At 42.3% G+C, this 264,155-nt stretch overlaps 1 protein-coding gene across 1 annotated transcript; it reads left to right on the forward strand.

Annotated features, from left to right (window-relative positions):
• Window positions 1-57,464: 57,464 nt before the first annotated feature.
• On the forward strand, window positions 57,465-242,710 carry C5H10orf67 (chromosome 5 C10orf67 homolog). The gene is made up of 17 exons (XM_071215493.1): window positions 57,465-57,519; window positions 65,744-65,864; window positions 80,048-80,191; window positions 81,369-81,443; window positions 113,833-113,988; window positions 120,997-121,144; window positions 122,271-122,329; window positions 127,402-127,467; window positions 160,925-160,975; window positions 161,840-162,085; window positions 191,951-192,016; window positions 192,695-192,774; window positions 192,849-192,914; window positions 224,523-224,610; window positions 239,927-240,010; window positions 240,093-240,150; window positions 241,398-242,710. Exons 1-17 carry the CDS (start codon window positions 57,494-57,496, stop codon window positions 241,544-241,546), a joined length of 1,683 nt encoding a protein of 560 aa, XP_071071594.1. The 5' UTR covers window positions 57,465-57,493; the 3' UTR covers window positions 241,547-242,710.
• Window positions 242,711-264,155: the final 21,445 nt, after the last annotated feature.

The following is a 264,155-nucleotide window of genomic DNA, read 5'->3' on the forward strand; positions in this document are numbered from 1 at the left end:
GGTCCAAGGTCTTCCCTGAACAAAGAAAATTTCATTTAGTCCCAAGAGTGGCTCTTTGTGATGGAGATGTCTAATCAGTGCTCATTCTCCAGGTCTTTAAGGAGGTTTTTCTGAGTGAAATTTCTAGGACCCACCTGAAAACGTTGTGCTTGTGAAAGAGGAGCGTGTTTTCCCACAGGGGTTGCCATTTATCTGATTGGGTCAGAATTATCCGGCTCCCTCCCTGTTTGCCAGGAGCAGACAGCGAGCTCTTCTGCGCAAACTCAAGTTCTTTGGTAATGTCTTAATCTCAAGAGTGACTCTAAGTTCCTGCCACTGATAACGGGACTTCTGTATTCAAGACTCCAAGACAAACCCAAGAAAAACTGCCAGGATCTAACGCATCTGGGAATCTAGTTTGACACTTAAAAAGAACCACTTCACCCCAGTTTTGAGAATCAACAGCCACTTAATTCAGACGAGTTTTACAACTTTAAACTAAGTATGCTTCTCCTCACTTTGTAACTGTGATGACCTAAGAGCTTTACCTGGTTAGGACGTTTAAAACAAAACAAAAACACAGGCGAGCCAATAAAATTGAGACTAAAGATGCTGCCGTCCTGAGGCACCAGGGCCGGGGGATGGCATTTGTGCCCTGACCGTTGGCTGCCCACAGGGGTCCAAGAAGATGGCAGTGAACGTGGAGCTATTTAATATTTAAGAAGAAACAACACAAGCATAGGTTACACAAGCCAGCTCACTGCCACCTGCTTTGCTTTGTATTGGGATCTATCAACCATGTGGTTATCAGAGTAGTAATTAACTACGAGCCCGCCCCACCCCCGCTCCCTCCCCTCCTGCCCCCCGAAAGGAGCAGTGCACTCATTGTAGGGACAGAACTCTTTGTGCCTAGCGCTGCTCCTGGAGAAGTAAACATGCCCAGAAATCTCTGACTGGCTGCTGATGACATCACAGAGATTCCTGGCATTCCTTAGATGGGGCAGATGGTTTCCAGAGGGTTACGACATGCCAGAGAATTAACAGTCCCAATGCTGGCCATCTAACACACGAGGAACTTCATACCTGAGGAGAGAGTGCCGCTGCCTTTCAGAAAGCCGTACCCAGCCGTGAACGGTGCTGAATGCACATCACTCACCTCACTGCTTGTGGGCACGGATATGTGCGATTTTTGACACTGTTAAACTTTTGACAGTGATTTTTACCTGGTTAAAGCACGGCACAGTCTTTCAAGGGAGAGAAAGAGACAGGCAACTGAAATGAACGCTCTCCCGAGATGTAGGCCAGAAGCACTCTTTCAAAAGATTGTGACCCCCTGGGAACGATAATAAAAGGAATTCCCGGTGGTGGAAAAGGGGTCTCTGGCAGTAAAAAGGTGGTAAAAATTCCTGGGGTAGAAATACCCCAGATCCTGTACTGGAAGGCCTCATCCAGAGAGAAAGGAAGCCTCCCATCCTCCACTCCCCCAGACCTCCCCCCGCCTCCCAAGTCCCAGTCCTCTGGGCTTTTTTTTCCTCAAGATTTATTTTATTTATTTCTCTCCCCTCCCCACCCCCCACCGCCCCAGTTGTCTGTTCTCTGTGTCTATTTGCTGCGTGTTCTTCTTTGTCCGCTTCTGTTGTTGTCAGTGGCATGGGAATCTGTGTCTTTTTGTTGTTGTTGCGTCATCTTGCTGTGTCAGCTCTCTGTGTGTGCAGCACCATTCTTGGGCAGGCTGCACTTTTTTTCATGCTGAGTGGCTCTCCTTATGGGGTGCACTCCTTGCACGTGGAGGTCCCCTACACGGGGGACACTCCTGTGTGGTGCAGCTCTCCTTGCGCGCATCAGCACTGCGCATGCCCCAGCTCCACACGGGTCAAGGAGGCCCCGGGTTTGAACCATGGACCTCCCGAGTGGTAGAACGGACGCCCTAACCACTGGGTCAAGTCTGCTTCCCTCGGCTTTTTTTTTAAGATTTATTTTATTTATTTCCCCTTCCCCACCCCCCCATTTTCTCCTGTCTGTGTTTTGTTGTGTCATCTTGTGTCAGCTCTCCATGTGTGTGGCGCCACTCCTGGGCAGGTTGCACTTTTTTCACATGGGGCAGCTCTCCTTACGGGGCACACTCCTTGCACATGGGGTTCCCCTACATGGGTGACACCCCTGCGTGGCAGGGCACTCCTTGTGTGCATCAGCACTGCGCGTGGGCCAGCTCCACACGGGTCAAGGAGGCCCGGGGTTTGAACCGCGGACCTCCCATGTGGTAGGCGGATGCCCTAACCCCTGGGCCACGCCTGCTTCCCTCCTCTGGGCTTAGATGCAAACTGTAATCCAGCCTTCCCCAGGTTCTTCGCGCCCAGGCACAAGTAAAGACGAGAAAACTTGTTTCGTGGGCCAGCGGAGGCGCGACGAAGGCGGTGAGAGCTGGGAAAGGCGACCGAGGAGCTGAGCAGGCATGACCTCGAGCCCCTGCGTCCTCTCGCCAATACCTTCAAACCTCTTTTCCTAATCACCCAAAACAGCCCTTTTCGCATTTCTCTTAAATCTCTCCTAGAACATGGGTTTTCTTTCTTCCATCTATTTGTCTGTATTTCCCAAAGTACCCAAAACAAACAAGCATGGCTTTTGTAACCAGATAGCAAAACGCAAAGCTTTACTCTTTAAAAATAATGGGATGTAGGAGGGGGAAATGTGCCAGTGTCTTCCCAGGAGCTGCTGGAATCTAAGCTTTGGAGACCGAGGAGCACCTTACAGAGTGCCACGCGCTGTCAGAAACCCCTGGCAGCGCACGAGCCACCGGGAGGCTGGAGGGGTGTGAGAACTCAGGGATACATGCCGAGCTCACACTCCCCCCTGCGTCCATCATCCACTCGGCAGGCAGTGCCGGTAGAGCTGAGGTGCTTGGATGTAGCGGAGGACAGGCTGGCCCTCAGGAAGCTTCCGCTCCAGCGGAGAGCCGGGGCGGGAGAAGAGCCACCTGGAATAATGGATGGCCCCAGGAGCACACGCACAGGTGGGCAAGCGGGCCGAGGGCCCACCACCACGAGGGGACCCGCCAGAGCGTGTTGCGGGCCCCGTCAGGGAACTCGGGGAGCAGCACGGCAGGACGCTGGCTGCGCTCTCCACGGATGCCACCCGAGGGCAGGAAGACTCGACGGCAGGCGAGAGGGAAGCGTGGTGACGGTCACGTGGGGCTGGCGCGGCGCCCTCACCCGCCAAGGCCTGGCTCAGGCCGACCGTCCCGGGACGGCGCACGTCCAGAGGAGGCCACAGCCAGCAGCCGGGGCGGCCAGCTTCTGGAAACCACTCAGAGGCTTCCTTGGCTAACCCACAGGGAGGAAAATGACACTCTTGGGGTGTCTGGGGCCTGCCGATGTCTTCCCCGGGGGGTTGTCTCTCGGGGTCCGCAGATGGGCGTCTCAGAGGACAGTGTCGGCGGAAGGCGGGAGTGACTCCTCATCCAGGAGGCAGGTGTGTTGTGAGGTGTGTGTGCAGGTGTGTGTGTGTGCAGGTGTGTGCGTGTGCAGGTGTGTGCGTGCGGAGCGGGCGGGCAGGTGGCCCTCAAGGCCTTCCCGCTAGGCCAGGCTGTGAGCCTCTCTTCTGTTTCCCCGACGAGGCAGCATGGGATGTTTAGAGACCCCGCGTGTGCCCCCTGGAGCTTAGAGGCGCGACTCTTCGCAGCTAACAGTGACACGGGCTAGGACCCCCCAAATAAGCAGCGACAAGTGCCAAGCAGATATGACGACTGCTGTGACAAAGTAGTCAAAAATGTAGGTAATAGTTATCAAAGTAGTCAGAAGGAGGCTGTACTTTTCCAATCTCTTCCCCTAAATTCCCTGCTCTCTCAGCCTTCTTCACAGAACTGTATTAAGAAGATGTTTGTGCCTTGAGCAGAGCGGTAATATTTTGTGCTTGAGCAAGTATTTTATGCCTGGATTACACATTAATACATTTTTAAGGGATGCATTAAGTGAAGTGTATATTTTAGGAATCCCTTTGCTCAGAAAGTCACAAAGTTAGACATAAACGAGGGAAAGGTGGAAAGGAGGGGCTGACTCTGCCCATGAAAAAAAGCTCAGTTTCCCTCACAAACACTGGAAGCCTGACACACGTTATCAGTTTTCCGATGGCTAAAAGCAGAGAGGCAGGTGGGAAAACCGCCGGCAGTGAGTCAGGAGACCCGATTCCACTCCGTGGCTCTGCTGTGACAGCGTGTGACGCAGAGCTGTGTGACTCAGCTGCCCGAGCTGTGCCATGGAGAGGACGGTGGAGAGGTCCCCAAAGCCCGCCCAGCCTCAGGCTCCTGTGATCGGGGGTCTCCCTTGCAGATGCCCCTACTCTCGAGAGCCTCTCCTTCTCTTCTCTTTGTAGAAGGAGCGGAGTGGTTAACGGAGCAAGCCAGGAATGGCAACAAGCCTGAGTTCAAACCCAAGCTCCGCTCACTGATGTGCTCTGTGTCCTGGGAGAGGTTATCTGCGAAAGCATCTTATAATAGTAGCCACCTCATCGGGTGTTGAGGGGATTGACACGAGTTTAATATTAGCACCTAGCTCATAGGTCGTGTGGATTCTCTGAGACACCACCATAAAACGTGCTCATCACCATGCTTGCCCTTTAACTTGTTTTTTTTTTGAGGTACCGGGACTGGGGATTGAACCTGGGACCTTCCACGTGGGAAGCCGGCACTCAACCACTTGAGCCACAGCCACTCCCTGTCAAGCTTGCTCTTTTAAAAGCAATCAATAACATTAAAAAAAATCCCTAACCTTAAAAGTCGTCTTTCTCTTTAGAGTGTCTTTAATGCCACACTCAATCGGCCAGCCAGATAGAATTCAAAAACAAAAACAAAAATGCCTGTATGCCTTTATGGTAGACTCAGAAAAGCTTGAGATACAAAGTATTTGCAAAAGAGTGAGTGATGCCTGCGCACACTTCTTGAACCGTCTTAACAAAATTCAGCATCGCTCCTTCAGGCCGAGGGGGCCGTGCCGCTACCCCTGCCCCTTTGGTTTCCTGGTGCCTGCACTCAGCTTGAGGCGGTTTTCTGCACGGCACGTAAGGAGTCACTTTGTGTGACCGTCCGGTGACGGTCATGGAGCTAATTTGTCTCATCCAGGGGAGGTTAAAGAGTACGGTTAAGCTATTCATTCTCTAAAAACAGCCTTCTCTTTGCATCCCTCCCCTCCCCTAAGTTACCTGCCCACATGGGTGGAGCTGTGTTTGCATTGTTTGACCCCAGTTCTATACTCCCTGTCAATCAGTTATAGTAACACTATGTATTAAACCATATTAACATCATGATTACATGATCCCTCCGAATTTAGAATAAGAAAACAAGTTTAAAATGTATGCCTATATATTATTTATCCCATCACAAAATTATAAGTAATCATTCAAAATTGAAACATTAGAGAAATAAATATCCTAAAGTGAAAATGCTCATAATTGTACCCGTAGACAAAATCCTTATTAATGTATAATACATAAGACCAAAGAAAAGAAATTTTAAACTGAATTTATGCCATCTCTCTCAGTGTGAAGAGAGGATAAATCTTAGTTTTGTGGTTTTTGGGAAACTTTAAAATAGATAAAAATAGAACCCTTTTTAAATGAGAGATTTGGGTCCATTGGACTTTACTTTGCAAATGTTTCAAACATTATTTGATCCTGATATAGCTCAAAAATGTATCGTCATGTATATATGATATACTATTTCAATTGCTCATTTTTTCCTCAAAAAGCTAAGATTGAATAGTCAATTTTTGGAACTTTTTCTTGAAGCGAAATCTGATAGAGAAAAGTGCACATACCCTGTACATTTGGTTCAATGAATTTTCTCACACTGAGCACACTTGTGTAACCAGCACCCAGACCAAGAAGCTGGACACAGCAGCCCCCAAAGCCCACCTGGTAACAGCTTCAATTTAGACACATAACTGCTTCATTGTGTCAGTAAATTGTTCACACATGTAGTAGCAGCAGCATCGCTGCCTTATATATGAACATACACATTATTCCATCATAGCAGAATATATATACTTTCTACATGGATGTGTTTAAAACACCTCTGCAGGTATCCCCGCGTGTTATTGCCTGTGACTCAGACTGAAGTTCTCCCCTGAACCTCCTTCATCATTACACTATGAATTTTAATGACAGGTCAGTAGAATAAATAGAAGCCGCCTCACGACTTGCGTGGTTAAAATTAAATCCACTGAGTACCCCGCACATTCCTAGAGGATTCCAGAACGCCCGGGAGGGCAGCCAAGCACGGCAGGGAGACAGCTGAGGACTGGGTGACGCGCAGGGACGCTGTGAATCAGGCCCGTGGGCTATTATTAGAGTCCTGGAAGTATTAACAGACCGTTAAAGACGCCCCTGGAAGGGGAAGGAGAAAAGGAAAAGTGAATCTGAGCCGCAGGAAATCCATCCTGCCAAACTGTAAGGTGCCTGTCCAGAGCAGCGTCAGGCTTGGCGCCCTGGTCCTGGACTCTCCGTCCCCGCCGCGGGCCTCCGGTGCGCCAGGGTGTCCCCAATGAGGCCCACGGACACGGCGCTCCCCGGGCTCTCCCAGGAAGGATCAAGTCATGCGAGGGGCTGGCAAGGGAGTGTTTTTCTCCATCTTCTGTCACCTTTTATGTTGACTTGAAGTATGATTGCTGTTTTGTTGGCACGTAAAAGGTGCCAGAAATAACCCAGTAATTTTAAGATTTTACTTAGGTAGATATTTAACGTCTTACATTTGACGGCCCAAGTATGAAAGATAAGCAAAGTGGCATCAAAGCAGAGGCCAGTTCCACTCTCCAAGGAAAACAAAACCAACCACATTAAAGAAAAAGATTTTTTTAAAAGTGACAGTCCTACATGAATCCAATAATTGCCCACAAGTTTGATTTTCATTTGGCAGACTTCATCACTGTTCAAAAGGTCCAGAATGTTAGAGAACTGGTCTAAGATAAAATGAAAATCCATCTGAAGCATTACACTTAACATGACCACCTTTCTTCGTGACAAGCATTTTTATGTATATTTTCTCATTTAAGCCTTACATCCGTGCAAGGAGCTGGTTACTATTATTATTGCCATTTTATAACGGAGGGCTCTGCATCTCAGGAAGGTGAATGCAGGTAGTAGTTCCCAGTCACACACCTGGTGGGTTAGAAGGAGATGAGAGCTCAGGTCTGTTTGACAACAAAGGTAGTTTCTTAAATGGTATGTCCTCAAAATGACTGCCTATTCCCTCTCTGACCTAGAATTGATCATGTGAAACGAAGTCAAAGTTGCAAGTCCTGGGAAGTGGACTTGGCTCAATGGATAGGGCGTCCGCCTACCACATGGGAAGTCCAAGGTTCAAACCCTGGGCCTCCTTGACCCGTGTGGAGCTGGCCCACGCGCAGCGCTGATGTGTGCAAGGAGTGCTCTGCCATGCAGGGGTGCCCTCCACGTAGGGGTGTCCCACGCACAAAGAGTGCACTCCATAAGGAGAGCTGCCCTGCACAAAAAAAGCACAGCCTGCCAAGGAGTGGCACCACACACACACAGAGCTGACACAGCAAGATGATGCAACAAAAAGAGACACAGATTCCCGGGCCACTGACAAGAATACAAGTGGACACAGAAGAACACATAGAGAATGGACACAGAGAGCAGAAACTGGGGCGGCGGGTGGGGGAGAGGGGATTTTTTAAAAAAAGTTACAAGTCTTGGATTCATAAGCCGCTTGCCCCGTCCCCTCCCTGGGCACAGCGCTAAAGACCGTGCACTTTCTCAGGATATCCTGTGCCAGTTTCCACACGAGGCTCAGGTGGGTGAAGTAAGACGCTTGGGCAGGGTCAAACCAGCATGGGTTGTGGAGGTGGGGTCTGACAAACCCATTTCTCCAAAAATGGTTTCTTATGCACATAAAGTACACCCGAAAAGTACACTTTTGCCTCTTGTTCCTTCGTGTTAGGTGCGCTCCTTGTGATCCAAGCCTGAGGCTGCCCCTGCGATTTGAGGGCCAGAGTCACAGGGAAGAACGAGCCAAAGCTAAGTGTCCCATCTAAACGAGCCAACAGGCTGGCAAATCAGTTACTCCTGTCGTTCCTCCTGAAGGAACCTGCCTTTATCAAGATCTGGAAGGCCAACTTCCAACCTGGAGTTCTCCTGCTCCTCGGAGTGACGCGCAGGCCTTGCTTCTCCTCCCACGCAGGGCGGTGGCTCGCCTGTGCTTCCAGCACACCCAGGCTCCCCCTGCACCACCGGCCCCGGGGCACAGCTGGTGCACGATCTGCTGGAGAAAGAGCCGCCAAGAGAAGACAAGCCCTGGCAAGGGACTGGGAGCCATTGGAGCTCGTCCTAGAAGGGGCAGGCAGTGTGCACGAGGTGGGCACGCCCCCTCGGCCGGTCACCGCGGCTCCTGCTGGAGGGGGCAGAGCCACAGGGTGACCCTTTGGCTTGGATCAGGGTGCAGCTGAGGGTTAAGAACTAATGAATAATTATGATTGCTAAATCATTGCATTGATGCCTTTATAGTATAACATAGCGGAAGGTTAGTACCTGCGATTACTGAAGCTGCTGAGGGTGCCCCAAGCCCCCAGCCAGGTCGGTCACTCTAGGCTCAGGCTCGCCCCTGGGTGCTCGCTGTGGGATGGGAACCCCTCCACACTTCTCTGATTAAAATCCATGTGCAAAACCTCGTGACTGCCCTTTCCTCTGTACTTCCCTCTCTCAGAACTTTCATCTCTGAAAATGAGTGTAACTTGGTAACTCCCCCCTGGTTTGGGTCCACCCCAGCTTGTTCAACCCTTTACTATTTATTAGTAAAGGAACCTGTGTCCAGCTCCATCCGAGTTAGTTAGCACCCTGGTGTTATAAAATATTAGAATTTCTGCAAGGCCACTCGGCCGCATTGCTTGTACAACCAATAAAAAGTCTGTCTTTGAAACCCCCAGTGTCTCATGAATTGGCATTTTTTTAAAAGATTTATTTTGTTTACTTATTTCTCCTCCTCCTCACTCCCCACCCCATTGTCTGCTCGGTGTCTGCCATCTTCTTTTAGGAGGCCCTGGGAACTGAATCCAGGCTCCCCATGTGGGAGGGAGGCACCCCCTCACTTGAACCACCTCTGATCCCTGCTTGTTGTGTCTCTCATTATGCTTCCTCACTGTGCCTCTTTGTTGCATCATCTTGCTGTGTCATCTTGTTGTATGAGCTTGCCACATCAGCTCACCACACCAGCCTGTGGTGTCAGCTCGCTGTCTTGCCATCTTCTTCAGGGGCATGGGGAACAGAACCCGGGGTCTCCCATGTGGTAGGTGGGTGCCCAGCTGCTTGAGCCACATCTGCCTCCCAGGAATTGGCTTTAAAATGGACCAGGGGGGAAAGAGCCCACTTTTGCTTGGTACCAAGGGCAAGAAGGCTAGAGCTGGTGGTCCTCACAGCCACATTCAGAGGCAGCCTTCAGATAGCCAAGGCCACTGTGTGAAACGAATTCCTGCCCAGGTTCTAAAACTCGGAGGGCCGCTGGCCCTCAGCGCCCAGCAACGCCCCTCTCCCCTCCTGTCCCTTCTTGGTGGCTTTCCACCACCTCGCAGTGCTCTGAAGCCCTAGGAACCTCACCCCCAAAATAAAAAGGAACTCGAGTTCGCCCCGCTCTGTTCTCTTGGCCTCCACCCCTTCAGTTTCTTTCTTCCTCAGTTCCCCTTTTCCTTGCAGCCCTTTATGATGTGCACCCACTGAGCTGTCTTCAGAAAGCCTCTTCCTCTTCCAGCTCTGTCCCACTCATTCTCAGATTTTGCCTCATCAATGTTTGTTTTTAACCAAGCGGGGGAACGGGGAGGGAGTATTTAAAGAAGTTGAGTGGGCAAAGCGTATTTCCAGCAAAGGGGGGGGGGGGCAGGGAGGAAGTTGGGGGAGGGAGTGGAGGTGGGGTTAGTGAGGCAGAGAGTTGATATGTAAAGAAAGAACCAGCTCCCTTGGCTGGACCGAAAAAGACAGCTGAAAATAAGACTCAGGTCAGCTTAAAATACATTGAATGTATTTTGTCTTTTCTCTGGGGAAAACCCCTAGTGAATACACTGATTTATAAAATTAAAATTCAGGGAATTCATTAAATAGAAACGATGACTTTCAGGAAATGTGCTTTATTTCACTGTTGCTCTTTGATTTCTTTCACAGTGTGTTTTTGTTTCTTTTCTTGGTTTTAATTTTAAAACAACAGTTAAAAAAAATAGTCATATCTAAAAGCTTGAAGCATAGCTAATATTTTAGGAAATGCAACCTGACAGCCTGTTACCAGCTAGCCAACACTGGAGAGACACAGTAGGAATGGAAACTTTTTAGTTCATTTTGTTAAGTGCAATTGTTACCAATGATTGATTTTTCCTTTAAACCGCGACTATTTCCCTAAATGTAAAAGTAACTACCATGTGGCTTGTGTTAGTATTTAGTTTCTTTAATTATAATATTTTAACTAAGAAACTTTTTTTTTTTCAAGTAGATGCTTTCAAAGGTAGGTGAGCTTGTCCTTTCTCTGTTGTACTTCTCTTCCTGGCAAACATCTCTTGAATTTCATTTTGAATGACGTTGAGAAAATAGGGTTAAATAGATAGGAGTCTATATTATAGATAATATTTTGAGAACATGTTAATTCTGTATGTGTGTTCTTTAAAAGTTTTTAATCTGTGTTTTGAGGAGAAATCAAAGTATCTGTGGCAGGTTTCTTATAAAACATTGCTAGAAAGGAGATGTCTGGCGCCTGTAAAATGAACTCAAAGGCAATATTTTTCAGTATCATTTTTTCCCTCCTTACAAAAGAAACATACTTACTATTTTTCAGAATTGAACATGATACATTTATTTTATGTAGAAACTGAAATGTTCCTTGTGATTCTCCCCAAACCAGCCACTGTTAACCATTTTGGTGTTCATTTCTTAGGTTTGATTACTTATTCAAACCCAAATGGATCATATTCTAAAGACTGATTTACAACTCACTGTATTTTCTCCAGAATGTGAATCAACATCTTACCATGTGTGTGAGTTAAGGCAGGCCAGATTACAAACCAGACCTTCCAACACACTGGCTTAAAGAGTTTGTTTTATTCTCAGTCACATAAGAGAGACCACTGGGAGAAGCAGAAGTGATAATTGGCTCAGCAGTTACTTGAGGACCTGGGAGGGTGGTGGCTCCACCAATTACCTTCCAGTGCCCCGCGGGGCATGGCCACCAGCGCAGAAGGGAGAGGGGCTCCGAGGTCTGCACATGGGCAGTTCTCAATATTCTTTTTAGGTTAAAAACAATTTTTTAATCGTGGCAACATATATATACAACATACCACTTCCCATTTTAATCACTGTCATGTATACAATTCATTGGCATTAGCTGCATTTGCAGTATTGTGCTACTGTTACCACCAGCCATTATCAAAACCTCCATCACCCCAAACATACTGTACCCATTAAGCAAATCCCCCATATTCCCTACCCCTATAGTCCCTGGTAACCTGTAATTTCTAGTTATTTCTGATAAGTGAGCTTATATAACATCTGTGCTTTCCTTTCTGGCTTATTTCACATGACTTCATGTCTTCAAAGACCATCCAAGAGTATCAGAATGGTTGGGAGACTCAGGGCAAGCATTCCTTCATCCCACAAGCCGACAGCGATGATTCTCTCTTGTGGCCACATCCACTTGAAGGGGGGAGGCTGTCAAATGCTTGTCTACAAAAAAAGGGAGGAGGGATTCTAGAAGTGCACTGCCTCCACCATGCTGTGTTGTCTCATAGAGTTCTATTTTATTCTTTCTAAGTGCATAGAGCAGCGATTTAAAGGGCTCTCCAGGGCCAGAGGGAGATCTAAGAATGCTGGTCCTTTCAATTGTACAAGTGAATGGTATATATTTTCATCACCTCTTATTTTAATATAAGAATGGGTTCTCTGTTCCAGTAAATGGGCAGATTACTAAAACGTAATCTTTGTAATATTTGTGAGTCGATGTAACAAAGTGCTGTGGTGAGTCAGAAATCCCTGGTGCAGAGCCCCATCGTGCGATTCACTGACCATATGACTGGTCTCAATTCACTCATCTATGAATTGGAAATAATAATAATCATAGTCCCTCACCAACTTGATGCAGGGAGCGAAGGAGAGAATATCTACAAGGGGCATAACACACTGCCTGGCACAGGAAAGTGGGACTAAGATTATCATCAAGGGAAAGTAGCAGAGTGAAATATTTACCAAAAAGCCCTTAGTTATCCACCTGAAATTTGCCTGCTGTGAACTGCTTGGCAGCATAGCAAAAGTTGCCACTGCCAATATACACTTGGAGATGATTGGAATTTCCAGAGTTTTCCGGACGATTACTTTGTCCTCAGGTCACGATCAGCAGAGTTTGGAGTTCGTTGCGGTGTTTAATTTCCGCTCATCTTCCTTGTGGGTAGAAAGTGCTTGTTGGCATGGCATCATCATTATCAGTGTCACCACTGGGGGCTCTTTGGTTGACTCTAGAGTAAGCAGTCCCGTAAATTTGCACCAGCTACGTAGGACCATAACTTTGCATTCACTAGACCTTAAGAATGAATGGACTGTGGTTCAAATGTGACTCAACCATACACTTCTTTCTAAGACCTCCTTCAGCAGCTTTTGAGTAGCTTTTCTACCAAACATGAGTCCAGATGGGGCAGGTGGACTTTGAGGTCAAAAAAGCTTTAAACAATTACTGTATAATTTTCAAGACTACTACTTGGAAACTTCGTTGCTTTCTTTGGAACTTCTCATCAGTTTTGAAGACTATTAACAAATCTTAGAGCACAGAATGTAGAACTCTACAGTCATTGCTTCCCAAATTTGGCACTAATCATATCCTTTCAAACACTATATTTAATTCTGGGCTTTGTATCTAAAAGGAGGGAGAAAACGGGAGAGCATTTAAAGAAAAGCCATGAAAATGATGAAAGGTTTGGGAAACAGACCCAGAGGGACAGTTCAAGAAGCTTTGCTTCCGCCTGCGGTGCAGAGCTTGAGCCAAACTCAAGCAAGGCATCCAACTGAAGGACAGCTACTGCCTTTCAGCTCCCATAGAAACAGCTTAAATTAAATACCAAATATCCTGACAATGGAAAAAATGACCCAAAGGCTATGGAAACCCCCTATGCATGGGACCATTACAAGAGGGGCAGATTTTCAGGTGCCAGGTAGGAACCTTCCAGCCTCAGTCACTGTCCCACCAAGATTTCTGTTTGGCTAACATCATGTTACAGGTGGTGAGATCCCCTTTCACAGTCACGTTGAAGCTCTCGGTCAAGCCACGAGGGTCTGAGCGATAAACCTGGTGGTAAGCAAGCAAACGTTACTTCATAAAGATAATGACAGTATTGATGAAAATAGGAGTCTAGTTCTGTTGACATCCAAGAAAATCTGTTAATTATTAAAAAAATATGATTCCCCCCCACCCCATTGATTACTCTTTACAAAACTTGGGGGCAAATCATAAGGAATTATGCAGAATCTATAGGCTTAAATGTGAAGACTAATAACTCAAATGCATTTATATGGGGATTTTAATAATTCAAACAATTGCTTGGAATCAGAATGTTATGAGCTACCATGTTCCTTTATCTAAAGAGTCCTTTACTTGGTATTTATTTTTGCCATGTCTGCTCTCAGCAACTTTGTAGACTCACCGAGGTACAGGTGATTTGCTGTATAAACACGGCCACAAGTGTCTGCTTGGTGAGCAAGAGGGAGCAATCATGGATACAGAGCACAAGTGTGCAAGACAAATCCCTGTCCTCAAGAAGCAAAGCGCACTAAGGAAACAGGTTCTAGTAGGACCATGCTTTTTTATTAGTGTCATTTTTTTTAAAAACCATCCTTTCTATTTAGCAGCAGTATCAGCATATTTGCCAAACTTGATTAACCTAACTCTAATAACGAAACTATCATGGAAATTCAGAACACGGGGCATTGTTCAAGATTCTTGAAAAAAAAAAGTCACAATCATAGAAATAACTTTTTAAGGCAGGGAGATTGTTCTAAATTAAGAAGAACTAAAGAGATATCATAACCAAGTGCAATGCATTTAAATCTTCAGGAACCCAGATTATGAAAAAAAAAAACCAAAACAAACAGCTATAATATGTTTTTGGAACAACTGAAGGAATTTACATATGGATTGTGTCATATTAGATGATATTATAGTATTAATGTTAATTTTCTTAAATGTTGATAATTGCATTGTGAATGGTTATAGAAGAGGTGTCATTCTTAGACAATTCTCTCTCACTCCATATATGTGTGTATGTACATATAGCCAACTGAATTCCTTTCTGCAAAACATGCCACAATGAATTTAATCAGCAAGACAAATCAGAAACATTATACACATGCATACAAATAAAGAAAACAAATATGGCAAAATATCAAAGTGTGAATTTAAGTTAAGAATATATATGCTCATTGCACTATTCTTTAACCTTTTTTTTTTTCATGTTTTGCATCTTCAAAATAAAAATGGAGAAGGACAGGGAATTGCTTCAAAACAGTGGTCACTTGACAAACTCCAATAAGTAATCACGAGTCCATAGAGAATTTGAAACAGCAGGAGAAGTGAAATTGTTTTGTGGTCATTATTTTCCTATAACCTCTTTTACCCCCAACTTAATAATTTCCATTCAAGAAGTATTCACTTTAAATACAAAAACTTTAAAATCTATGAAATTGAGAACTATAGAAATTAAATACAAAAAGAGTACTATAGAAATTAAAATGTATAGCCATTGTTCCATGATTCACAATTCTCTTTAATCATGAGTTTGCAGAAATCCCACCTGTATTTGCCTGTATGATAATATCTAATAGTAAAAAGGTGAATAAAGAGTAGGAGCATAATTATAAAAATACTGAGTTCCCATTTTTTAAAGTGTGAGCCTATAGAGCAGAGACAATAATTTTCTTTCTTTTTTTTATATTTATATACCCCCACGGATGACATATTAAGAAGATAGTTCAGATCTTTAAACATTCAACTATCAAATTCCTCTTATCTGTTAGCACTGTAGCAGTTTGATATAATTGATGAATTCCAGAAATACTGGACTATGCTTGTAATCTGATCTGTACCTGGGCATGATTGAGTTATGATTAGGGCGTTAAAAGGCATGATGAAGAACAGAGTTGAGGGCTTTTAATGTTGGAGTTTTGATTTTGGAGTTTGATGCTGAAGACTTAAAACTGGAGCCCTGGGAAGTCAGCATGCAGAGGAAAGAGAAGCCAGCACCGGGAAGGAAGGAACCTTGAAGCCAGAGTAAAGCAAGCCCCAGGAACGTAGGAACCCAGGAAGCCTGAACCCTCACAGATGTCAGCAGCCACCTTGCTCCAAATAGACTTTGGTGGGAAAAGTACCTTATGCTTTATGGCCTGGTATCTGTAAGCAACTACCCCAAATAAATACCCTTTATAAAAACCAACCAGTTTCTGGTATTTGCATCAGCACCCCTTTGGCTGACTAATACAGGTATTTTCTTAGGTGCAATGATTTTAAAAAATTATAATTTTCTTAATAACTTAATAGTTCATCAAGTTTATTGAAGCATATTGTCCTTTGAGTTGATCCCATTATGGAAACTCACAACTTGAAAATATTTTTCATCAAATGATCAACGAAACTGTATCAAAAGTCCATTCTACTTTACCACCATTCAATTTTCTCTCATCTTGGCCTTTCCTTGGGATTTGCTAGATTGACTCTAACTCACGTGGTTTGTATTTAGACTAGGGAAGTTTTCTGGAATGCAATAGACTTGTTTTGCTTTTTGATTGAATTCTTTGTTGCATATTTTGCAAAAAGAATTCAGCTGGATCATAAAGAGCCACGCCCAGTAAGTGTTTAGCAAGCGCAACCCTTGCCTGAGTCAGTGGATAACATGTTGGGTCTTGAGGCCTGCTGGAGGGGGACAGAGTCTTGAATCTGAGCGACTGTCTCGTGCTTATCTCAAGTAAATTCAGTAAATGTTTTGGGAAATTTTGTCTTATAACGTTCATGCTTCCTGATTCCTTCTGAAACATTATTATGGAAGCAATATTCAAATTCTTTAGATTCGTCAGGTAGGAATTGAACAATTTGAGGGAGTTGAAGGCTGTCAAAATATTTCAGGGAATATGCAATGCATTCTCACAACAAAAGGCAAAACCAACTTTGCACGCAGCATAGGAGTGCTCCTGTTTTAGGGAAGAAAACTCAGAGAGACTGAGTAGTCACTGTAATAGTTTGTCACAGGGATGCCAATGCCAAGTACCAGAAATCTGTTGGCTTTTATAAATGGGGTTTATTTGGGGTAAAAGCTTGCAGTTCCAAGGCCGTAGTCCAGCTCAAGGCACCCTAAGGGGTGCTTTCTTATCAAGTCAGCCGCCATGTGGTGGAGCAAGATGGCCACCGTCTCTGCCTTCCCTTCGGGCTCACCCTTTCTTCTTGAGCTCCATAGGCCCCGCCTCGTGAGGCTTCGTGCTTAAGTGATCTTGTAGTTCTCTCTCTCCTGGCATAGGGCTTGTTTCTTTCCAGGCTTTCTAGGTCAGTGTCAGCTGGTCTGCTCTCTTTCTAATCTCAGCTGTAAGCTACCAGACAAAATGGCTCCTCTCTCCCTGGGGCCTCAACTGTTTGAACCTTCTCCTTTCTGACACCTGGCAGGATCAAACTGACAGAGTTCTCTCTTTGTGTGTGTGTGTGTGTCTGTCCGTGAGTCCATTTATGTCAGACCCTGCAAGGGGGCGAGACTCAACCTGAGTCACACCTTACAGGCAGGGTAGAATCAACACCCTAAAGAGAATTTATCAGGTAATCTAATCAAAGGCCCCTCAACTCAATGCACTCAGAGGGTACCACACCCAGTGGAGTAGCTTAGTTTACAAACATACTCTTTCTCTTTTTGGGATTCATAAAATACTTTCAAAACTGCTACCGTCACCAAAGAGAAACCTAGTAATTATGATGTGGTTTCTTTCAGGATAAAATTAAAAAGACTTGTGCCATGGGTACATTTATGGCTAAGTATTTGTTGTGTAATGTGATATAGATCAGGTTGAGGAATAAAGATTTTACCTAAAAATGTGCCCAGAAGGATCCAGAATGGACCAGCCAGGGCTTTGGTACCCCCTCATTACTAAAAGGTTGCAGGGCAGAGGCTCGTAAATTGAGCCTCACTTTGGGTCACTTTCACGTTAGTGAATTAACAAGTCAGGAGAAGCGGATTTGACTCAATGGCTAGAGCATCCGCCTACCACCTTGGAGGTCCAGGGTTCAAACGCAGGGCCTTCTGACCCGTGTGGAGCTGGCCCACGCACAGTGCTGAGCGCAAGGGGTACCGTACCACGCAGGGGTGTCCCCTTGTAGGGGAGCCCCACGTGCAAACGGGAGTGTGCCCCGTAAGGAGAGCCGCACAGTGCAAAAAAAGAGCAGCCTGCCCAGGAGTGGTGCTGCACACATGGAGAGCTGATACAGCAAGATGACACAACAAAAAGAGACATAGATTCCGGGTGCCGCTGACAAGATCACGAACGGACACAGAAGAACACACAGCGAATGGACACAGCAGACAACAGGGCGGGGGGTGGGGGGGAGCAGGTAGGGCAAGGAAGGGGAGAGAAATAAATAAAAAACAAGTCTTTAAAAAAACAAAACAAAAAAACCACACAAAAAAACACAAGTCAGAGTGCAGCACCGCAGGCCTACTTTCCCAGGAGGAGTCTCTCCTCCTCCTCTCTAGAGCTACAGGTCTTTGCCCCACTGCTACTACAGCCCTGTCCAGTTTTATTAAGCGTTATGAATGAGTCATTGTACTTCTCTAGACTCATACGTTCCTTGAAATTAGGAACTGAGTTTTGTTCAGTATTCATCCGTGTCCAGTATACTGCCCTCCATCTAGGAAGGCCTCCATTATTGCTTCTTGGATTATCAATTGGCTGGGAGGTGAAAGGAACGAGAGAGTAAAGAATAATTAACTACCAGGTAAAATGTGTTGCCTGGACAGCTTGAAACAAAGACGCAGCAAGATAAAGCACTCCGGTACCACTTGGAGCAGGTTTCATTTCATTTGAATTATTTATGAGCAGTGAGAGAGAGGGCCCTGGGCACCCGCTGCCCTGGCCACTCTTGCCCCCTCGCCTGGCAGCTCCCGGCTGTGCAGAAGCAGCTGGTCGGAATTCCTGAGGCTGCGGGATCCAAGTGACTGGACTGCACTCCCAGCCGACCCAGACCCCTCTGGAAAAGCCATGGTCCATGCTGTTACAAATGAGCTGTTTTCTACTCACTTGTGTCTTCCAGACTGTGCTTTGGAAAAGTCTGGGCTGCCCCCAGGAGCCCCCTAAAGGCACTGCCACCAAAACATGCAGCCTCGACCTCACCCCCTCCAGGTCAGGAGAGTGCCCGGGGCCCACTCTGCCCTGCCACCTTGTTTCCTCGTGGAATTAAGGCCTGTTTCTTGAAAAAAGATACCAACAGAGGGGGAGGACATCACCATCCCAGGGTCCACAGGCTGGAGGAATAGAGTATGGCTTAGAGTGGACTTCCTGATATTCTACTCTGGAACTATTGTGACCAGTAATGGAAGAAATTGTAGCACTGAGAAGGAGAAAATGGCCATGGTAGCTGCTGAGGGGAGGGGGAGGGAAGAAGAGGTATGATGTGGGTGCATTTTCAGGACTTGGAGTTGTCCTGGGATGTGCTGCAGGGACAGATGCTTGACATTGTATGTCCTGCCATGGCCCACTGGGTGGACTGGGGGAGAGTGTGAGCTACAATGTAGACCCCTGTCCATGTGGTGCAGCAGTGCTCCAAAACGCATTCACCAGGTGCAGTGGATGTGCCCGATGATGGAAGAGGTGGTTGATGTGGGAGGAGTGGGGTGAGGGGGGTGGGGGGTATATGGGGACCTCATATTTAATGAATGTGACATTTAAAAAAGAGCGAGAGAGAGAAAGAAGCCAACAGGGAGGTGGTTCTTCTCCCCACCTGCCCCTCCCCTCCTCCCACCCCCCACGGCCCCACAGCCTTGCAGAGACCCCACCGAGTCCCCTAGCACCACCGTCGCAGGGTTCAGACAGTACACCCCATCCTGCCAGAGTACTGGACACAGTCAACAATGACTATTATTTGTTAATAAACAATGGCGTCGTCATGGCATCACAGGCCAACATTGTATCTGTGAAAACACAAACCCGGCCCCCAGGGCACCTCTGGATGATGAGAACTCTGCTTCCACCTGATTCTTGGGACCATTCGGTGCCAATAGAAAAAAGAGTCCCTTGAAGAAAACCTCACCCTTTGGAGGGGAGGTGGCTACCGGGGGGACCGCGGACCCCTCCTGCCATCCCACCAGCTGCCAGGCTCGGGGGGGGGGGGGCTGGCAGCTCCCACCCGAGCCCCTGTCTGGAGCTGCCCTGCTGGAGGAGGGCGCCAGCGGCCCGGGGGCATCCTGTACTCGCTGCCTGTGGACTCGGGACTAGACCTCCGTCCCCAATTCTGGTCAGGTCTGAAGAGCACCCCCAGGCCAGGTTTGGGGGGCTTGGTCAGCTCGCAGGAACTCCCCTTCCCTGGGACTACCAGGTCATCCCGCCCACGGGGTGTGTTCCTGAAACCAGTGGACTGCTCGGGACTGGATGCCAGAAGAAAGCTGGGCATGCCCAGTCCTTTCTCCTGCGAACTTGGAAGTGGCCTCAGAGAGAGCGCTGGCCTCTGCCTCTGGTCGGAGCTAGGCGTGGAAAGAAGGGGCTGAATTCCACTGTGTGGACTTGAAAAGGAGCCAAACCAGGTTCCTAGGAGGAGGGGACTGGAGCAGTGGACGCTCGGAGAAGCAAAGGGGAGGGCAGTGGGGGGCACAGAATTTGCTAGGCCATTTCGCAGAATGAAATGTGGGGCCCCCTGTTTAAAAGGCAGGATGAAAACGCCTGTGGGGCACTAAAAGATAAAGCTGTTTTCTCCTCCACATGATGCCATTCAGTCGTTCTCTTATCATAAGGAGGGTACAGGTTTTTGAGCCACAGGGGAATCAAAATAGCTTCTCTTTTTTCCCCTTGACTACCTGTTATAAATTTTTTTTTTTCTTTTTGACCTACTACCATCGTGCGGTCCATAATTACCAGGTCAGATACTGCTTTTAAAGATTCTCACGTACTTAACTACGTTTCACATTTTTTTCTATGGTGAGCAGTCATGTTTACAATCAGGTTTTGAAAAAGAATACTTTTTCGTTGTTGAGAAAAAGCCCCTCCTTTCCTCCCAACCCTTGTTTTTTCTTTACTGTCTGCACTGCCTGTTTCTTCCTTCCTTTTATTGGGATATAATTCCCCTACTGTAATGCAATATCAGTTTTGCATGCAAACAGGAGATCCCTCAGCTGGTATTTGGAATCACTGGAATGACCCAGTTTGCATTTCGCTCCTCCCAGCCGGGTGGAAACGCTGCCCAAGGCCAAGGCACAGCTTTGGCTTCACCTCCTGGCACACCCACCAGCCTGCCTCTGGCTCCTGACCACGAGGAAAGACGAAAAGGAAAAGGAGCTCTGGGGGCCCCCATCTCTCCCTTTCCTCCCTGCCTACATTTCCAGGGACTCCCAGGGAGGCCAAGTGGCCCCCGCCATTCCTGCTTCTTGGAACGCCACCGCCTTCTTCCTGGGGTGGAGAAAGTTCTGGTTCTCTCGGAAAACGCGGCCCGTCAGGCTGTCGCTCCACCAGCCCTGGACCTCGACGTGACATTCTCACCTGGGAGCCGCCCTGGACGCCTCCAGTTTCACTTTCTTTCCCTCCAGATGCAGCGAAGGTGGAGTGTATTCCTGCCAGGGCAGGAGCGCGGCTGAAACGCAGCGCGAGCAGAGGCTCCCTGCGCGGTTCCACTGCCTTGCCTCTTGACGGAAGCCTCACACTTTCTCCCCTTTCTTCTGCCGGTTATAATAATTAAGAGCTGTCTGGATTTGCACCCGTTTCAGCATTTACTTACAATAGTGGATGTCTGTAAAATGAGATTTTTAAAAAAATAGCACTTATTTCATAGGGTGGAGTGAGGATTAAAAGTCACTATCTATAAAGCATTTAGAATCTTGTCTGATAAATAGTAAGTGCTATATGTGTTGGCTATTTTTATTTATTGTCTCCAAAAATGCAAAGAGCTTTATTCTTTCTATAGCAAAAAGTAATGAGGGTGCCCAGGATAGGGATAAGGGAAAGGCATCAGACCCAGCGGAGCCCACGGCCCGAGACCCTGTCCGGGAAGCTAAGGGCAAGGCTGCCAGAAAGACCCTGGGACACTGGCCACCAGGTCCCATTTGTTGTTTTGTTTTTTCTTAATAAGATTTTTAAAAAAGATTTGTTTTATTTATTTCTCTCCCCTCCCCACACCTTGTCTGCTCTCTGTGTCCATGCGCTGTGTGTTTTTCTGTGTCCGCTTGCACCCTCGTTGGCACTGGGAAACTGCATCTCTTTTTTGTTGCATCATCTGGCTGCGTCAGCTCTCCATGTGTGCGGTGCCACTCCTGGGTGGGCTGCGCTTTTTCACGCGGGGCGGCTCTCCTTACAGGGCACACTGCTTGCGAATGGGTCACCACCACGCGGGGGTGTCCCTGCATGGCACAGCACTCCTTGTGCGTGGCAGCTCTGAGTGTGCACCAGCTCACCACACGAGTCGGTGTTACCGGATTTTATCTAGATTCTTGGCTATGCTGCAGAAATGAATTTCAAGAGCACGTTGGGTGAGGTAGGGAAGGAAGAGAAATGGGAGAAAATAACAGAGCAGAGGACCCAGGTAGAGAGGAAGGGGGTGAAAGGGATAAAGAGGGCTGATTTACAAGGTACATCTCCCCATTATAGATTATAAATCCCCAGGTTTACTTGCGTGGTCACATGGTAGAGGAAAAATGGCAAGGGCGGTGCGCAGGAGGCAGGAATGGGTCCAGAGGCAAGAGCACAGTGCTAGAGAGTGCTCAGGTCTTGCGGTTTGCTTTATAAACTCTTAATGATTCCACCCCTTTGCTAATGGCAGGGGACAGGTTCCAGCTGTTTGCTGTTTTGGTTGATTGCCCCACCCATCACTCCCTTAGTGAGGATAAAGTCCCTAGGGAACACCTGGAGCTTTTCTTTGCATCCAGAAGAAGTCTTTGTTCTGGAAAGCAGATCTTGGGGGTGGGGGTCTTCCAGCAGCCATCTTGGGGGTTACTGATGTCCACGTGGACTCCCTTGCCAGGTTCCAGATCTATTCATTCCCTATCTTACTAGCCTGCTTCATTCCCCCCTCAGAGAGTTCTACACCTTTAATCTTAAAGGGATGCTGAAGGAAGATGATCTTTTTTCTGTAGCTACTTTCTGCTGGTGAGGGGCTGTAGACCCTACCTGACAAGGTGTAGAACCCTCTTGCTAGTCTATCTTGACTGGAGGAAGATGGATCTGATATCCTGTATGAAGCTGGATGAAGTCCCCATATGGCTAACAAGATGTTGATCCTGGAAGAAATAAATTTAATTAGAATTTTGGGAATATATGTTTCCACCAAGAGGACACTGGACCACAGGAGTAGAAAAGGCCAAGTGCTTATAAAAGCTGCATTTCCCTGACATTGGTGGGTTTTATCTTGCAGGTTTGAATATTGTTTAGGCCTGTTCTAGAGAAATTTACATAGAGATGACATTTTTCCTTAAGGAAAGGACATACCTTTCTCTGTTCTGCAGTTAACATGTCAAGTGCCTTGCAATTTTGCATCACCACAGCAGCAAGAGAGTCTGCTTGCTGCTTTAGAGCTTCTAATGCATGGCTGGTTTCATCTATGCTGTTAATTATTTCTAAGGAGTGATTGAAATAGATAATGGGGTTTGGTATAGATTGCTAACCCCAATTATCGATGGTGGTGGTTATGCCTAAAGCAGCTAAGAGGGGGATGAGAAGGGACATTGCCTTTTTTAAAAGAAAACAGAAAGGGTTTTTTTAAGGCAATGGGTTAGAGATTTAGATGATACTTAGCTTCATTTCTTGAAGAGGTATTTTAGGCCATCCAATGGCTGGCATTTGTACATCCCATCAGATGCTTCTGGTGAACTGGCACTTTCTTGGGTAGCAGGCTTCACTTGGGATTAGTGCACCAAGTTGGACATTCCTTTAATTTTAATAAGGGCTAGGAGGGAGACCTGGATTAAGCACATTCATTAATTACTTAGAAAATGAAGTTTACCAGGACTTTTAACATGTTTAATGTTCTTCTGCACATGATTTAGAATAGAGAAGATAACACTATAATCATCAGGCATATATCTAGAACAGGATAAAGGTACAGTATTTAATACTAATTAATGTATTGCTCAATGCATAAGTTTTTCTTTGAGCTGTAATTAATAGATTTAAGTGTCAGGTTTGCAGTATCTTACATGTTATCTCTCCACAGGAACAGGCCATAATGCCAATTTGTATTTAAGTGCTACTTACAGTACTCTGATGATTATGACTCCACTTGGTATGTCCTTCACCCAGTGAGCAAGCTGCAGCACCACTGATCCTAGAGAGAAGCTAAGAAGGTAGTTTCCAGTATTTCACTGGCCAGGTGCATAATAGCACTTTGGCATTATGAAACAGTCCCAGTTTGGAGGCGATATCCATTGTACATTTGGCTATCTTTAGTCACTGTTGACTGCTGTAGGGGTTTGAAACTCCATCACAGTTTCCATGAACTTCAGGAGCACAACCAGAGGTGTAGTAGATTCATTTATTATTTTAGGGGTCAGTGACCAACCTGGATAATAACTCATTTGGAGAGGCAACCTGCAATGTATTCAAGGCCTGGTTTAAATGCACAAGAGAGTTTGACAATGCTGAAGTCTATATTTTGAATAACTTTATGAAGTTTCTTTGATTTTCTAGCAATTAAATAAATTCCACTTGTGATTTATACATTAAATCCACTAACAAGACAGTATTGACTTTCAAAGACTCATTCTCAGTTACCTTTCATCGTTATCTAATTTGCAACAGGTGAAGCCCAAATCTGATTTCCTAAGCACAAGCAAACTGACAAAGTTAAACACAGATTTTAAAGTTGAACACAAGTTATGCACAAATTAAAACAAGAGAATTTTATACCTTTAGCATTTCAAGGAAGTCTTTGACCTTAATTGATGGCACATGAGGTTTTTTAAAATTTTGATCACTATTCACACCTTTTATAGGCATGGCTGAGTTTAAACTGAGAAGTGTTGGTGAGCTTGCTGGCAAACAACATGTAGCCAGAATGGCCGCTAAGCATACACAATGGCTATCACAAAAGGCACCTCCCTTCTTCCTAGCCAGCTTCCTGCCAGAGAAGCCCATGCGTGCCAACTTCAAAACTACCTCATCCCATCAAGTAGCTGCTTCATATTATCCCAATCCCCTTAGCCTATCTATAATTGACACGTCACCTCAAGCCCCCATCCCTGCCTATATAAGCTGTACCACTTCCCCAATAAACCAGACCTGCGCCACGAGCCTGCGACTCCGGGGTGGTTACTGTGTGTTTAACCTGGCTGTGTGATACCGGGGCCCCGTCGTCACTCACAACCCATTCGAGAAGTTCGCTCACCGAGGCGAAAGCCGTCTAGCTAACGACCAGGCCAGCCGTATAGCTAACGGCCCCAGGGGCACGCCCACAGAGAAGGCTGAAGTTTACCTCTCCATTTCTTTAAGGAGACAGGGCACAATGTTTCTGGGCCTCAGATTTATCTGTTCTTTTTCTTACACTGGTTTAACTGGAATTTAGGGTTACTAAATTCCAGAGGCTACTTTTGGCTATACTGTGGCCATGTGGACTAGCAGTAGGCAGAATTTCCTGATTACTAAGAGACTCCTATGGGGAGTTTGCTGGTGGGCTAGAGACTGTGCCCATCCATTCTAGGAAGAATGAAGAAGCACCCTTTAGTCGACCCCTCTGGTGTCCCAGAGTCCTAGTCCGACTAAACTCACCACTCCACACAATTTGGAGCTGAAGCCCTATCTCAGTGTCCTGAGAATATTTATTTTCAGGGCTTAACTGGCCCATAAGTGTCCTTGTGGGTAGGTCTTGGGCATATCTGATTCCAGATATCAGATCAATGACTCCAAGATGAGTGGGAGGCCTGAGCAGTGGCCCCAAATCAAAGCACCTGAGATGTTTGTCCCAGGAGATATTTGGCTGCTCTCTGAATGGATGGGCCCAAGGAATGGGAGTCATTCAGTTTCCTGTTCTGTTTCTCAGCCTACTTTCCAGGGCCCAAGACTGACTGACCCAAACAGCAGTTTCTGAGTTAAATCTCAGGAAACGTTTGGCTGTTCTCTGATTCCCACCACCCCAGAAAATCAGAGAGCCCCTGACACAGGACATTCCCGGAGCAGTCCTGGACTTGGGAGACAGGCTGATTGGATTTCAACCTGAAGCTACCAGGCTGAATTGTGCTTCTTCCTCCTATCCTTCCAGAATTCTTAAACGCAGTCTTTGTTCTTATGACTTCACTATTTGATAGTTTTCCAGTTAAACCAGTCATCAAAAGGCCATTAAGTGATTAGAGGTTAATTGCTCTAGCTAATAGGATCTGGGGTCCTGAGGCAATAGCTTCCTTGCTAAACAAAGGCACTTTTCATTTTCAGTTTGTTTTTTTTTTTAAACAGACCAAAGCATCCTAACACAAACCTGCAAAAAGAAATTCAGTAAAAAAGTAAAGCATGGGTAAAGGTTAGAAACTGCAAGGGTGTCCTGGCCACCCTGGGGAAGGGAACTCTCACAGTATCCACCTTGGCTCTGCCTGCCACCTTCCTACTTCATCCCCCAGGTAACTGGGTGTGGTCAGATGGGAAAGCTGCTTGCAGAGGAATGGACCCAGTGGGAGGGGTAAGCTTGCCCTCCGTTTCTCCATCACTGCCCCCCACCCTCTAGGAGAGAGGGTGGGAGAAGACCATGGTCACTGTACCCAAGGGCAGACAGAGTGTCCAGCTGCTAAAAGGGCTTGAAATTGCTGTGCAGTGAGCTTCTGTCCTGTGCCCCAGCCCTCCCAACTGGGGTTAGATCTAACAAGGCAGGGCACATGGCACTGATGTGGAGAATTCTCGATCTCCAGCCCCTTCCCTCCTGGGATTACATCCTGTAGGGGTTCATACACAAGCCTCTTTAAAATAGAAAACCAAAGGAAGGTATTAAACAGGTTGTAGGCCACGGTTTCACTCACCAATAAACTGGCTGGCTCACCAAATATGTTACTGGATTTTATCTAGGTTCTTGGCTATGCTGCAAAAATGAATTTCAAGAGCATGCTGGGTGAGTTAGGTCTGTAATTTATTCAAGTAGGGAGGGAAGAGAAATGGGAGAAAATAACAGAGCAGGGGTCCCAGGTAGAGAGGAAGGGGGTGAAAAAGGATAAAGAAGGCTGTTTTACAGGCTACAATTCCCCATTATAGATTATAAATCCCCAGGTTTACTTGCGTGGTCATGTGGTAGAGGAAAAATAGCAAGGACGGCACACAGAGGACAGGAATGGGTCCAGAGGCAAGAGCACAGTGCTAGAGAGTGCTTAGGCCTTGCGGTTTGCTTTATAAACTATTAATTATTCCACCCCTTTGCTAATGGCAGGGGAGGGATTCCAGCTGTTCGCTATTTTGTTTGATTGCCCCCCCCCATCAATCCCTTAGGACCCAATGATAAAGTCCCTGGAGAACATCTGGGGCTTTTCTTTGCATCCAGAAGAAGTCTTTGTTCTGGATAGCAGAATCATGGGGGTGGGGGTCTTCCAGCAGCCATCTTGAGGGTTTCTGATGTCCACGTGGACTCTCTGCCAGGTTCCAGATCCATCTATTAATTCCCTATCTTACTAGCCTGCGTCACTCCTTGCGCATAGCAGCTCTGCATATGGGCCAGCTTACCACACGGTTCAGGAGGCCCTGGGTATCAAACCCTGGACCCTCCCGTATTATAGGCAGATGCTCTATCAGTTGAGCCACATGCACTTGCCATGAGGTCCCACTTGGAACTCTTTTCAGGGTCAAGGGGAAGCCCTGGATAACTCCAAACAGGACTCCCACTGGTCTCCTTTAGAGCTAGCAGGTGGGGAGAGTGGGGCAAACAGGACAGCAAACAGCTGGATCCTCCCCCACATTAGGAAAGGGACAGTGGAGAAAAGACTTCAAAAGGCCTGCCTGGGCCCCCCACGTGCACCCCTTATCCTGCAGCATGCCACGCCCATGTCTCAGACTGTGTACTTTTCTCCTTTCCTTGTTTCTTTCTTTCTTTTTTTTAAAGATTTATTTATTTATTTAATTTCCCCTCCCTCCCCCCAGTTGTCTGTTCTCTGTGTCTATTTGCTGCATCTTGTTTCTTTGTCCGCTTCTGTTGTCAGCAGCTCTTGTTTCTTTGTCCACTTCTGTTGTCAGCAGCACGGGAAGTGTGGGCGGCGCCATTCCTGGGCAGGCTGCACTTTCTTTCGCGCTGGGCGGCTCTCCTTTCGGGGTGCACTCCTTGTGCGTGGGGCTCCCCTACACGGGCACCCCTGTGTGGCAGGGCACTCCTTGCACGCATCAGCACTGTGCATGGACCAGCTCCACACGGGTCAAGGAGGCCCGGGGTTTGAACTGCGGACCTCCGATGTGGTAGACGGACGCCCTAACCACTGGGCCAAGTCCATTTCCCTCCTTGTTTCTTAATACACTCTTTACTCCCTTGCCCACCATATGGTGTGGCCTTAATTTCTTTTTTGTGACATAAGCCAACAACCTAGAAGCCCAGAACCCAGAGTCCTCCACCAGCATTAAGTATCCAAATTTTAATTGAAAAATTGGCAAGAAACATTTCCAATCTTTTCACAGATGACCACTGCTAATTTTTGGGGTCTATCCTTCCAGTCTTTTTTTTTTTCTTTCCATGTACGGATATGTTCTTTTCCTTTTTCCAAAACTGGGATTAAAGATACACACTGCTTTTGTAGCCTCATGTAGTTTAACACTATGTTGTGAATATTTTGCCTTTCTGCAAAATCTTTTTAATGCCTGTATATTATCTCATAGCATCAATGGACAATCATTTATCAAACAAACCTCATTTTTAAAACATTAGGGTTCCCTGTGTTTTAATGTACAAACAATGCTGATGTAATCATCTGAGTTGTGTGCATATCTATAGAATAAATGTTTCCTTGTGGTACATGCATAGTGCATATGAGTCCAGTGTAATCCTTCCACAGGTTCCACCTGATAGCTCAGCATTGATGAATTTATAGACTCAGGATTTCGCCTCCCCCCCATTTATTACCTGCCACTGCCCTTGATAAAAGTCCTGTGTCACTTTCCTGCTCACAAAGGACTTCTGGGAAGTTCTTCTCTTCATTGATTTGTTACTTATCTAGTCAGTGAGCTGGCTGCATCTACAACCTTCAGAGCTTGCGTTCTACACACTCGTCTAAATCAATTATCACAATATTAAAGTTTTTTTAGCTAAAGAAATGAAGCTGTAGATTATTTTCTATGCTTTCTCTAAATGCTTTCCCAAACATTTTTTTCTGTGATGAAATTCTAGAACAATAAAGCATTATCGTTGAAAGGATCATCAAAGATCTTATCTAAAGCTGCTTCCAAAGGCCCCCAGGGATTCAAACAATAGATAAATTGTCTCCATTATTTCCCCCTTATTTACCATCTTAAAGTACTGTTTTAAATTAGCGAGACCTGATTGCCTCATTATCTTCCCTCCAATCAGCTAAATACCTCTTGTGCTTTCAGAAGCTTGAGACAGTTTTCTCTGAGAATGTAGCTCTGTGTGTGTATGGGATATGACAAGGCAAGTGATGCATTTCTTAAATAACTGGAAACTAACAAAATTCTATTTTAAATTTACAAAAAAGACCCTTTAAACCAATATGTCCTGAGCTCACCCCACAGCTGGTCACCATCGAAAGGCCAAGTGGATGGACAAGGGTGCCTCAGTTTCCCTCTTCTGGGCGTTCAGGCTGGTTCTGTCCCTTGGGTCAGCCAGCAGCTGGAGAGCAGACTCGGCCGAAGCCGTGCGGGGTTCCAGAATTGCATTTGAAAGGACGTATGAGAAGGCATGACTTCACACGGATGAGGAATTGCTAATGCTGGCATTTTGATAACACTTTGGTCTAATTGGGAGATATTTCCAAGCATCTCACCAGTCGTTTATTTGATGAACATTTATTGACTTACTTCCATGGCTAGACACTGCACAGGCTCTGGAGATACACAGAAGCCCTTGCTTTCCAGGTACTTGTGGTTTAGAGGGGGGAGGCAGCAAAAAGATGGATAATTGCAATGTGCTATAATAGACTAAGAGCAGGTATAAACATATGTTCAAGACGCCATGAGCTGAGGGAGGCGATGAGCACGAGAATGGAAACTGAGGCTGTCTGCTCACTTCCCTGCTGGAGCAGCCCTACTGTTGAAGGGTTGCCCCAGCTCTAGGGGTGCCCTGCAGTTTCCTGCACCAAGCGGGGATCAGCCAGCCCAGCTCACGTGTCACACACCTTCTCCCAGGCCACCGGGGCTGGCTCACTTCTGTCAGTTCAGGCCATTGGAAGGTAAGGAGAGGTTTTTTGGGAATTTCTGGAAAAGGAATGCTCATGCTTCTTCCTTTTTAACTTTACTTTCAACCGAGGTGTAATTCGCACACTACAATATCCACCCGTTAAAGTGGGCAATTCAGTGGTTTTTAGTACGTTGACAAGGTTGTAAACCATTGCCATAATCTTTTTTAGAATATTTTCATCACTCCAAAAAGAGACTGATAACCCTTAGAAGTCACCCCCATTTCCTGCTCTACTCTCTTGTCTCTATGGGTTTGCATAGTCTGGTCTTTCATATTGATGTAGGCTATGAGTAGTGGGGCTGTTCATACATTCATAGATAACCTGAGCTGTACGTTTTCTGTGCGATGCATTTGGGACAGTGAGAACTGCAGCCCTGCTCTTGGTAACTATGACAACAACTCCAGTCCTGGAGCAACAATTTAGCAATGCAAACTCTATAAAAATGCACACCAAATGTGCTAAAAGCTTACCTAGAATGTATGAAGTCCATGCTAAAAGCTTCCCTAGGATGTGGAAGATATATGCTAATTAAGCCTATTGAGCACTGAAACAAAAGAACCAATTGGCCCTTCCTCTCTGTAGAAAAGGAACTCAAAAATCTTGTTCGAGGCTCGGGTTTGAAACAGAAAGCTCCTGAGTCCTGCTGGCCATCAATCAATCATTTTTTCCTTCTCAAAATCATTCCTGAGTCCTGGCCTTTCTCTATGCAAATAATTGAACCTCTCTCAACTTCTACAATATTTTTGGGGGCTCGTCTGGGATTTCAAACGAAGGCCAGAGATGGTAGCATTTTTGCTGCCCCTTCCAGATCCCTGAGAAAGCCAGGAGGACTTGGGTGAACCCCAATCATCAGGGCACCCCTGGATTAAATTTAATCCAGAAAAGATGTGGACTCCACCAGAATCTTCCTGATGAAAATTGAGGGCAATGGAAGTTCTGAAGAGAAAGATTCTGAGAACAAAAAAGAACTCCGGATGTGGAGGAAGGTAAGACTTCCCAGGGGAGCATAGTTGGGGAAAATCCTAGCTTTAATTGCTGGGGAGGGAGCCTGATCACCTCCCGAGAGAGGACCCTAGTACCTCCAGAAATTTTGGGGGAAGCCGTTCTCTTTAGGTCTGGAAAAAGGGAAAAAAAAGGGAAAAGCCTTGTTTTGGGCTTGTCTGTGTGTTAGAGAATCTGGTAACTGGTCTTGTCTCTGCTAAAAAGAGTGGAGGCTTGATTATAATAAGAAAGGATATTTATAGGTTTGAGTCCTAAAATCCTGGAAATTGGTCTGGATTTTGAAAAACTTGGTTACAGGAAAATGAATCAGCTTTTCTAGTGAAGCTTGGTCTGGGTGTAAAGTTAAACAGTGAAAAAAGTCTAGCTGGAATCTTTTGTTGTGGTGCTGAATTGCGAATGAATTCGCTTTATATCAGATGTTAATGTTAAGTGTTCTCTCTAAGGTTTGTGATGGCTGTGGGGCAGCCATGCTGAAAAAGACATATATAGAACTTGTGGGTCAGATTAATGATGTTTGTGCTTCTATCTGTGTCAGCTCAATGCTAGTGTTGGCGTTGTGTGGTTTTGTAAAGTTGTAGAATTTAGTTGAGCTGGAATTGAATTGAGCTGAATTGATTATGGGGCAAAACTGCGGAGTCTGGATGTTTGCGCATGCTCTGCTGTCTCCTCTCTGTCCACCCCTTTGCCGGGACTTGGGGCTGTCTGTGTCCAGGCCACACATCCGGGTTTTTGGGGCTGATGCCAGTCAGGGTGGCTGGGTCCCCAGGAGGGGCACCGAATTTGAGAAGGTCTTTCTGCCCATTTTGGTGGAAAGCTGGAAAGGGGGGAGTGGCTTGCCCCTTTCCAGCGAGTCCACGCCTTCTATTCATAAGCCATACTCCTATTTGATCGCTGTGCACCTGACTGCCTGGAAGGGGGGAGGTGAAGGGGATGAAAAGCAGGATCAACATAAATGCAATAAAGTTCCCTCCCTAGGGTGTCAAAGGCCAAAATAAATTTGCATTCTGCCCAGGTTCTTCTGCTTTTCTGAATCTCTCTCTCTGTGAGACTATGTAGAAGTGCTTTGAAATGTTTTAGAACTGTAAACTTGTCTAAAGAAAGGAGGCTATCACTTGAAACGATAGACCTCCAATCACTTGATGGCCTTTTTACTGGTCTGGCTGGGAAGTTCAGGGTTGTGAAACTACAGAGAGAAAAAAAAAAAGGTAGTTTAAAAATGAATCTTTAAATGCCAATACTCTCTTGCTGGTGAATTAAATGCATAACTCGCAGATGAGAATTTGTTCCATAACTAGGAAAAGGCAGAACTTCACAGGATTCTTACTAATAAAATTCTTGTAGCTTAATTAATAAAGGTATCCAATTCACCTTAAGGTTAAACTTAATAAAAACTGTAACTAAAAGTTAAGATCATTTATAAATGCATTTATATTATAAAACAGTGGAAGGATAATAACTGAAATTATATCTGGGTGAATTTGGCCTGAACCTATTGTTGTAAGTGTAAATTCTGAGCTAACCTTACCTTAGTTTATGGTCACTTCAAGTCTAGCCTCACCCGTTGCCTTTGCTTATGGTTATTTCATAACCGCTTCTGCCCCTGTAATCCAGGGAAAAGCAGACGTGAGACATCCCTGTCTCCTGCCCTATTGGTATTAGTAACCCTGCTTTCTCTCATGAAATTCAAAGTAAAATATAAGGTTCTGAAACAAAAGAAAATTGTGTAAAGCATTGGGAACATTTTGGCTACAGGCCATTAGTTAAGAAACAAAATTCTTGTGCAAAACTGTGTGGTCATAGTGCAAATTAAGAAAAAGTTTCAGGAGTCTTTGAAATGTTTTGCAGTCACACTTATTTTGTAAAAATGAAAGTTTTAAGCAACTAAGTTATGTTTCTGTGTCAAATCGTTCATACTGCCTATTTGCTCAAATTGTTGGTGTTAAATATGCAGTTATATAAGTAATATATATTTCTGGAACCCAATTAAGCTAAATAGTATATAAAATAATGCAAATTATAAGTAACATCAATGAGTTGTGTTTCTGTGTCTAAGTCTATTTGTGTCTGCCTATTTGCTCAGTTTATATCTTTATACATCAGGATGATAATATCAAAATAACAAATGAAAATTCTTAAAAGAGCTCTATTCAAATTGTTAAAAATTAAATATGCAGTTATATATGTGAATAAATATTCCTGGAGCCCAAATTAGACTAAGCAGGATGAAAAGGGCATATGGAAATATGATTATAGGAACTATTGGGAAAGGGCCTTCTCTTTGCAAGAGCTTTGAGGGTGGGTGTGGCAGGTTAAACCTATCTACTAGGCTGGGGAATTAAGAATCAGTTTGCCCTGTAATTTCCCAGTTTAAACCTTTCGACAGCCTTAAAATAAGAGTGGTTAGTGGTTCTGTTGCCGAATTTCAGTAAGTAAAGGAAGGTCCATAAAAGCTATGCAAAGATTTTTCCTGGATTACAATTAAATTATGCAATTGTAGTGTGTTTTGGAACCTGGTAGTCAGTATGCTTTTAAAATCATTCACAATTTCAGAACTTAAACAAAAAAAAAAAGAAGTTTTGGCTTCCTGTGGCGAAAGGGGGGACAGCATAGACTATAATGGTTTCAGTTTTATTTAGCTTGAGTGTAATCTCCCTTAGTTTATAAATTAGCCATTAAATATATTAACATTTTATATACAAAATCTTTGGAGTAATGAAAATTGTAAGTTCATGTTAATGAAATTAAGCTAAAGGAAAAAAGTTGTAGATATGCTCTCTAAAATAAATAAAGTAAACTTCTTTGGCTGGTAATTGTAATTTAATAAGTTTATTTAAATGTAAAGTAACTAGTCTATGTGGTTTTGGTCAGTTATAAAAAGGTTGTAAAAACATCTTCCAAACTGAAAACATTTAAATGGTTCTAGTTCTAGAATTCATTATTAACTAAAAATTGGACTGATATTGGTAGCAAAGAATAACTTTCTGATAATTAAACCTGTCTGAAGGCAACCACAAAGTGCATATTTAAGTAAATGGTAATGAAAAGTTATCTTGATTCTATTAGGAATCTTCTGTTTTCATTTTAACAATGAAAAATAGTTTTTTTCCCTCTATTACTAAAGTAAAATACCTACTATTATCTCCATGGTAAAATTGTATAAGTAAACAAAGTCATTTGATGTATGAAGTATTGCATTAAAATGCTTAAAATATATAAAAACAAGGAATAAACTTTAACATTGTCAAACTTTCTTGTGCATTCACACCAGGCCTTGAATACATTACAGGTTGACTCTCCATGTGAGTTATTGGGTAGGCTGGTCGCTTATCCCTCAAATAGAAATATTTGCTATTTCAGCCTCTGGTTATGCTCCTAAAATTGACGGAAACTATGTTGCAGTTTCAGGCTCCTGCAGCAGCCAAGGATAACTCAGTACAGTCAAGCGTACAATGGATAGCGCCTCCAGACTGGCACTGTTCCTTAGTGCCAGAGAGCACTATACACCAGGCTGGGAGAATACTGGAAACTCTCTCTACAATCAATGACGCTGCAACTTGCTCACTGCGTGAAGAACATGCTAAGTGGAGCCATGATACCAGGATACTGTAAGTAAAACTTAAACACAATTGGCATTATGGCCTGCTCTCATGGAGAGAGAACATGTAAAGTATTACAAACCTGAAACATAAAACTATTAACTGCAACTCAGAATCCTTATGCATTATGTAATACATTAATTAATATTAAGTGCTGTACTTTTATCCTGTACTCAATATATGCCTAATAATTATAACGTTATCTTTTCTATTTTGGATCAGGTACAAAATTGTATTAGACATGTTACATTTCTGGTAACTTCATTTTCTAAATAATTAATAAACATGTCTAAAATGAGGTAGCGGTCTTAGCCAAGCTCAGCCAACATACTATTCTACTGTACTCTACAGTGTAGCAAAAATGAGACTTACTTGCTAATAATGGGTCACCTATTGAACAGTCAAAATTACCAGAAATTGTACAATTAAAACCAAAATGAAAAAAAAACAACAACTTTATTCTGTAGTTCTGATCACTCCCACAGCTAAAACTAAGAAAATTTCCAACTTGGTGTACTAATCCTGAATGAAACCAACTGCCCAAAAGGTGCCAGTTCACCAGGAACATCTAACAGAGCACATGAGTGCCAATCATTAAACAACCTGAAACGCATCTTCAAAACAAAGCTAAGTATCTGTTGCAATTTCTCTCTGAAAATAAATAACTTAAAAAAAAATATATGTATATTCTGTTCCCACCAGCTTTTAAAAAGGAGTGCCATCTTTATAAGCACCTAACCTTGTCTACATCTGTAATCGAATGTCCTCTTTTAAAAACCAGTATTCTTGGAAATGGACTTTGGCCCAGTGGTTAGGGCGTCCGTCTACCACATGGGAGGTCCGCGGTTCAAGCCCCGGGCCTCCTTGACCCGTGTGGAGCTGGCCCAAGCGCAGTGCTGATGCGGGCCTCCTTGACCCGTGTGGAGCTGGCCCAAGCGCAGTGCTGATGCGCGCAAGGAGTGCCGTGCTACACAGGGGTGTCCCCCGCGTAGGGGAGCCCCACGCGCAAGGAGTGCACCCATAAGGAGAGCCGCCCAGCGCGAAGGAGGGAGCAGCCTGCCGAGGAATGGTGCCGCCCACACTTCCCGTGCCGCTGATGACAACAGAAGCAGACAAAGAAACAAGACGCAGCAAAAAGACACAGAAAACAGACAACCGGGGGAGGGGAGGGGAATTAAATAAATAAAAATAAATCTTTAAAAAAAAATAAAAACCAGTATTCCAAAATTTTAATTGTTTGTTTCTTTCAAAATGAACATCTTATTAACCATGTGAAAACTTTATCCAACTTCGTACAGAATGCCAGATCCATCTTCCTCCAGTTAAAATAAAATAAAATAAAACTTTTACACCTTGTTAGGCAATGGCTACAGTCCATGGCCAGCAGGAAGAAGTTACAGAAAAGAGATCATCTCCCTTCAGCACTCCTTTAAGATTAAAGGTGTGAACTCTTTAAGAGTAAATAAAATTAATAGATGGATCTGGAGCCTGACTGGAAATCCATGTGAGCCCTGGTGGCCCCAAGATAACTGCAGGGGGGCCCGCCCCCAGGATTCTACTGTCCGGAATGAAAACTTCTAAAAACAGGATAAACCCTCAATACTTTAACAGGAACTTTGTCTTTAGATCCTCACTAAAAATTGATACGTAGAGTAATGAATCAAAACAGCCACCCACCTCATACCTCCAACAATAATTATGCCAAAACTTAGCAAGGTAAGCCTCAGCATAAGGGGGGAAAATGACGTAGGCTATGGGGGTGGGGGTGGGGGGCTGTTCATACATTCGTAGATAACCTGAGCTGTACGTTTTCTGTGCAATGCATTTGGGACAGTGAGAGCCGCAGCCCTGCCCTTGGTAACTATGACAACAACTCTAGTCCTGGAGAAACAATTTAGCCATGCAAACTATAAAAATGCAGACCAAATGTGCTAAAAGGTTATCTAGAATGTATGAAGTGCATGCTAAAAGCTTACCTAGGATGTGGAAGATATATCCTAATTAAGCCTCTTGAGCACTGAAACAAAAGAACCATTTGGCCCTTCCTCTCTGTAGAAAAGGAACTCAAAAATCTTGTTTGAGGCTCGGGTTTGAAACAGAAAGCTCCCGAGTCCGGCCGGCCATCAGTAAATCATTTTTTCCCTCTCAGAATCATTCCTGAGTCCTGGCCTTTCTATACGCAAATAATTGAACCTCTCTCTCATCTTCTACAACAATTTAATCACATATTATGTGGCCTTTTGTGTCCAGTTTCCTTCACTTGGCAGGTTTTCAAGTCTCATACACACTGTAGCCTGATTCAATACTTTGTTCCTTTTTAATGGTTGAGTAATATTCCATTTCGTGGCTATGCCATATTGTGTTTATTCATCCTTTGATGGCCATTCCAATTGTTTCCACTGCTGCAAGTTCTTGGGTGGACAAATGTTCTCAATTCTCTTGGCTATACACCTAGGAGTAGACCTGCTGGGTCGTAAGGGAAGTCAGTTGAGGAACTGCTGGACTGTTTTCCACTGCTCCAGCTCTGTCGTACGACCCCATCATCAATGGACAGGGCTCCAGTTTCTCCACAGCCTTGCCAACAGGTGATATTTTCCATTTTTGTTTTTTGTTTTGTTTTCTTATTCTGGCCATCCTAGTAGGTATGAAGTGGTTTCTCATTGTGGTCTTGATTTGCATTTCTCTAAGGACTAAAGATGTTAAGTATCTTTTCAGGAGCTTATTGTCCGTTTGTTTATCTTCTTTGGAGCCATGTCTATTGAAGTCCTTTGCCCATTTTTAAATTGGGTTCCTTGTCTTTTTATTGTCGGATTGTGAGAGTTGTGTATACGTTCTGGATTTGAGACCCTTATTGGATACATGACTTGCACCTACGTTCTCCCATTATGTGTCTGTTCATGCCCTTAGGGAGAACTTCCCGGAGTGTCGCTCTGCCTCCCTCTGCATGTCGATGTGACGAGGTTGGCATGGTGGAGCTGGCCAGCTTCCAGCCTGAGCTGAGCCAAGGCAGCTATGAAGACATGGGAGGGGGAACGCGGACCGAGTCCGTCGTTGGGAGAACTTTGCATGCCGTCGCTGGCCTCCGAGGTCCACGAGCCAACACGTTTACCTCTTGTTCAGTCGTGACGGTCATTTACCTGCTGCTCAGTGTCTTGATGGCTGCAGGCACCAAACCCAACCTAAGGAAGCCAGGAAGTCTTCCTGGCCCTTTCCTTCTCCTCGTCTCACACCAGAGCATCCAAGGATGCGCTTCCAACTTTATGGACAGCAGCACCGAGGAGTTCACCCAGACACTGAGAGCGCCGAGAGGGTTCTCGCCTCAAGGACAGGGGACAGGGCGGGCGAGGCTCCGCGCCGCTGCGGCTGAAGTGCTGGTGGAGCGGGCTGTGTCCTCTGCCTCCACTTCTCTGCGCTGTAATCTGTGCTGTGACGGTCACATGGGCTGGTCGGGGAGGAAAGCCTGCTGGATCACTTACCTCCCCGGCCAGGAAATCATTCTGATTAACCGCTTTCGGAAAGCACAGCACAATCTCTACTTCCCTTCTTCTGGCGTAAGGGAAACTGTTTGCTTTGTTTTTGAAAGCCTTGAGGTGTAGCGGTTAACCAGCTGTCCTGAACATGGCTTGGCTGGTGTGTGTACCATTGCTGAATGAATTATAAAGGGGGTGGGGGTGGGCGGGAAGAAATCGAGAAAGTAAAATGTTTTGAAAAGCATGGGGAGAAGTAATTATATTAAATAGACCCAAACCACCAGAGTGCCATTTCATTCTTGTTTGGAATCTCTGGTGACAACAGAGGCCTCTCAACGCCTACTGCATTTTGTTTTTCTTGAAAGAGACCTCCTTTGCTTTAGGAATGAAAGTACCTAAAACGTTCTCCCCGAATCTTTGCTCTACGGCTCTCGTGCCCCGTGTTCTCCGGGTGGCATCGCATCGCCCCGACTTTCCTGGGCGCTTTTCCATTGAGCCGGCTGCTCCGTGCTGCTGCCCGGCCACCTGCGGGTCCAGGGAACATTTGGGGAAATGCACGAATCCTCCAGGCGGAGGGACCTTCAGCCCTGGAGCACCCGCGCTGAGGACAGCTCGTTTTCCCTGCGCAAAGGCACTGCTTAGCGGGGCCCGGCTGACTGGGGTGGTTTTAGGGTGCAGAGGGGCCGTTAAATGGGCGCCTGGGACCCTGCTTGCGGCCCTCCCCCCCAGCATTTTGTGGAGCATGCTGCATGGTGGAGTCCAGCAGCCTGCCCCGCCCAGGGACCCCCCACAGGGGCCCAGCACCCCTGGCCCGGTGCACCATACACTGGAATATAAGCTACTGGACAGAAGAGAATCATTTTGTGTGTACCTTCTTCCAAATGCTTAGAAAAGAGCCTTGCATATTGTTGATGGATGACACATTTTTATGGCATGACTGATCCAATGAGTCTCTTTATTCCTGGCTTATCTATTTCAAATGACACAGACTCTGGATGCAGATGGACCGGTTGAATCCCAGCTTTTCCACTTGCAAGCTGTGCGACACCAGGCAAGCATGTAACCTCTCTGTGCTTCAGCTTTGTCATGAGTGTTAGAGTGATAACGATCATTCAACAAATCTTCACCAAATGTTTACTAGCAGTCATGTGCTGTGCTAGGTGCTGGGAATACGATGATGAACCAAACCGAAATGGACCACGCCCTTACGGAGGTTGTAAGATACTAGGAGGGAACAGTATTCACCCAAGTAATTTCTACAGATGGATGTAGAATTAAAATGACCTTAAATGGTAAGAAGACTAGAAGGGCAAGAACATATTACAGGAGGAGTTTCCTGTGGTCAGGGCGGGAGAGAAAGAGTTCTAGAAGTTAACTAGGATGAAGATGGGGTGGGCAGGGGTCCTTGGCAGGAACAAAACCCTATGCAAAGGCCCTGTGGCAGAAGGCAGCTTGGTTTTTTGGAGAAACTAGCATCGGCAGTGTGGTAATGTGCTGGGAGAGATACAGGTGATGCAGGTGAGGCTGGAGGGGGCTGTGAGGGTTTTCACGGCTCACCTGGGAGGTGTGTGTGCCCCAGCCTGGAGGGGGGAGTGCAAGCAGAAAGCCCTTAGGAGGCGGCTGAGGCGATCCCGGCCAGTGGCTGGGGCTGAGTCCGGTGGGGACGAGAGAAGTGGACCGCTTCCGTGGGCATTCTGGAGGCCGAAGAGAGAGGGCCTGCTGAGGGCTTGGGGTTGGCAGTTACGGAGGGAGAGGCGTCAGGATGCCGCTGGATCTCCTCCTACGTAACTGGGAAGCGATGGAGCCGCGCACGGCAGGGGAGCCCCGGAGAGGGGCCAGGCCGCTGGAGAAGGTGGTGCTGCTGCACACGTGGAGCTGGAGGCGCTTCTGAGTCACTGAAGCAGAGACGTGGGGAGGCGGGTCCCCTGCAAGTCTAGACCCACAACGAGGCCTGAGTCATGAGTAATTGCCGCCAACGAGCGGATGAAGTCGTCTAGGGCAGCACATCTCAAACGCCGTAGTTTCAGGACATGGTGACACGCGGAAAAGGCGCCAGCCCTCAAAGAGCGTTTGCTTGGCTTACGTGGGTGACAGCCACCCATATTAATTGCATCCAGCATTAAAACAGACACTGAAAGGGATATTTAGTTATTAATTTAAAAGGCCAAAAATAGACCCGTTGTGTGTCAGAATAACATACTTTAATGAAAAATAATTGCAATTTCAAACAAAAATATTTTTGTGAGAAGAGTAGCATTGTTTTCCTTTCTTTGCGAATCCACTTAGAGCCGGGCTGAGTAGAAGGAAGCTGGGGTCCCCTGTCTGCTCCCACGTTCAGTCCGCTGTGAGCTGTGGCCTCCACCGATGGGTAGAAAAAGGTGGGCCTGGGGCCACACTGTGAGAGCCGCTGACCCAGAGACGCTTTCTAAAGTGAAGAGAAGAGGACCTAAGCCTAAGCTGTGAGGGCCCACAACTAACAGCTAGAAAGAGGATGCGCAAACAAACAGGGCCAGAAAGGAGGGAAACCAGGAAGGGTGTACGGATGGGGAACGCATGAGAGGGTGGGCGGTGCGCTCCCCTCCACCTCGTCGCTGCCGTATCCCTGTGTGTGACAGTGTAAATGGGAAGTGGTTGTGGCTCAACTGATAGAGTGTCCACCTACCATATGGAGGTCCAGGGTTCAAACCCAGGCCAGCGATGAGCTGGCCCACGTGCAGGACTGATGCGCACAAGGAGTGCCCTGCCACTCAGGGGTATCCCCCATGTAGGGGAGCCCCACGCACAAGGAGTACACCCCATAAGGAGAGCCACCCAGTGGGAAAAAAAGCGCAGCCTGCCCAGGAATGGCACCCCGTGCACGGAGAGCTGACACAACAAGATGATGCAACAAAAAGAAACACAGATTCCCGGTGCCACTGACAAGAATGCAAGCAGACTCAGAAGATCACACAGCGAGTGGACACAGAGAGCAGACAACTGGTTGGGGGGGGGGGGGGGAACGGGGAGAAGGAGAGAGAAAGAAATAAAAAACATGAGCAGCGTGAACGAGCTCCCTTCTCTCCCCTACACCTTGACCCCTGCCCTCTGTGCTGCCGGGGCTGAAGCCGAGGGCGCCAAGTACCACCTCCTCTTCCTGGAGCACAGGCCAGGTAGGTCTTCTCTTTGCGAAGAGAATTCATGATTATTAACGATGGGTGTTTTATTTTCAAGTTTTCATTTTGTACAGTGGTTTATTTCTCCCAAGTGATTTTTTCCCTCTTTCTTTCATGCTGGGTTTGTTCTTTCATGTTTCAGACCTTCCCTCAACATTTGGTGGCATGTGGCAGCCTGTGAGCATTTGAGGACTGGGAACTAGAAAGACCGTCATGCGCTCTGGGAGCTTGTGTGGAGGCTTGATGTCCCTGGGGCCGACCTCCTGAGTCGGTATCTTTGTGTCTTTTCTTGGAAGCTCTTGAATCTCCTTGGAGAGGATTCTTCTGATCTGCAGCTGCTTGGTCTCAACTTTCTCGGCACTCCGCTGTGGAGGGGATTGGTGACATTGACTTTCCTCATGTGGACGTCCCTTTGTCACCCTGTTTTCAGGACAGACCCCAGCCTCGGCTCTTGAGAGGTTGGTGATGTGTAGAAGGACCAGGGCGCGGGCCTGGAGGCCAGCTGTATCTTCAGTGAACTTTCACTGCGTTTCACTCCCTCTCCCCGTGGTTCTCTTTTGTCAGTTCCGAAGGCTTTTGAAGATGCTGCAGTACAAGCATGCTGCTTCTGTTTGTCCCTCTACCAGCCTGGAATTTAAGCGTTTCGAGTCTTCTAAGGCAGTTACCCCCTCAGCCTTCTCCTTTCCAGCTTCCAATATTTTATTGCCATTTATCCCTCCCCTGCTGTCTCAGGCCTGGTGTGTTTGTGTCTCACTTTGGTGGATTCCCCAATGGAGCAGGTGTGATTGCGTGTGCTTGTCCACTCCCTTTAGCTCTCACTGTCCAGGGGGCTTGACCCCTGCTCTCCTCATCTCCACCAGGACAACTGAAAGAGCAACCCAAGTCTCCCTGCTCCTAATCCAAGTGCCGTGCTGTAGTGGCTGGGAGCTGAATGTGTCCTAGAAAAACATGTTCTTCAATCCACCACCCCTGTGGGTGTGAGCCCCTTTGTAACTAGGACCTTTTGACGAGGACTTCAGCTAAGGTGTGACCCCCTCAATCAAGATGGGCCTTCATCCTCTTACTGGAGTCCTTCATAAGAGAACAAAATTTAGAAAGAGAAAAAGCCATGGAAGCAGGAAGCTGGAATCAACAAAACCTGGAAGAGAAGGGAGAGACCAGCAGACACCACCATGTCCTTTGCCATGTGGCAGAGGAGCCAAGGGTCATCAGAAGCCAGTATTTGGGAAGGAAGAATCACGTGATGATGCCTGGGTATTCTCCTGGCCTCAAAACCATGAGCAAATAAATTCCCATTGTTCAGGCCAACCCTTTTCATGATATTTGCTTTGAACAGCCTAAGAAACCACAGCACACACTTAGGTCCATTTTCTAAACTGCAGTCAGAACCATCTGCAGTTGAAGCCTAACCCCAAAGAAACCCAGCACCCGGCTCTCCCAGGCCTCCTCATGAATCTTGGCATCAAACATTTTCACTAGCGGTTCGCTTGCTTGCAAGCCCCTGAACATGTGATGCAGTCCCATTTCCGTGGGGTCTTGGCCTTGTACATGCTCCTCCTTCGCCCTTGAATCCCATCCCCTGTTCTCCATCTGGCTCTTAGGCAACCTTTGACATTCAGCTCCAGCGCTATGTCCTCCAGGAAAGGAGCCTCTGAAGCCCCAGATTTGGTGAAGGCTTATGCGGGGGCAGGCTTGGAGGAAGGTGGAAGAAGGGTGAGGTAGTGCTAAAACGGGGACAAAAGGGCAGGAATCTCCATGCAGAAAAGGAAGGCAGAAGAGGGGGAGGCTAGGGCCTCCAGGAAAACACCACCGAGGACCAATTTCCTAGAATGCGGAGGGCTGTGAATGGAAAGAACAGTGACCATCAGCAATCAATGTCAAGTTGTTCAGCGCTATACACTGCGCCGTGACCCTCCTCTTTTTCCTCCAACAGTCAGCAAGATAAGAGCGAGTTGACCGCCTTCACTTAGTAGGTTCTGGGTTGAAGGAGCGGCTGGTGCATCCCTTAGGGAGTTGTCTGGGAATTTCTTCAGTCACAGGCAAATGGACAAGAGCAAGGAGACCAAAGACCCCCAGCCCACCTCCCCCACATCCCCACAGCCATGCTAGGACTTCTTAAAAATCTTAGGAAAATACTTGGATGGATGATTAAGCCATTTTATTTGGACATAAAAGGAAACATTGATCCCCGAAGTCTAGAGGATTTCTGAACATCTGGTTTATTTATAGTAACAATGTTAAAGGAAAATTTAGAGCAAAGAAAAAGTTCATTGTAATGCCACATCCTTAGCATAACCATGTTTTTCTATTCTTGCTTTTGTTTTCTTTCTGTTTTTCCTTTGTTCTGTGACTATTACAACTGCCAAGTCATTTTACATAATTGTAATCATAAGACACAAATTAGCGTGGGTCTCACTTTTGTGTGCGGTATATAGTCTTCATGATTATTCTCGCTAATCATTATCCTCTTTCTATCAGGGGAAAAATTGGGCCTTAGGAATTTGCTTTTTGCTGTCCTCATAACCAATTACAGGCCAATGGTCCTTCACCAGTCTGCAGGCCCTTGGAGTGGCCGACTTCAGATTTGTGAGCCAAACCTTCGGCCAACCCTGCCCTTCAGCTGTGTAATTTTATGAGTGCCTTTTAGAAATGGGAGCCGAGGTTCAGGGGTGAAGTTTGTGGCCAAGGCAAAGAGAAGGACTCTCACGCCAAGCCCGTGACCATGGACAGGAGTCCAAGATCTGTGTCCAAGCAGCCCCAGAAGACAAAGAGAACAAGAAACAAAGCTGCAATGTTTACCAAGCTTTGGAGTCTGGGGAAGCGGACTTGGCCCAGTGGTTAGGGTGTCCGTCTACCACCTGGGAGGTCCACGGTTCAAACCCCGGGCCTCCTTGACCCGTGTGGAGCTGGCCCATGCGCAGTGCTGATGCACGCGAGGAGTGCCCTGCCACGCATGGGTGTCCCCTGCGTAGGGGAGCCCCACGCACAAGGAGTGCACCCCACCCCGTAAGGAGAGCTGCCCAGCGCGGAGGAAAGTGCAGCCTGCCCAGGAATGGCGCCGCACACACAGAGAGCTGACACAGCAAGATGACGCAACAGAAAGAAACACAGATTCCCGTGCTGCTGACAACAACAGAAGCGGACAAAGAAGATGACGCAGCAAATAGACACAGAGAACAGACAACCGGGGTGGGGGGAGGAAGGGGAGAGAAATAAGTAAATAAATAAATCTTTTTAAAAAAAAGCTTTGGAGTCTGTTGGGTTGAATTATGTTCCCCACAAAAGCTTTTACGGGCTCAAATCTTACTCTGCGTGCTTACAGGTGCGAGCCCATTTGCAAATAGAGCTTTGGAAGGTGCTGTCCGTTAAGGTGTGGACCCGTTTGTGAATAGGCTCGTCAGAGGTCCCATTTAGGGGCGGCCACATCGAACCAGGGTGGGTCTTAACCACAGGGCTGAAGTCCTCTTAGAGAGAGGAAATCCAGGCCGAGACTAAGGCGGCTGAGCAGGAGGAGGAGCCAGAGAGAGAAACCGTGTGATGGAGGCAGAGCTGCATGCCAAGGAGGTGAGCCAGCACCGGGGCGCCGCGGCCTTCAGGAGGACGCACGGCTGGCCCAGGCCTCGACCTTGCACTTCTACCCTCTGACACCATGAGACAGTGAGCTCCCATTGTCCAAGCCGACAATTGTATGGTACGTGTCATAGCAGCCCTGGCAGATTAAGACATAATCAAAAGATTTAAAGGGATCAAAACATAGGAGTAAACGAGACAATGCTGACGTCAAGGTAGAGGAGCACAATTAAAACCCATTAAGACGATAAGAAACTCCAGTCTAGGCTTGCCGCAGGTAGACGGGAATTTTCCAGTGAATTAGTCAAGGAGAAGTGAGCTGCAGAGGAAATCCTCTCTTGCTTTGGTCAGACGTAGAACAAACTTTCTCCCAGGTAAATCATATAGCGAAAAGCAACCAGGAAGCCAGCTGGTTTGCCGCTGGAGTACCTTGCATACGGCACGAAACAGCTGGGCCATATTCCTCCTATTACAGTCTGGATCCTCGATGCTAAGGCAGGAAAAAGGTTATTAGGAACACAGCCTGCTTATTTAAAAATTAAGTAATAACAAGCCCGTCAGAGAAAGGTTGGTAGAACCCTTGTGAATTCCTCCTGCTACTTAAGCAAAATGCTTCAATCACATTAACGTAACAGACAGTTGCACCCCTCTTTTATGTGCCAAGTGTGATTGATGCAAAGATAAATAAGGCCTTTTCCCCATGATGATCATAATCTAGCAGAACGTGTGCCCGGCACTCCTAAGGAAACAGCCTGTCCGGGCAACCAGGGCGAGGCGCTCCCAGGGCACCCCCAGCCTTGGCTCACGGGAGCCCTCTTTTCCTCACCACCTACCCAGACCCCACTCAGGCATCCTGGCTCCATGCCTGCTTCTCCCCAAAAGAGTTCGTGGCTCTTCCCCTCCGTGGTCTCTTCTTCCCTCCCTCAGTACTTCATTTTCTTCACATTTCCTGTGTCCTCTGGACTCTCCACTCTAGAAAATCAGCCCTTGGCCGCATACTGTTGTGCACAGACCTGCGTTGGTTTATGTGTTCATTTTTTGTCTTCTCGATTACTCTCAAAGTTTCCAGAAGGCAAAGCCTTACCTCTGTTTTCCCTCCAGGGCCGATCTTAAGGCTGAATCCTCGGCACGTGGTGGCACCCACTGGCCCGGTGCGTGACGGTAGCTTCTGACAGTCTCATGGTGACCTTCTCCCCAGCCAATGCATTTCCCAGCTGTCCTTCCCCCTCAGAGCTAGATTCCATGAGTTGGTGCCTTAACTTTTTAGCCCAGATGTGATATTTCAAGTCCGAGAGTGTCATTAGCATAGTTCCTAATACATTCTATGAGGAACGTGTGCTTTTTTTTTTCCAGTTAATATTTAATTGTAATAATACTTGCTATGTTTGAACAGTCAGCAATGCAAAAAGACGAAATCTTCAGGGAATGTTTACCCACAGGGCGAACACGTGCTTTAAAATATGCAGGGGAGGAGGGGTGAATTCAGTTAACAAAGCCAGAAAAAAATCTTTGTTATCAATTACACAAAGCATATAAAAATATTTCTCTGAATGCATAGATTAAGACGTCACACTCACCAACAACTGCACAGTAGTACCCCCTGCCACAGGCAGGAGTCAGTCAAAAGTGGAGGACGTTTAAAGGAGGAGAGAGACCAATGGAGGGCCAGCGCCCCAGCCATGTCTGCCTGAGCCCCCCAGCCCTGCTTGCCTGTTTCTAAGCCTGGGGAAGACCCTGGGTGGCGTGGCTCCCCCTCGGTAAGCTGGCTCCCTGCCAGCGGCCTCCACTGTCTCTGAACATGTCGTTAATCTGGATGGCCGGGTGAGTTCCAACTCCAGTAGTTCACATGTGAATGTATTTCCTCCAGGATAGAAACAGCCTGATTGTACCAGGAAAGTGTTAACGTTTTTCAAAGCAAAGACCCAAAAGAGGTTAGTTTGTCTAGATAAACTGAATTCCGATTGGTTGAAATACAAGGGAGTTTTCATCCTTAAAGCCCTGGGGTACCAAGTTACCTTCCCTCTGCTCTGTGAACATTCCGTACAAGGGTGGGTGCGTCACCTTCGGTAATTGGTCGAAATACTGCTAAGTCACTACACAGAGCGACTCCCTGGAGTTGGCCTTGGAAAACATCTCAACCTCTTTTCAGCACTTTGGCAGCAGCAGGTCATTACCTTAGCGCCACATTCTCTTCCATTGACATCTTCCACGTGTTCTCCCTCAGTTCCAGTGCTCCAATAAAAGTAAGTTAGCACAGTTAGGAGTTCGGTTTCTTTGGAAGCCCTAGGCTTGGGGAAAGCGTCCTGAGAGAGCCAGGATACTGTTCAGCAGGGGGCTTCGAGGCCCTGCTCTCCTGCATGTCTACGTGTGCTCGTTCTTTTTTCTAAGCTGCAGCTGTTTGTTTCAACAAGACAGTGGCTTTTCTTTTAACGTTAATGCCCCTGAAGAAATGAAGAAGAATCCTTGATGCATTCTTTCAAAAAATTATCATGCCATGCTAAGAGTTTTATCAGAGTTTTATTTTGTTATTTTTTTTTTCCCCATTTACTTCAGAACAAAGTCTGGTAGACTCTCCATTGCCTTTAAAAAGTAGATTGGTGGCGCCCTATGATCAAACAATTCCTTTACAAAAGCAACAGATTCCAGAGTTGTGCAAAAATCCTAATAATTTCAAAATAACCTTTTTCTTTGATATGAAAGTAAAGCTCCATTTCCCTCAATAATCTTTAAAAGAGTAACAGATTCAGTCTCGAAAATTGCTTCTCATTCCTAGTAGAAAATGAAAGTGGAGAGCATGGGCTGGCAATGTTGATGCTTACCCCAGATGGTGCAATTAAACATCGAACGTGTGACTTTTTAACCTTGTTTTTACATTGATTCAATAAATATTTATTAAGTGTCTATGATGTGTGCCAGGCTCACTTTGTCAGGGAATGAAGGGGTACTGATAATTGCGGTTATAAGTAAATGAGTCACAACTGGAAACTGGTTCCAAGATGCTCGCTCCTTTTATTTCTTTTGAAAGAACTGGTAGCTGCAGCTTGGCAGTGAATTCTTCCATGGGTGTCTCGGGTTGGCCTGTGGTGGAGTAGAAACCCCTCCCACATTCTCCTTGGCTCTGCAGGGACTTTTCCATAGTCCAACTGCCAGAGACTTCTGCATGCGATCCTGCGGCAATTGCTCTGGCCAGGCCGACTCTCTCTGAGCTCCGTTTTCTCATTTCAATGAGGAGAACGCAGCCATGTTCCACTGGGTCGAGTGAGTACACGGGAGAAGCGCTTTCTAGACCCATGCAGGGATCAGCCTCCGTCACCGTCACAGTTATCACCACCACAAGCTGCTGACACAGAGCAGTAGGATGCCAAGAGCCTCAGGGGCCGTGCCAGCATCTGCCAGAACCAGTTCTTCCCTGCTTAGGATCCCTGGGTCACCTCTGCAGCTGCACAGGGCCAGCGGTGGGAGTGGAAGGTTCCAACCATTTAATTGCCCCGGTCCGATTCTTTCTCCTTTCTTCCTTGCTTTTCAGATGCTACCGTCTAAGCAGACAAGAACCCCATCAGTGGGTCCCTGCTTTGCTGTGTCAGTGAGACCCCGACTGGGTGTTGAGCCACTGAGGTTCGGGATCATTTGTTATCACAGCATAACCTCACCTGCCGCGGTGACGGCCAATGTGGTGAGAGGCCTCAAGGTAGAGGAGTTCTGGACCCAGCTGTGGCCTCATGAGCTGCCTGCCCTCGAGCCTGCCACCTCTAAGGTCCTTTCAGTCCTGAAGCTCTAAGATCCCACAACGTAAAACAAGTGACAAAGAAACACCTACCTGTCTTAAGGGAGCCAAGGAAACCTCAGCTGCGCCAGCCCCTGCCCCCGAGAAGAAATCAAGCAGCTAAGAGTTTAGATTTTCAAAATTGTTTTAAATGAGACACACACCTGCCTTTTAAAAGAGAGCACACGAAGAGTACTTGAACTTTGGGTGACTCACGGTCATTCTTATTTCCTAGCGATGTCCTCTGAGCTATTGACGCATGCGGGACGATTTGTTCCTCCCAACTGCCTACACCGCCCATAGTATTTACATCTTTGGTTTGGATTTTTATAGATCGCCAGTGCCTCTGTGTCAGCTCTTCCTTGTCACTGCTATCCACGTGCTGCCTGCCTGCAGCCGCCATCCTTCCCACTGTTTGGGGCTGCTGCTAAGTTGCTGTAAGGGCAGGAAGCAGACCTGAAAATCTGTTGCAGTTGTACACAATGCTACGGCCACACCGGCTCTAAGCAGGAGGTTACGAAGCTTTCCTGGCAAATAGGCATCAGCTTCTGTGGTGGGCCGTGTGTCCTTTGGCTTAACTCTCCCTTTCGGGCACAGCGCACTGGGGTGAACGTCCTGAGAACTGAGCTCTGGATAGACAGTGGTTGCTGAATGTGGCGTTCTCCAGACACCCCAGCAGAACTTTCATAACCCAGTTGCTAATATGTGCATGACAGCTTCAGAAATACATCTTGGGCCATTGCCAAATCTAACACTGTCACAAATGATGTGTTCCTCATGACAGCTCAGGGATTCAGAGAGCAGAGGGATCCGTGTGCAGCTCTGGAGCCAGCCTGCCTGCCTGGGGAGCTCAGGTGACCTCCTGCAAGCCGCGCGATCGGGGCGGGAAACCGGACCTCTGGGGTCTCCATGTTCTCCTTTTAAACTTGGGGTGAATAGACTAAATGTGTACCGGGTAAAGTGCTTAGGAAAGGCCCTGGCACAGAACAGCCTTCAGTAAACATTAGACTTGTTGTAATCATTATTTCCCTCCATTCTTCAAATACATTTACTATTATCAATGTTAAGGAATGGCAGCGAAGGGTAGAATGGTGGCCTCTGGTTCATATATTACTTTTTCATTTTTCAATTTATCATTGAAGGAACATACTGGAGCAATCTTTTCAATTGGTAGCTTGAACCTAGACCCAGAATTTTCTGATGGGAAAATATCTCTTGCAATCCTTTCCCCCTCCTCGCTTATAAGTTGATAATGAGGGCGTCCCTCCAGCCCAAAACATCTGCTCCTCCCCAGGAGTCGACCTTTTCCAGTAGCCGTTGAGTGCAGCCAGCATCGGCTCCTCTCCCAGCCCTCCCTCTGGAGGCTCTGGCTGGGTCTCGGGGCCACCTACTGAGGGGCACAGCTCTTCAGGAATCCCTCCCTGTCTGATTTTTCCAGGGCTGCTATGACAACCACCACCACGGGTGGGCTCAAGCAAGAGCAATCTGTTTCTCGTGGATGGGAGGCTAGAGGTCTAACATGGAGGGCCATTGGCAGGGCTGGCTTTCTCCAGATTCTGTCTCATTTTGGCAATCTCCCATCACAGTCACATGGCCATCCCTTTCTCTGTGTCTGCTTGGTGATTTCTGCCACCTTCTACTTTCATGTCCAAGCCCCTTTACTGGTAAGGACGTCAACCTTATTGTATTAAGACCCTCCTGCGTTCAGTCTAGCTAAACCTTAACTAGTGACAACATCCTCAAAGGGCCTGTTTACTGCTGTGTTCGTGCCCACAGGATGGGGGTTAGGGCTTGGACACCTCTTTACGGCGGCGGGAAGGGGGGACAGACAGGATTCAATTCCCAGTATCTCTTAAGATCTTGAGTTACCCATTCATTCCACTCATTTAATCATTCGATCAATATTTATTGAACACCTACGATATGGACACAAGGAAGCATAAGGTAGGCATTATCTCTGCTCCGTATACCAAAATCAGCTGCATCGAGGGAGCATCTCTTAAGGTTTCCAAGAAAACTGACCTACTTTGCTCACATACAACTATCAGGTTCTTTTGGGGGTACACTGCAATCCATGAACAAGTTTTAAGAGGGTGAAAATAAGCCGTTTCCCCACAACTTTGCTCCCAGGTTATAACAGAAGCCAGCCTCAAGCATTGAATTTTGAAAAAAGTGAGCGGGCCCATAGAGTTTATACAGCCTGTTCTATGAGCTCCAGGAAGCGTCATGTGTCTGCCCTTCTAGCTGTTCTAACAACTAGCTGGGGCGGATGGTCCATTGGAAGCAGAGGCAACCATATTCCAGAAGGTGCTGGGCTGTTGAGCAGGCACCCTACACATGGGAACCAATGGCTGGGCTAGGCACTGGTATGGTAAACTTCAGGAACCATCCCTCAGGGTTCACCCAGGAAGCTCAATGGGTTCTTGTAACCTGTTCATGCAGGGGTGGAAGGTGGAGAGGGCGGCACCTCTGAACGAATTTAGGTAACCCACATTTCTTTTTTTTTTTTTTCCCCTCCCTGTCTCCCTGCCCTGCTATTTTTGCTGTCTGTGTCCATTTGCTGTGTGATCTTCTGTATCTATCTCTCTTTTTGTCTTCTTATCTTTCTCTTCTAGGATTCACCAGGATTCGATCCTGGAGACCTCTGATGTGGGGAGAGGTTCCCTGTCAATTTCACCACCTCAGTTCCTGGTCTTTGCTGCACTTCACCTTGACTCTCCCCTTCATCTCTTTTGTTGCATCATCATCTTGCTGCGTGACTCACTTGCGCAGGCACTGGCTCACTGTATGGGCACTCGACTCACTGCGCAGGTGCTCAGCTAACTACATGTGCACTCGGCTCACCGCACAGGCACTCAGCTAACCACATGGGCACTCGGCTCACCATGCAAGCACTTGGTTTGCCACATGGGCATTCATGCGAGCACTTGGCTCACCACGTGGGCACTTGGCTCGCCGTGTGGGCACTCATGTGTGCACTGGGTTCACCATGTGGGCACTTGGTTTGCCACATGGGCACTCATGCGAGCACTTGGCTCACCACGTGGGCACTTGGTTCACTGTGTGGGCACTCGGCTCGCCGTGTGGGCACTCATGTGTGCACTGGGTTCACCACGTGGGCACTTGGTTTGCCACATGGGCACTCATGTGTGTGCACTCAGCTCATCATGTGGGCACTTGGTTTGCCACATGGGCACTCATGCAGGCACTTGGCTCACCGCACGGCACTGGCTCACCGTATAGGCATGCTTTCTCTTCTTCTTTTTCACCAAGAGGCCCCAGGGATCAAATCCGGGTCCTCCTATATGGTAGGCGGAGGCCTTATCACTTGAGCCACATCTACTTCCCCCCCAAATTTCTTGAATATCTTAAAATTCCCCAAGAGTCCACTTCTGGCATTTATTGTGCTAATCAATAGGCCACTATATTCATCAATAAAAACCTATTTCTGACATTCAGCAGATGAATTAGCACAGCTGGCTTGTGGTTCCAGATATAGCCCACAGCAGGGCTTAGTGCAATCACCTCAAATTCCACGTCAAGGTCAGGCATGCCCAAACTTTCCACTGTGATTCTCATCTTGGTTTTCAGCTTTAGCCAGGTGCTACCCTTTTGTAGTGTGGATTTCCTGGTTTGAGTAACAGTGGGTGTTGGGGATTGAACCAAGTTGCCTAGAAAAACAGGCTCAAGTCTAAATCTGCATTCTTGCAAGTGTGAACCCATTTGTAAATAGGACCTTTGAAGGTGGTATTATTAGTTAAGGTTTGGATTCATTTTTATTAGAGTTTGAGCTTAAGAAACAATAACGCATAATGTGCAGAATTTCCGTGTATGACCCTTCCGCCTAAGCCTCGTGTTGCTGTGGAGCATTTGTTACAGATTATGAAAGAACATGAGCAGACTCTTACCACTGTGATGCGCACTCAGTTGTGAACAGGATTTTCCAAGGTCCCATTTAGGTGAGACCAGGTTGAATGAGGGTGGGCCTTAAACTCTGTGGCTGGAGTCCTTATCAAGAGAGGAAATCCAGGCAGAGACTCAGGGGCCTGAGCAGGAGGAGGAGAAGCCAGAAGGAGGAAAAAACATGTGAAGGAGGCAGAGAGGCAAGCCAAGGCGCCCCGAGGAGCACAGCGAGCCAGTGCCAGGACGCTGCAGGCTCCAGGAGACAGCCTGGCCTGCTGTTGCTGTGACGTTGCACTTCTAGTCTCCAAAACCAGGAGACAAGGACTTCCTGTTAAGTCAACCACTGCATGGTATGTGCCATAAGTCAACCCACTGCATGGTATGTGCCATAGCAGCCTTGCAGACTAAGAAAGTGGGCCGCTCTGGACTGCATATTCTCGATCGGCACTTGGTGTGAGCAAAAGCTACGTAATGTGCACTTAATAACTCTTAGTAGATCCTGAAGAACTTTTAAGTAAGAAAAGAGACATCATAGTAATAACAAACCTGGGTTTCACACTACAATATTCTCCTATTTGTAAAAAATCGCTAAATTAGAGTTTTCTGGTCGCACGTTTCAGAGATAGAGTTTGAATGTGAAGAACAACGAAGAGCGCCTAAGATTGCAGGGTCAGAAGAACCCGGGCAGGGTGCAGCCCATCTCCCAGGGAAAGGCTGAGCTGCTGGTGTTGGTGGCTCCTGCTGGCTCTGAGCCACAGGTCTAGACTCTGCATCGTATCAGCTTATTTACATCAGGCTACGGGGGAACATTCACGCTAGCCAAAATCACACGCTTGCTATTGAGATCAGCTCTTCCTTGGGAAGCCACGTGCTGAGAAACTGAATCAGTAATCGGCAGGCTGCCTTGTGACATGGGAAATAGGGCAAAGAGCACTAGATGGTGCTCGGTGGGTGGTTATTCCACGTTATGGAAAAGCCCTGTGACCGTCCCGCTGCTCGAGAGAGGGCATCCTTTACGAGCTGATGCAATGCAGCCCCAGACAGGGTCTCTGTCGATCAATTATTACTTAACCTTATTTCATTGATTCCAAGGTTCACCTTTTTCACAATTTCACATCTTTGAAATTATGGTAGATCGCACAATCGATGGTGTGTCAAGGAGTAATTATAATTGGCAGTTGTCTTTTTTGACATGCAGTACAGTTGACAGAACGTTAGACTGGATGAAATATAGCAACTGCTCCCCCCCCCCTTGTGGCTTGCTTGCTGTCTGCTCTTCTGTGTCCATTTGCAGTGTGATCTTCTGTGAGTCTGTATTTATTATTTTTATTTATTCCGCTCCCCCCTTGAGGCTTGCTTGTTGTCTGCTCTCTGTGCCCATTCGCTGTGCACTCTTCTGTGTGTGTTTTTTTTTACTTGTCTCCCTTTTTGTTGCATCACCTTGCTGAGTCAGCTCTTCGCAGCACTTGTGGCCCGGCGGCACTCTGAGGTATGCAGGCAAGCCTGTCTTCGCGAGGAGACCACAGGACACAAACCCAAGGCCTCCCATATGGTGGACGGGAGCCCTGACTGAGTTGCAGCCCCTTCCCTGCAACTGCCTTTTTACTCTCTGTTTAGACGTCTACTTTTCTCAGACCAGCCTCAAAGCATATTGCAAGGAAGGGTGACAGCTCTCCAAGGTTCCGTTCTAGTCATGGAGGCTCGCTCTGGGCATTTGACTGAACTTGGCAAGTTCCTGCAGCAGCAGATATACAAATCCTCTCTCAAGTGGGCTGATTTTTGCAGGTGGCTAAACGCTACTGTTTCACCCATCTTTTAAAGGGTGGTGATCGCAATTTGTCTCCAAATAGAGAAAGCCCCTATACAGCACTCGGGCATTTGGCAGAAAGAGCCCCAAATCCACGCCAAGGTCGTGCCTGCTCAGACCCCAGGCTGTGATTCCCATCTTGGTTTTCAGCCTTTGCCAGGTGACAGACACTCACGGTAAGACTTCTGACAAGTGGATACGCTTTCTAACTGCGGCAAGGTTTAGATGAAAAACGGTCGAGTCTTGGGAGTTTTCATAAAAGGCTGAGTGATACTGGCTGTAGCAGCATAATGCTGCCCTGGCTAAGGACCTGACTATTTCCTTTCCAAACCCTTGGTTAAGAGCTTTGGTTATGGACGGATGAAGCATGACATCAAACAAGTTTACAGAGCAGGGCCCACACCACCTAATCATAGAAAGAAAAAGAGGCCCTCCACGTGTAATGACTATCTAGAAGAATTTAAATTACAAACCTACCCTGAAACCTCTTGGCTTTTATTAGGCAATAGACCTGATTCTATCCAATGGAATATACATAAATTACTGGGTTTAGAGTCAGCCCTCGACCCTTAATCAAATCCTCATGCTATTTAACCTGAGCTACTATCATTTTTAATAATTAGTATGTGATCTTTTCATGTAAGTACGCATTATATTTCTATACATACATGTTTCCTAGAAGTATTCTTCACTGTTAAAATTATGTTCTAACTCCTGTTCATTTAACAAGTGAAAATCTTCTTAACAAGTGAAAAACTTCTTAGTGGTGGTTGAGAAGGAAGAAACGCCCACTCTTCGAAGGCCTCATTGGTTCAGAAACAATCACTACCATTTCTTGTTCTCCTAGACATTGCAATCTGAAACTCCTTGATCTGCTCTAGCATGGTTTTGAGCAAAGATATTTTGTTGCTGCCATGTTTTTATGGGGATGGTGTAAACCCACAGTCCCACCAAATATTCATTTATAATTGCATTAGTGAAAGAGCCAATGGCTCTTCTTTTCACTGTCTTGGCCTAGTTGTAAAAGGATTAGGTTTTTAATTTTATCTTGGCATTTTACTCCTTATTTTAAACATTTATATGCATTAAAAAATCACTTAAGAAAAATATGTATTATAGATATGTAAATTTCTTTCTTTTAAAATACTTCTTGACTATATGATAAAAATTTCCCAAAGGTATAATAGTAAATTTTGGAGTTAGATTTCAAAACTAAACACCTCCATATAGAAAAGGCAATTTTTTTTTTCTCTCCTCTCTTTACCTCCCCCAATAACGCTGACTTTCACAGATTCTTTTGGCATTGCAGGCTCTTACTTCATCTTTACCTTTAAATAAAGATAAGAGGAGTGATAATGCTGAAGTGATTTTTCTTTCTGTTTTGAGCTTCCAATATGCAAACCATCTTTGTCAATTATTATTATAAGAGAGAGAAGGAAAAATGTTCTTTCCCTGCAGATGATGTGGAAATGGAGATGTAATATGCTTAGTGCTAAGATGGGGGCAACGACATACTGCTATCAGACACAGGGGTCTCATCAGTTGTTAATAAATGATCCATAATCTACACCAAAGGACAAGCAACACATTGGGTAATGACAACTGAGAGTGTGCTGAGTTCCTAACCAGGGGAGCTCTGTCACATTCCCCAGTGGAACAGCAACAACCCCCCAAGTGCAAGGGCAAAGATCAGAGAAGAAGGATGGTCCAATGATGAGTACTTAATACTGATGACTATGCTTATGAGCTTTTGTGCCTGAAATTTCAACTAGGCCTAGAGCTGCAGGGTGCCTAAGAGTTACCTCCTGAGAGCCTCCATGTTGCTCAAATGTGGCCTCTCTCTAAGCCAAATTCAGCATGTAAATGCATTACCTTCCCCCCAGTGTGGGACATGTCTCCCAGGGACGAGCCTCCCTGGCACCAAGGGATTACTACCAATCACTAACTGGTGATGCAACTAGAAAAAGACCTTGAATAAAAGGGGGAAATGGTAAGGACAAATGAGATTATATGGCTAAAAGTCTTCAAAAAAGAGCCAGGAGGTCATCAGAGGGATCACACTTACACATGCCTCAGCAGGATCCCAGAGACAGCCAAAGTAGATATAACCCCAGGTACTGGTGCTTCTGAGGGCTATGAAGACACACAGGTTCTATGGTCAGGCAGCTGGTTCTGGAGTTCAGTGCCTTGTCAGTGGGCCCTACTTTGGAATTTGTGTTCCTGAGTATGATGGAGTTGGACTTAGATGTGACCTTTCTACACATGCCTCTTCAGTCACTTTTACTGAACCTGTGGTTGGTGCTGAGGTTGGTGTATACCCAGGAGACTTGAACCTCTGGACTAGCCATGTGCCAGGTGGGCCCTGAGCCTCAGCAGAGTTGCAACTCCTACTCTCCAGTTTGTTGGACTTACCTAGGTCAGCTAACACGGAGGTGAAGATGGCCAGCCACCACACCAGGAAACCAAGAGTGCCCACAACTCCAAGCAGGAGAATCACATCCATCAACCATGTGGGATCTAAGCCCCCTCTCAATATAGATGTGGAGTGGACATCACCAGGGTCCACAGAATGGAGCAATAAAATATGCATATAGAGTGGATTTACTAGTATTCTACTATAGAACTATTGTGACTAGTAATGGAAGAAACTGTAGCATTGATGTGGAGAAAGTGGCCATGGTAGTTTCTGAGGGCAGGGAGAGGAAAGAAGAGATGTGATGTGGGGGCCTTTTCAGGACTTGGAGTTGTCCTAAACGATATTTCAGGGGCAGATGATGGGCATTCTATATTCTGCCATAACCCACTGAAAGTACTGGGGGAGAGTGTAAACTACAATGTAAACTTTATTCTGTGCTGTGCAGCAGAGCTCCAAAATGTATTCACCAAATGCAATGGATGTGCCACAATGATGAAAAAGGCTGTTTAAGTGTGTGTGTGTGTGTGTGTGAGAGAGAGAGAGGTATGTGGGAACCTCTTGTATTTTTTAATGTAACATTTTTTGTGATCTAAGTATCTTTGAAAAAGTACAATAAAAAAATGCTGGAAAAAAACTAAGAAACTTCTGTTATTACTATAGAAGGTGAGTAAAAATGAATTCCACACACCGTTCTGACCTCCAGATTACCTAGGAATATAGGCCTGTTTAATCTCTGCAAGGAACTGATCCCCAGGAACGCCTGCGTTTCTAATAAAGGGGCAGGTGGAGACCTTCCGCAGCCGCCAGCCTCCCTCCTCCGAGAGCAACAGGCACCGTTTGAAAAGCCGCGCCTTTAGGGGGTCCACTGTTTCCCTTCTACGGAGCCTGACCTCTCCGTGGCACGCGCGCGTGGAGAGGGGTCCGCGGAGGAGGGAGCGCCGGCCTCCCAGCCCGCCAAGGGCGCGGGCCACCGCAGGGGTGCAGACGGCAGGGAGGCCTGCGGGCTGGGGCACGCGGCCGGCTTCCCCCGCGGCCTCGGCTCTCCCCCGGGACGCGTAAGCTTGCGCTGCGCGTGGTGGTCCCGCCCGCGGCGTGCGGGAGGGCAGCGCCGCCCGGGGGTCCGCCCGCTCCCGGGGCCGCGGCTCCCAGCGCCCGCGGGTTCCCTAGGAGTCGCCGTGGCAACGGACGCGGGGTTCTGGCCTGAGCCCCCAGAAGCGGGGATGGCGAGCCTGGGCGACGACGCGCCCGAAACCGAGGGGTACCGCCAGCTCTTCGAGGGCCTCGGGGCTGCCATGGAGGAATTCCAGGCCAACCCCAGGTGCCGCCCGCCCGCGCGCGCCCTCCCGCCCGCGCCCTCCCGCGCGCGCCCGGCCCTGCCCTGCCCCCTCCGGGCGCACGGGTGCCCGGGGGCCAGTTTCTTCCCCGCTCCCTCCCTCCCTTGGTAATGTATAAAGACCCTAACGTTTCCCGTTCGAACCACTCTCAAGAACACAATTCAGGGGTGTCCATCAGCCAGCGTGGCGCTATCCTCCCCACCATCCATTACCCCAACTTTGCCATCGCCCCAAAGAGAACCGCGTACCGGTCAAGTACCAACTCCCCAGTCCCCACCCCCGCCTTAGGCACTCTTCCTCCGCTTGGGTTTCTGAAATTTATCAGTGTTTGCCGGGAGCCAGGACCCGGGAGCCGCGCGGCCTGGGTGACACCTGTGCGGGTTCGGATCCCAGCGGCTCCTCCGGGGCCCAGCGGCCCACCAGCTGACTTCCTCCCCGCGGCTCCCTCCCCGCGAGCCACCCAGGCTCACGCTGATGGCGACTTTGGCAGCGCCCACTTCCCGGGTTCTGTGAGCATTCCATGACTTCATCTTTTTTTTTTTTTTTTTACCTCTCTTTTTTTTAAATGTCACATTCAAAAAATATAAGAGGTCCCCATATGCCCCCACCCCCCTCTTTGCAGCGTACCTAGATACAGGGTGTGGGAAAGTTTTGCAGTCAGGGACCCATAATACCAAGATAAACGAGTTCGTTTTCTAGCGTGTCAGCAAGTTACCAGTGTTGAAGGGGGAAGAGAGCAGGGAGGGGCAGAGCAAAGCAGGTGTGTGGTGGGTGGGGCATGTAGATAAGCAGGGGGAGCCCCCCAGGCAGAGAGAACAGGAATGGGGAGGGGGTGTGCCTGGGGGTCCTAAGAACAGCGGGGGAGGGGGCCAAGAGGGGGCAGGGGGCTGCAGCAGGGAGAGGGCACAGGTGCGGGCACCTGTTAGGGCGCTGCAGCTCCTGAGGAGTTCAGCTTGTACTCTGAATGAGATGCGGGCGGGGAAGGGCTGGGAGCAGGGGGGGAGGTGTAGTCTGATTTGCCTTTCAACTGGATGACTGAGTGCTTGATAATAGATGACAATGAGGCCAGGGAGAAGCAGGGAGCCTGTTGGGGGTCTAACCCAATATTCTTCAGGAAAGACAAGAGTGGTGGGAACAGGCCTTGGAAGTGGGGAGAATTAGCAGTTTCTAGATGTATATGGAGAGTGGGGTGATAGGACAGATTCTAGATGAATGAGAAGGTGGGGTGACAGAGGCTTGGGAAACACTCTAAGGTTTTTGATCTGATTAACTGGAGGAATGGAGTTGCCACCATCTGGGAAGGGGAGCAGGTTTTGGGAAATGTCAGCAGCTTAGTTTTAGGCACGCTGTGTTGGCCATGACTGTTAGACATCTGGTTAGGCGAAGGCGGCAGATGGCTACATGAGTCTGAAGTTCAGAAAAAAGGTTCAGGCGGGCGACATCCATTGGGAGGAATTGGACAAAGATGGTATTTAAAGCTATGAGATTTGATGAGGTCACTAGAAGTGAGCTACGTGGACAAGAGGTCTGTGAGCCTTGGGACACATCAGAATTGTGTGTTCTCTGCAGTGGAAGAAAGGGAAGCAATTTCTCTTCCTTTGAAATTGGACAGTTAACCACAGTGAAAGTTCAGCCCACCTAATGCTGTTTTCATTGACTCATTCATTAAGGAACATTTGTTAGGATGGGCTATTCTAGAATCCCAGGGGAATTGTCATTGCATTCTATTATGGACATGTTTTCTAGAATAAATTAACATGTTATATTTGTTATTTAATTTATTAAAGGCATAATTGTTATCTTTTCAAGACTGTATTTTATGCATAACAACCAACATTTTATTCAGAAATAGAACTGCTGAGACTATAAATAAGGACTGTGTAGGAGGCACTTAGCTAATTTGTTGTGATGTGGACTTCCATTCTAGGCAGGGGTTTGTCATCTAAAATTGGAGACCTTTGGAATTTTAAAGGAAGCTGAAGAATGATCCTTCTTGCTTCACTTAGATTCTGAATGAGCCTGATCTTTCTGAATCAGGCATAGAAAAGTTAGGGCTGATTCACGGACCTGTCCCTCCAGGGAAGGTGGAGTATGAACCCACCACTTCCAGGCTGATGCTTAGACCAGCTATGTGCTCTTTTTGAACCTCTGTTTCAACCACGTTAAAATGAGAGCGTTTAATCGCCTCTCGTGACCGTTGGGAGCGTTGTAGCTGACTGGCACTGCTGAAGCAAACTACCTCCGATTGCTCTGGGGCTGCAAGTCCACGTGGAGGTGGGCTCTGGGGGTGGCTGGCCATCTAGGACGTTCCTTGGGTTGGGGCATAACTCAGTTCCTGCCTCTGTCACATGGTTGTGCCTCCCTGTCTCTGTGTCCTCATTGTCCACTCCTCCTCAGGGATCAGGTGGTCCACTGTGGCCTGTCTTAACTAATCACATCTTCAAAGATGTGATTTCCAAATACTGTCTCATTCCCAGCCCTAGGGTGGGGAGTTGAACGTGTCTTTTTGGGTGGACACAATTCAGTCCATAACAGGAAGGATTACCCAAGTGGAAAATGCGTGCATTAATACATATATCTTACCAAAGTACACGGCACAAGTTAAGTACTCAGTACATAGGAATTAATAGTCTTTTCAGATACTCTGGAGGAAGAATCTATGAAATTATTGGAACTGACTTTAAAATATTATATTACATATTCCGTTTATGGCACCAGAAAGAAAAGCTGAAAACATCATTCTAAGTGTCTAACTCATATCCTGAAAAAAAAATATGTATTTATACCAGTCTATCTACACTCCACTGGCTTGCAACCCCCAGCAAGTCATTTGCTTAAAATGGGAAGGAAAGAAAGTAAATGCACAAGCTTAATGAAAACTGAAGTTGAAGAGTAAAAAGCAGCAGCTCAGCACTGGGGAAGTAAGGGATGCATTGCTAGACCAGGAAGGATGCAGCTGTCGCCCTGTTAAACGCGCAGGGGTGAGGAGCATAAACCTCAGGCTGGTGCAGGCGGCTGCACGCAGCTTCCTCGCTGTTGGTGATTATTTTATTGATAAAGTGTTCAAGGTCCAGACAGGGGAGTGAAGCCACACCAGGAATTTGAGCAGAGGAAATATAATGAGAAGGGTCTTAAAGTAGTAAAAGGTGACTGACTACTAAGGGCTGTGAAAGCAGACCAAGGAGTATAGTATAGAAATGCAGGTAGCAGCTGGTACCTCCAGGGGTGAGGGAAGGTAAACAGGGGTGGAACCAAGAACTTAAAAGAGTCTCCCATACCTACAACCCCACCCACTGGGTTATGACTTCCTTGGAGAGGGCATGTCTCCCATGAAGCCCCCAGCCAGCTGGTGGCAAAGAAATTGCCAGAAGGTACAGGCTAGAGCCGGTCTGCAGGATGTTTGCCGAGTGGCCAAGAGACTGAGGCTTGCTGCAAGGGTGGGCGGGCAGGCTCTTCCCCCAGCCAGGTGCTCTAGGTCTCTATTCCTGAAGGCCCAGGGTCCTCGGTAGTCCTGCCTTTTGCTTGTTGTGCTGTTTTTCCATTAAGCTCTTTCTGGTGTCTTTCAAAGAGGCACCCCAGAGGATCCCCTGGGCTCCCGACACAGTCCTTCTCGACTCCATTGTGTACCAATAGCCCACTTTCTCCCTTGGTAATCAGAATCAACCATTTCAGCCAGTAGAGAAACCCCTTGTTCTGCTTTTGGTTCAGTGGCATGAGGTTCCCCAAATGGCCTGGTGGAAGCCTCATCCTCTAGTTCAGTGGAACCGTTGTTGTTTCCTGGTAGAAGCATTCTCACCTGGGGAACGAAGACCTCCAAACCAGCAGATCTTAAAGTTGCTGGAACAGAAAGGGACAATGCTGTGAGTAGGGCATTAGGCATGATAGTGAGAGGAGTCTCTTCCTCTTTCATCACTTGCTCGTGTAGTCTGGCTGTGGGAGAGAGAGCACCATGGGATGACTCAAAGCACCTACTGCGTCCCATGAGACAGAACCCCATCCTGTCGGGTACTGTCGCTCTACTGTGGGGTTTTCTGTTTCCTTTGTGTATGTTTTTTGAGGCGCTGGGGCCTGGGATTGAACCCTAGATCTCATACGTGGGAAGCTGGCGCTCAACCACTGAGCAACATAGGCCCCCCGAGATGGTGTTTCATTTGTTTGCTGTGTGTTTGGTTTTTTGCTTTTAGAAGGCACTAGGAACTGAAACCAGGACCTCCCATGTGGGAAGCAGGCACTCAACTGCCTGAGCCACATTTGCTCCCATGTTTTTGTTTTTAGGAGGTACTGGGACCTTGTACATGGGAAGCAGGCTCTCAACCACTAAGCTACATCTGATCCTCAAATAAGAGTTTGTTTTTTTTCTTTTGTTTGATTTTTGTTTTTAGGAGGTATGGGGGATCAAACCCAGGAAGCAGGCTCTCAACCACTTGAGCTACAGCCACTCCCCTGTGTCTTTTAATAAGCCATTCTACCTTTCCATTAGGCCAGCCCTGCTGCGGGATGGGATTATGTCATGACTAGTTACTTCCATGGGCACAAATCCATTGCTATCCTTCCTTTATGGCAATATGAGTTCCTTGTCACCAGTGATGCTTTGTAGAATCCCATGGTGGTGGAATGGGCATTCTGTGACATTGTGGATGGTGGTTCTGGCAGATGCACTATGGGCCGGGAATGCAAATCCATCTCCAGATTATGTGCTTTTTCCAATGAGGATGGTTCTCTCTCCTTCAGGATGGGAGGGGGTCAGTGCTATCACTTGCCCTGGTGGCTGGCTTTCCTCCTGGTTAACACTGCCACGTAGGGGGTCAGGAAAGATCCTGCCATTAGCACATGAGGCACAAGGTTGCCATGCCAGCCTCGGTGAGGGTAAGTCCATGTTCTTGAACTTCATCCCTGCCACCTTGACCATTTTGTTCCAGGGCCGGTGGGCAAGCACTGAGGTGGCTGTGGAAAGAAGCTGAGCATATCATTTTTTCAATCTGATTATTGAGTCCTTTTGCTACAGTGGATACCTTTAATAAGCATCCACATGGGGCACAAATATCTGCACAGTCTATGCCATTTTCTTAAAGGTTCATCCATGGAACTCTGCTCCAGACTTCCTTGTCACCAACCTTCCAATTTTATTTCTTCCAAGTTCCTGATCATCCAGCCAAAACTTCAGCACCTGCCCATGAGTTAGTATAGATATGTACTTCTGATCATCTCTCATCCAAAAGTGTGGAGAACCCAATGTACTCCTTCAAGTTCTATAGACTGAGAGGATTTTCTATCCATACTGTGCTTCAGGGGCACCTCTGAGCGGGGCCACAAGAATATAGCTGTGTACCTGCTGGTGGCAGATACCCTTGTTAACCAGGCTTGAGTATTTTCTTCCTTAGTAAGCCAATCCTAAGGAACTTTCCATGAGGTTCTAGGTATAGAGTGCGGAGAGAAGGCAGCACAGAAGGAGTCAGTATTAGCTTTGCAGCTACCCACTTATGCACTTTTCTGGCCTTCTGCTTGAGCCTGGTCTCTCCTACACTGTTTCTACTTGATGATAGGTTGATGCTGCATATGCCCAATCTTGTGGTTTGATGGGTCAGACAAAACCCAGTTTATTGTAGGAAAATCAGGCCATATGGTCCCCTGATGTCCCATGGGTAGTCATTCAATCTCTACCAAGGCTCAGTTGCAAGCCAGAAGCTATAACTCAAAAGAAGAATCATTATTTGCAGAAGAGGACATGAGATTTGTTCCAAAATCCCAGAGGCCTGCACTTTGATTTGCTCACTGATATTGCCAGAAACTCCATAGATCTCCCCTACTTGTTATAGACACTTTGAAGGCTGAAGCATCTGCCTGAACTACTGCAGAAGTTTTTCTTACTGTAATCTCCAATAGAAACAGGAAGCTCGACCTGTGACTTGGAAGATAGGTTGAAGTAGCATACATGAATGTGGTATATGTTGCCTCCAAAATTAAAAAAAGACCTACCAAACCCTGAACCTCTTTTATTTATTTTTTTATGGTAGGTGATATGAGATATGAAACTTTTACTTTATTACCTATATTTTGTGGCACACTTATTTGAAGATGTAATGATTTCATTTTTGTTTCTTGTTTGAGGACATCCCTAAATATATCATAAAAAAGAATTTCTTTGAAATTTATAAAACACATATGCTAAGGAAAAAAGGGTCACATACAATTAGAACTGTTGTTGTCTTTGAAAATAGCAGGGGCAGTTACCTTGAAATTTTATGTCATCACTACTTAAAAATTGCTTTAATCTCAATTTCTATAAACTGCTTTAAGAACTGTTTAATTTTGACAACAGTGGATCCTATGATTCATCTATTTCTATAGTGCAGTATAGTATCATACTTCATTTTAACATGGTGGTTTTCAGAAGTGATTTTCAAAGATGACTATAGACTTTTAAGTAAACAAAATCATAAACCTTCATAATGTTTTCAGTTGATCATTTTCATTTCACTCATTGTCATCTTTAAAGACACTCAACACAACATCATTTATGGTCCAGATACTTGTTGAGGACTCTGTAAGGTTTGAGATCTTACCCTATTTACAAACTAGGTCAACCTCTTACATTTTCTTGGTGGGTGAGAACAGATACAAGACTCTTGGGTTAGAGACAAAAGACTATTATCATGACGAAAGCAGTTGCCTGAGCTTCCTGTTCATTTGCTATGCCCCCTAAGTCCCAGGGCTGTGACGCAAAGGACCCAGGGTGGAGCCTGGTACTCTCGGTGGAGCTTGGGGGTGTTACCACTTTGCTAGGAAGCATGTGCAGCCTGCCTCTTGTCAGGAGTGGGCAGGGGGAGCCGTTACCTCATCCTCAAGGTGGTCAGCTGCCAACGCAGCCCCAAAAAATGGCCTGGGGAGAGTGATCAGGGCTTTGTTTTCTCAGCATCCCCAGAAAGAATGTGCAGGGACGTTCAAGGCCATGGACCTCTCCCAACAGTACTGTGCTAGTGAGAAAAGAAAATGGGCTCCTGAAATAATCAGATCAGATCTAAAATGATTTTTTCAGCCTTTGTAGCTCCAGATATTCTTTCTGCCCCCTTTCCATTCTTTTCTCCTTCTGAGACTTCCACGATGTGTCTGCTTCATGCTGTCTCTCAAATTCCTAAGACCCGCTCAGTTTTTTTCTATTCTTTTCTCTGTCTGTTCTTCTGACTATATGATTTTGATCATCCTTTCTTCTAGTTCACTTACTCTTTTTTGTGCCTGTTCAGATCTGCAGTTGTATAACTCTAGAGTATTTTAATAGCCATTATTGTGCCTTTCATCCCCATAATTTCTGTTAGGTTTCTTTTTTATTTTCTAATCCTTTTATTTACAATATCAGTCTGCCAAAGGATTGTTGATATAAAGTACCAGAAATCCATTGGCTTTTAAAAAGGGTATTTATTTGGGGTAGAAGCTTACAGTCCCAAGGCCATGAAAAGTCCAAATCAAGGTACCATATGAGGTGCTTTCTCTCCAACGTCAGCTGCCACGTGTTGAAGGAAGAAGGTGGCGATCTCTGCGAGGTTCCAGCCTTCCCCTCTGGCTTCCTCTTCCTCTTGAGGCTCCGTGGACCCAGCTTCTTCCTGATCTCTGCTGCAGGCTGGCGCAGGGCTGTTTCCCAGGGTTTCCTTTTTCAGTCCCGGCTCTCTTCCCAAGATCAACTGTAGGCTTTCAGCCAAATGGCCCATTTCTCCTGGGACTTTAGCTATTTGAGCCTTCTCTCTGTCACATGGCAGGATCAAAAATGACAACGTTCTCTCCTCTGTGCGTCTGCTTGTGTGTCCATTTATAGCACTCAGCCAGGGGTGGCGACTCAACCGAATCATGCTTTACTAACATAGGCAATCAAAAAGCTCTAATCTTAACAGGTAATCTAATCAAAGCCCCTTCAGCTGAATTTAATACAGACAAAGGGTGTCACACCCAGAGGAATAGATTAGTTTACAATCAGAATCTTTCTTTTTTTTGGATTCATAAATAAACTCAAACTGCCATACCTCGGAATCTGATAATCCTGCACAGTTCTGGGGAAATCCCCAAATCATAGCAGATAATACAGGGAAGCTTGCCTCAATTCACCAAGCCCTTAGGATATTTAATATATACCATGAGTTACACCAACTATATGCACTAACATAAATTTATGGAAATAGCTTTTATATAGAGCCCATTTTATCTCCATTTTTTTTTCAGACTTAACATTTCAGATAATTTAAAGATTGGCTTTTTCACCACAGACCATGCGACTCAAACAGATTCTAGTGAAATTTTGCCAATAAAAGAGTTGAGTACAACTACACAGAAGCTTGTACAGGTAAATTTTGATTTATCTCTAAACTTCTGAGATAATTTCTGGTATTCTTTGTCTTTATGTCCCTTGAATTGGCAGAATTTAAATCATTAAACTTTTATTAACATCTTTTACAAATTGGACTGGAATGACATTAGTTGTATTTCTTTATAAATATTGATATAAGCTGCTATTTATATTTACGTGATACATATATTAATATATGTTGCCTTAGTGAAGTTTAATTACACTCTGAAATCCTTTGGACATTTGTAAAAATTTTCTGTTTATGATACTTAAAAATGATAAAATAGTTTTGGCATATATAGAAGAATGAAGAGAATGAGTAGCTGCCACCAGGCAACTTTGCCAAATCTTGGACATTTTCTAATATTGCCTTTGGATATTATGATTGTAAAGAAACAGGAATTTCATATACATCAGATGCAAGAGTTATTAAAATCCCTAAATCAATAGAACTGTCACATGAAGTAATATACTAGTATAAGTATTATTCTGTATTTTGGTTTTGATTGTTTTTTTCTCTCACCCAACAATATAACTTGGAAATCATTCCATACCGGTACATGGTGAGTTTCCTTGTTGGTTTCACAAGCACATTTTATTACATTTTGTGAATGTTCATTATCTATTTAACTATCCCCCCATTGATGGATATTTCTAATCTTTGACTGCAAGGGATAATCCTGTACATAGTCATGCAATAGTAAATCTGTGTCAGAAATTCTTAAAAGTGGAATTTCTGAGTCACAGGATGTATGCATTAGTCATTTCAAAGCATATTGCCAAATCACCCTGCATAGATATTATACCAATTTACACTCCCACCAGGAACTTTTTAAAAAGAAATTCTTATTATGGTAGAATATATACAACTCAAAATTTTCCATTTGAACCACTTCCAAGTATAATATTCAGAGGTATTGATTACATTCACAATGTTGTACTACCATCACCATCATCTGTTACCAGAACTTTCCCAACAGTCCAAAAAGAAGTTCTGTCCCCATTTCTATTAACTCTCCATTCTCCCTCTCCTCATCCCTGGTAAACTGTAACAACTTTCTGTCTACATGCACTTGCATATTCTAGTTATTTCATGTAATCATACAATATCTGTCCCTTTGTGTTTGATTTCTTTCATTCAACATGCTGTCTTCAAGAGTAATTCATGTTGTATTATGTATCAACACTTCATTCCTTTTTTTGTCTGAATAATTCCATTTTATGGATATACCACATTTTGTTTATCCATTCATCTGTTGAGGAGTACTTGGGTTGCTTCTACCTTTTGGCTATTTGAATAATGCTGCTATAAATATTGGTGTACGAATATCTGTTGTAGTCCCTGTTTTCAATTCTTTCAGGTATATACCTACAAGTGGGATTGCTGGGTCATATGGTAATTCTAGGTTCAACTTTCTGAGGAACTGCCAAACTGTTTTCCACAGTAGCTGCTCCTTTACATTCCCAACAACGTGTGAAGGCTCCTACTTCTCTGCATCTCTCCAACACTTGTTATTTAATGGCTATTTTTAAAAAATAATAGCTCTTCTAGTGGGTGTGATATGGTATTTCATTGTGCTTTTCATTTGCATTGCCTTCTGTTAAGATCTAACAATGCTGAGCATCTTTTCATGTCCTTATTGGACATTTGCTTATCTTCTGTGGAGTCCTTTGTCCACTTTTAAATGGGTTACCCTTCTTTGTTAAGTTGTAACAGTTCTTTACGTATTCTGTCTATTAAACCCTCCTTAAATATATGGTTTGCAACTGTCTTCTCTCATTTTGTAGGTTGTCTTTTCACTTTTTTGATAACGTTCTTTGATGCACAGAAGTTTTCCATTTTGGTGAAATTATCTATTTTTTATTTTTTTGCTCATGTTTTTAGCGTCATATCTAGGAAATCACTACCAAATCCAAGGTCATGAAGGTTTTCCTCTATAATTTCCCCTAAGAGTTTTATGGTTTTAGTACCATGTGTAGGTCTTGATCAGTTTTGAGTTTCTTTTTATATATGGTGTGAGGTAAGGGTACAGTTTCAATCTTTTGCATGTGGACATATAGTTACCCTCCAATACTAACTTTTGAGAGTACCTTTTTTCCTATACACTTGTCAATTTATTTAGGTCTTTTTGCCTTCAGAAAAGTTTTATAGTTTTATTTCCTTGCAGCTAGGTGTGTCTCTATGATGAAGTTCTTGTCACTAGGATTTAGATGGAAATGTTACATGGCAGTTTTGGAGAATCTTCTTTAACACACAGCTGTCATGCACCTTTCTCATTTTACTTCTCTCCCCCTTTCCTCCCTATAACGTGATGCACCGAGGTGGACCATGGGGTTGAGGCAGCACACAGCAGAGTAACTAGATAGGAGGACCTTAAAACCATTTTCAGTCTATACAGATTTCTAGTGAAAGAGAAATGAATTTACTTCTCATGTAGGTTTCTGTTATTTCGAATTCTTTATAGAGCTGAACCAAATTCTAATCCAATTTTAATCTGATTCTAAGGCAAAGGATATTTCCTTATATTTCTAATTAATAAAAGACATTTTAAAAAATTACAAATGAAGGGATTTGGATGCTTTTCATGGATCATATGGTCATATGGTTTTTCTCCTTTCTCTAGCTATGTGGTGGGATAAATTCATTGAATTTAAAATATTTCATCATTCTAGAAATCCTGGAATGACTCCAACTTGATCATAATATTTCTTTTAGCATTTCTGCATTTAGTTTGCTATTATTCTATTATTATTTTCCATTTATATTCATAAGTGAAATTGCCCTATACGATTCTTTTCTTATACTTTATTTTTTCATTTTAAAAGCAATTTATTGAGTATATCATTCATACATGTACATACACACGCAATAAGTGTATAACAAAAGTTGTGATCTTACAAAACAAACATGCAAAACATCATACAGAGCTCCCATACATCACCCCACCACAAATACATGGATTGTTATGAAACATTTGTAACAAATTATGAAAGAGTATCATCAAAATATTACTACTAACTATAGTCTGAATCTTAACATTTGGTGTATTTTCCCCCTAATCCACCCTATTATTTTTGGGGAGGGGGGTTCATCAACCATATAATTTATCTAAAGTGTATAATCAGTGGCACTTGGTATAATCACCAAGTTATGCATTCATCACCTTAATCAATATTAGAGCATTTTCATTACTCAAAAAGAACCCAAAACTAACAAAAACCAAACCACTAGCATAACCATATGCTAATGCTACTAATTACAACTCTTATGATGTGCTTTCACCATTTCTGTTCATTTCCAAACACTTACAAACAAATGTTTACCAATTCTGCACAGATTAAACCTCAGCTTTCCATTCTCTAACCACATTCTTTTCTCTGGTCATTTATAGTCTAGCTAATAATTCCATGAGTTTGCTCATTATATTTAGTTCGTAATAGCAAAGCCATACAGTATTTGTCCTTTTGTGACTGCCTTGCTTCACTCAACATAATGTCCTCCAGGTTCATCCATGTTGTCATATGCTTCACAACTTCATTTCTTCTTACAGCTGAGTAATATTCCATCGTGTGTATATACCAGTTTTTTCATTCATTCATCAGTTAATGGCCCCCTGGGTTGTTTGCATCTTTTGGCAACTGTGAATAATGCCGCTATGAACATTGGTGCACAGATATCTGCTCATGTCACTGCTCTCAGTTCTTCTGGGTATTACCAAGTCACATGGTAGATCTATAGCTAACTTCCTTAGGAACCACCACACTTCCACAGTGGCTGTACCATTCCACATTCCTACCAGCAATGAATAAGTATTCCTATCTCTCCACATTCTCTCCAACACTTGGAGTTTTCTGTTTTTCTAAAGTGGCCTTTGTAGTAGGTGTGAAATGATATCTCATTGTAGCCTTGATTTGCATTTCCCCAACAGCCAGTGATGCTGAACTTTTTCACGTTTTTTTTTTAATTTCTTTCATTTTTGTCACTTGTATTTCTTCTTTAGCAAAATATCTATTCAGGTTTTTTGCCCATTTTTAAATTAGGTCATTTGTCTTTTTATTGTTGATTTGTAGGATCTCTTTATATATCATGGATATTAGGCCCTTGTTGGATGTGTGATTTCCAAATATTTTCTCTCTCAGAGTAGTCTGCATTTTTAACTTCCTCGCAAAGTCCATTGAGATGCAGAAATGTTTAATTTAAGAAGGTCCTGTTTATCTATAATTTCTTTTCTTGCTCATGCTTTGGGCATAAGGTTTAAGAAACCCTCACCTACTACAAGGTCTTGTAGGTCTTTCTCTACATTGTCATCTAGGAGTTTTACAGTCCTGGATTTTATGTTTAGGATTTTGATTCATTTTGAGTTGGTTTTTGTATAGGGAGTGAGTTAAGAGTCCTCTTTCATTCTTTTAGTTATGGATATCCAGTTCTCCCAGCACCATTTATTGAAGAGACTGTTCTGTCCCAGAAAAGTAGACTTAGTAGTCCTACTGAAAATCAGTTGACCATAGAGGTGAGGGTCTTTTTCTGAAGTCTTGATTTGATTCCATTGATTTGTGTGTCTATCTTCATGCCAATACCATTCTGTTTTGACCACTGTAGCTTTATAATAGTCCTCAAGGTCACGGAGCATGAGTCCTCCAACTTTGCTCTTCTATTTTAGCATGTTTTTGGTTATTCAGGACCCCTTTCCCTTTCAAATAAATTTGGTAATTGACTTTTCTACAGCTGAAATTTAGGCTGCTGGAATTGAGATTGATACTGCATTAAATCTGTAATTCAATTTGGGTAAAGTTGACATCTTCACAGTGTTTAGCCTTCCAATCCATGAATATGGAATGTCCTTCCATTGTTTAGATTTTCTTTGATTTCTTTTAGCAGTGTTTTGTAGTTTTCTGAATACAGATCTTTTACATTCCTGATTAAATTAATTCCTAGGTATTTGAATCTTTTTGGTGCTATTGTAAATGGAATTTTTTCTTGATTTCCTTCCAGCTTGCTCATTACTAATGTATAGAAACACTGCTGATTTCTGTGTGTTGATCTTGTATCTTGCCATTTTACTGAACTTGTTATTAGCTCAAGTAGCTTTGTTGTAGATGTTTTGGGATTTTCTAAATATAGGTTCCTGTCTTCTGCAAATGGTGAGAGCTTTACTCCTTTTCCAATTTGGGTGCCTTTTATTTCTCCTTCTTGCTTAATTTCTTTAGCTAGAACTTCCAGCACTATGTTCAGTAACAATGGTGTCAGTGAGCATCCTTTCCTTGTTCCTGATTTTAGAAAGAAAGCTTTCAAACTCTCCCCATTGAACATGATATTGACTGTGCAGTTTTCACATATGCCTTTTATTATGTTTAGGAACTGTCTTCTATACCTACTGTTTGAGGCATTTTTATCAAGAAAGGATATGGAGTTTGTCAAATGCCTTTTATCAATTGAGATGATCATGTTTTTTTCCCCTTCGATTTGTTCATGTGGTGTATTACATTAATTAATTTTCTTATGTTGAACCACCTTTTCATACCAGGGATAAAACCCACTTGATTGTGATGTATAATAACTTTTATATGCTGTTTGATTCAATTTGCAAGTATTTTATTGAGAATGTTTGCATCTGTGTTCATTAGGGAGATTGGTCTACAATCTTCTTGTCTTTGGTATTAGGGGAATGTTGTTTTTATAAAATGTGTTAGGTAATGTTCCCTCCTCTTCAATTTTTTTGGAAGAGTTTAAAGAGGATTGGTATTAATTCTTCTTGAAATATTTAGTAGAGTTTACCTGTGAAGAAATATTTGGTAGAATTGACCTGTGAAGCCATATGGTCCTGGACTTTTCTTTGTTGGACGATTTATGATGACTGATTCAACTTCTTTGCTTGAGATTGGTTTGTTGAGTTCCTGTATTTCCTGTAAAGTCAATGTAAGTTGTGCATTTTTAGGAATTTGTCCATTTCATCTAGGTGGTCTAACATGTTGGCATACAGTTTCTCATAATATCTTCTGATCCTTTTTATTTCTGTGGGGTCAGTCATAATGCCCCCTTTCATTCCTGATTTTGTGTGTGTGTGTGTGTCTTCTCTCACTAAGGGTTTGTCAATTTTATTGATTTTCTCAAAGAGCCAGCTTTTGGTTTTGTTGATGTTCTCTATTGTTTTTTTCTTTTATTCTCAATTTCATTTCTTTCTGCTCTAATCTTTATTATTTCTTTTCTTCTGCTGACTTTGGGATTGGTTTGCTGTTCTTTTTCTAGTTTCTCCAGTTCAGTTAGTTCTTTGATTTGAACTCTTTCTTATTTTTTAATATAGGCATTTAGGGCTATAAATTTCCCTGTCAGCACTGTCCTTGTTGTATCTCATAAGTTTTGATATGTTGTGTTCTAATTTTCATTTGTTTCTAGATACCTACTAATTTCTCTTGCAATTTCTTCTTTGACCCACTGATTATTTAGGAGTGTCTTGTTTAGCTTCCATGTATTTGTGAATTTCTTCCTTTCCTGCCTATTACTGATTTCCAGCTTCATTCCATTATGATCAGAGATGGTGCTTTGTGTAATTTCAACCTCTTGAATTTATTGAGAACCATGTTATGGTCCAACATGTGGTTTATCCTGAAGAAAGATCAATGGGCACTTGAGAAGAATGTATAACCTGCTGATTAGGATGCAATGTTTGGTATATGTCTCTCAGGTCCAACCCGTTTATCGTATTGTTCAAGTTCTCTGTTTTCTGATTGATCTTCTGTCTAGTTGTTCTATTTATTGATGTGAGTAGTGTTTTAAAGTCTCCAATTATTATTGTAAAGACATCTATTTCTCCTTTCAGTTTTGTCAGAGTTTGCCTCATGTTTTTTGGGACCCCCTGGTTAGATGCATGGATATTTATGACTATTACTCTTTCTTGGTGAATAGTCCCTTTTACTCATATATAATGATCTTCTACATCTCTTATAACTTTTTCACATTTACAGTCTGTTTTGTCCAACACCAGTAGAGCTACCCCTGCTCTCTTTTGATACTATTTGCATGACATATGTTTTTCCAACCTTTCACTTTCAGTCTATTTGCATCCTTGGGTCTAAGGTGAGTCTCCTGCAGATAGCATATGGATGGCTCATGTTTTCTTATCCATTCTGTCAGCCTGCGTCTTTTGATTGTGGAATTTAATCCATTAATATTCAATGCTATTACTGTAAAGGCATTACTTACTTCAGATACTTTATCATTTGGCTTTCATATGTCATATCTTATTTTTGTCCATCTTTTTACCTTTTTGGTTACCCTTTCTGATAGTCTTCACTTCTGTACTTTCCTTCAAGCCTCTCTTATCTTTTCTTTTCCGGCTGTAGCAGAACTCCCTTTAGTGTTTCCTGAAGAGCTTGATTCTCATTTATGAACTCTAAGTTTCTGTTCATCTGTGGATATTTTAAACTCACCATCATATTTGAAGGACAGTTTTGCTGAATAAAGAATTCTTGGCTGGCAGTTTTTCTTTCAGTACCATAATTATATCAAACCACTGCCTTCTTGCCTTCATAGTTTCTGAAGTGAAATCTGCACTAAGTCTTATTGGACATCCCTTGTATATGACATTTCACTTTTCCCATGCTGCTTTCAGAATTTCTCTTTATCTTAGCATTTGGCAATCTGCATATTATGTCTTAGGGTAAGTCTGTTTGGGTTTATTCCAATTGGAACATGCTATGCTTCCTGGACACATATATTCATGTCTTTAATGAGCATTGGGAAAATTTCAGCTATTATTCCTAATACTCTTTCTGTTCCCTTTCCCTTCTCTTCTTCTGGAACTCCCATAGCACATATGTTTGTCTGCTTCATGTTATCATTCAGCTCCCTGAACCTGCTCAATTCTTTCCATTCTTTTCTTTCTCTGTTCTTCTTTTTCTTCAATTTCAGTTTTCTTTCCTCTACATTGCTGGTTCTTTCTTCCATGATTTCAAAGCTGCTGTTGTGTGCTTCTATTGTATTTTTACTTTTGTTTATTGTATTTTTCATTCCCACAAGCTGTTATTTTTCTATCCAGGATTTCAAATTTTGTTTTCACTCAGTGTCTTCTTAATGTGTTTTATTTCTTTTAGTCATATTGCCCTCAATTCTGTGATTTGGTTTAGGAGATTTGTATTATATGAACCTCATTGATAAGCTGTTTCAAGTCCTGTGTTTTATTTGGAGCTTTGATTTGTTCATTTGCCTGAGTCACATCTTCCTTTTCTTATTATAGTTTGTAATTTTTTTGCTGATGTCTAGGCTTCTGATTCAGATACCGAGTTTGCTCTGATGTTCAGTTTCTCTCACTTGCCTAGGGACTTACTGCTAAGTAAATGCTACCACTGTTCTTTGACTCTTAGTTAAACTTGTTCTAGATATTTAGGATTGCCCCTGTTTAACTGCTCAAGCCCGGGCTAAGGACCCAGTAATGGGGTGCAGGCCATTTTCCAAGGGTCTTGGAGAGGGTGGCAATGAAGATACCTACTTGCTGCTTTAAAAAATTTATTTATTTATTTATTATTTTTCCCTTTTGTGCACTTTTCTGGTCTGGTAAGGAGATAGTGCTCTTTAGCAGACCTCTCAGCTCAGACTCCAGGTGCTGGGGGAGGGGGGATGCATTCAGTGTAACTCCTCAGGCAGGTGGATGGTACAGAATCAATGTCCTCAGGGCTGACCAAGCCTCACAAAAGCCTTCTCAGAGGCTGTTCTCCTCCCTGGACTGGCCACACCCTCCCTTCATCTGTCTCTTCAGCAACCAACCCAAGGCAGTAGGGAGGGTGTTTGAGAAGCAAATTAGCTCCCTATTGGCTCTCAGGGCAAACAATGGTGTGGCCCCACCCAGTCTGGAAGGGCGAGACCCCTCCAATGCCACAGACCAAGCTCACTGACCAAAATCTGAATTTGCTCTAGGCTGTGTCCTTCCCTCTCCCCTTTCTTGAGGATGAAGATCCCTGCAACCCCTCAGTCCATAGCCACTGCAGTCCACAGCAGCTGCAGTCCACAGGCTGCAATTTGCCCCATAGGTGGGGGGAAGGGCACCCGCTGCTGCTTTTGCAGCTCTACTCACAGGACTTTGCAGCCAGCTGAGACTCCTTTCCTTTCCTCCTCTCTCTTCTGGGTGGTGTCTGGCCTTCCCCTGGTGTCCTGAGCTCAAGTGCAGCCTTCCAGGCTCTGCCTGTCCTTTAACTATTTTTTTCTGGGAGAAAAGTAACCTTCTGCCTCTCTAATCCTCCCTCTTCCCAGAAGTCCTTAAAAGGAGATTCTCTTATATTATTTTTGTTCAATCTTGATACCAAGGTTATACTGCCCTCATAAAATGAGTTGGGAGGTGTTCCCTATTCTATTCTCTTGCATAGGTGGCCTACAATTGGAAATCTACTTGCTTTTATTTTTTCTCTAGTGTCTTCACCAGATGGGTTTTGTTTGTATTCTAGAGTTAATAGTTACTATCTAGGGGAGGTTGGGCCCAGTAGGAGCTTATTTGGTCATACTAGACTTCCTGAGCCTCCCTGGCTAGAATAAGCAATCCATAGAGGTTGTCTCTTGTAAAGGTGAAGTCCTCTCTGCTTATATCCTGGGATTTAAGGAATTCCATAACACTCCACTTGCTCCAGAATATTTTTCATGATTTTCTAACATCGTATCCTGTATGATTTGACCACTTGGTATAAAGAGAGGAGTATGGGCTCCTGAGGCAATCATGATTCTGTTTGAATTCTGGACCATCCATTTACCTCCTGAGTAATGTTGGACTAGTTACTAGTATTGATATCCCCAGATATAAACTAAAACCTTCTAGATAATATCAGGACATTAAAATGTAATTCTTCCCTGGATCCAGTATACCAGCTATCAAATCCCAAAGTGAGTCTGCATCAGATTCCATTTTCATAATTCTCAAGGGAAATGGTTGCACATCAGATCCATGACTCTTTGTCCTTGAATCAGATCAAGGATACTTTTAAAAATAATGTATTTTTAATTAAAAGAAAGATACTTAAATTACATAAAAAATATGAGGGATTCCCATATGCCAAGTTCTCTAAACCTTGCACATTTTCCCACATTAACAACATCCTTCATTAGTGTGGTACATTTGTTACAATTGATGATTTACACATTTTGGAGCTTTCCCACTAAGCATGAATTATAGTTTACATTGTAGTTTACACTCTCTCCCACACAAGTTTGCAAGTTATAACAAGATGTATGATGGCCTGTATCTGTCATTGCAATGTCATTCAACTGCCAGGTCCCAAAAATGCCCCCATATTACACCTATTTTTCCCTCTCCCTCCCCTCAGAACCTCCAGTGGCCACTGCCTCCACATCAATAATATAATTTTCTTTCATTGCTAGAATCACAATAAGTATAGTAGAATACCAATAATTCTACTCTAGTCCATCGTTCATTCCCCAATCCTGAGGATTCCGGGATGGTAATACCTTCTCTGCCTCTAATTGAGAAGGGACTTAGATCCTGTAGGGCAGATGGATAGGACTATTGTGCTTGCAGTTGCAGACTCTCTCTATTCCTTGGGATGGTCATTTTCTTTTTTTTTTTTTTTTGTAAAGATTTATTTTTTTATTTATTTAATTCCCCTCCCCTCCCCCGGTTGTCTGTTTTCTGTGTCTTTTTGCTGCGTCTTGTTTCTTTGTCCGCTTCTGTTGTCGTCAGCGGCATGGGAAGTGTGGGCGGCGCCATTCCTCGGCAGGCTGCTCCCTCCTTCGCGCTGGGCGGCTCTCCTTATGGGTGCACTCCTTGCACGTGGGGCTCCCCTACGCGGGGGACACCCCTACGCGGGGGACACCCCTGTGGGGCACGGCACTCCTTGCGCGCATCAGCACTGCGCATGGCCAGCTCCACACGGGTCAAGGAGGCCCAGGGCTTGAACCGCGGGCCTCCCATATGGTAGACGGATGCCCTAACCACTGGGCCAAAGTCCGTTTCCCTGGGATGGTCATTTTCCATCATCATCTCCGTGTTAGTTGTCCTGGGTGAGTCCAATGAACTAGAGAGTAGGTGTTGCAATGCTGTTGTGATTCAGGGCCCAACTGATAAGTGGAAAGCTGAAAGATTTAAATCTCTTAGACATACACCTATCCACTCCAGTACTAACCATAGGTTCCAGTAGAAGGGGCAGAAGAGCCATGTGTAGGGAAACCACAACCGAGTCCAACTCTGTCACACTCGGGAGCATAAATTCCAAAGTAAGGCCCACTGGCAGGTACCAAACTCCTGAACTGTCTGCCCTGACTATAGTGTCTGGATAGCTCCAGAGCCCTCAGGAGCCCTGCTATTTGAGACAATATTTACTATGGCAGTCAGTGAGACCCTGCGGAGATGTGTGTAAGTGAAACTTCTGGAATGACACTTGATTCACTTTGGAGTCTTTTAGTCATGTAAGCTCATTTGTCTTTACCCTTTCCCCATTTTGGTCAAGGTCTTTTTCCAGTTGCATTGCTAGTTGATGCTTGGTAGTAATCCCTCGGTGCCAGGAAGGCTCATCCCTGGAAGTCATGTCCCACACTGGAGGGAAGGTAATGCATTTATATGCTGAGTTTGGCTGAGAGAGAGGCCACATTTGGGCAACAAGGAGGCCCTCAGGAGGTAACTTATAGGTACCCTGTAATACTAGGCTAAGTATCAATGTCAAAAGTAAAGGCTCATGAGCAGAGTCATCTCTGTTAAGGGCCTGCCAATGGTCCATTCTCCTTCACTGTTGCTGCCCCTGTTCTCAGGTGATTCTTGCTCTTCCATTAGAGAATGTGGCAGAGCTCCTCAGGATGGGAATTCTTTGGGTTGTTGTGTGAATCTCCACCCACCGCGACAATGCCCCATGAACACTTGAACACGTTCATATTCCTTATAGGTCTGCCCCAGTGAACCCCCTCCCATGCATTCCCCATCTGACACCCCACACCAATGATCCTCCCCTGCCGCAGTTGTAACCCTTCTGGGATCCAAAACTTCTTCAAAATTGAAGCAGTAAATAACCAAATACAATAAATAGGAAAGTCCTATAATAAAGATAGTTTTTTTCAATGAATAAAATACTATTGTTTTAAAAAAATTGAAATAATAAAAAATATAAAATTTTTAAAAATTTGACTTTGACTTTCATCACTGGAAGATCTATTGCATGTATAGTGACATTTTCTTCCATGTATTCCCTCCGTGTCTTATTTTTTTCATTTTGTCTTCAAAGAAGCTTTAGGTTACAGAAAGGTCACGTATAGAATATAGGTGATTCCCATATACCCAACATCCTCCTCCCTTTCCCTTTACCCTATTAATAACATTTTACATGTATATGGTACATCAGTTACAATTGATGTACAAATATTGAAACATTGCTACTAACCATGGTCAATGATTTACATTATGGTTTACATTTTGGACCATGCGCTTTTATAGACTTTGATGAAATTTAACATGGTCTGTATCCATCATTGCAACAGCATGTAGAACAATTCCATAGCCCCCCGAATGCCCCATATTCCATTTAATCCATTCCCCCCTCCTCCTCCCCTCGGGACCCACAGCAACCACCAAGCTTCACTCCTAGAACGACAAGATCATAGTTACTTGTGGCAACATACTGGCCTGTCCTCCCCTATAAACACTGCCCATGCTCTCGAGAGACCCCCTGCTTCTCTATCTGAGATCATAGCAGGACTCCCCAGGTTGGGAGTCCACCACCTTCCCGCTCATTACGTGGGTCTCCACCCACTGATACAACACACTACACTCTCCCTAGAAGCTGCCTCAGGTGTGCCCTGTCCCACATGTCCCCCACATCCAACACACAGGTTTAAGGATACTTTTTCAAAAAGGGGTCAGAAGGTGGAGAAGAAAAAATCATGAAAAGGTTTCTTTGGAAAGAACTATTCCCACGTTCCCCATGGGAGAAGGGCTAGCTACCTGTCACCTCAAAGCTCATGAGGTAGGTGTCTGTGGAACCTGCACTGCTTGCTGCTCTTGCACTCGTGTTTGATTCCATGCTCAAGGAAGATAAGTGGGCTGTGACTAGACAGAGTGCCTGTTTGTATCAGCCTGGACTTCCAGAGATGTCAGGGTGGGCAAGATGTGGTTGTTTCCCATGGGCCATGGGTGGCCCATAAGACAGACTAAGTGGGATATCTTCAGGTTCTATCCAGTAGAGTAATCTAGAAGGACAGAGAACCCCCAATAGCTGTGAAGAGAAAGAAGCAAACTCCAGTGTCAAAGAGGTGGAAGCAGGAAGAGTGAGTGATCACCCAGAATAGAGAGGTACCTGCTTCGGTCAAGCTTCATCTGCAGGAGGAGGGTGCTGGCAATGGGAGTCTGCAGAGGCTGTGCCTGTGACCAAGGGAAGACAGGCTCCCTCTCACTCCCTGCCATACCAGGGTGGAGTCACCCCACCAGGGGGCACAGCCATGCTCCTTTACCTCTTCTGCTTTGACCCTGGTAGAGTCTGACACAGCAGCTAGGGCATCAAGAGGAGGTAAGGGGGTGGGGAGCACAGGAACAAGTCACAGTTCTCAAAAGACAGGCAACTCCCAACTGCTGGTCTTCACTTTTCAATGAAGTCTGAAGCACTTTACTCATAGTAAACATACTCTAAATGTTATTTTGAAGTGGTGTTTTGATTAATGGCAGGACTTTCCGTTCCAGGAATGAGCAGAAAAGTTATGGAATTTTCCCAAGTTTCTGTTCAGCGTAGGGGAAGACTACCTAGCTATTACATTTTAGATGATGGTGGAGGACAAAAATACAGTATTATTATTATTATTATTATTATTATTATTATTATTATATCATGCATGGTTCTTATTCAGCACACTTACATACTTAAGTGCCTGGCCAGAATATTCTCAACAAGTGTTGCCTGTCTTTTCTGATTTGAAATCCAGTTCTTGAAAATTACACCCTGGAGATATGACAAAAGTTATTTTATTCTAGAATCTCATCTCCTTACTCCATCAGCACAAACTAGTTTAGCAGGTTGGGTGCCCTTTTGAAAGTCAGACCACCTCGGGATGGAATTAGTGGCCCAAAACATTTGAGAATTCCTAAAAGGCAGGAGAGACCCCTGACCAAGTATCTCAGCTGTGTGCCCGGAAACAGGGAATGTGCTAGACTCTTTACACAAAGGGCCCTTGCCTCCTAAAATAATGCATGTATTCCCATTTTCAGATGATCAAGTCCCTTAAGGTGGATTTTGGGTACATCAAAGATTTGCTTCAATTGACATTTGAGGACCGGCTGAAGGAGGAGTCCTTCAAACTCTTCACTGTTCTGCATGACAGAATCCTGGCAATTGAGAAGCATTACCAACAGGTAGAGGGGTCTCCCCACTGCGAGTGCATATGGACAGATCTTGAACTGAAAGGCACATGGAGTGCAGTTTCCATTTGAGTAATTTATGAGAACAAGTCAATGTGCATACCGTGTGTCTCATTACAGCTAACGTGCATAGTTCTACCTTGTGCCCGGGATTACTTTATACAAGGACTCTTTGACCCTCACAGTAACCTTATGGAATAGGTGTAGTCATCACCCCATTCTACAAATGAAGAAACTGAGGCACATTTAAAAACTGGCCAAGCTTAAGCTCCAGCCCAGACAGGCTGACTGTTGAGTTCTTCCTCATAAACACAATTTTATAGAATCTTGTTTGTGCTTTAATGGCTGCTAGGACCAAAGACATGAAAATTCTACGGTTCCAAGAAATTGCCTATCAGTCATGAAGAATAAGTATCACTGTTATTTCTCTGCTATAAAACAAACAAAAACTCCTTTTTTAACCACCCCACACAAGTCTGTCCTCTGAATGATTTACTGTTTATGCCCCTCAACAATTCTAAAATGGAAATCCTATTACCCCTAATCAACAGATAAAGAAACTGAGCTTTCCAAGGTTAAACAATTGCATAAGGTCAGGCAGATGGTAATGGCACAATGATATTTAAATACAATTCTGTCTGACTCTAATCTCTATTTGTTATTTGCACTCAGTGTCGAATCAGAATTCGTATCAGATTCAAGAGTACTTTTGAAATGAACCTTCATTATTAACCTAACTAGATATAATCAAATTATTTGATTAACTAGAAAATGACTCTAGTTTATGTGTTAGCCACCCAAGGTTTCTCTTTTCATGAGCATATCCCATTCCAAAGTACAAGGACACAAAAAGGATATGAATAACAAACTGATATGACTACTTTTAAATGCAGTTTTAGGAAGATGATAAAAAGATCTCAATGATGTTTAAAATAAACCAGAGTGTTCGGATTATCTGTATTTATTTTATCCATATGCTTTCTTTCTTGATTTTGGTTAAGTACAAGTAAAACTGGACATGTTGGGTAGACGCAGTATAGGAGAAATGGTAAGTGGAAGTTTTCCAGGGGTGGCAATGACATTCAGTCGTACACTATGAACCCCTTCCTGGTGCATGCGAGTTGTACCTGGACACGCTGTGGCACTCACTGTATGTGTCTTTGTCTTGCAGAATGAGGATAACATGAGAAAATCCTTCAATCAGCAGCTAGCCGATGCCATAGCAGTCACCAAAGGAATGTATAAGGTGGGTTTTGCTGCTGTCCTGCCCAGGCCAGCTTTGCTCCCAGTGGATGCACCCAGTGGGGGTCCAAGGGACTCCAGTCTGTGCTTTTAGCTTTTCAGGGCTGTCTCCTCAGAGTCACATGCCCTCTGGGGGCTCCCGTTAAACTTACCAAAATAACACTTAGTGGAGAAAACTCCAGGCTGCCATCCAAGGCCCCTTGACTCGGCGTGCTGGGGTGGAAGAAGGTCACAGGGTCTCCCGAGACCCTTCCCCAGGCCGGCGGTCAGCCCCAGGGAAGGGGCTCCGACCCACGCTGCGGGGACTCTTCTAGGGATGGGGACAGCTCTGCCTGCCAGACACGCTGCTGCGCCCTCCCAAGTAAGGGGGCGATTCATCTCTGTCAACAGTTTATTTTTTAGACTTCGTAAGGACCTTGTGCTCTTTTGGTACTTACCACGCCAGTGCACCTTTCCTTTCAATGTCCCTTGGTCAGGAAATAATTTGTATTAACAGTGATCGCTCACGGGCGCATACCTCTTCGCTCAGCTCTTAGCAGGTGGGTAGCTAATTCGGTGACCGCTGGCACACGCCCCGTCCCGTGGCCCGGGCACGGTGCCCGCCACAGCGCTGACCGTCCCGCGGCAGGCACCGCTCGCTGCCCGCCAGCAGCCACGCTGCCACCCCACCTCCTCCCCACTCCTTTTTCATTGTAGCAGCCGCGCTTTCCCCTGCAGAAGCTCGAGGGCCGGGCCCTTGCCTTGCCCGCCTCCTGCCCAGCTGCGGCGCCGCGGGGTCCCGCACCCGGAAGACGCGCGCGGGAGCATGTTCTCCCTAATAAAAGACTCTCGTGGGAGGAAACTGCCTTCTTCCTTAAGAAAATAAAAATGTTCAATGTATAAACATAGCCACATACAGATAACTAAAAACTTCCCATTTTAACCACTTCCAAGGGTAAACTTAATCACACTTAAACATTGTGCCACCAGCACCTCCACTCACCACTCCACCTTTTCCATCCCCGCTAGTAGAAATCCTGCACCCATTAAGTGACAAGCTTTTTTCTTGGCTCAGTGGTGTTATGCCTCCAGCCACCTTCAAACCAAGGACTGGCTTGGATGTGCTGAGGGTGGCAGAGTGGAGAGAGAGAGAGCACCGGAGTCCCTGATGGCGGTTAATTTAGCCCTGGACCAGCCCTGCCCCCGGCCCTCTCGTTCTGTGAAATGGGAGCCCCTTAGGGTTTGTCAGCAGCTGTTGGGTTACTCACTGCCGAAGGCATCCCAGGGCTGGCTGATGGCCTCGGGGTCCCCCCCAGCTCCTCTTCTGCAGTGTCACCCTGCCTCGCCCTGTAGGAGAGGGAGTCTACTTCTCTTCCCCTTGAGTCTAGCCTGGCCTTAGTCACCGGCTTGCAACCACAGAAAGTGGGGGCAGTGACTGTGGGACGGGAGACCCAGGGGAAGCCTGAGCCTTCCCCCTTCATTCGTAGAGGGCTTGCTGTCTGGCCTTTGCCAGGTTAAGCTCATTATTCGGTCCTTACAAAGCGCCATCCTTCCCTGGCCAAGCAGCAAGAACTGGAGCCCCAAACCCACTCAGTTCCAGCTGTGGCTCAGGGTGCTGTCTCACCAGCAGGAGCCACGCACGGCCTCGGGGTCTAACCCGGTGGTCTTGCTAGGTAGAAGGTGAGCCCCCTTATTTCTTCACTGAGACAGGGGTGCCTGGGTTGTCCGGCTTATCCCAGATGGGGTGCCCAGAGATGAAGTCCAGGGCTCTCTTGCCTGGCCCAGCCGCATGAGGAGGCGGCGGGATTCCCATTTCACATTGGAGGAAAACGAGGCGCCGAGACCTTGAGTAACTTGCCCAAGGTCCAGGGCTAGCCTGGAGCGGAGCTTCCGAGGCCAGGCCAGGCTCTGAGGTTCCTTCTGTGGATAACGGGCAGTGCTTGAACTGTCCGAGCAGGAGGAGCCGTGCCTTGTTACGCCTCAGGACGGAGGCTCCTGTGCAAGTGTTAGCAGTGCGCGGGCCGAAGGATGCGGGGATGGCCCCCCTGCAAAGTCAGGGTCACAGAGGTTTTCTCCTCCAGAGTCCCCTGGAGCCTAGCGCAGAGCTTGGTCACGGAAGGGCTTCAGTAAGTGTTCACTGAAGGAAGGCAGAAGAGAAGGAAGAGAGAGAGGGAAGACGCGCAGTTTACGTTGGTGAGTGGGTGGAGGAGGAGGAAGAGACCCAGCAAAGGAGCAAAGGAAAGACGTTCTGCTCTAGGCGACAAGAGAATTAAAGGGAAACGTCAACCAAACGCAGCTCGCGGAGCTGGTGTGGATCCTGATTTGAACAAACCAACTGAAAAAAAAATGTTTCGAGACGGGAGGGATTTTTTTATGACCTGGGCATCACATGGCATTAAGGAATTATTGGTTCATTTTGTTAGGCGTGAAGCTGATACTGTGACGGTGTTGGAAAAGGTCCCCAACTGTTACAGACGCACCCTGGAGAGTATAGGAACCCGCCACATGATGCCTGGAACCCCCCCTAACCTAAAGCAGGTGGATAAGTGCGCAGCAAGCTATGAAATCTTCTCTACTTTAGTGTCTGTTGAACTTTTCTGTGGTAGAAACGTTTGCTTGAGAACTTCATGTTACCCTTGAGCCCTCCTTCTCAGGAACCCCGGTGGCTTTCCGTGAGCCGGAGCGGAGTCCAGCCTCTTCAGGAGGTCTCCAGGCCCCGGGCAGCCTGGCCCCACCCCCTTCCTCCTGGGGACCCTCTGCTTCTGCCACCCCAGACCTTCAGGTAGAGAGGTTCCGCTCCAGGTAGCCCCCTCCCATCACCCCACATTGTTGTCTTCAGCGCAGGGACCCTCTCTGAAAGTTCCTTGCTTACTCATTTATGTGCTCTCTCTCCCCCAGTGGAGTTCACGGTCCACAAAAGCAGCGGTCTTATCTTGCACCTTGACGGTGCCTGGCACATAGCACATGCTAGATAGTAAGCATGTGTGGAAAGAATAAACGAGGAAATAAATGGGGAAGGACTTTGATAGCCTGAGTCATTTCAGGAAGGCCGTCAAGGAAGATAAAAATAGGCATAAAACGAAAAACTTTCGTACAACAAAAGGAACTAAAAATAGTTCAAGGACAATGAAGAAATTGGGTAAATACTTGCAGTGCAATACACAGACGGTTCATTAATATCCCTAAAGTATTCAGAACTCCATTAAAGTAAGGCTGAATCACACAGTAAAAAAATGAGCAAACTTTATGACACAGAAAATTCTTGTATATTCTCATACTTGTCTTTCAATGCACAGACAGATATGGATACATTTCTGTTAGATACATGCTGGGATGCAATTGCTGGGTCAAAGAATATGCCTGTTTTCCGTTTTGGCAGCTACAGTCTGTTTTCTAAATTTATGCAAAATTATACTCCCTCCAGCCGTGTAGGAGAGTTCCAGTTGCTCCACCTCCTCATTCTTTTTAATTTTAGTTCTTTTTGTGAGTGTGCCATGGAATATGACTTGTGTTTTTTAACAGAGGACTATGGTTTCTTTGAGGAGAGCAAAGAGATTATAGGAGGGCAAGAGTGGAAACAGAAGGATGGAAGGCTCTTTTAGTAATCTAGGTAAGAGATGGTGTGGCTTGGCTGGGATGAAGCAGTGGAGATGGAGATGGAGGGGAGTGGATTTGGGATGTTATTTATAGGTAGAGCCAGTAAGACTTGCCAGTGGATTCAATGTAGAGCAGGAGGGAAAGGGAGAAACCATGGATACCTCCTAGCTTTTTGGTTTGAACAGCTGGATGGATAGTTTCCTTTATTGATTGGGGGTTGGAAGAGGATATAAAAATCAAGGGTTTTTGGGTTAAGTTTGAGCCCCACAAAGGCAGAGCTCTGGGTTTGCACTGTTTACTCAAGAAACCCCAGCACCTAAAATATTGCTTGGCATGAAATAAACATTCAGTATTATTTGTTGAAATGAGTGAGCGAAAACCCATTAGACATCTTCATGCCGATGCTATCAGGTAATTACTTGAATGTGACTTTGGAGTGTAGAGACTGTAGCAGTTTGATATTATTGTTGAATTCCAAAAAGAAATATTGGATTATGTTTGTAAACTGATCTTTTCCTCTGAGCATATTAGAGTGTATTGGATTCAGGGGTTTTACTTTTACTTGATTAACTAATGATTAAGGCTTTGATTGGGCCACGTCAGAAGGCCCTAACAGGAGGGCGGGAGTCACAGAGAAACCTTACGGCAGAGAAGGGAGGTTGGAATTTTAGGTGGAGCCTGGGAAGTAAGCACAGAGAGAAGCAGAGCAGCTGAGCCCAGAGAGAATCAACCCCAGGGAGAGCTAGAGCTGGCCGCCTGATAGTCTACAGCTGGCCTTGTGGAGTGAGGCAAAGCCTAGAGAGCGTCATAGTCTAGAGCTGACGCTGTGGGGAAAACAGAGCTGCTGAGTCCGGAATGAAATGAACCCTGGGAAGAGAGGAGCCCAGGAAGCCTGAACCCTCACAGATGTTGGCAGCCGTCTTGCTCCAGCACATGGCAATAAACTTTGGTGAGGGAAGTAACTTAACGCTTTACAGCCTGGTAATTGTAAACTTCTACCTCAAATAAATACCCTTTATAAAAACCAACAGATTTCTGGTATTTTGCATCAGCGCCTCTTTGGCTGACTCATTTGAGAGTCATCATCATGATAATATTTAAATCCATGGACTGGGTGGATTCATGGCAGATGAGAGTGTCTTTATAAAGTAGAGGGTTAGTACTGAGGTAGTAAGAAAACCAGCAAGGTAGTAAGAAAACCATGAGACTGTGGTGTCACGGAGATCAAGAGAAGAGAACCTACCAAGAAAGATGGAACGTTCCACTGTATCAATGCTGCCGAGGAGTAACGTGAAGGTCCAAAGGTACCCATGGCTTTGGCAGCGTGGGTGTCATTCGTGAACCGAGAAGAGCGTGTCAGCGGAACGGTGAGCTGGGTGTCCGGCTGGAGCGGCAGGAAGATGGAATGTGGATTGAGGATGTGGAGAAAGGGGGTTAAGAGGATGGGACGATGGCTGGAATCGCTGGAGGGTGAGCAGGGTCAAGGGACTTCGCTTTTCAAAAGATGACCCTGGAGAAAGCTTGTATGTTAATAGGGAAGACCCAGTACTGAGGAATCAGTTGATGGTGTAGGAAAGAGAAGAGAATGTGCAGGAAAGACTGCGAGGGCCGGGGCAGGGGGATCCGTGGCATCCGCTAAGGGGCTGCCTTTCAGGGGGCTGGACCTGTCTGCGCAGGAGGGAGTTCAGCTGTGCACAGCAGGTGCCTCTGGTGATGCAGTGAAGTCCGGAGCTTAAACCTCCATCACATCACCAGCTGAATGTAAAGGTGGGTGTCGGCAGGAGGGTGAGATGCGAAGATCAGAAAATACCCTGCATTTTAGAAAATGCTATGTTCTTATACTTCAACTCTGCTTTGTGACATGTTTGTTGAATCTTACTTAACTTGTAGATTAACTTCTTACATAGAAAGAATTCATGTCCATAAACTTGAAATTCCCTGAGAGTACCATAATTTTATAATTTTTAAATTGCCTTTGTTACATTATGAACAGGGACAAAAGAATACCGATAAAACATAACCGGTGTAAAGTATCATACACAACAAACATTAACAACGGCTCAATTTAAGAACATTTCACTGTCGTTGACGTCTTCCACAGACCCCTCCCCAAGTCCTTCCCTATCCCTTCCAATCAAACCCCCCTCTTTTACTGTTTGCACTTAAATTTATATTCCCAAACAAAATATTATTAAATTTGGCATTTTGAATTTATATAGATATAGAGTATTGTGTGCATATATTCTTATTGACTTGGGTTTTGTTCTAAAATTATGTCGCAGTCATACAAATTGTTCTGTGTACCCACAGTTCATTCGTTTTCACTGATTCATAGTGTTCCATTGCATGAATATTCCAGAATGCTCTTATACATTGTCACTGTAATACTTTTTTTGCTGTTACAGACAGCTTTGCCCTAAACAGTCTTACAGGCACATGTGCACGAGTTCTTCCAAAGTATATTCCTAGGAGTGAAATTGTTGAGTGGAGGGTGTGTGTATTTTCAGATGGATAATGACAATAGTCTTCCAAAGTTGTTGTAATAATAGATATTCCTTGTAATAGCACATCAGAATATCTCTTACTCTGTTTCTTACTGAGACTTGATATTGTCAGACTTTGCTTTTCACTAATCTAATGGCATGAAATTGTATTATTGTGCATTGATTTGTGAGTCTCTGATTATTAAAATTAACTACCCTTTCATTTGTATATTGACCATTTAATTTTCCTATTCTGTCATGTGCCTCTTCAAGATCATTTTTTATTGCAGTATTTGTTTTCTTATTGATTAATAGTGTTTTAAAATATGGATACTATATTTGTTTTAGGTGTTTAAAATATCTTCTCTCAGTTCTTTGCTTTTCACTCTTTTTATTGTGCTTTTTGATGAGCTAAAGATTTTTTTTACTTTAATGTGTCAAACATCAGTCTTTTCCCCAGGGTTTCCAACTTTGTGCTTGGGTTTTATTTTTTTTTTAAAAACCCTATTATATCTTGATGTTTTCTAAAAACCTTATAGTATTGCCTTTCACATTTGTCTTGAATTCACTGGAATTGACTTTCAATGTTAGTGTGAGGCATTCTTTTTTTTGTCCCCCATGTAACAATGCCCAGAGATCACAAGATAATTAATTGACAAGAGTCTATCTTTGATTCTGTTTCCATGTATGTATTTAGGCAAGATTTGGGGCATTTTGTTCTGTTCCATTAATTAGATTATCTAGTCTTGTGGAGAATACTACATGACCTTAAATAATTTTAGGTAAGTTGCCTCATTTTGCTCTTCTTCGGGAATAGCTTGAATATTCTTGGCTCTTTGTTCTTCCATATACATTTAAAAATAAATCTTCCCTGTTGCACAAATAAACTCATCTGAAATCTTAGGAGATTTTTGTTAAAGCTATAGTCCATCTTGGGGGAAAATTGCTATTTTTCCTGTATTGCGTTTTCCAATTTATCAACATGATATAGTCCTCCATTTCCTTAGGACTTCTATAATGTCTTTTAATAAAATTTTATAATTATATCCATAAAGATTTTATGTAATTTCACTAGATTTATTCCTAGATACTTTGTCATTTTGGTAATATGGTAAATAATATCTTTTTATCATTAGAAAAGTTGTAGGTTTACAAAAAAATCATGCATAAAATACAGACTTTCCATATACCACTTATTATTTGCACCTTGTATTAGTGTGGTATCTTTGTTACAATTCATGAATAAGCATTTAATACCTTTTTAAAAATTACTTTCCCTGGCTGTTCATTCCTGATGTATAGAAATGCAGTAGATTTGTATATATTGATTTTGTAATCAACAATCTTGCTAAACTTTTGTATTTATTTTAATAATTTATAGATACTCTGGGGCTTTCTATGTAAGCAGTTATATCAGTCATTAAGAATTTCATTTTTGTTATTTTAGTTTTACCCCTTACACCATATATGTGCTTATCTGTTCACTTATTTTTGCTTCATTGCCCTGGTGGTATATTCAGTACAATGTTTAGTAAAGGGGTGATAGCAAAAAGTCTTACATCGCACCTGATCTTAAAGGAAATAAAAAGCAGGATTCAATATTACATATAATGTTTGCTATAACTTTTTTGTAGGTAGTTATCAGGCTCTTTCTTTTCCTGAGACTTTTTAAAAATCATGAATGGATTTTTAATGTCATAAATGTAGTTTTATGCATCTAAAGAGACATCTCATGATTTTCCCCTTAATCTATTAGTGTGGTGAATTTCATTAATTTGTAATGTTAAACCAACTTTGCCTTCCTTGTATAAGCCCAACATGATCATATTTTAACCCTGCTACATATTGTTGTTACTATTTTACCCATTTTTGTTGAATTTCCAAATATCACATTACATTTTTTTATGTCTATTTGACACTTTTTGCCTGATTGTTTTAATGCGTTTTGTTATTTTTTCATAATTTCAGTGCTGTTATTTCTATAAACATCTTTAAATATACTTGATTTCTACTATATTTCACAAGTTCCATATCTTCCATCTTTACAAGTCTGGTAAGTGTTCACCATCTCACACGTGTGTCATTTGCTCTTAGGCGTCATGATTTTTTATTGTGAAGTCACTTTTTTTTTTTAAGTAGGTCCTGGGAATTGAACCTAGGACCTCGTACATGGGTGGCAGGTGCTCAACCACTGAGCTACATCTGCTGAGAGTTGGTTTTTCATCTGTTTGTTTTGTTTTCAGGAGGTTCCAGGGATCGATCCCAGGACCTCACACACGGGAAGCAGGCGCTCACCCACGTGTGCTACATCCACGCCTTACCTGTGGGAATTCTTTGAGGCCTGGAGTAGAAGCAGGTCTCTAGGAAGGTTTGTGTTTCCTCTGCAGGTTCCTGGGTTGGTCTCAGCTTGCAGTATTTCGGACACCCAGGCGGTGGGGATCTGAGCTGCAAAACTCTGTGGCTATAAACTCTAAGAAGAGATGTTTTTCTTTCCTTCCCTGTACTTAGAACCACAGTTCCAGACAGGAGACAATTTCTTCTGCAGTGGGGCGAGGAGGGCCGCAGGGGTCAGGGTGGCTATTTCTACTCCATTCCTGCACCAGGACTTCTTAGAGTCACCGCTCTGGGGAGGCCTGGGCCACTCTCCCCTGTGCCCTGTAAAGACACCCAGATTCACATCCCTCCAAGCGAGGACCGCGTCAGCTCTTCTCTGGATTCCTGCATTCCTTAACTTTTGGCCTTGTTGTTCCTTACATTCTTGTCAATGTATAGATGCCTTATTTATTTTATTTTATTTTTAAAATTTCTTTTTATTTATTTTTTTAATGTTACATTCAAAAAATATGAGGTCTCCATATACCCCCCACCCCCTTCATCCCACTCCTCCCATAACCACAACCTCCTCCATCATCATGGGACACTCATTGCACTTGGTGAACACATCTCTGAGCTCTGCTGCACCTCATGGTCAATGGTCCACATTTTTATTTTATAAAGGATTTTTTATTTTATTAAGGATTTTCATGGTTTACAGTGGGAGGGTAAGTCAGAGTTCTGTGATTTTCTTGGAACATGATTTTATAAATCTTTTTCTGGGACACAAGTATACTTTTAGTGCATATTAAGTGCTCAAAAAATACAGCTAAATATATTGATGCCATTTTTTCTATATGATTTTTATATTTCTAGTAGCAGAAATCCTTGAAAGGATTAAATCTTTCATTTGTGTTTCTGGTTAGTGGGCTTATCTGATGAAGTAATTGTTTTAATGGTACAAAAATCATTATTTGAATCTTCGCCTTGGCTCCTTGGCATTACTTTGAGCCATGATCTCAGGCAGCGTTCCTGATCCCCGCCAACCAATTTCTTAAAGCTCTGTCTTCAGAAAGACGGGAGGAGGGAGCCTTGGGGAAAAAAACAAACCCAACTCAAGACACGCCTAGTTAGGGAGAGCGAGAGTAAGTGACTCTCTGCTGCCCTCTGGAGACTCATTAAAGGAACACCTGTGGAGCTTTTATTTATCTATCTATTTTGTAAAGAGGTACTGGGGATTGAACCCGGGAACTCATACTCGCAAAGCAGGTGCTCGACTACTGAATTACACCCGTACCCCCTTTTATTTCATTTCATTTCATATCTTAATTAGTTTTCAATTTAACCTTTTTTTTTAAAAAAAGTAAAAGGTTTTACTTCTCCCCCCTCCCTCCATTGTCTGCTCTCTGTGTCCATTCACTGTGTGTTCTTCTGTTTCTGCTTGTATTTTCATTAGGTGACTCCGGGAACCGATCCTGGGACCTTCCAGAGTGGGAGAGAGGTGATCACTCTCTTGCACAACCTCAGCTCCCTGATCTGCTGTGACTCTTATTGTCTCTCCTCTGTGTCTCTCTTTGTTGTGTCATCTTGCTGCACCAGCTCTCCACATGGGCCAGCACTCCTGCACAGGGCAGGATTCTGCGCAGGCCAGCACTCCATGCAGGCCAGCACTCTGTGTGGGCCAGCTCACCACATGGGCCAGCTTGCCTTCACCAGGAGGCCCTGGGCATCGAACCCTGGACCTCCTATATGGTAGATGGGAGCCCAATTGCTTGAGCCTCATCCGTTTCCCTCTATTTAATCTTTAAAGCAATACCACATGTGATATTACAGTACCCTTCTTGCAGATAAAGCAAAAATTTTAAGTATGCCTGATTTAGCTATTTTTTTAATTTTGGAAATGGATATCTGTCAGGATTCAGACAAGAAAAGAGAAGCTAGGCATTTCAACCAGGTAAAGATTTAATAAAATTCTTAGAAAGGCTGGAGATGTGAAAGTCAAGGAGACCTTCACTAGGTTTCAAATCACTACCCAGTGGTTCCAACATTCAATATTTGTTTCCTTTTCCATTGATTTGCAATCCTTCTCTCATCTTATACCAACAGTGTTAATTTCAAGATATTTATGTTTGGTTGAGGTTCTATGTCACTTTTTGTAGTAAATATTTTTAGCATTAAGCATGTTTTATTATCTAGTAAGTTTGGGTTGTTTTTCATTAGTTCTTTTTCTCTAATTTTCCTTTGCTTTTTTATTCTTCCAGATAAACTTGAATATAAGTTTGCTTACTTCTACCCCAAAAAGCCTCCCTTCGAATTTTTATCAAAATGAACTGATTGAAAAAAGCATTCGTGAATTTTGAGAAAAAACTTTATAGAATTCAGTCTTCGTACTCAAGAACATTGTTTCTTGATTTACTTGTTTCATTTTATATCTTCATAAAGCTTTGTCATTTTACTTGTGTGCATTATATACCTTTCTTAATATAATCAACTTGCTTCTAGGTGTTGTTTTTTATTTCTTTAGAAAGTGAAATCTTTTTGGTCACATTTAGTATTTGTAGAAACCATTGATTTTTTTTTAACAGTTTTGTTGAGATATAATTTACATGTCATGAGTCTCCCCCACAGCTCTGGAGGGCAGAAGTCCAAAATCTAGGTGTCTGCAGGGCGGGGTTCCCTGGAAAACCTCTGGGGAGGCTCCCTCCTTGCCCCTCCCTGGCTTCTGGGGGCTCCAGCCGTCCTGGGCGCCCCTGGCTGGTGGATGCGCCGCCTCCATCTTCACACAGCCTCCTCTCGTCTGTCTATTCCCAAATGTCCCCTTCTCCTAAGGACCCCGTCTCCCTTCCAAGGACGCCCTAGTCTAGTCTGGCCTCAGTAACTCCTCCCATCTTCAAAGACCCGACTGCCAACTACGGTTGCGCTCATGAGCCTTGAACATGTCTTTGCACAATCCACCTTAACAACTGTAATCTCATTTTAGAGCATTTCACCACACCAAAAAGCAACTTTGTGTCCTTCTTAGCTGTTACTCCTTCCTTCTGCCTTTCCCCACCCCTCCCCCATTCCAGGCCCTTGCAACCACTCATCTATTTTCTGTCCCTACAGATTTGCCTATTCTGGACTTTTCATATAAATGGGATCAGGCAACGTTTTGTCCTTTGTGACTGGTTCTTTACTTAGCCTAGTGGTTTTTTGGATTTTTGTTTGCTTGTTTTTGGTTTTTTTTTTTTTTAGGAGCTACTAGGGATTGAACCAAGGACCTCATACATGGGAAGCAGGTGCTCAACCACTGAACTACATCTGCTCCCCAATGAAAGTTGGTTTTTTGTTGTTTGTTTTTAGGAGGTACTTGGGATAGAACCCAGGACCTCATGTATAGGAAGTAGGTGCTCAACCACTCAAGCTACATCCGTTCCCCTTAGCCTAGTGTTTTTGATATGAAACCACTGATTTTTATAAATTCTGTATCCTACCACTTTATTAACTGACTTCCAAATCTGGAATTATCGGATTGAATTTTAATAGTTCTTAGTTGGTTCATTTGATTCATTTCAACCCACATTCTGTCTCCTACTAACCTATACACATGATTTAACTCTTTAAGTTTACTCATTGTATTCAGTTCATATCAGTGAGACCATAATATATATGTCCTTTTGTGTCTGGCTAATTTTACTCAACAAACTATCTTAAAGATTCCTCCATATTGTCATATGCTTCCCCATTCATTTCTTCTTACAGCTGAAAAGCATTCCAGTGAATGATATACCACGTTTTGTGTATCCATTCATCTGTTGACAGACACCTGGGTTGTTTCTTTCTTTTGATAATTGTGAATAATGCTGCTATGAACACTGGTGTGCCAATATCTTTTGGCATGCTTGCCTTCGGTTCTTCTGAATACAGTCCTAGTAGCAGGACTGCCAGATAATAAGGCAGTTCTCTATTTAGCTTCCTGAGGAACTGCCAAACTGTCTTCCACAGAGGCTGCACCATTTTACATTCTGACCGGTAATGAAGGAATTTTCCTACTTCTCCACATCCTCTCCAGCACTTGTAGTTTTCTTTTTTTTTTTATTTTAAATATTGGCCATTCTGTAAGGGATGCAATAATATCCCATTGTAGTTTTCTTTTTTTTTAAAAAAAAGATTTATTTATTTATTTAATTTCCCCCCCCTCCCCTGGTTGTCTGTTCTCTGTGTCTATTTGCTGCGTCTTGTTTCTTTGTCCGCTTCTGTTGTCGTCAGTGGCACGGGAAGTGTGGGCGGCGCCATTCCTGGGCAGGCTGCTCCCTCCTTCGCGCTGGGCGGCTCTCCTCACAGGCGCACTCCTTGCGCGTGGGGCTCCCCTACGCGGGGGACACCCCTGCATGGCACGGCACTCCTTGCGCGCATCAGCACTGCGCATGGCCAGCTCCACACGGGTCAAGGAGGCCCGGGGTTTGAACCTCGGACCTCCCATGTGGTAGACGGACGCCCTAACCACTGGGCCAAGTCTGTTTTCCCCATTGTAGTTCTGATCTGCATTTCCCTAATAGCTAGTGATGTTGAACATCTTTTCATTTGCTTTTTGGCCATTTGTATCTCCTCTTTGCAGAAATATCTGTTTAAGTCTTTTACATGTTTCATAATTGGGCTTCTTGTTTGCTGTTGTTGAGTTGTGTGGTTTCTTTACATAATATGGAAATCAAACCCTTATCAGAGATGTGGTTTCCAAATATTTTCTCCTATTGAGTAGGCTGCCTGTTCACCTTCTTGACAAAGTCATTGGAAGCAAACAAGTATTTAAGTTTGAGGAGATCCCATTTACTTATTTTTTTCTTTCATTGCTCACACCTTGGGTGTAAGGTTTAAGAAACCACCATCTACCACAAGATCGTGAAGATGTTTCCCTACAATTTCTTTTAAGACATTTTAAATTTTAAAAATGTTAAATTCTTGTGGGGACATGTTGTGGGTATGATATATTTATTAAATAATACACAGTAGAGTGTGGACTTAGTGCGATTTTTATTTTGATACAGCATGTTCTGAGAGCAGTGGATAACTGCCTGCAAAAAGGCTAGTAAAGATGGTGGAGATGGTTTTATGATGCTGTGGGAAACTCGAACTTCTAAATGTTGCTGAAAATGACTGAACAGATGTTGAATCATGTTAGGTTATCAGATATTGAAATTATGGGAAAGTTGTAAAACATAATTTTGAATAATCCTAAAATTTAATTTAAAGACATGCCGATGTTGAGTGTCATAAAACTATCTGCTGCTACATTCATGGTTTTCACCTGACTGGCAAAGGGGCCAGTGGAACAAAAAAGGTTAAGAACCCCTGTTCTAAGGGTTTTATGGCTCTAGCTTTTATATATAGGTCTTTGATTCATTTTGAGGTTTTTTGATGACTGTTTCGATTTCTTGATATTGATTTGTTGAGGTCCTCTGTTTCTTCTAGGGTCAGTGTGGGTTGTACACGTGTGTATTAGTCAGCCAAAAGGGGTGCTGATGCAAAATACCAGAAATGGGTTGTTTTTTATGAAGGATATTTATTTGGGGTAGGAGCTTACAGATACCAGGCCATAAGCATAAGTTACTTTCCTCACTAAGTTCTATTTTCACGTGTTGGAGCAAGATGGCTGCCAACATCTGCAAGGGTTCAGGCTTCCTGGGTTCCTCTCTTCCAGGATCCTGTTTCCTGTTTCATCTGTGAACTTACTTCCTGCGGCTCCAACTTAAGGTTTTAGCATTAAACTGCAACATCAAAACTCCAACATCAAAAAACCCTCCAACTCTGCCTTTTATCTGTGAGTCCCCACCCACCAAGGGTTGGGGACTTAATGCCCTAATGACATGGCCCAATCAAAGTCCCAATCATAGCTCAATCATGCCAAGGTATAGATCAGATTACAAACATAATCCAATATGTATTTTTGGAATTCATAACCATATCAAACTGCTACAATGTGTTTCTAGGAATTTGTCCTTCTCATTGGTGTTGTCTAGTTTGTTCACATATCGTTGCTCAGTATCCTTTTATGATCTCTCTTATTCTGCTGGGTCAGTGATAATATCCCCCTTCTCATTTCTTGTTTTTAAAGTTTGCATCTTTTACCATTTTTTTCTTTTTTAGTCTAGCTAAGGGTTTGTCAATTTTATTGATCTTCTCAAAGAGCGAACATTTAGATTTCTTGATTCTCTCATTTGTTGTTGTTATTGTTGTTCTCTATTTCATTTATTTCTGCTCTAATCTTTGTTATTTCATCCCTTCTGCTTGCTTTGGGAATAGTTTATGTTGTTTTTCTAGTTCCTCCAAGTGTGCAGTTAGGTCTTTGATTTTAGCTCTTTTTTTCTTTTTTAATGTAAGCATTGAGACTATAAATTTCCCTCTCAGCACTGCCTTCACTCTATCCCATCAGTTGTGGTCTATTGTATTCTTGTTTGATTCATCTCAAGATATTTCCTGATTTCTCTCGCAATTTCTTATTTGGCCCTCTGATTATTTAGGAGTGTGTGTTCTTTCATCTCCATATATTTGTGAATTTTCCCTTTTTCTGTCTTTTATTTATTTCCAGCTTTATTTTGTTGTGATAAAAGTGCCTTGTATAATTTCAATCTTTTTAAATTTTTTGAGATCTCACTTATGATCCAACGTATGATCAGTCCTGGAGAAGGATCTTTGAATACTTGAGAAGAATGTATATCCTGCTGTTTTGGGGTGTGATGTGCTATAAATGTCTGTTAGGTCTAGTTCATTTATTAAATTATTCAAGCTCTCTGTTTCTGTATTTATCCTTTGTCCAGATGTTCTATCCAATGATGAGAATGGAATATTGAAATCTCCAGCTGCTATTGTAGATATCTCTATTGCTCCCTTCAGTTTTTACAGAGTGTGCCTCATGTATTTTGGGGCACCTAGGTTAGGTGCATAAATATTTATTATAGTTATTTCTTCCTGTGAATTGTCCCTTTTATTAATATATAGTGACATTCTTCATCTTTTCTAACAGTTATAAATTTAAAATAATTTGTCTGATGTAAGTGTTGCTATTTCAGTTCTTTTTCGGTTACTATTTTTGTGGAATATCTTTTTCCAACCTTTCAGTGAATTTTTGTCCTTGCATCTCAGGTGAGTCAGTTACAGACAACAAATAGGTGGCTCATGTGTATATTTTTTATCCGTTCTCTCCGTCTATGTCTTTTGATTGGCGAGTTCACTCTATTAACAGTCAATGTTATTACTGTAAAGGAATTGCTTACTTTGTCCATTTTATCCCTTGGCTTTCCATTGTCATCTCTTAGTTACCCTTACTTGTAATCTTCACTTCTATGCTCTTCTCCAAGCCTCTTGCCCTTTTCTTTTCCTTTCAGGCTGCAGGACACCATTTAGTATCTCTTGTCAATCTGGTCTCTTGGTGACACACTCAGCTTTTGTTTGTCTGTGAAGATTTTGTACTCACCTTTATTTCTAAAGGTCAGCTTTGTCAGATAAAGAATTCTTGACTGCTGTTTTTTTCTCTTCCAGTGCCTTAAATATATCATACCACTGCCTTCTGCTGCCATGGTTTCTGATGAGGCATTGGCACTTTGTCTTTCTCTCATTCCCTTGCACGTGATACATTGCTTTCCCCCTGCTGCTCTCAGAAGCCTTTCTTTATCTGTGATATTTGTCATTCTGAATATTAAGTGTCTCTGAGTAGTAATATCCAATTTATTCTGTTTTGTGTACCTTGTCCTTCTTGAATATTGAAATTTATGTCTTTTGTAAGGATTGGGAAATTTTGTTTCATTATTTCTTCAAATATTCTTTCTGCTCCTTTTCCATTCTCTCCTCCTCTGGGACACCTGAAACACGTAAGTTTGTGCACTGCACATGGTCATTCAATTCCCTGAGACCATGTTCAATTTTTTCCATTCTTTTCTCTTTCTGTTCTTTCATCTTTTGAAGTTCAGATGCTTTCCAATTCACTTATTCTGTCCTTAATTCATATCTGCTATTGTATGCCACCACTGCATTTTTAATCTCATTCATTGTGTTTTGCATTACCATAAGCCTTGTTACCTTTCTTTGCAGGCTTTCAAATTGTTCTTTATGGTCACCCTGTGTCTTCTTAATATCCTTTATCTCCTTAGCCATATTTTCCTTCAACTCCTTGATTGATTTAGGAGATTTGTGTGAACATCATTGATAGTTGTCTTAAATCCCGTGTCTCACCTGGACTCTTGGTTTGTTCCTTTGGCTGAGCCATGTCTGTTTCCTAGTATGGCTTGTAAATTTTTGTTGTTATTTAGGCATCTGTGTTGGCGATTTTACTCAGTTGGTCAGTTTCTCCCTTGCCTAGTGCTTTTCTTTCACAACTCTTCCTTGATTTTTGGTTTATTTTTTTTCTAAAACTTTAAAATCGCCCTGTTTAAGCTATCAAAAAACAGGGCCAGGGAGCCAGTAGTAAGGTGCAGACCAGATCAGTTGAGTCTTGTCTTCCTTCACTTCCCCAACTGGCCAGCAGATGGCAATCTTCAGCAAACAGTCCGGGGAGACCGCTGTTGACAGAGAGAAATCTTCCAGTTTCCCCTGAATCTGAGCCAGGGATTCAGACCTGGGCCGCGCGCCATGCTGTGCCATGTTGTGGGGCTGACAATTCATGAGTTTCCTTTTGGCCTCTCCGCTCTCGGAGCCCAGCCCCTCCAGGACAATGCCCGCAGCACTCTCCTGTTCTTCAGCTCCCCGAAGCGGCTTCCTCAGGTCTACACTGGCTCCAGGGTGTGTTGGTGGCCAAAGGCTTCCAGAGAAAGCGGCTCAGCTCAGCCTTCTCCTCAATGAGGCTTGAGCTGTGGACTTGTAGCTGCTGCTGCACAGTTCTGAGGCCTTGAAAATGCCCCAATCAGGCATTCTCAGGAATCTCACTCAACAAGGGTCAGCTGTGATGGGTTTTTTAACTGACCGTCTTCTAGGCCTTTTAGAGAGACTTTAGGACTCAGTGGCTCTGTTGTGTTCTCCATCTTCAGTGGGTGCTGAGGACTGTGTCCCATGCAGTGGGGTTTTTTCCTGTTCTCTGCCTTGGGAGTCCCATTTTTATTTGCAGAATGAACACGGTGTGTCCTTGCAGGGCTGTATGGATAACCTGGCAAGGAAGGAGACTGTGTCCCACCGTTCCAAAGTATTAAACACACCCCACCAGAGAGCTTAAAAGATAAGACAGACAGTCATCTCTTAAATCAAGGCATCACCAGCTTCCTTACACCATGGAGTTATTGCCTTCTTTTAGGGAAGGTTAATTTACCTTGGTTTTCTCTTTTCCTACAAGAAAACTCTGGAATGACCCAAGCACCCAAAGGGAACTATCTGTTCATGGGATTTTGGAGAAGGGGTGGAGAGAAGTTTAAATTGGGAAAAGAATGCAGAGAAAGTATAGAGAGCGCCCTGGATAAGCTTCGCCTTCAGGGTTTTGCAGGGATATAAAGGCTTGACTCCAGCACAAGCCTGTGCCTCTAGGTCTTTGGCCTTAGCTGGCCTTGGTGACGGGGACATAGGAACAGGAGCTGCAATGCTTAGGCAAGTGTCATCCTTTTCTCCTGGCAGATAATTAATGATAAGCATGGCCATTATCTTCTACTGAGTATCAGCGGTGGCTCCAGCACTGTGCAAAGAGCTCCACATACATCATTATAATCTTTATATTTGTAGTGACATAAAAAAAGACCAGAGATATATTTGGTGGATTACAGAAAAATGCACATTATTTTGCCTAAATTTTTGTCTCGCTGGCTTCCTTCTGGGTGCAGCGCTACCTGGCATTCAGAAGGCAAGGTGGGTGGGACGGGCCCCTCTGGTGAACGTGTCTCTCAGGTGTTGAAGGAGCCAGTGACCAGGTCTCCTCTGTGCTTGTCTAAACACACAGCCCTTCCTCATGAGAAGAGGATCTGCCACTCCTCAGCCTCCTGCTCACCGTTCGAATGGTTCCTGGTGTGTCAGAACCAAATGTGCCACCCAAACCACCACGAGGTCTCCTTTGTGACTTCGAAGTCCTGCAAGTGCAAAGCCTGGGGGCACAAAGTAAAGCCCACACTCCTTATCCTGCTTGCGTTCTCCTTAGTCTACTTGAGGTCGCCAGGGAGCAGCAGGGAGAGCCCGAGGCCACCCCTCCACCATCTATAAAACAGAAATATGGTGATCAGTTATAGTGTTTTTATTTTAAAGCATCTAAGATTTGTAGAAATTGGTTAAAATAATGAAACTAAATATATGATGCATTTCAAACAAAATTCATGAACACATATAAAAAAAATAAAAACGAATTCATAAGAACAGGAACATTCAACACCAAGTTCTAGTATTAGTAAAGAGCAAACTTTAGTCCATAAAACAGAAGAAATATGATCATAAGAAATTGATAGTTATTTGAACTTTTTAAAAAGTGTCATCTTAAAAATCAATCAGTGCCAAATGTGTCATCATTAAGTCAGAGAAATTTTTGTGCAAAGTTTTCTTTCCAACTTTCCGACTCTGTTTTAATTAGGGGAAGTGGTTTTAGTCATAAGCTAGCTTCAACTATTTTCCTATGACATCTGCATCAAATAATCACAGCTCTTTTTTGATAACTTTGAGGAGACCTATTTGAGCATTCTGTTCCTATTGCGGGGTCTGCCTCCTTTTGATTGGAATCAGGCTGTAGTGTTTGTTTCCAGGAAATCCTTTCTGGTTTGTCCTCCTCTTTACTTCCTCCAAGAACAGATGAAGCAAAATTACCTGAATCAGTTTCAAGGCTGTCAGTTTCACAATGCATTTGTTTAAAAAGTCTTTGAATTGGAAAAATAATTATTCTTGCAGCAGAACCTTGCTTCGTTGATTGTCATTTTCTTCCTTCTCCTGAGGATTACAGAGTTATAGAAGGCCATTTCCAATGGCAGCCCTTCCATTCAAAGACTTAATACAGCAAATATTCTCTGGGCGTTAAGTGATTCACTCAGAGTTCAGAGTTTAGGGGGAAATGTCTAAATAGCAGAATTATGCAGTAATATATCAACATTTTGGTCCTGGGAGGGTATTTCATTTTCTGGGCTCTGACTTCTGCCAGGACGGGGCATGTCGAGTTGGATTGTGATGAACTCACTCTGCAGAGCACTGCTACTGATCTGAGTGGGGTTTTATACTGAAAAAAATGGGTGAGAAAAAGAACTGGCTAGATGAAGGTGCAAAAAACAAACTAAAGTTCATGAACGAAAACAGCTACAAAACAAGTTATCCCCAACCATAAGCCAAATGGTCCTGAGCACCTTCTCCCTAAAATCTGTCCTTCCTCCGGAGTTTCCGGTGTCCATGGTGGCTTTGCCATGTGTCCTGTCTCTGTAGGACTCCCTCCTGGCCCTGGACAGACTCTGAAGGTGTCACCCCTCCTGGAGCTTGCACCCAGAAGCCATCCCCCTCCCATTGGCCTGGGAGTCAGCAGGGCCTGTGGCAGGCTTCTAACCAGTAGACTGCAGCCAGGGCGACGGGATGCGATGATCACGTATTATGCTGGGCAACGCCCATTTTGCTAGAGTCTCGCCTCTGCTGGTTGGAGGAGTGTTCTAACGATGGCCTTTACGTGCTGAGGCTGGCCTCCGGCCAACAGCCAGCAGGAACCCGAAGCCTCCTACAGCCACAGAGAAGGGAGCTCCTCCAGCAACCCAAGTGAGCTTAGAAGCAGATCCTTCACCAGCCACGCCCCAGATGAAACCCTTTCCCCAACTGACACCTTGGCTGCAGGTTCGTAAAACGCTAAGCAGAGAACCCAGCTCCGCTGTGCCTGGATGCCTGACCTGCAGAAGCTGTGAGTCAACAGATGTGTGCTGCTTCAAGCCACTAAGTTTGTGGGAAGGTTGTTACACAGCAGTAGCTAACTAATGCACTCCCCATATTCAATGGGCCACCAAACCTTGCCAGATTTTCTCCTCCTAAATCCATCTCTCCGTCCTGCCACTGGTTCAGGTGGTGATGATCCTCCTTGCTGGGCTGTGGCCGTTGCCTTCTTATCCCACCCAGTCCCCATTAAGTCCATCCCGTCATCTGAGCTGTCTTCCAAGCCACAAGTCCAATCACATCCATCCCCTGTTTAAACCCTTTCAGCATCTCCCCCCACAACTGTAGTGAGATCCCCAGAAGAGCCTCCCATCTCCCAGTTTTCTCTCTTCCCAGGTCTTGGCTAAAATCTTACCCTCTGGCAATCCTGAACTACTTGCAGTCACCTGTCCCCCTCTGCACACGAGCAGTTAGTCACTTCCCTGGAATTGTCACATGATGTCCCCTCTTGCTGGAATACTCTCTCCCCCGGGGAATGTCTCCTGTGGAGTGAAAAGCCCATGACACCGTTTGCCCCACCTTTGAAAATAAGCCCCTTTCTACATACAAATACCAAAGGAAAAATTCAAATACGAGTATTAAATCTTCTTGCAAGACCAAAAGAATTGAGACCAAAATAACCTTCCTAGCCACAGTGAGGTAGGAGACCTAAGGCCTGCCTCGTCCTGAGCTGGAAGGGGGCGCAACGTGTACCCAGCGACGCTTGGCCCAGAGGAAATGGGAAAAGGCCGGGCTGGCCCCGTGTGTCAGGTTCTCCTCCCAAGGTCACAAGCCAGGTAACTGAATGGAGAGAAGCCAGGAGGCCACGCTAAAGGCCCCCCTCCTTGCAGAAGGAGGCGGCATTCCCCGACCTTCTCCGTCTCTTAGCCTTTTAGCCTGTGACCGACTAGGGGTACGTCTGAGCCCCGTGGGGAGAGCGGATGGCTGCTCTTAGGAAAGTCCTGCTCCCACCTTCATAATGAGCTGCCTCCCCCGAAACCAGCCGCTGCTGGTTTCTGGTATCTGGGGTATCTGGGGATACCGAGACCGCTGGGCACGGCGTAGATTTTGCCCCAGAAGACCCTGCTTTGGGTTAAGAGGGTAAGTGTTGGATACAGGGTCACTTTCTATCCAGTACTGCCAATTTCCCTCCGGGTCTATCTCTCACCCCAGATTGTGTCCAGCTGTGTTGTCCCATATTGTCTATCAAGAAGTTTTATAGTTGAGGCCAAATGGCATTGCAAAACTGCTCCACTAATAAAAAACCTTCAGTACAGATATCCCCAGGTTGAATACAAGCCCTTTGAATACTTTCAAATGCAGAAGGAAAAATTAAAATACAAATATTAAGTTTTCTTGCAAGACCAAAGTAAAATCTTGCCATTGTGGATTCAGAGGCCAAAGGCATGCCCCTGCCTCCTGCGCCCTGTCCCCTGTGCCAGGGCCCAGCTCTCAGAGGCACCAGGTGGACAGGAGGTGAGACCCACTGCTTAAGGGGGCTCGAGCACATGGACAAGCCGCATCGAGGATTCCGGGAGCCAGTGTCCTTCCTCCACGGAAGGGCTGCAGCATGGAGAGGACGTCATCAGCACTGCGGAGATGGATTGGGACTGGAGGTGCTGGTGGCAGTGTATAGTGAGACAGGGAGGGATGTAGGTTAGATGTCGATGAAGACACAGAGGTAGATCTGAACAGAGATACAGATGCGACATGGATAGACATAGAGACACCGATGGGGATGTGTAGGCAGTCAGGTAAGCTTATACGTACAGACATACAGACATAGAAACATATAGACAGACATAGGGCAGCCAGATGTAAACATATCTATACGGACATAGACTTAGAGACCTAGGTCTGGCTGTAGAGACAGACATCGGTACATAGACAGACAAATGTAAACATAGATGTATGTATAGACGTAGATATAGATATATAGTCAGGTATAAACTTACATGTGCATGTATATGCACAGATAGAGACAGACTTATAGACACAGACATGGAGAGATAGGCGGTCAGATGTAAACTTATATATACAGACATAGACATAGAGACATAGACCTGAGACAGTCAGATGTGAACATATATATACAGACAGAAACATAGAGAACAAGACAGAGATGTAGACACAGACATGGCCAAATAGACAGATGTAGATATATAGACAGGCAAATGTAAGCATTGAGGTATATAGATGTAGATTTATAGACACACAGATGTAAGCATAGATGTATACAGACATAGACATAGATTTACAGACAGGCAGCTGTAAGCATCGATGTATATAGATGTAGATGTAGATTTACAGACAGGCAGCTGTAAGCATCGATGTATATAGACGTAGATGTAGATTTATAGACAGGCAGACGTAAGCATAGAGGTATATAGATGTAGACATGACCCCGACGTCCCACTGCCAGGCGCTGGCTGCGTGTGGACTCTGCCCTAACTGTTGGTGTTACCCTGTTTCAGTCTCACAGTTCAGCTCTGGTTGTGGTAGTCGTCGTCCCATTTTCCAGGTGGTGAAATGGAGGCACAGGGCGGGAGCCCCTGCTCCAGGGCCCCCCACCACAGGGCTGGTCTGCAGCCCATGGCTCCAGGGCCGGCCGGGTGGGCCGGGAGCAGCCGAGCACTTGGGTGGGGGCCCCTGAAAGCCTGGCCTGCGGAGCGTCGGTTCGGATGAGGTGCCTGCTTTGGGGACAGAAGACGGGCAGGGCGGGGGCCCCATCCTAACCAGCCACGCTGGGGCTGAGCTTGACGGTGCGGGGACGGGGACAGCTGCCCTTAGGAGGGCGGCCTTGGCCACCGCGAGGAGCCTTGGGGGAGGGCCAGGCAGAGGCCGGGCGGCCTGGCGGGGACTGCGCGGGTCCAGGGAGCCAGTGAGGGCAGCGTGGACCAAGGAAGGGCGTGGAGGGCTTGGGGGAGAGCGAAGGGATCGAAGGGATCAGGTGAGTTAGGGCAGGAGAGGAAGGGACTTAAAGGACCCCCGGGCTTCTGGCTGTGCTGCTGCCACGCTGGGGGGCAGTTAGGGGGACCGTGGAGGTGCTGGTTCTGTTTGGACCTGTCCCATTTGAGATGCCAGGGACACAGCCCGGGCGCTGGTGGGGAAAAGGGCCTTGAGCCCAGCAGAGTGTTTCCTGTCGACCCCCACAAGCACCGAAGGTACCATCTACGTAATCACCGCTGTTCTTTATGGAGGTGAAGGTCAACCACCACACCATGGAGCCAAGAGTGCCTACAACTGCAAGCAGGAGGATTGCATCCAGCGTCCATGTGGAATCGAAGCCCCTCTTGATATAGATGTGGAGTGGACATGGCCATTCTAGGGTCCACAGGATGGAGGAATAGAGTATGGATTAGAGCAGACTTACTAATATTCTATTCATGAACTATTGTGATTAGTAATCGAAGAAAATGTGGCATTGGTGTGGAGAAAGTGGCCATGGTGGCTGCTGGGCGTAGGGAGTGGGAGGAAGAGATGTGATGTGGGGGCGTTTTTCGGACTTGGAGTTGTCCTGGGTGGTGCTGCAGGGACAGTTAGTGGACATTGTATGTCCTCCCATGGCCCACTGGGTGGACTGTGGGAGAGTGTGGGCTATGGTGTGGACCATTGACCATGAGGTGCAGCGGTGCTCAGAGATGTATCGCCAAGTGCAATGAATGTCTCATGATGATGGAGAAGGTTGTTGTTATGGGGGGAGGAGTGGGGTGAGGGGGATGCGGGGTATATGGGGACCTCATATTTTTTTAATGTAACATTAAAAAAAAAAAAAGAAAAAAGAAAAAAAAGCATTCATTTCTTAGCCCTGGTCGTGCCATCGAGGTCATTCCTTCTCACTCCTTCTAATTCTGCTGCATATTCATGTCCAGAGATTTCCTTTAGCACAGGGTATGTTGTGTTCCTGGCCTAATTCTTAATTCTACCTCAGCACTGTCTATATAATAACAGTACCTGAATATATAATATTATATATTATTTTTGTGCAGTTTATTGGCATCCCTCATATAATAGAACAATTTTACTTTGTAATTAATATTAAGTCTATCAGCAGGTATTATCAGGTTTTACACTATTTCTTGTGCATGTTGATGGGCCTGAATATATCAGTAATGAACAAATAATAAAAGTAAAACCATTCTTCTACAATGCCTAGAAAAATCCAAAATTGACAGCGTTATTTTGCAAGCCAGTGTTGAAGTGAGATTTTTATATGCTGGGAGTAAGTAACAGCATTCCATTTCTAAAGTGTTTCTTACTTTTTAAAAACAAATTTATTTAATTATTTTTAATTTAATTATGATAAAATAAACATAGCATAAAATCTGTTTTTATCATTTTAAGTGGACAATTCTTTCATATTAAGTGCACTGACAATACTTTGTAATCATTTGGGTTTCGTGTTCTTTTAATTAGAGAAGTTGTAAGTTTACAAAACAATCGTGCATCATACACAGGATCCCCACACATCACCCCACCATCAACACCTTGCTTTGTTGTGGGAAATTTGATGCAAATGACAAAAAACATCATTAAAATATTCTGGGAACTGTAGTCCATCGCTTACACTTGGTGTAATTTCCCCATAAACCACCTTGTAGTTAGCACTATGTATCAGTACTGTGTATTTGTTTTAGTTCATGAGTGAGCATTCTCATTTTTGTACTGTTAACCACACTCCATTTTCCACCTAGAGTTCACTGTGTTACATGGTACCTTGCCTTCTATAGTTCACCCAAAGTGTACACGCAGTGGCTCTGTTTCATCACAGGTTGGGCTGTCATCACCTCAGTCAATTTTACATTTTCATTACTCCAAAAGGAAAAATCCCATTCCCCCTTATACCCCCGTATTGTTAACCCTGATGCAAAAAACCCACTGATGCAAAAATATTATCCTATTGCTGTTAACTACCATTCAAAAGTTAAATTAGTTGTAGTTTTCCCATGTGTCATTGTAGTCTTAGCACTTCGCAATAGTGATGTACATTTGCTCTAGCTCATGGGAGAGCGTTCTTGTTTTTGTATTAACCACAGTCATCCTCCACCTCCAGGCTCACCTGTATCATTCAGCCCCTAGGTTATCCTGTAGCTTTCTTCCTACTGACATTTATGTCCCCAGACGTCCCCTTCCAGCCACAATCCCATTTATAAATCATCAGTGTTAGTTATACTCACTATACATTGTTACCCTCAACTCTATCCATTTCCACTTAGTTACAAACAGCCTTACTAAAAATTCTACCTATGCTCGGCATCAGCACCCCCTTCTCAACCCTCGTTCTATCTCCTGGTAACCTACACTCTAGAGTTTAATTCCGTGAGTTTATTCATCTTATATAGTTCGTATTAGTGAGACCACACAACATTTGTCTTTTTGTATCTAGGCTTATTTCATTCAACATTGTATCTGCAAGGTTCATTCCTGTTGTCATATGCATCCTGACTTGATTTCTTATTACAGCTAAATAGTATTTCATCCTATGTGTCGCCATCTTTTAGCAACTATGACTACTTCTGCTGTAAACATTGGTGTGCAAATACCTGTTCACATTCCTGCTTTCAGTTCTTCTGAGTATGTTCCCTGGTAGCAGGATTGCCCCATCATGGACAGATCTATATTTAGCTCCTGTGGAACCACCAAAACTATCCTCCTCAGAGGCTGCACCACTCTACATTCCCACCAGCAGCGGAGGAGTGTCCCTGTTTCTCCACATCCTCTCCAGCATATGTAGTTTTGTTTGTTTTTAAATAATGGCCATTTTATAAGGTGTGAAATGATAGTTTGCTGTAGTTTTGATCCACATTTCCCTAATAGCTAGTGATGTCGAATATTTTTTCATGTGCTTTTTGGCCAGTTGTATTTCCTCTTTGGAAGACTATCTATTCAGGCCTTTTGCCCATTTTTTGATTGGGGTTCTTGTCTTTTTTTCATTGAGTGGTATTATCTCTTTATGTAAGATGGAAATCAAACCCTTATAGAATATGTGGTTTCCAAAAATTTCTCCCATTGAGTCGGCTACCTTTTTTTCCCTTTGTTTTCTTTTAAATGCTACATTCAAAATGGCTGCCTTTTTACCTTCTTGACAGAGTCATTTGAAGTGCAAAAATGTTTCATTTTGAGGAGGTCCCATTTATCCATTTTTTTCTTTCATTGCTCTTGCTTTGGGTATAAGGATTAAGAAACCACCACTTACCACAAGGTTTTGAAGACGTTTCCTTACATTTTCTCCAAGGAGTTTTACAGTTCCAGTTTTCCTATTGAGGTCGTTGATCCATTTTGAATTAATTTTTGTATAAGTTATGAGATAGGGTCCTCTTTCTTTCTTTCAGCTATGGGTATCCAATTTTCCCAGCACCATTTATTGAATAGACAGTTCTGACCCAGAAAGGGTGACTTTGAGAGCCCTATCAAAAATCACTTGGTCATAGGTTTAAAAGTCTATTTCTGAACTCTCAAGTCAATTCCATTGGTCAATATGTCTATCTTTATGCCAGTACCACTGTAGCTAAGTAATATGATTTAATGTCAGGAAGTGAGAGTCCTCCAACTTTGTTCTTTTTCTTAAAGATATTTTTAGCTATTTGAGGCCCCTGACCCTTCCAAATAAATTTAATAATTATCTTTTCCATTTCTTAAAAAAGGGTTGTTGGAAATTTTATTGGAATTACATTGAATCTGTAAATCAATTTGGGTAAAACTGACATCTTAATGATATTTAGTCTTCCAATCCATGAACACAGAATGTTCTTCCATTTATTTATGTCTTCTTTCACTTCTTTTAGCAATGTTTTGCAGTTTTTGGAATGCAGGTCCTTTACATCCTTGGTTAAGTTTATTCCTAAATATTTTATTATTTTAGTAGCTATTGTAAATGGAAATTTTTTCCTGACTTCTTCCTCTGATTGCTCAAAAATATACTACTGATTTTTGTGTATTAATCTTCTATCCCTACACTTTGCTGAACTTGTTTATTAGCTTTTGTAGCTTTGTTACGGATTTTTTTTGAGATTTTCTAGTTATTGGGTCATATCACCAGCAAATAGTGAAAGATTTACTTCTTCCTTTTTATTTCTTTTTCTCACCTAATTGCCCTAGTTAGAACTTCTAGCACAATATTGAGTAACAGTAGTGACAGTGGGCATCCTTGTCTTGTTCTTGATCTCATTGGGCAAGCTTTCACCCTTTCACCATTGAGTACAATGTTAGCTATGGATATTGCATATGTGCACTTTATCTTGTTGAGAAAGTTTCCTTCTAGAGCAGTCTTTCAGAGAGTTTTTGTCAAGAAAGGATGCTGGGTTTTTTCATATGCCTTTTCTGTGTCAATCAAGATGATTATGTGGTTTTTCTTCTTCGATTTATTAATGTGTTGTATTATACGGATTGATTTTCTTGTGTTGAATCACTCTTGCATATCTGGAATAAAATCCACTTGATCATAATGTATATTCTTTTAATATGATTGCATATGGTTAGCAAGTATATTGTTGAGGATTTTTGCATCTATATTCATTAAAGAAATAGGTCTGTAATGTTCTTTTTTTATAATATATTTATCTAGATTTGGTATTAGGAGGATGTTGGCTTCATAAAATGAGTTTGGTAGTGTTCCCTCCTGTTCAATTTTTTGGAAGAGTTTGAGCAAGATTGGTATTAGATCTTCTTTACATAATTGGTAGAATTCAACTGTGAAGCCATCCACTCCTGGGCTTTTTATTTTGGGGAGTTTTTGATGACTGTGTCAATTCTTTACTTGTGAATAATTTGTTGAGGTCTTCTATTTCTCCTATGCTTGTAGTAGGTTGTGTGTTTCTAAAAATTTGTCCATTTGATCTATGTTGTCTAGTTTAGTTCATGTTGTCTAGTTTAGTTGTTCATAGTATCCTCTTATGATCTCTTTTATTTCATTGGAGTCAGTGGTAAAATTCCCCCTCTTGTTTCTGATTTCATTTATTCTCATCTTCTCTCTTCTTTTCTTTGTCAGTCTAGCTAAGTGTTGATCAATTTTGTTGATCTTCTCAAAGAACCGTCTTTTGGTTTTGTTGATACTCCCTATTGCTTTTTATTCTCCATTTCATTTATTTCTGCTCTAATCTTTGTTATTTCAGTCCTTCTGCTTGCTTTGGGATCACTTTGCTGTTCTTTCTCTAGTTTCTCCAGGTGGGCCATTAGGTTTTTTTATTTTAGCTCTCTACTTTTTTAATGTAAGCATTGAGGGCTATAAATTTCCCTCTCAATACTACCTTCACTGCATCCCATTAGTTTTAATATGCTGTGTTCTTATTTTCTTTTGCCTTGAGGTATTTACTGAATTCTCTTGCAATTTCTTCTTTTTTTAAAAAAAGATTTAGGGCGGCGGACTTGGCCCAGGGTTAGGGCGTCCGTCTACCACATGGGAGGTCCGCGGTTCAAACCCCAGGCTTCCTTGACCCGTGTGGAGCTGGCCCATGCACAGTGCTGATGCGCGCAAGGAGTGCCGTGCCACGCAGGGGTGACCCCCATGTTGGGGAGCCCCACAGGTAAGGAGTGCGCCCCATAAGGAGAGCCGCCCAGCATGAAAGAAAGTGCAGCCAGCCCAGGAATGGTGCCGCACACACGGAGAGCTGACACAACAAGGTTACACAAGAAAAAGAAACACAGATTCCCATGCCGCTGACAACAACAGAAGTGGGCAAAGAAGATGCAGCAAATAGACACAGAGAACAGACAACTGGGGCAGGGGGGGGGGGAAGGGAAGATAAACAAACAAACAAACAAATAAAATCTTTATTTAAAAAAAAAAGATTTATTTATTTCTTTATTTCCCCTTCCCCCCCACCCTGGTTGTCTGTTCTCTGTGTCTATTTGCTGTGTTTTCTTCTTTGTCTGCTTCTGTTGTTGTCAGTGGTATGGGAATCTGTGTTTCTTTTTGTTGCATCATCTTGCTGTGTCAGCTCTCCGTGTGGGTGGCACCATTCCTGGGCAGGCTGCACTTTCTTTCCCACTGGGTGCCTGTCCTTACAGGGCACACTCCTTGCGCGTGGGGTTCCCCTATGTGGGGGACACCCCTGCATGGCAGGGCACTCCTTGCACGCATCAGCACTGCACATGGGCCAGCTCCACACAGGTCAAGGAGGCCCAGGGTTTCAACCACGGACCTCCCATGTGGTAGACGGGCGCCCTAACCACTGGGCCAAGTCCACTTCCCGCAATTTCTCTTTGACCCTCTTATTATTTAGGAATTTAAATAGCCCATTTAGTGTTGTTTAATCTCCATATATTTGTGAATTTTCCCTTTTTCTGCTCCTTAATTTCTAGTTTTATTCCATAGGGATCAAAGAAAGTGCTTTGTGTAATTTCAATGTTTTTAAATTTATTGAGATCTGACTTATGACCCAACATATGGTCTCTCCCGGAGAAAGATTCTTGAACACTTGAGAAGAATGTATATCCTGCTATTTTGGGTTGTAACATTCTGTAAATATCTTTTAGGTCTAGTTATTTATTAAATTATTCAAACTCTGTCTCTTTTATCCTCTGTCTAGATGTTCTACCCATTGATGAGAGTGGTGTACTGAAGTTTCCAACTATTATTGTAGATATACCTATGTAGATATACCCTTGTTTTGCTTGTGTTTGCCTCACATATTTTGGGGCACCCAGGTTAAGTGCATAAATATTTATTTTTGCTATTTATTCCTAGTGATTTGCTCTTTCATTACTATAAAATTGCCTTTTTCATGTCTTATAACAGTGTCTGTGTCTTTTGATTGAGGAGTTCAATTCATTAACATTCAATATTGTTACTGTAAAGTCATTACCTACTTTGACATGTCTTTCTGTTGCTTTTCTGTTGTCATGTCTTACTATTGTAATTCTTTTACCCTTTTAGTTACCCTTACTAATAATCTTCATTCCTACACTCTTCTCCAAGTCTCTCTTTCCTTCCTTTTCCTTTCAGGCTGCAGTGCTCTCTTTAGAATTTCTTGTAAGTCTAGTCTCTTGGTGACAAATTCTCTCAGTTTCTGTTTATCTGTGCAGACTTTAAACTCACCCTCATTGCTGAAAGACAGTTTTGCTGGATAAAGAATTCTTGGCTGGCAATTTTGTTCTTTTAGTATCTTAAATATATCATAACACTGCCTTCTTGCCTCCATGGTTCCTGATGAGAAATCAGAACTTAGTCTTATTGAGCATGCCTTGTATATGATGAGTTGTTTTTCTCTTGCTGCTTTCAGAATTCTCTTTGTCTCTGGCATTGACATTTGAGTTCAGATGCTCTGTACTCTAATTCATTTATTCTGTCCTCAGCCAATTTAAATGTGTTGTTACAAGCCTTTAATGTATTTTTAAAAAGATTTATTTATTTATTTATTTCTCTCCCCTTCTCCATTGCCCCCCCACCCCAGTTGTCTGTTCTCTGTGTCTATTTGCTGCATGTTCTTTGTCCGCTTCTGTTGTTGTCAGTGGCATGGGAATCTGTGTTCTTTTTGTTGTGTCATCTTGTTGTGTCAGCTTTCCGTGTGTGTTGCACCATTCCTGGGCAGGCCAAACTTTCTTTCACAGTGGGCAGCTCTTCTTATGGGGCGCACTCCTTGTGCATGGGGCTCCCCTGCACGGGGACAACCCTGTGTGGCAGGGCACTCCTCGCATGCATCAGCACTGCACATGGGCCAGCTCCACATGGGTCAGGAGGCCGGGGGTTTGAACTGTGGACCTCCCATGTGGTAGACAGACGCCCTAACCACTGGGCCAAATCTGCTTCCCTCTTTAATCGCATCTATTGTTTTTCATTCCCATTAGATCTGTTACTTTTTCTTGCAAGTTTTCAGATTCTTCTTTATGCTCACCCAGTGTCTTCTTAATATCTTTTATCTCTTTAGCCATATTTTCCTTCAACTCCTTGAATGGATTTAGGAGATTTGTGTGAACATCTTTCATTAGTTGTCTTAAATCCTGTATCCCATCAGGATGCTTAAGTTCTTCCTTTAACCATATCTTCCTGTTTCTTAGTATGGCTTGTAATAGTTTGCTGATGTCTAGGAATCTCTTTATGTTGGCAATTTATCCAATGGTAACATTCTCTCTCTTGCCTAGAGGTTTTGTTTCATGGCTTTTCTTTGATTTTTAGTTCAACTTATTCTAAATCTTTAAAATTGCCCTTGTTAAGTTACTAAGACAGGGTCAGGGACCCACTAATGGGATGCAGACCCAATCCAAGGCTGTCTGGGGATAGGGACATGAGAGACTCCAAGAAGCTTTTTTCTCCCTTCACTTTTCTGGCCTGCCAGCAGATGGTGCTCTTCAGTGAACCGTCCCACAGAAATGACTCTTTCACACTCCACTTGCTTGTGTTTCTGGACTGGCAGAGCCACAATCCAAAGTGGGCTCCTGTTGTGCAAACCCACTGAAGAGAAACCACTCCCAGCCCTCTGCCACACCCTCCTTTTTCCTGGGAAGAACATATCCATTTCCCTCTCAGTTGGTCACGTCGGGCCACAGGCTTTACTCAGGCTGTTTGCCTCGAGGGTGGGGGTGGGTGCCACTCCCAGCCATGGGGGTGAGTATCTCATGGTTTTTGTTTTGGCCTCTTCATCTCTCCCTCCCGGACGATGGCTCGGCACTCTCCTGATCTACAAATCCCCAAAGCAGCTCCCTCTCAGAGCTTCTGCCCTTCCTCCACCATTTTTGTAAGAGTGTTGAGCCCTGCTGTCCTTACTCCAATGCCATCGTCCCCTCCATTGTCCCTCATTTGGGTTTGAGGTACAGTTCTGAGGAACAACTCCACTGAGGGACACACCTAGAGACTTCCAGCAGATTGCCAGGAAATGGTCCTTCTTTTCCCTACGACTCTATCCCAAGCCATTGAGGGAATTAATGGCCCATTGGTATTTACATCTTTTTACATATTCACATTTTTGCTATCTTCCCTTCTAGAGAGAAACTGAAATAAGACATTTACAAATCATGATATAAATTTGCTATTAGGATTTACTATTATTGTTTGCTTGGCTGATGCGTTAGAAGAATATAATATGCTTTGTGTTTTATGGGATAATGCCATTTTAGATTGCATGATATCTTAGCATATCCTCTAATGTAAATGTATTATTTACTAACAATATGTGCATGTTAAAAAAATAATTTTAGAAGACAATAGCTTAGATAAAACACAAATGTTTTCTGGTGCCATTAGCTTAGTGTCTGATTTTTAATTATTTCTTTCCCCAGCAATTCTTTGAGGTAGAAGAAGAGAAGGCTCCTTTGCAAGACTCAGTTTCTGTCAAAATTAATGTTTTGTCACGAAAACTAAAGGAGAGAGAAGAACTTATTAAGGCATTAAAAGAGGAACTAGAACAATATGAAGACAGTGCATTTCAAAAATTTGTAAGTTTCAAAGGCGAAGAATAGTTAATTTTAATATATGTAAATAAATTAATAATTAGCTAAGAGCTTGGGTTAAGAATAAGGGAAATTCAGTTGATTCACTCTCTAGTCCCCAAAGCAAAAACCAGTCCAACACTTTCCCCCTCGATGGTACATTCTAGAAAACCCATAGTAGTTATAAGTAGGATCAATTTAAATGTTCTTAATTTTTAATTTATAATAGAAATAAAATAACCTGCTTTTCACTGCAAACATTTTCCCAGTCACAAAGAGAAAATACATAGGGTTGTGTTGTTGTTGTTGTTGCTGTTGTTATTGTTTTAAGATTTATTTATTTAATTCCCCCCCTCCCCTGGTTGTCTGTTCTCTGTGTCTATTTGCTGCGTCTTGTTTCTTTGTCCGCTTCTGTTGTCGTCAGTAGCGTGGGAAGTGTGGGCGGCGCCATTCCTGGGCAGGCTGCACTTTCTTTCGTGCTGGGCGGCTCTCCTTACGGGGTGCACTCTTTGCACGTGGGGCTCCCCTACGCAGGGGACACCCCAGCATGGCAGGGCACTCCTTGCGCGCATCAGCACTGCGCATGGGCCAGCTCCACACGGGTCAAGGAGGTCTGGGGTTTGAACCGTGGACCTCCCATGTGGTAGACGGACGCCCTAACCACTGGGCCAAGTCCGTTTCCCTGTTGTTGTTTTTTCAATTCTGAAGACTCCCAAATAGTTTGAAAGATGAAAAGCTAACTTCCCTCAAGTCAGAGGAGCCCCAGAAGCCAACCTGAAACAGGATGACTTTCGAATCGAAATGTCAAGAAGGAAAACGTTTCCCCAACTCTCCCTGCTCAGAGGGCCCCAGGAGCTGCTTTACTGCTTACACATGGGATTGATGGAGGCTGGGTGGGGGTGGGGAGGTGCGGATTGGTGAAGGAGAGAGAAAGGAGGGCCCGAACTCCTGTCCCAGAGAACTCAAAGGGCTCTAGGCAGCGTAGACCCTGAGGGCGAGTCCCACTCATCTCAATGTAAGCCCTGAGCCACCTGCTCTCTTGGGTCCAGTCACAGTCTAGAGACAGAGGGTCTCTGATTATTAGGTTCTAAGAACAAGAAGATGCTGGGTTGATTAAGAGAGGCTGGCGGAGATGCCGAGATCCAGGAGTAATAAAAATCTACCAAACGTCAACCAGCAGTTGCTTCACCCAGAGGATCACTTCCCACAGTCACAGACCTGATTCCAGAAGAGACAGCAGTGCAGGTACACACATAGCTTTGTGCCGTCTCCCAGCTACTAGGGCAAAGATGGGGTGTGAGCCCATGGGAGGAGGTGGAGCTTTAAATGCTAACAGGAAGAATCAAAGGTGGGAATTAAGATGTGTATATAATGTGTAATTATGTGATAGTAATGTATTGATAAACATGTTTATGTCTGCACATATAAATATTGATGTGTGCATAAATCAATAGGCACAAAGAAAGTGTGGAAAGTTATACATCAAGGCATTAACGCTGGTAAGAAACACTTATGGATTGATGATCCTTTTAAATTTTATCTATGGTTCCTCTCAGTCCTAAACTAGAAATCTTATTCAAAAGTGCACATTATGGGAAGCAGACTTGGCCCAGTGGTTAGGGCGTCCATCTACCACATGGGAGGTCCACGGTTCAGACCCCGGGCCTCCTTGACCCATGTGGAGCTGGCCCCTGCGCAGTGCTGATGCGTGCAAGGAGTGCCCTGCCACTCAGGGGTGTCCCCCGCATAGGGAAGCCCCACGCACAAGGAGTGCACCCCGTAAGGAGAGCCACCCAGCGTGAAAGAAAGTTTGACCTGCCCTGGAATGGCACTGCACACACGGAGAGCTGGCACAACAAGATGATGCAGCAAAAGGAGACACAGAAACAAAGTACCTGCCGCTGACGACAACTGACAACAACAGACAACAACAGGAGTGGACAAAGAAGAATGTGCAGCAAATGGACACAGAGAGCAGACAAGGGGGAGGGGGAGGCTGGGGGGGAGAGAAATAAATTTTAAAAAACCACAAAAGTGCAAGTTATAAGAGATAAAAGAGTTTGATCAAGCACCATGCTAAAGGACCTGTTTACCAATCTGTGAAGGAGTATTTGTTTTGTTTACTTTGTTAGGATTTGTTATGTTCTTAAGAAAAACAACTGGGCACTTTCTAAGCCATGTAATATTAAGTATCACTAACAAATACCTAATAAAATTGGGTATTAATTCTTTTTATATGTTTAGATTGTTTTGGAATAGGAGGCATACCCAGTTATTGTGTTTACTTTTCTTTAAACTTCTCCTGGGTATCTACAAATATTCTTATATTTTGGAGAACCTAATTCAATGAAAAAAGGCAAAAAACTATCATAACTTTGGCTTTGAATGTTGTGCTGGCCAAAGTCATTCTGCAGAGATGTGGTAAGGGAGTTTTGATTCATTTATTTCCCACCTGTGAAATGGAAAGTGAGACCTGCCTGACCAAGGCAAAGGGTTACAAAAAGGATGCCTGTTGTGCTGAGTTCTCTGAAGAAAGCCAGCATATAAATTCTAGTTATCATTAATAGAGGAAGCGCAAGTTCTAAGGACCATCTGGTTTACGGTCCGGGAGATGGACTGAACACAGACCTCTGTGCTTAGCCCAGTCGAATACTAGAGCTCCTTCCGCCAACTAAAGGGACCCTTGGTGACACGCTGCCATCTCTAAGGGCTCGCCACAAACTCCCAGCTCCTCTATCTGGATGTTCTGGGAAAAGAGCGATGATGGCCAGCTCTTGTGAGGGACAGTAAGTGGGAGGCACCGTCCTGCTTGTGCATAAGCCCAGGGTGACATCCAAAATGCCCTCATGCCCAAGCAGACTACATCAGAATTTCTGTCAACACCATCAGATTTGAAGAGAATGAGGGGCCTCTGATAGCTGGGTGTACAGGTTCCTCCCACCTTCTGGGGACCCCAACAAAAGGAGTGTCCCTCGTTTCTTGTCTGGGTGGAAGGCAATGCAGAGCTGTGCTGGTGTACCTTTCAAGAGCACAGATGTGAACGCCACAGAAGCAGATCAAGGATTACATAAAATAAACTCATGGAAAATAAGCTTTTCCCTTCTCTAAGCCCTTTAAATTCTAGATGATGTAGCTGCTTTTTGATTTGAAAGTTCATCTTGTCCAACGGCCCCCTCTACTGGTCTAAAACAAACCTTGACACACCCAGTATCCGAAATCAGATTGAGAACACAGAATTTAGAGAAACAATTTGAAAATTACAAAACAGCAAAGGAAATAACTTGGAAAAAACTTTAAACAAAACAAGCAATAGGAAAACATTTTTTCTCAAGGATGATAAAATAGCAAAAATAGCTTTACGGCTCATAAGTAGTCAGAGTATCTTTCTCAGATCTTTGACAAGAATGTAATAGAAAAAGGAAAGTCTAATATAATTTAATAAACAGCTAGCTTACATTACATTTATTTCAGCATGGAACTCAGGCAAGGGAGCTCTTCAAGTTACCGAAGATCAGAACAGAACGGACTTTTTTTGTTGCATTTTCCCAGAGCAACTTTACGAAAGGGGGTGAGCTTTTCGGGTTTTGTTTGGTGGGAAACCAAAGTGAATTAACTGCACAACACTGTGGTTATCAGGCTTCAAGCTTTATGCCAACAAATCCTTTTGAGAACATGAAGGAGCTTAGCCTGTCTGGATACATACGCAGAAACGTCTCTGTGTGTGTATGTGCTTTTGCGTGTGTGCGCGCACATGTATTTTAATTTCAAGTGGAGTTGTCACTTTGAATAGACTTTTCGTGTTTCTTTCGTACCCCCACACAGAGGAGCCGTGCAACCGCCTTGCACCCGCCTTCCATGGGTGAGCATGTCTGCTTGTTGCTGACAACTCCGAAACAGAGCTGTCATTCAAGAACGTCAGCTCTGCAGGGCCCCGCAGCCCCAGGGAGCCTCTTTGCCGCTTGTCACTCATTGGGAAAGCACCTGCTCTTCCCCCTGAAACTGTCATGGGCATGCATGCAGCAGAACCCCATTCCCCCCCCACCCGGGATCACACGGAGAGGTAGACAGAGGCTGCAGGGGCCAGAGCTCGCGGAAGCGGCACACCAAGTGCTCTCCACCAGCTCTTCTCAGCTTTGCTGTGTTTGCCTCACCTGGGGGTCTTGCCAGGTCTGGGGCGGGGCCTGAGAGCCTGCATTTCCAGCAAGCTCCAGGTTTGAGCAGCAAGGCCCACCCGCTTTCAGCACTGCTTCTTCCAAGATTCAGTCTGGGATTCTGAGGCCTGGGAACACCTTCCGTTCTGCACGTTTTGTGAATCTTCACCAGCAAAAGAGCACAGAAGCCGATTAGACTGCTTGCCCACTCTATGTGTAATTAACAAGGAGCAGTTGATGTTTAGGGAAGCGCCTGAGTTGTACTGATTTTCCCAATAGGATAGGAAAACCTTACGCTGGCAAGTTCCTTTATGCATTTAAAGTTCCAGAATGTTCACAGAGCATACACTCTCTCGTAGAGATCGCTCCGTCTCGCTCACCACCTTTTCGCCATCCCCTTCTTCCCTACCCTTGTGTTACTAAGACAGTTTCTTTTAAAGACGCCTCACGGTTTCAGCACGCCAAAACCAGTGCCGTGGGCAGATGGTAGGAGGGACCCCGCCACAAAACCTGCTGCTCAGAGTGGAACAGATGACGGGAGCGGCAGAGCTGTCCCTTTGTTCATTTTGCTAATGAGTGTCCTCATTGCTGTGGGAATCTGAATAGCTAATTACTTGCAGTTCCTGCAGCTGACAGATGGTGGGGACAGAGCTAAGGGTTCACCTCCCAGGAACAGGGCTGTGGGCGGCTGTGGGGAGAAACACCCTTGCGTTCAATGTGTTTTCCTTGTTGGAGGCTTTCCTATGAGATTTTTAGAAAACATGTTTAGATGTTAGCTGCTACCACTTAACACATTTTACACACCACCTGATTAATTCAAATAGCTCCCGTTTGGCTTATGATAACGGCTGGTCAGGTCATGCACTGGATGCTCATCGCCTGCCCCGGTTAGGAAAGGTGGGTTAAGCCCCGGAGGCCATATTTCCTTTAAGTCTTTTTAGTCTATAGACACGTTCTGTGATGCTTTCCAACTGAACAATGCTGGACAAGAAATAAATGACTGGGATTCTCCCCTTATCAAGAAAACAGTCTTGATTATTAACTACTTACTGGATTTGTTCTTATTACTTAAGAGTGAAGGAGTGGATGTGGCTGAAGCGGTTGAGCGCCTGCTTCTCACACGGGAGGTCCAGGGTTCAGTCCCCTGTGCCTCCAAAAAAGGAAAGAAACAAGCAGCAAACAAATGAAAAAACAAATCAGGGGAGCAGATGTGGCTCAGTGGTTGAGCTCCAGCTCCAGGTTTCAATCCCCGGCCCTGGTACCTCAAAAATAATAATACATTTAAAAAGAGAATGAATTGGGCTAAAATAATTCGTTCGGAATGGGAAGTCAAAATCATGAAGATTTATAGTGGAGCTTAATGCAAGCTTTAATAAAATTATTTTAAATATTAACTTTGATATAACTAACTTCATAAGTAGATTACTCAATTTTTAAAAGTATTAACGTAGTACAAAATATTCTAGCTATTTCTTTTCCATTCAAACCATTATGATCACAGAGGAGAACATTTTAATAGTCTACTTCCAGATAGTCCCAAATGTAAGTAAAAGTATAATTCCAGGAGGATATTGAGAGGCAGGGTTTTTGGCTTTGTTTTGAGGGAGATTTTATTCTTGTTTATTCACAGGCATAAAAACTACAAAAAGTGTAGTTTATAATTACCTGAAGATTACTTTAAAAGTTAAAACTATTTCTGGTTTTGGTGGAGATTTTGAAGCAAGGTATATAGAGCCTTCAGTCTCTTCTAGCACAATAACAGAATGATTTTTATGCATGCTTTTTAATATTTTGAGACAGTATATTCTGTTTCATATCCCACTGTAGTTGAAGAATAAAATTCTGCACCCACTTCCACAGTCCATCACATCTTAATTTTTTTAAAAATGTGGGGCAGTAAAATCTAGACAGCCGTAAGGGAATATATTCAGAAGTTTTCAATAGCTTTGAAACAGACAAGAAGAAGAAGAAGGAAAAAAAAAGAGTCGCTGTCCCAACAAGCTTCAGTTGCGTAAGAAAAAGACTGCACCATAATGGACGTGGCAAGATTTAAACAAAAGACACACATAATAAAAATGTAAATGAGTTTGCTTTCCTAAAACTATAACTTTAAAGTCTTTTGTTGGACGTTATCCTGAAACCTTCTTACAAGGTAATCGCTGTTTGCATAGAGATTTAAACCCAAGTCTTCAATGGCATTAAACGGCTGCACGGCCCGAGTGTGACAGGCATGCAAAGCCACGTTAATGTTCAGAATATGAATTGCCACTGGGTGGTTCCTGCACCGAGCAGAAAACCGACTGTGTGGATATCCGTGTGCCTGACGGACGCCGTGCGGCTCCCAGCCTGGAAACGCCACCGCCTTGACATGTGATGTGTTCCTCTCGACACTGGCAGCGCTCGCAGCTAATGCCGGGAGTGCCACAAAGGCGGAGACCCCCCTCCGCACCGTGCTCGCTGCCACCCCCCGGTGCTGCCCGGCCACGGGCCCCCAGCCTGCCTGGTTACGGCGGCCGGCGCTGCAGACACACGGGGGGAAGTGTGGGTGGAGGGCCCAGCTGCCTCCCCGGACGCGGCCTCCGTAAAGAATTGACCTTGATGATGAGGGCAGACGAACAGTATGATATGCATTATTCCTGTCAATAAAATGTCCCCATGGGCTGTGGTCTTTGTACAGAACGCGCTGCAGCCTTTCTTCCCGCGAAGCACGGCTTAGCCCCTTCCCTTCTCGCTATTCATATTGTAAGTGTGTAATAGAATTCAGAAAATTATATGATAGCTCTTCTGTATCTGGGTTGTCTTTGTGCCGCATATTCAAATCCTTGGCTCCCTGCTTAGAAATATGGAATTCCCCATCTTTCAGGAAACCCTTGCCAGAGAGGCCAGCTCTTTAAAAACCATCCCAGAAAAGGAAAGTTTGGAATGCAGAGTGGAAAATGAGAGGCTGCTTCAAGTCATTGCAGAGCTCGAGGAAGAACTGAGAATCAGTCTGAAAGAGAATTCAGAATTAGGTAACATTTTGGAGTCGGTTTTGAGAAAATCTACACGATAGCCATGCCATAAAATTCGTAAATGTTTGTTTTTACCAAATGTTGCACGTGCACTTAGTTATCTGCGTGCCTGTTTACATTTAGAAGATCAACCTGAGGGCCATCCTTGATTCTTACTTAAGATATTTTATTTATTTAAGAGTTAAATAAATCACTATTGATTTGCTTGGAACAAGGGTATCTGCAGTTGTACTCCTGAGCTTTCTTTTCAAGCCAAGCAATAGCGTTTGTAAAAACATGCCAAGCAGTGCTCTACTTCATTTACGAATCTTAGAAATGGATAAAACTTACGCTGATTTCTGTTTCATATGCTTAACTGACCATCTAAACTCTGTCGTGTTTAGATATGTAAGTGTGCGCTCTGAGATATACTTTGTGGGGAAATAACCATTCAGAAAATTATGCTACTGCCTGCTGCTTAATTTTCTTCAATTTCTGAGGCAACTTTTAAACACAAATTTGTAGTCTTTCCACCCCCATCATGAATCCCGAATCCCATAAACACTGATTGGTAGCAGTTGCACTTACATGCCCACGTGGGATTGCTTCAAGGGATTCGTTCCCTTTGCTATGATCTTTGTACATTGGTTGATGATACAGTGTTGATCTTAATCTGCAGTGTGGAAAACAGTGAGTAGTGGTTGAAAGATTCATAGGGAAGCAGGGCAAAAGTCAGCTATATGGCAGTATCCCTGGAACGGAAACCTGTTCCGTGCCAGCGTGGTTTCGTTTCCCTTCCAAGGAGTCTCCCAGGTCTGGGCAGTTCTTAGTGAGTCCCCTAGAGCCACCTGCTCGAGCTCTTTGTGCCGGCTCTTCCGGCTGTGCCTCCCAGCAAACGTGCCCACGGCTGGGCTCGGCCCTCAGCCACGCTTGGATCTTGAACTTAGTCCTGACTCCCATCTGACCAGCCGTCTGCGCAGCGGGGAGGAGGCTGTGAATGTCAAGGGCACTGGTGAAGGTCACGGGCCTGCCAGGCCCTGGGTGCGGCAGGCCTGCCGGTGGCGAGCGGCGTGCCCTGAGCACGCCGCCTGAATACGGGCACACGCATGTCATTTCATGGTTGGCCTTTCTCTCCTTTTGTTTACAGAAGATGAATTTATAAGTCTGAAAGAGGTGGCAGAAAAGGATCATAAAACCATTCAAAAGGTACTGTAACTTTTTTACATTGATGAATGACTCGTTTTTAAATTGAAATATCAGCACAATTGGCGAAGTAACCTTGTGCCCAGCTTGTCTTGGGATGTAAGAAAGCGTTGATTTATATACTTAACCTCTCCCCATTGTGTGGGTAGAGTGACTGATAATGAATAAGAAGTATGTCTTGGAACCTAATTAATGTATGAAGATACCTCTTTTATTTGGGATAATTGAGCATCTACTTTTTGCTGATAAAGAACCTAAAAATTACCTTACACAGGAAGTTCAAAGGTGGGCTTGTGGTGGTGGGAAAATTACAGTATGAAGAATGAGCTGGCTTCTTTTCAGATCAGGTACTGCTTTGTCCTCATTTTTCTGCCGATGAATGAACTGGACTTATGTGATCCAGTAGATGTGTATATAGAGCAGGGAATTCTTTTGGCATCTAATGTGGCAGGACGGAAGTAAACCCCACCCTTCCTGCTGTAGGGCAGAGACCAGACCCATCTCGGATGCTGGTCCATTCCTAGGCTGAGCACGTGCTGGCTCATAGAAAATTGCTCCTTGAGTGATGAATAGAACGAGAGTGTATTTAGACTTCATGAAATTTACAGGTGTAAAAGTAGAATTACATACCCAGGGTTTTCCAAATATACTTAATATGTTTTCCAGCAACTGAATTGATTCTCAGTTTTTTAATTTAAATTTAAATGGCAACACATGCCAAAGTTTAGGTTCCAGTTCCAGCCAGGTCTGATTTTGCGTTCAGGATATTCTTGGTATTGAGATAGAATTACTTCAAGGCAATATATTTTAAAGAAAGGGCTACACTGATAGGTCAGGTTGGGAGACACTTTCTATGTTTACTGAGCCCATCACAGGTTTTCAGAAAGGTTTCATTTTGGGGGCTTCACCCCATTTGCAATATACAGCCCATTCCGATAGACATAATAGCAGAATTTGTGGACAGAACAGTTTAGCCTCCTTGGCATCAAACTCTAAGATTAAAATCAAAATCTCAGCTTTCCAGTTTCTCTTAATATCCTACCGGGGAACAACGACCAGCTTCTTTATTTAACTGTTTACTGTAAAGGTTTTCAGACTTCACTACCACGTGCCGAGATGAGTTGTGTAAGCATACAGCTCTATATGAGAAGGCCACAATAAGAAATTAAAGTAAAAAATCTCCCCATGAAGTCCCCAATCAAAAAGGAAGGCACCTGGTGTGGGCTTAACTATTTCAAGTGATAGCACCTCAACTTTCCAGGACTCCACTGCCTGGCAGGAGCAGCCGGCCGCACGTGGCTCCTGGGCACCTGCAGCGTGGCGAAAACGTCTGAGGACCTGAATTTTTAAACAGGTTTAGTTTTAAGTATTTTCTATTTAAATGTGAAATTACTGCCCATCTCCATTTTTGGAAATTTTTAAATGTATAACCTGAATAACTTGGGGATGCAAATCTACTTTTTCATCTGCACATTTTATGAAACCTAGATACAGACTAAACCCCTTTCCAGTGAAAATTTAGCTCCCAAATTGAAGTGTGGCATACGTGAAAAATAACACCCTGGATACCAAAGCCATAGTATAAAACGTGAAATAGCTCACCAGTCATTTTTAATATTGATTGCATGTGGAAATGATAGTATTTGGGATGTAAACAAGATTAAATAAGATATATTGTTAAGATTAATTCCTCTGGCTTTTATTTTAACCTTTTAACCATGGCCACTAGAAAATTTAAAATTCCATACATGGCTCACATTATATTTCTACTGGACAGCACTTTTCTAGACAGAGTACAGACAAGCAGAGCCCTAATTTGTTTATTTTTTTATCCTGTCTCTTTTCTTTGTATGCAAATGCCGGGACCCCACCCAGACTGTGAACATAGACATGTTTTGGTATTAAGCAGAGAAAGTCTAGAACACTGGGCTCCTGCTCCTTCTCTGCCATTCTGTCCCCTGGGCCAGTCCCTTCTCCTCCTTCCTGGTTCTCATCAGCTTATTATGTGGATATAATGAGATGACAAACGTGGAAGTGCTTGGTAGACTAGAAAACATCTTAGATGCTGTCGAACAAGTGAGAGCTTATGTTGGCTGGTTTGTTTCGAATATCCTTCATCAAAGCCATTGACTCAGCACTGTTTAACAAGGGTCTGTTAATGTGCCAGGTGCTGCAATACTGCTGGAGATACAAAAATGAGAAATAGACACCTGTGGGCCCTGACACAAAAAACACAGGGCAGTGTGACCAGGACCTTTCACCCTTCTTCCTTGGATTCCCTGCAGCGTATGACAGGGCCATGCCCAGGCTGCCCCATCCCTTCCTAGCGAGTGGCTTCTCCTCCATGCTCCACCAGGAAGCCATTCTCGAAGCTTCTCTTTATCCTCACCCCTTGCTCACCTAGCTCTTGGAATGACTAGCAAACCTTTCTCTCCTGCTCAAGGTTCATCCTGAGCACCACGTCCATATTTTTGTCCTGTCCTCATGCTCAGTCTCAATGTTGCATGCGCTGGGGAGGTTCTCTGGTGGCTCCCTCCTGTCCCCCATGTAGCAGGGTTCCCTCCATGCTCCACACACCTGGGGCCAGGCGAGCATGAGGCTGGAACCAGGTCCTGCTCCGCTGACGTTCTTAGCCATCCACACTCAAGCCTACCTGGTGAACCAATGTTCTTGGTGTACATCAAGCTCAACGCCTCCGAGCTGGCGGCCACGCCCTTGAGCCCATGGCCTGTCTGCGTTACCCACCTAGTTTTGGCACTGCCTCCACCGGGAGGCCAAGGGATGAATCTGGGGTCATTCTTTAGTCTCTGCTTTGGACCTCGTGTCCAGCAGCTTTCAGGTCCACTTCCTCCAACTCCATTGCCACAGACTTAGTCCAGGTCCTCATTTCCATAGTTTAAAAAAAAATTTTTAAAGATGAGTTATTATTATTTATTTATTTATTTCTCGCCCCTTCCCCTCCCCCGCCCCCAGTTGTCTGCTCTCTCTGTCCATTCGCTGTGTGTTCCTCTGTGTCTGCCTGTATTCTTGTCAGCGGCACTGGGAATCCCTGTCTCTTTTTGTTGCGTCATCTTGCTGTGTCAGCTCTCTGTGTGTGTGGCACCACCCTGGGCAGGCTGCACTTTTTTCACTCTGGACAGCTCTCCTGACAGGGCGACACCTACGCAGGGGGCACCCCTGCATGGCAGGGCACTCCTTACGTGAATCAGCACTGCGCATGGGCCAGTTCATCACATGAGTCAGGAGGCCCTGGGTTTGAACCCTGGACCTCCCATGTGGTAGGCTGATGCTCTATCTGTTGAGCCAAATCCACTTCCCCCGTAGCCTTTTTTTTTAAAGATTTATTTATTTATTTCTCTCCCCTTCCCCCCCACCCCAGTTGTCTGTTCTCTGTGTCTATTTGCTGCATGTTCTTCTTTGTCCGCTTCTGTTGTTGTCAGTGGCACAGGAATCTGTGTTTCTTTTTGTTGCGTCATCTTGCTGTGTCAGCTCTCCGTGTGTGCTGCGCCATTCCTGGGCAGGCTGCGCTTTCTTTCACTCTGGGTGGCTCTCCTTACGGGGCGCACTCCTTGCACGTGGGGCTCCCCTATGCAGGGACATCCCTGCATGGCAGGGCACTCCTTGCGCGAATCAGCACTGCACATGGGCCAGCTCCACACGGGTCAAGGAGGCCTGGGGTTTGAACCGCGGACCTCCCATGAGGTAGATGGCCGCCCTAACCACTGGGCCAAGTCCGCTTCCCCTTAATTCACCTTCTGTCTCCACTCTCCTCCCCCTTCCACTCTAGCTTCCACGCAACACAGTGATTCCACACCCTGACCTCTGGTGCCATAAACCTTCCATGACTTCCCTTTGATTTCGGTATAAAATCAAATGACAAAAAAATGCACTGAGTGCCTTTCCTAGGCCCAGGGCACCTACGCACTTGCACATTCGCTACCTTAAATTCTTTTCAGAGTATCTCTTTGCGGTATCATTTCCCTAATTGTGCAGATGTGCCAACAAAGGCGTGGAGTGTAGACGCAACTTGCCCACACAGCTGGTTAGGAGCAGGGGTCTGATTTGAACCTGACCGCCATTCTGTGTGTCACGTCCCCTCCCTTGTCTCTTAGCATGACTCACGAGGTCGCCCTGATGCCCCTTCTCACGCCATACCCTGCGCTTCCTCTGGGCTTGGGTCCCAGGTTCCCACAAGATCAAACTTGCCCCCGTCCTCCAGGGTCTTCTGGGGTTCCTGCTGGCTCCCCACCTTCCCTCTTCTCCAACTTGTTGAGCTTCTATGCATCCTCCAAGTCCCTTGTCCAAAATTCCACTTCTGTGAATTCACACCAGATATACCATATCTTCTTGGGGGATTTTTGCCATGTCATATGCACTTTTTCATCTATATTCTACTCCTTTTTTCCACATTGCTCTCCTCCTCTACTGTCAGTGCTCCAGGGGCAGGGATTTGGTCTTCCTCATTTTTATACCCCTGCAGTCTAGCACAAAGCCTGGCATGTTCCTGACATGTTTATTAAATTAATTAATTAGTTAATTAATAGTGAATGAATCAAGTTGAGTGGATGTCATATATTACATGCAGTGAATGGCAATCATTTAAAATCTTGAGTCAAGTCTAATAGGTACAAGGGCCCTGTACCATAAATTTTGTATTGGTGGCTACTTTCAGTTGGTATGAATATGGCTTGACATTAACCTAAATATAGCACAAAAACCTAAAATAAGAGCAATGGGTCATATAAAGAGTAAAGCAAAATTACTCTTTTTTTGCAGACTGGGACCTGCTTTATTGTGTATTGATGTCACATTTTTGTGGGGTGGGGTAAGGAAGCTTGTAAATAAATTGCTATTTTCTGTGTATATGTTGCTTGCTCATATGATACAAATATAATAAAGATATGATAATATGTCATTATTACATGATAATCTATGTGAATTTAATTTTTCCTCTTATCATATTAGGATACATTTCTCTCATATTTAGAATCAAATAAGTTACACTAAATTCTTTTGAGGAGGAATTTCATGGGTTCTGTGCTTTAATCAAAATGTAACATTCTTCTCTATTTCAGTTACTTGATAGTAAAGACAGATTAAGATTGGAGCTTGAGTATGAAAAAGCAGTAGTTCAAGACATGGTAAGGCGATTTACATTTTTTCCCAATGAACTTGAATCTGGATATTTAATTTAATCACAAAAAAAAGTCAAACTTTTGTGTAACTGTTTACTGGGCTATTCATTTCACTTTTATAAATGATCTAAGTGTATGCAGTAAAAACACTTTGGGTAAAAATTGTTCTCACTATGTAGAAGAGTCTTCCATAAGAAATAATATTAAAATTTAAAACAATGTACAAGATTTTTGCATTTTATTATAGAGATTTTTTTTAAAAAGCAAATATGAGCGCTCAATATTTTGAAGGATTTGCTATTTTTAGTTACAAATTGCCATAAATGACAACAAAAAAAGAGCCCAGCTAGATATTTTGGCATTCTGTGTTAGTCTCATAAGAAAACACTGCCTTTTTATGCTCTTTTAAGAGAACTTTCCAGACGGCTGGCCTTTTATTTTATCGGTTGACTCTCCACCCCCCAGCCCCCACCCCTGCCCGGCTTATGGAGTTGGACTTTGGCTTGCAACTGATCAGCACTAGTATGTCTTTGTTACAGTAAACTGACTGTGTTTATTATAATAAAAAAATAAAACACAGCTTGACTTGCGTTCTAAATGTGCCTGAAAAGAATATGATACTGTTTAGAAAAGAAAAGGTTGTTCGCAGGAAACCAACACCACTGCAGATATTGAAACATTCGCTTTCTTAGAGCCTGTCACACTCGGTGCCAAGGCGTCACTGCTTCCTTAACTGTTTTGTTGCTCTCAGCACCATGTGTTTTGGGTTCCTTGTCATAGAAATTAATGCAAAACAATGCTTCTGGATTACAATAAAGCCTTCTATGAAACCAACTTGGGCATGCAGGAAATGAGCAGAGTTATGGCTGGCGGCTCACAGAAGCCATGTGTCAACAACAATGAAAATGTTATTTTGAACCCTTTATTTTTAGATACCTGGCACATAAAAATATTCTCCCTCATTTGCGTATACTAGGCCCATTCCTTCCAATCTCATCCCCCATCCCGTCTGCCATTCCCCCAAAGTCCAGGCTTTGCATTGAAAAACAAACAACTAAATGTACATATTGTCATTAAAATAGAGAGCATCTTTATAGAGCAGGAAGCAATGCCATTGTGTTAGTCTCCGAGCCCGTGATAGAGAAGAAATTAAACTACTTAATCAGGGAATTGGTGCCTAGGTGTAAGCAGACCCCATCCTCTTTGAATCCCTGTGCTCCTTTATTTTAACTCTAAGTGTTTAACGGGTCCCATTGTTGTGCCCATGGGGGACCAGTCGCGTTTTATTTTGTTGTTTAGAAGTTTCTTGAGCCCCAAGCTCGTTGCCAAGCAGCCACGTCCTGCATCACAAACCCCGTGACGACACAGAGCCTTTGGCGTGCTCAGGGCTGTTTGCAGGCTCACACTGTCTGTCCCGGGAGGGACCGTAGGTTCCTGTGGTGACCAAGCTTTCCCTGGCCCACGGGCCCTGCATCTAGGAAGGTCACTGTTTCGGGGACTTCTCCCCCGTCCCCCGCGCATCCTGCTGTCCCTCTGGGGGAGGCCGAGCTTCCCCTTTCTTTCTTGCCGTGGTGCTTTTTTTGGGAGGAAGGATCTGGGATTGCACTGAGGTGGGGTTGTGGGGAGAAGGTGGGGTTGATCAGTCATCCCGTCACACTGAGGCGCTTTCTGGTTGAAGGGTGTTTGTTCCATGTTTGTCTATGACTTTGTAATAGGTTACCAGATTTTATTTAGGTTTTTGACTTATGTTGCCAAAATGAGTTTCAAGAGCATGTCGGGTGAGTTGGGCCAGTAATTTGTTCAGGTAGGGAGGGAAGAGAAATGGGGGAAAGTAACAGAGCAGGGGTCCTAGGTAGAGAGGGAGGTGGGCTGATTTACAAGCTCCAGTTCCCCACTGTAGATTACAAAGGCCCGGCTTACTTGTGTGGCAACGAGGCAGAGGGAAAATGGAGAGAGGGGTCCGCACAGAGGGCAGCAACAGCTCCAGAGGCGAGAGAGCCCGAGAGAGCGCTCGCTGAGGCTTCGGGAGGCTTTTTGAACTGTTATTCCACCCCTTTGCTAACGGCAGGGGAGGGGTTCCAGTGTTTGCTCTTTTGATTGATCACCCCACCCATCAATCCCCCATGAGGGCCCAATGATAAAGTCCTTGGGGAACATCCGGGGCTTCTCCTGGCTTCGAGAGGAAGTCTTTGTTTTGAATGGCAGGATCTTGGGGGTGGGGGTCTACCAGCAGCCATCTTGGGGGCTACTGATGTCCACGTGGACTCTCTGCCAGGTTCCAGATCCATCTGTTGATTCCCTATCTTCCTAGCCTGCTTCAACTATGTTCCAATACAGTTTGCTTTTGAGCTATGAAGAGCCTAGTTTATGAGCCTAGAGTTGGTGCTGGAGTTGGTAGGTATACGTCCAAGAGATTTGAATCTTTGGTCTGTCCATGTGCCAGCTGGGCCCTGAGCCTCAGCAGAGTTGCAAAGCCTACTGCCCAGTTTGTTGGACTCACCCAGGACAAGTTACAAGGAGATGAGGAGGGACAACCACCACACCAAGGAACTAAGAGACTCTGCAGCTGCAAGCAGGCGAGTCCCATCCATCAGCCATCTGGGGCCAAGGCCCCCCCCCTCTATTGAAGATTAAGTGGGTATCACAGTCCCAGAATCCTCAGGATTGGGGGATAAAATATGCACTGGAGTGGACTTACTGGTACTCTACTATGGGTTATTGGTATTTTGACAATGGAAGAAATCATGTAATTGATGTGGAGACAGTGGCCACTAGGGGTGCCAAGGGCAGGGAGAGGAAAAAGAGGTATAAATGGAGGCATTTTGGGGACTTGGAATTGTCCTGAGTGACACTGCAATGACAGATGCAGGCCATTATGTACCTTTCCATAACCTACAGGATTGACTGGGACAGAGCGTAAACTACAATACATGCTTAGTACAATACTCCACACATGTTCATCAACTGTAATGAATACATCACACTAATGAAAGATGTTGTGAATGTGGGGAAGGGTGGGAGGTGTGGGGAGTGGGGTATATGGGAATCTCATATTTTTGTGTGTAACATTTTGTGTAATCTAAGTATCTTTTTAAAAGATAAAAAAAATTAAAAAAAAATTTTTTTAAATAAAAAAAAAAAGAGCCTAGTTTAAAAAGCCAAAGAGCTGGTGGCAAAAAGCCACAATCCAAAAGTATAAGTAATCTACGAAATTCAGAGCCATCATTGGGGAAGCAGAGTGAATAATTTTATATCTTCTTGAGGTTCCTAGATTGAGTGCCATTTGTTTATCCTGAAGCTAACAAAACAGAGGGTCCTCGTCAGAGGAGTGTCACCCTTGAACCCTAAGCCTTAGCTGATTTTCTACCTGCTAGGTCCCAGTGCTCCCTGATTCTCGGAGCAATCCAGACTCAAGAGAGGAAGGAGGTAGCGGGGTCTCTGCAGCACCTGCTCTGGGGGCAGCACTAACTGCTGCAAGCACTTCTTTCCTGTGGCAAAGCTCCTGGGTGCCTGAGTTCCTGGGAAGCTCCCAGCCTGCCTTCTTCTACTGCTTGGTGCTCGGCACTCTTTGGCCATCCTACCAGGACACTGATCATTTTGGTGACCCAGACATCTACTGCAATAAAATAAATCCCCCGCTGTGCGTGATGGCACGCCTGGGTTGCAGCAGCCCTCTTCTGAGGCTGACGGACCACAGATGGATGCAGCCGCTGGCCGGGGGTGGCTGCCCTCTGGCTGGGAACATCCTGGAGCCTGGAGGATGCTTCCCGGGGCCTGTGCAAAGCCGCCTTTCTGCTGACGTTCTGGGAACACCACCTCTTACTGCAGGCCCGCGTGGCCTTGAGGGTGGCCGCATCCCTGCAGGCTGTGCAGGGGGGAGTGCAGCAGGTCTGCTGGCTCCCCGTCAGCCCCCTGGCCCACAGGTCACAGGCATAGTCACCCTGCAGCCGTGCAGCCTCCACGGTCTACTCAAGAGGCAAATCTGGAGAGGAAGAGCGCCTTTGGCAGCCAGTCCTCCCTGCAACTGGCAGGAAGATTGGCAGACGCGCCATCGGGAGGCTCGGGGCGCGATGGCCCAGAGTTGTGTTTCTTCGGGGGGGCAGCTTGGGCATGGCCTGCTCTGGGAACGGCCCCCGCTCTTCGGGGCTGGATCGAGAGGCCCACCCTCGGGTGCTCACTCCTGGAGAGACAGCCTGCTGTGCGTCTGCGTTTGCCTCCTGTGGGATCAAAAGATGGGGCTCCCCCGTGATCAGGCTGCACCCCGGCACCTGGCATGGCAGCCAGCAACGGGCAGATGCTGCCACCCAGCCATAGGAAGGGCTCCTTTGGCTTAGCCCACACAGGCACCTGCAGTGTGATAAGCAGGTGGTACCGCTAGCCCGTAGATGCGACAGAGCTGCACAGCCTCCAGAGGGATCGCAGCTGCCTTTCAGTATTAATTTCTAGGTCTTATTCCAGGGGTTCTCAAACATTTTCATCTCAGGATCCCTTTGCAGTCTTAAAAATTACTGAAGTCTCCAAGGAGAGTTGGTTTACATGGGATTTAGCTATTGATATTTATTTTAATTTAAAGGTGAGAAATTACAAAAATATGTATGTATTAGTTCATGTAAAACACCAATAATAAACCGGTGATATGCAAATCTCTTTACTATCTGCTGTATCTACTATCTCTACTACATCTGGGTCCTCATATCTGCTTTTGCATCCATCCATCATGATGAATATCACATAGCAGCTTTACTTGTAATAGCCCCAAACTAGAAACAACCCCAATGTCCACTAACAGATGAATGGGTAAACAAATTGTCATATGTCTATCCAGTGGAATAATATTAAACAATAAAAGAAATGGACTACTTTGACACACAGAAATAAAGATGAATCTCAAAAAATTATGCTGAGTGAAAGAAACTAGTGACAAAGAATATATTTTTTATGATCAATTTGCTTAAAAATTCTAGAAAATGCAAACTATTTTTTAGTGACAGAAAGCAAATGAGTGGCTTCCTGGTGATGGAGCAGGTGGGTAGGAAAGACGGCCTTCAAGGGGGCAGGAGGAAACTTTGGGGAGTGGTGGGTTTGCTTACTACCTTAATTGTGATGAGGGTCTCACCGATGTATATAAATATCAGAACTCAACAGGTTGCAGACTGTAAAAATGCATAGTTCATTGTGCATCATTTATATGTCAATGAAATTGTAAAAAATACAGAACAACAAAATTAAAATACTACAAGTTTCTTTGAATTATCCGGCAAAAGAGTAAAGCTATTAAGTGTACATTTTCATAAATTAAACATGAAAGTTGCAATGTATAGAGTAACTACTAGAAGAATAGAAACGAGTCATATAACTTCTAAGCTACTACAAGGAGAAAAATAATTGAATGAATATAAATTCTCAATCAATCTGAAAGAAGGGAATAAAGAAGAGAAAAAGAAACATAAGATAGGATAAATTGGATGTAAAAAAAAAAGATTAATTTGACCCCAAATATATTGGTAATTATGTTTATTGCAAATGGACCAAATGCTCAGGCTAAGAGGCAGTAATTGTAAGACTGGATGGGAGAAACAAAATTTAATTATATGCAACTGTCACCCAAAAGAAAGCTAACATACCTATTTTATTAATAATATGAGACAAAATAGTCTTTAAACAAGATGCATTTTGAGAGACAAAGAGCATCAATTCATGATGATAATCATAGGTTCAGTTCACCAGGAATATAGAAATATTCTATTTTTTATGCACCTAATATAATGGTTTCAAGATATATAAAAACACTGAACAAATTTTAAAACCAAGTAGAATTCACAACAAATAGGAGATTTTAACAATTTTTTCTACCAATAATTTATAAAATAATAAAGAACACTGATAAAGAAAATTTCAACAATACAAAGAGGTGATCTAATTGATATATATAGAACTGTACAATGAACAACTGCAGGAAATACTATCTTTAAACACCTAGCAAACATACACAAAAATAGAAGATACAGTAAGATACAGAAATTCTCAACATATTTCAAAATATTGAAATGATTCAAAACATATTCTCTGACCACAATGTATTAAGCTAAACATAAATGAAAAGATAAGTAGAAAATCCTCTAATGTTTAAAGGAAATACTTATATAACACATGAGGTTAGAGGAAAAAATCATAAGGCAAATTACAAAATATTTTAAGGCTAATTAAAAGATGATATATTCAAACTTGAGATGCAGCTAAAGTCATATTTGTAAAAAAATGTCTATCCTTAAGTGCATATACTAGAAAAGAAGAAAAGCTGAAAGTTAGTGATCTGAGATTACATTTTAGGAAATTTTTAAAAAAGAACCACAAAACTAAACAAAAAGAAGTAATTGAAATAAGAGTAAGAATTAATGCATTAGGAAAAATATGTACATAAGGATATTCAATAAAACCAGAACTTGGTCTGCAAAAAAAAACCAAAAACAAACTAATAAAACTGACAAATCTCTGATGGGAAAAATCAAGGAAGAAAAGGCACAGAACACAATATCAGGAGTCACAAATGGGTCCACCATAGATGATGTAGGCATTAAAAGGACCATTAAAGTATATCGTGAGTAACGTTATGCCAATTGATTTGAATATTTTGATAGAATTATGAAGTGTGAGATGATATCCTGTTGTACTTTTGGTGTGCATTACCCTAATAGCTAGTGATATTGAACATGTTTTTCATGTGCTTTTGGTCATTTGTATTTCCTCTTTAGAGAATGTCTAAGTCTTTTGTCCATTTCTTTTATTGGATTGCTTGCTCTTTTGTTTTTGAGTTGTATAATATCTTTGTGTAGCATGGAAATCAATCCCTTATCAGATATGCGGTTTCCAAATATTTTCTCCATTTAGTGGGCTGCCTTTTCACCTTTTTGATAAAGTTTCTTGAGCACAAATATGTTTAAGTTTGAGGAGGTCCCATTTAGCCATTTTTTCTTTCATTGCTTATGATTTTGGCATAAGGTTTAAGAAACCAGGTCTTGAAGATGTTTCCCTACATTTTCTTCTAGGAGTTTTGTGGTTGTAGCTTTTATATTGAGATCTTTGATCCATTTTGCATTAATTTTTGTATAAGGTATAAGATAGGGTCCTCTTTCTTTTTGGATTTGGCTATCCAGTTTTCCTGCACCCTTTGTTGAATACACTGTTTTGCCCCACCTGGGTGGGTTTGACAGCCTTGTCAAAAATCACTTGACCATAGGCGTGAGGGTCTGTTTGTGAACCATCAATTTGAGTCCATTGGTCCATATGTGTATCCTATTGCCAGTACCATGCTGTTTTTACCACTCTAGCTAGGTGATTTGAAGTCTGAAAGTAAGAGTCCTCCAATTTTGTTCTTTCTTTTTAAGATGTTCTTGTCTATTGGGGTTGCTTACCATTCCAAATAACTTTTTAAAAAAGATTTATTTTATTTATTTATTTCTCCACCTCCCCACATTGTTTGCACTCACTGTCTGCTCAGTATCTGTTGTGTGTTCTTTGTGTCTGCTCCTCTTCTTTTTAGGAGATCATGGGAAATGAACCCAGGACCTCCCATGTGGGAAGGAGGCACCCTATCTCTTGACCCACCTCCACTCCCTGCTTGTTGTATCTTTCATTGTGTTCCTCATTGTTTCTCCTCTTTGAGTCATCTTATTGCATCAACTTGTTGCACCAGTTTGCCATGCCAGCCCATCACGTCAGCTCACTGTCATGTTCATCTTCTTTAGGAGGCATCGGGAACTGAACCCAGGACCTCCCATGTGGTAGGCATGTGCCTAATTGCTTGAGCCACATCCACTTCACCCAAATACCTTTGTTAATTGGGTTTTCCATTTCCTTAAAGAAGGCTATTGGAATTTTTATCAAGATTGCATTGAATCTACATATCAGTTTGGGTAGAATTGACATCTTAACGATATTTACTCTACTAATCCATGAACATGGAATGCTCTTCCATTTATTTAGGTCTTTGATTTCTTTCAGCAGTGCATTGTATTTTCTGAACACAATTGCTTTATGTCCATGGTTAAGTTTATTCCTAAATATTTGCTTCTTTTAGTTGTTATTATTGTAAATTGAATTTTTTCTGACTTCATCAATTGTTTACTAGTGTATACACAATTGATTTGTGCATATTAGTCTTGTTATCATGTGATCCTTCTGAAGTCATTTATTAGCTCTAGTAGCTTTGTTGTAGATTTTTCAGGACTTTCTAAATATAGGATCATATCATCTGCCATAGCAAAAGTTTTACTTACTCATTTACAATTTGGATGACTTTTATTTCCTTTTCTTGCCTGATTTCTCTAGTTAGGACCTCTAGCACTGTATCGAACAGCAGTGGTGACAGTGAGCATCCTTGTCTTGTTCCTGATCTCAGCGGGCAAGCTTTCAGTCTTTCACCACTGAGTACAATGTTAGCTGTGGGTTTTTCATGTATGCTCTTTATCATACTGAAAAAGTTTCCTTCAACTCCTATCTAAGGAGTATTTTTATTTAGAAAAGATGCTGTATTTTGTCAAATGACTTTTTTGCCTATTGATCATATGTTTTTCTTTGATTTGTTAATGTGATATATTACACTGATTGATTTTCTTGTGTTGAATCATCCTTGCATGCCTGGGATAAAACCCATTTGAGCATGATGAATACTTCTTTTAATGTGCTGTTGGATTTGATTAGCAAGTTACCTATTGAGGACTTTTACATCTGTATTCATTACAGAAATGGGTCTGTGATTTTCTTTTTTCATATCATCTTTATCTGGCTTTGATATTAGGGTGATATTGACTTCATAGAATAGTTTGGTAGCATTCTATCCTGTTCAATTTTTTTGGAAGAGTTTGTGTAAGATTGGTATTATATCTTCTTTGATGCTTAGAGGAATTCACCTGTGAAGCCATTTGGTACTGGGCTTTTCCTTTTGGAGAGTTGTTTCATGCCTGTTTCAAACTCCTTACTTGTGATGGGTTTGTTGATGTCTTCTATTTCTTCGAGGGTCATTGTAGGTTGTTTGTACATTCCTAGGAACTTTTTGCCATTTCATCTACAATTGTCTAGTTTTTGGCATACAGTTGTTAATATTATTCTCCTGCGATCTCATTTATTTCTGTGGGGTCAGTAGTAATGTCCGCATTTTCATTTCTGATTTTACTTATTTGCTTCGTCTCTTTCTTTGTCAGTCTAGCTAAGGGTTTGTAAATATTGTTAATCTTCTTGAAGAACCAACTCGCAGTTCTGTTATTTTTCTCTAAAGTTTTTTTGTTCTCAATTTCATTTTTTTTTCCTGCTCTGATCTTTGTTATTTCATTCCTTCTGCTTGTTTTGAGAATAATTTGTTATTCTTTTTCTATTTCCTCCAGCTATGTAGTAAGGTCATTGATTTTAGCTTTTTCTTCTTTTTAAATATGAGCATTAATGGCTATACATTTCCTTCTCAGCACTGCCTTTGCTGCATCCCATAGGTTCTGATATGCTGCATTCTCATTTTTATTTGATCCAAGATATTTATTGATTTCTCTCACAATTAATTCTTTGACCTGCTAATTGAGTATGTTGTTTACTTTCCACATATTTGTGAATTTTCCCTTTTTCTTTTTTGCTTCTCCAACTTTATTCCATTAAGATCAGAGAAAGTACTGTGTGTAATTTTGATATTTTTAAATTTGTTGAGATATGCTTTGTGACCCAACATACAGTCTATCCTAGAGAAATATCCATGAGCACCTGAGAGCTGCTGTTTTGGGGTACAAAGTTCTGTATATGTCTATTAGGTTCATTTCATTTATCATATTATTCAAGCTCTCTTTTTCTTTATTTGTCCTCTGCCCAGATGTTTTATCCAGTGACTAGAATGGTGTATTGAAGTCTCTAACTATTATTGTAGAGATAGCTATTTCTTCCTTCAGTTTCTCCAGTGTTTGCCTCACATAATTTGGGACTTATGAATTAGGTACATACACATTTATTGCTATTTCTTCTTTGTGAATTTCCGCTTTTATTAATGTACTGTCCTTCCTTGTCTCTAATAACAGCTTCACTTTTTTTTTTTTTTTTTTTTTGAGGTACTGGGGACTGGAGATTGAACCTGTAACCTCATATGTGGGAAGCAGGTGCTCATCCACCGAGCCACGTCAGGTTCCCTGAGTTGGTTTTCTCACTTGTTTAGCTTGTTTTTTGTTTTAGTTCTTTTTCTAGGAAGCACCAGGAACCAAACCAGGAATCTCCATTGTGGGAACTCAACCATTTGAGCCACATCTGCTTCCAACAGCTTTGTTTTTAAAGTCTATTCCAACTTTTCTTTTAATTTACTGCATTCATGGCATATCTTTTTCCAGCCTTTCACTTTCAATTTAGATTGAAATTGACTAAAGAGAATCTCCTGTAGACATTTATAAAGATGGCTCATATATTCTTATCCATTCCACCGGTCTGTTTCTTTTGACTGGGGAATTCAATCCATTAACATTCAATGCTATCCATCAACCATGTGGGATAGCCACCTCTTTTTGATATAGAGGTGAAGTGGACACCACCATTCCAGGGTCCACAGGATGGAGGAATAAAATATGAATTAGAGTGGACTTACTGGTATTCTACTATAGAACTACTGTGGCTAGTAATGGAAAAACCTGTAGCATTGTTGTGGAGGAAGTGGCCATGGTAGTTGCTGAGGGCAGGGAGAGGGAAGAAGAGATGTAATGTGGGGACATTTTGGGGACTTGGAATTGTCCGAAATGATATTGCAGGGAACAATGCTGGACATTACATATCCTGCCATAACCCACCCTGAATGTACTGGGGGAGAGTGTAAATTACAATGTAAACTATTATCCATGAACTGCAGCAGTGCTCCAAAATGTTTTCACCAAATGCAATGAATGTGCCACAATGATGAAAGAGATTGTTGGTGTGGGAGGAGTGGGAGGGTGAGGGGGTATATGGGAACCTCTTATATTTTTTAATGTAACAATTTTTGTGGTCTCTGTATTTTCAAAAAATACAATTAAAAATAAATTAATTAATGAAAAAATTCAATGCTATTATTTCAAAGGCAGTTCTTACATCACCCATTTTGGTCTTTGGGTTTTATCTGTCATAACTTATTTTCATCACTCTTTTTACACTTTTACTGACATAATCTTCTTTTCTAGATGCTATTCCAAGCCTCTTTCTCTTGTCTTGTTTTTTCAGACTGTAGCTCTCCCTTTAGTATTTCCTACAAAGCTGGTCTCTTGGTTACAAACTCTCTCAGTTTCTGTTTATCTGTGAATATTCTAAAGTTGCCCTCATTTTTGAAAGACAATCTTGCCTGATATAAGACTCTTGGCTGGCAGTTTTTCCTCTTTCACTATCTTAAATATATCATATCACTAACTTTTTGACTTCATGCTTTTTTTCTTTTAAGATTTATTTTATTTATTTCTCACACACACACACACCTTGTTCTTTGTGCTTGCTCTCTGCTATCCATGTCCATTAGCTGTGTGCTTTCTGTGTCTGCTCATCTTCTCTTTAGGAGGTACCAGGAACTGAATCCAGGACCTCCCATGTGGAAAAGAGACAGTCACTTGCACCACCTTTGCTCCCTGCTTTGTTGTGTCTCTTATTGTGTTTCCTCTTTGTGTCTCCTTGTTGCCTCACCTCGCCACACTAGCCTGTAGTGCTAGCTCTTTGGGTCAGCTTGCTGTCTCACTTGTATTTTCTAGGAGGCACTGGGAGCCAAATCCGGGCCTCCCATGTGGTAGATGGGTGCCCAAATGCTTGAGCCATATCTACTTCCCCCTTCATGCTTTCTGGTAAGAAATCAGCACTTCATCTTATTGGGCATTTCCTCTTGCTGCTCTCAGGGTTCTCTCCTTGTCTTTGGCATTTGAAATTCTGATTAGTATGTGTCTCAGAGTAGGTCTATGTGGATTTATTTAGGTGGTAGTACTTTCTGCTTCTTGGACACAGATATCTGTGTCCTTCAATAGAGCTGGGAAATTTTTTATCCCTATTCATCAAATATTCTTTTTCCCCCTTTTTCCTTCTCTTCTCCTTTTGGGACATCCATGACATGAATGTTTACATATTTTCCCCATCACTTAGTTAGAGACCCTGTTCAATTTTTTCCCTTCTTTTCTTCATCTATTCTTTTGTATATTCACTTTCAGAGGCCATGTCTTCAAGCTCTTTGATCCTTTTTTTTTTTTTTTGCTTTTTTAAATCTGCAGTTATATGCTTCCAGTGCACTGTTGATTTCTTCTTTTGTGCCTTTCATTCCCAGAATATCTGCTATTTTTCTATGTATGCTTTCAGATTCTTTGTGCTCTCCAGTGTCTTTGTTTTTTAATATATATTTTTTGAAGTATATCATTCATACATGAATATACATAAAGTGTATAGTAAAAGTTGTGAACTTACAAAATAAACATGTATAGTATCATATATGGGTCCCATACATCACCTCTCCCTCAACATCTTACATTGTTGTGAAACTTTTGTTACAAAGTTTGCAAGAGTATTGTCAACCTTCTGCTAATAACTGTAGTCCATAGCTTATATTTGGTGTATTTTACCCCCAACCTACCCTATTATTTTTTAAAATATATTTTTATTAGACAGATTGGGAAGTTAAAACAATGACACACATTTGCAGAATTTGAATACAACATCCCTTCACCAACATGCCACACCATGGTGGAGTATTTGTTAAAGATTATGAGATAATATCATAAGACTATTACCACCAATCAAGGTTGATAGCATATATTTGGCACATTTTTACATACCCCCCCCATTATCAACACAGTACATCTTTGGCATTGATGCAAGAATATTACAATATTGCTGTTAACCACAGTCCATAGATTACACCAATTTTTCCCATGTTCTTCCACATTCTCACCACTCTGCAATAGTGACATCCACTCCAGCTCACAGGACACTCTTGCATCTATACCATCAACCACAGTTCTTTTCCACCTCTGGGTTTATTGTGTTATTCAGTCCCCAGATTATTCTCTGACTTTCTTTCAATTGATATTTACATCCCTAGACTACTTTTTTTGTCCACAATCCCATTTATAAACCAGCTACTACTCATTATAAAGTGTTACTATCAGCTCCATCCATTTCCACACTTTTGCAGTCAAGTTAATTAAAACTTGTACATACATTAAGCATCAGTAGTTCTTCTCAACCATCCTCTTATCTCCTAATAACCTATACTCTAGGCATTAACTCCCTGCATTTATTCTTCATATTTAGTCCATATTAATGAGACCAAGCAATATTTGTCCTTTTGTGTCTGGCTTACTTCACTTAGCAGAATGTCTTATAAATTCATCCATATTATCATATGCATCCCAATTTCATTTCCTCTTACTGCTGCATGGTATTCCATTGTATGTATATACCACATTTTGTTTATCCATTCATTGTGGATGGACATAATCCCATTTTTTGGCAATTGTGAATAATGCTGCTATGTCTACTCATGTCACAGTTTTTAGTGATTCTGGATATATTCCTAGTAGAGGAATTGCTGGATCATATGGCAGTTCTATATTTAGATTCCTGAGGAACCACAAAACAGTCTTCCTCAGAGGCTGCACTGTTTTATAATCCCCCAACTATAAAGGACAGTTCCTATTTCTCCACATCCTCTCCAGCACTTATTGTTTTCTGTTTCTTTAATAACAGTCATTCTATGTGATGTGAGATGATATCTCATTGTCATTTTTTATTTGCATTTCCCTGATAGCTAGTGATATAGAACTTTTTTTCCATGTCCTTTTTGTCTATTTTTATTTCCTCTTTAGAGAAATGTCTACTTAAGTTTTTTGCCCACATTTACATCAAATTGCTTGCTCTTTTATTCTTGAGTTGTATGCTCTTTATGTAGAATGGAAATCAAACCCCTATTGGGTATCCAATTTCCAAATATTTTCTCCCTTTGAGTGGGCTGCATTTTCACTTTCTTGAGGAAGTGCTTTTAATCATGAAAGTGTTTAATTTTGAGGAGGTCCCATTTATCCATGTTTTCTTTTGTTGTTCATGCTTTCAGTGTAAAATTTAAGAATGCACCACCTACCACCAGGTTTTGAGGATGTTTTCCTACATTTTCTCCTAGGAGCTTTATGGTTCTAGCTTTTATATTTAGGTCTTTGACCCATTTTGAGTTAATTTTTGTATAAGGTATAAGATAGGGGTCTTCTTTCTTTCTTTTAGCTATGGATATCCAGTTCTCCCTGTACTATTTGTTGAAAAGACTGTTCTACTCCAACTGGGTTGGTTTGACAGACTTGTCAAAAATCATTTGACCATAGATATAATAGTCTGTTTCTGAAACTTCAGTTTGGTTCCATTGGTCTATGTTTCTATCTTTATGCCAATACCATGCTGTTTTTACCAGCTAGGTAATATGATTTAAAGTCCAGAAGTGAAAGTCCTCCAGCTTCACTTTTCCTTTTTAAGATGTTTCTTGCTATTCAGGGCACCTTACCCTTCCAAATAAATTGGATAATTGTGTTTTTCATTTGTTTTAAAAATGTTGGTGAAATTTTTATTGAGATTGCATTGAATCTGTATATCAATTTTGGTAGAACTGACATCTTAATGATATTTCATCTTCTAATCTATGAGCATGGAATGTTCTTCCAATTATTTAGGTCTTTTTAAAAATTTCTTTTAACAATGCATTGTAGTTTTCTGAATACAAATGCTTTATATCCTTGGTTAAGTTTATTCCTAAATATTTGATTCTTTTAGTTGCAACTGTCAATGGAATTTTTTTTCCTGAATTCCTCCTCAGACTGTGCCTAACAATAGTAAAAAAACAAACAAACAAACAAAAAACAACACTGATTTTTGTTTATCAATCTTGAATCCTTTCACTTGGCTGAAATGGTTTATAAGCTATAGAAGCTTTATTGTAGTTTTGGGGGGACTTTCTAGATACAGGATCATATCATCTGTGAATAGCAAAAGTTTTACTTCTTCCTTTCCAATTTGGATGCCTTTTATTTCTTTTTCTTGCCTGACTGCCCTAGCTAGAGCCTCTAGCACTATATTAAACAACAGTGGTGACAGTGGGCATCCTTGTCTTATTCCTGAACTCAACAGGAAAGCTTTCAGTCTTTCACCATTGAATGCAATGTTAGCTGTGTTTTGTTTGTTTGTTTTTTATATATAGGGGCTTTATCATGTTGAGAAAGTTTCCCTCAATTCTTACGTTTTGTAGTTTTTTTATCAAGAAGGGATGCTGTATTTTGTCAAATACCTATTCTACATCAACTGATAAGATCATGTGATTTTTCTTCTTTGATTTATTAATGTAGTATATTACACTGATTGATTTTCTTGTTTTGAACCACCCTTGCATGCCTTGTATAAAACTTGATCATTTGAATAATTCTTTTAATGTATTGTTGGATTCTGTGATGGTTAGGCTAATGTGTCAATTCGGCCTGGTAATTGTGCCCAGTTGTTTGGTCAAGCAAGCACTGGGCTAATTGCAATACAAGGACATTTATGAAATTTAGTCACCAGTGATTTTACTGCACCGAAAGCTGATTACATCTACATCAGTCAGGAAGATTGCTGTCAGCAATGAGTGATGCTTTATCCAATCAGTTGAATGCCTTACAAGAGGAAGTGATTTCAGCATTCAGATAAAATTTCCCAGCTCAACTTTGGAGGGCCAATGTCTTCCAGAAACTCATCGATGACCTTCATTGGATTTTCACCAGAGCCCTGGTTTGCAGCCTGCCTGTGGAACCTGGACTTGTGTGTCCGAAACCGGCGGGGGTGGATTCCAGGGGCCTGTGGGAAGAAGCAGGCGGAAGGGGGGGATAGAGGCAGGAGACGAGAAGAATGGAGTCAAGACAGGATTCTGATCAAGCCTCATTTATTGGGGGTAGAACATGGGAATTTATACTGAGGGAAGGGAACGTGTCCATGGGTGATAGGTTGGTTTTGCGGGTGGCAGACGTCCAAGGAGGGGATTGGCTGAAAGTTCGTGCCGGGTCTGCAGAGTTTCGCGTCTTGCGCATGCGTATTGCTGTGGTCACCAGAGTTGTGGCGGGAAGGGGAGAACAAAGAAACAAGGAAGAAGAAGGAGGAAGTGGCGGGGCAGGGCTGTAGTAGTTATGAGATCCGCCATGTTGTTGGAGGCTGTAAACAGACCTCACAGCGGGTGGCTCCCCACACTTGTGTGTCCCCAAGGTCACATGAGAGACTTATAAAATTGCATACTATTGACAGATATCTTCTGTTGATTCTGTTTCCCTAGAGAACCCTGACTAATACAGATTTGATTAGCAAGTATTTTATTGACGATTTTTGCATCCATATTCATTAGTGAAATGGGCCTGTAATTAAAAAAAAAAATTTATAATACCTTTATCTGGTTTTGGTATTAGAGTAATATTGGCATCATAGAATGAGTTTGGTAGCATTCCATCTTTTTCGATTTTTTGGAAGAGCTTGAGTAAGATTGATATTAAATCTCCTTTGAATGCTTGACAGAACTCATCTGTGAAACCATCTGGTCCTGGGTTTTCATTTTGGGAGCTGTTTGATAACTGTTTCAATCTCTGTATTTGTGATCATTTTGTTGATATCTTCTGTTTCTTCTAGGGTCAGTATAGATTGTACATTCCCAGGAATTTTTCCATTTCATCTATATTGTCTAATTTTTTGACATACGGTTGTTCATAGTATCCTCTTTTGATCTCTTTTATTTCTGTGGGGTCAGTAGTAATGTCCCTGTTTCCATTTTTTCAATTTAGTTTATTTGCATCTTCCCTCTCTCTCTCTCTTCTTTTTTTTTTTTTTTTTTTTTTTGTCAATCTAGCTAAGGGTTTGTCAATTTTGTTAATATTCTTGAAGAACCCACTTTTGGTTTTATTAATCATCTCTATTGTTTTTTGTTCTCAATTTCATTGATTTCTGCTCGATCTTTGTCATTTCATTCCCTCTATTTGCTTTGGGATCAGTTTGCTGTTCTTTTCCTAGTTCCTCCAGCTGTGTAGGTAGGTCATTGATTTTAGTTCTTTCTTATTTTTTAATGTAAGTGCTGTGACTATAAATAACACTCTCAGCACTGCCTTTACTGCATTCCATAGTTTCTGACATGTTGTGTTCTCATTTTCATTCATCTTGAGATACTTACTGTTTTCTCTAGAGATTTCTGCTTTGATCCACTGAGTATTTCAGAATGTCCTGTTTAATATCCTTATTTTTGTGAATTTTCCCTTTTTCTGCCTCTTGTTGACTTCCAACTTTATTCTATTATGATCAGAGAAACTGTTTTGTAAAATTTCTACCTTGTTGAATTTATTGAGATCTGCTTTGTGACCCAACATATGGTTTATTCTGGAGAAAGACCTGTGAGCACTTGCAAATAATTTAAATCATGCTGTTTTGGGATGCAATGTCTGTATATGTCTATTAGGTTTAGTCCATTTTTCAAGCTCTCTGTTTCTTTATTGATCCTCTGCCTGGATGTTCTTTCCAAGCTGATAGTGGTGTATTGAAATCTCCAACTATCATTGGAGATATCTATTTCTCCCTTTAGTTTTGTGAATGTTTACCTCATGTATCTTGGGGAATCCTGCTTAGGTGCATATGCATTTATGATTGTGATTTCTTCTTGGTGAATTGTCCCTTTTATTAATATACAATATCCTTCTTTGTCTCTAACAATTTTGCTTTTGAAATCTATTTCATCTGATGTAAGTATATCTACTCCAGCTTTTTTAAATTTTTTTTTATTGTTACTGTATGTGTGGAATATCTTATTCCAACCTTTCATTTCGAATCTATTTGTATCCTTGGGTCTAAGGTGAGTCTCTTGCAGACAGCATATAGATGGTTCATATTTTCTTATCCATTCCACCAGTATGTGTCTTTTGATTAGGGAGTTTAATCCATTAACAGTCAATGTTATTAAGGTAAAGGCAGTTCTTATTTCACCCATTTTGACCTTTGGGTTTTATCTGTCATATTTTATTTTCACCACTCTTTTGACACTTTTAGTATGTTACTGATAAAATGTTCATTTCTAGACTCCCTTCCAAGCTTCTCTCTCCTATCTTTTCTTTTCAGACTGTAACATTCCCTTTAGTATTTCCTGCAAAGCTGGTCTCTTTGTTATAAATTCAGTTTCTGTTTATCTGTGAATATTTTAAACTCACCCTCATTTTTGAAAGACAGTCTTACTGGATATAAGATTCTTGGTTAATAGTTTTCCTCTTACAGTATCTTAAATGTATAGGTATTCCTTATATGTTATGTATCACTTTTCTCTTGCTGTTCTCAGAATTCTCTTTGTCTTTGGCATTTGACATTCTGATTACTGTATGTTTTGGAGGAGTTGATCTATTTGGATTTATCCAGATGGGAGTACATTGTGCTTCTTGAACACAGATATCTATGTCCTTCAATAGGGCTGGGAAATTTTCTACCACTATTTCATGAAATATTCCTTCTGCCCCTTTTCCTTTCTTTTCTCCTGGGACACCCATGATATGTATGGTTGCACGTCTCTTGCTGTCATTTAGTTCCCTGAGGCCCTGTTCAATTAATTCCATTCTTTTCTTCTTCCGTTCTTTTGTGTGTTCACTTTTGAAGGCAATGACTTCAACCTCACCAATTCTTACTTCTGCCTCCTCAAATCTGCTGTCGTATGACTCCAATGTTCTTTTATTTTCTTTATTGCACTTTTCATTCCCATCAGATCTATTATTTTTTTATGTATGCTTTCAAATTCTTTGTGCTTACCCAGTGTCCTCTTAATATCCTTAATCTCTTTAGCCATCTAATTGAATTTATTAAGGAAATTTGTTTGAATATCTATGATTAATTGTCTCAACTCCTTTATATCATCTGGAGGCTTTCTTGTTCCTTTAACTGGGCCATATCTTCCTATTACTTGGCATGGATTGTAATTTTTTGTTGGTGTCTTGGCATCTGGCTTACTAGATATATTTATTCTGGGTGCAGTTTTTACCTTTAGTTTAGGGCTTTCTTGCCTTTTCTCTCTTGCTGGTTGTATAATAGGAGACAAGTATGTAGTTGGTGCTGTAAGCTGTGGAGGCTGAAGCTGCTCGCATTGCCCCGGGAACTGATGAAGCTTCTCCAACCTTTCTCCTCTGTCAGGGGTAGGGACAGAGCCACAGCCATGTGTAATAATCCAAGTTGTGCAGGACAAGACTGTCTGTAATTTCCTGGGGAGACTGATGGAGCTTTACACCTTTTCCTCCCCTACCTGAGGTAAAGATGGAGCTGCAGGTGTGGACAGCCATCTATGCTGTGCAGGTATAAAATGACCACAGTTGCCCAGGTGGATGGATATAACACCGTCCCTCCCTCCACCAGGGGTGGAGATAGATCCTCTGGCATGGTCAATAATCTAATCTGTGTGGGGCAAATACACCTGTACTTGCCCTGAGAGGCTGAGGGAGTACTGTCCCTTCTGGCTTTTAGGGGGTGGGAACAGAACCACCAATACCCAACAGTTCAGCCCATGTAGGCTGAAAGTACTGTCTGTTGCTGAGAGAAGCTGAGGAAACACTAGCCCCCTCCTATCCTATTAGGGAGTACTCACCAGTCCACAGGTACTCACCAGTCCAGGCCACGCAGACCAAATATGCCTGCCATTGCCTAGAAAAGCTGAGGAAATAGAGCTCCCCTCCTATCCTACTTGGGGACAGGGATGGATTAACAGGTGACTATACAGTCTATGTGGGTCAAAAGCACCTGCAGTTACCCAGAGAGGCTGGGGAAATACAGTCCTTCTCTTGTCCTACTGGGGGTAGGGGTGGAGCCACAGGTCATCAAGAATCAAGTTTGTGCAAGCCCAAAGCACCTGAAGTTGCCCTGACAGGCTGGGGAAACACCAGCTCCCTCCTATCTATGGAGGAGGGGGGTGGGACAGCAGAGGTGGAGATGGAACAGAAGGCCCTCAAGAAACCAGTTCTTGTGGGCTGAAAACACCTGTCATTGCCTGGAGAGGCTGAGGATACCCAGCTCCTCTCCTATCCTATTGGGATGCAGCCCCAGGTAACCAACTATCAGTATGTACCAGCCAAAGGCACCTGCAGTTTCCCAGAGAGGCTGGTGCAGATTCCCGCCCCCCCCCCCCCCAGCTTCTTCCCTCCTGGAGGTGGGACTAGGACCTAGGCTAGGGCTGCAGTCTGATCTTGGTGGAAAGAAGCCAGTCCCTAACTTCACTGTGATTTTTAGTCAGTCCAACTTCCCCTCATGCTGGGGGTGGAGTCAAAATGGTGGCTACTGGCCTCTTTCCAATTTGGACATGTTCAAACTTTAGCTGTTCTTAGGATTATACTTTAGTCAACCAAGTTTACTAATCAGTAGCTGAAGTTAGTGCTAACTGTTTCTTCCTCCCCCATTTTTGGGAAATGGAGTTTCCTACTCCAGCCATGGAGTGCTCCCAAGGTGGCCTGCACCACGGGCACTGGCCTCTGTGGTGTGGAGTACTGTACTCACGAATCCTCTCTGCAGATGCGCAGTCCCCTTCCATTCTTTCAAGGATGAATGAGCCCCCAAACAGGTGCTTTAGCTACTTCTGAGTATTACTAACTGCCCTGTAGCACCAGCTGATTCTAGGAGCTCCTTACTCCATGGCCATCTTGCCCCCCCACCTCACTAGTGTCGTCTTAATATCCTTAATCTCTTTAGCCATCTCGCTGAATTTATTAAGATTTGTTGGAACATCTATGTTGTCTGAAGTTTACATACAATATTAGAGAAAATTTCAGTGCACAAAAGAAAGCATATAAGATAAAAAGATAATGTAGATGAATTTTAAAAACAATATTAGGGTATAGTTGCAGTATATAAAAACTTTTTTTTTTAAGTTTTTAAAAAAGATTGTGTAAAACTATTAATGTAAATCCCCATACAAATCAGATCAAAGAGGAAAACAATGTGATAATCTCAATAGATGTCTATATATTATTTGTTAATAAAATAATATCCATTTGCACAAACAAAACAAAAACCAAGCCAAAACAAAATCTCTTAGAAGTAGGATGAAACATCTGTAGCCTCTAAATAGTAAAACTGACAATAAACATTATATTTCATGGTGAAATACAAGAAACTTTCTTTGTAATAGTAGAATAAGACAAGGTTGTCTACTACCACTTTTAGATAGTTTTAGTTATACTGGAAATTCTGGACAGTTCAGTAGGTTAAGAAAAGATAGAGAGGTAAAATAACTAGAACGGAAGAAAATGAAACTATTATTCAAAGATGATATGATTGTTTAATTAACTCCCAAAAGACCAAAGTATTGGAATTAACAGGAAACTTTTGCAAGGTTGCTGAGTATAATATCGGCATTCTAAAATTAATTGCATTTTCAACTGGCAATGAAGAAGAATTGTAACTTACAAAAATTTGTCAATTAAATAACAAAAAATTATAAAGTGCTTAAAGATAAATCTAACAAAAGATTTGTAAAATCTCCAATAAAAACTATAAGGCTTTATTGAATGAGATTTTTGAAACTAAGCAACTAAAGATATATAACTTAGTCATAAATGAGGATTTGATATCATAAAGATAAGCTTCTCCCCAGACTAATCTATATATTCAGTAAAATTCCAAATAAAATTCCTACAAGGTTTGTCATAGAACTGACACACTTATTATGAAAATCTATTCCAAAATTTATATGGAAAATCAAAGGTCCCAGGATAGTTAGGAAATTCTTAAAGTAAAATAGCAAAATTGGGGGAAGTGGATTAACTCTTCCTATATGCTATAAATATAAATCTAAGACAGGATGTTGTGGTACTGGGGTAAGAATAGATTAGCAGACCACTGGAACAGAACAGAAAAACCAGAAACAGCTGGATACATGAACACTCAGTACATGTCAGTACTGCAAAGTAATGGGAATAAGCGTGGGATGCAATAATAAAAGATGCTTGACAATTGTTTAAACCATTGGGGAAAATGAAATGGATCCTTACCTCACACCACACAAATCTATTCATTTTGTATGAATTAAGGATTCAAATGTAAAGGGAAATAAAATCTTGAAAACTTTTAGTAAAAATAAAAATTAGAGTTCAAAATAGAAATTATTTCCTAAACAATACTCAAGATAAACAAAACATAGAAGAAAACTTGAAAATTTCAACCACATGAAAATTAAGAGCTACTTCCAGTAAGAATACATCACAAAGCAAGTAAAAAATCTAGTCACAAATTTGGAGATGTTCACACCATTTATTTTTTCACAAAGATGTTTTCAAGAATATATAAATAACTTTCAAATCAATAAGGAAAATATGAATCTCCCAATAAAAATGGGCAAAAACCTTTAAAAAATTCTTCATAGAGAGAAAGCTCAGTGACCAATAAATATGAAAGTATGCTTCATTTCATTCATTTGACTACACCAGTAAAATGTGTCTCCGGTTGAGTCCTGCCCCCTTGCTGGGTCTGATGTAAATGGACACTCGCAAAGACACACCAATGAGAAAGTTTGGTCATTTTTGATCCTGCTCTGTGTCAGAAAGGAGAAGGCTCAAATAGCCAGGACCCCTGGGCAAGATGAGCCATTTTACCTGATGGCTTACAGTTGAAATTGGGAAGCGAGACCGACATAGAAGACCCAGAAAAAAACAAGCCCTATATCAGGTGAGAGAGGACTACAGGAGCACTTAAGCCATAAGCCTCAAGAGGCGGGGCCCACAGAGCTGAAAGGAAAGGGGAAACCCTGAGGAAAGCAAAAACCTCCCAGAGCACGGGCGGCCATCTTGCCTCTCCATGTAGCAACACACCAGGATCAACTGTAGCTGATTTTGGGTAAGAAAGCACCTCTGCTAATGCCTTGATTTGACCTCAGAACTGTAAGCTCTTACCCCCAAATAAATCCCCATTATTAAAGCCAACAGATTCTGGTACTTTGCATTGGCACCCCTTTGGGCAGATTAAATCAGTGTTTTATTACCTAAAATATTTGAATTTATCAATGTCATAAATTATACTATAGAAAAAAATTAAGTGATGAAGAACCCAAAAATAATAATCTGTACTGCTAATTAAAGGCCATTACACTTCACACACAAAAAAAACAACAACTCAATTGAAGACTGAACAAAGAACATGAATTTGTAATTCACAGAAGAAGTATAGATAATCTGTAAACCTGAAAAAATTAGAGCCATTTTGGGCCTATCAAATTGGTAAAGATAAAATAAGAGGATGTAGAACAGGCACTCACATCCAATTTCAATGTGAAAGAAAGTTTGTGCAAACTTTTTTGATTTCAGTTTAGTAACTTTCATCAAATACCTTAAAACATCCATACACTTTGTTCCAGAAATTACATTTCTATGAGTTCATCCCAAGAAAACAATCAAATGATTCAAAAGATTTATGTGTGACAATTATCATCAGACTCTTATTTTGAACATCCTCAAATAGAAAACCTAAATGTTGATAAAACAATTTATGGTATATCCATGCTATGGTATCATATGGGAGAAAATGGAACGATAAGAATTTTTTTACTGATACTTTAAAAAATTTTAATCTTTTTTTATTTTTAAAGAAGTTTTAAATTATATCAAATTATAAGGGATTCCCTTATACCCCACCCCCTCCCCCTCACATTTCCCCCTATTAACATCTCACATTAGTGTGGTACATTGGTTACAATTGATGAACAAATATTGAAGAACTGCTACTAACCACGGTCTATAGTTTACATTATGGTTTACAGTGTGCACTGCACAATTTTATAGGTTTTGGCAAGATGTATAATGGTCTGTATCTGTCATTGCAGTATCATGCAGAACAATTCCAATGTCCCCAGAATGCCCCTTGTCACACCTATTCATCCCCCTCCCTCCCCTCAGAATGTCTGCTGACCACTATCTTCATATCAGTATCACCAGTTCTTCCAATACGAGAAAAATAAGTCTACTTTGGTCCATGATTGCATTCCCTTTTTAATGATACATTTTTTAAAACAAAATCAATTTTATTGGTCCATATTAATAAAGAATACAATTCATCCAAAGTGTATAATCAATGGTATTTGATATAATCCCATAGTTGTGCATTCATCACTTTAATAACTATTAGAGCATTTTCATTGTTTCGACAATAATAATAAACAAAAAACAGAGAAAGAAACAAGAAAATTTTTCACCTCTCAGTCTCTCCCTGATTCCCCTTCTGTACATAGCTGTAATTTCTGGCTATTCTAGCACAATTATTCATTTGTTAAGCAGTTTTACTGAGATACATTCACATACCATATGATCTGTCCAAAGTGTACAATCATGGCTTTTAGTATTATCACAGCGTTGTGCATTCATCACCACAAAAAATTAGAACCATTTCATTACTCCAAAAAGAAAAACTCCACACTCCTTAGCATACCTTCCCCAGCCCTACATAACCACTAATCTAATATTTATAAGTTGATTTATATTTATGTTTTATTTGAATGGAATCATACAATATGTTATACAATATATTTAGTTCATAGTAACACAGTCATACAGTATTTGTTCTTTTGTGTCTGGCTTGCTTCACTCAACGTAATGTCCTCTAGGCTCATCCATGTTGTCATATGCTTCATGACGACATTTCTTCTTACAGCTGCATAGTATTCCATTGTGTGAATACACCACAGTTTGTTTATCCATTCATAGGTTGATGGACATCTAGGTTGTTTCTAGCTTTTGGAAATTGTGAATAATGCTGCTATGAACATCAGTGTGCAGATGTCTGTTCGTGTCACTGCTCTCAGTTCTTCTGGGTATGTACCCAGTAGTGGTATTATAGGGTCATGTGGCAAGTCTGTGTTCAACTTCTTTAGGAACTGCCAGACAGTCCTCCACAGTGGCTGTACCATTCTGCATTCCCACTAACAGTGATTAAGTGTTCCTACCTCTTCACATCCTCTCTGACACTTGTTCCCTGTCTTTTAGTAGTGGCCATTCTGATAGATGTGAAATGATACCTCATTGTAGCTTTGATTTGCATTTCCCTAATCATAAGTGATGTTGAATATTTTTTTGTGTGTGTTTTTTTTGCCATTTGTACTTCTTTGGACACATGTCTATTGAAGTCTTTTGCCCATTTTTAAATCAGGTCATTTGTTTATTGTTGAGTTGTAACATCTCTTTATATATCATGGATATTAAACCCTTATTGGACATGTGATTTCCAAATATTATCTCCCATTGAGTTGGCTGCCTTTTCATCCTTTTGATAAAGTCCTGTGAAGTGCATAGTGTTTAATTTTCAGGAGGTCCTATTAATCTATTTTTTTCTTTTGTTGCTTGTGCTTTGACTGTAATGTCCAAGAAACCACCACCTACTATAAGGTGTTTAAGATGTTTTCCTAAAATTTCTTCCAGTAGTTTTATGATCCTGCTTTTATATTTAGGGCTTTGATCCATTTTGAGTTGATTCTTGTATAGGGAGTGAGGTAGGGGTCCTCTTTCATTCTTTTGGTTATAGATATCCAGTTTTCCCAGCACCATTTGTTGAAGAGACTGTTTTTTCACATTAACATGGACTTGGTAGGTTTTTCAAAAACCAGTTGGCCATAGAGGTGAGAATTTCTTTCTGGACCCTCAATTCTATTCCACTGATTGATGTGTCTATCTTTATGCCAGTTCCATGCTGGGTTTTTTTGTTTTTTGTTTTTTTTTGCAGTATCAGGGTCAGGCATTGAACCAGGGACCTCATCTGTGCATAGCCAGTGCTAAGTCTCAGAGCCACATCAGCTCCCCTGGGTTAGTTTTTTCATCTGTTTTGCTTGTTGTCTGTTGTGTTTTTTTGTTTGTTTTTAGGAGGCATCAGGGACCAAACTTGTGAGAAGTAGGCACTCAACTGCTAGAATCACACCTGCTCCCCTGCCGTGCTGTTTTGTTCATTTTTTTAAAGATTTATTTCTTTATTTCTCCCCCCAACCCCTCATTGTTTTTGCACTTGTTGTCTGCTCTCTGTGTCCATTTGCTGTGTGTTCTTTTGTGTCTGCTTGTCTTCTCTTTAGGCAGCACTGGGAACCGATCCTGGGACCTTCCAGAGTGGGAGAGAGGTGCTCAGTCTCTTGCACCACCTCAGCATCCTGGTCTGTTGCATCTCTTATTGTCTCTCCTCTGTGTCTCTTTTTGTTGCGTCATCTTGCTGCTCCAGCTCTCCATGCAGGCCAGCACTCCACATGGGCCAACACTCCCCATGGGCCAGAGCTCTGCACAGGCCAGCAGTTCATGCAGGCCAGCACTGCACACAGGCCAGCTCTCTGCTTGGGCCAGCTTGCCATCACCAGGCGGCCCCAGGAATCAAACCCTGGACCTCCTATATGGTAGATGGGAACCCAATCTCTTGAGCCACACCTGCTTCCCTACCATGCTGTTTTGACCACTGTAGCTTTGTAATATATTTCAAGGTTAGGTAGTGAAATTCCTTCCATATTGCTCTTCTTTTTCAGAAGGCTTTTGGCTATTTGGGTGTATTTGCCCTTCAAAAATGAATTTGGTAACTGCCTTTTCTTTTCCTGTAAAGAAGGCTATTGGAATTTAATCTATAAATCAGTTTGGGTAGGATTTAGTCTTCTAAATCATGAACATGGAAATGTCTTTCCATTTATTTAGGTCTTCATTGATTTCTTTTAGCATTGTTTCTTAGTTTTATGCATATAGATCCTGTACTTCTTTGGTTAAATTTATTCCTAGGTGTTTGAGTCTTTTTGTTGCTATTGTAAATGAAATTTTCCCTGATTTCCTCCTCAGATTGTTCAATGCTAGTGTACAAAAATATTACTGATTTTTGCATTTTGACCTAGTATCCTGCCACTTTGCTGAACTCATTCATTAACTCAAGTATCTTTGCCATAGACATTTTAGAATTTTCTAAATATAGGATCATGTCATCCACAAATAGAGTTTTACTTCCTCTTTTCCTATTTGTATGCCCTTTTCCCCCTTGTCTAATTGCTCTAGTTAGAACTTCTAGTAAAATGGTGAGTAACAATGGTGACAGAGGGCATCTTTGTTTTGTTCCCAGGCTTAGAGAGAAAGTTATCAACCTTTCCTCATGAAGTGGGATGTTGTCTATGGGTTTTTCACATCTGCCTTTTATCATATTGAGGAATTTTCCTTCCAGTCCTTTCTTTCAAAGTGTTTTCATTAAGAAATGATGCTGGATTTTGTCAAATGCCTTTTCTGTATCAATTGAGATGATCATGTGACCTTTTTTCCTTCAATTGTGGTGTATTATACTGATTGATTTTCTTATGTTGAACCAGCCTTGCATTCCAGGAATAAATTCTACTTGGTTGTCATGTATAAGTCTTTTCATACATTATTGGATTCCATTTGCAAGAATTTTTTGAGAATTTTTGCATCTATGGTCATTAGAGAGATTGGTCTGTAATTTTCTTCCCTTGTAATGTCTTTATCTGGCTTTGGGTGATGTTCACATCATGAAATGTGTTGGGTAATTTTCCTCTTCAATTTTTTGGAATAGTTTAAACAAGAATGGTGTTAATTCTTTTCAAAATGCTTGGTAGAATTCACCTGTGAAGCCATCTAGTCCTGGACTCTTCTTTGTTGGGAGATTTTTATGATGGAGTCAATCTCTTTAAAAGTGATTTGTTTAAGTTCTTGTATTTCTTGTAGTGTCAGTGTAGGTTGTTTGTGCATTTCTAGGAATTTGTCCATAGCATGTATTGTCTAGTATGTTGGCAAACAGTTTCTCATAATATCCTCTTATGATCCTTTTTATTTCTGTGGGATCGGTCGCAAATTCACCCCTCCCCCTTCATTTCTGATTGTCTTTATTTGCATCTTCTCTCTTTTTTTCTTTGTTAGTCTAGCTAGGGAATTGTCAATTTTATTGACCTTCTCAAGCAACAAGCTTTTGAGTTTGTTGATTTTCTCTATTGTTTTTTGTTCTCAATTTCATTTATTTCTTCTCTAATGTTTATTATTTCTTTCCTTCTGCTCACTTTGGAATTGGTTAGCTGTTTTTATTTTTTTCTAGTTCTTCAGTTAGATCTTTGATTTTAGCTCTGTCTTCTTTTTTAATACAGGAATTTAGGGCTGTATATTTCCCTCAAGTCTGCCTTCACTGTATCCTGTAAGTTTTGATAAGTTGCGCTCTAGTTTTCATTTGTCTCAATATATTTACTGATTTTACCTGCAATTTCTTCTTTGTCCCACTAATTATTTAGGAGCATTTTGTTTAGCGTCCACACTTTTGCGAATTTACCTCTTTCCTGTCTATTATTGATTTCCAGTTTCATTCCATTATGATCTGAGAAGGTACTTTGTATAATTTCAATCTTTATATTTATTGAGAGCTCCATTTTGACCTAACATGTGATCTGTCCTGGAGAAAGATCCATGGACACTTGAGAAGAATGTAGAACCTGCAGAGTTTAGATGCAGCATTCTATGTCTGTTAGGTCTAACTCATTTATCATATTGTTCAGTTTTTCTCTGATTCCTTGTTGATCCTCTGTCTAGTTGTTCTATCTAATGATGTGAGTGGTGCATGAACTCTCCAATGATTATTATAGAGATGTCTGTTTCTCCATTCAGTTTTGCCAGAGTTTGCCTCATGTATTTTGGGGCACCTTAGTTAGGTGCATAAATATTTATGACTCTTATATCTTCCTGGTGGATTATCCCTTTTATTAATATATTATGGCCTTCTGTATCTCTTATAACATTTTTGTATTTAAAGTCTGTTTCATCTAATATTAGTATAGCTATCCTTGCTCATTTCTGGTTACTATTTGCAAGGAGTATCTTTTTCCAGCCTTTCACTTTCAGCCGATTTATATCCATGGGTCTAAGGTAAGTCTCTTGCAGGTGACATGGTTCACTTTTTTTATCCATTCTGTCTGCCTTTATCTTTTGATTGGGGAGTTTAATCCATTCACATTCAATGAAATTACTGAAGTGTATTATTTACTTCTACCATTTTATTCTTTGGTTTTCTTATATTTTCATTTGCCTTTTTCCTCTTTTGGTTATTTTTTCTGTTATTATTTATTCCATATTCTCTTCTAAGTCTTGCCCATCTTTTTCTTTCAGGTTCTAAGGATTACATTAATATTTCCTACAAAGGTGGATTCTTTGGATACATTAAAAAATTTTATATCCATGTTATAAGTACTCCATTAACACAGTGTAATAACTGCAATAACAATAAATCTGGTCCATGGTTACACTCCCCCCTTATTTTTGTTCATTCCTTAGTCTCAAGGGATTTGGGACACTGTCCACTCTGACTACTTCAAGGTGAGAAGGGTCATAGATATTATGGGGCTGAGGAATAGAATTCTTTTACTTGCAATTGAAGATACTCCTTGTTTTGGGAATTGGACTGGCCCATCATTATCATTTTGTTAGTTATCCAGAGCAAGCCTGAAGAACTGGAGAGTAGGGAGTTGGCTGCAACTCTGCTGGATTTCAGAACTCAACCAGAATATAAACAATCCAATGGTTTAAGTCTTTGAGAAATGTACTTAACAGATTCATTGAAAATTATAGTTCAAATAAAAGGAGTAGAAGCATCATGATTAGGGGATTTATAAATGAGTATAACTATTTTTAAATATTCCCAGATAGGGCCTGTTGAGGCCATGTTGATTTCATGAGGCCATGTGGCTTGCCTATGGTGTCTGGATGTCCCTAGAGCCCTCAAGAGCTTTGTTTGAGGCTTTGTTTACTGCTGAAGTTTGTGAAATATGCCTGAGACCTGCATAACATAACCTCTGAAATGACCTTCTAACTCACTTTGAAATCTCTTTAAAACTCTATTTTATTTAATATGTCTCTCTGCCCCGTAATATTCTATGTTTCTTTTCAGCCTGAAGCAGAGCGGACACTGCCCAAATCCCTCAAGATTGAGGAATGAACAAAGTAAGGGGTGGGGGAAGTGTAACTGCCAACTACAGCAGATTCATTATTATGGTAGTTATTATCTTGTGTTTACAGAGTAATTTGTAACATTGATATAAAAATAATAATTTAGAAACTGTGATTAAATGTACCGGTATTAGGAATTTTTCTAGATGTGTATTTGTTAATGATTTCTAGTTAATTCCATTGTGATCAGAGGACATCCTCAACATGATTTTAATCCTTCTGAATTAACTGAATTGTTTTATAGCACAGAAGCAAGTGGTCTAGCTTGGGAATGTACCATGTGTACTTGACAATTATGTGTATTCTGCGATTGTTGAGTGTTATCAACTAGGTCAGAGTAGTGATAATGTTTTCAGATCATCTATGTCTCTAGTTTTTTGTCTGGTTCTATCAAGTGTGGAGAGAGAAATTTTATTTATTTCTCCATATAATTTTGTCAATATTTGCTTAATGTATTTCAAAGCTCTGTTATTGGGGACATACACATTTATAATGGTGGAAGCTTCCTGATGAATTGATTCTTTTATCATTATGAAATAGCCTTCATTATCTCTGGTAATTCTTTAATTTTGAAATCTACTGTGTTCTTATTAATGTAACCCTCCAGACTTCTAATGTTTGCATAGTATATCTTTTTTAGTGCATTTATTTTCAACCTCTCTGTGTCTTTATATTTAAAGTATTTCTCTTGAAGACGGTAAATAATTGGGTCTTGCTTTTTTATACATTCTGGCCATCTCTGCATTTTAATTAGATTGTTTAGTTCATTAATACCTACTGTTATTATTGATAGAGTTGGATTTAAGTCTACCATTTCACTCTTTGTTTTCTAAATGTCCCCTCAAGTATTTTTTTTCCCTCTATTTCTCCCTTTTTGCCTCCCTTTGAATATATTTTAAAATTCCATTTTAATCTATCTGTTAAGATATTGCTAATAATTCTTAGTGGTTGCTCTGGTGATTATAATTTACATCCTTAACTTTTCACAATACATTTAATGTTAGACATTTCCATATTAAATATATAGGTTTATTTCCCCATTCTTCACATTATAGTTGTCATTTCTACTATATGTGTATCATTACAAACCAAACAAGATAGTGTTGTAATTCATGATTTATACAGTCTTATGTCTTTTAAAGAAATGAAGGAACACCAGCCATCTATTCACCCAGATATTTACCATTTCTAATGCCCTTCATTTTTTCTAAAGACCATGGTCTCCATCTGAGCTCCTTTCCCTTCAGTCTGAAGATTTTCCTTTCACATCAGGTCAGCTGAGGATGTGATACCCCTGTTTTCCTTTATTTGAAAATATCTCTCTTTTGCCTTCAATGCTGACATATTTTCCCTGGGTGTAGAATTCTGGGTTAACAGAATCTTTCTTTTCTTTTCAGCACTTTAAAAATGTTCCACTCTCATCAGTCCTCCATCTCAGTGTCCGTTACTGTTAATTGTCTTTTCACCTGCGAATGGTCACATTTTCTTATATCTTTCCATATTGAGTAATTTTAGATGTTATCCTGGGCACTATGAAAATTTGGTCTCTTTTTAAAAATCATGCAATTAACTGGGTTAGATTCAAACTGCAAGCTCTGTCCCACTTGCAGTGGGTGGCAGCGCAAATCTTAATTCAACCTCTGAGACTTAGCTTGGCTTCAAACATGGTTCATAGGTCAGCCAAAAATTTGGGCGGAGTTTGTACACGGTGTTTGGGCCTCCCCACTCTGGCTTCTAGCTTCTTCTGGGGTTTTCCCACCTCATGTTCCACTCACTATCATTGCCCTGAACTCTGTCATCAAAAACCCTACGTCATTGTCTTGGTTGCCCCACCTAGCACAGACTAGGACTGTCTATCAAGTTATAGCCTTACAAATGGGGGAAAGGCAGTCCACACTCTTCTTCTCTTTCAGGTGCTGGGATGTGCATGCTTTTGTTCTCTTCTAATGTCTTCAGGTACTTGTTTCTTCTACTTTTTCCAAAGGTTATAATTTTCATCTGCAGGAGGGTCAGTTGATAAAAGCTACTGTTATGACCAAGAGCATAAATTTCTCAGAATGATCTGTTAATAATATGAATTTTGGCATGTCATTCCTGCTTTAAATTATACAATGGTATTCCCTGGTATTTGAAATAAAATCCAAACTCTGCACCTCCTCTTTGACTTCAGCACACCTGCCAAGCCCTTTCCTGCTTTGGGATCTCACTATGGTCTTTCTTCTGTTTGGAATGCTCTTCTCCCCTCCTTCATTAAGGCTGACTTGTTGTTTTTCTCTCCTTCCACAAGGTTGACTCGTTCTCCCTTCCTTCTACAAGGTTGACTCATTGTTCTCCCCTCCTTCCATGTGGCTGACTCATTGTTCTCCCCTCCTTCCACACTGCTGACTCATTGTTCTTCCCTCCTTCCACAAGGCTGACTCATTGTTCTTCCCTCCTGTCACAAGGTTGACTGGTTCTCCTCTCCTTCCACATGGCTGACTTGTCATTCTCCCCTCCTTCCACATGGCTAACTCACCTTTCTTTAGGTCTCAGCTGACATGTCACCTCCTCAAGGAAGGCCTTCCCTGGCAGTTCTCTCTAAACTAGTTCCTCCTCTTAGGTCTTTTATTGTTGTCCACTTTGCTTAGCACTACACCCTCAGCTCCTACGGCAGTGCCTGGTATATAGTGTGCACTCAATAAATATTCTGTGAATGAGTGTGGGATTAGGTATTAATATTCCTAGCAATTCCTTCTAGTATGGTAGATTAAATGACTTTTAAACCTTTATAATGAAGTTCAACTATAATATTAGCCTTGCAGTCAAACACACTGAGACCCTTATGTGCCTCAGTAACTATTCTCCCAGACCCCAAAAAATCATTAGGCAAGATTAATTTATATTGGCATTATGTCTGTAGATACATAAAAAAAATTCTTGAAAATCTACTGAGGTTGTCGCTGAAATACCAATGATATTAATAGATAGATGTACTTCTCATTATTGTTTAACTAGAATAGAGCCATTGCATTTCTCATAAACTCATGATATAAACAATATTAAGCATATTGAAGCATTCTGGTCTTTTTGATTGAATTCCTTTTTTTTGCTTGGAATTAGAATTGACTTTTTAAACTAAAATTTTATTCATTTTATTACTGAAGTTTAACTTAAATTATCTGAAGTTTCTTAAAAATACCTTATAATAAGGTTTTGGATTTATAGTTATTATATAATGGATCAAACAAATTATCACTAAATAGGCAAATAATTCATGTTTCTCTATAATCTTTGTTATACTTGAAGCAATGAATAAATGCTAATTCCTTAAAATATTTACACTTCATTGCTTTTCACTTCTTTCTATGGGGATATAAAATTTTCTGTATGAAAATCTGTTTTCTCATCTAATTCATATTTAATATTATAATTCATATTCCCATCATAGTTTTGCCAGTCAAGTGGTTTAAAATGTTATCTTTCATTACCTTTCCATCTTTGCAAGTGATAACAAATAATATGGGTTTTTATTTTTACAGATTAATAAACAGAAAGACAGCATGGAAATGAGAAAACATATTGACAGCAAGGTTTGCATTCGTCTTCCTCCCTCCCTCCCTCCCTCTCTCCCATCCATTCTTCCTCTTTTTCCTCTCCCTTTCTTTTTCTCTCTCTCTTTCTATTTCTTTCTCTTCCCTCCCTCCCTCTCTCTCTTTCTTTCTTTTTCTCTCCTTCCCTCCTTTCCTCTCTCCCTCCCTCCTTCTCTCTCTCTTTTTCTCTCCTTCCCTCCTTCTCTCCTTCCCTCTTTTCCTCCCTCCTTCCCTCCCTCCCCTCATTTTGGTATCTGGGATGAAGAATCTGTACATGCTATGCCAAGGCTTTCACTTTCCAACATTTGACTCTTGGGCATTTTGTAGACAAAGCCCAAGTTTGAAACAGGAAATGCTTGGAAGTGAGGCAAGAGGTGTGAGTTGCAGGTCAGGAGATGGTTTGCTGGAGGCCAGCGAGCCCGGGTGAGAGTGCAAGCAGCCTGGAGGGCAGAACTGGCCCGAGGCCATAGCTAGTGTCCTGCTGGTTGTCTGACCCTTAGACTGAAGCCCTGCGGCATCACACCCCTTCCCCTTCCTTCCCACACCCTAACACCTCACCCTCTATCAGGACAAGCCTCAAGCGCCCCCTCACTGCACTCCACAAGACCCCACCTTTCCAGGAGCTTCTAAAGTGCTCAGACCTGTTGGTATGTTCTTAGTGCACTGGGAGTGGGGAGAACTGGAGAGCGGTGTCCAGCCTGCAAAACAAGGCAAGGCAGGGGAGACGAGGGACTGGCTGGAAGGACTGAGGGCTTCCTCCCTGTGCGTCCAGCTCAGGCGAGAAGGGCGGGAAAGGAGGGAACTTTGAGGACGAACCTGAAGAATGGAAGGAGAACATCAATAGTTGGTTCTTGTGTGTGCCAGGTCCTGAGGTCAGGCAAGACGAGAGAAAGCACCTTGTCTCCCTCGAAGAGCAGGACGCCGCTGAAGATCCTCGCATCTTCAGTTACAGTTTCTCAGCCACAGACGCCTTCCAGGAGTATGTCTCCTGTTAGGACCAAGAGACCTAAGAGCGCGAAGAAGTCAAAGGGCACGAAGGAGACAAAGCCAAAGAGGACGGCAGAGGTGGAGGAGGCAGGGAAGATGGAGACCAAGGAACAGTGGCTTGTGGTAAGGAGACCTGCTCCCCTGACCGCCCGTCGCCCCCACCTCCTCCCACCGCCTGCACCCTCATCTGCATGGGGCTACTGTCCCTTCAGCTGCTCGTCTCTACCCCAGTGTGCCCTTTCAGCCTTAGCTTTCCCAAGAGAATGCCCTCATCATGCCAGCTGGTGGCATATGTTAGCTTAGTTACACGAAGCCTCTGTGGACTTCTGTTTCATTAGCAAAATAGAAAAGCCACCTTCCAAACATGGTCTAAGGTATATAATCTCTAACTCCTTCCTGCCTAATACCTAATCAAAAATTTACTGAAGATTTCCTGAAGGGCTGCAGCTATAGAGCCCGTTTATTCATGCAGGCGTTCTAAAATTGACAACTGGACTAAATCACACCAGCAGAGACAAGCATGCATGAATTACGGGCTCCCCTTGGCCGCCTTCCCCCCAAAGAATCAGAATTGCTTTACGAGACCTGGGGTGGTGACTTTGGTCTATAGAAAGGGTGTGGGACAAAGTAGCTGTGTGCCTAGCTTCCCGTTGTCTTCCTGGGGGGACACTGCTGCGCTCCCCAGGGCCCCCTCTGTAGTGATCCTCCGGAGAACTTTCTTCTGCTGGATGGAGTTGTCTTTCTCTAAGTCATGGATCCATTGAACCCTGTGAATTGTGTAACAAGTCAAAGCTCCTTTCCTGTGTTGACTTTAAGAGAGCTCAGACTCCAGCTGGTGGCACGTATAGCCAGCGTACAGCACGTCATAGAAAGAGTCCCTCCACTTGTGTGTTTTGATTCCCAATGTGTGCTCTTGTGTCTTATTTCTACGTGACCTCGTGATCTTCCCCCTCCCCCACAGGGGGCAGCCTCTAGCCCTTAAACGTGGAGGAGCAGAGCATAATCAGGCTCCCTGAGGTGCTGGGAACCCAAAGCGTCACTCCTCATGTCAGGCGAGGAGAGAGGGTGCGGGCCAGCCACGCTTGCTGAGAGAAAGCATTCACCTCTAAAGGCATTTCCACTTGATGGAAAGTGGGGGTGTGTAGAGAGCCAGACCCCAGTGTAATTTCCCAAGGAGGAGAGTGACATTCCAGGAGGAAATTTGCAATTGACTAACCAGAGGTTGGGTTCTAGAATTAGAAACCCCAGTGTCCTCCTTGCACAAATGGACTCCGCGCCTGTGAAGCCACAGCCCTGCGTACACATGTTTCCTTTTCTAACCAACCGGAGGTGCCCAATAAAGGGGAGACAGAGGCAAGCGGGGGCGGGGTCCCTGAGAAGGTGTCACGTAAACAGGTGGCTCTCTTGGCGTCATAATCTTTCCTTCGGACTTTAATGATTGTTTTCTGAATGTTTCCAAAGCTGAACAGTAAATCTTGTCAGCTAGAAGTTAATGTGTAACAAGTGAAAATCAGACCAGGGTGAGGGGGTGGTTGAAGGGAGCAAGCATGTGAACCTCTATATTAACCAACTCAATTTTAAAGTGAAATGGAGTTTTCTAGTTTGCTATTACTGTAATCTACCCTTTTGTTGTTAAGTACAATCTTCTTATTAAAAGCACTCTCTTATCGCCTTCCCGTGGTAAATTCTTCAGTGTCGGTTCATTCTGGGCATACCCATTCAATAGCCGTGATATCCCTGTTGCTCTCTGTAAACTGTTTTACTACGCTGGGGGAGCTGGCTTCATAAAAATTGTTCTATAATGTTTACCACATGGAAATGACCAAATGGAGCGCTTGATACAGGGACTTTCTGCATCCGTCACTGAACTTATCTAATTAATCATACTTACTTTTTTGAAATCTGTGTCAGTCGGTGGGAATAGCACACATGCTGCTCACAGCGATAAAGCGAGTGTTTAGCCAGTCTGAAAGCTACGATAGCAACGCTGCTGTCTGATGGCTGTTTATGAAAGATTTCACAACTCGCAGTTTGTATTTGTGCAGGGCTTTTTTTTGTGTAAAGTTTATTTTTTGATATCTGTAAGGCATTTCAAATACTAAGGTTTCATGTAACAAGGTTAAGATGGATTCCCAGGTTTTGTGGGTTTTTTTTTCCCTTTTACAGAATAATGAGTTAATTAAGGTGGCACCCAGTAACTCGGCTTCCATGGGGTAGCCCGGTCTCTGCTGATGGAACATATGGTTCAGGCTGAGCGCTGCAGGAGAATTAGGGCTCGTCCGTGTGGGAAATGGGGCATGGGTGCAAGGCCAACCGTGTTCCCATTCTCAGAGTTTGCTCGGTTCAAAGTAAGTTGCAAAGCATAAAGGACTTCAGTGAAAACTCCAGAACATTATTCAAGAATTGTTAGGTAAAATACATTTTGTAATAGTTTTGCAATTGTGATCATGGACTTCCTGCAAGCTAGTAATATTTTTTAATGTATGGTAAGATAAATGGGTGAAGGAATAATGCTTTAGAAGTGAAAATTTACCTTCCTTTCCTAGACAACCCTTTTATTTGATTAAATTGCACAAGTTGTTTAAAACACACTCTTGCAGAGAAGAAAATGACACAATTTGGTCATGCTTTCATTCTTTTTTCCCTTAGTTTGGCTCAATGAATCAGACAGTAGCTCTGCGGGGCAATGTGGAAAAGCCCACGTTTTGTTTGTTATTTATCTTGCCGCACTGGGTGATGGAGCTAGGGCGGCTCTGGACACACACGTGGGCTTCGGAGGTTTTCAAAAGAAAATCTATTTTTGATAGATTATGTTGACACAAAAGAAATTTCTCTATCACATTGGATCTTTGTTTCATAAAATGAATGGCCTTACAATGTAGCGATAAGTGAAATCATGCACTACGATTACTTGTGTTATTTCAAAATCAGAGTTTTCATTTAGCACTAAAGAATTCATCTAAAAATCCTGTTCTCAGAGAGCAAAATCGAAAAGCTGAGTAGTACCTTATTTAAAATTCAAGTGTAAGGGGGCTTTTACCTTCAATATTTTTAAATTCTGGGATAGTTTGACAGTATATACATGAACACTTTCAGCATATTTGGAACTGAAAATATTTTAATGGAAATAATATTCAATATTTGCTGCACAGGTGGAAAAATTATTTGTTAAAAATCAACTGAGAGCGCTAAGGCCAAGGCAGTGGCCGCAGTGGGCAGGGCTGGGCTGGGCTCCCCGGGTGGGCAGGCCGACTTGGCGGCCAACATGTATGGGCTCGGAGCCCCCCAAGAACAGGGCTTGGTGGGGCCAGGGAGCCTGACATTTGCTCCACTGTCTGCCCACTTCCTGCGCTTCTGCAGAAGAGAGAAATAAGGTAGAGCCATGGAAAGTTTGTCACTCTGCTTCCTCATATCTGCTCTGCTCACTGGGTTGATGTTTTTAAAAGTTGATGATTGAATTATATCATTGATTTGGAGACAGTGGCCATGGGAGTTGCTGAAGGCAGGGAGAGGGAAGAAGAGATGTGATATGGGGGCATTTTCGGGAGTTGGAGTTGTCCTAAATGATACCACAGGGACAGATGCAGGACATTCTATATCCTGCCATAACCCACTGAATGGAGTGGGGGAGAGGGTAAGCTACAATGTACGCTATAATCCATGCGGTGCAGCAGTGCTCCAAAATGTGCTCATCAAGTACAATGAGTGTACCACATTAATAGAAGTTGTCGATGTGGGAGGAGTAGGGGGTGGGATATATGGGAACCTCTTATATTTTTTAATGTAACATTTGTGTGATCCATGTATCTTTAAAAAAAAAATTAAAAAATGTAAAAATTAAAAATAAATAAATAGTATTTCTCTTTTACTTACTTTAATTCTATTCTATTTTTTAATGTTGGTCATTAAATCCTGAATGTTTTGAATTAAAAGTAAAAGGGAACTTTAAAAAAAAAGTTGGTGGTTGAAATACTATGTCTGCTTTGAGAATTCCTCCAGCACCCATACCTAATGAGGAGAGAACTCAACAAGACTGCAAGTGGCAACGTGGAAGCAAAAGAAGTGTGCTTTTACAGAAAACCAGCTATTTCCAACACGCTGATAATTTTGGGCTAGCACAAGCATGCTAAAGAATTGAAGAAGAATCAGAAATAATAACGGAGGCCTGCTTGGCTGATGAACAGACCCATCAGTTGAAAGAGAGAATGAGCCGGAGTTAGTACTGTCGTAACCGCGACTACGAAGATACCTCTTCTCACTCCTTGGTTTACAAACCTTCAGAGAATACACTCTTAGCTGACAAAGGTGAAATCAGAATGGGACCTACTTATCGAGCAGACCTTCCAGAAATACTCTTAAAAGAGAAATCAGATGACATGGAACAGTCCAAACTGGAAGTTGAATTTTGGGATCCAAATGGCCTACTTACAGATGGACAGAGTGACCAGTTTTTAGCTGTAGCACATGCTGTGGGAACCACCGAGCCTTTGACCCCAGCTCAGTTTGCACACAAACGCGGCTGCGGCCTGCCGGGCATTACCCTGGCTCATGCTGTGGGAGTTTGAATTTATTGATGAATTCCCAAAAGAGATATTGATTATGTTTGTAAGCTGGTCTGTTCCTCTGTGTTCCTCTGGGCGTGATGCCTTTTGATTGTGTTGAATTCAGAGATTTCACTTTTACTTCATCGAATTAAGGTCAGGGCTTTGGTTTGGCCACATCAGTAGGACGTTTAGTCTCGGACCCCACCTTGGTAGGTGGACACTCACAGAGAAAATGACATGGCAGAGAAGAGAGCTTAGAGTTTTGATGCTGGAGCCCCTGAGAGTTTACAGCTGGCCCTGTGGAGTGAGCAGAGCAGCTGAACCTGGAGAGAAATGAGCCCTGGGAGAGAGGCAAGACTTCTCGCTTTTTAATGGAGGGTTAATAGGAACTCTGTATTTTTTGCATGATTTATCTGCAACCATACAACTTCTTTAATTAAAATTATAATTTAAAAATAAGTTGTTTAATTTCCACATATTTGTAAAATTTTTGGTTCTCCCTCTATTATTGATTTCTAACTTCACTACATTATGTTTGGAGATGATACAGTGTATGATTTCAATATTTTTTTTTTCACTTATTGGGACCTCTTTTGTTACCTAACATATGGTCTATCTTGGAGAATGATCTATATGCTCTAGAGAAGAATGTATTAAGCTGCTCTTGGATTAAGTATTCTATATATATATTTGTTAGGTTTAGTTGGTGCATAGTATCATTCAAGTCTTTGTTTCCTTATTGATCTTCTGTCTAGATGTTCTGTCCATTATTGAAAATGGTGTGTTGAAGTCTACTTTTAAGGTAGAACCATCTATTTCTCCTTTCAAGTCTGTCAGTATTTGCTCAATTTATTTTAGGACTCAACTGTCAGATGCCCATATGTTTAGAATGTTATACCTTCTTGTTGGAGTTGCTCCGGTTATGAGTATATAATGAACAGTTTTTGTCTTAAAGTCTATTTTATCTGGTATTAGTATAGTTACCCAAGCTACCTTTTGGTTACTACTCACATGGTATATTTTTTTCCATCCTTTCACTTTCACTTACTTGTGTCTTTGAATTTAAGTGTTTTGTAGACAGCATATAGTTGGGTTGTGCTTTTTTATCCATTCTGCCAGTCTCTGCATTTTGAATGGAGAGTTTAATCCATTTACATTTAAAGTAACTACTGATAATGCAGGACTTTCTTCTGCCATTTTGCTGTTTCTCTTTGTAAGTCTTATATGATTTTCAAAAAATTTCTTTGTCTTTATTTTTTTTAATGTTACATTAAAAAAATATGAGGTCTCCTTATACCCCACCCCACCCCCCTCACCCCACTCCTCCCATAACAACAACCTCCTCCATCATTATGGGACATTCATCGCACTTGGCAAATACATCTCTGAGCACTGCTGGACCACATGGTCAATGGTCCACATTATAGTTTACACTCTCCCCCAGTCCATCCAGTGAGCCGTGGGAGGACATACAATGTCCAGTACTGTCCCTGCAGTACCACCCAGGACAACTCCAAGTCCTGAAAATGCCCCCATATCACATCTCTTCTTCCCACTCCCCAACCTCAGCAGCTACCATGGCCCCATTCTCCATCTCAATGCTACATTTACTTTCATTACTAATCACAGTAGTTCCAGAATAAAATATCAGTAAGTCCACTCTAATCCATACTCTATTCCTCCATTCTGTGGACCCTGGGATGGTTATGTCCACTCTACCTCTGTATTGAGAGGGTGCTTAGATTCCACTTGGATGATGGATGCAATTCTCCTGTTTGCAGTTGTAGGCACTCTTGGCTCCCTGTGTGGTGCTTGACCTTCTTCACCTCCCTGTTAGCTGGCAGGGGTAAGTCCAATAAACCAGAGGTAGGAGTTGCAAGTCTGTTGAGTCTTACGGCCTGGCTATCACATGGACAGTCCAGAGATTCAGGTCCCCTGAGTAAACACTAAACCCCAGCACCTACCACAGATCCAGTAAAAGTGACAGGAGAGGCTTGTGAACCAAGATCACATCTGAGTCCAACTCCATCACACTCAGGAACACAAACTCCAAAGTAGGGCCAACTGACATGGCACAGAACTCCATCTGCCATGATCATAGAACCTGTGGGTCTCTGTAGCCCTCAGAAGAGCCAGTACATGGGGTTGTATCTACTTTAGCCATCTCTGGGACTCTGCTGAGGTGTACATAAGGGCGACCCCTCTGATGACCTCCTGGCTCTCTTTTGGAGACTCATAGCCATATAAACTCATTTGCCCTTTCCATTTCCCCCTTTTATTCGAGGTCAAAAGGCATTTTTAACTCCTGATATTACATGTAGGCTGAGATATTCTTATAGTCTGAGTTGACCCTTTTATTCAAGGTTGTTCTCCAGCCACATCATCAGCTGGTACTTGGTAGTAATCCCTTGGTGCCAGGGAGGCTTATACCCGGGAGTCATGTCCCACACAGGGGTGAAGGCAATGCATTTACATGCTGAGTTTGGCTTCAAGACTGGCCACATTTGAGCAACATGGAGGCTCTCAGGAGGTAACTCTTAGGCACCCTGAAGCTCTAGACCTAGTTCTTATTTCAGGCACACAGGCTCACAAGCATAATCATTAGCATCAAGGGCTCATTGTTGGATCATCCTTATTTATTGGTCTTAGCCATTGCACTCGGGGAATTGTTGCTGTTCCATTAGTGAATGTACAGAGCTCCCCCGGCCAGGAACTTAGCACTCCCCCAGCCGTCGTTCCCAACTGTAACCACTATGAAAATATCCAAACATTTTTATGCACCCCGCACACATGCCCTGGAGAACTCCCTCCCAACCATGCACCCCCCACAAATAACACCCCACACTAGTATTCCTCCCCTACCACCATCAAACCCCTCTGTGGTCCAAAACCTCCCCCAAAATGAAGCCCAATATATTGCCAGTTTCCATTAATAGTAAAATGGAATATAGTGATGGGTTTAGAGGTTAGATATAGAATACATACTCATTTAGAAATATTAAAGTAAAAATAAATTGAGGTATCAAAAAATTTAAAAATGAAAAAGCTTTGTTTTTGATGTTTTGCCTTCCATCACTGCAATAAGTGTTGCCCTGTATTGCACATTGGCAAGGCAACTTCTTCCATCTCTTCCTCAGGGTCTACGTCCTTTCTTTTTCTTTTTTTTTCTAATTATTAAGCTTGTCTTTACAAAAGTTTTAGACCACAGTAATTCATATATGCAATATACAGTACTCCCACATATTCAACATCAGACACTTTGTCCCTTCCCCAGCAATAATCTTTTTACGTGTTCATACTATATTTACTGCAACTGATGTACAGATATTGAGACAATAGTTTTCAAACAAGGTTACACTTAGGTTTACATTGTGGTTTATATTTTAAACTATATAATTTTCTAAATTTTTAGTTATCTTATGTTTTACGTTATGATTTACATTTTAGCCTATAGGCCCCTATACATTTTTCGTGTAATTTAACATGTCCTATATCCATCCTTGCATAATCTTGTGGAACACTTCCATTGCCCCACAGTTACACTGATTCTATCTATTCAATACCTCTTTCCCCCTCCCCTCAGGGCCCACAGGGACAATCACTCTTCATTGCTTGAAGGGCCATGTTCAGAGATACTTGCAACAATGTTGAGGGCTTGACATGCTCGACTACCCTAATGCATTGGGAGCCACCATTTCTCTTGAGAGATAAAATTCCTCTATTTGACAACATCAGTCCTCCCCAAGATGTGGGTATACCTTCACTCTCATTGTATGGGTCTCCATCCAATGATATAACCCACTATGACAAAATGAGCACTCACATACTCCCTAGAAGCCTGTCCTGTGTCAGATTCTCCCCTTTAAGCATCTTAAACAGGTAACTTTCCTTATTATATTTTTGAAAAAGTTTTCTTAACATTATACTCTCAACCACATACCTGACAATCTCCTATGTTCATATGTTCCCCCACCCTCCCCCCAATTTCTTGGGCCATATTGTCCATCCTCCCATCCCTAGACCCCTCAAGCCCACAAATACCCACCCAAAGGTATCCATATGCCCCCATTTTATCCCTTCCCTGTACAAATACTTACCTCCAGCTTATCACAGATTTCACCCAGGTAGGTGTCAGCTTGCAACCTTCCTCTACTGCCCAAATTCCTTTAAGCCTATCATCCGGTCTCTAGTTCTCTGAAGCAGCTTGGTTTACTTAGTTCATATCACTGAGGTCATGTAGTATTTGTCCTTCAGTGCCTGGGTTGCTTCACTCAACGTAAGGTTCTCAAGATTCATTCATGTTATCACGTATGTTTGTAGTGAATTCATTCTTAAAGCTGAATAGTATTCCATTGTATGTATATACCACATTTTATTTATCCATTCATCTGTTGATGGGCATTTGGGTTGATTCCAACTTTTGGCACTAGTCAACAATGCTGCTATGAACATTGGTGTGCATATATCAGTTTGTGTCCTTGTTTTCAGTTCTACTGGTATATACCCAGCAGTGGAATTGCTGAGTCATATGGCAAATCTATAGCTAGTTTTTTGAGAAACCACCAAACTCTCCTCCAGAATGGCTGGGTCCTTCTGCATTCCCACCAGCAGTGGATGAGTGTTCCCATTCTTCCACATTCTCTCCAGCACTTGTAGTCTTCTATTTTTTTCATAGCTGCCAATCTTATGGGAGTAAGATGGTATCTCATTGTAGTTTTGATTTGCATTTCCCTAATAGCTAGAGATTTGGAGCATTTTTTTCATGTGGTTTTTAGCCATTTGTATTTCTTCTTTGGAGAAGTATCTGTTTAAATCTTTTTCCCATTTTTTTAAATGGGTTGTTTGTCTTTTTATTTTCAAGATATAGGAGTTCTTTATATATGCAGGATAATAAGTCTTCTATCAGATATACAGTTACCAAATATTTTCTCCCATTGTGTAGGTTCTCTTTTCACTTTCATGACAAACTCCTTGGAGGTGCAGAAGGCTTTAATTTTGAGAAAGTCCCATTTATCTATTTGTTCTTTTGCTGCTCATGCTTTGGGTGTGAAGTTCATGAAGCCATTTCCTATTACAAGGTCCTGTAGATGATTCCCAACATTTCTTTCCAAAGTCTTTATGGTCTTTTTTTTTGGTCTTTATTTTTTTTTTAATGTTACATTAAAAAATATGAAGTCCCCTTATACCCCCCACCTCCCTCCCCCCACTCCTCCCCCCATAACAACAACCTCCTCCATCAGCATGAGACATTCATTGCACTTGGTGAATACATCTCTCAGTACTGCTGCACCTCATGGTCAATGGTCCACACCATAGCCCACACTCTCCCACAGTCCACCCAGTGGGCCATGGGGGGACATACAATGTCTGGTAACTGTCCCTTCAGCACCACCAAGGACAACTCCAACCCCCGAAAATGCCGCCACATCACATCTCTTCTTCCCACTCCCTACCCCCAGCAGCCACCATGGCCACCTTCTCCACACCAATGCCACATTTTCTTTGATTACTAATCATGATAGTTCATGAATAGAATATCAGTAAGTCCACTCTAATCCATACTCTATTCCTCTATCCTGTGGACCTTAGAATGGTTGTGTCCACTCCAAATCTATATCAAGAGGGGGCTTAGATTCCAGATAGATGCTGGATGCAATTCTCCTGCTTTCAGTTGTAGGTACTCTTGGCTCCCTGTTGTGGTGGTTGGCCTTATTCACCACCATGTTAGCTGAGTGGGGTAAGTCCAATAAACCAGAGTGTAGGAGTTGCAAGTCTGTTGAGGCTCAGGGCCTGTCTATCACATGGACAGTCCAGAGATTCAGGTCCCCTGGGTATACACTAAACCCCAGCACCAACTACAGATCCGGTAAAAGTAACTGGAGAGGCTTGTGGACAAAGATCACATCTGAGTCCAGCTCCATCACACAGAAACACAAACTCCAAAGTAGGACCAACTGACATGGCACTGAATTCCATCTGCCATGACTATAGAACCTGTGGGTCTCTGTAGCCCTCAGAAGAACCAGTTCCTGGGGTTGTATCTACTTTATCTGTCTCTGGGACTCTGCTGAGGTCTTAGCTCTTATATTTAGGTCTTTGATCCATCTTGAGTTGATTTTTATATAAAGTGTGAGTTAGTAATCCTCTTTCATTCTTTTACATATGGATATCCAGTTCTCCAGGCACCATTTGTTGGAAGAGGCCATTCTCTCTCAGTTGAGAGGGTTTGGTGGCCTTATCAAATATTATTTGACTGTATATATGAGGATCTTTATCAGAACTCTCAATTCAGTTCCATTGGTCAGTGTGTCTATCCTTGTGCCAAAACCAAGCTGTTTTCACTACTGTAGCTTTGTGGTATGTTTTGAAGTCAGGTAGTGTGATTCCTCCCATTTCATTTTTCTTTTTCAATATGTCTTTGGCTATTTGGGGCCTCTTTCCTTTCCAAATAAATTTCATAGCTAGTTTTTCTAGTTCATTAAAGAATGCTGTGCTGATTTTTATTGGGGTTGCATTGAATGTGTAGATCAGTTTTGGTAGGATAGACATCTTAATAATATTTAGTCTTCCTATCCATGAACAGGGAATATTCTTCCATTTATTTAAGTCTTCTTTGGTTTCCTTGAACAGGGTTGTGTAGTTTTCTGTGTATAAGTTTTTTACATCTTTAGTTAAATTTATTCATAGGTATTTGATTTTTTAATTTACTATTGTAAATGATATTTGTTTCTTGATTTCCTCCTGAGATTGCTCATTATTTGTGTACAGAAATGCTACTGATTTTTGTGCATTGATCTTATAACCTACAACTGTACTGAACTAATTTATGAGTTCTAGAAGCTTTCTTGTAGACTTCTCAGGTATAGGATCATGTCATCTGCAAGTAATAAAATTTTGACTTCTTCCTTTTCAATTTGGATGCCTTTTATATCTGGTTCTTGCCTCAGTTCTCAAGCAAGTACTTCTAGGACAATGTTAAATAGAAGAGGTGATAGTGGGCATCCTTGTCTTGTTCCTGACCTTAAAGGGAAAGATTAGGATTTCACCATTGTAAATGATGTTGCCTGTGGGTTTTTCATATATTCCCTTTATCATGTTCAGAAAATGTCCTTGTATTTCAATCTTTTACAGTGTTTTTATTAAGAAAGGGTGCTGTATTTTGTCAAATGCTTTTTATGCATCCATAGATATGATCATGTGATTTTTTTCCTTCAATCTGTTTATATGGTGTATTACATTGATCAATTTTCTTATGTTGAACCATCCTTGCATGCCTGGAATGAATCTCACTTGGTCATGGTATATAATTCATTTAATGTGTTGTTGACTATGATTAGCAAGTATTTTGTTGAGGATTTTTGCGTCTAGGTTCATTAGATAAATTGGTCTGTAATTTTCCTTTCTTGTGGTGTCTTTGTTTGGCTTTGGTACTAGGGTAATTTTGGCATCACAGAATAAGTTAGGCAAAGTTCCTTCTGTTTTGATTTTTTGGAAGAATTTCAGCAAGATTGGCATTAGTTCTTTCTGGAATGTTTTGTAGAATTCACCTGTGAAGCCATCCAGCCCAGGATTCTTCTTGGTTGGAGGTTTTTAATGACTGGTTCTGTCTCTTTACTTGTGATTTGTTTGTCGAGATCATCAATTTCTTCTTTTGTCAGTAGAGACTGCTTATGTGTTTCTAGGAATTTGCCCATTTCCTCTAAATTGTCCTTCTTGTTGGAATATAGTTTTTCAAAGTATCCTCTTATGATAGCCTTTATTTCTGTGGGGTCAGTGGTGATATCTCCTTTCTCATTTCTTATTTTGTGTATTTGCATCTTCTCTCTTTTTTGCTTTGTAGTCTAGCTAAGGGTTTGTCAATTTTATTGATCTTCTCAAAGAACCAGCTCTTGGTTTTGTTTATCTTTTCAAGTGCTTTCTTATTTTCTATTTCATTTAGTTCTGCTCTTATTTTTGTTATTTCTTTCTTTCTTCTTCCTTTGGGGTTACTTTGTTGTTTTTTTACTAATTCCTCCAAGTGTGCAGTTAGGTCTTCAATTTTAGCTCTTTCTTCTTTTTTTTTGATATATGAATTTATGGCTATAAATTTCCCTCTCAGTACTGCTTTTGCTGCATCCCATAGGTTTTGGTATGTTGTGTTATCATTTTCATTAGTTTCAAGGTAGTTATTAATTTCTTTTGCGATTTCCTTCTTGACCCACTGTTTTTCTAAGAGTGTGCTGTTTAATATCCATATCTTGTTGTGAAATCTGGGCCTCTGGCCCTTGCAGATTTCCAGCTTCACTCTACTGTGGTCAGAGAAATTATTTTGTATGATTTCATTCTTTCTGAATTCATCGAGACTTTCTTTGTAGCCTAGCATATAGTCTATCTTGGAGAATGATCCATGTGCACTTGAGAAAAATGTATATCCTGCTGTATTTGGGTGTAATGTTCTGTATATGTCTATTAGGTCCAGTTCCTCTAATATCCTGTTCAAAGTTTTTGTTTCTTTATTGATTCTCTTTTGAGATGTTCTGTCCAAAGTTGATAGTGGTGTATTAAAGTCCCCCACTATAATTGTAGAGGCATCTATTCTTTCACTTAGTTTTTCTAGTGTTTGCCTCACATATTTGGAGGCACCCTTGTTAGAAGCATAAATGTTTATGATTGTTCATTCTTCTTGAAAGATTATCCCTTTCACTAATATGTAGTGTCCATCTTTGTCTCTCATAATTGTTTTGCATTTAAAGTCTATTTTGTCTGATATTAATATAGTTACTCCTACGCTTTTTGGTTATTGTTTGCTTGTAAGACTGTTTTCCAGTCATTCACTTTCAACCTCCTTGAATCCCTGGGTCTAAGATGAGTTTCTTGCAGACTACATATAGATGGGTCATATTTCCTTATCTAGTTTTCCAATCTGTGTCTTCTAATAGATGAGTTTAATCTATTGACATTTAGTGTTATTACTTTCAAGGAATTACTTATATTAGCCATATTTTCTTTGGATTTGTGTTTGTCTTATGTTGTTTGATTTTTTCCCTCTTTTTGTAGTTTTAGTTGTTAGACTCTCCTCCAACTCTGTCTCTCCTGTTTGTTTCTTTCCTCCTGCAAAACTCCCTTTAGTATTTCTTGAAGGGCAGGTTTCTTGTTGCATACTCTCTTAGTTTCTGTTTATCTGTGAATATTTTGAACTCTCCATCATTTTTTAATGCTAGCTTTGCTGGATAGTGTATTCTTGGTTAGAAATTCTTTTCTTTTAGTACCTTGACTATGTAATACCACTGCCTTCTTGCCTCCATGGTTTCAGATGAGAGATCAGCACTTAATCTTGTGGAGCCTCCCTTGTATGTGATGGTTCTCTTTTCTCTTATTGCTTTTAGTATTTTCTTTTTGTCTTGTGCATTGGATAATTTGAGAAATATATGTCTTGGGGTAGGCCTGTTGGAATTTATGCTGTTCAGGGAGCGCTGTGCTTCCTGGACATGTACATCCATCTCCCTCAATAGGTTTGGGATGTTTTCAGCCATTATTTCCTCTAACATCCCTTCTGTCCCCTTTCCCTTCTCTTCTCCTTCTGGGATGCCTATAATGCATATGTTTGTGCATTTTGCATTGTCACTCAGGTCCCTAAGTCCTTGCTGGATTTTTTCTATCTTTTTATCAATTAATTCTATTATCTGTTTGACTTCAGATGTATTGTCTTCCACATCACTAATTCTTTCCTCTGCCTCTTCAAATCTGCTGTTATTTGCTGAGAGGGTATTTTTGCTTTCTTGGATTGTGCTATTGATCCCCATCATCTCTATGATCTTTTTGTGCATGATCACAATTTCTTCTGTATGCTCTCCAAGTGTTTTCTTAATAAGTTTAATTTCTTCCTTCACTTCATTGAATTGGTCCATGATACATGTTTTGAGAGCTATAATTACTTGTTCGGTGTTCCACTTCTCTTTCTGGTTTTTAGTTTGTTCATTGTATTGGGCCATGTTTTCCTGATTAGTGGTATGGTCTGTAGTTTTTGTTGCTCTCTGGTCATCATTTTATCTTGTTGGGTTTGTTCTGTTGATTATCTTCTTATCTAGCCTTGGGGTTTAATTAGTTGTTTTTGCATGCATGTTAAGTCTTCTCTTTGTCACTTTTTTCTTCTTATTCTATTTCCTTGTTGTTGGCTAAGTTCCCTTAAAGGAAAATATTAGGTCCAGAGAAAGCAAAAGGGGTAAGAAAAGAAAAATATAATAGTAGTATTGATAATGAGTGTTAGCAGAGGAACCATATGAGATCTAGGAGAATGGATATAGAACTCATGGAAGCTGTGTATAGTTATAACCATAAAAAAGTGGAGTACCTATGATATATTAAACTGAATTTGGGGAGGATTATACTATGAATTAAAAGGTCAGTGTGATCAGGAGAGAGGGAAAAAGAAAAGAGAGGACAATAACATAAAGAGTGAATAAATGATAGAAAACAGATTAGAGGTATTAGAGATAAAAAGTCAGAAATATTGGGGGCTAAACAGAGAGAGAAGTGGAATGTAAGAGAAACAATGAATGATGGAGGAGAGAATCATGTAAAGGAAAGGGGATAGCATTGGTAGCCAAAATCAGTACACACAGAAAAGAGAAAATCGAGGATGAGGAAGCACAGCAAATAAGAAATGTTGCCTGCAGCACTAATATAAAAAAAAAAGAACAAAGGGGGGGGAAGGAGAAAGAAAGAGAGAAGAAAAAAGGCAGAGAGAGGGGAGAAAAAAGAAAAAGAAAAAAAAAAGGTGATGGGGGGGGGATAAAGTGGAAGAAAAAACAAGAAAACAGACCAACAAAAAAGACCAGATAAGGCCTCAGGCAAAGAATCCTCGTTGCAATTGAATAAACTGCTTAGGAGTCTGACATTCCCTTTTTCTCCCTTCCTCGCTTCCTTCTCTCCCAAGGCAGCAGGAAGGCTGCGTGTGGGCTCCTGTAGGAAATTCATATGGGTCCCTGGTGAACCAACTCACCTGAGAAAATAATGACTCTTAATTTCTTGAGAGAGCACCCACCCCTTGCCAGGAACACTAAATATGCTATTGTTCCACCTGTAAAGCACATCCCACTGTCCCTCTCCCTGAGGTGTGCTACAAGGGGGCTGGTTAATTTTCTGACTCCACCTTCTCCCAGACCAAGTTTCCTATCCCAGGACTTTCAGGTAAATTGGGCTCTCTCATGAGATTTGCCTTTTCTCTATTCCTAGGCTCTCCCCTGTCAGCTAATATCTCCTCCAAACTCAATAAAAAGGGGGAAACCAAAAATTGAACCTGCACTCCTTGGACCCTTTGCACCTCTCACCTAAACTCTCCCACTTCTGGAGTTAGTCCGCATCCAGAGGGGTAGGGCAATGCTGGATTTCCAGGAGTGCTGGGCTCAGGAAACAGCGGCCCAGGAGAATGTGGACTCAGGGTATTCAGCGTGGGCCTTGGGGGTTCAGGGGACACAGGCCTGGGGTTCACACATTTGGGGGACAAGGGGCTTGGAAACTCCACCCCATGACTGGCAGTTGAACACCATAGCTCTTAGCCCTAGGAGGGGAGGGACTTACCTTCCCATGGCTTCCACGTTCAGTGTTAGAAACCTGCAGTTCTACCTTGAGCAAACACCAATTCTGCTGCAGTCTCTCCAGATCGATCTCCAGACACCTCCTGCCCTGCAGGTTCCTGAAACAGCCTGCTCCAGCAGGACTCCATTACCACACAGCCGGTCTTTTGTAAGAGAGATGACGACGGCGTACTTACTCAGACGCCATCTTGCCCCACCTTCCCTTATATGATTTTTGGCCCTCAATTCTTCCGCTAATGCCTACTTTGATATTTGATTTTTTTAGAATATCATTTTGAGTCCTTTCTCATTTCCATTAGTATGTATTTTTTCAGATATTTTCATTGTGATTACTATGGAGCTTAAATTGAACATTTCAAATCTATAACAATCACATTTGATTTGATACCAATTTGAGTCCAATATCATACTCATGCACTCTTCCTAAACCCCACATCTTCCCATTTTTCTGTTGTACTTAACTTTTTTTGTACTTCTTACAAATTATATCTTTATACATTGTATACTTTAAGCCATAGATTTGTCATAAAATTTTATACATTATCATTTTAGAACCTGTAAGAAGTGAAAAGTGGAGTTACATGCCAAAAAATACAATACAATACAATAGTATTGATATTTATAATTACCTATGTGATTACCTTAGTGTGATGGATAGGCTATTGTTTCAACTCAACCAGGTAATTGTGCCCTGTTGTTTGGTCAAGCAAACACTGGGCTAACTGTAATACAAGGGCATTTATGAACTTTAGTCACCATTGACTTTACTGCAGTGGTAAATCATAAATAGCTGGTTAAAATTACATTAATCAGGAAGATTGCCATCAGCAGCTAAATGACGCTTAACCCAATCAGTTGAATGCCTTAAAATGGGAAGTGATTCCAGCATTGAAAGAGAATTTCCTAGCTCATCTTTTGACAGCCAATATCTCCCAGAACTCATCAAGAACCATCACTGGACTTTCATCAGAGCTCCTGATTACAGCCTGCCTGTGGAACCTGGACTTGTGCATCCCCACAGCTGTATGAGAGACTCTGATAAATCTCTTACTATCGACAGATGTCCCTTGTTGGTTCTGTTTCCCTAGAGAACCCTGACTAATACAGCTTGGTACCAGGAGTGGTTCTTGAAGAACAGGGTTTTAAACGTGGGGTGTCTGAGGTGGTTCTGGGAGTTTTTCAATTGTCTCTCTACCCTAACTGTACTCAACAGTACGACGACTCCCTTTCCAATAATGAAGAGGTTGCTAACAGTCCATGGCATGAGTTGACAATCAAAATACACAGAATAGCATATCTGAGTTCCTCTACTTCCAGTCTTGTAAGAAGCAAGGATCTGGGTGAGAGTGTTTTCAATACCTTAACAGAGTTTTGTGGAGTCAAAAGTTTAGGATGGCTCCTCCTAGATACTCTGGATACTGTTACAAAAGAAAGAAATGAGTTAAAGGCTTCAAATTCAAAATTTAAATACTGAATGGATGAAGCAGAAGTTTCTATGTGTGCTTGGAAAGAAAAATCTTAACCCCTGTAGCCACAGACTCAAAATATCTGAGAACCAAACTCAAACTCTCATTGTACAAGTAGTGGAATTACAAAGGAAACTAAAATCCCAACCCTCCAGTGTTTCTGCAGTTAAAGTGGAGGCATTGATTGGAAAAAAGTGGAACCCAGAGAATTTGGATGGAGACATATGGGATGATGATGATATTGATGGAGACATTGGAACCCTAAATTCTGCTGAGGCTTTACCAGATAAGGCTGCTGTGTTCTGCCCTGTCCAGACCACACCTTTTCAACCTTGTATAATCCAGCCTCCAGCCTGCCTCAGGGAGTCTGAAACTACTTCCAACCCTGAGGTGGGCACCAGCCAAACTGAAGCCTGCCCTGCCCTGCCCAGCCTCCAGCCTGCCCCAGGGAGTCTGGACCTACTCCCAGCCCTGAGGCATGTACCAGTCAAACTCCACCCAGCACTGCCATGCCTCCAGTCTGCCCTGAGGAACCTACCTTCCAACCCCTACCTGAAGAGATTAATCCTGTCTCACCAGAAGAAAATGCAAGGGAATGCCCTCAGGTCAGTAGCCTGCAAGGCATTTCTAATCCTTCTCCTTACCCACCCCGACCTCTCTTGTCTTTGAGACCTATTACTAGGCTAAAATCACAACAAGCCCCCAAAGGTGAACTACAAAATGTAACCCACGAGGAAGTAAGGTATACTCAGAGAGAACTGCATTAGTTTTCCAACTTATATAGACAAAAATCAGGGGACTATGTGTGGGAATAGATCCTAAGTGTATGGGATAATGGTGGAAGGAATATAAAGTTGGATCATGGTGAATTTATTGATAGGAGCCCACTAAGCAGGAATTCTGAATTCAACACTGTAGCTCGAGGGGTTAGAAAGGGCTCTAACAGTGTGTTTGGGTGGCTGATTGAAACATGGGCCAAAAATGGCCTAGCATGTCTGAAATTGAGATGCCCAATTTGCCCTGGTACACAGTAGAAGAGGGAATTCAAAGGCTTAGGGAGATTGGAATGCTAGAATGGATTCATCATTTGAGAGCTGCCCACCCACCCCAGGAATGTCCAGAGGACACAACTTTAACCAGGACTGTGAGGAATAAATTTCTAAGACAAACTCCCTCTTCCCTGAAGAGCTCTATGGTTGCTCTTCCAGATATTACTGTAGGGAGGGCTGTGATGGAATTAGAATCCTTAAATTATGGGGATGATTGGATGTCGGTCTGGTAAAAGTCAAGTATCTGCAGTTAATCACCAAAGTCAAGGTGGGCATGGCTATCACAATGAAAGTCAGATTCAAAAAAGCACTCAAAATAGTCTGAGTCATGTAGAGTTATGGCATTGGCTAATACGTCATGAGGTACCTAGCAGTGAAATACACAGGCAATCTACTAAATTTCTTCTGAATCTGTATAAAGAGAAGAGTTCTAGGTCAGGTGAATGAAACCCTAACTCAAATGACAGACACAGAGAATCACGGCCCCTTAATCAATTCCCAGTCTTGGTACAGTTTACAGACACAGAGTCCCTTGAATGAGGAGGATGCCAGGTCTATTTGGGGAAGGATCCTGTTAAAGTGCCCAAAATTTATACTGCTAATCTTCCTCCCACGTTTCCGCAAGGAGATCTACAGCGTTTTACCAGAATATCTGTGCATTAGGGAAAAGGAAATGATCAGACATTTCAGGGATTATTAGACACTAGCTCAGAAGTGACATTATTTTCAGGAGACCCAAAACATCACTGTGGTCCACCAGTCAGAGTAGGGGCTTATGGAGGTCAGGTGATTAATGGAGTTTTAGCTCAGGTCCATCTCACAGTTGGTCCACTGGGTCCCTGGACCCATTCTGTGGCTATTTCCCCAGTACCAGAAGGCATCATTGGAATAGACATACGCAGTAACTGACAGAATCCCCACATTGGATCCCTGACTTGTGGAGTGAGGGCTATTATGGTTGGAAAGGCCAAGTGGAAGTCATTAGAACTGCCCCTACCTAAAAAATAGTAAAGCCAAAGCAATACTGGATTCCTGGAGGGACTGCAGAAATTAGTGCCACCATCAAGGATTTTCAGGATGCAGGGCTGGTTATTCCCACCACATCCCCATTCAACTCTTCTATTTGGCCTGTACAGAAACAGACGGGCCATTGCATTATCATAACCTTAACCAGGTGGTGACTCCAATTGCAGCTGCTGTCCCAGATGTGGTATCATTGCTTAAGCAAATCAACACATTTCCTGGTACTTGGTATACAGCAGTTGGTTTGGTAAATGCTTTTTTCTCAATTGCTATTAGTAAGGACTACCAGAAACAGGTTGCTTTCAGCTGGCAAGGCCAGCAGTATACCTTCACTGTCCTGCCTCAGGAGTATATCAACTCTCCAGCCCTATGTCATAATATTGTCTGCAGGGATCTTGATCATTTCTCCCTCCCACAAGACATCACATTGGCCCATTATATTGATGATATGTTGATAGGACCTAGTGAGCAAGAAGTAGCAAAGACTGTAGACTTATTAGAAAGGCATTTGTGTGAGAGAGGATGGGAGATAATCCAACTAAAATACAAGGTCCTTCCACCTCTGTGAAATTTCTGGGTGTCTAGTGGTATGGGGCATGTCAAGATATCCCTTCTAAAGTGAAGGATAAGCTGCTGCATCCAGCTCTTCAATGACAAAAAAAGAGGCACAATGCTTAGTTGGTCTCTTAGGATTTGGAGACAACACATTCCTCATTTGGGTGTGCCACTCAGGCCCATTTACTGGGTGACCAGAAAAGCTCCTAGCTTTGATTGGGGACCAGAACAAAAAGAGGCTCTGTGTTAGGTCCAAGCTGCTATGCAAGCTGCACTACCACTTGGGCCATACAATCTAGCAGATCCAATGGTGCTGGAAGTTTCTGTGGCAAATAGAGATGCTGTCTGAAGTCTTTGTCAGGCCCCTATAGGAGAATCACAATGCAGACCCTTAAGTTTTTGGAGCAAAGCCCTGCCATCCTCTGCAGATAACTATTCCCCTTTTGAGAAACAGCTTTTGGCCTGCTACTGAGCCTTAGTAGAGACTGAATGCTTAACCATGGGCCATCAAGTTTCCATGAGATCTGAGTTGCCTATCATGAGCTGGGTATTGTCTGACCCACCAAACCTTAAAGTTGGGCATGCACAGCAGCACTCCATAATAAAGTGGAAGTAGTATATATAAGATAGGGCTTGAGCGGGTCCTGAAGGCACAAGTAAGTTACATGAGAAAGTAGCCCAAATGCCATGGTCACCGCCCCTGCCATGTTACCTTCTCTTTCCCAGCCCACAGCTTTAGCCTCTTGGGGAGTCCCTTACAATCAGTTGACTGAGAAAGAGAAAACTAGGGCCTGGTTTACAGATGGTTCTGCATGGAAGACCGCCATCAGCAGTGAGTGATACTTAACCCAATCAGTTGAATGCCTTAAAAGGGGAAGTGATTCCAGCATTGAGAGAGAAATTCCCAGCTCATCTTTGGACAGCTAACACCTCCCAGAACTCATCAAGAATCTTCACTGGACTCTCATCAGAGCTCCTGATTGCATCCTGCCTGCAGAACCTGGACTTGTGCATCCCTACAGCTGTGTGAGAGACTGATAAATCTCTTACAATAGACAAATATCCCTTGTTGATTCTGTTTCCCTAGAGAATCCTAATACACTTAGCCAGGAACCTCCTAAAACAAAAACAAAAACAAAAAAACAAGGAAAACAAATGAAAAAACAACTTTGGGGAACTGATGTGGTTCAGTGGTTGAGCACTGACTTCCCACATATGAGGTCCTGGATTTAATCCCTGGTCCCCAGTACCTCAAAAATAAATTGGGTGGGAGGTTGGAAACAATGACCCTAAAATCTTTTAGAAAAGGGATAAAGGCTATTTACACACATAGGATTGCAAATCAGCATAACATTGGACACCCACAACACTATAAGTTTAAAGACCACAGAGAAGGCATTCTGAACCTTTTTGCTTCCACAGACCCCTTTGCCAGTCAGGTGAAATGAATACTACTGTAATTTACTTATTGCATACATTCATAAGTGAAGGAAATGCTAGATTTCAGTTAGAGGTCTTACTAAATAAAGATAAGTTGATTTTTTTTCAATTCAAGCTCATAGATACCCTGAAATCTTTCAGACCCCAAGGGGTCAGTGGACCCCTGGTTAGAACCCCTGCCATAGAGTAATGCTTTCATTCTGAGGGAAAATTACTTCTCAGCTAGAATTCTATACTTAAGTGAGTATGAGAGTAGAATGAAGACATTTCAGATATACAAGATTCACAAAAGCAATGTCTTCCTCCATATACATATTCTTTGGAAGCTACCCTAAGATATGCTCCACCAAAATGAGGGAGCGAACCAAGAGGATGACTTAGATGTTTGATGTTGGGATAAAGAAAACTATATTCAGCATATGCAAGATGCCCAGGTAGATCTGAGGGCAGCAGCAAACAACAGCAATAACAAATGGAACACAAAGATCATTTAATGTGAAATAAGGTTGAATGTAGTGTTCAGAGAGTTTTAGAATTCTGTTTGAGAATTTGGAAAAATTGCTATTAAGGGTACAATAAGCAACAAACAAAAACAATTATTAACTCCAGAAGAAAAGGTGTTGTGCAAAAAAGAAAATGTGTATTTCTTGGCTCTGCAATGATTTGCATTAATATATCATAATAAGATACATCTTAAATATTGAATTAACCAAAAGTGGAAAGGGAAAACTGGGGAAAAGGAACACAAAAGCACTAACTTCATATATTCTATATTAGAAGGTCAATAGATATCTCAAATAAAATCTGTATAAATATCTTATTTAAACTTTAGAGGAAAGACAAGAAGTCATAGCTAAAGAGTTTTAAACTCTTGCCTCTAGGCATGGAATTTGGTCATGGTATATAGAATTGTTGGTTGACAGGTTTTTTCTCTGAGGACTTTAAATATGCCATCCCATTGTCTATGGGCCTCCATTGTTTCCAATGAGAAATCTGCTGTTAATCTTATTGGGCATCCTTGTATGTGACAGGTCACTTCTCTCTTGCTGCTTTCAAAATCCTTTCTTTGTCTTTGGGTTTTGATAACTTTGCTATAATACGTCTTAGTGTAGATCTCTTAAAAATCTATCCTGCTTGGAGTTTGTTGAACATCCTAGATGTAGATATTCATATTTTTCATCAGATTTGGGAAATTTTCAGTCAACATTTCTTCAAATAATTTTTCTGCCCCTTTCTCACTCTCTTGTCCTTCCATGACTCCAATGACACATATGTTGGTATGCTTGATGGTGTCCCACCATATTCTCAAACTCTGTTCATTTTACTGTATTATTTTTTTTTCTTTTTGCTCCTTACACTGGATAATTTCTATTTTCCTATCTTAAAAATAACTTATCTTTTTTCTGCCTGTTCATGTCTGCTATTGAATCCATCTAATTGGCTTTTCATCTCAATTACTGTACTTTGCATCTTCAAACTTTGTTTGACTCCTTTTAATAATTTATATCTCTTTGTTTTGTTTGGACAGTGTGTTCCTAAGTTCCTTTGTATGTAGATTCCTTTAATTTATTCAACTTATTTAAGGTGGGTTATAAAAATTCTTTGACTAATAACTCCAATGTATGAGCTTCCTTGAGAATGATTTCTGGGAAACTCTTTTTTCCTGTGAATAAGCCATGCTTTTTTGTGTGCTTTGTAATCTTTTGTTGGAAACTGAACATTGAGTATTACCAGAAAATCTAGTCTTATCCCAGTCCTCTGGGATTGCAAGGATTTGTTGTTACTCTTGTTGTTGAGGATTGGAGCTATCAATTTGTGACTTTTCCAAACTAGTTTTTGCTTCCAAATGGGGAATAGAAAGTTTCAAAGGGAGAAAGAAAAAGGTATCTCTTCTTTAAGAGCCCTCTACCACTTTTTCCTGAGTGGTTAGAACAATGGCCACCCTCAGAGCCAGACCCCAGTGATCTGGAATCAGATAACATTCCCCAAGACTATGGAGGACTAGGTCCTTATAGTCCACCCTGGTTCCAGCAAGCTTCACCAGGAGCTTGGGATGCAGGCCCCGCTCCTCCCTGCCAGGAGGCTGGGAGATGTGGGGTGGTAGCTGTTACACAGAGGGTGAAATCCACCAATATTTAGCACAGTTTTCCAGCCTCTTCCTTCAGAGCTTCCCCCAAATGCTGCACTGTGTTCTACTAGATTCCAGTATTCCAAAATAGTTGCTTCAGACAATTCTTACCAATTCAATAGTTGTTTTGGTGGAGACATTGATTCCTGGAACTTCCTACTCTGCTATGTTCTCACAATCTTCTCTCCTGTTTGGTTCCTTTTCAAAATTTCTCTTTTTTGAGACACATATTTTTCATTCATTGTTTCCCTTTATCCTTAAATTCTTTTTCTCCTTGAGCATATTGAAGATTTAAAAATAAATCTTTGTCCAGTATTTCCAAAGGCTGATATTCTTCACTTACGGTTTCTGGATTTTTACCTTGTTCCTTTGGATGGGTCATCATTTTTCATTTCTTTGTTTGTCTTATAATCTTTTGTTACACATTGTACATTTTAATACTTTTGAGTGTTAACTCTGGGATTTAGTCCCTGAGATGCCTGTTCCTTAAGTATTCAGCTAGTGATATAACAGGGGTTTCCTTGAGTGCCAGGAGATAACAAGTAGAAACAAACCGAGAATAAAACACCGTTCACAGTCTCTGCATCTTGGCTTTGCATGAACTGGTGTTCTCCAGAGTTCAGTCCTCCTATCAAAATCAGCCCAAGGAGAAAGTGAATTTCAGGTTCTTCTCCATCTTTTCTCAGCCTGCCATCTTGTCCTGGACTTGTACTTATTTGTGGTTTCTGAAATTCCCTGGCTTACAGAACTTCAAATGCCCCTTCTACTCCCTGTGAAATAGGTTCCCTTCCCCCACCTCCAGGGTTCCTTCTTGTATGTCTTAGAGCAGGTAATACGTTGCCCTGGACCATTTTAACTTAATTGTTTCTTCCACTGCTTTGGCTGTCTGCAGGCTTCTTCTGCCTGTAGGGAAAGCTCTGTCTAGGAGGGCAAGCCTGAAAGGACACTGGCTCAGTCTTTCAGGCTGCCACCCAATAGACTGGGACCCACATACAAGTACCCTAGTACGCACATAAGGATTATTCTGCTCCCTCCAGAACAGGATGGAGAGCCACAATGGGAGTGCAGGCTCCACACCCACCATGGCGGGGCTGCTATGGGCCAGCAAGGGGGCAGCAAGCTTCTCCTACTGTTTTCTTACTTCAGATCTCACCCAGTTACTACAACCCTTTAACTGTCCTCTGAAGTTTCAAGGAAGATGCCAGTTTTGCTAGTTTGTCAAAGATTCTGTGAAATAAAGACACCTAGGGGCATCTTAACTGACGAGAAAACCAAGCTTAAAGAAAGAAAATAATCATCTTTGTGATGAGTTAGAAAAATTGTAGTATCTTTAAAGGTTTAAAGGAGAAAGAGGTAAGAAGGCAAAATACTTTTCATTATGCAAAAAAACAATGGCCACATTTTGAACAAGATGAATGTTTGTGGAAATAAGAAAAATGGGAGGATGCAATGACTCTTTCATTGACAATAAAAAGAGATGGCAGGTGAAGGTATGATAAAGAAATGGTTAATCTTATTGCTAAAAAGTTAATAAAGTAATTATGCTTCTTCTGTTCTTACAAACCTTGGTTGTTGATTCCCAGTGTGGAAGATTATGTTCACTACATGTTGCTTTTTAACATCTCTTAAGCCATTAAAGTTTGGAAACAAATTTAAACATCATAACTTCTGTTATAAATAAAACTTAATTCTTAATTTTATGAATATTAGTCATAATATAGAAATACAAATTCAAAGGGAAATGCCAAACGTTTATAAGAAATGATTTCTAATCAGAGTTTTGGGTTATCATTACAATCATTTAATACGTATTTTCCTGTTTAGGAAGTCAGCTGCTTTTGCATTAATATTATCATTCATTATCACCTCTGTCTGTTGTTTAGCCCTCCAATGTTTACCCCCATCAATGAACTGACCACATAAAGACCAGCATATGTAGTCCAGGAAAAGTGGAATGTCAGCAGCTGACAAAACAAAACCATGGTTTAACTGTGGGCAGAGGCAGGATCCAATATAACAAGCCGCAGCCAAGTCGAAAGTTCAGCTCAACGGGAGAGCAAACACTCTTGCCTGCGTGTTGTGCTTTTTTTTTTTTTTTCCTGAATGAAAAGAGAAATTATCTTCATCTTTGTAAGAGTATTGTCCTCAGGAGAGATTGAATAATTATTTGCTTTACAGGAGATATGCTTTAGCGCAGTCTTATCTCTAATTATTACATATTTGGCCATTTGTGATATTCAGGAAAAGAGAGCTTGACAATTAGAACTAAGTGTTACTGTATGTGAATTTAAATAAAGAGTCTCTATAAATTTTAAAGGCAGTGTGAATTTGGATATAGTGAAATAAACATAAATGCCATGCTACATGGAAACATTGTTTTACCAATTTGTTTTCCTAACTTACCCTGGATTACTTGTTACAATGTGGGTTAATATTTTTCCCTTTAGCATTCTGAGTAAGTGTTCTCTGAGGCTTGAGGCTCAAAGCGTCCTTGGCCCCTCGTCAGCCACGTGGGAGTGAACCCACTCCGTTCTCCTTGTGCTGGGGCAGTGGTTGGAGCAGGTGGAGGGGACCCTTTGAGAAGAGAGAGTTGGAATGACCCCAAAAATGATCCCCCAAATGCATGCCTGGTATCGCTGTGGTTACCCCCACTTTTCTGAAGCCGAGGAAGGCTGATGAGAACTTGTAAAGCTGGTGGTGCGCGCCTTCGGCTGGCTGCGTCTCGCTGGGGACGCTGAACCGCTGCACCGGGGGTGTTAGGTGACAGCTGCTTCCAGGACGTTTGAGCTACCGTAGGGGCCACTGTGTGCATAGTTGCAGGACCACGGAGGGGCTCTCCAGGCACGTGGGTCTTGACGAGCAGGAATTCAAGCTCGGAGAGCAGCGGGCTGTCCACGCACAGGGTTAAGGCATCCTGAGGAGGCTCCTCTCGGCCAGGGACGCGTGAGAGGGACAGGCCAGGTGCAGCTGGGCGCAGGGCCTCCCCTTCCCTCCTGCCCTTCTCTTCCGATATGGTTCATCCAAGGCCGTGTGCAGCATTCCCTGCCCAGGGCTGCCGTAACAACGTCCTACAAACCGGGGGGCTTACAACAACAGAAATTTCTTGTGGCCCAGTCCTGGGGGCGAAAACCTGGGGCTGCAGGCCATCGGCAGGGCCAGGCTCCCTCGGGAGCTTCTGATGAAGAACGCCTCTCCAGCTCCTGGGGCCGTGGGGCACCCTGGCTGGTGGCAGCGCCGCTCCCAGCTCCGCCCGTCCTCACATGGCCACTGTCCTCCCGTGCGTCTGTCTTCACGTGGTGTCCGCTGTCCTGTCCTTATAAGGACATGAGTCGGGTGGGGTGAGGACCCACCCTAATCCTCATACCTCCTCTTAACTTGGTCACATCTGCAAAGTCCCTCTTTCAAATAAGGCCACATCCTCAGATGCATGTCGTAGGGTAGGACAGTCCATCCCCGCTAGTCCTAATTCAGGTCCTCGGTTTCAGCTAAGATCCCCGATGGTTCCCTGGCATTATCTCTGGATTGGCCCCGCTCCCCGGGGGCAGATCCTGTGCCCCAGCCTCCTACTGTGTGTCTACCTTTGGATGCGCCTTGGAACCTCCAGTTTGAAGCGTCTGAATCTGAATTTACCAAATTCTTCCTCATGAAAAAAACTCGCACACAAAATTGTTCCAACTCCTGTATAACTTCTTACCTGAGTGCAAGATTATTCTCTCCATCCAGTTGCCCAAACGAGAAATTCCAGGCACCCCTTCTCGCTCACGACATGCCCTAAATTCTGCGTCTTCCACACTCCCTCTCCACTGCCTCCTCCACTTCAGCCTCGGTTGGTTTCCAGCGTTTGGAACAATTTCTGGCACATAGTAGGCATTTGGTAAATATTTAACGAGTAAAATTTCAGATCACCAGGAATCAAAAAAGGAGACAAGTAGCTCATGTACTAGGGAACAAAAAAAGGCTCTCATTAACCCCATCAGCTACACAGGCTGCTGCAAGAAAACAAAGCACTGTCTTCAAAAGGAAAAAATGGTAGTTTGAACCCCAAGTCCAGCTGAAGTGCCAAAGGAGTGTGTAAGCAAAAATAAAGATATTTTTCAACATGTAAAATTTCAAAATGTTAACATACACGTACCCCATAGAAAAGTTACTCAAGAAATACTCTAACCAAACATAGAAGGAATCTAACCTGGGCACAAGAAAGAGGGCAGCTCACACGACTCAGGGGTGAAGGAGGCTAGAAAAAATGAAGAGCCGAAACACTGGACTTTAACGCTCATAAGATTTTAGCAGCAAAGTGTCAGCAAAAGCCTACATTTCCTTTGCTGTGGGTCCAGTTACACTGCTTGTCTCTACAATAAATAATATTTACATAAAGTCATTAGAAATTCTATTTTTTAGCTTTCTGTTTTTAGAATCAACCTGGAGGCAAAACATGGAAGACTTAATTATTGTTACAGAACAGTGTTATAAATTTGGCAATGTAAAAATAATAACATTCCAGAGCGGATGTGGCTCAAGCAGTTGAGCACCTACTTCCCACACGAGAGGTCCCAGGTTCGGTTCCCAGTACCCCTAAAACCAAAACAACAATCAACAAGCAAACAAATGAAAAAACCAATCCAGGGGAGCTCAGTGGTTGAGTGCTGGCTTCCCACATCCTGGGTTCAATCCCAGCCCCTGGTACCTCAAAAAAAAAAAAAAGTTCCTTCCAAAAATTGGGAAGTTGAAGAGTCAATAAATGTCCCGGCTTTCACATCAGGGAGTTAATCAGCCGAGAAGTAGATATTTACATACATTCAGTTCATAAGAACCACCACAATAAGACCTAAACATATATATCCAATATTTTGGGGTTGTACAAGAGAGAGAGGAGGTAGAAGCAGGTAATGGGAATACTTTAAATTCTTAATTTTTCTTTGTAGGAAGCCAGGTCAACAAAGGTTAATAGTTACAATGATAATCATAAGAAAATAAGAAAGGAAAAGAGTGACATAACTCAGCTTCTGAGAAGAGTTGAATGTTTCTGTGTAGTATTTGAAGTTTATTTGTAAATAGGTGCTTGCCTGATCTATCATTAAAATTCTAATACAGTGTGAATGAAGACGTGAAAGGGGCAACATCTACGTAGAGATAAACGATAATAAAAGGGAAGTGGCTGGCTCATAATAGCGTTTATGGCTGTTATTAGACTTTTTGTTATTTCTACAAGCGGCAGCCGGTCCTCTGCGCCCTCGAAGGTGTAAGGGAAGTTGGCTAAGCCCCACTCTGTGCTCCGTGGCAGCCGCAGGGGGGTCTGCAGGCTCGGCTGGCGCTACCCGGGCCTCCTCGCGCCCGGCCACTGTCCCCATTTGCGTTTTGTTTAATCTGCCACAGAATTCAGTTGGACTCTGTGGTTTCCACTAAAACCGCCCACTCACACCCCACCCCGTGTGCGTAAGTCTGAGGGGGTTTGAAGATGGAAAGTGGGGGGAGCCCGGGGGGAGCCTTGGGGCTCCTGGGTCACTGGTCACCCGGTGTCCTGCACTTGGCCGCGGCCCCTCTGGCGTCCGCTCTCTGGCTCTTTCTCTCATGCCAGCCTCACGCCTGATGGCTGGGGGGGCTCTGGGCTCCTTTTCCTCCGTTCCAGGAGCATTTGGTTCTCTACGCTCCGCGCTCCAAGGTGCCTTTCGGGTGACGGAGCGCCCTGGAGAAGGCTGGGTGGTAATGGCCAGGAGCCCTGGCGGTCCGTGTGTGCGCATAAACGCATATGTAAGCGTGCACGGCTGCGCGTACGTATAGGGAGGGATAGCTGGGCAAGCACATTTTTATATTCAGTTTATTTTCTCATTTCTAAATTATCTGCTCTCCCTGCCACCATAGTCATAGTAATGAAAATTTACCTTCATTATCTTAAAATATTTTTGAGTTTCCAACTTCACTGCCTATACCTGCCCATTTAATTTAAATGTATGTATATACACACACACACACATTGGTGAAATGTGACCAATAACTACAAGGTGCTGTATTAACAATGCTTAGTGGTTTTGCTTGACTGCAATGGCGCAGTTGGGTCTGCTGTGCATACACACTGAGTCGTGTAAATTATCGGGGGCAGCAAAGACCCCTGTGTGACCAGCGTTGGCACATTCCAGGTCCCTATTTTTAAGTTGCATCTTTATGACTGATTTTAAATGTTATATTTACCTTGGTTTATTTTCTTGCCAGTATAGACAAATAGAAATGCCTTTTGTGGTGTATGAGGAAAGGAAGATCAAAAGACCAGTGCCTCAGGTATAGTCACCACTTATATGGCCATAATTGTTATCCTAGTTGCTGTTTATATCAATACTGGCTCTTCTTAGAAAGTAGCAATGACTTAATTTGCATGAGAATCAGTGTTCTAAAGAGACAAAGGACCTAACCACCCCTTTGGTTTGCCCCTGGGGTACATCGCTGCTGCACCCAAAGAAATTTCTCTCATCTGTGACATGCCAATAATTGCACTGTTAGAGATTCATTCCTTTGGCTAAAAACTTTTTAACATTTAAATAATACTGGGAAATGGCATAAAGCTCTAGAGTGATTGAGTTGGTCAGATCCTTTCCTGAGAAGTTTTCACAGGAAGAGGAAACAGTGACTGAGGCAGTCGGAGATAGAGAGACCACAGTAAGGGAGGGAAACAAGATTTAGAAAAGGGGATGCCTGGTGGGGAAAGTGAGATGAAGGTAAATTTTGGCTGCTTCATAACATTATCTAGACTGATGTCTTTAACTTATCCATCTGCAGGAAATAGAAACATGAGACTCTACACTCTTCTGATGGGGGAATTTGCAAATAGATGTAACTCATCGTTCCCTCAAGTTATTTTTGATAGTGTTGGAATATGCATGCTATTTGATAGAAGCAGCCTGATTTTCAGCTGTATGGAGAATTGTGTAATTAACTTTGTGATGTATTTTCTATTGAAAGGATGAAGACAAAATGAATTTGGAGAGCCAAGTAGAAATCTTAAAGATTAGCTTAGAAAATGAGAAAAAAAAGAGAGAAAGGTACTAACCCTAATGGGTCATAATTGTCCATTTGTAGCTGATGCAGTAGTTAACCTTCTGTGAATTTATTACAGGTTGCAGAAGGAAGCAGATCGGATGAACAAATCCTGGGAAAAGAAATTCATTATTCTCAGAAATAGGTATAGTGTGATACGTATAAATTCTAATTATAAATGTGACAATTATATCTTTGGGAGCTTTGTATTTTTCTTTATGTACTAATTAATTTTTTAAACAAATAAGTGCCAATAATTGACCCCAAGTAAAAGAATAATCAATAACATTTAAAAGAAAAATAATTCAAGGTTCTGTTTTAGTTCCTGTCTCAAAGTTTCAACCTTAAAAGATCAACCCCTGGTTTAATTAGATCTTAGAGTCATCCCCATTGACAGGGCTCATAAAACGTTTCCTGCTCTTCATTTGCATGGGATCATATGTAACCAGTCAGTATCTTCTTTTTTAAATTGCTTACATTCTACATCTTCCTCCCTTTTCCTTTCAGACTGGACAGCACCAACTCCTTAAATCTCTCAGAGCTGTTTTCCACTCATGTAATCATTTTGATTTCTCTTCCCAGGGTCATCTTTTCTGTTTAAAAAAGGAGAAAGTGAAAATTTAAGATTCTTAAAAGAGTAAAAGCAATATGGAGTAGAGAAACTGCAATCTACACCCATCCTGACATGTTGGCTTTAAAAATCTGTGTTCTAGTCACTTGTTTCCTGCCTTCATTTCCCCCAGAGTATCTTCTTATCACATGTTGGAAGTCAGAAATTCCTTTGTAAGATTCTCTAGCATCATGTTGGGAATCAGAAAGCTCCTTTGTAAGATTCTCTCGCATCATGCTGGGGATGGCAGATGAAATGTTGGTCAGATGACACTTACCCGTGACTTCATGGGATGCTAATAGCCTCCACTCACTGCATCTCAGAGGCAAACCCTATGTATTCTATACATTACCCTATGCATCACTCTGCATTACACTGGTGTAAATCTAAGCAACACACCCAAACTCCACATCATACAGAAACAACAGCCGATTGGCAGTGAGACGTATTTCTCTTGTAGTAAAGTGTTCTGCTTGGCCCTCCTACTTTGTTTCACTTGGGTGCTCATACCACTTCAGGGTCCATAAAATGGGCGCATTAACACCTGCCCTTTTAATGCCCCACCAACTCTCTCAGAGAGATGTTGTAACAGCAGAATACAGGTACGAGAGAAACAAGAGGAACCTGATTTTCCTGTATGGTAATTTCATTTTCCTGCAGTTGGATTCTGGCTATCTCTGAAACAGGATGTCTTGTCCTTGCTTATTTCTAAGGCGAGCTCTTCAGTGCTTAACACTCAGCTTTCCTCTCTCCCTGCGGGATTTCTCTCTCTCTTCCACAACCACTCACGAGAACATATCAGCTTTACTTTGAATCGTTTTGCGGTTACCCAAGACTTTGACACTGACAGCACCTTGGGTTCTTGGCTCCCCGCGTGCTGACGGCTGTCTGTCTGGACAGCTGCAATCCCGTCGTGCGCGCTTCCTGCACGCTTCCTCACTTCACTGATGGCCTGAGACCGCCCGTTGGGACCTGTCCCCTAGGCTGGCTGCATCCCGAGATGTGGATTCAACGTGGGGGAAGCAGCAGCACATAGAAGTGTCCGTCTGGGGTTGCAGTTGGGGTCACAGGCCCGCGTGTGCCGACGTGGTCGCTTCACTCCCCTGTGGCTGATCTGAGACCGGGAGCCCTGGTCATTGTCCGACAGAGGGAACCCTTTACCTTGGTCATTCCAGGTAACGCCATCCTGGTGGTTTCTCAGCCAGTTGTGACGTATCTTCAGCTCCAGTCCAGGCCCCACCTCCGAGCTCCCTCTCCGGCTCCACCTCCAAGAAGACGGACCTTCCTCCCCCAGGGCTGCCCGGGAGGCGGGTCTCCACCCCCAGCGCCGGGCCAGCTGCGGACGGGTCATCGCCACGGCCCGCGGGCTCAGGTCCCTGGCTCGCTGGGCAGAGGACAGGGTGGGGTGGGACCCGTGGCTTTCAGGATGGCCGCTTGCTGGCCGTCGGGAGACGGTGTCCCAGGGTGGGCTGAGCAGGTGGAAGTCTGAAGCCAAGCACACGACCCAGCCAAGGAGCCTGAAGCTTCCTTTCAAGGAGCAGGATCCGCAGTCGGTTGAGATTGTGCTTTAAGGAGGAGGAACGGGGGGCGCTGTGCAAGCCCAGGACCCCCGACGAGCTCGGCAGGACTCGCGAAGGTCCCCGAGCCCCCTCAGCCGTCAAGGCCACCCCAGGCCCCCACCCAGACCGTCCGCTCCTCCTAGCGCTCCAGCTCCCCTGGCCGGCCGAGGCGCCCTCCTGGTTTGCTTCGTTCTCCTTGGCGCACCTGCACCCATTCCCACATAGCTTAACCGGAAGGCCCCTTCCCCGGTTTAGCCCGCCTGCTCCCCAAAACATGTGCTCCTGGGTGCTTGCCAATATTCTTTGTCAAACGATGCTCTTCATCTAGGAAGGCTTCTTAAATAAGTACATCTTAAACGCCAGCGCCCTTTTTGAGAAGATGCGTGTGACAATGTGTGCCTCACAGAGAGGCCGGCCTGGAAATCTTGGTGCTGCATGGACTCCCTGCCGGGAGGGCAGCTGAGCGTGGCCCCATGGTGGGACCTGGGAAGTGTTGTCATGTAGGATAAAATCGAAGGTGCCTCCACGCTCATTCTTCTCACCATGTCTATACTGCCGTGTGTACAGTTAGTGCACTTTTTTCCTGATCTGTGTTTCATTCCAACGGACGTGTTTTCCCTGCTACTGGTTGACTTCCAGGGGTGTCGGCCAAGCATGCTCGAACCCCTGCCCCGGAGGGGCCCGACAAGAGCCCCTCGTTACGCATGGAGGAGGGCTGTCGGCTCCTCTTAAGAGGGCCAGGCGTCCCGGTTGCTGAAGGCTGCTTGTCTAGTATGGTGATTCACAGCACCCCCTCTCCTTCTCAGATGTGTCCCGAGTTGGATGATAAATCAAGGGGTCACCAGTCATGGTTCCTCCAGATTCTCTGGAGAGAAAGGGCATAACAGTTACCAACGGCAGCACCTGAGGGTTGACGGTTCACAGTTCTAGACTCTGGAGATAGAGCAGGAAACAGAAGAGATCAACGCCCTGCACTTACGTCGCTTGCCTAGTATTGTAGGAAACACTATAAATAAGTAAATATATATTATACTATCTTAGGCCGTGATAAGAGTACCGGGGAGTGGCAAGGGAGATGGTGGTCAGGGAAAGCCTTTCTAGAAAGACGGTATTTGAGCAGATTCCTGAATGGGCGAGCGAGCAAGCCTGTGGCTCCTGGGAAGACCGGCCTTCCTGGCTGAAGGGCCCTGGGGGGTTCTAGGAACTCGGGAACCTGGTGGCAGGGAGAGGAGAGGGATGTGAGAGGTCAGCGGGGTGGTAGATTTGGGGTTTAACTCTGAAATGGGAAACCACTGGAATTTTTTAAATTGATAAAGTTTTTTACATATCCACTATGCCATAATTATACCTACTAAATTAGCAATATAAATTAAATATTATTTAATGCCCAATCCATATTCAAACTTCTTGATTCTATCAAAGGTGTCTTTCCCATTTGTTACTTAAATAAGGACCCAAGAAACATCAAGCGTTGTCTTTGGCTGTCAGGGCTCTTAAATCTCTTTTATTCTATAACAATTCCATTTACCTCTCTGCTTACCAATCCCTTGTTTTACTAGAGAAGTCACCTCATTTGTTGTTGCGTGTATTGTCATTTAGGATGTTCTTCTGTCTCCTGTATTTCCTATAAACTGATCTTTAAATCTAGAGATTTGAGTAGGTCCAGGTTCAGTATTTCAAGGAACATTGTTTCATTTGTAGTGCTATGTACTTTCTATAACACATCAATCTTGCTGTGTTATTTTATTCAGCTGTTTTATTTTATTCAAGGGTTGTTGGCCTTGACCCATACATTTTTAAGGTTCCCATTGACCTTTCTACTAATAATTTTAGCATCATCAGTGATCATTAGCCATGATCCATTATCTATTGTTTCATCAATGTTTGCAAAATGGTGATATTGCGATTCTATCTCTACTTATGCCTTTATTAGCTAAAATTCTATAAAGGAAAAAAAACTTTTCCCCCAGTATTTGTTTATCCTGAAATGCGGTTTGTACAGAAATGCAAGATAAATGCTTGAGTCACTCTCTTTACTTACCAATATACAGAATACAGAGTTGGTGTCCTAAAAACTCATTGGAGGGTTTAGAGCTAAGGAGAGACATAATCTGATTTGATGTCTGAAAAGGATTTGTCTGGCTGCATGGTGAGAATAGATCATCGGCAGGCCAAGTGAAGGGCGGTGGGGGCGGGGGTGGGCAATGAGCATTGCTAGGCAAAGGGAGGTGGTGGTGTGGATTGGAGCTGTGGAGCTGTGGAGGTGTTGAGAAAGGGTTAAATCTGGGATCTAGTTTAAAAGTGGGCTAGGAGGATTTGTTGAAAGATTGGATATGAGATGAGAAGGAAAGAGAGAAACCAAGGATGAGTCCAAGAATTTTACTTGAACAACGGGAAAGGTAGTGTTCCTTCAGCTGAGCTGGGGAAGATGGCAAGTGTGTTTCGGTGGGAAATCAGTTCAGTTTTTGATGTGTTAAGCTTAGAAGCTGTCAACTAGACCATTATGACTATATGAGTCAGGAGAAAGGTTAAGCTGGAAATATAAACTTGGGATTCATCAGTGATTAGATGGTATTTAAAGCCATGAGATTAAGTGAGATCACTAAGAATGAGGGTCAGTTGAGAAAAATAGAGCAGTACAAGGATCGAGTCCTAATATTTGGTAATACCTCACTTTCAATTTTTTTTCAATCTCATATTTTAAGGATTTCCCTCTTTTTGTGAACTGCTTATTTCTATCTTTTGCCCAGATTTCTTCTTGTTGGTTTGTGGGATTTACTTGTATAATCTCACGATTATTTATTTGCCCAATGTAGAGGCCACAAATACTTTTTCCCAGTCTCTAAACTTTGTACTGAAATTCTTAATTTTCATCCATCAATATTTCTGCCTTAGTTTTATGCTCAGGAAACCCTTTTCCATCTCTGCTAAAATATTCTCCCACATTTTCTATAAAAGACTTTGATTGTTCCTTTTGCATTTAGGTCTTTAATCCATTGGGAGATCACCTTTGTATATGGTGGTTGGTATTTTTTCCCCCTACACGTTGCATCTACTAAACACCCCCTTCTTTCCTGATTGGATTGTGGTACCACTTCTCCCATATGCTACACCCTGTGCATTTCTGAATCTGCTTCTCTGTTCATGATTCTGTTCCTTAAGTCTATTTTTCAATTGCTTTTCCTTACTAAACTGTTCTACTAGGATTTCTGTGGCATGTCTATCTAGCTTCCCTATTCCCTCTGATTTACTTCTCTTTTCTTTTCCAGAATTGACTTAGTATTTCACGGTTATTTATTCGTCTACATAAATTTTAGAATTGGTTTATTAAGTCCTCAGAAATCATGCTACAGTTCTTTTGGAATTATGTTGAAGTCAAAGAATAAAATTAGGAGAACTTATACCTGAATGATGTCACCACCCCATCTGTGTACAAACTGTCTCTCTCCATTTTTAGTCATGTATTTTTTTATACACTTATAGCCTTTTGTAAGAGATTTTTAAAATTATTTTTTTATATTTAAAGAAGCTTTAGATTACATAAATGCTACAAAAAAATATATAGAAGATTCCCATATGCCTCACCCCATCCCTTCCCACACTTTCCCATGTTAGTAACACCCTTTATTAGTGTGGTACATGTGTTACAACTGACGAGCACATGTTGAAGCATTCCTACTAACCATGGACTATAGTTTACATTATAGTTTATACTCTGTCCCACACAATTTTGTAGATTATGACAAAATATATATTGGCCTGACTCCATCGTTGCAGTGTCATGCAGTACAATTCCAATGTCCCAAAAGTTACACCTATTCTTCCCTCTTCCTCCCCTCAGAACCTCTAGTGCCCACTGCTTTTTCATTAATGATAAAAGTTCTTCCATTGCTAGAACAGTGTTAAGTCTATGTAGGATAATAATAAGTCTACTTTAGTCCGTTTTTCATTCCCCAATCTTGAAGATTTGGGGATAGCGACGCCCACTCTGCTTCTAATTGTGAGGGAGCTTAGATCCCATGGGGCAGGTGGATGAACTATCTTGCTTGCAGTTGCAGATGTTCCTTGTGATGGGCATCGTCCATCATCATATCCTTACTAGTTGCCCTGGATGAGCCAATAAACTGGAGAGTAGGTGTTGCAGCTCTGCTGAAATTCAGGGTTCAGTTGGCACATGGACAGACCAAAGATTTAAGTCTCTGGAACATATATTTATCAATTATGATACTAACTATAGGTTCAAATAAAAGGGGCAGAAGAGCCATGTATAGAGAACCTGTAAATGAGTCTAACTCTGTTACACTGAGGAGCACAAATCCCAAAGTAAGGCCCCCTGACAGGGTGCTGAATTCCCGAGCTGCCTTCCCTGCTTATAGTTACTGGATGTCTCTAGAGCCCTCAGGAGCCCTGCTCTTTGAGGCGTTGCTTTTTGTGGCAATCAATGGGATCCTACTGAGACTTGCATAAGCGTAACCTTTGGAATCACCTCCCAACTCACTTTGAAATCTCTTAGCCATAAAAATTCATTTGTATTTACCATTTCCCCCTTTGGTCAAGGTCTTTTTCCAGATGTATTACTAAGTGGCACTTGGTAATAATCCCTTGGTTCCAGGAAGGCTCATGCTGGGGAGAAGGTAGTGCATTTATATGCTGAGTTTGGTTTAGAGAGAGGTTACATTTGAGCAACAAGATGGTTTTCAGGAGGTAACTTTAGGCAATATATAATCCTAGGCTAAAGTTTCTGTTTCAAAAGAAAAGTACAAAGGCACTGCTCTTGTACTCAGGGGATTCTTGCTCTCCTATTAGAGAATGTAGCATAGCTTCCCAGTATTCTTTCAGTTGTTGTAGGGTCTCCATCCACTGAAACAAAACCCCAATGACACTTGAACATATTCATGTGCCTTAGAGGCATGCCCAGGTACACTCCTTCCCAATCATCCCCCTATCACTGACAGTCTGAACCAGTGATCCTCCCCTGCCACTATTGTGACACTTCTGTGATCCAAAACCTCTCCAAAAATGAAGCCAACAAAATAACCATATAAAATTAATAAGAAAATGAAATAATAATTTTAAAAATAATCAATAAAATTAAAATTTTTAATTTTAAATAATAAAAAGAATTTTAGACATTGTCTTTCGTTACTGTAAGAGCTGTTGTGCTGCATGAACAGTGGCATATTCTCCCATGTATTTCCCCAGTGTCTTATATTTCTTTCATTTTATCTTCAGAGGAGCTTTAGGATACAGAAAAGTCACATAGAGAAAATAAGGGATTCCCATATACCCAGCGCGCTCCTCCCTTTCCCCTCTCCCCTATTAATAACATTTTACAAGCAGATGGTACATTTGTTACAATTGATTTACAAATATAGAATCATTGCTACTAACCATGACCAGTGGTTCATATTGTGGTTCACATTTTGGACTGTACTCTTTTGTAGGTTTTGATGAAATTTGAAGTGGCCTGTATCCATTATTGCAAGATCACGTAGAACAATCCTAATGCCCTGAAAATGCCCTATCTCCATCTATTCAATTCTTCCCTCACCTGCCCCTCAGCACCTATGGTAACCAATAAGTTTCAATTTTTGAATAATAAGATTCATAATTATTTGTGATAATAGTGAGGGTCTGGCATATTGGTCTGTTTTCTTTTGTTAGGCACGCTTTTTTTTGTCCCTCTAATTGAGAACACAGCAGGACGCCCAGGATGGGAGTTTAATATTTTCTTATATGTTGTGTAGGCCTCCACCCACTGATATAACACACGATGACAAGATAAACACTTACGTATTCCACAGAAGCCTGCCCCAGGTGCACCCTATGCTGTGTATCTCCCCCACCTGACACCCTACATCAGTAACCCTCCCCTACCATATTTGCCAAAAAGAACTTTTCCAACATTGTATTTTTGACTGCAGATCTGCAAATCCCCGAAGTTCACCTGCTCCTTCCCCTGACCCTCCCCCCAATTCCATGGATAATCCAATCAAATTCCCACCCTGCTCCCCATCACAGAGCAGCACTACCGAACTCAGTGACATCACTGCAATACTGTCATGCCCATCTACTGCCCAACCCACCCCTCCACCTTATCACAGGTTTTGCCCATATTGAGCATCAGCTAATAACCCTCTACTCCCTTTTTGTCTCCTGATAACGTATCTTCCAGACTCAGTCTCTGTAAGTGTGCTCAATATGCTTAAGTCACATCAGTGAGGTCATGTGATATTTGTCCTTCAGTGCCTGGCTTACTTCGTTCAACATAAGGTCTTCTAGATTCATCCATGTTATCAAGTGTGTTAATACTGCAATCTTTCTGACAGTTAAGTAATACTCCATTGTATGTAAATACCACAGTTTGCTTATCTAATCATCTATTGATGAACATTTGGGCTGTTTCCAATACTTGGCAATAGTGAATAATGCCACTGTGAACATTGGTGTGCATATATCTTTTCATATCCCTGCTTTCAATTCTCCTGAATATATACCCAGCAGCGAGATTGCTGGATCCTATGGCAGTTCTATAGTTAGCTTCCTGAGGAACCTCCAAACTTCTCCATAATGGCTGCGCCATTCTATATTCGCACAAGCAGTGTGTAATTTTTTCCCTTTTCTCCATATCCTCTCAAATACTTGTAGTCCTCTGTTTTTTAATAGCTGCCAGTCCAATATATGTAAGATGATATCTCACTGTAGTTTTGATTTGCATTTCCCTAATAGCTACTGATCTTGAGCACCTTTTCATGTGCTTTTTAGCCATTTGTATTTCTTCTTTGGAGAAATGTCTACTCAAATCTCTTGCCCATTTTTAAAATGGGTTGTTTGACTTTTATTTTCATTTTTTGAGATACAGAATTTCTTTATATATGCTGGATATTAGGCCCCTATTGGATAGATGGTTACCAAATATTTTCTCCCCTTGAGTGGGCTGCCTTTTCGCTTTCTTGACAAACTCCTTTTGAAGTGCAAAAGTTTTTAATTTTGAGGAGGTCCTATTTATCTTGCTTGTCCTTTGGGTGTAAAATTTATGAAATCATTCCCTACTACAAGTCTCATAGATACTTCCCTACATTATCTTTTAGGACCTTTATGGACTTGACTCTTATATTTAGATCTTTGATCCATCTTGAGTTAATTTTTGTACCGAGCATGAGATGATGATCCTCTTTCATTCTTTTGGATATGGATATCTAGTTCTCCAAGCACCATTTGTTGAAGAGGCCATTCTCTCCCAATTGAGTGGGCTTGGTGGCCTTGTTGAATATCATTTGACTATATATGCAAGGATCTATATGAGAACTCTCAATTCAGTTCCATTTGTGCTAATATCATACAGTACCTGACCTTAAAGTCAGGTAGTGTCATTTCCCCCAATTTCATTTTTCTTTGTTCAATATGTGTTTGGCTATTCAGGGCCCCTTTCCCTTCCAGGTAAACTTCATAGTGAGCTGCTCCAATCCAGTGAAAAATGCTGTTGTAATTTTATTGGGATTGTATTAAATATGTAAATCAATTTGGATAGGATAGACATATTCATGGTGTTTAGTCTTCCAATCCATGAACAGGGAACATTGTTCCATTTATTTAGGGCTTTGTTGGTTTCCTTTAACAATGTTGTGTAGTTTTCTGCATACAAGTCCTTCACATCTTTAGTTAAGTTTATTCTAAGTATTTGATTCTTTTAATTACTATTGTAAATAGAATTTTTTTTCTTTAGTTCCTCGTCAGGTTGCTCATTATTGATGTACAGAAATGCTACTGATTTTTACATATTAATCTTTATCCTGCCACTTTACTGAACTCATTTATCAGCTCTAGAATCTTTGTTGTAGAATTCTCAGGGCTTTCTTTGTATAGGATCATGTTATCTACAAATAGTGAAATTTTTACTTCTTCCTTTCTAATTTGAATGCCTTTTATATCTTTTTCTTGCCTAAGTGCTCAGGCAAGTACTTCTAATACAGTGTTAAATAAGAGCAGTGACAGTGGGCATCCTTGTATTGTTCCAGATCTCAGAGGGAAAGCTTTTTGCATTTCACCATTGAATATGATGTTAGCTGTGGGTTTTTCTTATATACCCTTTATCATGTTGAGGAAGTTTTCTTCTATTCTTATCATTTGAAATGCTTTTATCAGGAAGAGTGCTATATTTTATTGAATGCTTTTTCTGCATCAATAGATATTATCATGTGAGTTTTTTCATTCAATCTGCTTATGTGGTATTTTACAGTGATTTTCTTATGTTCAACCATCCTTGCATACCAGGGATGAAATCCACTTGGTCATGCTGTATAATTCATTGGATGTGTTGTTGGATATAGTTAACAAGTATTTTGTTGGGGATTTTAGCATCCAGTTTCATTAGAGAGATTGGTCTATAGTTTTCTTTTCTTGTGGCATCTTTATGTGGCTTTGGTATTAGGGTGATGTTGACATCATAGAATGAGTTGGGCAGTGTTCCCTCCACTTCTGTTTTTTGGAAGAGTTTAAGCAGGACTGGTGTTAGTCTTTCCAGAGTGATTGGTAAAATTCACCTGTGAGGCCATCTGGTCCTGGGCTCTTCTCAGTTGGGAGGTTTTTAATGACTAATTCAATCTCATTATTTGTGATTTGTCTGTTGAATTCATCATTCTTCTTTTGTCAATGTAGGCTGTTTGTGTTTCTAGAAATTTGGTCATTTCATCTAAGCTATTCATCTTGTTGGCATACAATTTTTCAAAGTATCCCCTTATTATACTTTTTATTTCTGTAGGATCAGTGGTGATATCCCTTTCCTCATTTCTTATTTTATGTATTTACATCTTCTCTTTTTTTCTTTGTTAGTCTACCTAAGGGTTTGTCAATTTTATTATTCTTCTCAAAGAACCAGTTTTTGGTTTTGTTAACTTTTTCTAGTACTTTTTCATGTTCAATTTCATTTAGCTCTGCTCTAATCTTTGTTATTTCCTTCTTTATGTTTGTGTTGGGATTAGTTTGTTGTTCTTTTTCTAATTCCTCCACGTGTGCAGGTAGATCTTTGATTTTAGCTCTTTCTTCTTTTTTTAATATAGGGATTTTACAGCTATAAATTTCCATCTCAGCACAGATTTTGCTGCATCCCATAAGTTTTAAAACATTGTGTTGCCGGTTTTCATTTGTTTTAAGGTAGTTACTGATTTCTTTTGCAATTTCCTCCTTGATGCACTGATTGTCTAAGAGTATGTTGTTTAACTTCCCTATCTTTGTGCCTAATCTGGTTCTCTGCCCCTTACTGATTTCCAGCTTCATTCCATTGTGGTCAGAGAAATTACTTTGTATAGTTTCAATCTTTCTGAATACATTGAGAGTTGTTCTGTTGCCTACCATGTGGTCTAGCCTGGAGAACGATCCATAAGCCCTTTAAAAGAATGTATAGTAGATGTCTATTAGGTCTAGATTCTCTAACATATTACTCATAGTCTCTGTTTCTTTATTGATCCTCTGTCAAGATGTTGTGTCTAATGGTGACAATGGTGTATTAAAGCCCCCCACTATAATTGTAGAGGCATCTATTTCTCCACTTAAGTTTTCCAATGTTTGCTTTGTGTATTTTGAGGTATCCTAGTCAAGTGCATAAATGTTTATGATTGCTCTTTCTTCTTGATATATTACCCTTTTTATAAATATATAGTGTCCTTCTTTGTCTTTTACAGTAGTTTTGTATTTAAAGTATATTTTTCCAATGTTAATATAGCTACTCCCACCCTTCTTTTGGTTATTGTTCCATGTAAAGTTGTTTTTCAACCATTCACTTTCAAATTCCTTGCATCCCTGGGTCCATAGTGAGTTTCTTGTAGACAGCATGTAGATGGGTCATATTTTCTTACCTATTCTGCCAATCAGTGTTCCTTGATTAGAGAGCTTAATCCATTACCATTCAGAGTTATTACTGTCAGAGTTAAAATAGCCATATTTTCTTTAGGTTCATATATGTCATATGTTGTTTTTATTTCTCTTTTTATCTTTTTAGTTATTCTTACCAATAATATTCCTTCCTGCACTCTCCACCAACCCTCTTCCTCCTATTTTTCCCTTTCAACCTGTAGAACTCCTTTTGTATTTCTTGAAGAACTGGTTTTTGTTGACAAACTCTCTTAATTTCTGTTTATCTCTGAATATTTTGAACTCTCCCTCATTTTTCAATGCCAACTTTGCTGAATACAGAATTCTTGGCTGAAAGTTTTTTAATTTTAGCATCTTAACTATGTCATACCACTGCTTTCTTGCTTCCATGGTTTCAGATGAGAAATCAGCACTTAATCTTGTCAAGCTTTCCTATATGTGATGGATCTCTTTTATCTTGCTGCTTTCAGTATTCTTGCTTGGTCTTGAGCATTGGACAATTTGATAAGTATATGTCATTGGGATAAGCCTGTTAGGATTTTACTGTTTGGACTATGCTGTGCCTCCTGGACATGTACACCCATGTCCCTCAAGAGAGTTGGGAAATTTCCAGCCATTATATCCTCCAACACTCCTTCTGGCCTCTTTCCCTTCTCTTCTCCCTCTGGGATGTTTATAATGCATATGTTTGTGTGTTTCTTGTTGTCATTCAAATTCCTAAGTTCCCGATGGATTTTTTCCATCTTTTTATCTATCTGTTTTACCGTCTGTCTGATTTCAGTTGTATTGTCTTCAATATCATCAATTCTTTCCTCTCTGTTCAAATCTGCTGTTATATGTTTCTAATGTATTTTTTTATTTCTTCATTATGCCATTCATCACCATCAGATGCTTTATCTTTTTATGTATGTTTACAATTTATTCAGTATGTTCTCCCAGTGTCTTCTTAATATATTATCTGTGTCTTTTCCTTCACTTCATTAACTTGATTCATGATATTTGTTTGGACATCCTTGACTGGTTGTTCCATGTTCTGTGCTCCTCCTGTATTTTAGTTTGTTCTTTTAGACTGGGCCATATCTTCCTGTTTCTTAATAGGGCTTGTAAATCTTTGTTGTTGTCCAGGCATCTGTTTATTTTGATTGGTTTATTCAGCTGGTTAGCTTCTCTTTCTATTTTAGGGTGTTATTTTGTTGTTTTTCACATGTGGAAAGGTTCCTTTTCAACTTGGTTCCTTTTATTCTATATCCTTGCAGTTGTCTGTGTTTCCCTGAAAAATTTTTAGACCAGAGAAAAGGAAAGAGATAAGAAGAGAAAAAGAATAATTCTAATAATGTTTACAAGTAGAAGAGGAATAAGAGCTATAAAATAAATAATACAATATAAAAATAAATAATACAAATTTAAAAATCATTAAACCTGCAAAGGAATAAGAATTTAAAAGGTGGGATAGAAAAAACGAAACAAGAAACAATGGAGAAAAAATAGAATGAATTAAAAAGCCAGAAAGAAGAGAAGAGAAAAAAAATGAACACCAATCAAGAAGAGGTAGAATGAATAAAAAGCAACAGAAGACAGAGGATAGAAAAATGAGGAAAAGAAAAGAAATAAAGTAGGTAGGAAAAACAAGTAAAAGAAAAAAAGAAAAAGGAAAGGGAAAAGACAACAAACAAGAAACAAAACAACAACCAAAAAAAAATAACCCAGGAAAACAGCCTTTCCTCTTAGGCCCCTAGAGAGCTTTTCAGGCTGCTCATCAGTCAATCACCCTGCAGCCTGCTCTCCTCTGTAGGGGATATGCCCAGTTTTAGTGAATAATATAGAGGAGAAGAAAAGAAAAGAAAAGAACTGATAAAAATTTAAAAATAACAGATCCAAAAAAACATAAAACAAAAAAGCCTCAATCTATACGTTCCCTTGTGCCAGTTGGGTTCTCTCTGGATCCCTTATCTTAGGAAGTATCGGAAATTGAACCAGGGACCTTGTATATGCAAGGTAGGAATTCCTACACTGAGCTACACCCACTCCCCAGGTTAAGTAGGCTCCTGAAAGCTTATCTGTCTCTTTCCACTCCCCTTCCCTCAGGTGAGTTGGGCTTCTAACAGTTTGCTGTAGCCCATGTCTGCACCCCTTCACTGCCCTAGTTTTTCTCTCTCCCAGGACAATTCGGTGTGGCAGCCTGCTTGATCAGATCCCCCCTCCCCTGTCCCTGGAACCACTTCAGTGCTGGTTGAGATCCCCTTTGAGATTCAAAGGGGGCTCAGCTGGCCAAACTCACTGACCCTCCACCAGACACCTCTTCCTCCCAGGGAATGCTTCCTCCCACTCAGTTGGCTGCAGTGAGCCAGGGGTTTTACTGAGGCTATTTGCCTTGAAGGTGGAGTCTGTGAGTCACAACAGTGAGTAATTCATGGTTTTCCTTTGGCCTCTTTGTCTCTTTGCCCCACTCCCTCCTGCATGATGTGCAGCATTTTCCTGTTCTGTAGAACACCAAAGCATCTCTCTGGTAGGTTTTTGCCCTTTCTCAGTTTTTTTCTGTGTGTGTGAGAGAGAGTTAAGCTCTGCCTACCTACTTTGAGGCTTTCTTCCCAGAAATCCTGAACGAGTTTTGAGGCTTTTTCCATAAAACCTTGAGCTGTCTTTCCTAAACACTTTACAATTTATTTTTTCTCCTGTGAGTTATCTTATTTTCTAATACAGTAGCTAGCTAGTTGTTGTTGATATTAGAAGATATCACTGCTGTGTGAGTTGATATTATACAATAACTGCTGAACTTTTTCTATAAGATGCTCATATCTTCTGCAAATTATGACTCCTCCAGCCCTTAGATCTTATTCCTTTTACTTATTGCATTTTCCTGGATTATTGTTACTATATAGAACAGTAGTGGTAAGAGCTGGCATTCTTATATTGTTTCTAGTTTAAAAGGGAAGTCATTTCAGTTTCTTCATTGCTTTAGTTTTTTTGTTTTGTTTTGTTTTGTTGTTGTTTTGGTGGATAAGTTTATCAAATGAAGGAAATTTCTTCTGTTTCTGAAAGTTTGAACTTTTAAAAATTGAGATAATTGAGATTATCGTGGAATGGTTCGTCTTTTGCCCATTAATCTGGCAAATTAAAATTGATAGAGGGGAAGCAGATGTGGCTCAACAGATAGAGCATCTGCCTTCAATGTGGCAGGTCCAGGGTTCAGTACCCAGGTCTTTGTGGTCCATGTGGTGAGCTGGCCTTCATGTAGTGCTGCTGCACACAAGGAGTGCCCTGCCACACAGGGGAGCCCCACATGCAAGGAGTGCCCTGCCACGCAGGGGAGCCCCACATGCAAGGAGTGCCCTGCCACGCAGGGGAGCCCCACATGCACGGAGTGCCCTGCCCCGCAGGGGAGCCCCACATGCAAGGAGTGCGCCCTGCAAGGAGAGCCGCCCCATGCGAAAAAAGTGCAGCCCGCCCAGAAGTGGTGCCGCACAAATGGAGAGCTGACATAGCAAGATGACGGGACTAAAAGAGACACAGATTCCCAGTGCCACCTGATGGGAGTGCAAGCAGACACAGAGGAGTGTGCAGCAAATGGACACAGAGAGCAGACAGCGGGGGAGGGGAAGGGGAGAAATTTTTTTAATCTTTAAATTGATAGATTACCATTATTTTTATTGCTTACTTTTATCATTCATTTTTATCATTTGATTCTGTTTTCTCTCTACTAGAATTTATACCTTCTATCCTTTTAGTATTATGCTTGAAATTTTACTAGATGTATTAAACTTAATAAAATCTTTAGGAACCAGGTGTAGCTCAGTGGTTGAGTGCCTGCTTCCCATGTACAAGGTCCCAGTACCTCCTAAAAAAAAGTCTTCAGTTAAAAATTACCATGGCCTTTTCCTGAATAATTCAAAGACTTTAGAATAGTTGAGCTACAGTTCTCTCTCTCAAAAATTACAGAATATTGTTTTCCAGTATTTCAGCTCTGTATATTTTAAACCCACAAGTTAGAACTATGTTGTTATTATGTACAGGTAATATTTGTTTGGGTATTTTAATATGCTTACCATTTTACTTGTTTACCACTCTTTCTGAGATCTCATATAATCCTTCTGGGCCAATTTCACTTCTTGAATAATATTATGTTTATTGAGATAAACTAAATATAATAAAATCCATCCTTTTAAAGCTTACAGTTTGAAGAGTTTAATAAATGTATATAGTCATATACCCACAATGCAACCGAAACATAATATGTCTTTCCATCATTCCTGGAAGTGTCCCTGTCTGTTTGCAATCCGTCTCCTCTCTCTACACCTGGCATCCCCTGATCTATTAACTGTCCTACTAACAGTACCTACCCTAGGATGTCAAATAAATGGGCCATGCAGTACACAGACTTTCATGTCTGCTGCTTTCCTTTAGCAAAATGCGTTTGAGCTTCTCTGTTATTGCATGTATCAGGAGTTTGTTCGTTTTTATTGCTGAGTAGTTTTTCATTGTATGGATAGATCACTATTTATCCATTCTCCAGTTAAAAAACAATTGGAATGTTTCTAATGTTCTCTATGAACTTCTTAAGCTTCAGTGTAAACTCTTAAATCTCTTTGAACTTTCCTTTCCCCTTTCTGCTTCCACTCTACCTCTGATAATCATCCAAATTGTAGCTTACAATGTCCCATGCAAGTCTGTTATTTGTCAGAACTGCTTTCCTTTTACTCTTTATTTGAAAAAATAAAAAACAAAAAACTTAAAGTGACTTGCAATTTCCCAATTTAGTAAAAGGTAGGAAATGAAAGTAGCTCCCTCCACCCTCCAGTTCTATCCTGCCAGATGCAACCACTGAGGACAGGATGGTGTGTCTCCTTCCTGACATTTTCCCAAGCTTTTTTGGAGAGTTATCTGTATGCATATGTGCATATCTACGATTATGTATATCCATGTAACATATATTTATGAGAGTTATAATCATGCTGTAGATATTTGGACAGCTTTCCCCATCAGTACATATAGATATTTGCATTCGTCTTAGTGGCTACATGGACTGTTATTTAGATAGATTATGATTGATTAAACTATTTAGGCTATTTTAAAATTTTTGTCCATTGTAAAAAAAATGGCACATTGTGCCATTCTTAATATATTATTGCTATTATTTCTGTAAGATAGATGCCTAGAAATAGTTTTGATAGGTCAAAGGGGATACAGTTTTTTTGTCTGATTTCCTAAAATATTCCAATAGACTTATATTCTCTTACCCCCCTTCCTTCCTCCCCAAAGTCACAACATAATAAAGTTAGTATTTATTCCTTTTTATGCCTTTTATATATTTTACTGTAAATTTATATATCTGAATGTGCAGCTATAAATAAAATATATTGTGTGCTTTAAAAACTGGCATATATGCATATATGTATATATAATCATAATATACCCACCAGTCTTTTTCACTTGACATATTTTCAAGATTTATTCAAGTTGATACTTAGGATTTAATTCATATATTTTAAGAGCTGTAAAGCATTATGCTTTATAAATGTCATAAATACTGTACAATGTACTTAGTTTTTTCCCTATTGGGTCACACTTAGGTTTTCTCACTAATACAAGCAGCTGCAGTGAGCATTCTCATTCCTATCTCTTGTCCTCTTACATATATAGGACCAAAAAGGGGGATTCTGAGTCAGCGGGCCACTGAGTCATGCTGCAGGAATCACACTAATACCTTAGGACGCCAAGGCTCACCTGACTCTCTTATTTTTTTTAAGATTTATTTTTTATTTATTTCTCTCCCCTTCCCCCTGCCCTGTTATCTACTCTCTCTGTCCATTCGCTGTGTGTTTCTGTGTCTACTTGCATTCTCGGTGGCACCAGGAATCTGTGTCTCTTTTTTGTTGCATGGCACCATTCCTGGGCAGGCTGCACTTTCTTTCACGCTGGGCGGCTCTCCTTACAGGGCGCACTCCTTGCGCATGGGGCTCCCCTACGCGGGGTACATCCCTGCGTGGCAGGGCACTCCTTGCGCGCATCAGCATTGCACATGGGCCAGCTCCACACGGGTCAAGGAGGCCCGGGGTTTGAACCGTGGACCTCCCATGTGGTAGGCGGACACCCTAACCACTGGGCCAAGTCCACTTGCCTTACCTGACTTTATTTCCGCGCCTTGTCCTGTGTGCTATTAGTTTTGCCTGCCCTGTAGGAAGCTGACGTAGCATCTCTGTCTGGAAGAGAAAAAAGAGACATGGCAAACTGCAGACCGGCTGTTAAAGCCTCCTCCCAGAAGGGACACAGCGCCCTTCCAATTGCACTTACTGGACAAAGCAGGTCGCAGGGCCATGGCTACGTCCAGGAGGGTGCAACATGCAGTCTTGAAGTGGGGAGGGGTCTCCAAGGCATGTGGGTAGACAGTGGGCCCGCCAGCGTGTTGGGTCTGCACAGCTCCAGCATCACCAGATGAATCAGGCAGGACCAGGCAGGAGAAGCTTGAACAGGGACCATTAAATAGTGAGATGTGCTCACTAATGAAAAGAGGGAGAAAGACCCCTAGAAAGCATCCAGGACGAGCAGACTGTCGGGAGCAGCTTCTACCTGGAAGGCCAAGGAAAACTCTCAAGAAAGGAACAGGGTGTCTGCAACTGCAAGCAAGATAATGCCATCCATCTGCCCCTTGGGATTTAAGGTCCCTCTCAGTTAGAAATAGAGTGGGCATCACCATTCCCCAATCTTCAAGACTGGGGAATGAACAGTGGATAAAGTAGACTTATTATTCTTCTCTTATAGACTTATTAGTATTCTAAAGCAATGGAAGAACTCCTCTCACTGATATAAAGACAGTGGTCACCATAGGTTCTGAGGGGAGGGAGAGGCAAGAATAGGTGAAACATGGGGGCATTTTCGGGACACTGGAATTGTCCTGCCTGACTGCAATGACAGAGACAGGCCATTATGCATTTTGTCAAAACCTGTAAAATTGTGTGAGGCAGAGTGTAAACCATGATGTACTCTAGTCCACAGTTCATAACAAAGCTTCAATATGTGCTCAACCATTGTAACAAATGTACCACACTAATGACAGATGTTGTTAATGTGAGAAAGTGTGTGTGGTGGGGAGGGCAGAGTAGGGCATCTGGGAATCCCCCCTATCTTTTATGTAAGATTTATGTAATCTAAAGCTTCTTTAAAAGTTAAAAAAATTTGAAGAAAGAAAGGAACAACCTTGAAGAGTTCTCTGTTCAAGGCTGAGAGTCAGAACCCATCAAACTCTGAGCGTGGCAGGCTGGATGGTGGAAAGTTCCCGGAGGCGCTTCAGGCTGGAGCCCCTGAGCCCAGGACCACCAGCTAAGGCCCCACAAAACCAGCTGGAGATCAGGGGCCACTGGGCCTCCCACGCCCCAGGGTGCCGGCCATTCTCACCCGAGGTGGCCCTGCTGGGCCTCCTGGATACCTCTGCAGTGCCACACCTCCTGGGATAGGAAGAGGGAAGACCCACCTGAACCAGGAAGTATAGCCCCTCCCCCAGGCTGGACCAGGAACCAGATGTATGATGCGGATGGAGGGTGCTCAGTACTCGCGTCTCAGCTCTCCAGCTCTTCAGTCCAAGGTGAATACACTGGGTGGACATGGGTGCCCTCGGCTGGGCCAGCCTGCAGGGGTCTACAGCAGAGGGCAGAACTTCACCAGAGCACGTTCAAGGAGAGACCCGCCCTGGTAAGAGGCTAGGCTGGGCTCAGCACGGCACTCTGCCTCCAGATTTAGAGGACTGCACGATTCATTTAGTCTTCTGTTGATTTATTCACTTAACAAATATTTATGAAACATCTACTGTGTGTCAGGACTGTTCTTGAGAAGCAGTAACAAAGTAGACCAAATTCTGCACCTTTAAGTCCTAGTGAGTGGCTGGGTATGTGCCAAGGTGGGCTGGGGAGGGGTAGACCATAACCAATGGATACAACAAATACCTAGATTGCCAAGTAGTTAGGTGGCAGTATGTGCTACAAGAGAGCAAATTAGGAAGGGTGAGAGATCAAGGGGGCTGGTGTGTTGGGTGGCCTCGGGCAGGAGGCAGTTTTGATGGTGTTGCCACCCTCAATAAGTTTGTTCTGAGTCACAGCTCCCCCTTCTCCTTTGTGTTTGATCCCATGTCTACCTCTTCCTTTATTCTCCAATAGGACCCTTTGGGAAAACACTTTTGAGACCTTGCATTTATGAAAAGTTCTTAGCTGTCATTCTTGATTGATAATTTGCCTGGGGAAAATATTATCCTTCAGAATTTTGAAGGCATTGCTCCTTTGTTGTTTTGCTTCTGATGTTACTTTTTTTTTTTTTAGAAGGTACTGGCGATGGAACCCAGGACCTTGAACATGGGAAGCAGGCATTTAACCACTGAGCTACATCTGCTCCCCAATGAGAATTGGGGATTTTTGTTTGTTTGTTTTTGTTTTTAGGAAGTACTAGGGAACAAACTCGAGACCTTGTAGATGGGAAGTAAGGCACTCAACCACTTGAGCACCGCTCCCCCGATGTTACTTTTGAAATAGCCAAAGTGGTTCTGATTCTTCATGTCGTCGATGTGACCTTTATTTTCTTTCTCCAGTAGTTTGCACAATCTTCTCATTGTCCCTCGTGGTATGAAGTTTCATGTTGAAGTGCCCTGTGCAAGTCTATATCCATCCATTTCTCTAGTGCCTTGGTAACTCTTTCAACCTTAACACATGAGCCTTGCTATGAGAAATTTTCCTGAATTATTTCTCTGTACTCTGTTTAGATTCCTCCTCAGTGTCCTCTAGTTTTATTAACTGTCTTCTATTACTTTTCATTATATTTTTTGCTTCACTTTCTGGAGCATGGCTTCAGTTTTATCTTCCAAATCTACTGATTTTTTGTTTACTTCTATGCATTCATTTTCTAAGTGTCTTTTTTTCTGATTGCTTCTGTTTTATTACATTCTGTTCTTGTCTCATGGATATAATATCTTCTCTTGTCTCTCTGAGGGTGTTAATAAGTTGGATTTTCTTTTATTTGTTATCCCAGGGAAGTCTCTGATTCTTTTAAAATGCTGGAGTTTGCTTGCTGGCTTGCTTATTTTGTCTCTATTTTTTCATTTTTCAGAGTTTCCTCAAATTTTGGTTTCCCTCATCTATCTTCCATGATTAAAACTGAAGCACTAAACATCAAACTGTTAGCTGTTGACAGGTTGTAAGGGCTGTTGACAGGCACCACTGTAGGATGGTAAGATATAGAACTCCCTATTTCAATTAGGAAACTCCAAAATGTCTGTATCCTTGGGGTTTTCTCTAAGACATTTCAATATACTCCTCCAGTGTTCTGTCTAGAAAAAAGGCTGTATGCAAGTATTTTAGGAACTTAATATGAGTTGTCTCATGGTTTAGTATTTACAGTTCATATAATGACTCTTTTGTGTATAGCCTCTCAGTTCCCCTCTGCTGTTTCTGGTCACTCCAAGATTAGAGTCTCTCATATAATTTTTCAACCAGTCCCCCTGTTTTCAGGCCCACCTCCTCTCAGGATTACAGAGATTCTAAGAGCACATCCTCTGCAAGTGTTTAGGATTTAGCTTTCTTCAGTCTGCCAATTCAAATCCCACTTTCATACATAAACCCTCTCTTAAACAGTGGGATGAATGCTTTAAAAAAAAAAAAAGGAATGTTACTCTGCTTTCAATTCTTTGGGGTATATACCTCAAGGTGAAATTGTCAGCTAATATGGTGTAGCAGTTTGATATAATTGATGGATTCCAAGAAGAAATACTGGATTATGCTTGTAATCTGATCTGTACCTGGGCATGTTTGAGTTATGATTAGGGCATTGAGCCCCCACCCTTTGGTGGGTGGGGACTCACAGATAAAAGGCATGGCAAAGAACAGATTTAAGAGTTTCTGATGTTGGAGTTTTGATGTTGAAGCCTTAAGCTGGAGCCCCAGGAAGTAAGCTCACAGAGGAAAGAGAAGCCAGCCCAGGAAGAGAGGAACCTTGAACGCAGAGAAAAGCAAGCCCCGGGAACGTAGGAACCCAGGAAGCCTGAACCCTTGCAGACGTTGGCAGCCATCTTGCTCCAAATAGAATTTGGTGAGGGAAGTAATTTATGCTTTATGGCCTGGTATCTGTAAGCTCCTACCCCAAATAAATACCCTTTATAAAAACCAACCAGTATCTGGTATTTTGCATCAGTGCCCCTTTAGCTGACTAATACATATGGTAACTCCATGTTTAATTTTTTGAGGAACAACCTCAGTAGTTTCCTCAGGGTTTTCCTCAGTGGCTGCTTCATCTGACATTCTCACCTACAATGAACAAGGGTTTCAATTTCTCCACACCCTCCCCAACACTTATTGCTGTTTTGTTTTGTTAATAATAGCCATTCTAGTGGGTGTGAGGTCATATCTCATTGTGGTGTTGATCAGCATTTCCCTGATGACTAATGATGTTGAGCATCTTTCAATGTGCCACTGGCCATTTGTATATCTTCTTTGGACAAATGTCTATTCAAGTCCTTTGCTCATTTTTTAATTAGATTGTTTTTTCTTTTAATTTTGAGTTGTAGCAGTACTTTATATATTCTGGATATTAAACCCTTATCAGAGACATGATATGCAACTCTTTTCTCCTACTCTGTCAGTTGTCTTTTCACTTTCTTGGTAATATCCTCAAGCATTCTCTCATGGGAATTATTTGTTCCTGGAAGGTTTGGTGAAATTCACCTGTAAACTAGCTGGGCAACATGTTATCTTTATGAACAGATTTTTAAATAATTCATTATTTCATTGTATAAAGGCTTCACAGGTTATTAACATTTTCTATTTCTTCCTGATTCTATTTCATACAGTTTTTTCCCTAAGAAATTGTTCATTTCATATAGTTTTTCAAAATTATTGACACAAAGTTGTTCTTAAACCCTGAATATTAGTTTCCTATTGCTGCTGTGATAAATTACCACAAACTTAAAAGTGGCTGAAAACAACATAAACATATTCCCTTATAGTTTTGGTGATCACAAGTCCAAAGTGAATCTTACGAGGTTAAAATCAAGATGTTGGCAGGACTGGCTCATCTGGAGGAGATTCATTCCTTGCCTCTTCCAGCTTCTAGAAGCTGCAGGCAGCATTCCAACCTCCCCTTCTGTATTAGTCAGCCAAAGTGGTGCTAACGCAAAATACCAGAAATCCGTTGGCTTTTATTAAGGATATTTATTTGGGGTAGAAGCTTACAGCTACCAGGCCATAAAGCATAAGTTACTTCCCCCACCAAAGTCCTTTGCCATGTGCTAGAGCAAGATGGCTGCAACATCTGCCAGGGTTCAGGCTTCCTCTTCCTCTTCCTCTTAAGACTCCATGGTCTCAACTTCTTCCAATATCAGCTGTAGGGTGGAATGAGTCTCATCTTTCTCCTGGGGCTTATCTCTTTCCAGGCTCAGCTGCTCTGCTCTCTCTACAAGGTGAGCTGTAAACTATCAGGCGAATGGCTTGTCTCTCTTCCAGGGCCTCTGCCATGTCTAATGGAGCGTTCTCTCTTTCCTCACATATCTGTTTCTCTGTGTATTTACTTCCCCAGGCTCCAGCATTAAAACTCCAACTTTCTCTTCTGCCATGTGGTTTTCTCTACTGATGTGACCCAAGCGAAGCCTTAATCATTGTGTAGTCAAGTAAAAGTGAAATCTCTGAATCCAATCCAATCTAATATGCTCAGAGGAACAGACCAGTTCACAAGCATAATCCAATATCTATTTTTGGAATTCATAAACAATATCAATCTGCAGTACCTTCCATCGTTGCATTGTCATCTCCTTTATGGATTTTGTTTCTCCTGCCTCCCTCTGAGAAGGACCCTTGTCATAGTATTGGGTGTGGATAATCCAGATCCCCATCCTTCACTTACTCAAATTTGCAAATCTCCCTTTACCATCTAGAGTAGCTCAGTCACAAGTTATAGGAATTAGGACTTGGACATCTTTGGGGACTGTTATTCCTTCTACCACATCTTGTTACCGTTTCTTTAGAATTTCAGCATCTGAGGGCCCACCTCCTCTTAATCCTAATGTTTTTGTGCCTTCTCACTTCTTGCCCTGATGATATTGCAGAAGTTTGCCAATGTCATTTGTTCTTTCAGATAACTAACTCTTAACTTCATATATGTTATAATTTCAACCAGTTTTTTGCTTTTACCCTTATTCTCCTTAATTTGGTTTATTATGTCCTTTTGCTAACTTCCTTAAATAGATATTAGCTTATGATTTTTAAGCCTCTTCTTTTCTAATATTTAAGGAAGGGATACTTAACCTTTTTTGTTCCATGGACCCCTTCACAAGTCAGGTGAAAACCACAGACCCCTTACTAAGTCCACACTATACTGCGTATTATTTAATAAATATATCACACCCGCACCAACATATCTCCACAAGAATAATGTTTTTTAAAATTTTCAATTCAAGCTCACAGACCCCCTGAAGTCTTTCCATAGACCCCCAAATGGTCCCTGGTTAAGGACCCCTGATGTAAGGCTATAAATTTCTCTTAAGCATTTCTTTAGCTGAATCTCACCTATTTTGATATGTAGTATTAGTCAATTCTAAATTTTATCTAATTTATATTGTGACTTCTTATATGTAATTTTTATGGCTTTTAAATTTCCCAAACTTGGATTTTTTCTAGTTATTTTATCATTAATTTTTAACGTATTTGCATTAGAGTCTGAGAATTTAATCTGTATGATACCATTCCTTTGAGAGTTGCAGTTTTTTCTTTATTTCCTTTTATTTTGATAAATGCTATTGCATGATTGAAAAGAATATGGATTTTCCAAATGTTAGGTGTATTGCACTATATTATCTTATTAAGATTTTTCAAATCTTTTGTCTTTGCTGATTTGTCTGCTTGATTTATCAGTTACCAAAATGTGTTAAAATCATCCACTATGATGGTAGGTTTATCAAATTCTTCTATTTCTGTCAAATTTTAGTTTGTATATTTGAGGCTATATTAATTAGATCCCTTCAAGTTTAGATTTGTTATACCTTCCTTGTTAACTGAAGCTTTCTATAAAATGGCTTCCATCTCTGGCAATGTTTTCTGACTTGAAGTCATTTGTAGCTGCCGTAGTCCATTGTGGTGGTGGTTAGTATTTGCTTGGTTTATTGTTTGTCCATCCTCTTATTTTCAACCTTTCTGTGTCTCATATTTCATTTGTATAGTTTTCAAATAGCATATAGCTGGATTATATACTTAATTCCTTTTGACAATATTCATCTTTTAATTATATATATAATTTGGTTCAGCCCTACCCCAATGAACTTTGTGATGACGCTAATATTCTATATCTGTGCCATCCAGAAAGATAGAAACACATGGTTATTTTACATATATGGAGTAAGGACTGAATTCTTTATTTTATTTTATCTTAATTTGTTTAAATCTAAATAATCATCTGTGGCTAGTGGCTATCATATTGAATTGTTCAGATTTAGCCTATTCACATTTACGATGATTACTAAGAGATTTGGATTAATTTTACCATTTTATTGTACTTTCTATTTTTTCCTACCATTTCTGTGATTCTTTTCTACTCTTTTTGAGCTTTTATTGTATTATTTTATTTTTTCTCATTCCGTGTCTCTCCCCTAATAGCTTTTAATTTATATATCTATTTTTGAGATATTTTTGAGATTTTTAAAAATGTTTCCTCTAAAATTTTTATGTGGAGAACAAAATTTATTGAAAGTCTAAAACACTTACATTCTTATCATCCCATTCTGATTTATAGGCCATTATTTTCCAAGATTTTTAGTTCTGCTTTTTTAATATTAGAAATAGAAAATATCATTATTATTTTATATAGTGAATTATTATTTAGATTTACCAAAATATATGCTCCTTTATTTACCATTCGGATTTTCTTTCATCTTAAAATGTCTTCATTGCATACTTATACTCAAAAGATAGTTTTCCTGGACTGATAATTTGAGGGTGGCAGCTCTGGTTGACGTTTGTTTTCTCTCAGGATCTTGACGCTATTATTCCAATGCCTTTTAGCTTTGCTTCCCTTTTTGACACTGAGAAGTGAACTTGCAGTCTAAATGTCATTCATTTGTATTTGTCCTCTCTGGTTGTTTGTTTTTTTTTAATTTATTGAGATATAATTCACAAACCATGAAATTCACCATTTTAAACTCTACTATTCAGTGGTTTTTAGTATAGTTACAAAGTTGTGCTACCATCATCATTACACAATTCCAGAACATTTCAATCAACCCAAAAAAATCTGGTCTGAATTTACCTTTCCTTAGCTATTTGTAATGACTAACCTAGTTTTTTACTCAATGGGTTTACCTTTCTTGACATTTCAGATAAACGGAATCATTTAATACATGGTCCTCTGTGACTGGCTTCTTTCACTTGGCGTAATATGTTTAAGATTCTAACATGTATCAGAACTTCATTCCTTTTTATTGCCAAATAATATTCCATTGTACAAATATACCAGATTTTTTAAACCCATTAATCAATTACTGATCATTTGTACCATTTTTGTTTTTGGCTAGTATCAATATTGCTGCTTTGAACATTTGTATATAAGCTTTTATCTGAACACCTCTTTTCATTTCTCTTGGATATGTCCCTAGGAGTAGAATTGCCAGGTCACATGATAGCTCTATGTGTAACTTTCTGACAGGCTGCCAAGCTGTTTTCCAAAGTAGCTGCACCATTTTACATTTCCACCAGCAATATATTAGGGTTCCATTCTGTCCTTGCCAACATGTGTTATTTTTCATTTTCTTAATCTGACTACTTTGAAGCATCTTCTCTTTATCTTTAGTATTTAAAAAAAAAATTCTCTACTGTCACAAGGAATGGATTTATTTTTATTTATCTTGCATTTGATTCTTTCACATTCCTGAATCTGAGGATTGGTGGTTTCATTAGTTCTGGAAAGTTACCAGCCATGGTCTATTTTAATACTGCTTCTCCCTATTTTCTACAAATCCACTTTCACATGTGTAAGAACTTACAGCTGCAATCTTTCTGGTCTCTTGAATCATCTTTCACATATCATTTCTCTTTCTCTCTCTGCCGCACTCTGGGTAAACTTCTTAGATCTATATTCTAGTTTACTGACTCTTTCTGCATCTAAATATAAACTTCAACTTAAAACATCCATTGAGTTTCTAGTTTCAGATATATTTTTCACTTTAAAAAGTCTTAATTTGGCGGTGGACTTTGTCCAGTGGTTAGGGCGTCTATCTACCACATGGGAGGTCCACGGTTCAAACCCCAGGCCGCCTTGACCTGTGTGCAGCTGGCCCATGTGCAGTGCTGATGCGCGCAAGGAGTGCCGTGCCACGCAGGGGTGTCCCCCGCATAGGGGAGCCCCGCGTGCAAGGAGTGCACCCCATAAGGAGAGCCGCCCAGCACAAAACAAAGTACAGCCTGCCCAGGAATGGTGCAGCACACACAGAGAGCTGACACAACAAGATGACGCAACAAAAAGAAACACAGATTCCCATGCCACTGACAACAGAAGCAGACAAAGAAGATGCAGCAAATAGACACAGAGAACAGACAACTGGGGTGGAGGGGGAAGGGGAGAGAAATAAATAAAGAAAGAAATCTTTAAAAAAAAAGTCTTAATTTGTTCTTCAAATATTTTTGATCATCTTTGTGGTCACTTGGTTCTTACTCGAATTTGTAATTCCCTCTTTTATTTCCCATAGTTACTTTATAATCCACACTGATCATTCCAATTCCTAAAGTCTTTGTGGGCTACATTTTTCTGTCATTTTTTCTAGCTTTCACTCCTGGTGGTTTGGTTTCTTGTGAAATAATGTTCTTCAGAATTTTATCCGAGGAAATTTTCGAAGCCTTGGTTAAAGGTTTAATCTTCCAACCGTATTTGCTTCTGCCAGGTCACTAGGAGCGTGATGAAGTTTACCCACCTGAGGATTTTTAAAAATAAAATCTCATGGTGAGGTTTTAAAAATTATATGTAATAAGATTTATAAACTTTTCTATCAAGAAATAAAACACAGATGCAACTAGAAAATGACCTTGAATTAAAGGTTCAATACGGATCAGCAGAATATCCCTGTCTACATATAATAACATGATTTCAAAATGCTGTTTGACCTAATGGAAGGGGGAAATGGAAAGGAGAAATGAGATTATAAGGCTATGAGTGTCTAAAAAAGAGTCTGGAGGTTGTCAGAAGGAATGCCCTTATGCACACCTGAGCAGAGTCTAAGAGACAGATAAAGTAGATACAACCCCAGGTATTGGTTCTTTTGAGGGATAAAGAGACCCACGGGTTCTATGGTCATGGCAGATGGGGTTCACTGCCATGGCAGATGGCCCTTCTTTGGAGCTGGTGTTTCTGCATGGTGGAATTGGACTCAGAGGGGATCTCTTCTCACAAGACTTGCATGCTACTTTATTGGAATTGTAGTTGGTGCTGGGGTTTAAGATATATTTAGGGGATTTGAATCTCTGAACTGATAATATGACACCCAGGCCCAGAGCCTCAACAGACTTCAGCTCCTACACTTTGATTTATTGGACTTACCCCACTCAGCTAACATGGAGTTGAAGAAGGTCAACCACCACACCATGGAGCCTAGAGTGTCTACAACTGAAAGCAGGAGGAGTGCATCCCGTATCCATGTGGAATCTAAGCCCCCACTTGACATAGATGTGCAATGGACACAACCAATCCAATGTCCACAGAGAAAATGTGGAATGGGTGTGGGAAGGGTAGCCATGGTGGCTGCTGGGTTTGGGGAATGGGAGGAAGAGATGAGATGTGGAGGCATTTTCGGGACGTGGAGTTTCCTGGGTGGTGCTTCACGGACAATTACGGGACATTGTAGATCCCCCCAGGGCCCACTGGATGGAACGTGGGAGAGTGTGGGCTATGATGTGGACTACGGGGTGCAGTGATGTTCAGAGATGTACTTACCCAGTGCAATGGATGTGTCACGATGATGGGAGAGAGTGCTGCTGTGGGGGGAGTGGGGGGTGAGGGCGGTGGGGTTGATTGGGACCTCATATTTTTTGAATGTAATTTTTAAAAATAAATAAATAATTTTAATAAAAAAAGAAAGAAAGAAAACACACATTAAAGGGCATAAAATAAAAATGTGTATCACAAAACAAACATAGTATCAGCCTCCGAATCAATAAATTCAGCATTCCTCATATCCATAAGATATCCAGGGCTTCCTCCCAATCACTAGGCTCCTTCTTTCACCAAAGGTCTGATTTTTATAGTAACAATTTGCATTTTAAAATATATTTATCATGTAAGGATGCCTCCCAAATATTATTTTAGTTGTGCCTGCTTTTTGAACTTTATATGACTAGAGTAGTGCATTACGTATTCTTATAAATATTTGGATTCATTTCACTCTTCATTATGTTCATGAGATTTATCTGTGTTGTTGCATGCTGCTGCATAATAATCTATTGTGTGCATATAACACAATTTATTGATTGATCCTCATTTTCATGTGCATTTTGGATCATTTCCAATTTGAAGCTTTAACGCCACTATGGCCATTGTTGTGCATGTCTTTTGTGGAAATGTGAACATGTTTTTGCATCTGATAACTCCAATATCAGGAAGCCCTGAGGGCCTATCTCGTTTCTCATGGCTTTTGTTCATGTTGTTTTGTCTTTGTGTACCTAGTCATTTTTTTATTGGGTGCCAGATTTTGTCTTTGCATCACTGTAGAAATAATTCAAGGTCTAAGATGATGCCAGTTTCTCCAGAGTCTGAAGATTTACTTTTGCTTCTGCCAATCATCATTATTGTCAAAGTGCAGCCCTAATGGAGCTCAGCCCAGGGCAAAGGTGGTGCTCTGGAAGCTTGCCCCTTCCAGCTGTGGACTCCAATCTCCCTTCTCCTATTCCCATGAGTTTTTCAAAGGTCCTCCTCAACTTCTCAGAATCTCCTTAAAATTGACAAATACGCAGTAAACTCATCTCCCTGGACCTCTATCCTGCCTTTAATCCTGGCCTAGGAATTCTTCACTATCTTTTCCTCTGTTTCCCTTAAGCAGATTTAGAAAATACTTTGTCCAGCTTTTTCACTTTTTTTCTTTTCTTTTTTTTTACCCCCCTCAGAAAGAAGGTTTATCCAAAATACCTAGAAGCAGAATCTGGCTTGAGATTTTTTCGGAATATTCAGGTGCTGTGAATTTAGGTCATTAACTCACGTTAAGAACTGGACGGCAGTCACAAGTCCTCTGGAGGAGGCTTTCCCTTTCCCTCGTCCCCAGGGGGAAACTGTAAGGCCCTCCACTGCTCTATTCCATGGGATGCTCATTCTGGTTGATTCTGAGACTGGAAATTTTGGTTCCCGCTTTGTGATAGAGTCTCCTTTTAGATTCTCTATCTTGAGCTCATGTTGGCAGTGCCTCTGCTCTCCTGAACCCTGAGTTCACCCAAGAAGGGAATTCAGAGTCCCCAGCGTTCTGTGGATGATGCTAGGCCAAAGGCCAGCTGGTGTGGTCACCTCCCTCTAGGAGTTCTTGTTCTCAACTCTATTGTAAGCCTTTGATATTTTTTGTGCTTTCTTGCTAGTTAAATAATGTCTTTAAAACGCCTTTTTTAAAATGCATTTTGTGTTGTTTTCAGTGATAAAGTATTTTAGGGCATCTGGTCTACCACATGCTGGAAATGGAAGACACACATCTACTTTTCATCTTTCAAATATTTGTGATATTTTTCGTTGTCTGTTAACTCTTTTCTTGTTTCCTTTGTTCTTGAAGTCTTATGTCTTTTTTATTCCTTTGCTGTTATTTTAGAAAAGGTGTTCAAGAACAGCATTGATAAACACGTGTAGAGATTAACGCGTTTAGCTGAGTTACTTTTCAAAACAATGTAGCAATTTCTTTTCCACAGAATGATGGAGTGATGAGTGACTGAAAGACGGATGAGCAGATATAGTGTCCACTAGTTATAATATCCTCTGTCATCCTTTCAACCACTGGTGTTATCATCCACTGAGGACTATGGTCTGGATTCATTATTTGGTCCAGGGTTGCAAAATGTACATTTTGAATTTTACTCTTCATTCTGCATTTATCAGCCAGAAGGTGTCATGAAGAGCTTTCCCTTGTTGATTCTGTGGTTGCCTTCTAATACATTTCAGACAATAAAAGGCAGTATATTTCTTAGCTTTCATGGTAATGACTTGGTACCTTAGCAACTTCCAATGGTGACCAATATTTGGTAATATATCATAAACTCATGGATTTTTAATATATTTATTGTATTTCAATACTTTACTGTCCTTATTATTCCTTTATGTTCAGTTTCTCTAATTTCAAGTCGGTGGGAGTCCTCTCAAATTCACTGTCCTTTTGGCATGAACTCCTTAATCTTGGATGCTTCCCTTGATTTTTGGTACAATAAAATGTCCAAAATGTCTTGCTTAAATCTAGAAACAATCATTTCTGAAAAATGCCCTGGTTCTTTTTAGTGAGAAATGTTATTTAAACCACAATCTGGGTCCTGCAGGTGTTCAATGCTACTGTATTATCATTACTTATGGAAAATTTAGAGCTAGAAAATATGTAGTTTAAAAAAGGTAAAATGTCATAAGTTCATACTAATATTTTTACTTGTCACTTTTTTCTTACACTGAAAATCCTAGTTCTTCACCATACTAATACCATACTTATTTGCCCTATCCTGTGCTATGTACACATTTTAACTTCACTGTTTCGTTTCAGCTTTCATGTGCTCAAGGATGAGATGTTCACCAGGCACACGCTGTTCCGCCAATTTGCGATGCTTGCTGACACGTCCTTCAATTATTCTGTAAGTACATGTAATGTTGAGATACTCCTTGTCTCTTTGACTTACCTGTCCATGTCTTTTTGCTATTTAACACTTATCGAACCTCTGTCATTATGGCTCTGGAGATAGCACCTGGCGCTCACTCTGCTAGATGCTAAGGACAAAGGACAGGGTGCCTGAATCAAAGGGCTCCACCCGCTGAGAGATAAAGACGTGTGAAAGCATTATGAGGCATTCAGGGGAGCTATAGAAGAGGCAAGTGAAAATTTCAGAGGAGGGTTGACTCCCTCTGACTGGAGAGTATCAGTCCATCTGCCTATTTGTGGGCTTGAGTGGATGACTGGGAACAACTAAAACTCAAGGTCCAAGTATCCAGTCACTTCCAAAGGGGAAAGGAGGTCAAAAGGATCTGTCCTTAGCACCAGGCCTTCAAAAACATGAAAACTAGAGGTCCCCTGCCTACAAAGCCCAATTCCATAAGTGACTTTTTTTTCCATGGATTTTAAAAGACTTTTTATTCTAGTTACTTATATACAATCTAAAAATCCCCCCTTTTATCTACATTCAAATATATAATTCAGTGTTGCTAATTACATTCACAATGTTGTCCTACCATCACCATCATCCATTACCAAAACTTTTCCCTCGCCCCAAACAGGATCTCTGTACCAATTAAGCATGAACTCCCTATTCCCATGCCATCCCCTGGTAAATTTTATTCTAGACACTGGTTCTATAAATTTGCTTATTCTAATTTTCTCATATCAGTGAGATCATACAGTATCTGTCCTTTTGTGCCTGGCTTATTTCACTCAACGTGGTACCTTCAAGGTTCACCCATGTCGTCACATGTAACAAAACTTCATTCCTTTTTATTGCTGAATAATATTCTGCTGTGTATATACTACATCTTCTTGATCCGTTAATCTGTTGGTAGATACTTGGGTTGCTTCCATCTTTTGGCAATTGTGAAAAATGCTGCCATGAACATCAATGTGCTAATATCTGTTCAAGGCCCTGCTTTCAATTCTTTGGGTAGATACCTTGAAGTGGGAGTGCCAGGTTATATGATAATTTTTTATTTAGCTCCTTAAGGAACTGGCTATTTTTTAACCTATTTGACTTATTGTTTTCATTTGGAGGTTCTAATTACAAAGTTAAATGATGTTTAGTATAGAGATATATGCAGTAAATTTCAATTAATAAGTAAATCAACATGCTGCAAATGCTGCTGAGCATCTGCATTATAAGGGGTCTTGGTACAAGTCAGGTTTGTGGAAAAGACTACAAGAAATAGAAAATGTGGCTCTAGTTTCAAGACACTGACAGCCCAAAAATTATCTTTTTTTAAATAACTTTTGTCAACATTTCAAGACAATTAAAATGTAATCAACTGACTGTAGAAGATCAAAGAACTCAAGGACTTTGGCAAGATAACATTAAAACAATTCAGTTTTAAACTAAATTTATATAGTAATCTGAAGCTTGCTGAGCAGTTTTGTACTTGATGACCCTGGAATGTTCTGAAAGTTTTCAACATGGATAAGAACATGTTTAGTCTGTTTCTTCTACTCTTGGTTTTTCCTCATTTCACATGAGGGTTACAGTTTAAGTCAGAGTATTCCTCATTGGAGATATTTAGTCAATTGGACAAATAAAACTTTGGAAGGCATGTGAGAAGGCTGTGCTCCTCAAAATCAAGGCTTTATTTAAATAATTATTGTCTGGGAGAAGGTTCTGGTCCAAACTGGAATTGCCTCGGCTCTATGAAGTACACTTGTAAAGTCTCAGAACCATGCCAGTCGGGGCCCACTGGCTGGCCCGTTCTTTTTCTTGAGGAAAATCCCGTCCCTGCTCTCAGATGCAGCCCCCTCAGTCATCCACACAACATACTGGCACCCGAGACGCTCGTAAGTGTCAAGAGCAAATACTTCGGAAAAACAGCGAGAGGCCCCCGGGACAGAGATGTGATGAGCGAGTGAGCGGTGGACGCCCCAGTGTTGTCCCCGGCTTGTCCACTCTCGTCAGCCATCCCCTCCGCACACATCGGTATCCGCCACGCGCCGTGCTGCATGCTGGGAACAGGCCGTGAACCAGCGATTATCGCCCCTTCCTGGGTAGACTGCAACTGCAAATTCCAGGAGGACAGGGACCGGTCATCTCGTCTGCATGATTATTGTCCTATTTTCTTACTAGTGATGTGTATTTTACGTAGAGGAAAAGGCACAAGTCTTAGGTGTACAGAGTTCCCATCATCCCTGAAAGTTCTCTCATGTCCCTTTCAAGACAATAGCTTACCCCCAACCTTCACCCCAAACACTGTTCTTATTTCTATGACTGCTGGCTAGTCCTGTCTGTTCTTGAATCGCTGAGAGTGCCTGGCTTGTTGGTCCAGCTGTTAAGAGTCATTCATCTTATTGTGTGCATCAGTGCGGCGGCTTGCTCGGTCGGTAGAGGTGGGGTCTGGCTGCGGACGAGGGGTCGGTCCAGCTCTGGACGAGGGGTCGGTCCCGCTTGGGACGAGGGGTCGGTCCCACTTGGGACGAGGTGTCGGTCCGGCAGCAGACGAGGGATCGGTCTCACAAGGGGTTGCGCGGTTCGGCTGACGGGGTCGCCCGGCGAAGCCGGCGACGAAGGGGTCGCGCGGAGAAGCCGGCGACGAAGGGGTCGCCCGGAGAAGCCGGCGACGAACTGGGGACAAGGGAGGCCAGGCCCTTGTCGGGGGCTCTCAGGGCTGGAGGGCGCACGGCAGAAGAACTACCAAGGTAAACACGCAAGTCCACTTTATTGAGGGAGAGGCAACAGTTTTATAGGGGCTGGGGAAGGCTGATTGGTCGAAGCCACGCCCTGTTCTGATTGGTTGCCGGCGCAAGGTCAGTGGGCGGTACTGGATGGGGGAGGGGTGGTGGTTAGGGATTGGCTGTCGCTGTTGCTGGGGGAAGGGGCAGGGTTTAGGGATTGGTGGCTGCTGTTGCTGGGGTGGAGGGCAGACTTGAGTTTCCCGCCCACGCCTGGCTGTTGCTGCTGTCCGGGGGAGGGAAAAGGGCAGACTGGATTTTTCCGCCCACGCCTGGCTGTTGCTGCTGTCGGGGGAGGGGAAAAGGGCAGACTGGATTTCTCCGCCCACGCCTGGCTGTTGCTGCTGTCGGGGGAGGGGAAAGGGCAGACTGGAATTTTCCGCCCTGCGCCTGCGCAGGGAGAAAGAAGAAGAAGGGTGCCGCCCCACAAGCATCGTGTGGCGCCATCCGGGAGGAGGGGCGGCCGCGGAAGCATGGCTGCCGAGAAGGGGAGACCCGAGGGCACTCTGCGCCCATGCCGAGCTTCCTTCAGGGGTGGCGGTGGGCCCGACCAGCCACCCTATTATGGGGGCAGCGGAATTAGGCCTACCGCGGCCGCTCCCCCGCCGGGCCAGCAAACCACACTTCAGCCCGAGGGGTGACCGCACATCAGCAGTCACTCCTTTTTATTGCTGAGTAATATTCTACTGTATGAACAAACCAGTTTATTTATCCATTCTCTTTTTGATGGACACTTAGGGGCTGTGATGGTTAGGCTCACGTGTCCACTTGGCCAGGTGATGGTGCCCAGGTGTTCAGTTGAGCAAGTACTGGCCTAATTCTTACTGTGAGGAAATTTTATGGACTCAAATTTTACAGACTCATTGATTGCATCTGAGCTGGTTTGAGCTTTTATGGACCCCAGAAAATCCTGTTCTTAAAGCAAAGTGAATGTGGCTCAGTGATAGGGCCTCTACCTACGATATGGGAGGACCCAGGTTTGATCCCTGGGGCCTCCTGGTGAAAAAGAAGAAGAGAAAGCATGCCTGCGTGGCCAGCCAGTGCCCGCATGGTGAGCCGAGGGCCTGTGCAGTGCCAAGTGCCCCCATGGTGAGCCAAGCGCCTGCGTGGCAAATTGAGTGCCTGTCTGGTGAGCCAAGTGCCCATGTGAGTGCCTGCGCAGTGATCTGAGTGTCCACTCGAGTGCCCATGTGGCGAGCCGAACACCCACGTGGTAAGCCAAGTGCTCGGATGAGGGAGCACGTGGTGAGCCAGTGCCCACATGGTGAGCCAGGACCCACACGGTGAGCTGAGTGCCCACACAGCAAGCCGAGTGCCCATGCAGAGAGCCAGTGCCTGCCCAAGTGAGTCACATGCAAGATGATGATGCAACAAAAGAGAGTCAAAGGGGAGAGTCAAGGTGAAGCGCAGTAGAGACCAGCAACTAAGGTGATGGGATTGACAGGGAACCTCTCTCCACATCAGAGGTTGCCAGGATCGAATCCCAGTGAATCCTAAAGGAAAAAGATGAAAAGAGAAGACAAAAAGAGAAATAGATACAGAAGATCACAGCGAATGGATGCAGACAGTGAAAACAGCAGGGCGGGGGAAGGTGCGGGGGGGGGAGAAAAAAAATAAAGGAAGGGATTAAAAAGCAAACCCATTCCTGTGCCTGTAAACCCTTTGTAGATGGGAACTTTTGATTAGATTCAGTTAAGGGCCATTTTGATTGGATCACTTCAGTTAAGGGCCTTTTATTAGAAGGCCCAGCCACAGAAAAAAACAAGACAGAGAAGAACCCAGAAGCTGGAACCAATGGAAAACGAAGGCTGAGAAGAAGCCATTTCAGCTAGAAGCTGCAGTGGTGCCTGCATTTGGACACTTTCACGGTCTCAGAACTATAAGCTTTTAACCTAATAAATTTCCATTATAAAAGTCAGCACATTGCTCCCAGCAGCCTTTGGCAAACTAAAACAGCATCTTTGGCTCATGACATCTACAATCAACCGGGGAGATTGCTTTCAGCAACAAGAGACGTCTCCTCCAATTCGTCGAAGGCCTTAAAAGGAGAAGGGATGATTTCAGCAGTTGGAAGAGAGAATTCTCACCTCTGCTTCAGCCAGCCAACTTCTCCTGGAGAATTTATCAAAAACCGTCATGGGATTTCCCAGGTTGCAGTCTGTCCTGTGGAATTTGGACTTCTACATCCCTGTGGTTGCGTGAGACAATTTTATAAAATACTCATATTAGGATTTATCTCCTGTCAGTTGTTTCCCTAGAGAACCTGAACTAATACAGGGATTATTATTAAAAAGGCTGTTACAGACATTCCCATTCAAGTCTTTGTGGATATATGCTTTCATTTCGCTAAGGAACAAATAGAATGGCTGGGCACAGGGTATGTTTAATTTTGTAAGATTGTATCATTTTACCCTCCCACCAGCTCCGTCTGAGAGTTCCAGTTGCTCCATACTCTCACCAAATTGACGCTGTCATTTTCTAAAATTCTGGCCACTCTAGTGGTATTTTGTTGTCAATTTAACTTGCATTTCCTTAATAACTGATGATGTTGAGTATCTTTTCATGTCCTTATTGGCCATACTTAGATCTTTTTCTTTGAAGAATCTGTTCAAGACCTTTGCCCATTTGTAATTATTATTGAGTTGTAGCATTTTGTTATATATTCTGTAAATAAGACCTTTTCCAGATATGTATGTTTTTCCAGTCTGTGGTTTTTCTTTCCATTTCTTGCGTTGTATCCTTTGAAGATCAGAAGTTTTTTATTTTAATGAAGACCAACTTAGCACTTTTTTCTGTGGCAAATTGTATTTTCCAAGGATGGCTATGACTGTATTTTTCATTTCATATATTCTGTTTTTAAACAAATCAATTTTATTGATACATATTAATAAAGCATACAATTTATGCAAAGTGTACCATCAGTGGTATTTGGTATGATCACATAGTTGTGCATTCATCACTTCAATGATTATTAAAGCATTTTAATTATTTCAATAATAATAATAAACAAAAAACAGACAAGCAAACAAGAAAATTCCTCACATCTCAATCTCTGTTTCCCCTGCCGTACATAGCTGCTATTTCTGGCTGTTCTTGCACAATTATTTATTTGTCTATTAAGCAGTTTTATTGAGATACATTCACATACCATATGATCTATCCAAAGTGTATAACCAATGGCTTTTTTTTAGCTGTTAAAAAGTGCTTTATTTTAAAATTGTAAAATAAATAGAAAAACAGATCAAAAGAAATTACAGATTTTAAATGAGACTGCAAGCTCAGGTTAGATTTAATATAATCAATTATAAAAAATAGATAGCATAGCAACAAACCTTTATAAATGTAAATAGTAATTCAAATATTATAGAAATTAATTATAACATAATTCTAATTTTTATAATATAGCTCTAACTATTGGATGTAATAATCTCTAAGAATTAAGTAAATTATTGGTTTAGTTATTTAATTTCCAGTTAGAATATAATTCTTTCTAGATAATAAAATTCCTATTTGGGAATTCTTCACATCTTATTGGAATGAATTATAGCAGATAACAATTTACCAACTCATAATTTTATGAGGCAGAAAAACTCAAAATCTTGTTCAACAGTAGCCATGCTAAATCATTATTGGTCCAGGTAGATTGTTTTAATTAATTATGAATAAGAAAGGGTTAAAGAAAAATGAAGTATCCAAAAAAATTGTCTCTTCTCCAGCCCTCCTCAATTAAAAGCACGTGCTTATTTTGTATGAAAAAATTACAGAATACTGATCACAGGAAAAATTTGCCAGTTGCACTGAGTAATTATTGTTCATATATAATGTCATTTTTTACATTTATCTGGTCTACTCCAGCTCTTTTTTGGTTACAATTTGCATTGAATATCTTTTCCCAATGTTTCACTTTTAACCTAGTTGTGTCCTTATGTCTGTGATGGGTCTCTTGTAGACAACATACAGATAGCTCACATATTTTTTTAACCATTCTATCAGTTTATGTCTTTTGATTGGGAAATTCAATTCATTAACATTCAGTGGTATTACTGTAAAGTCATTACTTACTTCATCCATTTTGTCCTTCAGCCCTCTGTTGTCATATCAGTCTATTGTCTGTCTTTTTATCCATTAGTTTACCCTTCCTAATAATCTTCATTTCTAAACTCTCTCACCCTTGTTTTTTCCTTTCAGGCTGTAGCACCCCCTTTATTATCTCTTGCAAATCTGGTCTTTTGGTAACATATTCTGATCAGTTTTTGTTTGTCTGTGAAGACTTTGAGCTCATTTTTGAAGGACAGCTTTGCCAGATACAGAATTCCTGGTTGACAGTTTTTCTCTTTCAGTACCTTAAATACATCATACCACTTTCTTGTCTCCTCCATGGTTTTGGAGGAAAGGTTGGCATTTAATCTTATTGAGTTTCCCTTGTATATGATGCTTTGCTTTTCTCTTGCTCCTTTCAAAATCCTCTCTTTATCTCTGATATTTGTCATTCTGAATAGGAGGTATCTCAGGGTAAGTCTATTTGGATTTATTCTATTTGAGGTGTATTGTCCTTCTTGGATATTCATATTTATGTCCTTCATAAGGTTTGGGAAGTTTTTGGTCATTATTTGCTCAAATATTCTTTCCCCCCTTTTCCATTCTCTTCTCCTTCTGGGATACCAATAATGCAAATGTTTGTGTGTTTTGCTTTGTTATTCAATTCCGTGAGACTCCATTCCATTTTCTCCATTTTCTTCTCTTTCTGTTCTCCTGTCTTTCCAGTTCAGATGTTCTGTCTTCAAAATCACTAATTCTGTCTTCAAGCAATTCAAATCTGCCCTATGTGCCTCTAATGTATTGTTAATTTCTTCCATTGTGTCTTTCATTCCCATAAGGTCTGTTACTTTTCTTTGTAGGCTTTTAAATTGTTCTTTATGCTCTCCCAGTATCTTCTTAATATCCTTTATTTCTTTAGTCACATTTTCTTTCAATTCTTCAAAGTGATTTAGGAAAGTTGTGTGATTATCTCTGATTAATTGTATTAAATCCTGTATCTCTTCAGGATATTTGGTTTGTTCTTTTGACTGGACCATCTCTTCCTATTTCCTAGTATGGTTTGTAATTTTTTACTGATTTTGAGGCATCTGAATATTTTCACAAATTTACTCTGATGGCTAATTTCTCTCTCTTGTCTATTTTTTTCCCCACAGGTCTTCTTTGATATTTGGTTCCACTTATTCTTGGTCTTTAAAATTCCCCAACTTAAGTTTTCAAAATTGGACCAGGGACTCACCGGTGGGGCACAGATTTTCTCCCAGGATTTGGATATAGAGTGAGAACAGTTTTTATCCATGCAATTTCCAGACAGACCAGCAGATGGTGATAATCAGTGCACATTTCCACGGAGGTGTTCCTGTGTTGCTCTGTTGAATGTCCAGATAGATGATTCAAAGCAAGATCTTCTGACTGAATTCACTGAAGAAAGCCCCCCCCCACCTACTGTCTTTTTTCCCTTGAAACAGCTGATAGGGAGGAAGATGTCTCCTCCCCACTCAGCTGGTGCATTGAGCCAGTGTTTTACTCCAGCTTAATATCTTCAGGGTGGGGGAGGGAAGTCCCTCCAAGTCACCACGGGGACTTGGTAACTCACATTTGTTGTTTCAGCTGCTTCATCTCTCTGTCCCTCACCCTCCTGGGAGTGGTGTATCACAGTCCTCATCTGCTGGACCCTAAAGCAGATCCCTTAGACAACTTTTGGCTCTTTGTTGTTTATGTGAGAGTATTCAGTTCTGCCTGTTACTCCATCACCATCTTCCCACAATCCTCCCTCATTTCACATATTCTTTTCTTTTTTTTAATTGTTTTTAAATTTACTTCTCTCCCCTTCCCCCGCTCCCCCATTGTCTGCTCTCTGTGTCCATTCACTTGCATTCTTCTGTGTCCACTTGCATTTTTGTCAGCAGCGCTGGGAATCTGTGTCTCTTTTTGCTGCATCAGCTCTCCATGTACGGAATACCACTCCTGGGCAGGCTGTGCTTTTTTTTTTTTTTGGATGGGGTGGCTGTCCTTGCAGGGACACACTCCTTGTGGGGGCACACTCCTTGCATGTGGGGTTCCCCTATGTGAGGGACACCCCTGCATGGCACAGCACTTCTTGTGCACATCAGCACTGCGTGTGGGCCAGCTCACCACATGGGTCAGGAGGCCCTGGGTTTGAACCGTGGACCCTCCATATGGTAGGCAGATGCTCTATCAGTTGAGCCAAATCTGCTTCCCTCATTTCATATACTCTTATGATGTGATTTTGATTTTCCTTTTCCCATTGAACTTTACCAGTTCTTTTTTTCTAAATCAATTGACAGTATTATGTATGAGTCTATTTCTAAACATTCAGTTATGTACCATTGGTCTATTCACCTATTGCCAATAATACACTGTCTTAATACAGCTTTAAAGTAAGCCTTGAAATCAGGCAGCACGAGTCTTTCAATTTTGTTTCTCTTCTTCAAGATGGTCATACTGCTTATTCTGTATCTTATGTATTTCTATATAATTTTAAAAACCAGCACATCAATTTCTGCAGAAAATCTGCTGGTATTTTAATTAGCCAGTGATTTACTTTTAGAATCCAAAGATCCAAAGAGATACTAGATATCTAATCTAAAGAAATCAATGACAAAATAGTTTGTTTTTAAATTTTCAAGGTTGATAAGAGTATGGCTGTGTCTTATGATGTTAGTAGAAATAAATGTCAAATAAAAGCTCACACGTGTAGTTTTTGCTTTGTATTACACATATATATTATGATGCTTTCTCATTCACTGTCATAGCTTATTATGGATTATACCTTTTATTCATGACCTGTAAGATTCTTTCTATCCTTGACTTCTAAATAGTCTACTATTAATTTGTTACACCAACATCTTTTTTGTCTATATTTTACTATTGTCTTTGCTCAGTATTTGATATTGTTATGTCATTTGCTTTGGTTATAAACTTTTAAGTAGTAACTAGCATGGCTGGATTTTATTTTTTAATCCAACTGGATATGTATTACTTTTAACAGAAAATTCAAAGTATATATATTTATCAGTCTAAGTAATATATTTGGGTCTTTATTTTCATCTTATTTTATACCTGCTTGCTCTTTTCTTGTTTTCTAGTTCATGCAATATGGATCACATTTTGTTTATGTTCATTTCCTGTATTGTAATAGTAAACTTTAAGATAAAATCAAATAACCCTATATTTTTGTAATTATCAAGACTCAAACAATTTTTGAGTTTTAACCCACCCCATGTAGGACAAAGACTAATGTGTGCTCTTGCTTCACCCTGCTTCATTTCAACCTGAATTTCATCAATTCCCTTCCTCTTTCTGGTGGTTGTTAATTTATTGTGTTAGAGAACTATGTCATTATTATGGTACGCTTTTTATCACATAAAATATTTATTAATTTTGTTTTTGCTTTCAACCTTGTAACCATAGAAATAGCAATCATTATATTTACCTTTATATGTTTATTTTTAACCTATCTGACTATTATTAAAATAAGTCTATTTATTTTACATAATTTAGACTACTTTTAGACTATTTGGACTGTTATTAAAATAACAGATTTTTAAAAGTCATGACTTGATTCATTATTATTTCATCACTTTGCTAAGCCTAGACCTGACTGAGACAAATTTAATGTTTGTTCATAAGTAATTAAATTGCTCATTTATTGATTTTTCCTGTTTGGATACTTATACATTATTTTCTTTAACCTTGACATTTAAAAATGATGCCAGGATATAAGTAAATAAGCATTATTTTATTCATTTCCCTGAAATAAAATGAACCTCTCTAATCTACAGATTTAAGTCTTCTTTTAGGCTGGATGTCCATTTTCTGTCCTCCATGGTTACAATATTCTCATGTTTCTCTCTTTATTCTTTTCCTTGGCATTTTTTAGAAAATCTTTTCGGATTGCACCCTCCATCAGAATTTCTCAAAGTTGTTGGTTGTGCTGAGATACTGGTTTTCCTTAACCTCCCGGGTGGCAGGGATCTGGGGCATTACTGGGGTAGCCTGAACCCCTTATCTGATAGTCTGTCCATTCATCCAAATGCACCCTACAAATAGTAGGCTATGAAGGCTAAAGCTTATAAAGCCTGATATACACCATTCTTTTTTCTACAATGTCAGTTCTAATTTTTACTACCTCCAATATGGATTTTAATTATGTTGTTGCATAATCAGCAAAATGTTCATATTCTACATGGATTTTTTTTTTACTGCAGCTATTTCCTCAGCCTGTTCTCTTTTCATGGTTCCCTCTTCCAGTTTCTCAGAGGCCAAGACTATTGCATGTTACCCAGAACCAAGGAAATGCTCACTGAAGATTTCTTCTTTTTCCTGTAATAAATTATTTTCCTCAACGCATTTCTTCAATCATCCCTTCTCTTATTCTGTAGCATATGCTCAAGAGGCCTTTATCTTGTATTTAGAGATCTTGCCTTTGAGCCATAAGAGCCTGCCCTGCCTTTGTCCACCTACAGACCACACATGTCCAGCTTGCTCACATTCACCTGGGCACTAACAGACTCCCCTCTCAGATCCACGTTCCTAGGTCTAGCTAATATCATATAGGCAGTAGCTCAGCAACCAGAACCATCCATTTAACACAGCTCTGCACTGTCGAGACGTTGCCTTTTCTGCTCTGACTGCCGGGTATGCAACTCTGTCAGATATTTCACTGGAGTGTGAGGTTACTCCCCGTGGGCTGTGTGAACGTTTTGCTCTTTGTGCTCTTCCTGGCTCTGCCCCAGTTCTGGGAAGCCTGTGATGTACCTCTTGTGGCTACCTCTGCCCTGACTTGTGGCGCTCACTGGAAGCTATTGTCCAAATAGATATGAAAAGGGTACAGTGTTGGCAGGGGCAGGACCTTGGGTGTAACAGTTGCATAGTCAAGAGGTGCCTGTGGGTTTTCTGGTAAATGCAGTTCCTCAGTCCCCAAGCTAAAGGTGACAGTGTTACTGAGTTCAAGCCCCTTCTGGTTCTGGAGCCATTCCAGTCTACAGATGGAAGCCACATGTGATTTGTTTGGTTAAACAACATGGGTGGCTATAGCTTTTTATTCCCTCCCCACTCTCTCAACCCACCCACCCACCCACCCTGAATTTTAGCATCAAGCCTTCATGGACCACTGGTTCACTTCCTTCTGTCATAGTTTCCTGATCTGTAAAATGGAATTAATGAAAATACCTAGTTCATAGAGTTATCATAAGTATTAAAAGTAAAGGAATTAAGGCCCACACATAATAAATGTTATTAGCTAGTATTATCGTAATTTTTTGCTTTTCACTGCTGTTGCAAATTTTGTGTTCATGAACAATGAGAAGCTGAGAAAGGTGTATCAGGGAGTGTTTGGATGCCAGGTTCTAGACACTGGAATTTGAAGCTTAAAGTATGTCAGGGAGGGATGAATTTCTTCTTAACTGTGGCCATAATTTTTATAATTTGTATTTTCACATGCCTCCCTCCTATTACCTCCTGTAGGACTTTTTACTTTAAAAACAAAGAAAAAGCCTCACATTAAAGGCAGAAACTATAAAGGAAAGGATTTCTTAGATTGAATTATATATTATTATAGATTTATTTGATCGATGTTGTTTAGATTGACTTCCATACTGTGTCAGTTTTCTATGGGTGCTGTAACAAATTATCACAGAATTGGTGGCTGACAACAGCAGAAGTCCAGATGCCCAAAGTCAGTTTCTCTGAGCTAAAAGCACAGAATCTGCAGGATGCCCCTTCTGGAAGTTCCACGAGAGAAGCTGTGCCTTGCTTCTGGCAGCTGCTGGGGGCTGCTGGTGTTCCTTGACTTGTGGACACAGGACTCCATCTCTACTTCCAGGGTACAGGGCCGCTTCCTCTTCTGTGTGCATCAAATCTCCCTCTCCTCTCTCTAATAAGGAGACTGAACCTAGGGCCCATGGATCTGTTTTCTGCGACGAGACTCTGGGCATCCCCGTTGGGGAATAGACAGTATGTGGGAGATACAGTGGATCTTTCTACATCTTTTTATTTTATTTCATAAGTGAAGCCGGTGTATGCCCTCTGGCAATGGTTATCAAGCTTGACTAATGTTTAACAATGCATTTTATAAGGAAAAAAATGCTCATGGATCCCCACTGTTGACTCAAATTATGTTTAAAGATTTTTTTTTATTCTCTCCCTCCTGCCCCCTGTGGTCTGCTCTCTGTGTCCATTCACTGTGTGTTCTTCTGTGTCTACTTATATTCTTGTCAGCGGCACTGGGAATCTGTCTCTTTTTATTGCGTCATCTTGCTGCATCAGCTCTCCGTGTGTGTGGCGCCATTTCTGGGCAGGCTGCACTTTCTTTCGCACTGGGTGGCTCTCCTTGCGGGGTGCACTCCTTGCGCGTGGGGCTCCCCTATGTGGGGGACACTCCTGCATGGCACAGCACTCCTTGTGTGCATCAGCGCTGCGCATGGGCCAGCTCCACACGGGTCAAGGTGGCCCGGGGATTTGAACCGCAGACCTCCCATGTGGTAGGCGAATGCCCTATCGGTTGAGCCAAGTCCACTTCCCTCAAATTATGTTTAGACTAACGTTTCTTTAAAATACATAAACATCAATCTAAGTAGGAATTCCTCATGCCTGGTGCTCATACAACTATGAAAACTGAAACCTGTTTACAAATTAACTACAAAATCAATACATTTCAAGTTACTATCAGTTATTTAGTGGGACAGGTGGCATTCTTAGGAAATGGCTCCTCTTTGCATGAAAGCAACATTGGTAGACCCCCTGGGCTCCTAGCTGGACCTCTCTCTGGGAGCCCCTGGGATCATCCCGGCTCCTTGTCCCGTTTTGAGCAGAGGCCGGAAGGTAGTAAGGGAGGGGGCTATGTGCATAACTGGGAGGAGGATTTGCTAGACAGGGAAAGGACCACCGCAGAGGCTCCAGGCTGGACGCGTGCCTGGTGCGTTCACCAAACAGCAGGGCATTTCATTCAGCGTGGTTGGCACGGAGTAAGAAAGCAGAGAGCAGTAACCAGTGTGCGCAGAGTGGTAGTCGGACTTTGGTTTTTAACTCTGAGTAAAGTGGGGGAGACTTTGCAGAGTTCTGAGCAGAGGCGTGACACAATCTCATTTAGAATTGTAAAGGGACTACTATGGACAGGGGCCGGGGCCAAGGTCAGGAAACTACTGCAGGGCTGCAGGGAGTGGCTTGGACCACCTTGAGAAGGGAGATGGCAAAGTGGGGCAGATGCTTTCCTGAAGCACCATTCAGCACCTAGAAGCAGCAGCTTTTAGCTAGAGCAAGATGGTTGGATCTTTAAAAGATAATACATGGTAAAAGAAATCGGGAACACGCAAGATATTCTGTTTCATCTCTGAAGCTAAGATGTGTTTACCACTGGCTCAAGACTGTATGACTCACTAAAAGAGAAAAAGCAAAAGCAAGGCGAATTAAATAGTGACCTGCCAGTTTTAGGGATGTTGAAATATCAGGGGAGTGGATGTGGCTTAAATGATTGAGTGCCCACTTCCCACACAGGAGGTCCTGGGATCTCTCCCCAGTGCCTCCTAAAAACTAAAGCAAACAACAAGCAAACAAATAAAAAAACCAACTCAGAGGAGCCGATGTGGCTCAGTGGTTGAGGGCCAGCTTCCCACATTCTAGATCCCACTTTTAATCCCTGGCCCCAGGACCTCAAAAAACTTTTTAAAAATTTAAAGAATTTAAAAAATAAAAATCAGAAGGCAATGCCCTAGAATCAAAGAAATAGAATATTACATCTTACCCTTAGCATAAATTAAAATGCATGCCCCAAAATACACATTTATCAAAGAACAAGTTCAAATACAAAATACATATAAAATATTTGAATTGTTTCTTTTGTGGTAAGGAGAGGAAAAGGGAATGGGCTGTGCTTACATACATATGTGCTCAAAGACCTCCATTCTTGCAAAAACAAGAGAGAAGCCTTGAAGGTCCCAAGTTAGCATAAGTTCCCAGGGTGCTTCCAAGCACCTCAGACCTCTTTTTGAGAAATACATATAGTCTATCTTTGCCCTTTTCACCTGCACATTTTTAATGTCGTGTTTACTTCTTGGTGTGTGGTATTGGTGACAATTCTGCCTGCATGTTGCCTTAGGTCTCCCAAAAGAGGTGTTTTTGTTTTTCTACCATTCAGGTCCTGGAAACCAGGGCCCCAGAGCTATGGCTCCCAGCAGCCAGGAGGTAGCCCCATGGTCCATGACCCATTACAAGGAGTCATTCCAAAATGTTGCAGGAGTGAGCAAAAGGAAGTGGGCTCAGGAGGGAAACGGAGGAAAACATGTTTCTAGAACATTCTATCAAAGAGGCGTGAAAAAGGAAGGGAATCTATTCCATCGGTTTAGAGGAAAGGATTGCCATATCTGTATTTGAACAGACAAGTTATGCTTAAGTGATGGTGAAAGAACATTTTACATCAATATGCTTTGTCTATTCTCTCCCCCTTGATAACACAGTGCACACACACCTTTCATGTATTTCAGAAAGTAAAGCCCTTGTTCGTGCAGTCTAAAATTAACCTGGTAGATCCCGGCTCTTCTGACAGTGACAGGCATTCCTTGCCTATGGTAGGTAACTTTTTCCCTATTTAACATTTAATCAGTTGACATTACTGAATCTTAGTAATGGAATATTCTGTTTTACCTTCAGGCAGACAAATATGCAGACATAGTCAGTGATCAGCTATCCATCAACGTGTCATCAAAAGGTAAGAATCTCTGTTGTTGGAAAAGAGGGCCACACACAGAACAAGGAGTTGGTCTCGATTAACTTTGCCTTTCTTTGTTACCTTGATATAGTTGATGTTCTGGGTGAGCATGGGACTTTTTTCAGCCAATGTATGAAACTAAGCATAGCTAGACTGAATAAGAGAATGCTCATATGTATTTCTGGTTATCTATCTGCTAAATGAAAACAGATTCCCTTATACTTCAGAACAAGACATTGTTCTAGTTGGAATCCTGTTTGTTTTTATTAGTTAAATTTCCAGCATACCTGGAGCTTCTGTCAAATACCTATTTTTCCAATTTAATAATTAGAAGAGAAGCCTGGCTAATTGCATTATACGTCATCTCCCCTCAGTCCTTTAGGGCTTCAATTGGACTCTTGAGGAAGTAACTTTTGTCCATAAGTTTCTACAAGTCTTTACAGCAAAAACCACAATTCCTTTTCTGTAAACTTGGAAACCAAACTAAGAAGCCTACTCTCTGCCTCTTTCCTTAATTATCTATATTTAAGCACCCATCTGGGATTGTTGGGGTGAAGTTAAAGAAATCCATTATTTGGAACTTTTATTTATTTATTTTTTAAAGATATATTTTATTTATTTCTCTCCCCTTCTTCCCCCCACCCCTGCCCGCCCCATTGTCTGTTCTCTGTGTCATTTGCTGTGTGTTCTTCTGTGTCCACTTGTGTTCTTGGTAGCACCAGGAATCTGTGCCTCTTTGTTCCGTCATCTTGCTGTGTCAGCTCTCTGTGTGTGTGGTGCCATTCCTGGGCAGGCTACGCTTTTATCACGTAGGGCGGCTCTCCTTGCGGGGTGCACTCCTTGTGCGTAGGGCTCCCCGCTACAGGGGACACCCCTGCGTGGCATGGGACTCCTTGCATGTGGCAGCACTGCTCATGGGCCAGCTCACCACATGGGCCAGTAGGCCCTGGGTTTGAACCCTGGACCTCCCACATGGTAGGCGGACGTTCTATCAGGTGAACCACATTCACATCCCTATTTGTATTTTATCAGCAGACTGTACTAAGCGAGTTGGGCTAACAAAATATATTACTATTCATTTGACTTTTTATTTATGGCAACTAAAAAGGCTCAGTAAGCTATTCGTTGTTGTTGCTTAATGTGTCAGAATGTGTAAAAGAGACTGTTTATAATACCTCTTCATGTAAGGAGGAGATGATTGAATCCAGAGCCCCTAACTTTTATGTTCTCTTCCTTCTGAAAACCAGACTTGGTTTCAGCAGGCTGGACCCGCTCTCTCCTTGGGCCCCCAGGCAGGGGAGAAGCCTCTTCTGTGGTGCTCAGAGCCAAAGAAGTGTCTGCTCCACTCCACAGGAGACTTTCCCAGCACAGAGCTGTCCCCCAGACTGGCACTTAGAGGCCAGTAACATCAAGACTGGACTCTAGTGCCCACGCCCAGCACTCAGAAAGAAGCCACCCTGGACCGGCATTGTATTTAAATAACTAATTGAATCTGTTGAGTTGTTGGAAATTCAACCTGTGCTGTAGTAAATTATGTCTAAATCATCTTAATGTACGACGAAGAGAGAGATTCTTACGCTTTATCATTAAAAATGGGGAGTCACGAATTTGGAGTCTGTGGTTGGCCTGAAATTTTAATTAGAAAATTCAGTTAACCACAGCATTCCATCCCCCACCCCACCAAAACTCACTTGAGACTTTTGCACCTACAAAATTTAAAACAATTCACTGCTGGTGAGACGTCATTCCTAAGCAACTTGTGGCTACAAGTTTTAAACCGAAAGGTTTTAAAGAAAACGGCAGAGAGTCCTTCATGTTTAACACAGAAAGTTTAAGGGACGAATAAATCCTTGTGGCTATAATAGAATAAAAAATGAGGTGCACTGCTAGCTACGAAATTTCAAAGCAGTTTTACACATCGTAGTAATTATCCCAAGAGATCCCAGGTAACATTATTAATTTGTTTGCTACTCGACTGTGATAAAATTTGGGATCTGAGCTGTCCATTGTGCACTGTCTACCGCCACAGATTTTATGTACTCAAGAAGACCTTTCTCACAGCCAGTAATTAGGTGCTGTTGACATTGTAATCTTTGGAAATGTTCTTAATGAGCCCCAAAGACACGAATCCCATAGATAAATCCTCAAAGGAACAGTGACTCTTTAAGTGACTTGTGGGTAAGAGAAAGCTCAAACATAAATATCTGCAGCACAGGGGAAACCCAAATTTTAACCTAGATTACATTGTCTTGATAATGCTCTGAAACTCTTAGGCAGGAAACGTGGAAGAGGCGGTTTTAAAGGCTTTTAAATAGTAGAATAATAGTAATACATGTGGCACTCACTTAAAACATTTCACCCATTTAAACATTGGACCTGAAAAGTCGTTTTTTTTTACTAAGTGTATTTTCCACCAATTTATAAAATAAACATCAGTTGAAGGTGGAGTTCAGATGCCCCATTTAAAAAGAAATAAAAGTAATTTTTAAAATTACACAATAAACTGATACTGAGAGATTTTTTAAAATGTTAACCATGTTAGCATTGCTTTATATGTTGTTTCTAGGCAGTCTGTTGTAATTCATATAATTTAGTAAAGTTTTCAAATTCATAAGTTGTATATTGATAGCCATAAAAATGTTTGAAGAAGGAATTAATCAATGAAGAACCAGCCTAACCTTGTTTACTAAATATAACCTTAAGAACACTGCCACCAACTTTTCTACTTCCCTAATTTTCACCAATTACCTATTATTCAAAGGTTATAATTTATACATGCCATCCTTGCTTTTGAGATTTGTGCTGATTCTCAACTACCTTTTTTAAAGAATTGTCCTTGCTCTTTATATGTATATTCAAAATGTATTTTCTACTGGAGACATAGAATTTAGGAAATTAGAAGAAAAATTAAAGCCTGGAGATCCGCAGGCTGCCTCATAGCTTACCCTTCCAATGAAGGTGAATTCTCAGGGGCAGAGAAAAGACTCGGGTCACCTGCTGGAGCTGAGGATTAATCATGAAAATAAGAGGTTCTCTAAGTGCAACTCTGCTTATACGTCATACAGGGAATTGAAGAAAATGAAAATGAAAGGTAACCATGCTTTGAAAACACAGCAGTAATCTTCAAAATAAATAGGCAGGCCCCCTCCTTTGAATTTGCAAGATCATAAAAGTGTGGTTTGTAAAAGAGTCACTATTAAAAATGTAGGGAAGCGGTTGTGGCTCAACCGTTGGGCACCTGCCTATCACATAGGAGGTCCCAGATTGAGGTTCTGGTACCTCCTGGAGAAGGTGAACAAACAATGAGCAGACAGATGAGAGAACCATCTGGGAAAATAAAGAACAAAATAACTGAAAAAAAAAATTCTTTGTTAACTTGGCAGAATGTCTTGTATTGATTCTGTCTAGAGATGCTTTTAAGTATATTTAGACAACGTTTCTTTTAACAAATATCACAAAGTGCATTCCATATCACGTCCACACTTCCTGTGTAGAGCTCTCTGCAGCAGCAGACAAGGATGCTTTGCAGTACGTGCTGTTGGTTCAGGTGTTCGGCCATGGCACTAAGGTGATGGCAGTGGGGTGGCTTCGAGGACCCTCCCTGGGCTCCACGCCTCAGCTGCCTGGGTAGCTGAGACTGTCGGTTACTTAAGAGCCATCATAAACAATTTTCAAAGGTTCTGCCTTTACGGTAGTAACAAAATACTGAGAAAGGGTTTATTCCATGCAAAGACAGGCAGGAATTAATTTTCTAATTCAGGAATGGCTCTGTTACAGAAACGTCAAAACATTACAATGTACTGCGTCTGGATCCTGCAAATCCACAGGCACATCAGCTCTATGCTCGATGGCATTGGAAATTGTATCTTGTGTATGAAAGCTGTCCCACTGATAATCTTCCTTTGAACTGGAGCAACACCAAGTTTGGAAACTGAGGGGGAAATTTTAAGGTCAAAAAGTGGGTATTAGTAAGTTTCAGTGCATACAAATGTCACTGGCCAAGCCTTCCGCCAGTGTGCTGACCTTGAGCAACTTCTCCAAATCTGGGTCCCTCATCTTGAAAGAAACAACCACAGGCATAAAAGTCAGTCATGGAAAGAAGTATCTTTTTTTTTTTTTGTATTGGCTTTAAAACAATACACTGTTTTTAATAACTCAAATCTCTAAATTTAAGGTAGACAGTTAATCAAGAAAATGGTAATATTTAAACATCTTCCAAGAAAATAAATATATGCAATTTGTTTGTGGAAAGTAATTTATCCTTGCCATCACATTCCTGAATTATTATTACGAACCTAGAAAAGAAGGAGCATGTTGATATGTACATACCAATGTTCTATATTAATTTTCTATCTCGGATTATTCAGCAAAATAGCAAAAGCAACACAAAACATAATAGCAAGACTTAATAAAGGAAGTTGTAAATAGTTAGAGATTTCTTGTGCTTTCTTTCAAAATATTTGCCCTGCCTCTGTTAAAATGAATTATCTCATTCGCTGCAGGCAAAATCCAGAAACACGCCATACAAATTAGACAAGATACGTATTTAGATTATTAGTAAAGTCCTGTCTTGTATGACTTCTGACCTCTAGAAGATAAAAAACTCTTGAAAGTATGTTTTCTTCTGGCAAAAAAATGGACGTTTCATTTGCAGTGATTTTGTCACTAAGTCAGTGTGGAATGAACTGGTGTCATCCTATAGGTTAAAGAAAGTGGGCCAGTAATGGGCTCATGTCTGTTAGCGACTGGAGAGCTGCAGTATTTTCTTCACTAACCTTGACCTCATGGAATATTAGCTCATTTTTAAAAGACCATCTTAGCCTGATACAGATGACAGTGACTCCAAATGGATTAGACCTTGCCCTGGAAAATCCTAATTCTGTTTACTATATTGTGGACCTACCCCCAAGATCATTTCTATTATTTTATATTTTTGTAAATGTTGAAGTTTTAAGTTTTCTTTTTAATTTCTTTGTGTGTGTGTGTGTAGCCTTCCTTTCCTTCCCCTCCCCCACCCCAGGCCAACTGGCTTTAAACAGATAATTCTATTTCTGTGAGACACATGTTTATTTCCCTGAGGAGCAGGATGATTCTAAGCAACATGCATCCCAGTTGCCAGAATGTTCTGACCTACACTAAAAAGTGAAGTCATTCCCTAACTCATTTTTTCCTGCTTTGTCAAGATTATTGAAGAATAGATGGATTATAATGTATAATATTTGGGGAAAACATCAATAAAATTTCCTTAAATTATACTTAAATGGATGGAAGATTGGCAAAGGCTCCTAATTAATTCAAAATTCTCTAGTTACTGGCAGCAAAACATCAAAAACTTTTCATATTTTCCATTCTGTAGGAAAAAGCATATTGATTCCAATTGGAAAGAAGTATCTTGTCAACTATTAAGTTCTACACGAATGTAAGCTAAAGGGAACAAAAAACACTATGCAATAACTTCCTGACTTGGGTTTTCATTTTAGTAAGAATGCATCTGAAGAGGGGCATTCTTCATAGACATAGTTAATGTAGAAATTGTTTGATTTTTATAATAAAATATTTCAAATATTCAAAAAATAGAGGGACTGACTGGTCAAACACTACCTGGCTCTATTAGATTTTGCCATCCTCCATTCATAAAATAAATAAAACAGTGAAGATAGAGGTGAAACCTCCCTCATATCATTTCCTTTCTAATACCAGGGGTAACCATGGCCCTGATTTTAGTTTCTGTCAGTGTTACATATTTTATATTACTAATACACATCTGTTTACGTCTATAAACTATGTAACATCATTTAGTATGTCTTCAAGCATTGTATAAATGTGTGTGTCTTCTATTTCCCATAAATGTAATGTTTTTGAAATTTACGTAGCCTGAGTTCATTTACTTCACCTGCTGAATAGTATATTCCATTGTATGAATATAATAGAAAATGTAGACATTATCCTGTAGATGAGCATTTGGGAGAGTTTCAATTTGTTGCAGTACCAAACACAGCTGCTAGAAACATCCTGTATGTGTTTCAGAGTTACACATAGAAGAGAGTTCCACTAGAGTAAACACCTAGAAATGGAACTGCTGAGTCGAAGAGCATATATATCTTTAACTTGATTATTAGTCAACTTGCGGTACTAAAGGTTACCCTAATTTACACTCATTCCTGTAGCATCTGAGTTTGTATTATTCCATATTTCACTAACATTTGGACTTGCTCTACCTTTGAACATTTGCTGACCTTATGGGCATGAAACTGTATCTCATTTTGTATTTGAAGTCCCCTGATAACTAGTGAGGAGAATAATTTTTTGTATGTCTGTTGACCATTTTGATTTATTCTTCTGTGAATTGCTTGTTACTATCAGTTGATCTCTTTTCTTGTGGGTTGTTCTTTATCTTCTTGGTTGGTAAGAGTCATTATAAATTGTTTTAGGTATATGTTTTGCAAATATCTTCTCCCTGTCTGTGGTATGTCTTTCAACTTTCCTTTTTATTATATGTCTCTTGTTGAAACAAAATTTTTTTACATAGTTAATTTTTTCAATCTCATCAATTATGAATTGTTCTCTTATTAATTTGTTTAAGAATTTTTTACTACTCTGAGTTTTTAAAATAACCCTCACATTGCCTTCTAAAACATTAGCAATTTGATTTTCACACTTAGGTCTTTAAGTACCAGAATTTATTTTGTGTATGGTGTGAGTCTGAAGTGTAAGTTTTTTGTTCCCAATATGATAGCTGATTATCGGTTCTCCATTCTGTTCAATTTATGTGTTTGCCTTTTCTTCTCTAACACCAAAGAGTTTTAATGAATTTGGTTTTAAAGTAAAATCTGATACCTAGTAGAGCAAGTCCCTCCATCTCATTCCTCAAAATTATCTTAGCCCTTCTTGATTCTTTACTTGTCATATGAATTTTAGATTCACCATTTCAAGTTCAAGAATAACCTGTTGAGATTTTGATGTATACGTTGATCTGGGAAGAATTCACATTTCTATGACATTGAATCTTCCCATCTATGAATGTGATCAATTTTCCATTTACTTGGAGCTTCTTTTATCATCTTAATAACGTTTTGTAATATCTCCATAAAATTCATGCGCATTTTTTGTTAAATTTACTCCTAAGTAACTTTATAGTTTTGTTGCTATTACGAATAGAATCTCTTTTTCTATAACATATTCTAAATATTTATTACTGTTAAGAATTGATTTTTGTAGTTTAATCTTGAATAAAACTAACTTGCTGAATTCTATAGTTTCTAAAAACTTGTCTGAAGAGTCTCTCATCTTTTCTACATAGACAATCATGTGATCTGTAATTAAAAAGATTTCTCTCTTCCAGTATTTATACTTCTTATTTTTTTCTTTTCTTATTCCACTGGCTAAGATTTCCAATGTGATACTGAATGCAGTCATAATGGTAACTTTGTCTTGTTTCTCTCTCTAAAAGGATAGCTTCTAAAGTGGCACCATAAAGTATTATGTTCAGTGTTAGTTTGTAATTCTCTATCAAGTAAAGTTATCTTCCATTTCCAGGTGTTAAGAGTTGTTATAAAAAATTGATGGCTTATTTTTATTTGGTGGTTTTTTATTATTAAATTGGTAATTGTGGTTTTTCTCCTTTAATCTATTAATGTTGATTACATTAATAAATTTTCTCATGTTGACTAATCTTTACATTTCCCAAAATTTTTGTGTATACAGATAATCTTAATTTCCTAGTATTTTATTTGGAATTTTTTCTTCTGAGCTTGGTCTATAATTTTTCTTCCAAACTACCCTTATATAGTTTGCATATGAAGTTTATACTGGACTCATTGAAAGAATTGGGTAGATTTACCTCTTCATTTAGGCTACTAAAGTTTCTTTGAGATAGGCATTATCTTTTCACTGATGGTATGGTAAATTTGTCTTTCAAACTGGGTCTTGTGCCTTTTGTGAAATGCGGGAGAGGCTTTTGAATACCAGGTTAGTTTCATTAGTAGCTATTAATTTTCTATTTTTTCCTGAGTCACTTTCAGCAAAATTTTTTCTAGGTAATTAATCCATTATATCCAAGTTTTCAAATACATTGAGATAAACTTGTTCGTAGAATTCTAAAATTTCTGCAATTAAACCCCTTTTTTGTCCCTAATGTTTTATATATTTTGTTTTATTTTATTCTTAGTTCTGATAAAGGTTTGTATAATTTTTAGTCTTTTTTAAAGAACTAGTTTTTTATTGATTGATTCTCTCTGCTATTTTCTGTTTTTCTGATTTGTTAATTTACGTGTTTTCTTCATCTCTTTATTTCTAATTTTGAAAATTTTATTGCTTTTCCCTAATTTACACATTTATTTCCATTTTTTCTTTTTTTTCATAAGTGCATTTATAACTCTAAAAAAGTGCTGCATTGCATAAATTTTAACATTTAATATTTTAATCATTGCTTAGTTCTAAATATCTTTTTTCTTGAAGGCGGTATAAGGGAATGAACCCAGAACCTCGTACATGGGAAGCAGGTGCTCAACCACTGAGCTACATCTGCTCCCCAATAAGAATTAGTTTTTTCATTTGTTTTTATTGTTTTCTGTTTTTTTTTAGGAGGTAATGGGGCTCAAACCCTGGGACCTCATATGTGGGAAGCAGGCACTCAGCCACTTAAGCTACACCTGTTCCCCTCTAAATGTCTTATTAACATTACGATTGCCTATTTCATGCATGAGATTTTAAAATATGCTTTGTTGATATTGCTTTACCTTTCATTAATGACTTCTAATTTAGCTGTACATAAGTTACACAATGACTTAAAGGTATTACATTGTCCTTAGAAATTTTTAGACTTCATTTGTGAAATAACATGGCCAACTTTTCTAAGTATTCCATGTGAACTTGAAAATAAGTTCTATTCTCTACTGCACTCAGTTCTGTAGCACTGAGTGCACAGTTCTATATTTCTCTGTTATGTCATCTTCCCAATCTGTTCAACTATTTTCCATTTTTCTAATCTGTTACATTTTTTATCTACTATTTTTTCTCAAGGAGGATTATAAAAAATATCTCGATTATGATGGAAGATTTCTCCTAAAAATACTGGCAATTTTTGTTTTACGTATTTCAAGTCTATGTAAAGTACATCCAAGTTCATCATTTTTTTCCACATCTGGGTGGATTCTTGCATGCAGTGTTTCTCTTTAACACTGGTAAGTCCTTGATGCCTTAAATTCATGTGTCTGATATTAACTAAATTATAATAACTTTCTTTTGATTAGTATTTGCACTGTATCTCTTGGTCCAACCTTTTATTTAAAAGTTTTTTATGATTCTTTGATTTGGAGTTCTCGCTTAAGCAGCACAAAACTGGATCTGTTTTTTTCTTTTAAATTCTCTCTAACAATATCTACTTCTTAATAGATAAGTTGTTTTGTTTGTGATTATCATAATTATTGATATATTTGAACTTATATCTAACATCGTACATTTGTATTTTCTGATTAAGGACCTTTTGTTTTATCTCCTAGTATTCTTCTTTCAGGCCTTCTTTTGGATTGATAAAGTTTTCTATATTCCTTTTCTTTTCTCTCAGCTGGCTTGAAAGCCCCAAGTTGTATTTCTTATCTTTCAGTAGTTATCATTAATTTTTATAATATAACTCTTACTATTTCTGTTGGACTCTAAACTTATTCTTTTCTCCTACCAAACATGATAGGATCTTAGCATGTTTTAACTAAAGTGCCAGCTCTGCATTTATTTTTATCTGGAATTTTTTATTTTTTCACCATCACTATTTTGTTTAATTTACCTGCATAGTTACCAAATTCTTAATTGTTTCTCAGGGGCAATTGGTTCATTTTTCTTCTTACTAGATAATTTGTGTCCTTCAAAATTTATTTAGCATAGGCCTATTGATAAAATCTCTCAGTTTTTATTTTGACCTCACTTTTGATGGTAGTTTAGGAAGGTATGAAATTCTCAGTTGGCACTTATTTTTTCCTCAGCGTTTTGTTATTATACCATTGCCTTTAGTCCTTTACTTACAGTGATGAGAAGTCTGCTATTAATTTATTAATTATTTATAGGCATTTCTGCTTTTCCTTGTAGAGCCTTTAAGGTCTACTCTTTATTCTGGATGATCTGTGGTTTTACTATAAATGCGCTTAATGATGCATTTTATCTTTATCAATATTCAGAATAAAATTTGAATATGATGACTGTGACTATCTGACATTTTTTTTATGAATCCCAAAAAGATCAAGATTGTGTTTTTTAACTAATCCATTCCAGTGGGTGTGAGACTCTTTATTGGACTGTGTCAGGAGTGAGGTGTGAGTCTCCACCCTTTTGCTGAGTCTGATATAAAGGGAGACACACACAGAGAAAGGAAGCTGCCATATTGGTCCCAGAGAAGCCTGAAGGCTGAGCAAGACCCCAGGGTCTGCAACCAGCAAAGCACAGAGGCACAGAAAGAGGCCCCCGAGGGGCTGGGTCCATGGACCAGCTCAAGGTTGGTTGCCCACAACTGACCTCCAGGAAATGGCAAGTTCTGGAGGGAGAGGCAGCTTCCTTGGCAGAAATCAGTGGCCATCTTTGCCACATGGCAGGACCCCAGAATCAGTAGTAGCTGGCTTTGGTGAGAAAGCATCCCTGACGGTGCCCTGATTTGGATTGTTCACAGCCTTGGAACTGTATGCTTTTAACTCAGATAAATCCCTTTTATAAAGGCCAATCCATTTCTGGTACTTTGTATTGGCAGCTCTGTAGCAAACTAAGCAAACTAAGACAATGACTTACGGCTTTCTTCAATTCTAGAAATTGATATTATCTTCTCTAATATCACTTGTTCACAATTGCCAACATTACTTTCTTCTGAAGCACTTCTCTCTTCTCCATGCCTCTAAAGTACCTATTGTAATGTCGATTTCTCTGTTGTGTGCATGTGTATGGATTTCTCAATATTGCCTTCCAATTTTCGAATTCTATCTTCAGCTATGCCCAACTTAGCCCATTTTAGTGACTCTTTATCTCATTTTAGTGACTTTTTATTTCTAAGACTTTAACTGGTTCTTTTCCATAGTCGCTTAATCTTATTTCATTCTGACCTGTTTTGTAGATTATTTTTTTTTATTGCTTACCCTAAATTATCATTTTAAACACTCTAGACACAGAAATTTTACAATCTTTGTCACTCTATTTCATCAACATAAATTTATCTGGAGTGAATTCCTATTCTGATTCTGCTGTGTTTTTCCTAGTTTCCTGTTCCTTTGCCTATTTTGAAATGTTGGTTCACAGATCTCTTCTCCCTCCGAAAGAACCTTCATTTCAGCCTCACCTTACTGATACAATCTATTCTAAGAATAATTTATGTTGCAAGCAATGACCACAGTTACTGTTGCAGTATATTAATCATCAAAAGCATGCTTTAAATATCCATCTTCTTTTTAAAAGAGCACTTTAAAATTCTGTTGCATCTGAATAAAAGTTCTGCTGTTGTTTTGCCAGTGACTGGTGATATTGCCTTTTCCAGAAAAGGATGGCAATTTAATAACTTCCATGAAATCCACATTAAGTAGAGGGACAGCACCGTCCCCACCAATATCCATAACCTTGGTTACCAGCCAGTGTCACATCTCAGGGCAGGGGGCTCTGCCATTCACCTCCTACCCTTGAGGAGCTTTCTCCCTTGATTGGATAGAAAGCTATCTCAGCGGCAGACTTGGCCCAGGGGTTAAGGCATCCGTCTACCACATGGGAGGTCCACGGTTCAAATCCTGGGCCTCCTTGACCCGTGTGGAGCTGGCCCATGCGCAGTGCTGATGCGCGCAAGGAGTGCCCTGCCACACAGGGGTGTCCCCCGTGTAGGGGAGCCCCACGTGCAAGGAGCGCGCCCGTGAGGAGAGCCACCCAGCGTGAAAGAGAGTGTAGCCTGCCCAGGAATAGCGCTGCCCACACTTCCTGTGCCGCTGACAACAACAGAAGCGGACAAAGAAACAAGACACAGCAAATAGACACAGAGAACAGACAACCGGGGGGCGGGGGGGAATTAAATAAATAAATAAATCTTTAAAAAAAAAAAGAAAGCTATCTATTTCAAGCTCCACAATAGCTTGTAATAGTAAGGTATTAAATGTGATAATGTTGGTGTATAAAAGTATCAGCCACTTCCCTGCCTTGTAATTAATAAATGTTTGATAAAACTGAACCTGAAGTTCACTGTGTTCAACTCATAAGATTACTTCCTCATAAAATTTTTAAAAGATTTATTTATTATTTATTTACCACCACCACCCTCATTGTTTTCGCGCTCACAGTCTGCTCTGTGTCCATTCACTGTGCTTTCTTCTATGTCTGCTTATCTTTAGGTGGTACCAGGAACCAATCCTGGGACCTTCCAGGGTAGAAGAGAGGTGCTTAATATCTTGCACCACCTCAGCTCTCTGATCTGCTGCATCCTTATTTTCTCTCCTCTGTGTCTCTTCTTGTTGTGTCATCTTGCTGCACCAGCCCTCCATGCGGGCCAGCACTCCTTGCAGGCCAGTTCACCACATGGGCCAGTTTGCCTTTGCCAGGAGGCCCTGGGAATCAAACCCTGGACCTCCTATAGGATAGATGGGAACCCAATCACTTGAGACACATCTGCTTCCCACCTCATAAAATCCTATTTGTCTTCAAATGAAATAGTACCACAGTGTTAGCCTGCCCTCTATCTAGAAGCATGTCCACGTCTTCTCTTGACCTCTCCTTCCCTTCCTCTTCAAAAGACAACCTTCTGGTTCACCTTTGCTTTATTGTCTTTCTTCACTTCTCCATCTCCAGCTTACTCCACTTGCCTTCTGGTGATATAGCCTGTGCATTAAAATCAAAATTATTTCCAAGAGTACCTAGTCTCCAAGATGGCCAAATAAGTAATAAAGGCCCTACAGTCTTTGAATGTTCAGAAGGGATGTGAGACTGAATGTGTATTCAGGGCTGCCTCCAGACAATGTGGAGCTATGCTAATCCAAACTGGCTTGGATGTGGAGAATATGTAACTCACCTGGAGGAAATAACCTATCTGATACTAAGATCTGAAGAACCTAACCAAAGGTCTGTTTACCATCACTGTTAGTCTTCCTAATCCTATATCCTCTGTATAAAAGGGTCTGGAAAAGGCTGTTCGGGGCTCGGTTTTTATTAGGACAAGAGTCCGCCGAGCCCGGCCGGTCGAAATAAACCAACTTCCTTCTCAGTATTCTCTCGTGTCCTGGCCTTCGAAACCGCGCCTATCCGAATTTCTCCACTACACTGGCATCACATTTCACTGCCATTCCTGTTCTTGGGTCACCAGAATCCTTCACTTGACAAACTCAATGTTCAGCTTTCATCTCGTTCAACTTGCTCCAGCATTTCTTTTTTTTACTACTGAGCATCTCTTAGTTTTTGAAATCCTTTCCTCTTGATTTCCAAAACTCCTTCCTCCTCAGAACTTCCTTCTTGGTCTCTGCTCATTGCTCAGCCCTGTCCCTGCTCCATGCAGTAACTGTGGGAGTCACTAAGGATATTCTTCTGCTCACCTGTTCATACTTCATGTAGCTCCACCAAGCCTTCCATAGATCTCTACTGCCTTCAGGAAAAATCCAGCTCTTCAGTTTCACATAGACCATCTGTAGCCTCTGCTTTCCCCCCGCAGGAGTTCTCTAATCTAGACACAGCACTAGACTTGCAGCTCCCTGCTGGCCATGATATCCCGGGCTCCAGGGCCTAGATGGGGGACACTCTGGCTGGTCTGATGGGGCTCACACAAGTGCTGTGGTCAGCTGGTCGTCGGCCCCATTCCCTTGCTGGCTGTCTGCCGGCTGACCAGGCAACCTGACCTGGTGCTTCCCGCCTTTGAGCAGACTAGCCCAGGCTTGCTCCACTGGTGGTGGCCTCAGGGTTTTCAAGAGCAACAAGAAGGACCTCCCCTGACAAAGGACATTCTGGTCTCAGTGGACATCCTATTTGCTCTTGTCCCTATGCCCAAGTCCAGAGTCAGTGTGGGAGGGGCCATAAAAGGGGGTGACGGGAAACAGACTTGGCCCAGTGGTTAGGGCGTCCATCTACCACATGGGAGGTCCGCGGTTCAAACCCCGGGCCTCCTTGACCCGTGTGGAGCTGGCCCATGCGCAGTGCTGATGCGCGCAAGGAGTGCCCTGCCATGCAGGGGTGTCCCCCGCATAGGGGAGCCCCACGCACAAGGAGTGCGCCCCGTAAGGAGAGCTGCCCAGTGCAAAAGAAAGTGCAGCCTGCCCAGGAATGGCGCCGCCCACACTTCCCGTGCTGCTGACGACAACAGAAGCGGACAAAGAAACAAGACGCAGCAAATAGACACAGAGAACAGACAACGGGGGGGGGGGGGGTGTTTAAAAATAAATAAATAAATCTTTAATAAAAGGGGGTGACTACCCAGAGACTTGAGTAGATTGGGGGCCATGCCACATAGCCTTCTAGGGTTCTAGGGCCTAGCTCCTTGTGGTGAAGGCAGGCATGAGTTCCTTTCACAGACCTTGTGAACACCTACCCACACAAAGCCTGGGGGGTCACTGAGGTACAGGGATGGCAGAGGGAGGGCCCTGGCACTCGAGTTCAGTTGTCTCAGTGCTCAGAGCTGAGGTTCTGAGACAGTCACTCAGAGAGTGGCATGTTCAGTAAAGTCACCAGATCTGTGGGGGGGCGTGGAGGTCCCATGAGGTAAGTGGGCCTTAGTTTGCTAGGACTGCTGTAACAAAGGACCACAGATGGCACAAATGACAGGAACTTATCAGCTAGAGTTTTGGAAGCTAGATGTCTAAAAGCAGCTTGCTGGCAGGACTAGGCTTTCCATGGAGCCTTCCCATCCTGGTGGTGACTTGCTGTCGCTCCATCTCTGATGGGTCCAAATTTCCTCTGCTTGTGTGGACTCCAGGCCTACTGGAACAAGGCCCGCCCTGCTTCAGCCTCAGTTAACCAACATCCTTGACAAAGATCCCGCTTACAGGCGGGTTCACGTCCACAGGACCAGGGCTTAGGACTTGAATGCGTCTCTGTGGGGGGCACGAGTCAACCCATGACAGCATTCTCCATTCCTGCAGAAATTGCTACCTTGTTGCCCAGGTTTATCTATTAACAAGAATAATCCAAAACCAAAATATAAAAACAAAACGTAAAATATTTTCAGCGTATTTTTTAAAACCTGTAATTGAACAGCTACTATATGTCTTTCATAAGCTTTAAATGAAATTCAAGCATGAAATGATGTGAAAATAGCATTTCCATTGAGTAGTCAAACATTAAAGGTAGATGAGAGGAACAGTTAAAATCTTAATCCTTGGTCCTCAAGTTGTTCACTTCTTTATAAGAATAAATAGGTATTTGTAACTTCAAATCCATACTTTTGAAATTTACATGAAAACTCCTTTCAAAGTAAATATTAAAGCCTCCGTGTTAAGTATATTTATTTTTCCCTAGGATTAGGACAGATCATGTTGGGAGCCAGGCTTTCATGAAGAGTGGGCCGGGGCGGGGGTGGGGGGTGGGGGGGGTTGGGGCCTTCATTTTCTCACAAAAGGCACAATGTGAAGCGCATCTGTGAACATTGCATAATTTGTTATGTTCTACAAAGAGGTGGGTTTTTGTCACACACAGACCAAAGCTATTTGGTACTGATTCGCCAGTGATCTCCATTCAGTTCCAGAAAAGAAATTGGCCTCTGAAGAGTGAAAGGAGAGTAAATTTTTCTTTAAAAATTAGATACAGATTATCACTTCAAAATGCAGGAGGGACTTTTACAAGTGACAGTGCACTGATTAGCTTTCCAATGGACATCCCGTCCTTTATGAAACACATGCTAGCTGTGGCCAACTGTGACCAATGTGGTTTATTACTCCCCAGAAGAGTTGAACTGAGATTACCCATCTAATTTAATTGAGAAATATTGGGTGAACTTGAACTGTTTCACGGACATGAATGACCAGAGAATTTATTTGATAAGACATTAAAGGCGGAATATGGCGAGGCTCTCTTTGATGGTTCGGTGCAGTCGGTTCTTTATTTCATTTGCATGTCTTTCATATTTTTTATTACTCTTTTTCCACTAAGTATATGAGCAGCCTGAATGGCAAAGGCACGGAATAACTGTTTCTACACAGCATCATTACAGAAAATTAGAAACCATACCTCTGGGACTGGTGAATATTCGTGGCAGAGTTTTTGTAGTGAACTCTTTAAAAAGTGACATCAGCATTCACGTAAAGGAAGTTAACAGGAATTAGCTTGTGAAAAAAGATGAATAAAGCCACTGTTTTTTCTTGTAATAGTCCCTAAGTTAATTTTTAAATGTTGCCTTCCAATTTCATTAATTAAGAAGAGGAACGGCATCAGGCTGTGGACCTGTTATTCACCAAATCTCCTTTGCATTTCCTTACACACTGGGTGGTGTGAGTCATTCCTGTTGCCATCCCAGTGAAACATTCTTGGGAACTTTTCAAGAGTCTGGACATAGGGTGGACCAGATGACAAAATGCTTCTCTTCAGATATGTCTATTAACGTTAAAGGCAAATTCTGCTCCCCCTACCCCCATGACTGATGCTAAGGCGTACCTTAGATGTATGTGTCTTCCTTAAACTTTATTTAAATATTACATCTTTTATACTATTCCCAGAAACTCAGAGTCGAAAAGTCTAGGACTAAATTACGTAGTCACACTTCAGGTTACTAGTGACTCTTTAAATGGAATTTTTCATTGAAACTTTGTCATTAAAATAGAAAGCTCTTTTGGTTGTGCCCATACATGCATAATAAATTGTATATGTTGGTGGAACTGAATGACTCTTGCCCATATGCTGCACTGCAAAGCTACATGAATGAGGCATTTACCAAATCAGGCCCACCACATTAAACAGAAAAACAATCTTTATTCATGGTGACTTATCAGTTTCAATTAATCAACCTTAACAATGGAAATTCTGATGTGTTCAAGCAACTTGAAAGCAATAGGTCATCTCCAGGGCAGCCATGTTGTGTCTTTGTGCCCAAGTTTTACACAAAGCGACGTTTCCAATAAATAGACATACGTATACATACATACGTGTGCAGATATATACACACAAATGGACAGCGCGGGCCAAACAGGGGAGTGCCGGTAAGAATGTGTGTTGGTTGTTTATGATTTTCATCATAGCCAATGTCATTGTTTTCCTTCAAGTATTACTTTTTGAGCTCTGTGAGTTTAAACAAAAGGAAAGAAATTTCCATTGGATGGCCATCCTTTCAGTTTCTGGGCTATGTGAATAGCATTGTGCAGCCCATTCCAATGGTTTTGAAAAGGGGGAACCATTGGTTTGATTTGGTTACACGGTCTAGCAAAGCGCTCCCTCCCACTGCCTTAGGGTCTGTGAAAGGTCTGTGACCTGTTTAGAACTGCCAAGTGAAGTGTCATGTCGCCCCTCCCAAATGGGAGTATCTGCATTCATTTGATCAGTATAAAAAATGATTGGGGATGGCGAGATCAGTGCTTTTGAATTGCAATTTATAGCAGTTTACAAAAATGTACATTGTTGGAAAAGAAAACATGGAAGTGTTTCTTTCTAAATTGCATTACCTGTGAAATGTCATTAGTCTTTTAAGGATACTTACATCCTTTTTCTTTATTATTATTATTTAAGGGACTTACTAGAGAAAATCAGAATTCTGTTACATTATGGTTTTACAACTTGTATTTTAGTTTTATTTGCCAAATTTAAGGAAAACAACATGTCTGAGTTCTCAGAATAAACCATTTGTCACCACTCCCATGTATTAATTCTCTAAGATAATCTTTGTTAATCAACTGCATTAGGAGGCAACGCTGTTGTTTTTCTCAAATTATAGAGAAGGCTCATTTGATGGTAAATGCCTCACCAGCTGATTTCAACAGTAAGCTTGAAATCATGGAAATACACTATCAGGTTTCCATTTCTCCTTCAGCATTTTACCACGGGACCTTCTTTTTAAGATGAGTGTTTTCTACACTATGAGTCCTGCAGATTCCTCCTCGTGAATGTGTGTGCATGGTCACATAAAAGGAAATGCTACTTCTTTGCTTTAAACATGTCACCATGAACTGTATCCAAAACGCTGAGGTAGGCTGCTGAAGTTCACAAAGGCCGGAAGCAGCCCCCTGGCCTCTTCAGGCACCTTCCAGAAATCTTGGGAGCTCCCCCATCTCACCTTAGGCAGCACGGGTGGGAGCAGATGTGATTCTGAAGAACCTTCCTTCAGTGAGAAAAGCGGCTTTGGGAAAAGGTCCTCAAGCGCTTCCCCAGTTGGTACCTGGTGCCTAGAAAAAGGAAGGTCCACGACTTGGCCAGCCAGCCCGTAGCGGTCCACTTTGAGGCTCCCCAGCCATTGACAGCGAGGTTGTCCCTTTTTATCTTTGTTCATGTTCAGCCCTGGGGCGACAGCCTGCTGGGCTCGCGCTTGCACTGCCCGTTGTAAGCGCCCACAATGACACCTACCGGTGACCGGAGGCGGCAGCTCTTTGTTGCCTTCTCCACGCTCGGGCGTTCGCAGGAATTAGCTCAGGGCCTTTGTCCCGCTTCAAAGCTGGAACATCAGGTCCCATGTTGTGGCTTTCCTGCCCCAGACCCCCAACGCTTTCCCCACGACTTACACGCCAGGTAAACGCCCCGCGCTCCCCGGTTCCAGCAGCCAGTCCACCGGGCCGTCTCTCCTTCCCATGCCTAGTTTTCCTTTCACGCGTGGGGAGAAGATTGAAACCGCAAATGGGAATGTCAATCCTAGGCCCAGTTCAGAGTTAAACCCCTGGACTCGAACAGAAGGCCCCCCGCCCCCGCAGTGACGCCCTCCGCGGCTCCTCGTCCAGGCAGGGCACTTGCAGCCCAAGGTCATTCGCAGACCTTGAGCCTCCGCCGCAGACACCTAAGCCCGTCCCGGGTCTGGGGCGGCTGGAAGGCGGTGGCGGGGACCGCGCGCCCGTCTGAAGGCCAGAGAAGGCCAGAGAAGGCCGCTCCCCGCACCCCGCCCAGCTCCCCTCCGCCGGGGAGGCCCTGACCCGCGACGCTGGGCGCGAGGGCCCAAGGGGCGGGCGCGGTTTAGGCCGAGGAAGTCCCACGCATTTCACGTCTGTTCCTCTCTCCGCCTTTCTAGAGAAGCGGGCAGGATCCGTGGAGGACACGGCGGAGAAGCCAGGGCTGCTCCAGAAGGCCCCTGTCAGCACCCGGGGCGACCTCTGAGGAGCCGCGCGCCCCGCGCCAGGCCCGCCTCCCCGGCCGGGGCCACTAGGCGCACGGCGCGTCTGAAGTCCCCGCTGCCGGCCTCCGCCTCTGGCGCCCCACTCGAGCTGCGCGGCCTGGGGACGCCGGGCCCCCTCCGCGCCCCTCTCCAAGGCCGCCAGGAAACGCTCGCCGCACCGACCCCGACGGCCCTCAGCGCCCTGCGCTCAGCCGTGCGCCCTGGCGCCTAAGGGTGGGCAGGAAAGAACGTGAATTAAAAAGTGGGAAGCACTAACCTTGTTTGATCCGTCTCTGATCCCCCCAGTTTAGAACACGAGCAAAGGCAAACCGATTTCCTGCCTCCTCGCCCGTCATCTACTCCCCAAGAAGGTGAGCTGTGAAGCTCAAAGGGGATTTTTAAAAATGTCCTCTGCAAACGCCCACGCCTATCTCACAGGGGCACAGGGCTCCCAGCCGTATCCTCAAAGCCATAAAGAATTCCTTAGGAAGTCGGGGAACTCTGTAGCTTTGCTTCCCAGTAAGCGTCAAGACCGCTATTCCCGTCTTGTACCCCTCCGGGGTCTCCAGGGGCCATTCACTGAGAGGTGGGTTCGCTCGCCTTCAGTGCCGACCCGCGGGCTTGGTGCTCTCTGCTCTCCTAAGGAAGCACTCGCCCTGCCAGAGCCCGCAGCCCGTTTCAGCATGGTAGGCTCTGGATTATAAACTTCTAAAGCTGTTTATTATGTCTCGAGAAACATATTTGCAGTAGCAGTCACAGAAAGCAGATATACTCCGGTGCCAAAGAAAGCCAGAAAGCAGCTGTGTTTGTGCGTAAAGCGGACAAGATTTAACTGAGGAGGGAACGTGTTACTTCCAGCGCAAGTGCACGGGGTGGCACAGCGCTGAGCATTACTCGAGCTTCATCTACTAGGCACTATATGCCACCTTCTCCACGCGAGGGTTGCCCTAGAAACTTGTTTTAAATCCGCTGCTATATATCAACACCTTGTTTTAGCAGTCCTGGGCTGAATTACAGTTACACAGTTTGGCGCTTCTTTCAAATTTCCTCCCATCAGTTTGGTTAAAGAAAGGAATTTTTCTCCTTTAGAGATGAATTGGCTTAATTAGTAAGTAGATTAATGGCAATTGCTGGTGAGTTGGTTTCCAGCAGAGTTTCACCAGAGAGGGTTAATCGGAGTCAGGTCTGGATTCTTTCCCAGAACTGGCTGCCAGCCATTTCCACCAACCAATCAACCCTACCAGAAACTGAGGAAACGAAATAGGATTTATATTCTCCGTGCCATTCTCCTGGCCCGAAATTCCTCAGAAGCAGCCTCATGGTCGATGCAGTACAGACTTTTCACTTCCGAATTTTAACGCAATCCTTGAAAGGGTTGGCCCTCACGACGTATATGGGTATTGAAGTAGAATTTCAAAGGGCACAATAAGTATCTCCAGGGAACAGCGAGGGCGCATTGGAAATGCCTGAGACTCTCAGTCCATTTCAGGTTTAGAGAAGTTGCAAAAACTTCCCAAGCCCCACCCTAACTCTGTGAGCTACCAGAAGCCTTTCAAAAGTGTTGCTGTATATTTTGCAGCCTTTTCACTTATTTTTTCCATAGTGATAAAAAAATGCATTCATAGTTTAACTCGCAGCTGCATTAGTCTTGCAGAAAAAAAAATCCCTGCTGAGAAATGCATATAATAGGAAAAGCAGATCGGCTGGACAGCAGTGTAATTAATGCCAGAAAGGGCTGAGGCCGGTTTCATAGTTTGTCTTTTGAGGATATCAAGACGAGACCTGGTGAAAAATGACGCATGCTTTAGCATTTCAGAAAGCTGGCAACTGGCAGTGCTTTTCCTTTTTTCTTTGACTTTCTGCCGCAGAACAAAGAGGTCGGCAGAACTAGCTAGGTTGTAATGAGTTCTATGTCCCTAGCACATTAAGTGCATCATGGAAACATATTGTATCGAAATAGTTTGGAGGAGAATACTGGGGATGAAAGAGAATGGGTGCTTTGATCAGCTCCCTGGGGTCCTGAGCGCTCACAGACTGACTTGCAAGGGGTTATTCAGTCCAGCTAGCCACACTTACAACGCCATTCAAAGAAATTTGCATATCTGTAATTTATCACATTGGTCCAGAACATTTTTGCAAGGTAAACAAAAGTTGGCTGAATACAAAAATATCAATCATCGCAGATAGAGAGGAAACTGTGAAGCCAGTCTTGCCGTCAAACACTTAAATAAATACGTCCATAAAACACGACAATTTAGAGGCTGGCTTTATTTTAAAGCACGCTCAGGCGATCAGGTTATGCGCCAGCAAACACCAGCGTGGCCACAATTTCTTTGCACTCCTGCCGTCGGGGAGTGCGTATGCAGCGTCCTTCGGAAATAAAGGCAGAGAGCTGACTGATATGCAAGTGTGATAACTAGCCCACAACGTGCAGAGAAAATTCAGCGCACACTTTGAGGAGCTGTGAGAGATGGCTTCATCTCCTTGGCATCTGTCAGTGCTGAGGTTAAAGCGTGTCCCTTCTTGGGTTGATTTCACCAATTCCTGCTAAAGTGCCAAGCCCTGTGTGCTGAATTTAGAAACTCAAGAGGATGAAATGTCCAGACACAGGGTCAAGAGGAAAGCTGGCTTTCGAATGCCCCGTGAGAACAAGTGAAAATTTAACAGGCGGCTATTGTTCTGAGTTTTTCAGCAACTCAGTTAAACAGGAAACAAGAATCTTCAACTTGACCTTGGGAAAGGCTGTGTGCCTGCAGATAATCTATCAAACAACTCCAGATGACAATGATATATTTTGAAGTATTGTCAGGCGAAAAGATTGATAAATTTGCTGCTGCAAAGAGAAAACTTTGGAAACAGGCAACGGGCAATTGAGTGCGCTACCTCCACCCTCTCTCTTCTGTGCTCCTTCTCCCCTGGGCTCCGCTGCCCCATCCCTGCCCCTCTACCCCCGGCCTTGGGGCCCACTTGGCAGAAGAGGGCGAGTAAATCAGCACTGTAATATTTCTTAAGGGGCACGGAAAAGCTGTGAACACTCCTTCTCATATTAAACGCAATATTTCTTTGCTTTCGTGGGGAACAAAAGTCATAGCAAGACGTCTTTATGGCTAATTCAGTCAAAGGCACATCTCTGGTTCCCCCCGCGGAAAGGTCAGTGTCGTTGTGTTTGTCCACCGAGGGGGTGTTTTCACACTGAAAACTGAGCCAGCTGCCCCTGTCATACCCTCGCCCTCGGGGAGCGCACACTAGCCATGCTTATTAGGCACATTCTACACCTGCAAAATATACCGATTTCCAAGACTTTTCAAGGACACCCCCCTCTGTTCTCATGCCCCCTCCTCTTTCGTCTACTAAACTTTGACAACCCAATTCAAGTTCTGGATGAAAGCGCGCCCTGCTGGCAAGAGGAACGCTGGGGAGGGGGCGGCTCTTGGGTGTCTATTGAGCAGCCATCAAAGAAGGGAGGCATCAAGTGTGTTTTCAAAAGTGTGAAAAACTTCCAAATAATTGCTTGGAGGCGTCACACTCACCGTTGCCACAAGTGCTGGCTGCTGACTAATTTTAACCAGACGCACCACTGTTAGGTAGGTGTCTGGCAGCAGCAGCCCGGGGCCATTTAGAAGTGGCTCCTTTTAAATTGTATTTGTATTTAACATGTCCCTGGCCATTGCCACGAGATGCGTTTCTTCTGAGTCACCCCAACGGGAGTGCACATCTCTGTTTGGAAGTTGGATTCAGATGCCAGGGTGCGGGAACTCTCCAGGTCACCACGCTGGCCCGACTGGATTCGTAATAAAACTCCTTCTAGACACACCCTCTAGATGCCTCACCCCGGGATCCAATCCCCAAGGCCGGCCCTGGTGAGATGAGTGAGCGGCCAGCTCTTTGGGGGGCGTTCAGTGAACCGACGAGGAAAGGGGCCGAAAGGGGAGCCGGCGTTGTCGCTGCAGAGAAACGAAAACTAGAAATAATTCAGAAAAAAAAGTCGCTTTCAGAGCGAGAATGCCCCATGTGCCAGTTCCCCCGTGCAGGCGAGCGACTGCGATGACTAGCTGTCTCTAGGAGCACTTAGGTAGGGGCTTGGGGTGGGGGGGGGAGGGTTTCTAGCTGGCTGCGGGGTGGGGGAGGGGCTTGGAGTGGGGGCGAGGAGGAGAGAAGAGGATCGAGCGACTCTGTGTCTCTAATCCGGATCTTTGTCTAATCCTTTCACCCAAATGGCGCAGAGCTACAGGAGAAATCCTCAGGGCGGGCGAGGTGCGGGGGCGCCCGGGACACAGGCAGGGGTGAGGCTCATTGTGTGCCCCGGGAGGCGGGAAGGGGGTGCTTCTCCTTAGCAAGGAACCCTAACTCTCTCCCGGAGGTTGGGGGCCTCCACGCAGTCCGCCACCAGCCAGCAAAGCGCCCGGTCCTCTCCAAAGCAATGTCAGCGCAACAGGTTGTTTGGAACAGGTGCCGGCGCGCCAGGGAAGGGGTTGGCGCCACGCTGCGGAGGTCAGCCAAGAGCCAAGGACCCCCAAGAAACAAGGATAGGGCCCTAGAGACCCGGAGGTGGGGAGCCGGCTCGAAATCGGCGCCCCCCCGGCACTGCCGCGGCTCCCGCCGGCGCATGCGGCGGGAGGCAAAACCACTTGGCCGGGCCTGCGCCCTGGGGCCCGGGGCCCTCTGCCAGGGGCCGCCCGAGGGCTTCCCACTCGGCTGGGGCGCGTAACGGCCCCGCGTCTCCCCAGAAAAAGCCTTGGGTCCAATCCTCTGGCCTCCTGCAAGCCGTCCGCCCCCCTCCCTTCTCGCCGCCCCTGGG

This window comes from Dasypus novemcinctus, chromosome 5, assembly GCF_030445035.2.
Source record: "Dasypus novemcinctus isolate mDasNov1 chromosome 5, mDasNov1.1.hap2, whole genome shotgun sequence".
In the NCBI taxonomy this organism is placed as follows: domain Eukaryota; kingdom Metazoa; phylum Chordata; class Mammalia; order Cingulata; family Dasypodidae; genus Dasypus; species Dasypus novemcinctus.

Excerpts from the sequence above, each read along its gene's own strand:
- C5H10orf67 (XM_071215493.1), top strand. The coding sequence starts at position 57,494 with ATGGAGGAATTCCAGGCCAACCCCAG. Across the intron at positions 121,145-122,270 it reads GAAAGAGAATTCAGAATTAG|AAGATGAATTTATAAGTCTG; the intron begins GTAACATTTTGG and ends TTTTGTTTACAG. Across the intron at positions 240,151-241,397 it reads CATCAACGTGTCATCAAAAG|ACTTGGTTTCAGCAGGCTGG; the intron begins GTAAGAATCTCT and ends TCTGAAAACCAG.